The 288358-nt window shown below is 24.9% G+C and overlaps 1 protein-coding gene and 2 pseudogenes across 1 annotated transcript; 1 reads left to right on the top strand and 2 right to left on the bottom strand.

Moving 5' to 3' along the window:
* Positions 1–88748: 88748 nt before the first annotated feature.
* LOC145252659 (uncharacterized) lies at positions 88749–253965 on the top strand. Its single transcript, XM_080112431.1, has 6 exons — positions 88749–88983; positions 104888–105035; positions 115902–116032; positions 145466–145607; positions 239730–239872; positions 252263–253965. Exons 1-6 carry the CDS (start codon positions 88884–88886, stop codon positions 252592–252594), a joined length of 996 nt encoding a protein of 331 aa, XP_079968557.1. The 5' UTR covers positions 88749–88883; the 3' UTR covers positions 252595–253965.
* LOC145253066 (U2 spliceosomal RNA) lies at positions 184141–184270 on the bottom strand (annotated as a pseudogene).
* LOC145253065 (U2 spliceosomal RNA) lies at positions 186750–186879 on the bottom strand (annotated as a pseudogene).
* Positions 253966–288358: the final 34393 nt, after the last annotated feature.

Below are 288358 nucleotides of genomic sequence, written 5' to 3'. Positions count from 1 at the left end.
TTCATTTTATTTGATTAAATTGTACAATATTTTGTGGACTAAATAAGATCTATTCCATTTTATTTGATTAAATTGTACAATATTTTGTTGACTAAATAAGATCTATTTCATTTTATTTGATTAAATTGTACAATATTTTGTTGACTAAATAAGATCTATTTCATTTTATTTGATTAAATTGTACAATATTTTGTTGGCTAAATAAGATCTATTTCATTTTATTTGATTAAATTGTACAATATTTTGTTGGCTAAATAAGATCTATTTCATTTTATTTGATTAAATTGTACAATATTTAGTTGACTAAATAAGATCTATTTCATTTTATTTGATTAAATTGTACAATATTTAGTTGACTAAATAAGATCTATTTCATTTTATTTGATTAAATTTTACAATATTTTGTTGACTAAATAAGATCTATTTCATTTTATTTGATTAAATTGTACAATATTTAGTTGACTAAATAAGATCTATTTCATTTTATTTGATTAAATTGTACAATATTTTGTTGACTAAATAAGATCTATTTCATTTTATTCGATTAAATTGTACAATATTTTGTTGACTAAATACAAGATCTATTTCATTTTATTTGATTAAATTGTACAATATTTTGTTGACTAAATACAAGATCTATTTCATTTTATTTGATTAAATTTTACAATATTTTGTTGGCTAAATAAGATCTATTTCATTTTATTTGATTAAATTGTACAATATTTTGTTGACTAAATAAGATCTATTTCATTTTATTTGATTAAATTGTACAATATTTTGTTGACTAAATAAGATCTATTTCATTTTATTTGATTAAATTGTACAATATTTTGTGGACTAAATAAGATCTATTCCATTTTATTTGATTAAATTGTACAATATTTTGTTGACTAAATAAGATCTATTTCATTTTATTTGATTAAATTGTACAATATTTTGTTGACTAAATAAGATCTATTTCATTTTATTTGATTAAATTGTACAATATTTTGTTGGCTAAATAAGATCTATTTCATTTTATTTGATTAAATTGTACAATATTTTGTTGACTAAATAAGATCTATTTCATTTTATTTGATTAAATTGTACAATATTTTGTTGACTAAATAAGATCTATTTCATTTTATTTGATTAAATTGTACAATATTTTGTTGGCTAAATAAGATCTATTTCATTTTATTTGATTAAATTGTACAATATTTTGTTGGCTAAATAAGATCTATTTCATTTTATTTGATTAAATTGTACAATATTTTGTTGGCTAAATAAGATCTATTTCATTTTATTTGATTAAATTGTACAATATTTTGTTGACTAAATAAGATCTATTTCATTTTATTTGATTAAATTGTACAACAATATGTTGACTAAATACAAGATCTGTTTCATTTTATTTGATTAAATTGTACAATATTTTGTTTACTAAATACAAGATCTATTTCATTTTATTTGATAAAATTGTACAATATTTTGTTGGCTAAATAAGATCTATTTCATTTTATTTGATTAAATTGTACAATATTTTGTTGACTAAATAAGATCTATTTCATTTTATTTGATTAAATTGTACAATATTTTGTTGACTAAATACAAGATCTATTTCATTTTATTTGATTAAATTGTACAATATTTTGTTGGCTAAATAAGATCTATTTCATTTTATTTGATTAAATTGTACAATATTTTGTTGACTAAATAAGATCTATTTCATTTTATTTGATTAAATTGTACAATATTTTGTTGGCTAAATAAGATCTATTTCATTTTATTTGATTAAATTGTACAATATTTTGTTGGCTAAATAAGATCTATTTCATTTTATTTGATTAAATTGTACAATATTTTGTTGGCTAAATAAGATCTATTTCATTTTATTTGATTAAATTGTACAACAATATGTTGACTAAATACAAGATCTGTTTCATTTTATTTGATTAAATTGTACAATATTTTGTTTACTAAATACAAGATCTATTTCATTTCATATGATTAAATTGTACAATATTTTGTTGGCTAAATAAGATCTATTTCATTTTATTTGATTAAATTGTACAATATTTTGTTGACTAAATAAGATCTATTTCATTTTATTTGATTAAATTGTACAATATTTTGTTGACTAAATACAAGATCTATTTCATTTTATTTGATTAAATTGTACAATATTTTGTTGGCTAAATAAGATCTATTTCATTTTATTTGATTAAATTGTACAATATTTTGTTGACTAAATAAGATCTATTTCATTTTATTTGATTAAATTGTACAATATTTTGTTGACTAAATACAAGATCTATTTTATTTTATTTGATTAAATTGTACAATATTTTGTTGACTAAATAAGATCTATTTCATTTTATTTGATTAAATTGTACAATATTTTGTTGACTTAATACAAGATCTATTTCATTTTATTTGATTAAATTGTACAATATTTTGTTGACTAAATAAGATCTATTTCTTTGTATTTGATTAAATTGTACAATATTTTGTTGACTAAATAAGATCTATTTCATTTTATTTGATTAAATTTTACAATATTTTGTTGACTAAATAAGATCTATTTCATTTTATTTGATTAAATTGTACAATATTTTGTTGACTAAATACAAGATCTATTTCATTTTATTTGATACAATAGTACAATATTTTGTTGACTAAATACAAGATCTATTTCATTTTATTTGATTAAATTGTACAATATTTTGTTGGCTAAAAAGGATCTATTTCTATTTTATTTGATTAAATTGTACAATATTTTGTTGACTAAATAAGATCTATTTCATTTTATTTGATTAAATTGTACAATATTTTGTTGACTAAATACAAGATCTATTTCATTTTATTTGATTAAATTGTACAATATTTTGTTGACTAAATACAAGATCTATTTCATTTTATTTGATTTAATTGTACAATATTTTGTTGACTAAATAAGATCAATTTCATTTTATTTGATTAAATTGTACAGTATTTTGTTGACTAAATACAAGATCTATTTAATTTTATTTGATTAAATTGTACAATATTTTGTTGACTAAATAAGATCTATTTCATTTTATTTGATTAAATTGTACAATATTTAGTTGACTAAATAAGATCTATTTCATTTTATTTGATTACATTGTACAATATTTTGTTGACTAAATAAGATCTATTTCATTTTATTTGATTAAATTGTACAATATTTAGTTGACTAAATAAGATCTATTTCATTTTATTTGATTAAATTGTACAATATTTTGTTGACTAAATACAAGATCTATTTCATTTTATTTGATTAAATTGTACAATATTTTGTTGACTAAATACAAGATCTATTTCATTTTATTTGATTAAATTGTACAATATTTTGTTGACTAAATACAAGATCTATTTCATTTTATTTGATTAAATTGTACAATATTTTGTTGGCTAAATAAGATCTATTTCATTTTATTTGATTAAATTGTAGAATTTTTTGTTGACTAAATAAGATCTATTTCATTTTATTTGATTAAATTGTACAATATTTTGTTGACTAAATAAGATCTATTTCATTTTATTTGATTAAATTGTACAATATTTTGTTGACTAAATAAGATCTATTTCATTTTATTTGATTAAATTGTACAATATTTTTTTGACTAAATAAGATCTATTTCATTTTATTTGATTAAATTGTACAATATTTTGTTGACTAAATAAGATCTATTTCATTTTATTTGATTAAATTGTACAATATTTTGTTGACTAAATACAAGATCTATTTCATTTTATTTGATTAAATTGTACAATATTTTGTTGACTAAATACAAGATCTATTTCATTTTATTTGATTAAATTGTACAATATTTTGTTGACTAAATAAGATCTATTTCATTTTATTTGATTAAATTGTACAATATTTTGTTGATTAATAAGATCTATTTCATTTTATTTGATTAAATTGTACAATATTTAGTTGACTAAATAAGATCTATTTCATTTTATTTGATTAAATTGTACAATATTTTGTTGACTAAATACAAGATCTATTTCATTTTATTTGATTAAATTGTACAATATTTTGTTGACTAAATAAGATCTATTTCATTTTATTTGATTACATTGTACAATATTTTGTTGACTAAATAAGATCTATTTCATTTTATATGATTAAATTGTACAGTATTTTGTTGACTAAATACAAGATCTATTTAATTTTATTTGATTAAATTGTACAATATTTTGTTGACTAAATACAAGATCTATGTTTTTTATTTGATTAAATTGTACAATATTTTGTTGACTAAATACAAGATCTATTTCATTTTATTTGATTAAATTGTACAATATTTTGTTGACTAAATACAAGATCTATTTCATTTTATTTGATTTAATTGTACAATATTTTGTTGACTAAATAAGATCTATTTCATTTTATTTGATAACATTGTACAATATTTTGTTGACTAAATAAGATCTATTTCATTTTATTTGATTAAATTGTACAATATTTTGTTGACTAAATAAGATCTATTCCATTTTATTTGATACAATGGTACAATATTTTATTGACTAAATAAGATCTATTTCATTTTATTTGATTAAATTGTACAATATTTTGTTGACTAAATAAGATCTATTTCATTTTATTTGATTAAATTGTACAATATTTTGTTGACTAAATACAAGATCTATTTCATTTTATTTGATACAATGGTACAATATTTTGTTGACTAAATACAAGATCTATTTCATTTTATTTGATTAAATTGTACAATATTTTGTTGGCTAAATAAGATCTATTTCATTTTATTTGATTAAATTGTACAATATTTTGTTGACTAAATAAGATCTATTTCATTTTATTTGATTAAATTTTACAATATTTTGTTGACTAAATAAGATCTATTTCATTTTATTTGATTAAATTGTACAATATTTTGTTGACTAAATAAGATCTATTTCATTTTATTTGATTAAATTGTACAATATTTTGTTGACTAAATAAGATCTATTTCATTTTATTTGATTAAATTGTACAGTATTTTGTTGACTAAATAAGATCTATTTCATTTTATTTGATTAAATTGTACAATATTTTGTTGACTAAATACAAGATCTATTTCATTTTATTTGATTAAATTGTACAATATTTAGTTGACTAAATAAGATCTATTTCATTTTATTTGATTACATTGTACAATATTTTGTTGACTAAATAAGATCTATTTCATTTTATTTGATTAAATTGTACAATATTTAGTGGACTAAATAAGATCTATTTCATTTTATTTGATTAAATTGTACAATATTTTGTTGACTAAATACAAGATCTATTTCATTTTATTTGATTAAATTGTACAATATTTTGTTGACTAAATACAAGATCTATTTCATTTTATTTGATTAAATTGTACAATATTTTGTTGACTAAATACAAGATCTATTTCATTTTATTTGATTAAATTGTACAATATTTTGTTGGCTAAATAAGATCTATTTCATTTTATTTGATTAAATTGTACAATTTTTTGTTGACTAAATAAGATCTATTTCATTTCATATGATTAAATTTTACAATATTTTGTTGACTAAACAAGATCTATTTCATTTTATTTGATTAAATTGTACAATATTTTGTTGACTAAATAAGATCTATTTCATTTTATTTGATTAAATTGTACAATATTTTGTTGACTAAATACAAGATCTATTTTATTTTATTTGATTAAATTGTACAATATTTTGTTGACTAAATAAGATCTATTTCATTTTATTTGATTAAATTGTACAATATTTTGTTGACTTAATACAAGATCTATTTCATTTTATTTGATTAAATTGTACAATATTTTGTTGACTAAATAAGATCTATTTCATTTTATTTGATTAAATTATACAATATTTTGTTGACTAAATAAGATCTATTTCATTTTATTTGATTAAATTGTACAATATTTTTTTGACTAAATAAGATCTATTTGATTTTATTTGATTAAATTGTACAATATTTTGTTGACTAAATAAGATCTATTTCATTTTATTTGATTAAATTGTACAATATTTTGTGGACTAAATAAGATCTATTCCATTTTATTTGATTAAATTGTACAATATTTTGTTGACTAAATAAGATCTATTTCATTTTATTTGATTAAATTGTACAATATTTTGTTGACTAAATAAGATCTATTTCATTTTATTTGATTAAATTGTACAATATTTTGTGGACTAAATAAGATCTATTCCATTTTATTTGATTAAATTGTACAATATTTTGTTGACTAAATAAGATCTATTTCATTTTATTTGATTAAATTGTACAATATTTTGTTGACTAAATAAGATCTATTTCATTTTATTTGATTAAATTGTACAATATTTTGTTGACTAAATACAAGATCTATTTCATTTTATTTGATACAATGGTACAATATTTTGTTGACTAAATAAGATCTATTTCATTTTATTTGATTAAATTGTACAATATTTTGTTGACTAAATACAAGATCTATTTCATTTTATTTGATTAAATTGTACAATATTTTGTTGGCTAAATAAGATCTATTTCATTTTATTTGATTAAATTGTACAATATTTTGTTGACTAAATAAGATCTATTTCATTTTATTTGATTAAATTGTACAATATTTTGTTGACTAAATAAGATCTATTTCATTTTATTTGATTAAATTGTACAATATTTTGTTGACTAAATACAAGATCTATTTCATTTTATTTGATACAATGGTACAATATTTTGTTGGCTAAATAAGATCTATTTCATTTTATTTGATTAAATTGTACAATATTTTGTTGACTAAATACAAGATCTATTTCATTTTATTTGATTAAATTGTACAATATTTTGTTGGCTAAATAAGATCTATTTCATTTTATTTGATTAAATTGTACAATATTTTGTTGACTAAATAAGATCTATTTCATTTTATTTGATTAAATTTTACAATATTTTGTTGACTAAATAAGATCTATTTCATTTTATTTGATTAAATTGTACAATATTTTGTTGACTAAATAAGATCTATTTCATTTTATTTGATTAAATTGTACAATATTTAGTTGACTAAATAAGATCTATTTCATTTTATTTGATTAAATTGTACAATATTTTGTTGACTAAATACAAGATCTATTTCATTTTATTTGATTAAATTGTACAATATTTTGTTGACTAAATACAAGATCTATTTCATTTTATTTGATTAAATTGTACAATATTTTGTTGACTAAATACAGGATCTATTTCATTTTATTTGATTAAATTGTACAATATTTTGTTGGCTAAATAAGATCTATTTCATTTTATTTGATTAAATTGTACAATTTTTTGTTGACTAAATAAGATCTATTTCATTTTATATGATTAAATTTTACAATATTTTGTTGACTAAATAAGATCTATTTCATTTTATTTGATTAAATTGTACAATATTTTGTTGACTAAATAAGATCTATTTCATTTTATTTGATTAAATTGTACAATATTTTGTTGACTAAATACAAGATCTATTTTATTTTATTTGATTAAATTGTACAATATTTTGTTGACTAAATAAGATCTATTTCATTTTATTTGATTAAATTGTACAATATTTTGTTGACTTAATACAAGATCTATTTCATTTTATTTGATTAAATTGTACAATATTTTGTTGACTAAATAAGATCTATTTCATTTTATTTGATTAAATTTTACAATATTTTGTTGACTAAATAAGATCTATTTAATTTTATTTGATTAAATTGTACAATATTTTGTTGACTAAATACAAGATCTATGTTTTTTATTTGATTAAATTGTACAATATTTTGTTGACTAAATACAAGATCTATTTCATTTTATTTGATACAATATTACAATATTTTGTTGACTAAATACAAGATCTATTTCATTTTATTTGATTAAATTGTACAATATTTTGTTGGCTAAATAAGATCTATTTCATTTTATTTGATTAAATTGTACAATATTTTGTTGACTAAATAAGATCTATTTCATTTTATTTGATTAAATTGTACAATATTTTGTTGACTAAATACAAGATCTATTTCATTTTATTTGATTAAATTGTACAATATTTTGTTGACTAAATACAAGATCTATTTAATTTTATTTGATTAAATTGTACAGTATTTTGTTGACTAAATACAAGATCTATTTCATTTTATTTGATTAAATTGTACAATATTTTGTTGACTAAATAAGATCTATTTCATTTTATTTGATTAAATTGTACAGTATTTTGTTGACTAAATACAAGATCTATTTCATTTTATTTGATTAAATTGTACAATATTTTGTTGACTAAATACAAGATCTATTTCATTTTATTTGATTAAATTGTACAATATTTTGTTGACTAAATAAGATCTATTTCATTTTATTTGATAAAATTGTACAGTATTTTGTTGACTAAATACAAGATCTATTTCATTTTATTTGATTAAATTGTACAATATTTTGTTGACTAAATAAGATCTATTTCATTTTATTTGATTAAATTGTACAATATTTTGTTGACTAAATACAAGATCTATTTCATTTTATTTGATTAAATTGTACAATATTTTGTTGAATAAATACAAGATCTATTTCATTTTATTTGATTAAATTGTACAATATTTAGTTGACTAAATAAGATCTATTTCATTTTATTTGATTACATTGTACAATATTTTGTTGATTAAATAAGATCTATTTCATTTTATTTGATTAAATTGTACAATATTTAGTTGACTAAATAAGATCTATTTCATTTTATTTGATTAAATTGTACAATATTTTGTTGACTAAATACAAGATCTATTTCATTTTATTTGATTAAATTGTACAATATTTTGTTGACTAAATACAAGATCTATTTCATTTTATTTGATTAAATTGTACAATATTTTGTTGACTAAATACAAGATCTATTTCATTTTATTTGATTAAATTGTACAATATTTTGTTGGCTAAATAAGATCTATTTCATTTTATTTGATTAAATTGTACAATTTTTTGTTGACTAAATAAGATCTATTTCATTTTATATGATTAAATTTTACAATATTTTGTTGACTTAATAAGATCTATTTCATTTTATTTGATTAAATTGTACAATATTTTGTTGACTAAATAAGATCTATTTCATTTTATTTGATTAAATTGTACAATATTTTGTTGACTAAATACAAGATCTCTTTTATTTTATTTGATTAAATTGTACAATATTTTGTTGACTGAATAAGATCTATTTCATTTTATTTGATTAAATTGTACAATATTTTGTTGACTTAATACAAGATCTATTTCATTTTATTTGATTAAATTGTACAATATTTTGTTGACTAAATAAGATCTATTTCATTTTATTTGATTAAATTGTACAATATTTTGTTGACTAAAAAGGATCTATTTCATTTTATTTGATTAAATTGTACAATATTTTGTTGACTAAATAAGATCTATTTCATTTTATTTGATTAAATTGTACAATATTTTGTTGACTAAATAAGATCTATTTCATTTTATTTGATTAAATTGTACAATATTTTGTTGACTAAATAAGATCTATTTAATTTTATTTGATTAAATTGTACAATATTTTGTTGACTAAATAAGATCTATTTCATTTTATTTGATTAAATTGTACAATATTTTGTTGACTAAATACAAGATCTATTTCATTTTATTTGATTAAATTGTACAATATTTTGTTGACTAAATACAAGATCTATTTCATTTTATTTGATTAAATTGTACAATATTTTGTTGGCTAAATAAGATCTATTTCATTTTATTTGATTAAATTGTACAATATTTTGTTGACTAAATAAGATCTATTTCATTTTATTTGATTAAATTGTACAATATTTTGTTGACTAAATAAGATCTATTTCATTTTATTTGATTAAATTGTACAATATTTTGTTGACTAAATAAGATCTATTCCATTTTATTTGATTAAATTGTACAATATTTTGTTGACTAAATAAGATCTATTTCATTTTATTTGATTAAATTGTACAATATTTTGTTGACTAAATAAGATCTATTTCATTTTATTTGATTAAATTGTACAATATTTTGTTGACTAAATACAAGATCTATTTCATTTTATTTGATTAAATTGTACAATATTTTGTTGACTAAATACAAGATCTATTTCATTTTATTTGATTAAATTGTACAATATTTTGTTGGCTAAATAAGATCTATTTCATTTTATTTGATTAAATTGTACAATATTTTGTTGACTAAATAAGATCTATTTCATTTTATTTGATTAAATTGTACAATATTTTGTTGACTAAATAAGATCTATTTCATTTTATTTGATTAAATTGTACAATATTTTGTTGACTAAATAAGATCTATTCCATTTTATTTGATTAAATTGTACAATATTTTGTTGACTAAATAAGATCTATTTCATTTTATTTGATTAAATTGTACAATATTTTGTTGACTAAATAAGATCTATTTCATTTTATTTTATTAAATTGTACAATATTTTGTTGACTAAATACAAGATCTATTTCATTTTATTTGATACAATGGTACAATATTTTGTTGACTAAATACAAGATCTATTTCATTTTATTTGATTAAATTTTACAATATTTTGTTGACTAAATAAGATCTATTTCATTTTATTTGATTAAATTGTACAATATTTAGTTGACTAAATAAGATCTATTTCATTTTATTTGATTAAATTGTACAATATTTTGTTGACTAAATACAAGATCTATTTCATTTTATTTGATTAAATTGTACAATATTTTGTTGACTAAATACAAGATCTATTTCATTTTATTTGATTAAATTGTACAATATTTTGTTGACTAAATACAAGATCTATTTCATTTTATTTGATTAAATTGTACAATATTTTGTTGGCAAAATAAGATCTATTTCATTTTATTTGATTAAATTGTACAATTATTTGTTGACTAAATAAGATCTATTTCATTTTATATGATTAAATTTTACAATATTTTGTTGACTAAATAAGATCTATTTCATTTTATTTGATTAAATTGTACAATATTTTGTTGACTAAATAAGATCTATTTCATTTTATTTGATTAAATTGTACAATATTTTGTTGACTAAATACAAGATCTATTTTATTTTATTTGATTAAATTGTACAATATTTTGTTGACTAAATAAGATCTATTTCATTTTATTTGATTAAATTGTACAATATTTTGTTGACTTAATACAAGATCTATTTCATTTTATTTGATTAAATTGTACAATATTTTGTTGACTAAATAAGATCTATTTCATTTTATTTGATTAAATTGTACAATATTTTGTTGACTAAATAAGATCTATTTCATTTTATTTGATTAAATTGTACAATATTTTGTTGACTAAATAAGATCTATTTCATTTTATTTGATTAAATTGTACAATATTTTGTTGACTAAATACAAGATCTATTTCATTTTATTTGATACAATAGTACAATATTTTGTTGACTAAATACAAGATCTATTTCATTTTATTTGATTAAATTGTACAATATTTTGTTGGCTAAATAAGATCTATTTCATTTTATTTGATTAAATTGTACAATATTTTGTTGACTAAATAAGATCTATTTCATTTTATTTTATTAAATTGTACAATATTTTGTTGACTAAATACAAGATCTATTTCATTTTATTTGATTAAATTGTACAATATTTTGTTGACAAAATACAAGATCTATTTCATTTTATTTGATTAAATTGTACAATATTTTGTTGACTAAATAAGATCTGTTTCATTTTATTTGATTAAATTGTACAGTATTTTGTTGACTAAATACAAGATCAATTTCATTTTATTTGATTAAATTGTACAATATTTTGTTGACTAAATACAAGATCTATTTCATTTTATTTGATTAAATTGTACAATATTTAGTTGACTAAATAAGATCTATTTCATTTTATTTGATTACATTGTACAATATTTTGTTGACTAAATAAGATCTATTTAATTTTATATGATTAAATTGTACAATATTTAGTTGACTAAATAAGATCTATTTCATTTTATTTGATTAAATTGTACAATATTTTGTTGACTAAATACAAGATCTATTTCATTTTATTTGATTAAATTGTACAATATTTTGTTGACTAAATACAAGATCTATTTCATTTTATTTGATTAAATTGTACAATATTTTGTTGACTAAATACAAGATCTATTTCATTTTATTTGATTAAATTGTACAATATTTTGTTGGCTAAATAAGATCTATTTCATTTTATTTGATTAAATTGTACAATTTTTTGTTGACTAAATAAGATCTATTTCATTTTATATGATTAAATTTTACAATATTTTGTTGACTAAATAAGATCTATTTCATTTTATTTGATTAAATTGTACAATATTTTGTTGACTAAATACAAGATCTATTTTATTTTATTTGATTAAATTGTACAATATTTTGTTGACTAAATAAGATCTATTTCATTTTATTTGATTAAATTGTACAATATTTTGTTGACTTAATACAAGATCTATTTCATTTTATTTGATTAAATTGTACAATATTTTGTTGACTAAATAAGATCTATTTCATTTTATTTGATTAAATTGTACAATATTTTGTTGACTAAATAAGATCTATTTCATTTTATTTGATTAAATTGTACAATATTTTGTTGACTAAATAAGATCTATTTCATTTTATTTGATTAAATTGTACAGTATTTTGTTGACTAAATAAGATCTATTTCATTTTATTTGATTAAATTGTACAGTATTTGGTTTATTAAATAAGATCTATTTCATTTTATTCGATTAAATTGTACAATATTTTGTTGACTAAATACAAGATCTATTTCATTTTATTTGATTAAATTGTACAATATTTTCTTGACTAAATAAGATCTATTTCATTTTATTTGATTAAATTTACAATATTTTGTTGACTAAATAAGATCCATTTCATTTTATTTGATTAAATTGTACAGTATTTTGTTGATTAAATAAGATCTATTTCATTTTATTTGATTAAATTGTACAATATTTTGTTGACTAAATACAAGATCGTTTTCATTTTATTTGATTAAATTGTACAATATTTTGTTGACTAAATAAGATCTATTTCATTTTATTTGATTAAATTGTACAATATTTTGTGGACTAAATACAAGATCTATTTCATTTTATTTGATTAAATTGTACAATATTTTGTTGACTTAATAAGATCTATTTCATTTTATTTGATTAAATTGTACAATATTTTGTTGACTAAATAAGATCTATTTCATTGTATTTGATTAAATTGTACTATTTGATTAAATTGTGTTGACTAAATACAAGATCTATTTCATTTTTTTTTATTAAATTGTACAATATTTTGTTGACTAAATAAGATCTATTTCATTTTATTTGATTACATTGTACAATATTTTGTTGACTAAATAAGATCTATTTCATTTTATTTGATTAAATTGTACAATATTTTGTTGACTAAATACAAGATCTATTTCATTTTATTTGATTAAATTGTACAATATTTTGTTGACTAAATAAGATCTATTTCATTTTATTTGATTAAATTGTACAATATTTTGTTGACTAAATACAAGATCTATTTCATTTTATTTGATTAAATTGTACAATATTTTGTTGACTTAATAAGATCTATTTCATTTTATTTGATTAAATTGTACAATATTTTGTTGACTAAATAAGATCTATTTGATTGTATTTGATTAAATTGTACTATTTGATTAAATTTTGTTGACTAAATACAAGATCTATTTCATTTTATTTGATTAAATTGTACAATATTTTGTTGACTAAATAAGATCCGTTTCATTTTATTTGATTAAATTGTACAATATTTTGTTGACTAAATACAAGATCTATTTCATTTTATTTGATTAAATTGTACAATATTTTGTTGACTAAATACAAGATCTATTTCATTTTATTTGATAAAATTGTACAATATTTTGTTGACTAAATAAGATCTATTTCATTTTATTTGATTAAATTGTACAATATTTTGTTGACTAAATAAGATCTATTTCATTTTATTTGATTAAATTGTACAATATTTTGTTGACTAAATAAGATCTATTTCATTTTATTTGATTAAATTGTACAATATTTTGTTGACTAAATACAAGATCTATTTCATTTTATTTGATTAAATTGTACAATATTTTGTTGACTAAATACAAGATCTATTTCATTTTATTTGATTAAATTGTACAATATTTTGTTGACTAAATACAAGATCTATTTCATTTTATTTGATTAAATTGTACAATATTTTGTTGACTAAATAAGATCTATTTCATTTTATTTGATTAAATTGTACAATATTTTGTTGACTAAATAAGATCTATTTGATTTTATTTGATTAAATTGTACAATATTTTGTTGACTAAATAAGATCTATTTCATTTTATTTGATTAAATTGTACAATATTTTGTTGACTAAATACAAGATCTATTTCATTTTATTTGATTAAATTGTACAATATTTTGTTGACTAAATACAAGATCTATTTCATTTTATTTGATTAAATTGTACAATATTTTGTTGACTAAATACAAGATCTATTTCATTTTATTTGATTAAATTGTACAATATTTTGTTGACTAAATAAGATCTATTTCATTTTATTTGATTAAATTGTACAATATTTTGTTGACTAAATAAGATCTATTTGATTTTATTTGATTAAATTGTACAATATTTTGTTGACTAAATAAGATCTATTTCATTGTATTTGATTAAATTGTACTATTTGATTAAATTTTGTTGACTAAATACAAGATCTATTTCATTTTATTTGATTAAATTGTACAATATTTTGTTGACTAAATAAGATCTATTTCATTTTATTTGATTACATTGTACAATATTTTGTTGACTAAATAAGATCTATTTCATTTTATTTGATTAAATTGTACAATATTTTGTTGACTAAATACAAGATCTATTTCATTTTATTTGATTAAATTGTACAATATTTTGTTGACTAAATAAGATCTATTTCATTTTATTTGATTAAATTGTACAATATTTTGTTGACTAAATACAAGATCTATTTCATTTTATTTGATTAAATTGTACAATATTTTGTTGACTAAATAAGATCTATTTCATTTTATTTGATTAAATTGTACAATATTTTGTTGACTAAATAAGATCTATTTCATTGTATTTGATTAAATTGTACTATTTGATTAAATTTTGTTGACTAAATACAAGATCTATTTCATTTTATTTGATTAAATTGTACAATATTTTGTTGACTAAATAAGATCCGTTTCATTTTATTTGATTAAATTGTACAATATTTTGTTGACTAAATACAAGATCTATTTCATTTTATTTGATTAAATTGTACAATATTTTGTTGACTAAATACAAGATCTATTTCATTTTATTTGATAAAATTGTACAATATTTTGTTGACTAAATAAGATCTATTTCATTTTATTTGATTAAATTGTACAATATTTTGTTGACTAAATACAAGATCTTTTTCATTTTATTTGATTAAATTGTACAATATTTTGTTGACTAAATTAGATCTATTTCATTGTATTTGATTAAATCGTACAATATTTTGTTGACTAAATACAAGATCTATTTCATTTTATTTGATTAAATTGTACAATATTTTGTTGACTAAATAAGATCTATTCCATTTTATTTGATTAAATTGTACAATATTTTGTTGACTAAATAAGATCTATTTAATTTTATTTGATTAAATTGTACAATATTTTGTTGACTAAATAAGATCTATTTGATTTTATTTGATTAAATTGTACAATATTTTGTTGACTAAATAAGATCTATTTCATTGTATTTGATTAAATTGTACTATTTGATTAAATTTTGTTGACTAAATACAAGATCTATTTCATTTTATTTGATTAAATTGTACAATATTTTGTTGACTAAATAAGATCTATTTCATTTTATTTGATTACATTGTACAATATTTTGTTGACTAAATAAGATCTATTTCATTTTATTTGATTAAATTGTACAATATTTTGTTGACTAAATACAAGATCTATTTCATTTTATTTGATTAAATTGTACAATATTTTGTTGACTAAATAAGATCTATTTCATTTTATTTGATTAAATTGTACAATATTTTGTTGACTAAATACAAGATCTATTTCATTTTATTTGATTAAATTGTACAATATTTTGTTGACAAAATACAAGATCTATTTCATTTTATTTGATTAAATTGTACAATATTTTGTTGACTAAATAAGATCTGTTTCATTTTATTTGATTAAATTGTACAGTATTTTGTTGACTAAATACAAGATCAATTTCATTTTATTTGATTAAATTGTACAATATTTTGTTGACTAAATACAAGATCTATTTCATTTTATTTGATTAAATTGTACAATATTTAGTTGACTAAATAAGATCTATTTCATTTTATTTGATTACATTGTACAATATTTTGTTGACTAAATAAGATCTATTTAATTTTATATGATTAAATTGTACAATATTTAGTTGACTAAATAAGATCTATTTCATTTTATTTGATTAAATTGTACAATATTTTGTTGACTAAATACAAGATCTATTTCATTTTATTTGATTAAATTGTACAATATTTTGTTGACTAAATACAAGATCTATTTCATTTTATTTGATTAAATTGTACAATATTTTGTTGACTAAATACAAGATCTATTTCATTTTATTTGATTAAATTGTACAATATTTTGTTGGCTAAATAAGATCTATTTCATTTTATTTGATTAAATTGTACAATTTTTTGTTGACTAAATAAGATCTATTTCATTTTATATGATTAAATTTTACAATATTTTGTTGACTAAATAAGATCTATTTCATTTTATTTGATTAAATTGTACAATATTTTGTTGACTAAATACAAGATCTATTTTATTTTATTTGATTAAATTGTACAATATTTTGTTGACTAAATAAGATCTATTTCATTTTATTTGATTAAATTGTACAATATTTTGTTGACTTAATACAAGATCTATTTCATTTTATTTGATTAAATTGTACAATATTTTGTTGACTAAATAAGATCTATTTCATTTTATTTGATTAAATTGTACAATATTTTGTTGACTAAATAAGATCTATTTCATTTTATTTGATTAAATTGTACAATATTTTGTTGACTAAATAAGATCTATTTCATTTTATTTGATTAAATTGTACAGTATTTTGTTGACTAAATAAGATCTATTTCATTTTATTTGATTAAATTGTACAGTATTTGGTTTATTAAATAAGATCTATTTCATTTTATTCGATTAAATTGTACAATATTTTGTTGACTAAATACAAGATCTATTTCATTTTATTTGATTAAATTGTACAATATTTTGTTGACTAAATAAGATCTATTTCATTTTATTTGATTAAATTTACAATATTTTGTTGACTAAATAAGATCCATTTCATTTTATTTGATTAAATTGTACAGTATTTTGTTGATTAAATAAGATCTATTTCATTTTATTTGATTAAATTTTACAATATTTTGTTGACTAAATACAAGATCGTTTTCATTTTATTTGATTAAATTGTACAATATTTTGTTGACTAAATAAGATCTATTTCATTTTATTTGATTAAATTGTACAATATTTTGTGGACTAAATACAAGATCTATTTCATTTTATTTGATTAAATTGTACAATATTTTGTTGACTTAATAAGATCTATTTCATTTTATTTGATTAAATTGTACAATATTTTGTTGACTAAATAAGATCTATTTCATTGTATTTGATTAAATTGTACTATTTGATTAAATTGTGTTGACTAAATACAAGATCTATTTCATTTTTTTTTATTAAATTGTACAATATTTTGTTGACTAAATAAGATCTATTTCATTTTATTTGATTACATTGTACAATATTTTGTTGACTAAATACAAGATCTATTTCATTTTATTTGATTAAATTGTACAATATTTTGTTGACTAAATACAAGATCTATTTCATTTTATTTGATAAAATTGTACAATATTTTGTTGACTAAATAAGATCTATTTCATTTTATTTGATTAAATTGTACAATATTTTGTTGACTAAATAAGATCTATTTCATTTTATTTGATTAAATTGTACAATATTTTGTTGACTAAATAAGATCTATTTCATTTTATTTGATTAAATTGTACAATATTTTGTTGACTAAATACAAGATCTATTTCATTTTATTTGATTAAATTGTACAATATTTTGTTGACTAAATACAAGATCTATTTCATTTTATTTGATTAAATTGTACAATATTTTGTTGACTAAATACAAGATCTATTTCATTTTATTTGATTAAATTGTACAATATTTTGTTGACTAAATAAGATCTATTTCATTTTATTTGATTAAATTGTACAATATTTTGTTGACTAAATAAGATCTATTTGATTTTATTTGATTAAATTGTACAATATTTTGTTGACTAAATAAGATCTATTTCATTTTATTTGATTAAATTGTACAATATTTTGTTGACTAAATACAAGATCTATTTCATTTTATTTGATTAAATTGTACAATATTTTGTTGACTAAATACAAGATCTATTTCATTTTATTTGATTAAATTGTACAATATTTTGTTGACTAAATACAAGATCTATTTCATTTTATTTGATTAAATTGTACAATATTTTGTTGACTAAATAAGATCTATTTCATTTTATTTGATTAAATTGTACAATATTTTGTTGACTAAATAAGATCTATTTGATTTTATTTGATTAAATTGTACAATATTTTGTTGACTAAATAAGATCTATTTCATTGTATTTGATTAAATTGTACTATTTGATTAAATTTTGTTGACTAAATACAAGATCTATTTCATTTTATTTGATTAAATTGTACAATATATGGTTGACTAAATAAGATCTATTTCATTTTATTTGATTACATTGTACAATATTTTGTTGACTAAATAAGATCTATTTCATTTTATTTGATTAAATTGTACAATATTTTGTTGACTAAATACAAGATCTATTTCATTTTATTTGATTAAATTGTACAATATTTTGTTGACTAAATAAGATCTATTTCATTTTATTTGATTAAATTGTACAATATTTTGTTGACTAAATACAAGATCTATTTCATTTTATTTGATTAAATTGTACAATATTTTGTTGACTTAATAAGATCTATTTCATTTTATTTGATTAAATTGTACAATATTTTGTTGACTACATAAGATCTATTTCATTGTATTTGATTAAATTGTACTATTTGATTAAATTTTGTTGACTAAATACAAGATCTATTTCATTTTATTTGATTAAATTGTACAATATTTTGTTGACTAAATAAGATCCGTTTCATTTTATTTGATTAAATTGTACAATATTTTGTTGACTAAATACAAGATCTATTTCATTTTATTTGATTAAATTGTACAATATTTTGTTGACTAAATACAAGATCTATTTCATTTTATTTGATAAAATTGTACAATATTTTGTTGACTAAATAAGATCTATTTCATTTTATTTGATTAAATTGTACAATATTTTGTTGACTAAATACAAGATCTTTTTCATTTTATTTGATTAAATTGTACAATATTTTGTTGACTAAATTAGATCTATTTCATTGTATTTGATTAAATCGTACAATATTTTGTTGACTAAATACAAGATCTATTTCATTTTATTTGATTAAATTGTACAATATTTTGTTGACTAAATAAGATCTATTCCATTTTATTTGATTAAATTGTACAATATTTTGTTGACTAAATAAGATCTATTTAATTTTATTTGATTAAATTGTACAATATTTTGTTGACTAAATAAGATCTATTTGATTTTATTTGATTAAATTGTACAATATTTTGTTGACTAAATAAGATCTATTTCATTGTATTTGATTAAATTGTACTATTTGATTAAATTTTGTTGACTAAATACAAGATCTATTTCATTTTATTTGATTAAATTGTACAATATTTTGTTGACTAAATAAGATCTATTTCATTTTATTTGATTACATTGTACAATATTTTGTTGACTAAATAAGATCTATTTCATTTTATTTGATTAAATTGTACAATATTTTGTTGACTAAATACAAGATCTATTTCATTTTATTTGATTAAATTGTACAATATTTTGTTGACTAAATAAGATCTATTTCATTTTATTTGATTAAATTGTACAATATTTTGTTGACTAAATACAAGATCTATTTCATTTTATTTGATTAAATTGTACAATATTTTGTTGACTTAATAAGATCTATTTCATTTTATTTGATTAAATTGTACAATATTTTGTTGACTAAATAAGATCTATTTCATTGTATTTGATTAAATTGTACTATTTGATTAAATTTTGTTGACTAAATACAAGATCTATTTCATTTTATTTGATTAAATTGTACAATATTTTGTTGACTAAATAAGATCCGTTTCATTTTATTTGATTAAATTGTACAATATTTTGTTGACTAAATACAAGATCTATTTCATTTTATTTGATTAAATTGTACAATATTTTGTTGACTAAATACAAGATCTATTTCATTTTATTTGATAAAATTGTACAATATTTTGTTGACTAAATAAGATCTATTTCATTTTATTTGATTAAATTGTACAATATTTTGTTGACTAAATACAAGATCTTTTTCATTTTATTTGATTAAATTGTACAATATTTTGTTGACTAAATTAGATCTATTTCATTGTATTTGATTAAATCGTACAATATTTTGTTGACTAAATACAAGATCTATTTCATTTTATTTGATTAAATTGTACAATATTTTGTTGACTAAATAAGATCTATTCCATTTTATTTGATTAAATTGTACAATATTTTGTTGACTAAATAAGATCTATTTCATTTTATTTGATTAAATTGTACAATATTTTGTTGACTAAATAAGATCTATTTCATTTTATTTGATTAAATTGTACAATATTTTGTTGACTAAATAAGATCTATTTCATTTTATTTGATTAAATTGTACAATATTGTGTTGACTAAATAAGATCTATTTAATTTTATTTGATTAAATTGTACAATATTTTGTTGACTAAATAAGATCTATTTCATTTTATTTGATTAAATTGTAAAGTATTTTTTGACTAAATAAGATCTATTTCATTTTATTTGAATAAATTGTACAATATTTTGTTGACTAAATACAAGATCTATTTCATTTTATTTGATTAAATTGTACAATATTTTGTTGACTAAATACAAGATCTATTTCATTTTATTTGATTAAATTGTACAATATTTTGTTGACTAAATAAGATCTATTTCATTTTATTTGATTAAATTGTACAATATTTTGTTGACTAAATACAAGATCTATTTCATTTTATTTGATTAAATTGTACAATATTTTGTTGACTAAATAAGATCTATTTCATTTTATTTGATTAAATTGTACAATATTTGTTTGGCTAAATAAGATCTATTTGATTTTACTTGATTAAATTGTACAATATTTTGTTGACTAAATAAGATCTATTTCATTTTATTTGATTAAATTGTACAATATTTTGTTGACTAAATAAGATCTATTTCATTTTATTTGATTAAATTGTACAATATTTTGTTGACTAAATAAGATCTATTTCATTTTATTTGATTAAATTGTACAATATTTTGTTGACTAAATAAGATCTATTTAATTTTATTTGATTAAATTGTACAGTATTTTGTTGATTAAATAAGATCTATTTCATTTTATTTGATTAAATTGTACAATATTTTGTTGACTAAATACAAGATCTATTTCATTTTATTTGATTAAATTGTACAATATTTTGTTGACTAAATAAGATCTATTTCATTTTATTTGATTACATTTACAATATTTTGGTGACTAAATAAGATCAATTTCATTTTATTTGATTAAATTGTACAGTATTTTGTTGATTAAATAAGATCTATTTCATTTTATTTGATTAAATTTTACAATATTTTGTTGACTAAATACAAGATCGTTTTCATTTTATTTGATTAAATTGTACAATATTTTGTTGACTAAATAAGATCTATTTCATTTTATTTGATTAAATTGTACAATATTTTGTTGACTAAATACAAGATCTATTTCATTTTATTTGATTAAATTGTACAATATTTTGTTGACTTAATAAGATCTATTTCATTTTATTTGATTAAATTGTACAATATCTTGTTGACTAAATAAGATCTATTTCATTGTATTTGATTAAATTGTACTATTTGATTAAATTGTGTTGACTAAATACAAGATCTATTTCATTTTATTTTATTAAATTGTACAATATTTTGTTGACTAAATAAGATCTATTTCATTTTATTTGATTACATTGTACAATATTTTGTTGACTAAATAAGATCTATTTGATTTTATTTGATTAAATTGTACAATATTTTGTTGACTAAATACAAGATCTAATTCATATTATTTGATTAAATTGTACAATATTTTGTTGACTAAATAAGATCTATTTCATTTTATTTGATTAAATTGTACAATATTTTGTTGACTAAATACAAGATCTATTTAATTTTATTTGATTAAATTGTACAATATTTTGTTGACTAAATAAGATCTATTTCATTTTATTTGATTACATTGTACAATATTTTGTTGACTAAATAAGATCTATTCCATTTTATTTGATTAAATTGTACAATATTTTGTTGACTAAATAAGATCTATTTCATTTTATTTGATTAAATTGTACAATATTTTGTTGACTAAATAAGATCTATTTCATTTTATTTGATTAAATTGTACAATATTTTGTTGACTAAATACAAGATCTATTTCATTTTATTTGATACAATGGTACAATATTTTGTTGACTAAATACAAGATCTATTTCATTTTATTTGATTAAATTGTACAATATTTTGTTGGCTAAATAAGATCTATTTCATTTTATTTGATTAAATTGTACAATATTTTGTTGACTAAATAAGATCTATTTCATTTTATTTGATTAAATTTTACAATATTTTGTTGACTAAATAAGATCTATTTCATTTTATTTGATTAAATTGTACAATATTTTGTTGACTAAATAAGATCTATTTCATTTTATTTGATTAAATTGTACAATATTTAGTTGACTAAATAAGATCTATTTCATTTTATTTGATTAAATTGTACAATATTTTGTTGACTAAATACAAGATCTATTTCATTTTATTTGATTAAATTGTACAATATTTTGTTGACTAAATACAAGATCTATTTCATTTTATTTGATTAAATTGTACAATATTTTGTTGACTAAATACAAGATCTATTTCATTTTATTTGATTAAATTGTACAATATTTTGTTGGCAAAATAAGATCTATTTCATTTTATTTGATTAAATTGTACAATTTTTTGTTGACTAAATAAGATCTATTTCATTTTATATGATTAAATTTTACAATATTTTGTTGACTAAATAAGATCTATTTCATTTTATTTGATTAAATTGTACAATATTTTGTTGACTAAATAAGATCTATTTCATTTTATTTGATTAAATTGTACAATATTTTGTTGACTAAATACAAGATCTATTTTATTTTATTTGATTAAATTGTACAATATTTTGTTGACTAAATAAGATCTATTTCATTTTATTTGATTAAATTGTACAATATTTTGTTGACTTAATACAAGATCTATTTCATTTTATTTGATTAAATTGTACAATATTTTGTTGACTAAATAAGATCTATTTCATTTTATTTGATTAAATTGTACAATATTTTGTTGACTAAATAAGATCTATTTCATTTTATTTGATTAAATTGTACAATATTTTGTTGACTAAATAAGATCTATTTCATTTTATTTGATTAAATTGTACAATATTTTGTTGACTAAATACAAGATCTATTTCATTTTTTTTGATACAATAGTACAATATTTTGTTGACTAAATACAAGATCTATTTCATTTTATTTGATTAAATTGTACAATATTTTGTTGGCTAAATAAGATCTATTTCATTTTATTTGATTAAATTGTACAATATTTTGTTGACTAAATAAGATCTATTTCATTTTATTTGATTAAATTGTACAATATTTTGTTGACTAAATACAAGATCTATTTCATTTTATTTGATTAAATTGTACAGTATTTTGTTGACTAAATACAAGATCTATTTCATTTTATTTGATTAAATTGTACAGTATTTTGTTGACTAAATACAAGATCTATTTCATTTTATTTGATTAAATTGTACAGTATTTTGTTGACTAAATACAAGATCAATTTCATTTTATTTGATTAAATTGTACAATATTTTGTTGACTAAATACAAGATCTATTTCATTTTATTTGATTAAATTGTACAATATTTTGTTGACTAAATATAAGATCTATTTCATTTTATTTGATTAAATTGTACAATATTTTGTTGACTAAATACAAGATCTATTTCATTTTATTTGATTAAATTGTACAGTATTTTGTTGACTAAATACAAGATCTATTTCATTTTATTTGATTAAATTGTACAGTATTTTGTTGACTAAATACAAGATCTATTTCATTTTATTTGATTAAATTGTACAGTATTTTGTTGACTAAATACAAGATCAATTTCATTTTATTTGATTAAATTGTACAATATTTTGTTGACTAAATACAAGATCTATTTCATTTTATTTGATTAAATTGTACAATATTTAGTGTACTAAATAAGATCTATTTAATTTTATTTGATTAAATTGTACAATATTTAGTTGACTAAATACAAGATCTATTTCATTTTATTTGATTAAATTGTACAATATTTAGTTGACTAAATACAAGATCTATTTCATTTTATTTGATTAAATTGTACAATATTTTGTTGACTAAATACAAGATCTATTTCATTTTATTTGATTAAATTGTACAATATTTAGTTGACTAAATAAGATCTATTTCATTTTATTTGATTAAATTGTACAATATTTTGTTGACTAAATACAAGATCTATTTCATTTTATTTGATTACATTGTACAATATTTTGTTGACTAAATAAGATCTATTTCATTTTATTTGATTAAATTGTACAATATTTAGTTGACTAAATAAGATCTATTTCATTTTATTTGATAAAATTGTACAATATTTTGTTGACTAAATACCAGATCTATTTCATTTTATTTGATTAAATTGTACAATATTTTGTTGACTAAATACAAGATCTATTTCATTTTATTTGATTAAATTGTACAATATTTTGTTGACTAAATACAAGATCTATTTCATTTTATTTGATTAAATTGTACAATATTTAGTTGACTAAATAAGATCTATTTCATTTTATTTGATTAAATTGTACAATATTTTGTTGACTAAATACAAGATCTATTTCATTTTATTTGATTAAATTGTACAATATTTAGTTGACTAAATAAGATCTATTTCATTTTATTTGATTAAATTGTACAATATTTAGTTGACTAAATAAGATCTATTTCATTTTATTTGATTAAATTGTACAATATTTTGTTGACTAAATAAGATCTATTTCATGTTATTTGATTAAATTGTACAATATTTTGTTGACTAAATAAGATCTATTTCATTTTATTTGATTAAATTGTACAATATTTTGTTGACTAAATAAGATCTATTTCATTTTATTTGATTAAATTTACAATATTTTGTTGACTAAATAAGATCCATTTCATTTTATTTGATTAAATTGTACAGTATTTTGTTGATTAAATAAGATCTATTTCATTTTATTTGATTAAATGTTACAATATTCTGTTGACTAAATACAAGATAGTTTTCATTTTATTTGATTAAATTGTACAATATTGTGTTGACTAAATAAGATCTATTTCATTTTATTTGATTAAATTGTACAATATTTTGTGGACTAAATACAAGATCTATTTACTTTTATTTGATTAAATTGTACAATATTTTGTTGACTTAATAAGATCTATTTCATTTTATTGGATTAAATTGTACAATATTTTGTTGACTAAATAAGATCTATTTCATTTTATTTGATTAAATTGTAATATTTGATTAAATTGTGTTGACTAAATACAAGATCTATTTCATTTTATTTTATTAAATTGTACAATATTTTGTTGACTAAATAAGATCTATTTCATTTTATTTGATTACATTGTACAATATTTTGTTGACTAAATAAGATCTATTTGATTTTATTTGATTAAATTGTACAATATTTTGTTGACTAAATACAAGATCTATTTCATATTATTTGATTAAATTGTACAATATTTTGTTGACTAAATAAGATCTATTTCATTTTATTTGATTAAATTGTACAATATTTTGTTGACAAAATACAAGATCTATTTCATTTTATTTGATTAAATTGTACAATATTTTGTTGACTTAATAAGATCTATGTCATTTTATTTGATTAAATTGTACAATATTTTGTTGACTAAATAAGATCTATTTCATTGTATTTGATTAAATTGTACTATTTGATTAAATTTTGTTGACTAAATACAAGATCTATTTCATTTTATTTGATTAAATTGTACAATATTTTGTTGACTAAATAAGATCCGTTTCATTTTATTTGATTAAATTGTACAATATTTTGTTGACTAAATACAAGATCTATTTCATTTTATTTGATTAAATTGTACAATATTTTGTTGACTAAATACAAGATCTATTTCATTTTATTTGATAAAATTGTACAATATTTTGTTGACTAAATAAGATTTATTTCATTTTATTTGATTAAATTGTACAATATTTTGTTGACTAAATACAAGATCTATTTCATTTTATTTGATTAAATTGTACAATATTTTGTTTACTAAATAAGATCTATTTCATTTTATTTGATTAAATTGTACAATATTTTGTTGACTAAATACAAGATCTATTTCATTTTATTTGATTAAATCGTACAATATTTTGTTGACTAACTACAAGATCTATTTCATTTTATTTGATTAAATTGTACAATATTTTGTTGACTAAATACAAGATCTATTTCATTTTATTTGATTAAATTGTACAATATTTTGTTGACTAAATAAGATCTATTTCATTTTATTTGATTAAATTGTACAATATTTTGTTGACTAAATAGGATCTATTTGATTTTATTTGATTAAATTGTACAATATTTTGTTGACTAAATAAGATCTATTTCATTTTATTTGATTAAATTGTACAATATTTTGTTGACTAAATACAAGATCTATTTCATTTTATTTGATTAAATTGTACAATATTTTGTTGACTAAATACAAGATCTATTTCATTTTATTTGATTAAATTGTACAATATTTTGTTGACTAAATACAAGATCTATTTCATTTTATTTGATTAAATTGTACAATATTTTGTTGACTAAATAAGATCTATTTCATTTTATTTGATTAAATTGTACAATATTTTGTTGACTAAATAAGATCTATTTGATTTTATTTGATTAAATTGTACAATATTTTGTTGACTAAATAAGATCTATTTCATTGTATTTGATTAAATTGTACTATTTGATTAAATTTTGTTGACTAAATACAAAATCTATTTCATTTTATTTGATTAAATTGTACAATATTTTGTTGACTAAATAAGATCTATTTCATTTTATTTGATTACATTGTACAATATTTTGTTGACTAAATAAGATCTATTTCATTTTATTTGATTAAATTGTACAATATTTTGTTGACTAAATACAAGATCTATTTCATTTTATTTGATTAAATTGTACAATATTTTGTTGACTAAATAAGATCTATTTCATTTTATTTGATTAAATTGTACAATATTTTGTTGACTAAATACAAGATCTATTTCATTTTATTTGATTAAATTGTACAATATTTTGTTGACTAAATAAGATCTATTTCATTGTATTTGATTAAATTGTACTATTTGATTAAATTTTGTTGACTAAATACAAGATCTATTTCATTTTATTTGATTAAATTGTACAATATTTTGTTGACTAAATACAAGATCTATTTCATTTTATTTGATTTAATTGTACAATATTTAGTTGACTAAATAAGATCTATTTCATTTTATTTGATTAAATTGTACAATATTTTGTTGACTAAATACAAGATCTATTTCATTTTATTTGATTACATTGTACAATATTTTGTTGACTAAATAAGATCTATTTCATTTTATTTGATTAAATTGTACAATATTTAGTTGACTAAATAAGATCTATTTCATTTTATTTGATAAAATTGTACAATATTTTGTTGACTAAATACAAGATCTATTTCATTTTATTTGATTAAATTGTACAATATTTTGTTGACTAAATACAAGATCTATTTCATTTTATTTGATTAAATTGTACAATATTTTGTTGACTAAATACAAGATCTATTTCATTTTATTTGATTAAATTGTACAATATTTAGTTGACTAAATAAGATCTATTTCATTTTATTTGATTAAATTGTACAATATTTTGTTGACTAAATACAAGATCTATTTCATTTTATTTGATTAAATTGTACAATATTTAGTTGACTAAATAAGATCTATTTCATTTTATTTGATTAAATTGTACAATATTTTGTTGACTAAATACAAGATCTATTTCATTTTATTTGATTAAATTGTACAATATTTAGTTGACTAAATAAGATCTATTTCATTTTATTTGATTAAATTGTACAATATTTAGTTGACTAAATAAGATCTATTTCATTTTATTTGATTAAATTGTACAATATTTTGTTGACTAAATAAGATCTATTTCATGTTATTTGATTAAATTGTACAATATTTTGTTGACTAAATAAGATCTATTTCATTTTATTTGATTAAATTGTACAATATTTTGTTGACTAAATAAGATCTATTTCATTTTATTTGATTAAATTTACAATATTTTGTTGACTAAATAAGATCCATTTCATTTTATTTGATTAAATTGTACAGTATTTTGTTGATTAAATAAGATCTATTTCATTTTATTTGATTAAATGTTACAATATTCTGTTTACTAAATACAAGATCGTTTTCATTTTATTTGATTAAATTGTACAATATTTTGTTGACTAAATAAGATCTATTTCATTTTATTTAATTAAATTGTACAATATTTTGTGGACTAAATACAAGATCTATTTCATTTTATTTGATTAAATTGTACAATATTTTGTTGACTTAATAAGATCTATTTCATTTTATTTGATTAAATTGTACAATATTTTGTTGACTAAATAAGATCTATTTCATTTTATTTGATTAAATTGTAATATTTGATTAAATTGTGTTGACTAAATACAAGATCTATTTCATTTTATTTTATTAAATTGTACAATATTTTGTTGACTAAATAAGATCTATTTCATTTTATTTGATTACATTGTACAATATTTTGTTGACTAAATAAGATCTATTTGATTTTATTTGATTAAATTGTACAATATTTTGTTGACTAAATACAAGATCTATTTCATTTTATTTGATTAAATTGTACAATATTTTGTTGACTAAATACAAGATCTATTTCATTTTATTTGATTAAATTGTACAATATTTTGTTGACTAAATACAAGATCTATTTCATTTTATTTGATTAAATTGTACAATATTTTGTTGACTAAATAAGATCTATTTCATTTTATTTGATTAAATTGTACAATATTTTGTTGACTAAATAAGATCTATTTGATTTTATTTGATTAAATTGTACAATATTTTGTTGACTAAATAAGATCTATTTCATTGTATTTGATTAAATTGTACTATTTGATTAAATTTTGTTGACTAAATACAAAATCTATTTCATTTTATTTGATTAAATTGTACAATATTTTGTTGACTAAATAAGATCTATTTCATTTTATTTGATTACATTGTACAATATTTTGTTGACTAAATAAGATCTATTTCATTTTATTTGATTAAATTGTACAATATTTTGTTGACTAAATACAAGATCTATTTCATTTTATTTGATTAAATTGTACAATATTTTGTTGACTAAATAAGATCTATTTCATTTTATTTGATTAAATTGTACAATATTTTGTTGACTAAATACAAGATCTATTTCATTTTATTTGATTAAATTGTACAATATTTTGTTGACTAAATAAGATCTATTTCATTGTATTTGATTAAATTGTACTATTTGATTAAATTTTGTTGACTAAATACAAGATCTATTTCATTTTATTTGATTAAATTGTACAATATTTTGTTGACTAAATACAAGATCTATTTCATTTTATTTGATTTAATTGTACAATATTTAGTTGACTAAATAAGATCTATTTCATTTTATTTGATTAAATTGTACAATATTTTGTTGACTAAATACAAGATCTATTTCATTTTATTTGATTACATTGTACAATATTTTGTTGACTAAATAAGATCTATTTCATTTTATTTGATTAAATTGTACAATATTTAGTTGACTAAATAAGATCTATTTCATTTTATTTGATAAAATTGTACAATATTTTGTTGACTAAATACAAGATCTATTTCATTTTATTTGATTAAATTGTACAATATTTTGTTGACTAAATACAAGATCTATTTCATTTTATTTGATTAAATTGTACAATATTTTGTTGACTAAATACAAGATCTATTTCATTTTATTTGATTAAATTGTACAATATTTAGTTGACTAAATAAGATCTATTTCATTTTATTTGATTAAATTGTACAATATTTTGTTGACTAAATACAAGATCTATTTCATTTTATTTGATTAAATTGTACAATATTTAGTTGACTAAATAAGATCTATTTCATTTTATTTGATTAAATTGTACAATATTTTGTTGACTAAATACAAGATCTATTTCATTTTATTTGATTAAATTGTACAATATTTAGTTGACTAAATAAGATCTATTTCATTTTATTTGATTAAATTGTACAATATTTAGTTGACTAAATAAGATCTATTTCATTTTATTTGATTAAATTGTACAATATTTTGTTGACTAAATAAGATCTATTTCATGTTATTTGATTAAATTGTACAATATTTTGTTGACTAAATAAGATCTATTTCATTTTATTTGATTAAATTGTACAATATTTTGTTGACTAAATAAGATCTATTTCATTTTATTTGATTAAATTTACAATATTTTGTTGACTAAATAAGATCCATTTCATTTTATTTGATTAAATTGTACAGTATTTTGTTGATTAAATAAGATCTATTTCATTTTATTTGATTAAATGTTACAATATTCTGTTTACTAAATACAAGATCGTTTTCATTTTATTTGATTAAATTGTACAATATTTTGTTGACTAAATAAGATCTATTTCATTTTATTTAATTAAATTGTACAATATTTTGTGGACTAAATACAAGATCTATTTCATTTTATTTGATTAAATTGTACAATATTTTGTTGACTTAATAAGATCTATTTCATTTTATTTGATTAAATTGTACAATATTTTGTTGACTAAATAAGATCTATTTCATTTTATTTGATTAAATTGTAATATTTGATTAAATTGTGTTGACTAAATACAAGATCTATTTCATTTTATTTTATTAAATTGTACAATATTTTGTTGACTAAATAAGATCTATTTCATTTTATTTGATTACATTGTACAATATTTTGTTGACTAAATAAGATCTATTTGATTTTATTTGATTAAATTGTACAATATTTTGTTGACTAAATACAAGATCTATTTCATATTATTTGATTAAATTGTACAATATTTTGTTGACTAAATAAGATCTATTTCATTTTATTTGATTAAATTGTACAATATTTTGTTGACTAAATACAAGATCTATTTCATTTTATTTGATTAAATTGTACAATATTTTGTTGACTTAATAAGATCTATTTCATTTTATTTGATTAAATTGTACAATATTTTGTTGACTAAATAAGATCTATTTCATTGTATTTGATTAAATTGTACTATTTGATTAAATTTTGTTGACTAAATACAAGATCTATTTCATTTTATTTGATTAAATTGTACAATATTTTGTTGACTAAATAAGATCCGTTTCATTTTATTTGATTAAATTGTACAATATTTTGTTGACTAAATACAAGATCTATTTCATTTTATTTGATTAAATTGTACAATATTTTGTTGACTAAATACAAGATCTATTTCATTTTATTTGATAAAATTGTACAATATTTTGTTGACTAAATAAGATTTATTTAATTTTATTTGATTAAATTGTACAATATTTTGTTGACTAAATACAAGATCTATTTCATTTTATTTGATTAAATTGTACAATATTTTGTTGACTAAATAAGATCTATTTCATTTTATTTGATTAAATTGTACAATATTTTGTTGACTAAATACAAGATCTATTTCATTTTATTTGATTAAATCGTACAATATTTTGTTGACTAACTACAAGATCTATTTCATTTTATTTGATTAAATTGTACAATATTTTGTTGACTAAATACAAGATCTATTTCATTTTATTTGATTAAATTGTACAAAATTTTGTTGACTAAATAAGATCTATTTCATTTTATTTGATTAAATTGTACAATATTTTGTTGACTAAATAGGATCTATTTGATTTTATTTGATTAAATTGTACAATATTTTGTTGACTAAATAAGATCTATTTCATTTTATTTGATTAAATTGTACAATATTTTGTTGACTAAATACAAGATCTATTTCATTTTATTTGATTAAATTGTACAATATTTTGTTGACTAAATACAAGATCTATTTCATTTTATTTGATTAAATTGTACAATATTTTGTTGACTAAATACAAGATCTATTTCATTTTATTTGATTAAATTGTACAATATTTTGTTGACTAAATAAGATCTATTTCATTTTATTTGATTAAATTGTACAATATTTTGTTGACTAAATAAGATCTATTTGATTTTATTTGATTAAATTGTACAATATTTTGTTGACTAAATAAGATCTATTTCATTTTATTTGATTAAATTGTACTATTTGATTAAATTTTGTTGACTAAATACAAAATCTATTTCATTTTATTTGATTAAATTGTACAATATTTTGTTGACTAAATAAGATCTATTTCATTTTATTTGATTACATTGTACAATATTTTGTTGACTAAATAAGATCTATTTCATTTTATTTGATTAAATTGTACAATATTTTGTTGACTAAATACAAGATCTATTTCATTTTATTTGATTAAATTGTACAATATTTTGTTGACTAAATAAGATCTATTTCATTTTATTTGATTAAATTGTACAATATTTTGTTGACTAAATACAAGATCTATTTCATTTTATTTGATTAAATTGTACAATATTTTGTTGACTAAATAAGATCTATTTCATTGTATTTGATTAAATTGTACTATTTGATTAAATTTTGTTGACTAAATACAAGATCTATTTTATTTTATTTGATTAAATTGTACAATATTTTGTTGACTAAATAAGATCCGTTTCATTTTATTTGATTAAATTGTACAATATTTTGTTGACTAAATACAAGATCTATTTCATTTTATTTGATTAAATTGTACAATATTTTGTTGACTAAATAAGATCTATTTCCTTTTATTTGATTAAATTGTACAATATTTTGTTGACTAAATAAGATCTATTTCATTTTATTTGATTAAATTGTACAATATTTGTTGACTAAATACAAGATCTTTTTCATTTTATTTGATTAAATTGTACAATATTTTGTTGACTAAATTAGATCTATTTCATTTTATTTGATTAAATCGTACAATATTTTGTTGACTAAATACAAGATCTATTTCATTTTATTTGATTAAATTGTACAATATTTTGTTGACTAAATAAGATCTATTCCATTTTATTTGATTAAATTGTACAATATTTTGTTGACTAAATAAGATCTATTTCATTTTATTTGATTAAATTGTACAATATTTTGTTGACTAAATAAGATCTATTTCATTTTATTTGATTAAAGTGTACAATATTTTGTTGACTAAATAAGATCTATTTCATTTTATTTTATTAAATTGTACAATATTGTGTTGACTAAATAAGATCTATTTAATTTTATTTGATTAAATTGTACAATATTTTGTTGACTAAATAAGATCTATTTAATTTTATTTGATTAAATTGTACAGTATTTTTTGACTAAATAAGATCTATTTCATTTTATTTGATTAAATTGTACAATATTTTGTTGACTAAATACAAGATCTATTTCATTTTATTTGATTAAATTGTACAATATTTTGTTAACTAAATACAAGATCAATTTCATTTTATTTGATTAAATTGTACAATATTTTGTTGACTAAATAAGATCTATTTCATTTTATTTGATTAAATTGTACAATATTTTGTTGACTAAATACAAGATCTATTTCATTTTATTTGATTAAATTGTACAATATTTTGTTGACTAAATAAGATCTATTTCATTTTATTTGATTAAATTGTACAATATTTTTTTGGCTAAATAAGATCTATTTGATTTTACTTGATTAAATTGTACAATATTTTGTTGACTAAATAAGATCTATTTCATTTTATTTGATTAAATTTTACAATATTTTGTTGACTAAATAAGATCTATTTCATTTTATTTGATTAAATTGTACAATATTTTGTTGACTAAATAAGATCTATTTAATTTTATTTGATTAAATTGTACAGTATTTTGTTGATTAAATAAGATCTATTTCATTTTATTTGATTAAATTGTACAATATTTTGTTGACTAAATACAAGATCTATTTCATTTTATTTGATTAAATTGTACAATATTTTGTTGACTAAATAAGATCTATTTCATTTTATTTGATTAAATTTACAATATTTTGTTGACTAAATAAGATCAATTTCATTTTATTTGATTAAATTGTACAGTATTTTGTTGATTAAATAAGATCTATTTCATTTTATTTGATTAAATTTTACAATATTTTGTTGACTAAATACAAGATCGTGTTCATTTTATTTGATTAAATTGTACAATATTTTGTTGACTAAATAAGATCTATTTCATTTTATTTGATTAAATTGTACAATATTTTGTTGACTAAATACAAGATCTATTTCATTTTATTTGATTAAATTGTACAATATTTTGTTGACTTAATAAGATCTATTTCATTTTATTTGATTAAATTGTACAATATTTTGTTGACTAAATAAGATCTATTTCATTGTATTTGATTAAATTGTACTATTTGATTAAATTGTGTTGACTAAATACAAGATCTATTTCATTTTATTTTATTAAATTGTACAATATTTTGTTGACTAAATAAGATCTATTTCATTTTATTTGATTACATTGTACAATATTTTGTTGACTAAATAAGATCTATTTCATTTTATTTGATTAAATTGTACAATATTTTGTTGACTAAATACAAGATCTATTTCATTTTATTTGATTAAATTGTACAATATTTTGTTGACTAAATAAGATCTATTTCATTTTATTTGATTAAATTGTACAATATTTTGTTGACTAAATACAAGATCTATTTCATTTTATTTGATTAAATTGTACAATATTTTGTTGACTTAATAAGATCTATTTGATTTTATTTGATTAAATTGTACAATATTTTGTTGACTAAATAAGATCTATTTCATTGTATTTGATTAAATTGTACTATTTGATTAAATTTTGTTGACTAAATACAAGATCTATTTCATTTTATTTGATTAAATTGTACAATATTTTGTTGACTAAACAAGATCCGTTTCATTTTATTTGATTAAATTGTACAATATTTTGTTGACTAAATACAAGATCTATTTCATTTTATTTGATTAAATTGTACAATATTTTGTTGACTAAATACAAGATCTATTTCATTTTATTTGATAAAATTGTACAATATTTTGTTGACTAAATAAGATCTATTTCATTTTATTTGATTAAATTGTACAATATTTTGTTGACTAAATACAAGATCTATTTTATTTTATTTGATTAAATTGTACAATATTTTGTTGACTAAATAAGATCTATTTCATTTTATTTGATTAAATTGTACAATATTTTGTTGACTAAATACAAGATCTATTTCATTTTATTTGATTAAATTGTACAATATTGTTTTGACTAAATACAAGATCTATTTCATTTTATTTGATTAAATTGTACAATATTTTGTTGACTAAATAAGATCTATTTCATTTTATTTGATTAAATTGTACAATATTTTGTTGACTAAATAAGATCTATTTCATTTTATTTGATTAAATTGTACAATATTTTGTTGACTAAATACAAGATCAATTTCATTTTATTTGATTAAATTGTACAATATTTTGTTGACTAAATACAAGGTCTATTTCCTTTTATTTGATTAAATTGTACAATATTTTGTTGACTAAATAAGATCTATTTCATTTTATTTGATTAAATTGTACAATATTTTGTTGATTAAATAAGATCTATTTCATTTTATTTGATTAAATTGTACAATATTTTGTTGACTAAATACAAGATCTATTTCATTTTATTTGATTAAATTGTACAATATTTTGTTGACTAAATAAGATCTATTTCATTTTATTTGATTAAATTGTACAATATTTTGTTGACTAAATACAAGATCTATTTCATTTTATTTGATTAAATTGTACAATATTTTGTTGACTAAATACAAGATCTATTTCATTTTATTTGATTAAATTGTACAATATTTTGTTGGCTAAATAAGATCTATTTCATTTTATTTGATTAAATTGTACAATATTTTGTTGACTAAATAAGATCTATTTCATTTTATTTGATTAAATTGTACAATATTTTGTTGACTAAATAAGATCTATTTAATTTTATTTGATTAAATTGTACAATATTTTGTTGACTAAATACAAGATCTATTTCATTTTATTTGATTAAATTGTACAATATTTTGTTGGCTAAATAAGATCTATTTCATTTTATTTGATTAAATTGTACAATATTTTGTTGACTAAATAAGATCTATTTCATTTTATTTGATTAAATTGTACAATATTTTGTTGATTAAATAAGATCTATTTCATTTTATTTGATTAAATTGTACAATATTTTGTTGACTAAATACAAGATCTATTTCATTTTATTTGATTAAATTGTACAATATGTTGTTGACTAAATAAGATCTATTTCATTTTATTTGATTAAATTGTACAATATTTTGTTGACTAAATACAAGATCTATTTCATTTTATTTGATTAAATTGTACAATATTTTGTTGACTAAATACAAGATCTATTTCATTTTATTTGATTAAATTGTACAATATTTTGTTGGCTAAATAAGATCTATTTCATTTTATTTGATTAAATTGTACAATATTTTGTTGACTAAATAAGATCTATTTCATTTTATTTGATTAAATTGTACAGTATTTTGTTGATTAAATAAGATCTATTTCATTTTATTTGATTAAATTTTACAATATTTTGTTGACTAAATACAAGATCGTTTTCATTTTATTTGATTAAATTGTACAATATTTTGTTGACTAAATAAGATCTATTTCATTTTATTTGATTAAATTGTACAATATTTTGTTGACTAAATACAAGATCTATTTCATTTTATTTGATTAAATTGTACAATATTTTGTTGACTTAATAAGATCTATTTCATTTTATTTGATTAAATTGTACAATATTTTGTTGACTAAATAAGATCTATTTCATTGTATTTGATTAAATTGTACTATTTGATTAAATTGTGTTGACTAAATACAAGATCTATTTCATTTTATTTGATTAAATTGTACAATATTTTGTTGACTAAATAAGATCTATTTCATTTTATTTGATTACATTGTACAATATTTTGTTGACTAAATAAGATCTATTTCATTTTATTTGATTAAATTGTACAATATTTTGTTGACTAAATACAAGATCTATTTCATTTTATTTGATTAAATTGTACAATATTTTGTTGACTATATAAGATCTATTTCATTTTATTTGATTAAATTGTACAATATTTTGTTGACTAAATACAAGATCTATTTCATTTTATTTGATTAAATTGTACAATATTTTGTTGACTTAATAAGATCTATTTCATTTTATTTGATTAAATTGTACAATATTTTGTTGACTAAATAAGATCTATTTCATTGTATTTGATTAAATTGTACTATTTGATTAAATTTTGTTGACTAAATACAAGATCTATTTCATTTTATTTGATTAAATTGTACAATATTTTGTTGACTAAATAAGATCCGTTTCATTTTATTTGATTAAATTGTACAATATTTTGTTGACTAAATACAAGATCTATTTCATTTTATTTGATTAAATTGTACAATATTTTGTTGACTAAATACAAGATCTATTTCATTTTATTTGATAAAATTGTACAATATTTTGTTGACTAAATAAGATCTATTTCATTTTATTTGATTAAATTGTACAATATTTTGTTGACTAAATACAAAATCTATTTTATTTTATTTGATTAAATTGTACAATATTTTGTTGACTAAATAAGATCTATTTCATTTTATTTGATTAAATTGTACAATATTTTGTTGACTAAATACAAGATCTATTTCATTTTATTTGATTAAATCGTACAATATTTTGTTTACTAAATACAAGATCTATTTCATTTTAATTGATTAAATTGTACAATATTTTGTTGACTAAATACAAGATCTATTTCATTTTATTTGATTAAATTGTACAATATTTTGTTGACTAAATACAAGATCTATTTCATTTTATTTGATTAAATTGTACAATATTTTGTTGACTAAATACAAGATCTATTTCATTTTATTTGATTAAATTGTACAATATTTTGTTGGCTAAATAATATCTATTTCATTTTATTTGATTAAATTGTACAATATTTTGTTGACTAAATAAGATCTATTTCATTTTATTTGATTAAATTGTACAATATTTTGTTGATTAAATAAGATCTATTTCATTTTATTTGATTAAATTGTACAATATTTTGTTGACTAAATACAAGATCTATTTCATTTTATTTGATTAAATTGTACAATATTTTGTTGACTAAATAAGATCTATTTCATTTTATTTGATTAAATTGTACAATATTTTGTTGACTAAATAAGATCTATTTCATTTTATTTGATTAAATTGTACAATATTTTGTTGACTAAATACAAGATCTATTTCATTTTATTTGATTAAATTGTACAATATTTTGTTGGCTAAATAAGATCTATTTCATTTTATTTGATTAAATTGTACAATATTTTGTTGACTAAATAAGATCTATTTCATTTTATTTGATTAAATTGTACAATATTTTGTTGACTAAATAAGATCTATTTCATTTTATTTGATTAAATTGTACAATATTTTGTTGACTAAATACAAGATCTATTTCATTTTATTTGATTAAATTGTACAATATTTTGTTGGCTAAATAAGATCTATTTCATTTTATTTGATTAAATTGTACAATATTTTGTTGACTAAATAAGATCTATTTCATTTTATTTGATTAAATTGTACAATATTTTGTTGATTAAATAAGATCTATTTCATTTTATTTGATTAAATTGTACAATATTTTGTTGACTAAATACAAGATCTATTTCATTTTATTTGATTAAATTGTACAATATTTTGTTGACTAAATAAGATCTATTTCATTTTATTTGATTAAATTGTACAATATTTTGTTGACTAAATACAAGATCTATTTAATTTTATTTGATTAAATTGTACAATATTCTGTTGACTAAATACAAGATCTATTTCATTTTATTTGATTAAATTGTACAATATTTTGTTGGCTAAATAAGATCTATTTCATTTTATTTGATTAAATTGTACAATATTTTGTTGACTAAATAAGATCTATTTCATTTTATTTGATTAAATTGTACAATATTTTGTTGACTAAATACAAGATCTATTTCATTTTATTTGATTAAATTGTACAATATTTTGTTGACTAAATACAAGATCTATTTCATTTTATTTGATTAAATTGTACAATATTTTGTTGACTAAATAAGATCTATTTCATTGTATTTGATTAAATTGTACAATATTTTGTTGACGAAAAAAGATCTATTTCATTTTATTTGATTAAAATGTACAATATTTTGTTGACTAAATAAGATCTATTTCATTTTATTTGATTAAATTGTACAATATTTAGTTGACTAAATACAAGATCTATTTCATTTTATTTTATTAAATTGTACAATATTTAGTTGACTAAATAAGATCTATTTCATTTTTTTTGATTACATTGTACAATATTTTGTTGACTAAATACAAGATCTATTTCATTTTATTTGATTAAATTGTACAATATTTTGTTGACTAAATAAGATCTATTTCATTTTATTTGATTAAATTGTACAATATTTTGTTGACTAAATACAAGATCTATTTCATTTTATTTGATTAAATTGTACAATATTTTGTTGACTAAATACAAGATCTATTTCATTTTATTTGATTAAATTGTACAATATTTTGTTGGCTAAATAAGATCTATTTCATTTTATTTGATTAAATTGTACAATTTTTTGTTGACTAAATAAGATCTATTTAATTTTATATGATTAAATTTTACAATATGTTGTTGACTAAATAAGATCTATTTCATTTTATTTGATTAAATTGTACAATATTTTGTTGACTAAATAAGATCTATTTCATTTTATTTGATTAAATTGTACAATATTTTGTTGACTAAATACAAGATCTATTTCATTTTATTTGATTAAATTGTACAATATTTTGTTGACTAAATAAGATCTATTTCATTTTATTTGATTAAATTGTACAATATTTTATTGACTAAATACAAGATCTATTTCATTTTATTTGATAAAATTGTACAATATTTTGTTGACTAAATAAGATCTATTTCATTTTATTTGATTAAATTGTACAATATTTTGTTGACTAAATAAGATCTATTTCATTTTATTTGGTTAAATTGTACAATATTTTGTTGACTAAATAAGATCTATTTCATTTTATTTGATTAAATTGTACAATATTTTGTTGACTAAATAAGATCTATTTCATTTTATTTGATTGAATTGTACAATATTTTGTTGACTAAATACAAGATCTATTTCATTTTATTTGATTAAATTTTACAATATTTTGTTGACTAAATACAAGATCTATTTCATTTTATTTGATTAAATTGTACAATATTTTGTTGACTTAATAAGATCTATTTCATTTTATTTGATTAAATTGTACAATATTTTGTTGACTAAATAAGATCTATTTCATTGTATTTGATTAAATTGTACTATTTGATTAAATTGTGTTGACTAAATACAAGATCTATTTCATTTTATTTTATTAAATTGTACAATATTTTGTTGACTAAATAAGATCTATTTCATTTTATTTGATTACATTGTACAATATTTTGTTGACTAAATAAGATCTATTTCATTTTATTTGATTAAATTGTACAATATTTTGTTGACTAAATACAAGATCTATTTCATTTTATTTGATTAAATTGTACAATATTTTGTTGACTAAATAAGATCTATTTCATTTTATTTGATTAAATTGTACAATATTTTTTTGACTAAATACAAGATCTATTTCATTTTATTTGATTAAATTGTACAATATTTTGTTGACTTAATAAGATCTATTTCATTTTATTTGATTAAATTGTACAATATTTTGTTGACTAAATAAGATCTATTTCATTGTATTTGATTAAATTGTACTATTTGATTAAATTTTGTTGACTAAATACAAGATCTATTTCATTTTATTTGATTAAATTGTACAATATTTTGTTGACTAAATAAGATCCGTTTAATTTTATTTGATTAAATTGTACAATATTTTGTTGACTAAATACAAGATCTATTTCATTTTATTTGATTAACTTGTACAATATTTTGTTGACTAAATAAGATCTATTTCATTGTATTTGATTAAATTGTACAATATTTTGTTGACTTAAAAAGATCTATTTCATTTTATTTGATTAAAATGTACAATATTTTGTTGACTAAATAAGATCTATTTCATTTTATTTGATTAAATTGTACAATATTTTGTTGACTAAATACAAGATCTATTTTATTTTATTTGATTAAATTGTACAATATTTTGTTGACTAAATAAGATCTATTTCATTTTATTTGATTAAATTGTACAATATTTTGTTGACTAAATACAAGATCTATTTCATTTTATTTGATTAAATCGTACAATATTTTGTTGACTAAATACAAGATCTATTTCATTTTAATTGATTAAATTGTACAATATTTTGTTGACTAAATACAAGATCTATTTCATTTTATTTGATTAAATTGTACAATATTTTGTTGACTAAATACAAGATCTATTTTATTTTATTTGATTAAATTGTACAATATTTTGTTGACTAAATACAAGATCTATTCCATTTTATTTGATTAAATTGTACAATATTTTGTTGGCTAAATAAGATCTATTTCATTTTATTTGATTAAATTGTACAATATTTTGTTGACTAAATAAGATCTATTTCATTTTATTTGATTAAATTGTACAATATTTTGTTGATTAAATAAGATCTATTTCATTTTATTTGATTAAATTGTACAATATTTTGTTGACTAAATACAAGATCTATTTCATTTTATTTGATTAAATTGTACAATATTTTGTTGACTAAATAAGATCTATTTCATTTTATTTGATTAAATTGTACAATATTTTGTTGACTAAATACAAGATCTATTTCATTTTATTTGATTAAATTGTACAATATTTTGTTGACTAAATACAAGATCTATTTCATTTTATTTGATTAAATTGTACAATATTTAGTTGACTAAATAAGATCTATTTCATTTTATTTGATTAAATTGTACAATATTTTGTTGACTAAATAAGATCTATTTCATTTTATTTGATTAAATTGTACAATATTTTGTTGACTAAATAAGATCTATTTCATTTTATTTGATTAAATTGTACAATATTTTGTTGACTAAATACAAGATCTATTTCATTTTATTTGATTAAATTGTACAATATTTTGTTGGCTAAATAAGATCTATTTCATTTTATTTGATTAAATTGTACAATATTTTGTTGACTAAATAAGATCTATTTCATTTTATTTGATTAAATTGTACAATATTTTGTTGATTAAATAAGATCTATTTCATTTTATTTGATTAAATTGTACAATATTTTGTTGACTAAATACAAGATCTATTTCATTTTATTTGATTAAATTGTACAATATTTTGTTGACTAAATAAGATCTATTTCATTTTATTTGATTAAATTGTACAATATTTTGTTGACTAAATACAAGATCTATTTAATTTTATTTGATTAAATTGTACAATATTCTGTTGACTAAATACAAGATCTATTTCATTTTATTTGATTAAATTGTACAATATTTTGTTGGCTAAATAAGATCTATTTCATTTTATTTGATTAAATTGTACAATATTTTGTTGACTAAATACAAGATCTATTTCATTTTATTTGCTTAAATTTTACAATATTTTGTTGACTAAATACAAGATCTATTTAATTTTATTTGATTAAATTGTACAATATTCTGTTGACTAAATACAAGATCGTTTTCATTTTATTTGATTAAATTGTACAATATTTTGTTGACTAAATAAGATCTATTTCATTTTATTTGATTAAATTGTACAATATTTTGTTGACTAAATACAAGATCTATTTCATTTTATTTGATTAAATTGTACAATATTTTGTTGACTTAATAAGATCTATTTCATTTTATTTGATTAAATTGTACAATATTTTGTTGACTAAATAAGATCTATTTCATTGTATTTGATTAAATTGTACTATTTGATTAAATTGTGTTGACTAAATACAAGATCTATTTCATTTTATTTTATTAAATTGTACAATATTTTGTTGACTAAATAAGATCTATTTCATTTTATTTGATTACATTGTACAATATTTTGTTGACTAAATAAGATCTATTTCATTTTATTTGATTAAATTGTACAATATTTTGTTGACTAAATACAAGATCTATTTCATTTTATTTGATTAAATTGTACAATATTTTGTTGACTAAATAAGATCTATTTCATTTTATTTGATTAAATTGTACAATATTTTTTTGACTAAATACAAGATCTATTTCATTTTATTTGATTAAATTGTACAATATTTTGTTGACTTAATAAGATCTATTTCATTTTATTTGATTAAATTGTACAATATTTTGTTGACTAAATAAGATCTATTTCATTGTATTTGATTAAATTGTACTATTTGATTAAATTTTGTTGACTAAATACAAGATCTATTTCATTTTATTTGATTAAATTGTACAATATTTTGTTGACTAAATAAGATCCGTTTAATTTTATTTGATTAAATTGTACAATATTTTGTTGACTAAATACAAGATCTATTTCATTTTATTTGATTAACTTGTACAATATTTTGTTGACTAAATAAGATCTATTTCATTGTATTTGATTAAATTGTACAATATTTTGTTGACTTAAAAAGATCTATTTCATTTTATTTGATTAAAATGTACAATATTTTGTTGACTAAATAAGATCTATTTCATTTTATTTGATTAAATTGTACAATATTTTGTTGACTAAATACAAGATCTATTTTATTTTATTTGATTAAATTGTACAATATTTTGTTGACTAAATAAGATCTATTTCATTTTATTTGATTAAATTGTACAATATTTTGTTGACTAAATACAAGATCTATTTCATTTTATTTGATTAAATCGTACAATATTTTGTTGACTAAATACAAGATCTATTTCATTTTAATTGATTAAATTGTACAATATTTTGTTGACTAAATACAAGATCTATTTCATTTTATTTGATTAAATTGTACAATATTTTGTTGACTAAATACAAGATCTATTTTATTTTATTTGATTAAATTGTACAATATTTTGTTGACTAAATACAAGATCTATTCCATTTTATTTGATTAAATTGTACAATATTTTGTTGGCTAAATAAGATCTATTTCATTTTATTTGATTAAATTGTACAATATTTTGTTGACTAAATAAGATCTATTTCATTTTATTTGATTAAATTGTACAATATTTTGTTGATTAAATAAGATCTATTTCATTTTATTTGATTAAATTGTACAATATTTTGTTGACTAAATACAAGATCTATTTCATTTTATTTGATTAAATTGTACAATATTTTGTTGACTAAATAAGATCTATTTCATTTTATTTGATTAAATTGTACAATATTTTGTTGACTAAATACAAGATCTATTTCATTTTATTTGATTAAATTGTACAATATTTTGTTGACTAAATACAAGATCTATTTCATTTTATTTGATTAAATTGTACAATATTTAGTTGACTAAATAAGATCTATTTCATTTTATTTGATTAAATTGTACAATATTTTGTTGACTAAATAAGATCTATTTCATTTTATTTGATTAAATTGTACAATATTTTGTTGACTAAATAAGATCTATTTCATTTTATTTGATTAAATTGTACAATATTTTGTTGACTAAATACAAGATCTATTTCATTTTATTTGATTAAATTGTACAATATTTTGTTGGCTAAATAAGATCTATTTCATTTTATTTGATTAAATTGTACAATATTTTGTTGACTAAATAAGATCTATTTCATTTTATTTGATTAAATTGTACAATATTTTGTTGATTAAATAAGATCTATTTCATTTTATTTGATTAAATTGTACAATATTTTGTTGACTAAATACAAGATCTATTTCATTTTATTTGATTAAATTGTACAATATTTTGTTGACTAAATAAGATCTATTTCATTTTATTTGATTAAATTGTACAATATTTTGTTGACTAAATACAAGATCTATTTAATTTTATTTGATTAAATTGTACAATATTCTGTTGACTAAATACAAGATCTATTTCATTTTATTTGATTAAATTGTACAATATTTTGTTGGCTAAATAAGATCTATTTCATTTTATTTGATTAAATTGTACAATATTTTGTTGACTAAATACAAGATCTATTTCATTTTATTTGCTTAAATTTTACAATATTTTGTTGACTAAATACAAGATCTATTTCATTTTATTTGATTAAATTGTACAATATTTTGTTGACTAAATAAAAGATCTATTTCATTTTATTTGATTAAATTGTACAATATTTTGTTGGCTAAATAAGATCTATTTCATTTTATTTGATTAAATTGTACAATTTTTTGTTGACTAAATAAGATCTATTTCATTTTATATGATTAAATTTTACAATATTTTGTTGACTAAATAAGATCTATTTCATTTTATTTGATTAAATTGTACAATATTTTGTTGACTAAATAAGATCTATTTCATTTTATTTGATTAAATTGTACAATATTTTGTTGACTAAATACAAGATCTATTTCATTTTATTTGATTAAATTGTACAATATTTTGTTGACTAAATAAGATCTATTTCATTTTATTTGATAAAATTGTACAATATTTTGTTGACTAAATACAAGATCTATTTCATTTTATTTGATTAAATTGTACAATATTTTGTTGACTAAATAGGATCTATTTCATTTTATTTGATTAAATTGTACAATATTTTGTTGACTAAATAAGATCTATTTCATTTTATTTGATTAAATTGTACAATATTTTGTTGACTAAATAAGATCTATTTCATTTTATTTGATTAAATTTTACAATATTTTGTTGACTAAATAGGATCTATTTCATTTTATTTGATTAAATTGTACAATATTTTTTTGACTAAATAAGATCTATTTCATTTTATTTGATTAAATTGTACAATATTTTGTTGACTAAATAAGATCTATTTCATTTTATTTGATTAAATTGTACAATATTTTGTTGACTAAATACAAGATCTATTTCATTTTATTTGATTAAATTGTACGATATTGTGTTGACTAAATACAAGATCTATTTCATTTTATTTGATTAAATTGTACAATATTTTGTTGGCTAAATAAGATCTATTTCATTTTATTTGATTAAATTTTACAATATTTTATTGACTAAATAAGATCTATTTCATTTTATTTGATTAAATTGTACAATATTTTGTTGACTAAATAAGATCTATTTCATTTTATTTGATTAAATTGTACAATATTTTGTTGACTAAATAAGATCTATTCCATTTTATTTGATTAAATTGTACAATATTTTGTTGACTAAATAAGATCTATTTCATTTTATTTGATTAAATTGTACAATATTTTGTTGACTAAATAAGATCCATTTCATTTTATTTGATTAAATTGTACAATATTTTGTTGACTAAATAAGATCTATTCCATTTTATTTGATTAAATTGTACAATATTTTGTTGACTAAATAAGATCTATTTCATTTTATTTGATTAAATTGTACAATATTTTGTTGACTAAATAAGATCTATTCCATTTTATTTGATTAAATTGTACAATATTTTGTTGACTAAATAAGATCCATTTCATTTTATTTGATTAAATTGTACAATATTTTGTTGACTAAATAAGATCTATTTCATTTTATTTGATTAAATTGTACAATATTTTGTTGACTAAATAAGATCTATTTCATTTTATTTGATTAAATTGTACAATATTTAGTTGACTAAATAAGATCTATTTCATTTTATTTGATTACATTGTACAATATTTTGTTGACTAAATAAGATCTATTTCATTTTATTTGATTAAATTGTACAATTTTTAGTTGACTAAATAAGATCTATTTCATTTTATTTGATTAAATTGTACAATATTTTGTTGACTAAATACAAGATCTATTTCATTTTATTTGATTAAATTGTACAATATTTTGTTGAATAAATACAAGATCTATTTCATTTTATTTGATTACATTGTACAATATTTTGTTGACTAAATACAAGATCTATTTCATTTTTTTTGATTAAATTGTACAATATTTTGTTGGCTAAATAAGATCTATTTCATTTTATTTGATTAAATTGTACAATTTTTTGTTGACTAAATAAGATCTATTTCATTTTATATGATTAAATTGTACAATATTTTGTTGACTAAATAAGATCTATTTCATTTTATTTGATTAAATTGTACAATTTTTTGTTGACTAAATAAGATCTATTTCATTTTATTTGATTAAATTGTACAATATTTTGTTGACTAAATAAGATCTATTTCATTTTATTTGATTAAATTGTACAATATTTTGTTGACTAAATACAAGATCTATTTCATTCTATTTGATTAAATTGTACAATATTTTGTTGACTAAATAAGATCTATTTCATTTTATTTGATTAAATTGTACAATATTTTGTTGACTAAATAAGATCTATTTCATTTTATTTGATTAAATTGTACAATATTTTGTTGACTAAATACAAGATCTATTTCATTTTATTTGATTAAATTGTACAATATTTTGTTGACTAAATACAAGATCTATTTCATTTTATTTGATTAAATTGTACAATATTTTGTTGACTAAATAAGATCTATTTCATTTTATTTGATTAAATTGTACAATATTTTGTTGACTAAATAAGATCTATTTCATTTTATTTGATTAAATTGTACAATATTTTGTTGACTAAATAAGATCTATTTCATTTTATTTGATTAAATTGTACAATATTTTGTTGACTAAATACAAGATCTATTTCATTTTATTTGATTAAATTGTACAATATTTTGTTGACTAAATAAGATCTATTTCATTTTATTTGATTAAATTGTACAATATTTTGTTGACTAAATACAAGATCTATTTCATTTTATTTGATTAAATTGTACAATATTTTGTTGACTAAATAAGATCTATTTCATTTTATTTGATTAAATTGTACAATATTTTGTTGACTAAATAAGATCTATTTCATTTTATTTGATTAAATTGTACAATATTTTGTTGACTAAATAAGATCTATTTCATTTTATTTGATTAAATTGTACAATATTTTGTTGACTAAATACAAGATCTATTTCATTTTATTTGATTAAATTGTACAATATTTTGTTGACTAAATACAAGATCTATTTCATTTTATTTGATTAAATTGTACAATATTTTGTTGGCTTAATAAGATCTATTTCATTTTATTTGATTAAATTGTACAATATTTTGTTGACTAAATAAGATCTATTTCATTTTATTTGATTAAATTGTACAATATTTTGTTGACTAAATAAGATCTATTTAATTTTATTTGATTAAATTGTACAATATTTTGTTGACTAAATACAAGATCTATTTCATTTTATTTGATTAAATTGTACAATATTTTGTTGGCTAAATAAGATCTATTTCATTTTATTTGATTAAATTGTACAATATTTTGTTGACTAAATAAGATCTATTTCATTTTATTTGATTAAATTGTACAATATTTTGTTGACTAAATAAGATCTATTCCATTTTATTTGATTAAATTTACAATATTTTGTTGACTAAATAAGATCTATTCCATTTTATTTGATTAAATTGTACAATATTTTGTTGACTAAATAAGATCTATTTCATTTTATTTGATTAAATTGTACAATATTTTGTTGACTAAATACAAGATCTATTTCATTTTATTGGATTAAATTGTACAATATTTTGTTGACTAAATACAAGATCTATTTCATTTTATTTGATTAAATTGTACAATATTTTTTTGACTAAATAAGATCTATTTCATTGTATTTGATTAAATTGTACAATATTTTGTTGACTAAATAAGATCTATTTCATTTTATTTGATTAAAATGTACAATATTTTGTTGACTAAATAAGATCTATTTCATTTTATTTGATTAAATTGTACAATATTTTGTTGACTAAATACAAGATCTATTTCATTTTATTTGATTAAATTGTACAATATTTAGTTGACTAAATAAGATCTATTTCATTTTATTTGATTACATTGTACAATATTTTGTTGACTAAATAAGATCTATTTCATTTTATTTGATTAAATTGTACAATATTTTGTTGACTAAATAAGATCTATTTCATTTTATTTGATTAAATTGTACAATATTTTGTTGACTAAATACAAGATCTATTTCATTTTATTTGATTAAATTGTACAATATTTTGTTGACTAAATAAGATCTATTTCATTTTATTTGATAAAATTGTACAATATTTTGTTGACTAAATACAAGATATATTTCATTTTATTTGATTAAATTGTACAATATTTTGTTGACTAAATACAAGATCTATTTACTTTTATTTGATTTAATTGTATATATTTAGTTGACTAAATAAGATCTATTTCATTTTATTTGATTACATTGTACACTATTTTGTTGACTAAATAAGATCTATTTCATTTTATTTGATTAAATTGTACAATATTTTGTTGACTAAATACAAGATCTATTTCATTTTATTTGATTAAATTGTACAATATTTTGTTGACTAAATACAAGATCTATTTCATTTTATTTGATTAAATTGTACAATATTTTGTTGACTAAATAAGATCTATTTCATTTTATTTGATTACATTGTACAATATTTTGTTGACTAAATACAAGATCTATTTCATTTTATTTGATTAAATTGTACAATATTTTGTTGACTAAATACAAGATCTATTTCATTTTATTTGATTAAATTGTACAATATTTTGTTGACTAAATACAAGATCTATTTCCTTTTATTTGATTAAATTGTACAATATTTTGTTGACTAAATAAGATCTATTTCATTTTATTTGATTAAATTGTACAATATTTTGTTGACTAAATACAAGATCTATTTCATTTTATTTGATTAAATTGTACAATATTTTGTTGACAAAATACAAGGTCTATTTCCTTTTATTTGATTAAATTGTACAATATTTTGTTGACTAAATAAGATCTATTTCATTTTATTTGATTAAATTGTACAATATTTTGTTGACTAAATACAAGATCTATTTCATTTTATTTGATTAAATTGTACAATATTTTGTTGACTAAATAAGATCTATTTCATTTTATTTGATTAAATTGTACAATATTTTGTTGACTAAATAAGATCTATTTCATTTTATTTGATTAAATTGTACAATATTTTGTTGACTAAATAAGATCTATTTCATTTTATTTGATTAAAGTGTACAGTATTTTGTTGACTAAATAAGATCTATTTCATTGTATTTGATTAAATTGTACAATATTTTGTTGACTAAATATAAGATCTATTTCATTTTATTTGATTAAATTGTACAATATTTAGTTGACTAAATTAGATCTATTTCATTTTATTTGATTAAATTGTACAATATTTTGTTGACTAAATACAAGATCTATTTCATTTCATTTGATTAAATTGTACAATATTTTGTTGACTAAATACAAGGTCTATTTCATTTTATTTGATTAAATTGTACAATATTTTGTTGGCTAAATAAGATCTATTTCATTTTATTTGATTAAATTGTACAATATTTTGTTGACTAAATAAGATCTATTTCATTTTATTTGATTAAATTGTACAATATTTTGTTGACTAAATAAGATCTATTTCATTTTATTTGATTAAATTGTACAATATTTTGTTGACTAAATAAGATCTATTTCATTTTATTTGATTAAATTGTACAATATTTTGTTGACTAAATAAGATCTATTTCATTTTATTTGATTAAATTGTACAATATTTTGTTGACTAAATACAAGATCTATTTCATTTTATTTGATTAAATTGTACAATATTTTGTTGACTAAATAAGATCTATTTCATTTTATTTGATTAAATTGTACAATATTTTGTTGACTAAATAAGATCTATTTCATTTTATTTGATTAAATTGTACAATATTTTGTTGACTAAATAAGATCTATTTCATTTTATTTGATTAAATTGTACAATATTTTGTTGACTAAATAAGATCTATTTCATTTTATTTGATTAAATTGTACAATATTTTGTAGACTAAATAAGATCTATTTCATTTTATTTGATTAAATTGTACAATATTTTGTTGACTAAATAAGATCTATTTCATTTTATTTGATTAAATTGTACAATATTTTGTTGACTAAATAAGATCTATTTCATTTTATTTGATTAAATTGTACAATATTTTGTTGACTAAATAAGATCTATTTCATTTTATTTGATTAAATTGTACAATATTTTGTTGACTAAATAAGATCTATTTCATTTTATTTGATTAAATTGTACAATATTTTGTTGACTTAATAAGATCTATTTCATTTTATTTGATTAAATTGTACAATATTTTGTTGACTAAATAAGATCTATTTCATTTTATTTGATTAAATTGTACAATATTTTGTTGACTAAATACAAGATCTATTTCATTTTATTTGATTAAATTGTACAATATTTTGTTGACTAAATACAAGGTCTATTTCCTTTTATTTGATTAAATTGTACAATATTTTGTTGACTAAATAAGATCTATTTCATTTTATTTGATTAAATTGTACAATATTTTGTTGACTAAGTAAGATCTATTTCATTTTATTTGATTAAATTGTACAATATTTAGTTGACTAAATAAGATCTATTTCATTTTATTTGATTAAATTGTACAATATTTTGTTGACTAAATAAGATCTATTTCATTTTATTTGATTAAATTGTACAATATTTAGTTGACTAAATACAAGATCTATTTCATTTTATTTGATTAAATTGTACAATATTTAGTTGACTAAATAAGATCTATTTCATTTTATTTGATTAAATTGTACAATATTTTGTTGACTAAATAAGATCTATTTCATTTTATTTGATTAAATTGTACAATATTTTGTTGACTAAATACAAGATCTATTTCATTTTATTTGATTAAATTGTACAATATTTTGTTGACTAAATAAGATCTATTTCATTTTATTTGATTAAATTGTACAATATTTTGTTGACTAAATAAGATCTATTTCATTTTATTTGATTAAATTGTACAATATTTTGTTGACTAAATAAGATCTATTTCATTTTATTTGATTAAATTGTACAATATTTTGTTGACTAAATACAAGATCTATTTCATTTTATTTGATTAAATTGTACAATATTTTGTTGACTAAATAAGATCTATTTCATTTTATTTGATTAAATTGTACAATATTTTGTTGACTAAATACAAGATCTATTTCATTTTATTTGATTAAATTGTACAATATTTTGTTGACTAAATAAGATCTATTTCATTTTATTTGATTAAATTGTACAATATTTTGTTGACTAAATAAGATCTATGACATTTTATTTGATTAAATTGTACAATATTCTGTTGACTAAATAAGATCTATTCCATTTTATTTGATTAAATTGTACAATATTTTGTTGACTAAATAAGATCTATTCCATTTTACTTGATTAAATTGTACAATATTTTGTTGACTAAATAAGATCTATTTCATTTTATTTGATTTAATTGTACAATATTTTGTTTACTAAATAAGATCTATTTCATTTTATTTGATTAAATTGTACAATATTTTGTTGACTAAATACAAGATCTATTTCATTTTATTTGATTAAATTGTACAATATTTTGTTGACTAAATAAGATCTATTTCATTTTATTTGATTAAATTGTACAATATTTTGTTGACTAAATAAGATCTATTTCATTTTATTTGATTAAATTGTACAATATTTTGTTGACTAAATACAAGATCTATTTCATTTTATTTGATTAAATTGTACAATATTTTTGACTAAATAAGATCTATTTCATTTTATTTGATTAAATTGTACAATATTTTGTTGACTAAATAAGATCTATTTCATTTTATTTGATTAAATTGTACAATATTTTGTTGACTAAATAAGATCTATTTCATTTTATTTGATTAAATTGTACAATATTTTGTTGACTAAATAAGATCTATTTCATTTTATTTGATTAAATTGTACAATATTTTGTTGACTAAATACAAGATCTATTTCATTTTATTTGATTAAATTGTACAATATTTTGTTGACTAAATAAGATCTATTTCATTTTATTTGTATTAAATTGTACAATATTTTGTTGACTAAATACAAGATCTATTTCATTTTATTTGATTAAATTGTACAATATTTTGTTGACTAAATACAAGATCTATTTACTTTTATTTGATTTAATTGTACAATATTTTGTTGACTAAATAAGATCTATTTCATTTTATTTGATTAAATTGTACAATATTTTGTTGACTAAATAAGATCTATTTCATTTTATTTGATTAAATTGTACAATATTTTGTTGACTAAATAACATCTATTTCATTTTATTTGATTAAAGTGTACAGTATTTTGTTGACTACATAAGATCTATTTCATTGTATTTGATTAAATTGTACAATATTTTGTTGACTAAATACAAGATCTATTTCATTTTATTTGATTAAATTGTACAATATTTTGTTGACTAAATACAAGATCTATTTCATTTTATTTGATTAAATTGTACAATATTTAGTTGACTAAATAATATCTATTTCATTTTATTTGATTACATTGTACAATATTTTGTTGACTAAATAAGATCTATTTCATTTTATTTGATTAAATTGTACAATATTTAGTTGACTAAATAAGATCTATTTCATTTTATTTGATGAAATTGTACAATATTTTGTTGACTAAATACAAGATCTATTTCATTTTATTTGATTAAATTGTACAATATTTTGTTGACTAAATAAGATCTATTTCATTTTATTTGATTAAATTGTACAATATTTTGTTGACTAAATAAGATCTATTTCATTTTATTTGATGAAATTGTACAATATTTTGTTGACTAAATACAAGATCTATTTCATTTTATTTGATTAAATTGTACAATATTTTGTTGACTAAATAAGATCTATTTCATTTTATTTGATTAAATTGTACAATATTTTGTTGACTAAATAAGATCTATTTCATTTTATTTGATTAAATTGTACAATATTTTGTTGACTAAATACAAGATCTATTTACTTTTATTTGATTTTATTGTACAATATTTTGTTGACTAAATAAGATCTATTTCATTTTATTTGATTAAATTGTACAATATTTTGTTGACTAAATACAAGATCTATTTCATTTTATTTGATTAAATTGTACAATATTTTGTTGACTAAATACAAGATCTATTTACTTTTATTTGATTAAATTGTACAATATTTTGTTGACTAAATAAGATCTATTTCATTTTATTTGATTAAATTGTACAATATTTTGTTGACTAAATAAGATCTATTTCATTTTATTTGATTAAATTGTACAATATTTTGTTGACTAAATAACATCTATTTCATTTTATTTGATTAAAGTGTACAGTATTTTGTTGACTACATAAGATCTATTTCATTGTATTTGATTAAATTGTACAATATTTTGTTGACTAAATACAAGATCTATTTCATTTTATTTGATTAAATTGTACAATATTTAGTTGACTAAATAAGATCTATTTCATTTTATTTGATTACATTGTACAATATTTTGTTGACTAAATAAGATCTATTTCATTTTATTTGATTAAATTGTACAATATTTAGTTGACTAAATAAGATCTATTTCATTTTATTTGATGAAATTGTACAATATTTTATTGACTAAATACAAGATCTATTTCATTTTATTTGATGAAATTGTACAATATTTTGTTGACTAAATTAGATCTATTTCATTTTATTTGATTAAATTGTACAATATTTTGTTGACTAAATAAGATCTATGACATTTTATTTGATTAAATTGTACAATATTCTGTTGACTAAATAAGATCTATATCATTTTATTTGATTAAATTGTACAATATTTTGTTGACTAAATAAGATCTATTCCATTTTATTTGATTAAATTGTACAATATTTTGTTGACTAAATAAGATCTATTTAATTTTATTTGATTAAAGTGTACAGTATTTTGTTGACTAAATAAGATCTATTTCATTGTATTTGATTAAATTGTACAATATTTTGTTGACTAAATACAAGATCTATTTCATTTTATTTGATTAAATTGTACAATATTTAGTTGACTAAATTAGATCTATTTCATTTTATTTGATTAAATTGTACAATATTTTGTTGACTAAATACAAGATCTATTTCATTTTATTTGATTAAATTGTACAATATTTTGTTGACTAAATACAAGGTCTATTTCATTTTATTTGATTAAATTGTACAATATTTTGTTGGCTAAATAAGATCTATTTCATTTTATTTTTATTAAATTGTACAATATTTTGTTGACTAAATAAGATCTATTTCATTTTATTTGATTAAATTGTACAATATTTTGTTGACTAAATAAGATCTATTTCATTTTATTTGATTAAATTGTACAATATTTTGTTGACTAAATAAGATCTATTTCATTTTATTTGATTAAATTGTACAATATTTTGTTGACTAAATAAGATCTATTTCATTTTATTTGATTAAATTGTACAATATTTTGTTGACTAAATAAGATCTATTTCATTTTATTTGATTAAATTGTACAATATTTTGTTGACTAAATAAGATCTATTTCATTTTATTTGATTAAATTGTACAATATTTTGTTGACTAAATAAGATCTATTTCATTTTATTTGATTAAATTGTACAATATTTTGTTGACTAAATAAGATCTATTTCATTTTATTTGATTAAATTGTACAATATTTTGTAGACTAAATAAGATCTATTTCATTTTATTTGATTAAATTGTACAATATTTTGTTGACTAAATAAGATCTATTTCATTTTATTTGATTAAATTGTACAATATTTTGTTGACTAAATAAGATCTATTTCATTTTATTTGATTAAATTGTACAATATTTTGTTGACTAAATAAGATCTATTTCATTTTATTTGATTAAATTGTACAATATTTTGTTGACTAAATAAGATCTATTTCATTTTATTTGATTAAATTGTACAATATTTTGTTGACTTAATAAGATCTATTTCATTTTATTTGATTAAATTGTACAATATTTTGTTGACTAAATAAGATCTATTTCATTTTATTTGATTAAATTGTACAATATTTTGTTGACTAAATACAAGATCTATTTCATTTTATTTGATTAAATTGTACAATATTTTGTTGACTAAATACAAGGTCTATTTCCTTTTATTTGATTAAATTGTACAATATTTTGTTGACTAAATAAGATCTATTTCATTTTATTTGATTAAATTGTACAATATTTTGTTGACTAAATAAGATCTATTTCATTTTATTTGATTAAATTGTACAATATTTTGTTGACTAAATAAGATCTATTTCATTTTATTTGATTAAATTGTACAATATTTTGTTGACTAAATAAGATCTATTTAATTTTATTTGATTAAAGTGTACAGTATTTTGTTGACTAAATAAGATCTATTTCATTGTATTTGATTAAATTGTACAATATTTTGTTGACTAAATACAAGATCTATTTCATTTTATTTGATTAAATTGTACAATATTTAGTTGACTAAATTAGATCTATTTCATTTTATTTGATTAAATTGTACAATATTTTGTTGACTAAATACAAGATCTATTTCATTTTATTTGATTAAATTGTACAATATTTTGTTGACTAAATACAAGGTCTATTTCATTTTATTTGATTAAATTGTACAATATTTTGTTGACTAAATAAGATCTATTTCATTTTATTTGTATTAAAATGTACAATATTTTGTTGACTAAATAAGATCTATTTCATTTTATTTGATTAAATTGTACAATATTTTGTTGACTAAATAAGATCTATTTCATTTTATTTGATTAAATTGTACAATATTTTGTTGACTAAATAAGATCTATTTCATTTTATTTGATTAAATTGTACAATATTTTGTTGACTAAATAAGATCTATTTCATTTTATTTGATTAAATTGTACAATATTTTGTTGACTAAATACAAGATCTATTTCATTTTATTTGATTAAATTGTACAATATTTTGTTGACTAAATACAAGGTCTATTTCCTTTTATTTGATTAAATTGTACAATATTTTGTTGACTAAATAAGATCTATTTCATTTTATTTGATTAAATTGTACAATATTTTGTTGACTAAATAAGATCTATTTCATTTTATTTGATTAAATTGTACAATATTTTGTTGACTAAATAAGATCTATTTCATTTTATTTGATTAAATTGTACAATATTTTGTTGACTAAATAAGATCTATTTAATTTTATTTGATTAAAGTGTACAGTATTTTGTTGACTAAATAAGATCTATTTCATTGTATTTGATTAAATTGTACAATATTTTGTTGACTAAATAAGATCTATTTCATTTTTTTTGATTAAATTGTACAATATTTTGTTGACTAAATAAGATCTATTTCATTTTATTTGATTAAATTGTACAATATTTTGTTGACTAAATACAAGATCTCTTTCATTTTATTTGATTAAATTGTACAATATTTTGTTGACTAAATAAGATCTATTTCATTTTATTTGATTAAATTGTACAATATTTTGTTGACTAAATAAGATCTATTTCATTTTATTTGATTAAATTGTACAATATTTTGTTGACTAAATAAGATCTATTTCATTTTATTTGATTAAATTGTACAATATTTTGTTGACTAAATAAGATCTATTTCATTTTATTTGATTAAATTGTACAATATTTTGTAGACTAAATAAGATCTATTTCATTTTATTTGATTAAATTGTACAATATTTTGTTGACTAAATACAAGATCTATTTCATTTTATTTGATTAAATTGTACAATATTTTGTTGACTAAATAAGATCTATTTCATTTTATTTGATTAAATTGTACAATATTTTGTTGGCTAAATAAGATCTATTTCATTTTATTTGATTAAATTGTACAATATTTTGTTGACTAAATAAGATCTATTTCATTTTATTTGATTAAATCGTACAATAATTTGTTGACTTAATAAGATCTATTTCATTTTATTTGATTAAATTGTACAATATTTTGTTGACTAAATAAGATCTATTTCATTTTATTTGATTAAATTGTACAATATTTTGTTGACTAAATACAAGATCTATTTCATTTTATTTGATTAAATTGTACAATATTTTGTTGACTAAATACAAGGTCTATTTCTTTTTATTTGATTAAATTGTACAATATTTTGTTGACTAAATAAGATCTATTTCATTTTATTTGATTAAATTGTACAATATTTTGTTGACTAAGTAAGATCTATTTCATTTTATTTGATTAAATTGTACAATATTTAGTTGACTAAATAAGATCTATTTCATTTTATTTGATTAAATTGTACAATATTTTGTTGACTAAATACAAGATCTATTTCATTTTATTTGATTAAATTGTACAATATTTTGTTGACTAAATAAGATCTATTTCATTTTATTTGATTAAATTGTACAATATTTTGTTGACTAAATACAAGATCTATTTCATTTTATTTGATTAAATTGTACAATATTTTGTTGACTAAATAAGATCTATTTCATTTTATTTGATTAAATTGTACAATATTTTGTTGACTAAATAAGATCTATTTCATTTTATTTGATTAAATTGTACAATATTTTGTTGACTAAATAAGATCTATTTCATTTTATTTGATTAAATTGTACAATATTTTGTTGACTAAATACAAGATCTATTTCATTTTATTTGATTAAATTGTACACTATTTTGTTGACTAAATAAGATCTATTTCATTTTATTTGATTAAATTGTACAATATTTTGTTGACTAAATAAGATCTATTTCATTTTATTTGATTAAATTGTACAATATTTTGTTGACTAAATAAGATCTATGACATTTTATTTGATTAAATTGTACAATATTCTGTTGACTAAATAAGATCTATTTCATTTTATTTGATTAAATTGTACAATATTTTGTTGACTAAATAAGATCTATTTCATTTTATTTGATTAAATTGTACAATATTTTGTTGGCTAAATAAGATCTATTTCATTTTATTTGATTAAATTGTACAATATTTTGTTGACTAAATAAGATCTATTTCATTTTATTTGATTAAATTGTACAATATTTTGTTGACTTAATAAGATCTATTTCATTTTATTTGATTAAATTGTACAATATTTTGTTGACTAAATAAGATCTATTTCATTTTATTTGATTAAATTGTACAATATTTTGTTGACTAAATACAAGATCTATTTAATTTTATTTGATTAAATTGTACAATATTTTGTTGACTAAATACAAGGTCTATTTCTTTTTATTTGATTAAATTGTACAATATTTTGTTGACTAAATAAGATCTATTTCATTTTATTTGATTAAATTGTACAATATTTTGTTGACTAAGTAAGATCTATTTCATTTTATTTGATTAAATTGTACAATATTTAGTTGACTAAATAAGATCTATTTCATTTTATTTGATTAAATTGTACAATATTTTGTTGACTAAATACAAGATCTATTTAATTTTATTTGATTAAATTGTACAATATTTTGTTGACTAAATAAGATCTATTTCATTTTATTTGATTAAATTGTACAATATTTTGTTGACTAAATACAAGATCTATTTCATTTTATTTGATTAAATTGTACAATATTTTGTTGACTAAATAAGATCTATTTCATTTTATTTGATTAAATTGTACAATATTTTGTTGACTAAATAAGATCTATTTCATTTTATTTGATTAAATTGTACAATATTTTGTTGACTAAATAAGATCTATTTCATTTTATTTGATTAAATTGTACAATATTTTGTTGACTAAATACAAGATCTATTTCATTTTATTTGATTAAATTGTACAATATTTTGTTGACTAAATAAGATCTATTTCATTTTATTTGATTAAATTGTACAATATTTTGTTGACTAAATACAAGATCTATTTCATTTTATTTGATTAAATTGTACAATATTTTGTTGACTAAATAAGATCTATTTCATTTTATTTGATTAAATTGTACAATATTTTGTTGACTAAATAAGATCTATGACATTTTATTTGATTAAATTGTACAATATTCTGTTGACTAAATAAGATCTATTTCATTTTATTTGATTAAATTGTACAATATTTTGTTGACTAAATAAGATCTATTCCATTTTATTTGATTAAATTGTACAATATTTTGTTGACTAAATAAGATCTATTTCATTTTATTTGATTAAATTGTACAATATTTTGTTGACTAAATAAGATCTATTTCATTTTATTTGATTAAATTGTACAATATTTTGTTGACTAAATACAAGATCTATTTCATTTTATTTGATTAAATTGTACAATATTTTGTTGACTAAATAAGATCTATTTCATTTTATTTGATTAAATTGTACAATATTTTGTTGACTAAATAAGATCTATTTCATTTTATTTGATTAAATTGTATAATATTTTGTTGACTAAATAAGATCTATTTCATTTTATTTGATTAAATTGTACAATATTTTGTTGACTAAATAAGATCTATTTCATTTTATTTGATTAAATTGTACAATATTTTGTTGACTAAATAAGATCTATTTCATTTTATTTGATTAAATTGTACAATATTTTGTTGACTAAATAAGATCTATTTCATTTTATTTGATTAAATTGTACAATATTTTGTTGACTAAATAAGATCTATTTCATTTTATTTGATTAAATTGTACAATATTTTGTTGACTAAATACAAGATCTATTTCATTTTATTTGATTAAATTGTACAATATTTTGTTGACTAAATAAGATCTATTTCATTTTATTTGATTAAATTGTACAATATTTTGTTGACTAAATACAAGATCTATTTCATTTTATTTGATTAAATTGTACAATATTTTGTTGACTAAATACAAGATCTATTTACTTTTATTTGATTTAATTGTACAATATTTTGTTGACTAAATAAGATCTATTTCATTTTATTTGATTAAATTGTACAATATTTTGTTGACTAAATAAGATCTATTTCATTTTATTTGATTAAATTGTACAATATTTTGTTAACTAAATACAAGATCTATTTCATTTTATTTGATTAAATTGTACAATATTTTGTTGACTAAATACAAGATCTATTTACTTTTATTTGATTTAATTGTATATATTTTGTTGACTAAATAAGATCTATTTCATTTTATTTGATTAAATTGTACACTATTTTGTTGACTAAATAAGATCTATTTCATTTTATTTGATTAAATTGTACAATATTTTGTTGACTAAATAAGATCTATGACATTTTATTTGATTAAATTGTACAATATTCTGTTGACTAAATAAGACCTATTTCATTTTATTTGATTAAATTGTACAATATTTTGTTGACTAAATAAGATCTATTCCATTTTATTTGATTAAATTGTACAATATTTTGTTGACTAAATAAGATCTATTTCATTTTATTTGATTAAATTGTACAATATTTTGTTGACTAAATAAGATCTATTTCATTTTATTTGATTAAATTGTACAATATTTTGTTGACTAAATACAAGATCTATTTCATTTTATTTGATTAAATTGTACAATATTTTGTTGACTAAATAAGATCTATTTCATTTTATTTGATTAAATTGTACAATATTTTGTTGACTAAATAAGATCTATTTCATTTTATTTGATTAAATTGTACAATATTTTGTTGACTAAATAAGATCTATTTCATTTTATTTGATTAAATTGTACAATATTTTGTTAACTAAATACAAGATCTATTTCATTTTATTTGATTAAATTGTACAATATTTTGTTGACTAAATACAAGATCTATTTACTTTTATTTGATTTAATTGTATATATTTAGTTGACTAAATAAGATCTATTTCATTTTATTTGATTACATTGTACACTATTTTGTTGACTAAATAAGATCTATTTCATTTTATTTGATTAAATTGTACAATATTTTGTTGACTAAATACAAGATCTATTTCATTTTATTTGATTAAATTGTACAATATTTTGTTGACTAAATACAAGATCTATTTCATTTTATTTGATTAAATTGTACAATATTTTGTTGACTAAATAAGATCTATTTCATTTTATTTGATTACATTGTACAATATTTTGTTGACTAAATACAAGATCTATTTCATTTTATTTGATTAAATTGTACAATATTTTGTTGACTAAATACAAGATCTATTTCATTTTATTTGATTAAATTGTACAATATTTTGTTGACTAAATACAAGATCTATTTCCTTTTATTTGATTAAATTGTACAATATTTTGTTGACTAAATAAGATCTATTTCATTTTATTTGATTAAATTGTACAATATTTTGTTGACTAAATACAAGATCTATTTCATTTTATTTGATTAAATTGTACAATATTTTGTTGACTAAATAAGATCTATTTTATGTTATTTGATTAAATTGTACAATATTTTGTTGACTAAATAAGATCTATTTCATTTTATTTGATTAAATTGTACAATATGTTGTTGACTAAATAAGATCTATTTCATTTTATTTGATTAAATTGTACAATATTCTGTTGACTAAATAAGATATATTTCATTTTATTTGATTAAATTGTACAATATTTTGTTGACTAAATAAGATCTATTCCATTTTATTTGATTAAATTGTACAATATTTTGTTGACTAAATAAGATCTATTTCATTTTATTTGATTAAATTGTACAATATTTTGTTGACTAAATAAGATCTATTTCATTTTATTTGATTAAATTGTACAATATTTTGTTGACTAAATACAAGATCTATTTCATTTTATTTGATTAAATTGTACAATATTTTGTTGACTAAATACAAGATCTATTTCATTTTATTTGATTAAATTGAACAATATTTTGTTGACTAAATAAGATCTATTTCATTTTATTTGATTAAATTGTACAATATTTTGTTGACTAAATAAGATCTATTTCATTTTATTTGATTAAATTGTACAATATTTTGTTGACTAAATACAAGATCTATTTCATTTTATTTGATTAAATTGTACAATATTTTGTTGACTAAATAAGATCTATTTCATTTTATTTGATTAAATTGTACAATATTTTGTTGACTAAATAAGATCTATTTCATTTTATTTGATTAAATTGTACAATATTTTGTTGACTAAATAAGATCTATTTCATTTTATTTGATTAAATTGTACAATATTTTGTTAACTAAATACAAGATCTATTTCATTTTATTTGATTAAATTGTACAATATTTTGTTGACTAAATACAAGATCTATTTACTTTTATTTGATTTAATTGTATATATTTAGTTGACTAAATAAGATCTATTTCATTTTATTTGATTACATTGTACACTATTTTGTTGACTAAATAAGATCTATTTCATTTTATTTGATTAAATTGTACAATATTTTGTTGACTAAATAAGATCTATGACATTTTATTTGATTAAATTGTACAATATTCTGTTGACTAAATAAGATCTATTCCATTTTATTTGATTAAATTGTACAATATTTTGTTGACTAAATAAGATCTATTTCATTTTATTTGATTAAATTGTACAATATTTTGTTGACTAAATAAGATCTATTTCATTTTATTTGATTAAATTGTACAATATTTTGTTGACTAAATACAAGATCTATTTCATTTTATTTGATTAAATTGTACAATATTTTGTTGACTAAATAAGATCTATTTCATTTTATTTGATTAAATTGTACAATATTTTGTTGACTAAATAAGATCTATTTCATTTTATTTGATTAAATTGTACAATATTTTGTTGACTAAATAAGATCTATTTCATTTTATTTGATTAAATTGTACAATATTTTGTTAACTAAATACAAGATCTATTTCATTTTATTTGATTAAATTGTACAATATTTTGTTGACTAAATACAAGATCTATTTACTTTTATTTGATTTAATTGTATATATTTAGTTGACTAAATAAGATCTATTTCATTTTATTTGATTACATTGTACACTATTTTGTTGACTAAATAAGATCTATTTCATTTTATTTGATTAAATTGTACAATATTTTGTTGACTAAATACAAGATCTATTTCATTTTATTTGATTAAATTGTACAATATTTTGTTGACTAAATACAAGATCTATTTCATTTTATTTGATTAAATTGTACAATATTTTGTTGACTAAATAAGATCTATTTCATTTTATTTGATTACATTGTACAATATTTTGTTGACTAAATACAAGATCTATTTCATTTTATTTGATTAAATTGTACAATATTTTGTTGACTAAATACAAGATCTATTTCATTTTATTTGATTAAATTGTACAATATTTTGTTGACTAAATACAAGATCTATTTGCTTTTATTTGATTAAATTGTACAATATTTTGTTGACTAAATAAGATCTATTTCATTTTATTTGATTAAATTGTACAATATTTTGTTGACTAAATACAAGATCTATTTCATTTTATTTGATTAAATTGTACAATATTTTGTTGACTAAATAAGATCTATTTTATGTTATTTGATTAAATTGTACAATATTTTGTTGACTAAATAAGATCTATTTCATTTTATTTGATTAAATTGTACAATATGTTGTTGACTAAATAAGATCTATTTCATTTTATTTGATTAAATTGTACAATATTCTGTTGACTAAATAAGATATATTTCATTTTATTTGATTAAATTGTACAATATTTTGTTGACTAAATAAGATCTATTCCATTTTATTTGATTAAATTGTACAATATTTTGTTGACTAAATAAGATCTATTTCATTTTATTTGATTAAATTGTACAATATTTTGTTGACTAAATAAGATCTATTTCATTTTATTTGATTAAATTGTACAATATTTTGTTGACTAAATACAAGATCTATTTCATTTTATTTGATTAAATTGTACAATATTTTGTTGACTAAATACAAGATCTATTTCATTTTATTTGATTAAATTGAACAATATTTTGTTGACTAAATAAGATCTATTTCATTTTATTTGATTAAATTGTACAATATTCTGTTGACTAAATAAGATATATTTCATTTTATTTGATTAAATTGTACAATATTTTGTTGACTAAATAAGATCTATTCCATTTTATTTGATTAAATTGTACAATATTTTGTTGACTAAATAAGATCTATTTCATTTTATTTGATTAAATTGTACAATATTTTGTTGACTAAATAAGATCTATTTCATTTTATTTGATTAAATTGTACAATATTTTGTTGACTAAATAAGATCTATTTCATTTTATTTGATTAAATTGTACAATATTTTGTTAACTAAATACAAGATCTATTTCATTTTATTTGATTAAATTGTACAATATTTTGTTGACTAAATACAAGATCTATTTACTTTTATTTGATTTAATTGTATATATTTAGTTGACTAAATAAGATCTATTTCATTTTATTTGATTACATTGTACACTATTTTGTTGACTAAATAAGATCTATTTCATTTTATTTGATTAAATTGTACAATATTTTGTTGACTAAATACAAGATCTATTTACTTTTATTTGATTAAATTGTACAATATTTTGTTGACTAAATACAAGATCTATTTCATTTTATTTGATTAAATTGTACAATATTTTGTTGACTAAATAAGATCTATTTCATTTTATTTGATTACATTGTACAATATTTTGTTGACTAAATACAAGATCTATTTCATTTTATTTGATTAAATTGTACAATATTTTGTTGACTAAATACAAGATCTATTTCATTTTATTTGATTAAATTGTACAATATTTTGTTGACTAAATACAAGATCTATTTCCTTTTATTTGATTAAATTGTACAATATTTTGTTGACTAAATAAGATCTATTTCATTTTATTTGATTAAATTGTACAATATTTTGTTGACTAAATACAAGATCTATTTCATTTTATTTGATTAAATTGTACAATATTTTGTTGACTAAATAAGATCTATTTTATGTTATTTGATTAAATTGTACAATATTTTGTTGACTAAATAAGATCTATTTCATTTTATTTGATTAAATTGTACAATATGTTGTTGACTAAATAAGATCTATTTCATTTTATTTGATTAAATTGTACAATATTCTGTTGACTAAATAAGATATATTTCATTTTATTTGATTAAATTGTACAATATTTTGTTGACTAAATAAGATCTATTCCATTTTATTTGATTAAATTGTACAATATTTTGTTGACTAAATAAGATCTATTTCATTTTATTTGATTAAATTGTACAATATTTTGTTGACTAAATAAGATCTATTTCATTTTATTTGATTAAATTGTACAATATTTTGTTGACTAAATACAAGATCTATTTCATTTTATTTGATTAAATTGTACAATATTTTGTTGACTAAATACAAGATCTATTTCATTTTATTTGATTAAATTGAACAATATTTTGTTGACTAAATAAGATCTATTTCATTTTATTTGATTAAATTGTACAATATTCTGTTGACTAAATAAGATATATTTCATTTTATTTGATTAAATTGTACAATATTTTGTTGACTAAATAAGATCTATTCCATTTTATTTGATTAAATTGTACAATATTTTGTTGACTAAATAAGATCTATTTCATTTTATTTGATTAAATTGTACAATATTTTGTTGACTAAATAAGATCTATTTCATTTTATTTGATTAAATTGTACAATATTTTGTTGACTAAATAAGATCTATTTCATTTTATTTGATTAAATTGTACAATATTTTGTTAACTAAATACAAGATCTATTTCATTTTATTTGATTAAATTGTACAATATTTTGTTGACTAAATACAAGATCTATTTACTTTTATTTGATTTAATTGTATATATTTAGTTGACTAAATAAGATCTATTTCATTTTATTTGATTACATTGTACACTATTTTGTTGACTAAATAAGATCTATTTCATTTTATTTGATTAAATTGTACAATATTTTGTTGACTAAATACAAGATCTATTTCATTTTATTTGATTAAATTGTACAATATTTTGTTGACTAAATACAAGATCTATTTCATTTTATTTGATTAAATTGTACAATATTTTGTTGACTAAATAAGATCTATTTCATTTTATTTGATTACATTGTACAATATTTTGTTGACTAAATACAAGATCTATTTCATTTTATTTGATTAAATTGTACAATATTTTGTTGACTAAATACAAGATCTATTTCATTTTATTTGATTAAATTGTACAATATTTTGTTGACTAAATACAAGATCTATTTCCTTTTATTTGATTAAATTGTACAATATTTTGTTGACTAAATAAGATCTATTTCATTTTATTTGATTAAATTGTACAATATTTTGTTGACTAAATACAAGATCTATTTCATTTTATTTGATTAAATTGTACAATATTTTGTTGACTAAATAAGATCTATTTTATGTTATTTGATTAAATTGTACAATATTTTGTTGACTAAATAAGATCTATTTCATTTTATTTGATTAAATTGTACAATATGTTGTTGACTAAATAAGATCTATTTCATTTTATTTGATTAAATTGTACAATATTCTGTTGACTAAATAAGATATATTTCATTTTATTTGATTAAATTGTACAATATTTTGTTGACTAAATAAGATCTATTCCATTTTATTTGATTAAATTGTACAATATTTTGTTGACTAAATAAGATCTATTTCATTTTATTTGATTAAATTGTACAATATTTTGTTGACTAAATAAGATCTATTTCATTTTATTTGATTAAATTGTACAATATTTTGTTGACTAAATACAAGATCTATTTCATTTTATTTGATTAAATTGTACAATATTTTGTTGACTAAATACAAGATCTATTTCATTTTATTTGATTAAATTGAACAATATTTTGTTGACTAAATAAGATCTATTTCATTTTATTTGATTAAATTGTACAATATTTTGTTGACTAAATACAAGATCTATTTCATTTTATTTGATTAAATTGTACAATATTTTGTTGACTAAATACAAGATCTATTTCATTTTATTTGATTAAATTGTACAATATTTTGTTGACTAAATACAAGATCTATTTAATTTTATTTGATTAAATTGTACAATATTTTGTTGACTAAATACAAGATCTATTTCATTTTATTTGATTAAATTGTACAATATTTAGTTGACTAAATAAGATCTATTTCATTTTATTTGATTAAATTGTACAATATTTTGTTGACTAAATACAAGATCTATTTCATCTTATTTGATTAAATTGTACAATATTTTGTTGACTAAATACAAGTTCTATTTCATTTTATTTGATTAAATTGTACAATATTTTGTTGACTGAATACAAGATCTATTTCATTTTATTTGATTAAATTGTACAATATTTTGTTGACTAAATAAGATCTATTTCATTTTATTTGATTAAATTGTACAATATTTTGTTAACTAAATACAAGATCTATTTCATTTTATTTGATTAAATTGTACAATATTTTGTTGACTAAATAAGATCTATTTTATGTTATTTGATTAAATTGTACAATATTTTGTTGACTAAATAAGATCTATTTCATTTTATTTGATTAAATTGTACAATATTTTGTTGACTAAATACAAGATCTATTTCATTTTATTTGATTAAATTGTACAATATTTTGTTGACTAAATACAAGATCTATTTACTTTTATTTGATTTAATTGTACAATATTTTGTTGACTAAATAAGATCTATTTCATTTTATTTGATTAAATTGTACAATATTTTGTTGACTAAATAAGATCTATTTCATTTTATTTGATTAAATTGTACAATATTTTGTTAACTAAATACAAGATCTATTTCATTTTATCTGATTAAATTGTACAATATTTTGTTGACTAAATACAAGATCTATTTACTTTTATTTGATTTAATTGTATATATTTTGTTGACTAAATAAGATCTATTTCATTTTATTTGATTAAATTGTACACTATTTTGTTGACTAAATAAGATCTATTTCATTTTATTTGATTAAATTGTACAATATTTTGTTGACTAAATAAGATCTATGACATTTTATTTGATTAAATTGTACAATATTCTGTTGACTAAATAAGATCTATTTCATTTTATTTGATTTAATTGTACAATATTTTGTTGACTAAATAAGATCTATTCCATTTTATTTGATTAAATTGTACAATATTTTGTTGACTAAATAAGATCTATTTCATTTTATTTGATTAAATTGTACAATATTTTGTTGACTAAATAAGATCTATTTCATTTTATTTGATTAAATTGTACAATATTTTGTTGACTAAATACAAGATCTATTTAATTTTATTTGATTAAATTGTACAATATTTTGTTGGCTAAATAAGATCTATTTCATTTTATTTGATTAAATTGTACAATATTTTGTTGACTAAATAAGGTCTATTTCATTTTATTTGATTAAATTGTACAATATTTTGTTGACTAAATACAAGATCTATTTCATTTTATTTGATTAAATTGTACAATATTTTGTTAACTAAATACAAGATCTATTTCATTTTATTTGATTAAATTGTACAATATTTTGTTGACTAAATACAAGATCTATTTACTTTTATTTGATTTAATTGTATATATTTAGTTGACTAAATAAGATCTATTTCATTTTATTTGATTACATTGTATACTATTTTGTTGACTAAATAAGATCTATTTCATTTTATTTGATTAAATTGTACAATATTTTGTTGACTAAATACAAGATCTATTTCATTTTATTTGATTAAATTGTACAATATTTTGTTGACTAAATACAAGATCTATTTCATTTTATTTGATTAAATTGTACAATATTTAGTTGACTAAATAAGATCTATTTCATTTTATTTGATTACATTGTACAATATTTTGTTGACTAAATAAGATCTATTTCATTTTATTTGATTAAATTGTACAATATTTTGTTGACTAAATACAAGATCTATTTCATTTTATTTGATTAAATTGTACAATATTTTGTTGACTAAATAAGATCTATTTTATGTTATTTGATTAAATTGTACAATATTTTGTTGACTAAATAAGATCTATTTCATTTTATTTGATTAAATTGTACAATATGTTGTTGACTAAATAAGATCTATTTCATTTTATTTGATTAAATTGTACAATATTCTGTTGACTAAATAAGATATATTTCATTTTATTTGATTAAATTGTACAATATTTTGTTGACTAAATAAGATCTATTCCATTTTATTTGATTAAATTGTACAATATTTTGTTGACTAAATAAGATCTATTTCATTTTATTTGATTAAATTGTACAATATTTTGTTGACTAAATAAGATCTATTTCATTTTATTTGATTAAATTGTACAATATTTTGTTGACTAAATACAAGATCTATTTCATTTTATTTGATTAAATTGTACAATATTTTGTTGACTAAATACAAGATCTATTTCATTTTATTTGATTAAATTGAACAATATTTTGTTGACTAAATAAGATCTATTTCATTTTATTTGATTAAATTGTACAATATTTTGTTGACTAAATAAGATCTATTTCATTTTATTTGATTAAATTGTACAATATTTTGTTGACTAAATACAAGATCTATTTCATTTTATTTGATTAAATTGTACAATATTTTGTTGACTAAATACAAGATCTATTTCATTTTATTTGATTAAATTGTACACTATTTTGTTGACTAAATAAGATCTATTTCATTTTATTTGATTAAATTGTACAATATTTTGTTGACTAAATAAGATCTATTTCATTTTATTTGATTAAATTGTACAATATTTTGTTGACTAAATACAAGATCTATTTCATCTTATTTGATTAAATTGTACAATATTTTGTTGACTAAATACAAGTTCTATTTCATTTTATTTGATTAAATTGTACAATATTTTGTTGACTGAATACAAGATCTATTTCATTTTATTTGATTAAATTGTACGATATTTTGTTGACTAAATAAGATCTATTTCATTTTATTTGATTAAATTGTACAATATTTTGTTAACTAAATACAAGATCTATTTCATTTTATTTGATTAAATTGTACAATATTTTGTTGACTAAATAAGATCTATTTTATGTTTTTTGATTAAATTGTACAATATTTTGTTGACTAAATAAGATCTATTTCATTTTATTTGATTAAATTGTACAATATTTTGTTGACTAAATAAGATCTATTTCATTTTATTTGATTAAATTGTACAATATTTTGTTGACTAAATAAGATCTATTTCATTTTATTTGATTAAATTGTACAATATTTAGTTGACTAAATAAGATCTATTTCATTTTATTTGATTAAATTGTACAATATTTTGTTGACTAAATACAAGATCTATTTCATTTTATTTGATTAAATTGTACAATATTTTGTTGACTAAATAAGATCTATTTCATTTTATTTGATTAAATTGTACAATATTTTGTTGACTAAATACAAGATCTATTTACTTTTATTTGATTTAATTGTACAATATTTTGTTGACTAAATAAGATCTATTTCATTTTATTTGATTAAATTGTACAATATTTTGTTGACTAAATAAGATCTATTTCATTTTATTTGATTAAATTGTACAATATTTTGTTGACTAAATACAAGATCTATTTCATTTTATTTGATTAAATTGTACAATATTTTGTTGACTAAATACAAGATCTATTTCATTTTATTTGATTAAATTGTACAATATTTTGTTGACTAAATAAGATCTATTTCATTTTATTTGATTAAATTGTACAATATTTTGTTGACTAAATACAAGATCTATTTCATTTTATTTGATTAAATTGTACAATATTTTGTTGACTAAATACAAGATCTATTTACTTTTATTTGATTTAATTGTACAATATTTTGTTGACTAAATAAGATCTATTTCATTTTATTTGATTAAATTGTACAATATTTTGTTGACTAAATAAGATCTATTTCATTTTATTTGATTAAATTGTACAATATTTTGTTAACTAAATACAAGATCTATTTCATTTTATTTGATTAAATTGTACAATATTTTGTTGACTAAATACAAGATCTATTTACTTTTATTTGATTTAATTGTATATATTTTGTTGACTAAATAAGATCTATTTCATTTTATTTGATTAAATTGTACAATATTTAGTTGACTAAATAAGATCTATTTCATTTTATTTGATTAAATTGTACACTATTTTGTTGACTAAATAAGATCTATTTAATTTTATTTGATTAAATTGTACAATATTTTGTTGACTAAATACAAGATCTATTTCATTTTATTTGATTAAATTGTACAATATTTTGTTGACTAAATACAAGATCTATTTCATTTTATTTGATTAAATTGTACAATATTTTGTTGACTAAATACAAGATCTATTTCCTTTTATTTGATTAAATTGTACAATATTTTGTTGACTAAATAAGATCTATTTCATTTTATTTGATTAAATTGTACAATATTTTGTTGACTAAATACAAGATCTATTTCATTTTATTTGATTAAATTGTACAATATTTTGTTGACTAAATAATATCTATTTTATGTTATTTGATTAAATTGTACAATATTTTGTTGACTAAATAAGATCTATTTCATTTTATTTGATTAAATTGTACAATATTTTGTTGACTAAATAAGATCTATTTCATTTTATTTGATTAAATTGTACAATATTTTGTTGACTAAATACAAGATCTATTTCATTTTATTTGATTAAATTGTACAATATTTTGTTGACTAAATAAGATCTATTTCATTTTATTTGATTACATTGTACAATATTTTGTTGACTAAATAAGATCTATTTCATTTTATTTGATTAAAGTGTACAATATTTTGTTGACTAAATACAAGATCTATTTCATTTTATTTGATTAAATTGTACAATATTTTGTTGACTAAATAAGATCTATTTTATGTTATTTGATTAAATTGTACAATATTTTGTTGACTAAATAAGATCTATTTCATTGTATTTGATTAAATTGTACAATATGTTGTTGACTTAATAAGATCTATTTCATTTTATTTGATTAAATTGTACAATATTCTGTTGACTAAATAAGATATATTTCATTTTATTTGATTAAATTGTACAATATTTTGTTGACTAAATAAGATCTATTCCATTTTATTTGATTAAATTGTACAATATTTTGTTGACTAAATAAGATCTATTTCATTTTATTTGATTAAATTGTACAATATTTTGTTGACTAAATAAGATCTATTTCATTTTATTTGATTAAATTGTACAATATTTTGTTGACTAAATACAAGATCTATTTCATTTTATTTGATTAAATTGTACAATATTTTGTTGACTAAATACAAGATCTATTTCATTTTATTTGATTAAATTGAACAATATTTTGTTGACTAAATAAGATCTATTTCATTTTATTTGATTAAATTGTACAGTATTTTGTTGACTAAATAAGATCTATTTCATTTTATTTGATTAAATTGTACAATATTTTGTTGACTAAATACAAGATCTATTTCATTTTATTTGATTAAATTGTACAATATTTTGTTGACTAAATACAAGATCTATTTCATTTTATTTGATTAAATTGTACACTATTTTGTTGACTAAATAAGATCTATTTCATTTTATTTGATTAAATTGTACAATATTTTGTTGACTAAATAAGATCTATTTCATTTTATTTGATTAAATTGTACAATATTTTGTTGACTAAATACAAGATCTATTTCATCTTATTTGATTAAATTGTACAATATTTTGTTGACTAAATACAAGTTCTATTTCATTTTATTTGATTAAATTGTACAATATTTTGTTGACTGAATACAAGATCTATTTCATTTTATTTGATTAAATTGTACAATATTTTGTTGACTAAATAAGATCTATTTCATTTTATTTGATTAAATTGTACAATATTTTGTTAACTAAATACAAGATCTATTTCATTTTATTTGATTAAATTGTACAATATTTTGTTGACTAAATAAGATCTATTTTATGTTATTTGATTAAATTGTACAATATTTTGTTGACTAAATAAGATCTATTTCATTTTATTTGATTAAATTGTACAATATTTTGTTGACTAAATAAGATCTATTTCATTTTATTTGATTAAATTGTACAATATTTTGTTGACTAAATACAAGATCTATTTCATCTTATTTGATTAAATTGTACAATATTTTGTTGACTAAATACAAGTTCTATTTCATTTTATTTGATTAAATTGTACAATATTTTGTTGACTGAATACAAGATCTATTTCATTTTATTTGATTAAATTGTACGATATTTTGTTGACTAAATAAGATCTATTTCATTTTATTTGATTAAATTGTACAATATTTTGTTAACTAAATACAAGATCTATTTCATTTTATTTGATTAAATTGTACAATATTTTGTTGACTAAATAAGATCTATTTTATGTTTTTTGATTAAATTGTACAATATTTTGTTGACTAAATAAGATCTATTTCATTTTATTTGATTAAATTGTACAATATTTTGTTGACTAAATAAGATCTATTTCATTTTATTTGATTAAATTGTACAATATTTTGTTGACTAAATAAGATCTATTTCATTTTATTTGATTAAATTGTACAATATTTAGTTGACTAAATAAGATCTATTTCATTTTATTTGATTAAATTGTACAATATTTTGTTGACTAAATAAGATCTATTTCATTTTATTTGATTAAATTGTACAATATTTTGTTGACTAAATACAAGATCTATTTCATTTTATTTGATTAAATTGTACAATATTTTGTTGACTAAATACAAGATCTATTTACTTTTATTTGATTTAATTGTACAATATTTTGTTGACTAAATAAGATCTATTTCATTTTATTTGATTAAATTGTACAATATTTTGTTGACTAAATAAGATCTATTTCATTTTATTTGATTAAATTGTACAATATTTTGTTAACTAAATACAAGATCTATTTCATTTTATTTGATTAAATTGTACAATATTTTGTTGACTAAATACAAGATCTATTTACTTTTATTTGATTTAATTGTATATATTTTGTTGACTAAATAAGATCTATTTCATTTTATTTGATTAAATTGTACAATATTTAGTTGACTAAATAAGATCTATTTCATTTTATTTGATTAAATTGTACACTATTTTGTTGACTAAATAAGATCTATTTAATTTTATTTGATTAAATTGTACAATATTTTGTTGACTAAATACAAGATCTATTTCATTTTATTTGATTAAATTGTACAATATTTTGTTGACTAAATACAAGATCTATTTCATTTTATTTGATTAAATTGTACAATATTTTGTTGACTAAATACAAGATCTATTTCCTTTTATTTGATTAAATTGTACAATATTTTGTTGACTAAATAAGATCTATTTCATTTTATTTGATTAAATTGTACAATATTTTGTTGACTAAATACAAGATCTATTTCATTTTATTTGATTAAATTGTACAATATTTTGTTGACTAAATAAGATCTATTTTATGTTATTTGATTAAATTGTACAATATTTTGTTGACTAAATAAGATCTATTTCATTTTATTTGATTAAATTGTACAATATTTTGTTGACTAAATAAGATCTATTTCATTTTATTTGATTAAATTGTACAATAGTTTGTTGACTAAATACAAGATCTATTTCATTTTATTTGATTAAATTGTACAATATTTTGTTGACTAAATAAGATCTATTTCATTTTATTTGATTAAATTGTACAATATTTTGTTGACTAAATACAAGATCTATTTCATTTTATTTGATTAAAGTGTACAATATTTTGTGGACTAAATAAGATCTATTTCATTTTATTTGATTAAATTGTACAATATTTTGTTGACTAAATAAGATCTATTTCATTTTATTTGATTAAATTGTACAATATTCTGTTGACTAAATAAGATATATTTCATTTTATTTGATTAAATTGTACAATATTTTGTTGACTAAATAAGATCTATTTCATTTTATTTGATTAAATTGTACAATATTTTGTTGACTAAATAAGATCTATTTCATTTTATTTGATTAAATTGTACAATATTTTGTTGACTAAATAAGATCTATTTCATTTTATTTGATTAAATTGTACAATATTTTGTTGACTAAATACAAGATCTATTTCATTTTATTTGATTAAATTGTACAATATTTTGTTGACTAAATACAAGATCTATTTCATTTTATTTGATTAAATTGAACAATATTTTGTTGACTAAATAAGATCTATTTCATTTTATTTGATTAAATTGTACAATATTTTGTTGACTAAATAAGATCTATTTCATTTTATTTGATTACATTGTACAATATTTTGTTGACTAAATACAAGATCTATTTCATTTTATTTGATTAAATTGTACAATATTTTGTTGACTAAATACAAGATCTATTTCATTTTATTTGATTAAATTGTACACTATTTTGTTGACATAATAAGATCTATTTCATTTTATTTGATTAAATTGTACAATATTTTGTTGACTAAATAAGATCTATTTCATTTTATTTGATTAAATTGTACAATATTTTGTTGACTAAATACAAGATCTATTTCATCTTATTTGATTAAATTGTACAATATTTTGTTGACTAAATACAAGTTCTATTTCATTTTATTTGATTAAATTGTACAATATTTTGTTGACTGAATACAAGATCTATTTCATTTTATTTGATTAAATTGTACAATATTTTGTTGACTAAATAAGATCTATTTCATTTTATTTGATTAAATTGTACAATATTTTGTTAACTAAATTCAAGATCTATTTCATTTTATTTGATTAAATTGTACAATATTTTGTTGACTAAATAAGATCTATTTCATTTTATTTGATTAAATTGTACAATATTTTGTTGACTAAATACTAGATCTATTTCATTTTATTTGATTAAATTGTACAATATTTTGTTGACTAAATAAGATCTATTTCATTTTATTTGATTAAATTGTACAATATTTTGTTGACTAAATACAAGATCTATTTCATTTTATTTGATTAAATTGTACAATATTTAGTTGACTAAATAAGATCTATTTCATTTTATTTGATTACATTGTACAATATTTTGTTGACTAAATAAGATCTATTTCATTTTATTTGATTAAATTGTACAATATTTTGTTGACTTAATACAAGATCTATTTCATTTTATTTGATTAAATTGTACAATATTTTGTTGACTAAATACAAGATCTATTTCATTTTATTTGATTAAATTGTACAATATTTTGTTGACTATATAAGATCTATTTCATTTTATTTGATTAAATTGTACAATATTTTGTTGACTAAATACAAGATCTATTTCATTTTATTTGATTAAATTGTACAATATTTTGTTGACTAAATACAAGATCTATTTCATTTTATTTGATTAAATTGTACAATATTTTGTTGACTAAATACAAGATCTATTTCATTTTATTTGATTAAATTGTACAATATTTTGTTGACTAAATACAAGATCTATTTACTTTTATTTGATTTAATTGTACAATATTTTGTTGACTAAATACAAGATCTATTTCATTTTATTTGATTAAATTGTACAATATTTTGTTGACTAAATAAGATCTATTTCATTTTATTTGATTAAATTGTACAATATTTTGTTGACTAAATACAAGATCTATTTCATTTTATTTGATTAAATTGTACAATATTTTGTTGACTAAATAAGATCTATTTCATTTTATTTGATTAAATTGTACAATATTTTGTTGACTAAATAAGATCTATTTCATTTTATTTGATTAAATTGTACAATATTCTGTTGACTAAATAAGATATATTTCATTTTATTTGATTAAATTGTACAATATTTTGTTGACTAAATAAGATCTATTCCATTTTATTTGATTAAATTGTACAATATTTTGTTGACTAAATAAGATCTATTTCATTTTATTTGATTAAATTGTACAATATTTTGTTGACTAAATACAAGATCTATTTCATTTTATTTGATTAAATTGTACAATATTTTGTTGACTAAATACAAGATCTATTTCATTTTATTTGATTAAATTGAACAATATTTTGTTGACTAAATAAGATCTATTTCATTTTATTTGATTAAATTGTACAATATTTTGTTGACTAAATAAGATCTATTTCATTTTATTTGATTAAATTGTACAATATTTTGTTGACTAAATACAAGATCTATTTCATTTTATTTGATTAAATTGTACAATATTTTGTTGACTAAATACAAGATCTATTTCATTTTATTTGATTAAATTGTACACTATTTTGTTGACTAAATAAGATCTATTTCATTTTATTTGATTAAATTGTACAATATTTTGTTGACTAAATAAGATCTATTTCATTTTATTTGATTAAATTGTACAATATTTTGTTGACCAAATACAAGATCTATTTCATTTTATTTGATTAAATTGTACAATATTTTGTTGACTAAATACAAGTTCTATTTCATTTTATTTGATTAAATTGTACAATATTTTGTTGACTAAATAAGATCTATTTCATTTTATTTGATTAAATTGTACAATATTTTGTTAACTAAATAAAAGATCTATTTCATTTTATTTGATTAAATTGTACAATATTTTGTTGACTAAATAAGATCTATTTTATGTTATTTGATTAAATTGTACAATATTTTGTTGACTAAATACTAGATCTATTTCATTTTATTTGATTAAATTGTACAATATTTTGTTGACTAAATAAGATCTATTTCATTTTATTTGATTAAATTGTACAATATTTTGTTGACTAAATAAGATCTATTTCATTTTATTTGATTAAATTGTACAATATTTTGTTGACTAAATAAGATCTATTTCATTTTATTTGATTAAATTGTACAATATTTTGTTGACTAAATACAAGATCTATTTCATTTTATTTGATTAAATTGTACAATATTTTGTTGACTATATAAGATCTATTTCATTTTATTTGATTAAATTGTACAATATTTTGTTGACTAAATACAAGATCTATTTCATTTTATTTGATTAAATTGTACAATATTTTGTTGACTAAATTCAAGATCTATTTCATTTTATTTGATTAAATTGTACAATATTTTGTTGACTAAATACAAGATCTATTTCATTTTATTTGATTAAATTGTACAATATTTTGTTGACTAAATACAAGATCTATTTACTTTTATTTGATTTAATTGTACAATATTTTGTTGACTAAATACAAGATCTATTTCATTTTATTTGATTAAATTGTACAATATTTTGTTGACTAAATACAAGATCTATTTTATTTTATTTGATTAAATTGTACAATATTTTGTTGACTAAATAAGATCTATTTCATTTTATTTGATTAAATTGTACAATATTTTGTTGACTAAATACAAGATCTATTTCATTTTATTTGATTAAATTGTACAATATTTTGTTGACTAAATAAGATCTATTTCATTTTATTTGATTAAATTGTACAATATTTTGTTGACTAAATAAGATCTATTTCATTTTATTTGATTAAATTGTACAATATTCTGTTGACTAAATAAGATATATTTCATTTTATTTGATTAAATTGTACAATATTTTGTTGACTAAATAAGATCTATTCCATTTTATTTGATTAAATTGTACAATATTTTGTTGACTAAATAAGATCTATTTCATTTTATTTGATTAAATTGTACAATATTTTGTTGACTAAATACAAGATCTATTTCATTTTATTTGATTAAATTGTACAATATTTTGTTGACTAAATACAAGATCTATTTCATTTTATTTGATTAAATTGAACAATATTTTGTTGACTAAATAAGATCTATTTCATTTTATTTGATTAAATTGTACAATATTTTGTTGACTAAATAAGATCTATTTCATTTTATTTGATTAAATTGTACAATATTTTGTTGACTAAATACAAGATCTATTTCATTTTATTTGATTAAATTGTACAATATTTTGTTGACTAAATACAAGATCTATTTCATTTTATTTGATTAAATTGTACACTATTTTGTTGACTAAATAAGATCTATTTCATTTTATTTGATTAAATTGTACAATATTTTGTTGACTAAATAAGATCTATTTCATTTTATTTGATTAAATTGTACAATATTTTGTTGACCAAATACAAGATCTATTTCATTTTATTTGATTAAATTGTACAATATTTTGTTGACTAAATACAAGTTCTATTTCATTTTATTTGATTAAATTGTACAATATTTTGTTGACTAAATACAAGATCTATTTCATTTTATTTGATTAAATTGTACAATATTTTGTTAACTAAATACAAGATCTATTTCATTTTATTTGATTAAATTGTACAATATTTTGTTGACTAAATAAGATCTATTTTATGTTATTTGATTAAATTGTACAATATTTTGTTGACTAAATACTAGATCTATTTCATTTTATTTGATTAAATTGTACAATATTTTGTTGACTAAATAAGATCTATTTCATTTTATTTGATTAAATTGTACAATATTTTGTTGACTAAATAAGATCTATTTTATTTTATTTGATTAAATTGTACAATATTTTGTTGACTAAATAAGATCTATTTCATTTTATTTGATTAAATTGTACAATATTTTGTTGACTAAATACAAGATCTATTTCATTTTATTTGATTAAATTGTACAATATTTTGTTGACTATATAAGATCTATTTCATTTTATTTGATTAAATTGTACAATATTTTGTTGACTAAATACAAGATCTATTTCATTTTATTTGATTAAATTGTACAATATTTTGTTGACTAAATACAAGTTCTATTTCATTTTATTTGATTAAATTGTACAATATTTTGTTGACTAAATAAGATCTATTTCATTTTATTTGATTAAATTGTACAATATTTTGTTAACTAAATACAAGATCTATTTCATTTTATTTGATTAAATTGTACAATATTTTGTTGACTAAATAAGATCTATTTTATGTTATTTGATTAAATTGTACAATATTTTGTTGACTAAATACTAGATCTATTTCATTTTATTTGATTAAATTGTACAATATTTTGTTGACTAAATAAGATCTATTTCATTTTATTTGATTAAATTGTACAATATTTTGTTGACTAAATAAGATCTATTTCATTTTATTTGATTAAATTGTACAATATTTTGTTGACTAAATAAGATCTATTTCATTTTATTTGATTAAATTGTACAATATTTTGTTGACTAAATACAAGATCTATTTCCTTTTATTTGATTAAATTGTACAATATTTTGTTGACTAAATAAGATCTATTTCATTTTATTTGATTAAATTGTACAATATTTTGTTGACTAAATAAGATCTATTTCATTTTATTTGATTAAATTGTACAATATTTTGTTGACTAAATAAGATCTATTTCATTTTATTTGATTAAATTGTACAATAGTTTGTTGACTAAATACAAGATCTATTTCATTTTATTTGATTAAATTGTACAATATTTTGTTGACTAAATAAGATCTATTTCATTTTATTTGATTAAATTGTACAATATTTTGTTGACTAAATAAGATCTATTTTATTTGATTAAATTGTACAATGTTTTGTTGACTAAATACAAGATCTATTTCATTTTATTTGATTAAATTGTACAATATTTTGTTGACTAAATAAGATCTATTTCATTTTATTTGATTAAATTGTACAATATTTTGTTGACTAAATAAGATCTATTTCATTTTATTTGATTAAATTGTACAATATTTTGTTGACTAAATACAAGATCTATTTCATTTTATTTGATTAAATTGTACAATATTTTGTTGACTAAGTAAGATCTATTTCATTGTATTTTATTAAATTGTACAATATTTTGTTGACTAAATACAAGATCTATTTCATTTTATTTGATTAAATTGTACAATATTTTGTTGACTAAATACAAGATCTATTTCATTTTTTACTAGTTTCTAAAAAAAATCTTATTTCACATTTTCTAAAAATTACATCTGGATTTAAGATCCATAATTCACAAGTATTTCGGATTTCTCTTTGTTTTGCAGTAATATGCATTATATTTTATGGATTCATGCATTTTTATTTTGTATTAACTGTTTCCCTGGAAATGAAAAACCAGTTTTAATGATCATATGCATACATACTTTGTTATCTGTTTGTATATTTCTTCCAAATATGACATTTTATTATAATGTAGCCTATGACTTCGGGGTGCATTTGTTGCAATCCCGGATCACGGGACCCACATATGTAATACAACTTTGGTGGGTTCTCGTTGTACACATGGGCAAGAAAATGTGTATCAACCCTAAATCCTGGTGGCTACACCTCCATCTCTGTCTAGCGGTTGATCCTACAAAGGTGACCAGACTCTCACTGGTCACAGGAACTACCACTCTGACGCCTAGGGTACACAAAACGTGCATGACCCCAAGTCCCTGTGGCAATATTTTTGTACTCCAACTGACTGTTAATTGATTTGATGTCATATTGAATTCCTTTTCGTAGATACTCTTGTGTCGCTGGTATATTGCTTTTCTCAGTGCAGTCTAGGTTGATTTTGGCGTTGTAATTAACTAGTTTTTCAAATCTAAGCAATTTAATCATCATAGATATCATTTTTTTAAAAACGACGATGATTATTCATAGATATTCAGGATACACTTTGCAGAAGAAAGTTAATTCTTTGGGTTCTTAATGGCTTCATGATGCAGGATGTTTTCAACTTAGATTCGTTCAGACAACTTCTTAGTCCGAAGCAAGAGCTTTTCAACTTAGCTCTTCTGGGGAGGTTTTTGGCCCCTGAGTGGAAGCCCAAGGCGATGTGTACTCTTACATGCCAGCCAGCAAAATCTCTCATTTCCAAACACCAGCTTGAGAGAATTTTCTTCTCTGTCGTTTGGAGATTACTCTTTTCTTTCTTTATCTTTTTCTTCCCCCCTCTCTCTGTCTCTCTCTGTCTCTCTCTGTCTCTCTCTCTGTCTCTCTCTCTCTCTCTCTCTCTCTTTCGAACCCATTTGCCCCAAAGAAACTGTTATCAGCTAGGCCCTTCCATCTTTCAGTTTAATTTCCATAAACAAAGGCGCTGGTCATCTTGTTTTGCTCATAGGACCATTTAAAATAAACTTTTGATGGCTACATTAAACTCCCCACCAGTTGTTCATCTAACCCAGGTAACTTTCCCTGGAGTTGTGTTTTTAATAGATTCTCTGACGTCGGGATTCTTTACAAAATGCCAACACAATGTGCGGTGAAACAACATAGATTTCTCCCGTATCAATTCAAACAATCGCATGTGTGCATTAAGCCAATATAACAGCAACCTTTCTAAATGCTCTCTCCTTCCATCACCACCACCATCACCACCATCAACATAATCACCAATATCCTTCTCATCAACATCATCACCACCATCCTTCTCATCAACCCCTAGCCCGTAAGCAAGGTAAATTGGTATTACCCGGGCATCCAACATCGTTACAGTGAGATATTAGAATTTATTGTAACCGTCTTAAAATACCTTGGCGAAATGTTTAAAGTCTAATGAGAATATGTTTTTAATGAAAATATGTTTTTAATGAAAATATGTTTTTAATGAGAATATGTTGCAAGCCAAATCTTGCGAGATTAGGGTTAGGGTTTTTAATTTATGTGCCTAGTTCCCATATTTTAGCTGATCAATGCCAACATGTTGGATAAATTTGTCGTATGCGTAAACTATCATGTTTGCAAACCCACACTTTGTTTAATAATACGCTTTTTATGGAGCGATAAGCTGTCCTCTCGATCTGACTGCCCACCTTTTATCTAGTAAATTATCACATTCACATTCACATTTGCTGGAATCAGTAAAAAAATCTTACGATTGTAAAAGTGCAATATTGGAAATTATTTTACTATTTAATTATTTAATTTTTACTTTTTTATAAATCTTTGCTTTTAAAACCCATAATTGTAAAAATGAGCGCAATATTAAACAGTTTCTCTGTTTGCATTTAAATTTTAAATGGCGTCTTTAGTTTACAAATATTCAAGATATTTTTTGGAAACATTTAGATGATTTGAAAAGTGTTATAATCTTGTCGTTTCAAGTTTTGTTGAGTTTTTTGTTTACTTTTTATGGTTTTTGTTTTGTTTAACAAGTCTGCAATTCTTGTTGCTGCCTAACGTGCTTTTACAAATATAGATTCTTCTTTTTCCATGGATATTGTATTATTTGACACCTTTTGTTGCGTATTGTGTTTTTAATTAAGTCTTATTATTACGATAACTGAGCTGATTTTTATACAGCAGTTTTTAATGCGTTGTAACAATTTCGACTTAGTTTTAAGATATTTAAAAAAATTACTGTTGTTTGTTAGATATTTGAAAGTATTTCCAAATGATATATAAGTATACATAGAAATATATCTATTGAAGTGATTGTAGTCGAACACAGAAATGGCATATTCCAACCAAATTAAAAAAAAACATTAAATTCTTTCTTTGTTTACTTTTTATCATAAATATTAAGATACACTAGCTGAGCGGTTGTAAAATCCGCTAAAACATGACCTTTTTATTCATACAGATTTTGTATTTATTATTATAGAGCTTATTCTCTATCCACTATAATAATAATAATAATAATAATAATATATCTCATTTAATATATCGTAGTAATTTAAAAATTAAGATAACATATAATCTGGGTGCCATCAGCTAGAATCAATAAAAAAAATAGAAAAGAATGGTTCACAAAAATTACAATCATTTGACCCGTCTCGCTCCGTTCTGTGCCCTTGCGTCTCGGAGAAAATGCGCTTTGAAACAATGGAGACAGACAGTGAGTTTTATAAATTAAATTTATATAAAATTACAGTTCCAAATAAATTATCCTATATTTTCCGAAAATTTTAAAATCCATTTCGATAATTTGTGTTTATTTTCCAAAGTAAAAAATTCAATTTTTTATTGTTCCTTTTTCCAAAATAATCAAATAAATAAGACCAAAATTCATTAATTGATTAAATTTAATTGATTAATTAATTAAATTGAAATGATTAGTTAATTTTAAGAATTGATTAGAAAAAAATTTAGAATTGTATCTAAAAGTTTTAAAGTCAGAAAATTTAAATTACTTAAATGAATATTTATTTAGTTGGAAAACAATATCTACTATGTATAGAATTGTGATTCACGTGATAAGAATGAAATTCATCACGGATATAGAACATTTTTCTCCACGGAAATGTTGCGATTAACACACACAATAACGATGCATACATGCAATTATTTATGGCATTTTACATGGCTGAAGTATACATACAATATACATATATATATATATACATATATATATATATACATACATATATATATAGATAGATACATACATATATATATATATATATATATATATATATATATATATATATATATATATATATATATATATATATATATATTGTGGTGATTTTTATTATTCTAAGCAAGACAAAGAATACTTTAGAAATTTAATCTCCTTAACCTTTCGCTGTCTACCATCTCATCAGAGGAGAGAAAATATTAGCAAATATTTATAAAGGTAAGTATCCTACTTGCTAAAGTCAGTGAGACATGGAATATAACCCTAACGCCCTATCTTCGTCCGGGGTCAGGCCGCATCCGTCGCTAACCTGGTTCACGGGAGCATACTTGTTCATCGCTCCCGGCTCACAGGACCATAGATGCGACCCAGCAGGGCTACATTCTTACTTATCTCGTGGTGGACCTCTCAAGGTTGACCAGACTCTCACTGGTCACTGGAAAATATCTCTCTGCTGCTTAGGACACGCGAAATTTGCATGACCCTAAGTCCGTGTGGCAACATTGTCGATTTCGGCCATCACTCTGGTTTCGTGCTGGATCCAGTCTATCTCTTTCATCATCTAACGTCAGGGCATACCTGAAATAAACTGTATCCTCATTCAGGCCGGAAATCGAGAAACAAGGGAAAACTCTGGGCCATTTTTATATAACGAAACAAAATAATTATTTATAAATCATTTTACACTTGTTTAAAGTCGAGTTCTTTGATCCGAGCTTCACGATGCAGGTTGTATAACTTAAGTCTATCTAGTTAATTTCCAAGCCAATTACAAGTGCTTTTCAACTTAGCTCTGATGAGGGTTTCGCCCCCCCCCCCGGCGGGGCAAGGGCGATGTGCACGTCCCAATGCCAGCCAGCAAAAAGACTTTAACTCTAAAAGCCAATCGTTTATATAAAAGTGGCCTCTTCCCCCCTCTGTCATATTGAAGATTACTTTTCTTTTTTTTCTCTGAACTTCTTTTTTTTCTCTATCCCATTATCTTATTCCTTTTCTTCTCTTGTGAACTCCTTTCTCTATCCCTAAATTTTACTCCTCCTCTTCGAACTTATCTCTACCAAATTTTATCTCTTACCAAATTTTAACCCTCATTTGCCCTCATTTATCTCTACCAAATTTTAACCCTCATTTGCACTTATCAAATTAGGAGTGATTAGACATTCCAGGTCGAACAATGCTTGGCGGCGACCCTTACCCTTGACCCCCATTCTAAGTTGTCAGCCTTAATCAGCTAAGGATCTCTGGATCTCTTCATACCTTTCAACAGAGGTTTTAAAAACAACCTTTCATGTTAACAGATATATAACGACAATGAGATAAAAACAATTATTATTTGTTTTTTTCTCTTTCTGACAAAATCCCATAGACATTTCTGTTTTGTTTTGTTCAATCAGACATCAACACCCCCTCTTCTGCCCTCTTTTCCTCTATTTGAAAAGCAAGACCATCTAGTGTCGCCCAGAATCTTGCCATAGGAAAGTCAAAGTCAATATAATTAATTAATCAGAAGTCATGTAGTATGAGAATTTGAAGAAAAGGATATGAAAATTGTAGATTGAGATTGCGTGGCAAAATCCATGGTGGACGTTCTTTAAAGCAGTTGGGTAATAAGATCCAAGTTGTATGTATATAGGTAATCCACATAGCTGAGTAGATATCCGAGTCGGGCATGTTTTTGTATAAAATTCCTAATGGGTCTAGCGATTTTAAAGTCTGGTGGAAGCCTTATCATTAGAAGACTATATTATTATTAGTGGGGTGAGGTGTTAGTTGTAAGGAGAGGAGGTAATGGTGAAAGGTTAGAAATGGGGTGAACACATGCGTCTATATATATATATATATATATATATATATATATATATATATATATATATATATACACGCATACACACACATATACATACTCACACACACACACACACACACACACACACACACACACACACATATATATATATATATATATATATATATATATATATATATATATATATATATATATATATATATATATATATATATATATATATCAGACGAGATATCTATTTAAATAAAGTTCAAGAGATCCATAAAAAGTTGTGTACTGGATATAGAGATAGGGCAGGGAAAGAAAGGGGAGCAAGGAAGAAACATAGAGATAAGAATAAAGATTAAAAAAATAAAAGAGGACAAATGGAATAATGCGTTTTTTCAAAATTTATACTAGTTTCATCTTATATATATATATATATATATATATATATATATATATATATATATATATATATATATATATATATATATATATAAACAAAAAAGCTTTCGCGGATCCGGTTATACAAGAATTGCATTATACGAAGGGAGAGGAGGAGAAAGAGAGAGGGGGTAGAAAGTTAATTTTAAATCTAGATGAATTACCATACATAAGAATTAATTAGGACGTTGGCTGGGAATTCTGTTTTCATTTTTCAACAACAGTGACAAAATAAAATCTCAGGTAAATAATAAATTATACATGCAGCCATGAAAAATTTAGATATTTTATTAAACAAATTTATCGATAGATTTTAGAAAAAAACTCATTTCCGTGTTCACCAGTTTATTTTCATCTGATATATGTATTGTATAAGAATTTTCTTTTCCTGCCAAATGTCGTCGTTTGCTTAAAAATAAAACATCTATTGTAGTTTTAATGTAGAAGCAATAAGAACTTGGGTGGACAAACCGGATATATTGGATGAAGTGTTTAAATTTGAATAGCAGAAAAAAAAAAACAATTTAAAGAAATCAATGAACACAAGCAACTAATGACCAAGATTGAATATTCTGCAACTCTTCGCTTTTCTGGGTTTTACAAGGATATGAATTTACGCTACCTAACAGCTATTCTTTTATTTATCATAAAAGGTAAGTGAATCGTCGCTCTCTTTTGGTAACATTCTGTCTGTAAAAAGATTGAAATTCAAAAGTCGTACTTTTGCAATAACTCAAGAGAACGCTTATAAACAAATGCATAACATGTTTAAAGCATGTGAATATTTGCAACAAACTTAAAATGGTCTGTAAACTATATATTAAGGGCTTCACATGTGTGTATGATTAAATATCAAATGTTGGATGTACCTATAAAAGTAGAAGGTAGCAGAAGCGTAGATCCAGTTGGATTAATCTTCAACATTGAGAATGTGTTGATTTTGTATCAATATTTAAAACGTTTGTCTTCTGGTAATAATTCTACTGAAAAGCACACCACACATACCTACTTTCGCATGTGCTGGAGAGAACAACAAATTTGATAATACTAAGTTACAGTTTTAACAAATCAACTTTTCTTTTAGAACATTGTCGTTGTATTCATATACAATGAAAGAAAACTCATGTTGAGATGACAAGAATAAGAACAAGAACAAGAACAACAAGAACAACAAGAACAACAAAAACAACAACAACAAAGGCAGAAACAAGTGATAGAAAAATCCCCCATTTACTAAAATTGGGCTTAATATATATGTATGCATTTTTAGAATAGAATTTAATGTAAATTCAAGACAGAAATACATTTCCAATCGTTTCAAAGTTTATTTAATTTTAATAGATCATTAAAAACATAATTTCAAAACAGCAATAGAGCAGCCGTCTTTTACTTTTATTACAGTTTCAGAAGCACAGAAAAGTAAACAATAAAAAAATAGAAAACGGTATAAAAAAAAGCAAGAGGCATACAGATTCAATATTGATAGGCAAATAAATTCATTGTTATATCAATTTATTTTTTATTTCGGACTATTATTCTCATCTTTATTAGTTGTTGTTTTCATCTTTATTGGTTGTTGTTTTTCATCTTTATTGGTTGTTGTTTTTCGTCAACAACTAATAAAGATGAGAATAATAGTCCGAAATAAAAATACATTAATTTACATAATGCTCATCTCAAAAATGAATTCCAATTAAGGAATAATGCATATACCAATCGGTACGGACCCGACTATAATAAATAAACGTGGATCAAAGAATCCAACCTTGATCGCTCTTCGTGGCGCAGTTGATAGAGACGTTGAATCTCTACAGTTCCAGATGAACATTGTCTGAAAATAGCGGTTTTAATCCTACCCAAAGCGTGCCAGAGGTTTACATGACCAAAACGTGGTGAGACGACAACAACTATGGATGGCAGTGATTGCTGAGAATGCAGTTAGGAGATTCGAAGTCGCAGTTACCACCTGACGAAGGCCAGAGGAATAGTTGGCCGAAACGTCGTGAAAAACAACAACCAATAAAGGTGAAAACAACAACTAATAAAGATGAGAATAATAGTCCGAAATAAAAATATATAATGCTCATCTCAAAAATGAATTCCAATTAAGGAATAATATATAAATTCATTGTTACATGGTGATTTCAAAGAGAATTGTTGTAGAAAACAATTTTATGATCGTTGCATTTATTTCATTCAAAATGGCAAAGTATTATCAGAAAAGTATTAAAATATAGTAAATTGGATTCAAAGAATAGTATTTCATTATTCCAAACCTTTCTAATAGAATTTCTTAGGTATTTGCAAATAAACACACCGTTGACCAAAATAGTTATTACAATTACGCCCTTCTAAATTCAGTATATAAAGATTAAATCAGATTTAACGAAGGTGCCTAAGAAAACGTTAAAATCTGATCTCATATGGCCATAGAAAATGAAATAGATTTAATAACAAGATTTCAACAAAGAGGTAGTATTAATAACATGAAAATGCATACACACTCTAAAAGTCAACAATCGTACAAGCAGAAACAAACGATGAATAATTTAGGATTAAACTATCAATCAACATGTAGCGAAAAGGCAAATAAAAATGGAGAAATGCCACCCTCCACTTTTAGCTATTCATTCGTATTCAAACTAATATCCCAGCAAAATATTTTATCTAAACCTTTCTAATATCCAATACTTTAAGAAATACAGTAAAGTTATAGATAAAAATACAACACAAATATCCTGTAACCGCTAGTCTAATCTAAAACATAATTTCCTCTAATTATAATAAACTTTTAAAATTCCCAACAAACACAAAATATACTTGATGCATCAAATAAATGTCATTTTAAGATTAATAGTACAATTACTATTAATCTTAAAATTACATTTATTTGATGCATATAATTTGCATGAAAAATAATGATAAAGAGGTAAAATACATATATTACAGCAAAAAATAAATAATTTCTGTACATTATGATTCCTTTAACAATTTACACAACCTTTTTTTTTTACAAATAGACAAATCTCATCAATCATATTCTTATCGGAAGAGCTAATTCTATGTACTAGGTTCTACTTCGTGTCACGGAAGATTTATCAATTATGAAAACAAATTTTAACTACTTGAATAACAAATCTGAAATTATTTGTGCTTGCACAAATAATTTAAATATGACGAATCCAAGACACCTTAAAATTTAAAATTTAATTTGAACGTAATATTATTATATACTAATATGAATATCGCACTGAAAAATTAATATAAAGGTAAATTCGCATGAAGTATAATATATACCTATAAAGTATAAGCATACAATTATCTTAGTTAATATGATCTAATTTCATTCTTTTCCTTTCACCTATTCTTAAAAGTAAAAAGATTTTCTGAATTTGAACTGATTTTAAAAGATATTAATTTTCTAATACTAATTTCACATAATTAATCTCCAAGAGCTTTGAACTTTGTTAAACCAAAAATATGTAAATTCAGAGTTTCCTCCTATTTATTGCAATTAACCGTAATTAATCCGATTGCTAAACTTAAATCGCATAACTTTTCTTGAATGTTTTCTCATCACATGGTGCCATTTTGAATTAAATATCATAAGATACTCAAATAAAAGGTTATTGTCTGCAATAATGTTTTTGAGACGCTGATATCACGATTCATCTGTTTGTCAATATTGGATGTGTATACCACATTTTATTTTTTATATATTTTCTGTTTTTAGTTGTTTGAGGAATTTGTAAATTGTTGAAAAGAAAAAAGACCAAAATGCTTTGCTGATCGCATTTTTAATGATGTATTTTAAATAAATTCTTTATTACTGGATTTGAATTAAATAAACATTGAAATGATAGTGAATTCTTTCCTAAATTAAGCTAAAATTCTACTCTACATCTACGTATCTATAGGTTGCAAACATATATATATATATATATATATATATATATATATATATATATATATATATATACAGTGCCACGCAAAAGTATTGGATACATTACATTTTTCTTCATAACTTTAATTAGGGTTCAAGATTTTACCTAAAATTTGGTCTGTATATTTCTATTACTATTCTAAATTATATTTAGAGTAGTATTTACAAAGTCAAAGTTTAGAAAGTTTATATTTACGGAAAAATATGAATTAGCAAATGCAAAAGTATTGAATACACTTTTAAAAAATTCTTTTTCTGAAATAAATTTAAATGACTTTTGCTTAGCGTGTTTCAATAATGCAAACGAGTTATCACTGACCAATCAGAGAGCTTTATATTAAAATAATTTTATAAAATTCTTCCAGTTTATGCTCACTCCTTCAAAGTCAACCAGTTCATTTATAAAAATGCTTAAAACTAAAGAGTTGTCAATAGACATTCGTCAAAAAATCATTGATAAGCACAAAGAAGGAAAAGGGTATCGAATAATATCAAGGGAACTTAACATACTACTTAGTACAGTTGGAAACGTTATTAGAAAATTTAAAAACCCCGGTGAAGCTGTTGAAAATCTTCCCAGATGTGGTCGACCAAGAAAATTAAACGAAAAAATGTCAAGGCGGGTAAGCAGAAAGGTAAAAAAAAAAACTTTTTTTACTCGTGGTGAAATTCAAACCGACCTCAGAGAAGCTGGGATTAATGTGAGCAAGGATACAATCAGTAGAGTTCTAAATCGTTCAGGTTTTGTATCAAGGTCCACAAGAAAAGCTGCATTATTGAAGCTTAAACATGTCAGATCACGTTTGACTTATGTTAAAACATATGGAAAACAACTCTAAGAATTTTGGAACAAAGTAATCTGGTCAGACGAAACGAAAATCGGCTTTGGAAGAAACACGGCAACACATGTATGGCATAAAAATGGCACCGCCTATTACGAAAAGAATACCATTCCTACGATAAAGTTTGACGGTGGTTTGATTATAGTATGGGGGTGTTTTTCATCCAAAGGTACTGGTGAACTAGAACTCATCAATGGTAGAATGAATGAACCTATCTACAGGGAGATTTTAGAGAAAAACCTCCAGAAATCTGCTGATTTGTTGGGACATAATAGCAATTTCGTGTTTCAGCAGGACAATGATCCCAAGCATACTGACAAACTAACCAAAGAATGGCTTAGAAATAACGGAATTGACGTTCTTATTTGGCCCAGTAAGTCTCCAGACCTCAATCCAATTAGAAATTTGTGGAAAATATTGAAGATAAAAGTTCACAAGAGGAATCCACAAAATATTCAACAACTAATTAAATAAACGAATGTAAATATTTATCTATTGTTTTAAGTAATTTTTGAGAGAAGTAAACTTGAAAATGTGTAGTTTATTAAATAAGCGCTATTGGAGAAATGAGTGGTAAGAGAGTAGATGTAATGTAGAAAGTCGAAAATCCTCCACTCTTTTTATAACTAAAAATAAAACCTTGAGTAGGACTGAACATTTAAAGTTATTTGGTTATTTTTAAAATGTGGCTTAAGTCTGACAGCACTAACGAAGCAGATTTTTATGTATCTTTTGATACTAACAAAGCATGGCGCAAAATACCTGCATATCTTTGCAAAAAACATGTGTGCAACTATAGAAAGCGATTGGAAGCCGTTGAACGGAATAAAGGCTATGCAACCAAATATTAAATCAATGTATCCAATACTTTTGCGTTAGTTGATTTATATTTTTCCTTTTATATAAACTTTCTAAACTTTAATTTTGTAATTACTATCCCAAATATTAGTTAGAATTTTAATAGGAATATATTGACCAAATTTTAGGTAAAATCTTGAATCTTAATTAAAATTATGAAGAAAAATGTAATGTATCCAATACTGTTGCGTGGCACTGTATGAATGTACACACACACACACACACACACATATATATATATTATGCAAGAAATATTATATAGTGCATATATCTTGTATATTTAGGGTAAATATGAAAATTACCGTTGCGTTAACCAGAATAGCGTTAGTATCAAAAGATACATAAAAATCTGCTTCGTTAGTGCTGTCAGACTTAAGCCACATTTTAAAAATAACCAAATAACTTTAAATGTTCAGTCCTACTCAAGGTTTTATTTTTAGTTATAAAAAGAGTGGAGGATTTTCGACTTTCTACATTACATCTACTCTCTTACCACTCATTTCTCCAATAGCGCTTATTTAATAAACTACACATTTTCAAGTTTACTTCTCTCAAAAATTACTTAAAACAATAGATAAATATTTAAATTCGTTTATTTAATTATTTATTCCTTAAATTTAATTGTATTTGATATACATATTTATTTTCGAAAAACTAATTACATAATTGTTTCCAGTGATATATGCAGCTTAGGCCGGACTACAGTAGTTTTGCCTTCTCATTTCTATAAGTTTACACACTTTTGCTTCCAATATGTTTAATGGTACAGGCCAAGAAAAGAGGTGGAAGACACACTCCACCGTATTAACAATGCCCATACCGCCTTCTATCGACTTTGATTGCAGCTCTCTCGAAAAGAAATGATTGGACGCCAAAGTTAAGATCTACCAGGTCCTCGTCTGCACCATTCTCCATTATGGTTGTGAAACTTGGTCTATGCAGGCAAGTGGCTCATGCAAACTAGAGATATTCGACTAGCACGGCCTACCCCACATCCTCTGTGTCTGCTAGCAACAGTTTATCCCCAACAGTACAGTTCGTGCTCACTGCAAGATCCACTCCTTCCCAAATTCTCTTCTTGTCAGACACCTTCATTAGTTCAGCTACGCCTTTCGACGACACCCAGATGACTTCATCCATGAAGTGATCAATCTAGCACCACCACCAGGCTGGAAGAAACATCACTGTGGCAAACTCAAAACTTAGTTCAAGACTGAAGCAGAATGCTGAACTGATTCTGTACTCTCACTTTTATGGCTAATGTCGCTGAAACCACGTATGACTTGCACTTATAACGGAAGCAGCCTTGGATCACCATGTCCCGTCAGCCAGTTTCGAGATGTTGTAAACTTCTGTGAAAAAGCCGCCTTAACCAGCCCTGGGCGAATACCACAATCAGGACCATGCCTTCCAATTTTTTTTGGCACTTATTATTTTCGATGCCTTTTTTTTTTTTTTAATTTGCGTTTATTATTGTATTGCTGCTTTTAAACAATTTTAGATCTTACATTTTTCTATTTCATTATTGTTGCTTCGTCCATAGAAACTTTTACTGCTGACTCTGTCGTAATTTCCTAGGCATTAGGCTGATTAATCTCATATAAATACGTCTTATTAACATATATATACGGCACAATCACATTGATACACCAGTTCTCGCCAGTTAAGTTAAGCAACGTTGAGCCTAGCCAGTACCAGATAGGTGAATTTGGGAAGGTGAGGCGCTGTACGAGGTAAATTACCAGGTTTAGAAACTGGCAGGGTTTATCCTTCTCTCTAGGATAGATGGGACTCCCTTAAGTCGTGGTAGGCACCCTGTCTAGTGATGTCACGATAAAAAATACCCTAGATAGTCCTGACGAAGCTACCAACAAGATTTGAATTACACTAGAAAACTCGTGTAGTGAGTTTAATCTCGGCCATGGCCGTTCTGGATATGGCTGGATTAACATATAAGCAAAAAACAAACACAATCATTGAAATTAATTCATATTTATAAATCATCGATTAATTCATTTAATTAAAATTAGATTCTCTAAACTTTTAAAAGTTAAATAGCTTTGTAATTAACAAATAGATTACTTCAGAGAAAATCAATCGACAATGAAATCATATATAAAAACAACAATTCTGATTTCGTTTATGAACGTCTCTCTGGAAAGGGATGGGATTCATTTCCAGAGGATTTTCCTTAATCCCGGCTTCAAACCAGGAGCTTCAAAGATCAAGGGTTTTCCTAAGGATATTGGTGGTACCTATGATTGCAGAGGTCTGAAAGCCGCCTAAAACATTGGAGATTTGTAATTTTTTCAATTGTCCTTCCATACGACTTGATACTACTCCTAGTGTACCAACTATGACCGGGATTATTTATGTTTTAACCCCGTGTATACCCCTTATCTCGAATAATGGCTCCACTTCTCATTCTCCTTCTCTCTCACATTCCTGTCCCAGGGTACTGAAAAGTCTACAATCTGCCAGTTTTTTGAGACCTTGTCAATGACGACCAAATCCGGACGATTATGTTCCAATTGCTTGGTCGTTATGACACTTTTGTCCCACCAAACCTCTACTTTGCCATCCTCACTTGTTCTCACTTCATCAGGCACCTCCTCAAACCATTTTCCAGCACACTTCACCCCAACTCTCTTACACACCTCCCAATATATCCGGAGTCCCATGCGATCGTGTCTTTTGCGGCACTCTGCTGGACCAGTCCACTACACCCTGCTGCAAGGTGTGCAATTGACTCTGAGGTCTTACTACAAATCCGGCATTCTGCAGCAACTTCCTCTCCTAGAACCACTTTTTTGAACAATCACGTTCCTAATGCCTGCTCTTGTGCTGCACAAACAAAAGCTTCAGTACTCTTAGCCAGATACCCAGCTCTAAGCCATTGCCATGATCTTTCATCAGCCACTTCTGCTATATCCTAGAAAGAACCTTTCATGCATTTTCTTCCTAGCCAGTTTCCCTGCTCTTTCTCTATCCATATGTTTCACATAATCAGCCTTGGTTTTACATACTTCCACTTCATTGGCCACAACCGTAAGCATCCACTCCTCACTTCTAACCACTTGCTCCTTCAACGACATCTCCTCGGTTCTAACACAATCTTTTACACTTTTCAATCCTCTCCCACTATCTTTCCTCTTTTGATAACACCTTGCTATGCTACTTCGAATGTGAAATATACCAAACATTGCTAAAACTTTTCTTGTTTTGATATCCATGGCATGCAAATCCTTGTCAGACCATTCTAAAATTCCTGCACTGTATCTTAAATCTTGACTGCCCATGCATTCACTGCTTTCATTAGGTTTCCTCCATACAATTTCGACTTTGCAATTAGTTTCACTCTTCATACTCCTTCCTGACTTTCTCTTTCATTTCTCTGTTCATGATGCCTACACCCTCCAAGACTCCCAAATACTTATATCCTGTATTTCTTTCATAGTTTCTTCATTTGGCAGCACTATTCTATTCAAATGAACCTTTACTCCTCTTTTCATCACCAGCACCGCACATTTACTAATCTCAAACTCCATCCCAATGTCTTCTGAGTATGTCCCTACAAGTTCTACCAGTCCCTCCATGTCCTTTTCATTTCTCCCGAATATTTTCAAATCATGCATAAACAGTAAATGGTTGAGACGTCTGTCACCAGATCCAAAGTTATACCCAAGTTTTTCTCTCTTCGAGAGGATGCTCAGTGGCATCGTTTAATTACAAAAAGAAGTGGCGATAACGAATCTCTTTGAAATATTCCACGTTTAATGCCAACCTGCCCCATCTCCTCTCTGTTTGCTGTCAGCGCCATTTTCCATTGAGCCATACTTGTCTCCAAAAGCCCTACCACATTCTCAGCAACCTTCATCATCAATAGTGTTTCACATATCCATGAATGAGGAACCATGTCATAGGTCTTTCTGTAATCGATCCATGCTACGCTCAGATTCCTCTTCTTCTTCTTCGCATCCTGTATTAATGCTTTATCAATTAGTAGTTGCTCTTTGGTAGCTCTCGAGCCTTTCCAGCACCCCTTTTGTTCGTCAGGAAAAACACCATTACTCTCAAGATGTTCATAAATTTTTTCCACAAATATTCCAGTCAACAGTTTCCACATCAATGGCAGACATGTAATTTGTCTATAATTATTGGCATCTGTTCCTTTTGCAGGATCTTTCCTAATCAGTGTTGTTCTTCCCTTCACAAGCCAATCAGGGACATCTCCCAACTCTACAACCCTTTTCAGGGCAGCAGCTATAGGTGGATAAAGGCATAGAAACTGTTTAAACCAGAAGCCCATCACTCCATTTGGACCAGGTGCCTTCCAGTTTGTCATCCTTCGTATGCCAGCTTTAACGTCATCGATGGTTAGCTCAACGTTCTTCATCTGCTGCATTTCTGATAGCTTTTCTCTGACCTCTCCCAACCAGCTAACCTTCTTATTATATCGCCCTTCGACAGACCAAATCCCACTCCAGAACTTCCTTGCATCTTTTGCATTTGGAGTGTTGTTATTTCCCGCCTGTTTACTACCATTTAATTATTCATACAGCTGAGACTGATTGTTCTGGAAAAGGTTGTTCTGTTGAAACGCAACACTTTTTCCAACAAAGTTCCGAATTTTCATACCACCAGTGTGGACCTTCTCCTTCAACATTGTTAGAACGCTCATGGTTCTCTTTTCCAGCAATCTATACCTCTTTTCAAGCTCGTCCTTAGCTTTCTGTTCTAGTTTAACTCCTTTTCTTATTTCTTCGATTCTACTGTCTTTTTGCCACCGTTTAATACTTTCCTCAAGCCGCCTCTGCCAGTGTGGCCTTCTACTCTTCATTTTTCCCTTTTTCCAAGACGATTTGCAATAACGTATGACGCTGCATACAGAAGCCTGTTAAGTTCCATAATCGCTATGTTCCCTCTTATGATATTGTGAATTACTCCTTGAATTATTTTTACCTTGCTTTTCAACTTCCGCCTGCCAATACTCTTCATACTTGGAAACTCTATGATATCGTCTCTAAGAAGAACCTCCCTTAACTTCTGAAGTACTTCTTTTTCTACAGAAGTCAAAGTTCGAACTTCATCACCACTTCTCCATACAGTACATAATAATAATAATAATAATAATAATAATAATAATAATAATAATAATAATAATAATAAATCTTCAAACAGTGTCATACATTGTTAGTGCGTGTTCTACACTTACTCAAAGAATACAAACGTCCACATGACAAAGTATGTGTAAATTTGCATTGGAGTTTTTGCCAAAAGTTTGAAATGCAAGTGATGAACAAATGGTTCCAATATCACCCAGAAGCGGTAGTGCAAATTGAGGACGCTAAGATTCTCTGAGATTTCATGGTTTAGTATGACCGAGAGATAACTCACAGGAAACCAAATATTGTAGTTATGAACAAAAAGACAAATGAATGACACATTATTGCTGTGGCTTGCCCAAACGACATCAACTTAGCAGGCAAAAAGAATAAGAAACCACAGAACTATCAGAAACTGAGGGTGGAGACTGCTAGATTGTGGAATATGAAATCTTCCATGATAGATGCGCTTGGTCCAATTTCAGATGCTCTTAAGAAATAGTTAAAGTCCTTGGGAATCAAGTACACCACTTTTTAATGCTATACCGCTAGTTTTCGTTCCATCTGCTAACTGCTTTCTGATTGGCTTCGTCAAAGTTTTTAAATTTCTTTGAATCTCTAATGATATGGGAAATGGCTCCTGCATCAACTAGTAAGTCCGTGGGTGATATCGGCTTGCGTATGTAGTTTCTTCCATTTTGAATTGCGAGAACGTTAATTCCTTATTACTGTGGATTACATAGATAGAAAAAGAGTCGAAGTGGCTAGGTAATTTTTTAGTATCATCACAATGACCAAGGCATCGTCCACTGTTTGTCCAGCATTCCTGAGAATGTTTTTTAAACGGTTTTTGTCCTTCTTATATGTGACGCTTTCATCAACTTCATTTTTGAGAGATGTTAGTTGGATAAAGAAATAAGCCTAGGATTTTCTTTTCCTGTGTAATGTTCATGTAATATTTCAATGACCTTTCTTCCGTTATCGGCAGCTTTGTTGGAGTACTTCCTAATAATAACTCAAATACAATAATTTTAAGGAACGTACTCACAAATTGATGGCAGACAGCACATGTGCTTTTTTTCTCAATTCAAAATATTTGAAAATTACTTTCCTTCAAAATATGCGCAAACCGGAACCACATGAAGTTTGCTTCGTTGCGACTGGGAAAAATTTGCAACTTTTTGTAAATAAAATCTCTTCTTCGTTTTAAAACAAGACCTTTCTATTTTATTTTTTACCGCCCCCTTTTTAAAAAATTTTTTTTGCAGGCTGTTAGTTTCACGTCAAATTTATCTGGAAGAGGATAAATTTCCGACAGTTTCTGTCTGTATTAGAGATAGACTTTTATCGTCCATGAACTGTACAAGTTCGGCATAAGCTTCTTGTTATATTCTATGCATTGTTATATTCTATATATTGTGGGCGATAAATGCGTATGGTTGCAAAAACAAGAATACGATAACTGAGTTGAACATATATTTATTTACCACAAATCAAATGAAGTATTGTTTGAATCCTTTCCCGGCATCTATAATTGCCACAATAAAGTCTTGTCGGGTTGTAAGGGTCGTCTAGAGGCGAGAGCAGAGTTTAGAGACAGCTCGTCTGTTAAGACGTGGTTGTTCCGTGACGCGGGTTATAGGTGTGGCTTGTCAGATCGTGACGTTGTGGAGATGACGCGTGATACGGCAACTATCTAATAAACACAAAAGCATACCATAAAATACCCTTCACTTGTGAATAGAAGATCGTGTAGCGGCTGCGATTTTCCGGTCGGCCACGTGTTGCCTTTTTCTCTTTTTTTCTCATCTTTTCCGGAAGTTCCGCCCGGACTACCCCGCAGATGTTCAAAATCCCCTTTTCTCCGCACTCGAGATGACAAAAACTTCTGTTTCTTGCATCAGGGCAAGATCTCATCTTGTAACAGCCCCTTTAGATCTTATCATGATTCGAGACTTTTGTCATATGGTCGTCGCCCGCCTGCATGTGCATGTTTTTTACTTTGTCTGGTGGCACATAACGAAGTCTTGGAAGTGTGCTGGGAGTCGTCCGCGTGTTGATCGCTTTGTTAGATTTTGACTTTCCATACAACCTCTGGAACTGCAGTCATTTGTGCTGTGATGCCCCTCTGACGAAATAGTGGGGAGTCGAGTCAATGGGTGATCGGGAATTTGGCTTGGTGTGGATGCATGCGAAGGTGGAAGTGGTAGATCTCTGTGTTGTAGGTTATTTGGTCGCGGTATGAGCCGGTGGATGTGTCCGCAGTGAACCCAATCTGCGTCGATTGCACGGTCTCTGGCACATGGTATGGCCAATGAGGTGACGGCTGAAGCTGTCTAGAATAGTTACTATGTACCGTTTGCCCTTTGAGAGGGACATTGAGACAAAGTCTATGCACACAACTTCGAATGGTTTTCCTCCTCTCCTGCAATGGCTCGTGGGCCAGTTTTGGTGCATGCCATAGTTTCCCTTACGTTTAGCACAAGTTTGGCATGACTGGACATATGCCTTGATGTTGCGATCTTTAAATTCCCACCAGTAGCTGGCTAGGTGTTTCTGCATGTGAGTAATCCCAGAGTGGTTGATACAGTCATGGGTCTGGTGGAGATATTTTGCGCGGAGCTTGTAGGGTACTACCAATTTTGGTGTGCCTGTAGCGTCCCTGATCATCAGTACAGAAGTACCAGGTTCCAAGTAGAATTGGTGCATGTGCTTGTTGTACAGCACAGTGCGATGGTCTTTGGGGTCGAGTAGGGTAGCGTCCAGTCTTGAGGTAGCCAACTGAAGGGCTTTGATGATTTTTGAAAGTGTGTCATCAGAGACTTGTTCTGCTGCAATACCCATGTGTTCAGCTATCTCTACAACCGGGATGGTTGATATGGTATGAAAAGCGAAGAATGCATCGACGACCTGCTTATGATGCTTGATGTTCCAAGGTGTATGTGTCATTGGGAATAGTTGGGAGCTCTTGATTTCGCCAAGGCACCAGGATGGGACATAGATGTTTAGACTGGAGCCTTGGAGTTTGAAAACCTTTCCTGCAGGTGTTGGGTCTGCCGGTAATTTGTCCTTGGTGTGGCCATATCTCTGACTGAGCATGTCGGCCCAGACATTCGACTCACCTTCCACGTACTCCAAGACAAACTTGTAGCACGAGATTTCCTCCTGCCATCGACGTATTTTCGCATTGCTAAATACACATTGATCCAAGTATGTAAGGGACCGGTGATCTGTGAGGACAACGAATGGACGACTATGCAGAAAGTAATCGAATTTAGTGATGGCCCATTTTATAGCATAAGCCTCGCGTTCGGTTGTTGATGAGTTGCGTTCTGTCGTGTTAAATGTGTGTGAGCCCACTGCTATGATTTTCTTCTGGCCGTGTTCATCCTCTTGCATGAGTATAGGACCGCATGCGATATCGCTGGCGTCAGCGGTAAGGGTAAAGAGTCTGGAGAAGTTGGGGAATGAGATGATTGGTGGTGAAGCAAGGTGTTTTTTAATTTTCTCAAAGGCTTTGTTGGCACTTTCAGTCCAGACGAATGTCTGTCCAGGCTTGTTTAGTTCGTTTATGGGGGCCATCAGATTGGAGAACATATCCGTTTGGATGCTCTTATATAAGCGTGCATGCAAGCTCGACAGTAGCCTTCTGGTTATTGATAGTGTAGGAAGACAGTGTGTGGTGGCCGAGTATGTTCTGATCAATCAGGATGGGAATGTCTGCTGTCGTGATCAGTGCGTCGATGTCACGGAAAACGGGGGAAGTACCATCGCCCAAGGTAATGTTGCAGATCAGCTTGCCCAAAATAGAGATGTTCCCTCCGATTCCCCTGATTCGTATGTCGGATCTGGACATATGCTTTTTCGCATCTTCAGGTAAGCGAGAAATGGAGATGATACAAGTTGTGCATCTGGAATTCAGCATGCCCATATCAGAGAACATAATGCCATTGCTGTGGAAGTTGATCTGGACAAGGGGTGATCGGAGATTAGGTTGGATTTGGAGGTTAAATGTGTGATGATGTTTAGTGGAGTCGAGGACCTGGGAACGAGTCATTACATCTCGCTCGGTCCCAACTGAAAATCCAGTTTGTTGAAGAGCGTCGCATGTTCACAGCTGTTCTGATCAATCTGTCCCAGGTAAACCGATGTCAGTGGTCGCTATGTGTGCTTTAGCACGGGGAGGGTGAAAATACAGACACCTGTCGCCCATGAAGCAAAAAAAAAAAAAAAAGTTTCTGCAAAGTGCCTGTTGGCCGGGTTGGCCAGTGCCTTTTCTTGCCTGGTTGTGCTTCATGTTGGAGGAGGGCCCGGTCCGATTGTTCCTATTGCCAATGGATGGGTTGTTTCCATGCATTTGGCGCAGTTGCTTATTTAACTCTAGTAGCTGTAGCTTTACGTTGGCTAATATCTTGTCACTTTTGAGGCTATATGGCTTGTCAGAATGTGTAGGGTGGCTCGCCATTAATGCATTGGTTTCATCGGCAGTGGTAATGTCCGTTTTGATGCCACGATCGAGATAGCATTGTGCATCGCTTGCTATACCGCCCGCAGTGTAGTGTCGGTCCATGGTTTTCACGAGGTGTGGGTAGATGTTGGGTGCCCATGCCTTGATCTTTTCGCTCATGAGCATGGCCCCCATTAAGGAAAAAGCCGTTTCAGCTGACATCTCAGCATTTTGATTGTCCGACTTGAATTTGGCCATGATGTGGACTGTAGCCTCTTGGATTGTGTTTTCCAGTCGGCCTGCAAAATCAGTGAGCTTCTCTTCCTCATGGCACTGAAGATTCCACTTCTGACACCAGTGTTATATTCTATGTATTGTGGGCGAGAAATGCGTATGGTTGCAAAAACAAGAATACGATAACTGAGTTGAGTTTATTTACCACAAATCAAATGAAGTATTGTTTGAATCCTTTCCCAGCATCTATAATAGCCACAATAAAGTCTTGTCGGGTTGTAAGGGTCGTCTAGAGGCGAGAGCAGGGTTTAGAGACAGCTCGTCTGTTAAGACGTGGTTGTTCCGTGGCGCGGGTTATAGATGTGGCTTGTCTGATTGTGACGTTGTGGAGATGACGCGTGATACGGCAACTATCTAATAAACACAAAAGCATACAATAAAATACCCTTCACTTGTGAATAGAAGATCGCGTAGTGGCTGCAATTTTCCGGTCGGCCACGTGTTGCCTTTTTCTCTTTTTTTCCTCATCTTTTTCGGAAGTTCCGCCCGGACTACCCCGCAGATGTTCAAAATCCCCTTTTCTCCGCACTCGAGATGACAAAACTTCTGTTTGTCGCATCGGGGCAAGATCTCATCTTGTAACATTCTTCATTTTTCTCATTATCTTCTTCGTCTCCAACGGAATTTACACCTAAAATAGCGACTTTAAGACCGAGTATACGTGGATGATCTAAGAATTTAATTTCCCAAATTTCGTATTTTGCTTCATCTCAAATTTCGTATTTTGCTTCTGCTCTAGCGGTCTCTATTATATCTTCTGAGCCTGTAACCAGTCTGAGTTGCATATTGACCAGAAGGGATTAAGAAATAAGCAGAAATTCTAGGGGAGAAATTTACGACACGTGGGGACGGATAGAGAGAAGAAATTTTTATTGAACACAAGAAAAAAATTATGGGATATTTACAAACAAAGGGAGATAATAAAAAGTCAAGAGTTATCGGACTTCCAACACGAGTTATTGGACTTTCAACAACCGTTCTTATCACTATTATACTTTATAAGTGTGAGATTCGTTATTGTAATACTTCTAATTTAAATTTTATTCTATTTTATCTTGTATTTTGCAGACTGCTTATCTTTCTGTTTCGATTATGAGCTGAAAGAAGCTGCGCCGAAATGTGTACAAATAATCCTGCCTAAAGGGGCTAATCTAATCGACGTAGTAAAAAGGCCAATTCCGAATATTAACCGGTTCCAACTAAAACAGATATGCAGGTGAGATTGCTTCAATTCGAAAAAAAAAATAATATCCTCATTGTAGTTTGATATGCATTAATTTGCATATCAATGAATTAGCAGCCCTAAAAAGACATTATAAAAAGACCGAAAGATACGAAACGTGATGAAATGTCATGCAGCATGCTGTCAATTATTATTTATTTTTTGCAGTACGCTTATTCTAAAATATATTAAACGCATTTATTTTAACTCAGGCGAAAACTTAAATCATAATCACATTTTCTGGGAGAACGGGCACGTTTGAAAGATTTTTTATAACCGAAATTTATAAACTTGAACAACCGTGAGCCGTTGGGTCAGTATTCATTATACATAATTAAATATATAATTTCTTTACTTGTATTTGGTTGATATGTTTTATAAGAATTACAAATAATACATGCTACTAGGAACTGCTTGTGAATTTGAAATTCCCTAAAATCTTCCTCTTTTGGAGGAAGCCAGTTAAACTCGACCTACACCACACTAGAACAGGATGATGAAGAAAGATTAGAATGTCAAAGGATTTTAAAGTTAGAATACATTGTGATGTCATAATAGACTTTCTCTTTCTCTTCCTCCCTCTTTCACATATTTCGCTATCGTTTTTTGATTAATCACACTATTCCATTCCTCTCACCACTTTTCATAATATTCACTGTTTATTTACGGTATTTTGTTCTTTCTCTCACCATCTAAAATATTTGTGTGCAGGAGAAGTGTGCACGGTGACACACAAGCAAATCTGATAACAACATTATGAAAGTTCTATTAGTTACTATTTGTTAAATATTTTATTAGCTTGGGAGGATGCTATCATGATGAGCGAGCATAAACTAATCCTCAAAGGAGGAGGTAATGACTGAGAGGATAAAAAAATAGAGTCAATGCCTAGCTAAATGGTATCATGACGACAGAGCAGATAGTAAACTATTCCCATCCCCGAAATGGGAAGATAATCCTGAAAGGATGGTATTGTGCAGCTAGAACATGCACTATACCCCCCAAAAAAGGTAGGTAATACCTGGGAGGATCATTTCACAAAATGCATGCGTGTATGATATTATATCACAAAACAGATACTACGCTCACTTCCGAAAATGGAAAAGATAGTCCCTGAGAAACTGGTTCCATGACAACAGAACAGATGCTACATTATCCTTCCCTCAAAGGAGAATGTAATACCTGGGAGGATTATCTCCAACTCCCCTAAACAGGAAAGTATAATTCGTAAAAGAACAATCTTATGACACCTTCATTAAATGATAAAAAAATAATGAAATTTTTACATTTTTTTTCATTCATTTAAAAAATATTTATAATAAATTTATAATAATTTATAATATAATAAAAATATTTTTATATAATAGTTCCTTAAAGTGGAACAAACATAATTGGGAAGAAGTAGACGATTACAGGCCCATAATTCTGCTATAAACAGATATTATCGAACCAGTTGCAGGATATTATTGATTGCATCCGAGAAGGGATAAAAGACAACATAGAAACTGCGCTGATCAATTTAGATCAGTTCAAAGCTTTTGACAGGTTCGATCATCGCTTCTTGGTAACTGTTTTAGAAATCGTCGGTTTTTAACCGGTCTTCCACAAATGGATCTCTCATCAGTATCGCTTGCCGACTGTGTAGGTATTCAGAATCTTTCACTGTCTCATAGTCGGTATTTTAGCGTTTTGTTGCTATCACCATTGCATTAGAATCCCTAATTTACAAGCTTCAAAATGGGGCGAAAAGTTCGATTCTACACAGAATTACTTTGCCTAGTGGCGTGTTGATCCAAAGTAACAGCTGATGAAATTATTGTTTTTGTGTCATGTTTCGGGGGCACCAAGATGACAGAGGCACTTACACATTACAAAACGATCACAAGGGTTAAAATCAACTGCAGCAAGTCGATTGGTATGCGGTTAGTGGGAAAAAACAAAAACTTTCTTTCAATATTGTGCACTTCGGTGGTTCTGGGTGTATGAAATCGGGGCGACGGCTCATATCAATTCCTAGAATCTTCTGCTGCTAAACGTATCCTATGTAATCGAAAATACCTGGCTGCTGTGTGACAAGGCGAAGTTGAATGGTGTCTCTCTCAATGCTGGCCGTAGCACAAATGGCAGCGCATACGTTACATCTTGAATTGAATCGGATTGCATGTCAAACATCAACTGAAGCCAAGATCAGATATGATAGAAAAAAAAACTTACATTTGAAAAAAGGAGGATACAAATAACCAGTTTGTGTAAAGAATTAAGTCTGAATAGGTGTTTTTGTCTGAGCATGACGCATGCGGTTTCTAATCCTGCCAGACTTCAGCCCCTTGAGTAAATTAAGCTATTTGTGAATGCGTTACATCCACCCTTATAATAGAAATCCTCCAAGATGCCTACTCCCCACTTTCAAATTTTTTACCCTTGCTCTGCCCCAAAATTTCATTTATTTCGGAAAGATACAATCAATGCTGCAAACTCAATACCCCATATTCCCCAACTTAGATCCCACACCAATTTAGGAATTGAACTGCTTGTTTTCAGTTCTGAAGAAACCAGAAAATAAGGGTTAGATTTTTTTTTGTTTTTTTGTTTTTTCACTGAAGTCCTTATATATAAATATATTTATGAAAAAAATAAAATTTCAGACAAATTTAGGGAAATCATTAATAGTATCGTCCCTAGAGTGAATGTTGTATTGTGATGACTCAGATGATTCTAGTTAAGGGTGGGATAGATCATAATTGACAAAGGATGATTATCTCCCAATTCCTCACACTTTTGTTTCAGACGTTTTACTGTTGACAAAAATATTGCATATATATACGAAAATTTTATGTTACAAATGTATATTTAAAAGATATAAATTTATCATTATTTATAATTTATTATTATTATAAAATAAATATGCAAATTGAGATTGCCTATGGGTGTTTGCAAATTGCTATATATACAGCATTTCAAAATTTTGTTATATGCATAAGCAGTTTTATGTAAGGAGAAAGGGGAGACAGATGACATAACAATATTTCCAATTCAAATTTATAAAAAACAAATGTTCTTTGAAAAACAGATAAAAAATATTTGTAAATTTCACGTTTTCCGCAAGTTTATATATATATATATACAGTGCCACTCAAAAGTATTGGATACATTACATTTTTCTTCATAACTTTAATGAGGGTTCAAGATCTTACCTAAAATTTGTTCAGTATATTCTTATTATTGTTCTAATTTATATTTGGGGTAGCAATTACAAAATCAAGTGTAGAAAGTTTATTTTTAAGGAAAAATATGAATTAACAAATGCAAAAGTATTGGATGCATTGATTTAAGATTTGGTTGTATAACCTTTGTGTTGTATATGGAAGGAGGTTGAAAATAGGATTGAAAATAATATTTATTAAAGGAAAAGACTAAAATCGAACCCAGTAATGAAAAGTTAAAAAGAATACATATTGCAATTTAGATACGATGATAGGAATGTGGAGCATTGTCCATTGTGTTTGAAATAACTATAAAACTAATTGGATCAGAGCAAGTAGAATCGGACAATGTAAATTAAGGATTTTTCTTTGTGTTGCCAAAAGCATGTTGGAGACATATGTAATATGTAAATCCACGTGAGAAGAGATTCACATGTCTGAGCACGTTCTGACGTCGCAAAGAAAGATAGTACACAATATATTCAATGAAATTAGAGGCAGTCAGCAAGAGAGTCAGTAGAGTTTGGAGAGAGTTGAGTTAGCCAAAACCCTTTTTGGAAGCGAACCAGAAAGGAAAACAAGACAAAGTATTTCTGCAAGACATCGAACACCTGATCATTCTTATTCAGCTTGAATAAATGTCTCATGTTATAAGTAAACCTTTATCTTTGTTTTTCATCTACCGAAAGTAATGTTTTTTGTCTATCATCTTTGTAATGAACATTATATGAAACATTAATTATATGAAACATTATATGAAACATCCTTCCAAATTGTTAATTGTCTGTCCCCATCATCAATAATGAATTGCCGTCTGCTTATTAAAAAGAACTGTCCATTTCACATCTCTTCACATTCATATCTCTTCTAAGAATAATATGAAATCCTCAAGAACTGTGTCATCATCATCGCCATGTACACTGATATATAAATGTCTCATGCTCCGTTATATGTCTTGTTCTCGTCATGTACCCCACTACACAACATTTGTTGCGTTCAACAGCTTCCAGTCGCTTTCTATGGTTGCACACGTGTTTTTTGCAAAGATTTGCAAGTATTTTACACCATTCTTCTTTGCAGAACTCTTCTAGTTGTTGCATATATTGTGGATTCCTCCTGTGAATATTGATCTTCAATATTTTCCACAAATTTGCAGTTGGGTTAAGGTCTGAAGACTGACTGAGCAAAATAAGAACGTCAATTTCGTTATTTTAAAGCTATTCTTTGGTTAGTTTGGCAGTATGTTTGGGATTATTGTCGTCCTGAATCACGAAATTGCTATTATGCCCCAACAAATAAGCAGATTTCCGGAGTTTTATCTCCAGATTATCCCTATATATATGTCCATTCATTCTACCGTTGATGATTTCTAATTCACCAGTACCGTTGGATGAAAAGCACTTCTATACCATAATCGAACAACTGCCAAACTTCACTGTAGGAATGGTATTCTCTTTGTTGTAAGCAGGAACATTTTTCTGTCATTCCTGTGTTGCTGTGTTTCTTCAAAAGATTTTGATTTTCGTTTCGTCTGACCAGATTATGTTCCAAAATTTTTGTGATTTCTCCCCATATGTTTTAACAAAATTCAAACATGATCTGACATGTCGACGCTTCAACAATAAAGCTGTTCTTGGAGATCTTGAAACAAAACCTGTACGATTTAGAGCTCTACTCATTGTATACTTGTTCATATCAATCCCAGCTTCTCTGAGGTCGGTTTGAATTTCACCAGGAGTAACAAAAGGGTTTCTTTGCACCTTTCTGCTTACCCACCTTGTTTTTGTTTTTTTGTTTTTTTGTTTAATTTCTTTGGTCGATCACATCTTGGAAGATTTGCAACAACTTCACCAAAGTTTTTAAGCTTTCTAATAACGTTTCCAACTGTCCTAAGTGGTAAATCAAGTTCCCTTGAAAGTTTTCGATACCCCTTTCCTACTTTGTGCTTATCAATTATTTTTTGACCAATATCTATCGACAATCATTTAATTTTAGGCATTTTTATATAAATGAACTGGTTGAGTTTAAAGCAGGTGAACACAAACCGGAAGAATTAAAAAAAATTATTTTAATATAAAGCTCTCTGATTGGTCAGTGATAGCTTGCTTTGCAATACGCAAAGCAACAGTCATCTAAAATTATTTTAGAAAAGTTTTTTATAAGCGTGTCCAATACTTTTGCATTTGTTAATTTATATTTTTCCTTAAATATAAACTTTCTAAACTTTGATTGTGTAATTGCTACTCCAAATATGAACTAGAATACTAATAGGAATATACTGAATTTTAAGAAAAAATCTTGAACCCTAATTAGAGTTATGAAGAAAAATGTAATGCATCCAATACATTTGACATATGTATGTATGTTTGCATGTCTGCCTTAAACTTTCAATAGAGGCGACGGATTTTACCAAGATCAATATCGTTTTAAAGTTTGACCTTTCATACGACAAATATCGAAAATTGGCTAAAAACATTAATATCTTCCCCTTCAATTTGACATATATATATATATATATATATATATATATATATATATATATATATATATATATATATATATATAAAAAAGTGAACGTGTCTCTGTGTTTCTGTGTGTGCGTCTGTGTACATTTCCCTACGCAATAACTCCGTCATTTTTTAGTCTACAGACTCGAAATTTGATATACAGGGTAGTGATATTTTGGGAAAATCGATGTGATTGGCTTTTGGCCAGAAATTTGGCGATTAAGGGGTCAAAGTTCAACGATTTTACCTTTGAGAACTCTACCAAACTCCTTCAACAATTTTGGGTCTACGCACTTGAAATTTTAGATATAGGTTCCTTCGACATGGATCTAACTTAATAACTTGATTTGAGCCCAAAACAATAGATTTTAAGGGGTTATAATAGGGGTCAAAATTTAAAAAAATTGACCTCTGCGGTCTTTTCAAAATTACTCAGACAATTTCTGGTCTAAATATTTGAAATTTTCCATAAAGGGTATTCAGAGATAGGGCAAGCTTTTTCATCAGTTTGGGTCGAAAATTTTTAGTTACCAATATATAAATGTATGTATGTATGTATGTTTGCATGTCTGCCTTAAACTTTCAATAGAGGCGACGGATTTTACCAAGATCAATATCGTTTTAAAGTTTTACCTTTCATACGACAAATATCGAAAAATTGGCTAAAAACATTTATATCTTCCCCTTCAACTAGGCACTTTTCTACAGGGAGGGGTCACTTTTTTCGTCAATATTTTTTAAAGTTATCCTCTCCTTTAGATTGTCTAGCCTTAATTTCAAAAAATGTCGCTTCCGGTTTGTCGGTGGTCGTAACAGCATAAACGTTAGGTTTTACCCCGTTCTTTTCCTCCTTTGTGGTACGGGTTCGAGCCTGCCTTCCAACTAATACTTTTTTTTTTTGCTCAATATACACATCCAAACACCCGGGCAACGCCGGGCGCCCATGCTAGTATATCTATATATCTATAAAATTGAACGTGTCTGTGTATCTGTGTGTCTGTGTACATTTCCCTACGCAATAACTCTGTCAATTTTTAGTCTACAGACTCGAATTTTAATATACAGGGTAATGAGATTTTGGAAAATCGATGTGATCGGTTTTCGGCCAGAAATTTGGCGATTAAGGGGTCAAAGTTCAAATATTTGACCTTTGAGAACTCTACCAAACTCCGACAATTTTGGGTGTACGCACTTGAAACGTTCTTTTCCTCCTTTGCGGTACGGGTTGGAGCCTGCCTTCCTACTACCACTTTTTATTATTTTGCTCAACATACACATCCAAACACCCGGGCAACGCCGGGCTGAAATGCTAAAAAAAAAAAAAAAAAGAGGAACACATAAAAGTGAACGTGTCTATCTGTCTGTCTGTGTGTCTGTGTATATTTTCCTTCGCAATAACTCTGTTAATGTTTAGTCTACAGACTCAAAATTTGATATACAGGGTACTGAGATTTGGGAAAATCTATGTGATCAAGTTTCGGCCAGAAATTTAGCTGTTAAGAGGTCAAAGTCCAACGATTTGACCTTTGAGAACTCTACAAAACTCCTCCGACAATTTTGGGTCTAAACACTTGAAATTTTAGACATGGATCGAACTTAATAACTTGATTTGAGCCCAAAACAATAAATGTTAAGGAATCATAATAGGGGTCAAAGGTAAAAAAATTGACCATTTTTCCTTTTACTGAGCATACACCTCCAAACATCCGTGCAACGCCGGGCTGAAATGCTAGTATATCTATAAAAGTGAACGTGTCTGTCTGTCTGTGTGTCTGTGTACATTTTCCTTCGCAATAACTCTGTTAATTTCCAGTCTACAGACTCGAAATTTGATATACAGTATATATATAAAAGTGAAAGTGTGTGTCTGTCTGTGTGTCTGCCTGTGTACATTTCCCTACGCAATAACTCTGTCAATTTTAAGTCTACAGACTCTAAATTTTATATACAGGTATTGAGATTTGGGAAAATTTTTGTAATCCGTTTTTTGACAGAAATTTGGCTGTTAAGGGATCAAAGTTCAACAGTTTGACATTTGAGAACTCTACCAAACTCCTCCGACAATTTTGGGTATAAACAATTGAAATTTTAGATATAGGTTCTTTGGACATGGATCTAACTTAATAACTTGATTTGAGCCCAAAACAATAAATTTTAAGGGGTCATAATAGGGGTCAAAGTTTTAAAATATTTTATCTCTGCGGTCTCTACCAAATTACTCAGACAATTTCTGGTGTAAACATTTGAAATTTTACATAAAGTGTATTCAGAAATAGGGCAAGCTTTTTAATCGGTTTGGGTAGAAAATTCGAGCTACAAATATATAAATGTATGTATGTATGTTTACATGTCTGCCTTAAACTTTCGACAGAGGCGACGAATTTTCACAAGATCAGTATCTTTTTAAAGCTCGACCCTTCAGACGACAAATACCGAAAAATTGGCTAAAAACATTAATTTCTTCACCCTCAACTGGGCACTTTTTTACAGGGATATTTTCGAAAGTCATCCCCTCTTTTCGATTGTCTAGCCTTAATTTAAACCTACGTTACTTCCGGTTTGACGATGGTCGTAACAGCAAAGACGTCACGATTTTTCCTGTTCTTTTCCTACTTCACAGTATGAGTTCGAACCTACCTTCCTACTACCACTTTTTTTTTTTTTTGGCTCGACACACACCTCCAAACATCCAGGCAACGCTGGGCACCCATGCTAGTATATATATATATATATATATATATATATATATATATATATATATATATATATATAGAGAGAGAGAGAGAGAGAGAGAGAGAGAGAGAGAGAGAGAGAGAGAGAGAGAGACGTGTTACTTTGGAGGATGAGGAATAATAATAATAATAATAATAATAATAATAATAATAATAATAGTAGTAGTAGTAGTAGTAGTAGTAGTAGTAGTAGTAGTCAACTGAGAGAACAGATTTACCACTCACTTAATAATCGTAAAGAACAGCAAGGATGCTAAAAAGGAAAAAGAGGAACACATGATTATTAAACCAAAAGATTCTGAAGGAGGTAAGAAGTAGAAAAAAGAATATAGCCATGGTATCGATCGACTACAAGAAAGCGTATGACAGGGTCCCTCAAGCATGGATAATAGAATGCCACAAAATGTATAAAATACCAGACAATATTATCAATTTGATTGAAAATGCAATAAAAACATGTAGACTTGAACTGAGAGCTGATGGTCAATACGTAACTGAGATTAAGATACAAATATTTCTTATCACCATTACCGTTCATCATAGCCATGATGCCCCTTAACAATATATTAAGAAAGTGCCAGGCTGGATACAAGTTCATTAATACAAATGAAAAAATGAAACAGCTGAAGTACATGGACGATCTGAAACTTTTTGCAAGAACCAAAAAGGAACTAAGGATATTAATAAACACAACTAGAATCTCACGTTATGATATCCGAATGAAATTCACTATGGAAAATTGTGCACTTTTAGTGGAAAACTGGAGAAAAGAGAAGGCATGGAACTACCAAGTTGAAATGAGGACATTAGATGAACATGACAGCTACGAATATTTGGAAGTTTTGGAAGTAGACACCATGAAAACATCAGAAATGAAAGAGAAAATTTAAAAGCAAATGAAAACACTGGGACACGGCCACAGAAAAACGAAGTCTAAACAGAGAAACTGAATCCCTAATAACAGTTGCACAAGATAACACAACAAGATAACACAAGATAACACAACAAGATAACACAACAAGATAACACAACAAAGATCCAACCACATCAAAGCAAAGACCGACCAGACACAAGAAAACAGTAAATGCAAACTCTATGGACAAAGAGACAAAACAATAAACCACATAATAAGCAAATGCAGCGAACTATCCCGTAGGGAAGGCAGTACACTGGGAATTATGCAGACAACTGTATCTTCAACACTCAGACAAATGATACAAGTACAAACCGGCAGCAGTACTTGAAAACAAAAATCACAAAATCCTATGGGACATTGACACATAAACAGATAAACCCATCCAAGCAAGAAGATCGGATGTTATAATAATTAATAAGGAAGAAAAAGTCGTAGAGTTTGCTGTTCCGGCAGACCACAAGGTGAATATCCAGGATACTGAAAAGAGGAGCAAATACACAGCTAACGAGCTGAAAGAGATATGGAAGATGAAGAAACTTATTATTAACACCAATAATAGTAGGAGCACTAGGAATAATTCAGAGAAATCGAAATCAAAAGGATGTTTGAAAAGCTACAATGGCTAATAATAATGAAAACGGCTGAAATATTAAGGAAAACCCGAGGAGAGTGTGCACTTACCTGACCTCCACTGGATGACTTGGGGAGATTTAGTGCCGCCCAAATTCCAGTGGAGACCAATGAGTGCTGCCAATGAAGAATCAATGATAAACGGTTGTCATGATAACACAAATTCATTTGCAATTGCTATTAAAAGAGTACTAGAAATCTTGGAAGACTTATTGTTACTAAGACTCCAGGGAACATCACACTCAATGGCCACAGTGAAAACTCATAGTGAGTGAATAATAATAATCGATTTTATAGTTGTTTTATATGTGCTGGGCGTTATTTTAGAAATGGACGTTAAAACTGTTACCAAGTCTTTATTCCCCTCACTCTCAAATCCATTATTATTACTTTCGTCAACTGACTCTATTACCTCAACTGTTCTTAAAATCTTGCATTCATTTTTTTCCATGTGACCAAACCAACGAAGTCTCCTATTCTGCACACATCTCCCTATACTGATCAAATATAATAACCAGCTTTGCATTGTACTCCAATTTCGATATTAGTTAAATTATTAATATATTCATAAGTGTAGTCTTTTAAAATGAACCATGAGATATGAAAATATTAACAATGACAGTTTTTAAGGAAAATTATCCTAGTTGTAACTAAAATAATTTTCTTTTCATGTAAACATCTCTGCCATTAAAAGTTGAATATTAGAAATAAAGAATTATTTTTACTCTGAATCTAATAATTTGCAATCCATGTTTTTGTTTGTATAATGAGAGTTGCATGTATAAATAGAAATGGGTATAGGCAATGAATATGTGGGAGAAATGATGATAATGAATCGAAACTAGCATTTGATGTTCATTTCTTTATTTCAGAAAATTAGAAAAATTTGAAAGTTGTTTCCAAAATGTTGTCAATCTTTGTGACTCATCACAGAGGAAGATAAACATCTTATTCAAGAGTATGAAAGCATCATTTCGCTACCTTTGTGATAACGGTCTTGAAAGTAAGTAATTTTATATTTATTTCTGCAAGAACATTTTGTTGATAAAGTGGGACCATTGGGGGTACATTTTAGTCGTCTATTACAATATAACATTGAAATTGGTTTTAAGTCCTCTTATATTGTTAAAATGTTGAGCATCATTGTGAGGCATTGTTTAGCGATGCCATAGGTGTGTCAGAAACTTCGTGAAAAATATTGAATAATTTCATCCTCTGTCTTTCCAAGCTTATAACTACTCGAAAAATGTAATTCAAACCCTAATTTTTTTTCAATTAAAGGAGCAAGGACCAAGGTTTCTTTTAAAAAACAAAAAAACAACAACGTGGTTTAAAAAAAATGGTTTTAAACTTCGGATGACAGGTAAATTTCTAAAAAACACTTCTTTTTTATTTTAAATTTAAATATATTATTTATTGATCTTTTATCTTCAATTTGTGATATATAACACTTTGGTGAGTAAATTAATTATTTCCTTTTTAATAGACATTTCAAAATGGGGGGGTGAATTAATTCGACCACCTGTCTTTCCAAGCTTATAACTACTCGAAAAATGTAATTCCAACCCTAATTTATTTTTCAATTAAAGGAGCAAGGACCAAGGTTTCATTTAAAAAAAAAAAAAATCAAACAACGTGATTTAAAAAAAAATGGTTTTAAACTTCGGACTTTACAGGTAAATTTCTAAAAAACACTACTTTTTTTGTTTTAAATTTGAATATATTATTTATTGATCTTTTATCTTCAATTTGTGATATATAAATTTAAAGACCAAGGTGCTGTATTTGATCCTCCACGAGCTGGCAGACCTCGAAACTTCATTACAAATGAAAATAGGGAGAGAGTACGAAAGAGCGTGGAGCAGCATCCTGAAACATCAATTCAATGATATTCCACACAACTTGGGATATGTCGAACCTCACTACACAATATTCTACATAGTGCAGCTTGAGCCTGAAGATTTTTAAACAGCGGTTCAATATGCAGTTCAAGTGCAAGAACTTGTCTGAAATGATCCCCAATTTTCTGTAAAAGTTGATTCTGTCAGATAAAGCCCATTTTCATTTGAATGGATTCGTTAACAAACAATATTACAGATTTTAGGACTCTGAAAATCCAAGGGCAATTCATCAAAAGCAGTTGCATCCCATAAAGTGCATTGTATGGTGTGTAGTAACGGAGGAGAATATTATTGAACTTTATTTTTTGAAGATCAAGACGAAAATGCTGTCACTGTTACTGGAGAGAGATACCAGACTATGATTACAGACTTGCTGCGCCCACAAATTCAAATAGGCTCGTATTATGGTTCCAATAAGATGGGGCAATGGCACATACGACGAGAGACATGATGGAGCTTCTCAGGCAATGATGTGGCGACAACATTATCTCTTGCTATGGCAATGTCAATGGCCACCATGTTCTCCAGACTTGACTAGCCCCAACTTTTTCTTGTGGAGATATTTTAAAGAAAGTGTATGATAACAAACCCCAAACCGTGCAAGAATTAAAAGAAAACATCAAGAACGATAAAAGACCGATAAGAACGATAAGAGTTAAATCACAATCCAGAGATTATGCAATCTGTCATGAATAATGTTTTGGAAAGAGCACATATATGTGAAGCTGAAAATGGGCAACATTTAAAAGACATTATTTTTCATAAATAAAGATTGCTTGAATTATGCATTTTTTTTAAAGTTCCCAACTAGATTGTGTTACAATTACAGGAAAATATTAAAAATAAAGATATTAAAAATAAAGAATCTTCAGTGACTTTTTAGACACCTTTTACTTGTACATCAAACCATCTGGGAATATTTTAAGTAGTTTAGTAGTTTAGATCCATAGAGTGAATGCGGTATTACCGTGCTTGAAACTAGTTTAGGGAATAGACAAAGCGGATGACTCCTGCCCCCCTACTTTCCCCATACTCATTTTGCCGTTGCATCATATCTTAAAAAAAAACTTGATTATTTTATAAAATAAGGAAAGACACTTTTCATTTTTAATGTTGTCTCATTTGCGTATGAATTTGTTGTCAGTTGGGAGAGGAAAAAGAAGAGTACCGCTGCTACTAATAGAAATACGTGAACGTTTCATCAGTCTAACTTGAGTGTGTATTTTATTCTCAATTCTAAAAAGATTATGTGACTGAAATAGGAATTCATTTGGTCACAAAAAAAACTATAGATAATCTTTCAAATATATTTCAAAGAAGAGTTGTAAATTATTAAATTGAATTTAATAAATTTAAATGATGACATTAATTTTGTGATAATAAAATTATTGATAAATGATTTAGTGCAGTTCTTACAAAAGTTTATTTTCAAGCATGTTACAAAAAAACAAAAAACAAAGTATTCATGAACAATTTATTTACATGATCAAAATATTCGTTAATACAAAGAAAAAAATATGGACTTGTGTAACAAAATTCTTCTAATAAGGCAAGCGCAATCAAGTTTGACGATATTTTATGTGTTTGAAACTCTATATCGAAATCGATTAAAATAAGTAAAGACTAGGATGCTAAACATTTGAGTGTTATAAATAAGCATCGAAAGACAATACAAAGGAATTAAAATACGTTATTCTCGGTTTAGTATTTGTTTGAGAAGAAGATCAAGGCGAATGCGAGTTTATGAGAGGCTACTTCCTCAGGAACCCTGTAGACAGAAAATATTGTCTCTGACAATCTCAACCAACAGAGTGGATGTGGCTTTCCAATTTTAAAATGTTACACATTGATCCAGCTACTAAAGTGATCCGTGATGGCAACGTAAATACGAAATAATCAATAAAAAATAGTCCATGCACACATACTCAGGAAGGTTCTTAAGAATCAATAATTTGTCTTGTTGTGACTTACTATGCGCATTGCATGTTGCTTTCATACAACATTTTTGGTAATTGGTGATATCTCCGTGCATGCCTGAACAGTATACGCATTGGTTAACCTGTGCACTCATAGACATAGAACCTTAGTGCGCAGAGTGTTGGTTTTCCAAAACCTGTTTTTGTAAAAGAGGTGGGATAACAATGGGATCATCTAAAAACAGGAGTCCATCAATACATGATAGCCTGTTGCATACTTCCCAGAAATCACAGACGTGCAACCATCTCGCAATGACAGTCTTAAGCAGCTTGCTGAAAACGGCAACATTATAGGCACTTCTTGTCTTTTCTGATTTGATGACACTCTTTGATATGTCTAGAGATTGAACAGCCTTAACTGCACCGATGGGACCGATAGGGATCTGTTGAATACCATTTTTATGTGAGCGTGTTTCGAGATAGTGTGTCAGATGCTATGTTCTATTTGCCAGGAGTGTATAGAGTCTGAAATACATACATACATTGCTTCTTTGAAATTCTGCAAATTGGGGTTTTAAATTAGCTCTTTGTGGTTGAGAATACCTAAGAGTAACTTATAATCTACACAAATAGTAAGGTCGGGATAACCAGGAATAAACATTCTGGAGTTTTCCAAAGCAAAAACAGCACCAAGTGCTTCATCGTCAGTAGGCGAGTAGTTGCATTCAATAGGTATTGTCACTTGAGGTCCCGCATACACCAGCATCTAGCCAACTTGCTTGACAGCAAGTGGGGTTCTTTGATTGACAGCAGCAGTGCTTCTGCAGAAGATATCCGATGCCCTTGCAGCACCAATCGACTTAAATACAGGTAGGTTGTGAGAGTTCAAAGGATTGGACACTGTCCTTCACCAGTTCTTCAATTTTCCTCTTTGAGTCTTCAAAAAGCGTATTCAACCTTTGGTCTCAGTAAAACTTTGTATACATAATGATATTATGAGATATTATATAATGAGATTCTGTGATTACAGTTTTCTTGGTACTGTCTGGAATTTGGGAAGCCAAATTGAAAGGTGATTGGCAGTGATAGGTCTCCCTGGAGCATTGAGCATTGAGCTTCTGGAAGTCAATAGTACATCTTGGTGTACCATTACTTTCCGTTACAATTACCATTGGGCTACACCACTCGACAGGATCGCATGCATTGTACAGGTGAGCAGTCTGGTCAGTTGGTGGGATAGATGTGATGATGCGGTAGACAGTCCAATCTGTAGGAAACTTTCAAAATTGAGGTTGTGTCATTTTCGGAGTAACTCTGGGTGGTTTAACAGATGCAGAGGGATGTCTGTATTGAGGTGTTGCAGCAGTTAAGGCTGGACGCTCCCTTTATGTTCGCAAGACGTGCCCACTATATTGCTACTCTATGTGCAAGATTGTAAGTTGATCATACCAAGGGTGGTACCGAGGATAGTAATGTTCAATGCCATTAATGTGTCCAATTCAGAAAGGTTGTTGAAGTCCAGACAATGTTTGCTGAAAATGTCAGCATATGTAAGAGCAGATTTTCATGGTATGCCCGCTTACAGGATCAGGTTTTCTACTTTTCGTAGCACCATGTTTGATTAAAAGATCAAGGCGAACGCGAGTCTTAAGATGTATTATCGAAGCCAGTCAACATTTAAAAAAGGAAACAAATACAAATAAGTTCAAGTGAATAACTCCACAATATTGAGATGTAAGTAGGGCCTTTCTATTGGCGTTGCTGAGTCGTCTGTTGTGATGGTTGGTTAGCATGCTGGTTAACAGCACTTCTATGGAGATAGGCTTCTGTAAAATGAGTAGTATGGTTTCTGTTCGGGCGTTTTTATTAACATGAGGAATCTTCTGGATGGTTGGAATGACAATAAGAAAATTTAGGCGCAGAGCATTTGGGTTGGTCGAAAAGGAAAAAACTATTATTTTTATTTTTTAACTGAAACCTGTATTCAGAGCCAGATGACATTGCTAATCATTTAGGAGTCAGTTTTTGTCCTGTCAACCGGTTTTAGTTCTTTTATGTATGTTGTTTCTATCTGTAAATTAGGGTGGAGGTATAAGTCCTAAGGTCTTTGTTAGATTTAGCGTTCGTTGCATGTATCTTAGGTTGTTTAGTTTAATTCATAATGAAGTCCCTGAAGCGAGTGGGAAGTTGTCCTATTGTTATTCTTACTGGGGCTTGTTTAGTTTTGCCATGCTGTGAGGATGCTGTGTGTGTGTGTTTTTTTTTCAGTACTGAGTTGTTCAAAGGATATTGTGGAGAGTGATGTTGGTGATTGTTGCATAGTGGAGGTATAAGGGTTGTGTTAGATAGGTGTGGTGGGCAATGGTGTAGCTAAGGAGAGCCAAAGAAGGGTGACAAAATCCCCCCCCCAATTTTTAAGCCAGACTAAGGTGCGAGAAAGTCAGAAATAGAATTTATTTATCATATATTATGTAATTTTTAATTAAAAAAAACTTTTCTAAGATATTACAAACTCTTAAAAAACATTAATTAGTCATTGAAGAATCTTTTTCCCGATTTTTATTAAAAATTATGAACTCTTTATTTTTGAAGTCTTTAATAGTACATTTGAAATCATTTGATGACACTGATTTCATGCTTTTAACTGTGAAAAAAAATTAGAAAGAAAGGATTAAGTGGTTATATATATATATATATATATATATATATATATATATATATATATATATATATATATATATATATATATAACTACTTCATTTACTCACATAAATTTAATGTACGAAAGTATAGATTTATTTGTCTTATTATTTTCTATTCGAGTTGTTTTTATACAGTGTTTTTTATTTTTATTTTTTTTATTTTTTATTTTTTATTTTATTTTATTTTTTATGTATTTTTTTATTTTATATAAAAAATAAATAAAAAACACCGTATAAAAACAACACTAGCGAATAAATACTGGGAACTCAAAGAAAGCGGACATTCACCGGTAGTCGAATGGAAAATAATAAGACAAGCTACCACGTGCAGACATTTAGACGACCCATGTAAATTTTTTCCTCCATGAAAAATTTGCTATCCTGTACTTTAAAGAACCCAAAAATCTATTAAACTGTAGACGAGAAATAGCAAACAACTGTGTTCACAAAATAAAACTTACTCTAGGATAGCGATACAAAATAGCTTTAAAACTAACAATAACAATAAAAAACAAACAAATAAATAAATTAAATAAACATGAATATACATAAACGATCACACATATATGTATATATATATATGTATATATATGTGCATGTATGTGTGTATATTTATATATATATAAAAAAAAAAAGGAAAACGTCTACCTTAAACCACTAAACTAGTTCTAAAACAGAACCTTTGTTCGATAAAATGCATGCCCATTGGCTGATAGGAAGGGGCGCGGTGGATACTAGAAAGCTGATTGGCTAACTAAAAATCCTCAATATATATAAAAACAAGAAACAACCACAGAATTCGCGCATAAGCCTGACGAATCCTATAGTGGATGAAACGCAGAATATTCAGTGTAGCTTAATCGCCATATATATTTTATAAATTACTATATATATATATATATATATATATATATATATATATATATATATATAACTGGTAGAGGTTAAGGCTTCTTTCCATGGGGATCCGATTTAGAATCTCACTAGATTCAGCCGCTCTGATGAGTCATAGAAGACAAAACACAGTGGATAATTGCATTTTAAACAATATATATGCCGCTTCCCATTTGTGAGTACCAAATTGGTAAATGGGAAAATTATTCCCAACTCGCATTTAGGTAAAAATTCACTTATGTATAAATAATTGAATTCATTCCAAAAATTTTCACAATAAAAACAAATAAAAAAATTGCAGTATCCAGTAGTTTTGCAGGATAGGCCAGTGGTAGAGGTTTAGGTTTCTTTCCATGAGGTCTCAATTTCGAATCTTGCTAGATTCAGCCACTCTGATGAGTCATAGACGACGAAACACGTGTCAGTCGATAATTATATTTTAAGCAATATATATATGTACAGTGTGAGTACACCCCTCACATTTCTTCAAATATTTAAGTATATCTCTTCATGGGACAACATGGAAAAAATGATTTTTTGACACAATGAAAATAGTCTGTCAGCAGCATAAGTAACAGAGTTAATTTATTTTCCCTCAAAATAACTCAAAATGTAGCTATTAAAAGCTAAATCCCTGGCAACAAAAGTGAGTTACACCCCTAAGAAGCTACACCCCTAAAATGTGAGTACAATCCTAAAAAAACTACACCCTTAAATGTCTAAATTGAGTACTGCTTTTTTTTCTCTCCAAAATGTTATGTGACTCATTTGTGTAACTATGCCAGGTGTATTCAAATTTGTAATGCAGCTCGCACACTCTCTCCTACCAGTCACTGAAAGTTTCAACATGGCACCACATGACAAAGAACTCTCAGAAGATCTTAAAAAACGTATTGTTGCGCTACATAAAGATGGCCAAGGCTACAAGAAGATTGCTAACACCTTGAAATTGAGCTGCAGCACAGTGGCTAAGCTCATCCAGCATTTTAAATGAGCAGGGTCCACTCAGAAAAGGCTTTAGGTAGGTCGTCCAAAGAAGCTGAGCACATGTGCTGAGCGTCACATCCAAATGCTTTCTTTGAAAGATTGGAATAAGAGTGCTGTTAGCATTGCTGAAGAGATTAAAAGAAGTTGGGGCTCAGCCTGTTAGTGTTCAGACCATATGCCGCATACTACATCAAATTAGTGTGTAGGGCTGTCACCCCAGGAGGAAGCCTCTTCTGAAGGCAATACGCAAGAAAGCTCACAAATAATTTGCTGAAGACATGTCAACAAAGCCCATGGATTACTGGAACCATGTCCTATTGTCTGATGAGACAAAATTTAATTTTTATGGTTCTGATGGCCTTAAGCATGTGTGGCAGTGACCAGTTGAGAAGTACAAAGATAAGTGTGTCATGCCTACAGTCAAGTATGGTGGTGGGAATGTCATGGTCTGGGGCTGCATGAGTCCTGTAGGTATTGGAGAGTTATATTTCACTGAGGGAAATATGAATTCCAAAATGTACTGTCAAATATTGTAGCAAAGCATGATCTCCTCCCTCCAGAAACTGGGTTGCAGAGCAGTGTTCCAGCATGACAATGACCCAAAACACACATTCAAGACAACCACTGCTTTACTGAAGATGCTGAAGGCAAAGGTGATAGACTGGCCAAGCATGTCTCCAGAAGCCAAGAGAACATCTTTGGGGCATCTTCAAACAGAAGGCGGCTGTACGCAAAGTCTCAAATATCCACCAGCTCCACGACATAGTAATTAAAGAGTGGAAGAGCATTCCAGTGGCTACATGTGAAGCTCTGGTAAACTCCATGGCCAGAAGAGTAAAGGCAGTTTTGGATAATGATGGTGGCCACACAAAATAATGAGAGTTGACATGTATGTTAATATTGACAACTTTTGTGGCCAGGTTAATTAGCTTTTAATGGCTATATTTTGAGCTATTTTGAGGAGAAAATAAATAATCTCTGTTATATATGCTGCAGACAGACTACTTTTCATTGTGTCAAAAAATCATTTTTCAGTGTTTTCCCTGTAGAGATATACTTTGTAGCGTCTACCCTGGAACTAAAATTTGACAGAGACTTTTGAATTGTCACCGTTTCTGGAGAGCTCTAAAAAAGAGGACAAAAAAAACCGTGGCGCCAAATTCGAGTGTCCTCTCTTCCTCTTTCGCTCGCTAACCCTTTAGGAGTTAACACGTGCTACTGCTGTGTCTGTCACATGTGCGCGACACACGCTATGCCAGTTCTCCTAATGAAACCAAAAAAAACATTCTTCTTACCTTTCCACGCCACTTTTCACTCGAACGGCTATCCCAAAGAAAAATATTTAATTTATCTTTTCTTTTCGTCTTTACGCCAAAAAGAGAACATTTACCCAGTCAGTAGAGATTTCTTTCTTTTCTAAGGACACAAAAGAAACCACATGAGTGTGATACACAAAAGGGTAAATAAAATTACACTTCTTTTAACAAGCCAAGTCTGACTATTTATTTTCATTAATTTTTCTGAATATTTGTTTTTTATTAATGTTTATGAAAAATTATTTTAAAGGAGCTGTTCGTCGTTTTGCCCGGCCAGCAGCTCACTTCAACTTAAATATTTGAAGAAATGTGAGGGGTGTACTCACTTTTGTGACACACTGTGTATATATATATATGCCTATATATATATATATATATATATATATATATATATATATATATATATATATATATATATATATGTGCATATATGTATATGCATATATATATATATATATATATATATATTCAATCAACTAAAAAATGGAAAACGGGGTGAGGAAAAGAAAAATATATATATATATATATATATATATATATATATATATATATATAATGGGGCATGTTATATGTACAATTCAATAAAATAAATAATTAAAAACGATCGTTAAAATACACCCAAAGTGCTTTTCGTTCAGACTAACATTTTCAAGGGTCATAAGTCTGAAAATTATTTTTTTTTTTTTTTTAGAATATTTGGTAGTGGTATGGAATAAGAGCGGAGGTTAAGAGAAAAAAAAAAACGTTTTTAATCGACTTATTTATTTTATTGAATTGTACATATAACTTGCCCCATTATATATATATATATTTTTTTCTTTTCCTCACCCCGTTTTCCATTTTTTAGTTGATTGAATTTACGCGATGGTTCACTTCTTTATAATTATTCTAAAATTTTGCCAATCGAATAAAGTTATATATATATATATATATATATATATATATATATATATATATATATATATATATATATATATATATATATATATATATATATATATATATATATATCCTGGGTCTCCTAGCCAGCATTGGCAAATCTTACAAGGAGTGGTTAAAAGGTGTGAAAAAAAAAACTTTTAAACACTTTGAAAGTGTTGGCCTCAAACAAAGTGGATATTAATGGAATTAGTGAATTCAAAACTTTTCACACCTCTGCACAAACACACTTTTTGGCGAGATTTCTACTTTAGTTTCAGTTTATGTGTCTGTAGGGAGAGGAAATAAAAGGCAATAAAATCCCAGACTACTGACAGAAATTATTTTTTCTAATTGCTATCTTTGATATGGTTTGACAATTTAGTTTTCACATTTCTCAGCTACTGACAAGTCACACAAAAGACAGTGTAAATTTACCAAGATAAAAATGTAAGTATATATATTAAAGACAATCCAAATGTGTTTCATGAATTGAAAATTAATTATGGGTTTCAGGGACGCCATCGAGATCCAAGCAAGAGAGTAAGCCATCTGCTTTTCATGGATGATCTTGTATGCCAGCTCTGACACTGCAGCTTCTGCAGATAGTACACACCTTCTCCAATGACATGAAGTTTGGCCTGGATAAATGTGCTAAGTGTACACTCAGAGCTGGGAAGAAGACTCACACAGAAAATATGCAGCTAAATGAAGACATCGACATGAGGAATCTAGAAGAGCACAAACCTTTAATGCTAAGTACCTTGGCATTGAAGAAAATGACAGCATGCAACATGCCAAGATAAGGGAGCAGATTGGCAAAGAGTATGTAGGCTGTGTGAGGAAGATCTGCAAAACACAGCTTACAAATAAAAATAAAGTAACTGTCATCAACCAGCTTGCCATGCCAGTAAAAACATATAGCTTTGGTATAATTGACTGGCTACAAAAATACATCAACCGGTAGATGTAAAGAGACAGAAGTTACTAACACTTCATAAAATAATTTATAGAAATCAGTATTTATCAAGACTGTATTTGCCCAGGAGAGAAGGAGGACTGGGGCTCTCAGAGATCAACCACCAACATAGGGCAACGATAGTGAGCACAGGCCAGTATCTGAGAAACTTCCAGAACCACACCCTCTCAATAGTATATGAACATCAAGAGACAAGAGCCAGCAGAACAACATCAGCTGGCCAAACGTTTTGGTCCAACCTGTCTCATAGATGAGGCTGAAACACTAAATAAGCCTACCACAGAAATAGCAGGAAAGAGCTGGCAGAAATATACTGAGACCTTCCAAAGGAGGAACCTTAAAGAGTGGGACCAACATCAGCATACAAAGTATTTTCTGGGGAACTCTCCCAGGAATACATAGACAAAGAAGGTTCCTTGGACTGGCTCAGGAGGGGAGCCCTCCACCATGATCAGGAAAGGGTTTTAATGGCTGCTCCAGATCAGGCATTGATGACCAATGCATTCATGAAGATGGCATGTCTCAGTAATGACAACAAATGCAGATTCTGCCACATGGAATTGGAACATGTGAGTCATCTGGTATTAAGTTGCAAGGTCTTGTTGTGTGTTGGGGGGGGGCTACTACACAGTGAGACATGATGGAGTATGTAAGTACCTCCAATGGACTATCTGTAAAAAATGAAAAATCCAGTGTAGCAGCAAATCCTGGGAACATAAACCTGAAAGAACAGTTGGAAATGACTTATATACCATACATTATAATCCCTACAGCCACCTACCTTAAAAATGCTGCTGTCAAATCTGACATAGTTATATGGAATAAATCAGAGAGAGTGGCAACCTTGGTTGAAGTGAGTGTTCCTAATGATGGAGGTCTGAACAAAGCTGAAAGGGAGAAACAAACCAAATATCAAGGTCTCATGTATGATATGAAAAAAAACTGGAATCTTAAGAGATATCTATCATACCAGTTATTATAGGTGTCATAGGGCTTATGAAGAAGAACTTGAAGTTCTACCTTACTAATATTCCTGGTGAATCAAGTGCAAAAGAAATCCAAACAATTGCACTTAAGGGAACAACGAGGATAGTAAAAAGACCTCTCGGCTGGTTTTAATAAAAAGTAGGGCAATGTTGGCAGCTGGTTTGGCTGCCCCATACGCAACATTAAAATCTTCAAAGGAAGAAAATAAAAAAAGGTAAAAAAATAAATATATAATAAATAAATGTTACCAAAGTCACTCTTCTACCTTTCTGAATAAATTTTTAGTGATTTTACTCACTTTAAAATGTTTGCTTTAATTTTATTTTAATCGTGTCAAGCGTTAAGTGAGAATAAGAAAAATGGCCACCAGTTGTAAAAAGTGGCGGCCATTTTTCCTTATTCTCACCTAACGCTTGTCACAATTTGTTTTACGGGCCAAATAAACATTTTAAAGTGAGTAAAATCACTAAAAATTCATTCAAAAAGGTAGAAGACTGACGTATCTTGCTTTGATAACATTTATCTACTATATAATAAAATAATTGCAGAATACCTCTCTGGACAAAAGTATTGTAGGTTTGCAAGAACAGATGCCGCATACAAATTGAATACATCTAGGCTATTGGTCACTATCTTATGTACCTTTTGACCACCATTGCAGACACGTTCAGTCATTATATTAAATTACTACATTGCATCTTATGAATAACACCATCACAATCGCCACATCTACAGGGAAGGAGTTCCTATTTTTTTCTCAGAATATCAAGTCCTACTACTGCTACCAGTTGGCACTGTTTAGAATTCTACATTTTTCTTACGCTGTTGGTATTTCACTGCTCTAAACTGCTTATTACATACACAGACAAAACATAATTTTTCCGTTTTCATATACATAATAACAAAAGTCTCCACCGATTTCGATTGGCTGAACTCGGAAGATTCCATTATTCTAAACTCCTATTCTTACCTATATTACTGAATGCTTACTCAAATTGAAATATGGCTACACTATACACAATTTCTGTTACATTAATACAATACCATTTCTCTGTTGACAAATAATTTAATGAAAAAATATTTATTATATATGTTTCGATCCTGGCTTTTTAAAAAAAAAATTTTTTTTATTACATTTTCACCCCAAACAAGGCAAATTGCCACTTTGGTGTAGGGGGCTACTATCAGGGGCAACAACTACTGGGGTACTATGTAGGGATTTGGGCAGCAAGATGTCGGTTCACGTTACACTTGAACTTCTGCACGTCAGTACTGTTGGGGAAGCAGGGACCTGGAATGGAATTCCAGAGTCTAGCGGTTCTGGAGAAGAAACTATTGGAGTAAAAAGATCTTTTACATCTAGGGATCTCTACAGTGTGGGGGTTGGATTTAGCAGCCTGTCGGGTTTGTCGAGGGTGCTCACGTCGTGGGGGCACAAGTGATTGCAGTTCGTCAGAGCATTCACCACTAAAATACTTGTAGAAAAGGCAGAGGGATGCAACATTTCGTCGATGGGACAGAGGCTGAAGCTTAGATGCCAGTTCAGGGCCTATCAGGTTTGCGACTCTCTTTTGAACCTTGTCAAGGAGCGAGAGACTAGTAGCAGATGCACCAGCCCAGATGTGACAGTAATACTCCATACATGGTCGAATGGTGGCCTTATAGAGGTACAGGATACTTTCGGGTGTTAGTAGTTTTCTAGCACGGTAGAGAGAGCCCACCTTTCTTGCAGCGGCCCTGGCAATGCCTTCAATGTAATTGTTCCAACTCATGTTTCCTGTGAACGTTAGGCCAAGGAGTTTGAAAGATGTACTCTCAGATAAAGAGTCGTTGGTCATTGCTATAGGTGGTAGAGAGGGTTTCTTGTAATTATTGAATGAAACTAGTTTAGTCTTGGCGGCATTGAATGCGACCAACCACTTTTGTCCCCATTCCACCACAGATTGGAGATCTTCCTCTAGTGTTTCTGCCATTTCTTTAGAAATGTGTTCATTCGTCTTCCTGTCGTGCCTGCCATAGAGTGTAGTGTCATCAGCATATATACCCATCTCAGAGGTAATTTTGTCGGGGAGGTCATTTATGAATATCAGGAACAATAGAGGTCCAAGGATAGAACCCTGGGGCACCCCCGCATTTATATCATATTGTTTAGATGTACGACTGTCGAGGACAACCTGGATTTTTCTCTTATCTAAGAAGGATTGAATTATGTTAAGTATTCTACCAGTGATACCGTATGATCTAATTTTCCTGAGGAGACCCTCATGCCATACCCTGTCAAAAGCCTTAGATATATCTAGAGCTACCGCTCTGCCCTCCCCCGCTTTGTCCAGTGAATGGTATATACGTTCAGAGATCACAGTTAAGATGTCTGCTGTGGAGCGGGCTTGTCTAAATCCATATTGTTGGTCAGTCAGAAGTTTAGCATCTGTAAGGTGATGGACTAGAGCATGGTTAATTAAGGTCTCAAATATTTTGGCAAAAAGTGGGAGGAGGCTAATGGGGCGATAATTTGATAGTCAGTTCTTTCGCCAGAATTCTTGAATACTGGTACCACAGAAGCAGTTTTCCAACAGCCCGGAAAGCAAGCTTCATTAAGGCATTTGTTGTAGAGTTTGGAGAGAACTGGAGCTACTTCAGCTGAGCACTTTTTTAATAGCACAGCTGGGATAAGATCGGGTCCACATGCTTTTGAAGTGTCAAGGTTTTTTATGATAGCATGCACCTGAGCAGGGGTGGTTTTCAGATCGTCTAGCGTGGCGTCTGTCCGCATAGGAAAATCAGGTAGGGGGTGGTTAGAAGGGTCCAGTGTGGAGTTTGAGGCAAACCGACTGGCAAGCATATTAGCCTTGTCGGTTGCTGAGGAGACAACCTCGTGATTGTTAGTTAGTGGGGAAATTGTTGATTGCCCATTATTTACTACACTGTTGTAGATTTTCCAGAAGTCTCGAGTTCCTAGTTTTTGTGCTTTGATGCGCTTTTTCCGTAAATTCTCTCTTAGCTGTCGCTATTTCTTTCTTAACATTATTTCTAGCTTCTATATACTTCAGTCTGTTTGAACTGGACTTATGTCGGTTAAACCTACGGTATGCATGCTGCTTTTGAGCAATGGCAGTTGCACAATCGATGTAAACCATTGGGGAGAGTGGGGCTTACTATAAAATTTCCGCATGGGAACATGCGCTTCGATTGCAGTTTTGAACCAGTCAGTGGTCTCGTTTGCACACTGTTCAGCAGGGAGAGAAAAAATATTTCTCCATGGGGCATCTCTGATTAGTTCCCTGATGGCTTCCCAGTCAGCCTTTTTATAATATCTCGTTGTTTTGAGCACTGGCTCTTCAGTTTTTGGCTCTAGAGTTTAGGGCGATTTCAACTATTATCACTGCATGATCAGCGTTCTCGAGTGGGCTGTGGGCCTTCGTTATGCCGTCATCGGGAACTGTGGTCAAAAACAGATCTAGAAGTGATGCGTGTTGTTCTTCCTGGTCAGGGAAACGGGTTGGAAACGTAACAATTTGTGATAGGGAGTGAGATATAGTGAAGCTATGAGTTGTGCTGCCTGCTGCATCTGTGTAAGTAGAGAATCCAAGCCAGTTTTTGTGGTGGACATTAAAGTCACCAAATACATGTATTTGTGCGCTAGTGTCGAGGGACAGTGCCGTGTCTATGCTGTCAGAGACTTTGTTTATTATGGTGCAGTCCTGAGTCGAGGGAGAGCTGTAGAGAAAATAATAGTAGCTAATATTGTGTTGCATGTTTAGTCTAAAGCACATAAAGGCTTGATCATCTGTTTCTAGGTTTGTTTCTCTAGTCACGGGGAGGATATTACAAATGTAAACTCCAAGTCCGTGCATGTGTCTGTCAGAGTCCTTACGGCAGAGTGGGAGATATCCAGGCATGTTAAAGTGGTTAGAGGGGATGGAGGAGTGTAGGTTAGTCTCACTTAGTGCTAAGATATCCGGGGTATTTGTTAAGAGAAATGCTTCAACATCAGCTAAATTAGTTCTAAGCCCACGGATATTTGTGAATGCGAGCCTCAAGGGAGGAGGCAAGTTGAATTTGTTTGTCCCTAAGCCTGGTTTAAGCTTATATTTAGATTGTACTGTCGTCATATTTTTTTTTTTTTAAAGAGTTTCGGTTTAGGTAAGGGGGAGCTAAACAAGAGGTTATGCAGAGCATCAGACATGCATCACAAGTAGACCATCAGCTGACCTTTCTCCAATTGAGGTAGTTGCTTGTCTAGCTGCATCGATGAGCTGTGATACAGTGAAACAGTACTGTATGTGGATGACTGTATATCTATATTTATAGAAATGTAACTCTTGGTTCGTTCGTAATTAATAGTCTAAATAACCACTGGACGGATGGCTTCCACATTTTGGTATATGTTTACGTACGCATGCGTGTTTCTATATATCTCTTTGTAATTATAACATTATACGTAATTTTTCTATAATAAATATTTGGTTTTCTTTGTACGGATGGGCCATTTCTTTTATTTGTGGGACAATTATTTCACACCACGTGTTATCACGTGACATCACTAAACGGAACTTTTATGTACCAAATTGACTTTTGTCGTTTAAAAATGGAATTATTTCTCTTTCGTTAATATATATTTTTTTTTAATATTTCGTGTTTTATATATATAAAGTACAATTGTTGAATGTTATTTTCTTGATTATATTTGTTCGGGAGAAGCACAATTAAAAAAAAAAGATTAAAACGGAGCGAAATTTAAATTTCCATTCCATTTTTACTCTTTATGAATATTAAAAGAAAAATTACTAAACATTTATTAATAATGCCTCGCTTTTACAGAGTTTTGTTTTTAAATTTCTTAAATAACGACTTTTATCGACTTTTTTTTTTAATAGCATTTGCGGATGGGTATGCTGACATTTGTTTTAATTTCTTTTTAAATGACTTTTTATCGACTTTCTTTTTTTTAATAGCATTTGCGGATGGGTAAAAAACGAAAAAAAAAAAAAAAATAACTAAACCATTTACTGATAATTCTCACATTTACAAATATTTTTAACAAATAAATTTTATCTAAGTCAAGATACCGAGACATTGTCAGTAAATGGCTCAGTTGTTTTTTTTCATTATTTACCCATCCGCAAATGCTATTAAAATAAAAGTCATTTAAAAAGAAATTAAAAAAAATCAAATGTCAGCATACCCATCAGCAAATGCTATTAAAAAAAAAGTCGATAAAAGTCGTCATTTAAAAAGAAATTTAAAAACAAATGTCTGTAAAAGTGAGGCATTATTAATAAATGTTTAGTAATTTTTCTTTTAATATTCATAAAGTGTGTTCGTTACAACTACTTTCAACCGAGTCGTTGTTTGTTTCGTTCACCACACTCTTTTCTTCTACCTCTTCTTTTACACACGTCCGTTCGTTTTCGTAACTCAAACTCGTCTCTCTTCCCGCTCTCCTCTTCTCGTTATTTATCGAATCAGCGTACGAGATTCTCCGAGATTTCCCGAGATTCCACGAGACTTTTTTCCACATAAACGCATGCGGGCGCCATCTTGATTCTTAGTAGCCACTTTCTCCACACTCCCCCCTGATCTCATGATCACAGAGACGACAGGGGGGTGGTGATCGCCGCCGTCGGGTGCTTCTACGAAGGGGGACAGTGCTGCTCTCGTCTTCGCGTGCGCTCTCATCCACCGCTTGATGGTCGGGGAAGGCTTCATCTCCATGGAGGTTACTGATATCAGAGTCACTGCTTGATAGGGATGGTGCAAACCAAAGCGATGGCCCACTCGTCTCAGAGTCAGAATCACTCTCATCGTTCACTGTAGGTGGTACATGTGTCGCCGGCCGTAGGTCCCTAACGTGACGGGGTACGCCATCAACCTGTACACACTGCTGACTCACCACATCGGTCACTGTTCCTCGCTTATACTTGTCAGTACATCGGTTTCCTGACGGCTTCACCCAGACAGCATCCCCTTTGGCATATCGATTCCGTTCTATCTCAGTGGCCACAGTTGTATCGGGTTGGATTCCTTTTTCTCGGACACGGTACGGATAGATTGCGTTTGCAGGCGCCGTTCCTGAAGAGACACCATCCTTCGGCATGAGATTATACCAGTACACAGCTTCTGCGATGGTGCACTGCTTCCTGGCTGCAATTGTTTTGATGCTGCGATGGCTTCTCTCAGCTATACCATTGCCAGAAGGCACATAAGCGCACCTAAGCCGCAGCTGCACACCCCATTCTTGTAAGAACTGCTTCATCTGATGGCTGCAAAAGGCTGGGTTGTTGTTCATCAGCACTTCATCGGGCACACCTCTTTCACAGAACACGGATGACAGCTGGCGAATAATGTTGCAAGAGTCCTGGCGCCCGAGGAGTCTCCAGACTGCGAAACGTGTAGGCCCACAATCGATGAGGGTAAGGAAGTGGTTGCCACCATAGTGTGTGATGTCCATGCCCACTCTCTGCCACTTACCACTCACTCCTAACTCCCCTTTCTTCCATCGTGCTGGAGCTGGGTCGATGGATTGGCAGGCCTCGCAACTTTCCACCACTCTTCGGATATCTTTTTTTTCCTACTCCTGGATCAATCATCTTGACAAAGTACAGTGTCCGCTTGATGCCAGGATGTCCACACTGTCGATGAATGTCCATGATGCGCGCTGCATCCACATTACACACAACTGCTGCACATGTGTTTTGCAGATTATCAGCATCTCTCCGAGCACCAGCCAGAAGCCATCGTTGAGGGACTCTTGTCAAAGCATCTGCTCTGTTGAGCGCAGACCTGATCAACATTACGTCCACAGTCAGGTCGTACTCTGTGATGGTGTCGACCAAGGTGGCAAGCCGTCTTCGAATTAACATCTCACTTGATGCTTGTGTCGTCAGCCATGCTCTTCCACTTAATGCATCGGTTATCCACCGATGAGTGCATGCCGAGTCAGTCATGATATGTAGAACCTTGGTGTGCCATTGAAGCGCCAAGTTAACGCCCTTCAATGTGGCATCAAGTTCGGCCAGGTTTATGTGCCTCGAATCATTCTCTGGCCGAAGCCAACAGGCATCTTCAATAATGGAATCATTAACTGCAAGGGCAACTCCAAGGGCTAGTGAACTAGCATTCACTCAGACCGTGAACTCATTCTCGCTGACGCACCACTTTCCCTGAACGGGGTCATCACTGGTCACTCTGGACACAGTCTCTGTCAACATGCTCCTTAGGGTGACATCGTGTACTGCATCGTCCCATCCCGACGACACGGCTGTTGCATGTCTCTTTATGGCTGCCACGGCCACCCTGAGCCAACTGCACACAGGGAAATGGCCTACCATCTTTTCACAAAGCGAAAACACTGTTCGTCGAGTGATGTTTGATGGGACCTTGGGAACGTGACTTCCGCTTCTCCAGCAAAGTCCCTCCTTGCTATTGCGCACGTGCAGGCCGAGAACTTTTGCTCCATCGCACAGACGCTCTGGTTCTTTACATGTCAGTCCAAAGCTTTCAAAGTGCATTCTAACCGATTGTGCTGACATGAGGTTCTCATTGACGAATATATCATCGATGTATGAGGATGTTGCCTGTTGCACTGCCTCATCTTGCTGCCCGATAGCATGCATGATTGCTGTCATAATGCCTGGGGCCACATTTAGACCGAACCCTAGCCTGGTTAGACAATATCAGGTTCCTCTAATTTCCACAGTCTGAAATGGCCACAATTTCTTCTCAATGCGTATTTGCAGATAGGCCCTGCGTAGGTCCAGAGTTGCCACGTTCGATCCCTGCTGTCGCCACTCCCTTAATTTGAGTGCACACACATCAGCCCTTGCTGTATATGGGTCGACATGCTCATTGAGCTCACGGTAGTCTAGGACGGGGCGGACCTTTTGTTTGGTCTCTTGTACAACGGCCATCAAGGGAATCAGCCCTCGCGGGGGGCCAAGCTCATCCTCTGGGTATGGAAGAAGCCAACCATTGTCGATCCACGTTTGCAGTTCTTCTTCATACTGTTCCCTTAGCCACATGGGTGGTGGATATTCCGATAACCGGTTTCGCAAGGATATTGGTGGCTGATCGTTTGACCACTTCCAAGACGCCGTCCATGCATTGGTGTTTCTATCATACTCTGCATGAAAGTCAGGCTCGTCGAGAGTTATGGCAGCACAAACATGTTCCTCACATCGGGAGAACTGTACCTTGCCGGTTCTGTCCACGGTAATTCCACCCAGAGGCTAGTGAACCTCCGCCTACAGTTAGTACCGGAATTCTCTCTGCTTTCCAAGTGGCACAGCATTTCTTGCTTACGAGAGTCTGGGTGCACCCAATGTCCACAAGCGCGAGGCGCTCGCTTCCATTAATGTGTATGCTTACAGTGGGTAGCGCCCTGCTCAATGACGATCTGGGGAGAAGACTGGCGCTGTAGCTTCTTCCCCTTGCCCGTTTCCCGGACAGGTGCGGGCCAGGTGTCCGCGTTTTTTGCACTTGTAGCACTGCGGCCCGTCAAGTTTCCGAGTTGGTTGACGTGACAAAAATGGTCAAATGGTTGGGTCCTCCACACTTATAGCAGGTTGTAGCTGTGCCCAGGTCCTGCAATCCAACCTGTGATGGTTGTACAGCTGCCACTTGGTCTATAGTGTTAGGGCTTTTCTTTAGTATTGCTCGTGCCCACGCCAATACTTCTGATATGTCCATCTCGTCCACTTGGGATGAGGCACAGAGCAGATCTTCCACACTCTTAGGTAATCCTGCAACAAAGGCGCACACCAAGCCTTTGTCTGACATCCCTCCAAAGAGGACCGATAGCTTTTTTTAGCTCAGCCAGATACACATCCACCGTTTCCCCGGGATGTAATTTTCGGGCCATGAATTCCTTCCATGCAGTAATTGGATCTAATGCAAATGCTGTAAAAAGGGCGCGCTTGATGCAGGCAAAATCTGTTTTTTCCTCATCAGCCAACTTCTGGTATACTGCATATGCTCCCCCAGTGAGGCGCAGTGGGACCACACATTCACCCCACTGATATTAATTCTGCTTTTTCCACACATTCCTGCACTGAGTGATCAGTGCTACTGCCATCAAACAGGGGAATTAGCTTGAGGTCAAATCCTGACGTCATGCCGGAATAGCTTGTGTTCATTACAACTCTACTTTCAACCGAGTCGTTGTTTGTTTCGTTCACCACACTCTTTTCTTCTACCTCTTCTTTTACACACGTCCGTTCGTTTTCGTAACTCAAACTCGTCTCTCTTCCCGCTCTCCTCTTCTCGTTATTTATCGAATCAGCGTACGAGATTCTCCGAGATTTCCCGAGATTCCATGAGACTTTTTTCCACATAAACGCATGCGGGCGCCATCTTGATTCTTAGTAGCCACTTTCTTCACATAAAGAGTAAAACTTTTTAAAAATAAATGTGACAAATAATCGTTTAGTTACTACAACGTCAGTAATAAAAAAAAGTGTCACGTGCGCTTGCGTTAGAAAGGGAGCGATGCGTGTTTTTTTATGCTGGTCGCCATGGAACTCAACGCCCAAGGAGTACCAAATTCTGTTTTCCAAAAGAAACGTTTACTACCAACTTAAAAAAAAAAAAGTGCAAGTTTTCCTGAAAAAAAAAACCAAAACCTAACAATTTATGGCAAAAATAGCGACCCATAAAAATCTGGGGTGCTTCTACACTTTATTGCCGAAATTGGAGACGCCATTTTTTTCACGCACTTGCTATCCAAATCTAGGGGAGACATCATTAGATGGCCGAACGATTGCTTCCGGAAAGGGAAAGAATAAATTTACCAAAATTAGTATTTATTACTTCCGGAAACGTTAAATTAAACTAAAATTATCATTTATTACTTCCAGAAACTTGGTGAACCGATATTACTGGAGAAAATGTACCTTGACAATTCAAAAAAATGTTTAAAATTATTTATTTGTTAGAAAAAAAAAAAAACTATTTCATAAAAGTCCAATGTTGCTTTAAAAGTAAATAAAGAAAGTGAAAGAGAACATATATCCGTAATTGTTTAATTGGAAATGTTTCGATTTAATTAATGAGAACGGGAAAGTTTTTCATGGAACAATTTTTTTAACAATTTTTTTAACAATTTTTTTAATTTTTTTTAATTTTTTTAAATTAAAAACAGAAAATTGAAATGACATATTCATAATAGTTTAACCTGGGCGAGCGCCATTTGAAAACCAAAACAAAACCAAAACATTTATTAGTTTTTTTGTTTGTTTATTTTTTCGTTTGTGTGTTTTGTTTTTTTTGGGTTTTCTTTTCGAACAAATAAATAATTTTAATTTTTTTTTTGAATTGTCAAGATTCATTTTCTCCAGTAATATCGGTTTATCAAGTTTCTGGAAGTAATAAATGATAATTTTAGTTTAAGGGAGTAATAAATGTTAATTTTGGTAAATTTATTTAGTTTAATTTATCGTTTCCGGAAGTAATAAATGTAAATTTTGGTAAATTTATTCTTTCCATTTTCGGAAGCAATCGTTCGGCCTTAAAATGATGTCATCCCTAGATTTGGATAGCAAGTGCGTGAAAAAAATGGCGTCTCCAATTTCGGCAATAAAGTGTACAAACACCAAATCTGCGAGCTGAGTGACAAATCTGCTTAAAATATTGAAAAAAAGAAAGAAAGAAAAAGAATAGAAACTCTACATGTATCAGAAATTTGGAGGAATTTTTGACACCCCTAACAGAAAACTGCGAATAAAATATTAAAAAAAAAACCCTGTAATTTTTCTCTTTTAAAGTGAGTTGTTTATTTTCTATATGGAATATACTTTCAAAATAAACTATTAAAGTTATTTAAAAAATAATAGAAATATTATTTTTTATTTTTTAAAAAACAGTGTTTACAAAATGTTTACAAAATCCGGCGTGCCTTCATGCAGCCATTTATTTACGTAATAAAATCAATAGAATTTTATGAGTTAAATATTTTTAAATTTTTAAACTTTAAAAATCTATCAAAATTTTTCTATTGATTCAATTTTTACGATATTTTCCGGGTCAATGTGAAATTTTATGCTCTTTCCAATAAACCAAATATAATATTTTAGACAAACGTTTTTTTTCAAACTCACACCCCCATTTTGAAATGTTTATTAAAATTTTAATAATTAATTTATGTGTCAAAGTTTAATATATCACAAATTGAAGATAAAAGATCAATAAAGAAAATATTCCAATTTAAAACAACAAAAGAATAGTTTTTTGAAAGTTACCTGTAAAGTCCAAAGTGTAAAACTTTTTTTTTTTAAAAAACACGTAGATTTTTTTTTAATGAAAGCTCATGTTATGCTTACATCGTCAAGTAAATACCAGACGCTGACGGCAAATTTTTCTATCTCATTGAATATTTTCTTTTTTTAGATATTAAAAAAAATAAAATTAGTTGATGAAGAAGTATTAAAATATATCAATCAAAAACTCGTCTATTTCATTAAAAGAATTTTTTTTAAATCGATGAAGCGGATTTTTTGTTCTGGGGAAAAAACTTGAATATGCGTTTCTTTTTTAACTACGGAGGATGAAAAATACTAATTTTGGTTAACACACGCAATAAAAAAGAGGTATTATTTATGCCCTTGGACAAAACCATACTTCATAAATTTTATTTTAGCAGCAGCAGCTATTTAACGCTTCGCGCAAAACATGTTACAAAAATGCGATTTTCTAGGACCCTCGCTTTAAAAAATCCTTTTATTTAAAAAGTACATGGAATTTAAAATATAAATATGAATAAATTCTTAACAATGAAGAATGGAACTACCCATTTAATAATATTTTTTTAGGTAAGTGATTTTTTGGCATATATATATATATATATATATATATATATATTTATTTATAAGCAAGTCAAAATATATTGATTTTCTTTATATTTTTTTAAAAAGAAAACCGCTTTAAAGAAACAAATATTGCATGATTTGCTATTAAACCTGTTATTTTTTAAAATTTTGGTCTTTGCTCCTTTAATTGAAAAAAAAATAGGGTCTGAATTGTATTTCCAAGTAGTTATAAGCTTAAAAAATAGTAAGTTGCATTATTAAGGTTCTGATCATCATTTTTAATGGCCACTTTCTGATACACCTATAGAACCTCTCCCAAACATACTGGCAATAATTTGGTTTCGTCTTTCCTTTCAGTGTTTCCAATAAGGGGGATTGATTTGCAAGGATTTGTATTAGGAGCTGGGCAATTAAAATTATTTAATTGTTGAATTTTTTGCATTTTGGTTAAATTTGTTAGTTTGCTAGCGCTAAAAGCCCACACAAAAAATTGAACAAAAGACAAAATTAAAAAGAATGGTACTCATGCAGAATTTAACCCCCCCCCGCACCAGATTCCAATTAGTTTAGGGTTCGACCGGCAATCACCGGATTCAGCCGAGCGTTGTTCAAATGTTGAAACACTAAACCAACATTTTATTTATTTTTTTGCAGATGGGAGTATTTTTTCCGTTTATTTTCTTAACATCTATTGACAAAAAAAAATTTGTACATTCTCTTGAAAAAAAAATCTAACTTTTCTCTACTTTCACCTAACTATTTACAGTGTTCATATAAAACATTCATTTTTATCTTTTTATAATAAAAATTCTGTTTTCAAAAATAAATGTTTATTGTCAACTTTCTTTTAAAAAAACTTCCTGAAAAAAAAACTTTCACCTAACAATTTATGGTAAAAAATTCACCTTTTCTTGGGACCCCCCCCCCCCAACTTTTGTTGATAAAAAAAATTGCAAAAATAATAAAATAAATAAACAATACAAAATGCAATTTTTTATGAGGAATGTGTTCCATTTTAACAAACTGAGCCACAGCAACGCATGGTCGGGTATGGCTAATATATATATATATATATATATATATATATATATATATATATATATATATATATATATATATATATATATATCGTATTTTACGTTTTTTCTTTTTTCATTTCCCCCATTTGTGCGAAGCTCTGTGTGCATGTGTTTCACTGCATGAGCGTCTCACAACACAAACATGCCTTATTCGTACATACGTTCACTTATGTTCTTACCTTCGTTTATAAAGGCTACTAACATTTCTTTTTAAAAGTAAATTGCTAAAAAAATAATATAAATAATATTATATAACATCATACCGTTTTTTTTTCTCTTTTTTATTTCCTCCATTTGTACGAAACTCTCTGTGCATGTGCCTCACTGCGCAACCGCCTCAAAACACGCCTTATTCAGTGCTTGTGATTGGGCCCATAAAAAAATTTTTTGGTATTTTTTTTTTTAGTTTACCGACCCCTCAGCATTCACATTTGAATTGTCGACTTCAAAGATTTTCGGGTATGCTGAGAACGAATATCGCATTTATTTTTTGTGTAAACAAGTAGTTATCAATATTTGAAGGCATTCAGTATCCAACGTAATCACTATAGTTTTTACTGGAGGCTATCTTGTTTTCCAATAACGAAAAAGTGTTTTTGCTGTTTCAAATAGAATTTAGTTTTAATAGTATTTTAATTTTCAAATATAAAAATATTGAATAAATAGAATAGTTTCTTTAAATAATTACACAATACCTTCACGTTTATTTTTAGTAATCTTTCAGAATAACAAACAATGAAAAATAAAAAATAATTGGTGAAACAATAAATAAACAAAAACAAATGTTACCAAAGGCAAGCTAAGTCACTTTTTTAACTAACTAGATAAGTTTTTGTGTTTTAATTTATTTACATTTTTTCACATATTCATAATAACTACAGAGAAGTTAAAAATTGAAACATGCTTATTATTAGTTTTATTGCATAGAAAATAATCGAATTTCAATATTGCCCATTTCACAATGTATGCCTCTCATTCCACTGCAGGTCTGTTCTGTGAATTTATGGTTCAGCGATTGCTATAATATTTTTTATCATTGTCAGCTTCTTGCATTAAGGTTACTCTACATGTGACGTTCCTATGAAGAATTTGGAGAAAACTGAAAACAAGATGATGAGTAGTCAGGAAAGCCATTCCTTGATTTTTCTAAAGGCTCTATTGGTATTCTCCTCCACATAAATGGTTTATCTTATTGAGTTCGTCTATGGGAGCAATGAGCATTCTATAATGAGTTTTGAGAAAATATCTGACTTAATTTATTCGTGCAGATGTGCATCAACGAATTGTCTGCTCTAAACTCACCAGCTGGTAAGAAATCTTGTCCAAACTTCTTTTGCGTTTTTTTTTAACTGCAAAGTCTCTGTCCAAATCCGTAGAACTAATCTTATATGACACATTGGCTTGTACATTACACACAAAATTGGACATAACATTATAAACCACAAAAAATTGTAAATTGCATAATAAACCACACAAAATTTTATTCATTGAAATAAAACAAAAGTTTTATTATTTTTTTATTATTTTATTAAACACAGGGACCCCATTGAAAATTCGGCTATGAAAATTTCTGTGATGCCTCCCTTCCCTTGGTGCCCTAAGCATGTGCTTATTTAGTTTAATGGTTAATTCAGCCTTGTTTTTACAAGATGCTAATGGATATCTAATTCAGCATGTGATGAGGTTGAGTGTAAATCTTCCAGGAAAGTAGCAAGCAGATTCCCTGAGCATTCTGATGCTTTCTTCATGCGTTTTAGACTAACTTGTAAGTTTCCGCAAGTCGAGAAAACAAATTTATCTAAAAATTAATGTCTATGGTCTAAAAATAATTTGACATGGAAATGGCAAATCGTTGTTGCTGTAGTATTCAATTATTTTTCTAGACCAAGGTCTGCATCTTACACCATTTCGAAGGAATCTTTATTCTGAAGTTGTCAAAGATGAAATAGAATTTCTTCCCTTGAACAAGGCATTTTAATATTGGGATATGAAAGTTAACATGTTTCAATTGTTAGAAAACGTTATTTATTGCTGACGAAAACTGTGAGACTTTTTTCTATTATAGCTTATATTGCAGTTTTATTTTAAGTAATTACATTTTTTATTTAAGACATTTATTAAGTACTAACTTAAGTTTTTTAACATTATTTTATGTTTAACATTTATTAAGTACTAACTAAGTTTTTATTAAGACATTTAGAAGTACTAACTTTTCCTGACATTATATTTTTATTGTTGGTTTAAACAATACTTTTCATAGCAAACTGTTGTAAGCATCTTCTGACATATATAATAATATGTTTCATTTAAAAAAATGTTTTGTTATTTTATTCTAGCTGGGGATGGAGCATCCTACCAGATGACAAGCATTCACTTGCTATCTCATAAATTACAATTGAGAAATCTTTTTATGATTCTAACCGCCCCTTTAAGTTCAATTGTTTATAGTTTTCTTGCACTTGGTTCATCGGGTATATTTGCCAGGTAGTTTTTGAAATTCTTTTTCTTGAGTTCGGTTGCTTGTATAATTACTGGACTTATGGAGATATTTCTCTAAGATTCCACTTTCTTTTCATGCAGTACATAAGACTGTGGTATTTCATTATCTTTTCCTTCTCAGCTGTTTTCCTTAGCATCATTTGAGATACTAACTTCTACTAAGGTTACTTCTTTCTCTTTCTTGTTCCATGTCAGGTTTAATAGCTCCGTTTTCTAGGTTCATAGTTGTAGGAATTGTATAATCATAGTGGATGGTGCATGACTTATTTCCAACTGTTCTTTCTGATATTTGCTCTCACGACTTGCTGCTCCTCTTTGGCAATTTTATGCAAAGTCAACCCTTTCTTTGTTTTCAAATAAAACAATGTTAGATGTTAATTATACCCTATTCCTAGTACCGTTTTTCATTGTCTTTTATTTCTTGCTAGTTAAAAGTCAGTTATCTGGGAAAGGATAATATTTCGATATGTTTAAAGATGAGAAATCGAAATGTTGGATTTTACTTCTTCACTACTTCTACTACTACTACTTCTACTACTACTTCTACTACTATTTCTACTACTACTACTACTACTAGATAATAATGCAGCTCGATTTTTAAAGTCACCATATTGTTTTTACTTCAAATGATCTATTAATTGAAGAAGCTCATCATCTCAATTAAAAGCAGATCACCGTGCCAATCAATCACTCGTGTGCAATTTTGTATAATATTCTTGTTTCTGCATTATCCACATAATTAACATGTTAAAGTCTCATGTTACCGCTCCTTTGTTACAATTAGAATAAAGCAAACGCAAACACACGATTGGCTGAAACATGACACTCCCAAAAATACATCACTACCCAGTGGGTTAAAAAAAATAGCAACAACTTTTCTTCAACAACAAAGAAAAAGCCCAAAACTCAATCTTTTGCAATCAAACAAAGTAACAGACCTTTTATTTTTGGGCGAAGAATAAAATATATACATCCAAGAAATGCCAAAGACATTTTTGTATGTAAGAAATCCTGTCTAAAATTAATTACAGCACTTTGTTTTTTTGGTGTCAGTCGACTGTAGCATGAACAGTTTTCCATGAAACGAACGGCTTTCACAGCTCATGAGTTAGGGACCACTTCTATCCTGACTAGACTCGGGCCAAGTTAGCGTTCCCAGTCACTATGGTGACCAGGGACGGAAGAATGCAATACAAACTCAGCTTTTCTATTAACACCTGTCTCTTAGGTATTCCCATCACAGTCTACCACTTCAGTTTCTGTATCTGCTTGAACCCACGCCTTACTCTAAACAACTTCAGTTTATTCCTGCGACTTCTAGCTCATTCCTGCATCTTCCAGCGACTCCAGCTCACTCCAGCGGCTCCTCAGTTCATTCTTGCAACTCCAATGCTCCCAGCCACCAGCACCTGCAGCCCACTGACGTCCAACTACCTGTTTCAGCGCCCACTGATGTTCTGCTACCAGTTCCAGTGCTCACTGACGTCATGCTACCAGTTTCAGTGCCTAATGACGTTCTGCTATCAGTTCCAGTGCTCACTGACGTCATGCTACCAGTTTCAGTGTCTAATGACGTTCTGCTACCAGTGCCTAATGACGTTCTGCTACCAGTTCCAGTGCCCATTGACGTCATGTTACTAGTTCCAGTGCCCACTGACGTCTAGATATCCGTTCCAGTGTCCACTGACGTCATGCTGCTTATTCCAATGCCCACTGACGTCATGCTCCCAGATTCAGTGCCCACTGACGTCCAACTACCTGTTCCAGCCCCCACTGGCGTTCTGCTACCAATTCCAGTGCCAACTGACGTCATGTTACTGGTTCCAGTGCCCACTGATATCATGTTACCTGTTCCAGCACTCATTGACATCCAGCTACCAGTTTCCAAGAATTTCATCTGCGTGAGACGCTCGTTGTTGCTCTAGCTTATCCTGACTTCATTGCCGTATATTTTACTTTATTATATTGTCCTAAACCAAACATCTGTGTTTTTTCATCCTCCTTTGCTATTGCTACCATTGAATCTTTCACAACAAACATTTGCTTTTTATCTGTTTTCTCATTGATAAAAAGCAAATGTTTCTTGCAAAACAAACATTTGCAATAAAAAGCAAAAACTTTTAGATTTATTGATTCATGTGATATTATTATTGACAGCTACATTGTTGTTTTTTCTGCAATTAATTTAATTGCCAAATGAAACATTAATTCTTCTTATTCGGTTTTTAATAGTCATCCATTTTCTAATGCCATTTGATTGCAAATTAATTTTTGTTCACTTTTAATTATCAATAAATTTTCTTTTTAATTTTAGAGTAAAATTGTGTTGCCTTTTGTAATTAGTCTTTTCACTTTTTAGCTTTTCATTCGTAAAATGAATTTATTTTATTCTGCTATTATCATGTTATTAGTATAATTATAGTTATCATTATTATTATAAAAATTATCATTATTAAGGTTTTTCCGCGGCTGCTTCTTGTTTAAATGGAGATCAAGTGATGCATTATCTGGATGAATGCAGTGAACACAGTAGAGCAGGAATTGCGAAGGTTCCTCATTCGGCTCATGCGATTAGCGATGAGAAACACGACGTGTGTCAGTGAGTAGAAAAGTTTGATATATTTTTAAGAATAAAATAAATCATTGCCAAATTTTTTAACAACATTCTCTTTACATCAAAATATTCATGACATAGATAATTTTATATTTAAAAGCATTTACTTCAAATTATTCTTAAATAAGTAATTTTATATTTAAAAGTATTTATTAAAAATAAATTCAATAGCTAATTTTTTACTTATTTTTTACTTACTCTCTATTCATAGAATAGATAATATTTTATTTAAACTATACAAATACGCTATTCAACAAACAGATAATGTTATATTTAAAATATTTACTTCAAAATAGTCAGAAAACAGTTTTATATTAAAAATTATGCATCAAATAGATAAGTTTAAAGTTTATATTTAAACGTATTTAAACCAAAAAAATTATCAAATCGATAATTACTTCATGATGAATATTTATTCATCGGGAATATAATGTTATATTTTAAAATATTTACTATTCATTGAATATAGCTAATAATATATTACAAAATATTTACTATTCATTGAATATAGCTAATAATATATTACAAAATATTTACTATTCATTGAATATAACTAATAATATATTACAAAATATTTACTATTCATTGAATATAGCTAATAATATATTACAAAATATTTACTATTCATTGAATATAACTAATAATATATTACAAAATATTTACTATTCATTGAATATAGCTAATAATATATTACAAAATATTTACTATTCATTGAATATAACTAATAATATATTACAAAATATTTACTATTCATTGAATATAACTAATAATATATTACAAAATATTTACTATTCATTGAATATAGCTAATAATATATTACAAAATATTTACTATTCATTGAATATAGCTAATAATATATTACAAAATATTTACTATTCATTGAATACAGCTAATAATATATTACAAAATATTTACTATTCATTGAATACAGCTAATAATATATTACAAAATATTTACTATTCATTGAATACAGCTAATAATATATTACAAAATATTTACTATTCATTGAATACAGCTAATAATATATTACAAAATATTTACTATTCATTGAATATAGCTAATAATATATTACAAAATATTTACTATTCATTGAATATAACTAATAATATATTACAAAATATTTACTATTCATTGAATATAGCTAATAATATATTACAAAATATTTACTATTCATTGAATATAACTAATAATATATTACAAAATATTTACTATTCATTGAATATAGCTAATAATATATTACAAAATATTTACTATTCATTGAATATAACTAATAATATATTACAAAATATTTACTATTCATTGAATATAACTAATAATATATTACAAAATATTTACTATTCATTGAATATAGCTAATAATATATTACAAAATATTTACTATTCATTGAATATAGCTAATAATATATTACAAAATATTTACTATTCATTGAATACAGCTAATAATATATTACAAAATATTTACTATTCATTGAATACAGCTAATAATATATTACAAAATATTTACTATTCATTGAATACAGCTAATAATATATTACAAAATATTTACTATTCATTGAATATAGCTAATAATATATTACAAAATATTTACTATTCATTGAATATAGCTAATAATATATTACAAAATATTTACTATTCATTGAATATAACTAATAATATATTACAAAATATTTACTATTCATTGAATATAACTAATAATATATTACAAAATATTTACTATTCATTGAATATAGCTAATAATATATTACAAAATATTTACTATTCATTGAATATAATTAATAATATATTACAAAATATTTACTATTCATTGAATATAACTAATAATATATTACAAAATATTTACTATTCATTGAATATAGCTAATAATATATTACAAAATATTTACTATTCATTGAATATAGCTAATAATATATTACAAAATATTTACTATTCATTGAATATAGCTAATAATATATTACAAAATATTTACTATTCATTGAATATAACTAATAATATATTACAAAATATTTACTATTCATTGAATATAGCTAATAATATATTACAAAATATTTACTATTCATTGAATATAGCTAATAATATATTACAAAATATTTACTATTCATTGAATACAGCTAATAATATATTACAAAATATTTACTATTCATTGAATATAACTAATAATATATTACAAAATATTTACTATTCATTGAATATAGCTAATAATATATTACAAAATATTTACTATTCATTGAATATAACTAATAATATATTACAAAATATTTACTATTCATTGAATATAGCTAATAATATATTACAAAATATTTACTATTCATTGAATATAACTAATAATATATTACAAAATATTTACTATTCATTGAATATAGCTAATAATATATTACAAAATATTTACTATTCATTGAATACAGCTAATAATATATTACAAAATATTTACTATTCATTGAATATAACTAATAATATATTACAAAATATTTACTATTCATTGAATATAGCTAATAATATATTACAAAATATTTACTATTCATTGAATATAGCTAATAATATATTACAAAATATTTACTATTCATTGAATACAGCTAATAATATATTACAAAATATTTACTATTCATTGGATATAGCTAATAATATATTACAAAATATTTACTATTCATTGAATATAACTAATAATATATTACAAAATATTTACTATTCATTGAATATAGCTAATAATATATTACAAAATATTTACTATTCATTGAATATAGCTAATAATATATTACAAAATATTTACTATTCATTGAATATAGCTAATAATATATTACAAAATATTTACTATTCATTGAATATAGCTAATAATATATTACAAAATATTTACTATTCATTGAATATAACTAATAATATATTACAAAATATTTACTATTCATTGAATATAACTAATAATATATTACAAAATATTTACTATTCATTGAATATAGCTAATAATATATTACAAAATATTTACTATTCATTGAATATAGCTAATAATATATTACAAAATATTTACTATTCATTGAATATAGCTAATAATATATTACAAAATATTTACTATTCATTGAATATAACTAATAATATATTACAAAATATTTACTATTCATTGAATATAGCTAATAATATATTACAAAATATTTACTATTCATTGAATATAGCTAATAATATATTACAAAATATTTACTATTCATTGAATATAGCTAATAATATATTACAAAATATTTACTATTCATTGAATATAACTAATAATATATTACAAAATATTTACTATTCATTGAATATAGCTAATAATATATTACAAAATATTTACTATTCATTGAATATAGCTAATAATATATTACAAAATATTTACTATTCATTGAATATAACTAATAATATATTACAAAATATTTACTATTCATTGAATATAGCTAATAATATATTACAAAATATTTACTATTCATTGAATATAACTAATAATATATTACAAAATATTTACTATTCATTGAATATAGCTAATAATATATTACAAAATATTTACTATTCATTGAATATAACTAATAATATATTACAAAATATTTACTATTCATTGAATATAGCTAATAATATATTACAAAATATTTACTATTCATTGAATATAGCTAATAATATATTACAAAATATTTACTATTCATTGAATATAACTAATAATATATTACAAAATATTTACTATTCATTGAATATAGCTAATAATATATTACAAAATATTTACTATTCATTGAATATAGCTAATAATATATTACAAAATATTTACTATTCATTGAATATAGCTAATAATATATTACAAAATATTTACTATTCATTGAATATAACTAATAATATATTACAAAATATTTACTATTCATTGAATATAGCTAATAATATATTACAAAATATTTACTATTCATTGAATATAGCTAATAATATATTACAAAATATTTACTATTCATTGAATATAACTAATAATATATTACAAAATATTTACTATTCATTGAATATAGCTAATAATATATTACAAAATATTTACTATTCATTGAATATAGCTAATAATATATTACAAAATATTTACTATTCATTGAATATAGCTAATAATATATTACAAAATATTTACTATTCATTGAATATAACTAATAATATATTACAAAATATTTACTATTCATTGAATATAGCTAATAATATATTACAAAATATTTACTATTCATTGAATATAACTAATAATATATTACAAAATATTTACTATTCATTGAATATAGCTAATAATATATTACAAAATATTTACTATTCATTGAATATAGCTAATAATATATTACAAAATATTTACTATTCATTGAATATAACTAATAATATATTACAAAATATTTACTATTCATTGAATATAACTAATAATATATTACAAAATATTTACTATTCATTGAATATAGCTAATAATATATTACAAAATATTTACTATTCATTGAATATAGCTAATAATATATTACAAAATATTTACTATTCATTGAATATAACTAATAATATATTACAAAATATTTACTATTCATTGAATATAGCTAATAATATATTACAAAATATTTACTATTCATTGAATATAGCTAATAATATATTACAAAATATTTACTATTCATTGAATATAACTAATAATATATTACAAAATATTTACTATTCATTGAATATAGCTAATAATATATTACAAAATATTTACTATTCATTGAATATAACTAATAATATATTACAAAATATTTACTATTCATTGAATATAGCTAATAATATATTACAAAATATTTACTATTCATTGAATATAGCTAATAATATATTACAAAATATTTATTATTCATTGAATATAACTAATAATATATTACAAAATATTTACTATTCATTGAATATAGCTAATAATATATTACAAAATATTTACTATTCATTGAATATAGCTAATAATATATTACAAAATATTTACTATTCATTGAATATAGCTAATAATATATTACAAAATATTTACTATTCATTGAATATAACTAATAATATATTACAAAATATTTACTATTCATTGAATATAGCTAATAATATATTACAAAATATTTACTATTCATTGAATACAGCTAATAATATATTACAAAATATTTACTATTCATTGAATATAGCTAATAATATATTACAAAATATTTACTATTCATTGAATATAACTAATAATATATTACAAAATATTTACTATTCATTGAATATAACTAATAATATATTACAAAATATTTACTATTCATTGAATATAGCTAATAATATATTACAAAATATTTACTATTCATTGAATACAGCTAATAATATATTACAAAATATTTACTATTCATTGAATATAACTAATAATATATTACAAAATATTTACTATTCATTGAATATAACTAATAATATATTACAAAATATTTACTATTCATTGAATATAACTAATAATATATTACAAAATATTTACTATTCATTGAATATAACTAATAATATATTACAAAATATTTACTATTCATTGAATACAGCTAATAATATATTACAAAATATTTACTATTCATTGAATACAGCTAATAATATATTACAAAATATTTACTATTCATTGAATATAGCTAATAATATATTACAAAATATTTACTATTCATTGAATATAACTAATAATATATTACAAAATATTTACTATTCATTGAATACAGCTAATAATATATTACAAAATATTTACTATTCATTGAATATAACTAATAATATATTACAAAATATTTACTATTCATTGAATATAACTAATAATATATTACAAAATATTTACTATTCATTGAATATAGCTAATAATATATTACAAAATATTTACTATTCATTGAATATAACTAATAATATATTACAAAATATTTACTATTCATTGAATATAACTAATAATATATTACAAAATATTTACTATTCATTGAATACAGCTAATAATATATTACAAAATATTTACTATTCATTGAATATAACTAATAATATATTACAAAATATTTACTATTCATTGAATATAGCTAATAATATATTACAAAATATTTACTATTCATTGAATATAACTAATAATATATTACAAAATATTTACTATTCATTGAATACAGCTAATAATATATTACAAAATATTTACTATTCATTGAATATAGCTAATAATATATTACAAAATATTTACTATTCATTGAATATAACTAATAATATATTACAAAATATTTACTATTCATTGAATACAGCTAATAATATATTACAAAATATTTACTATTCATTGAATATAACTAATAATATATTACAAAATATTTACTATTCATTGAATATAACTAATAATATATTACAAAATATTTACTATTCATTGAATATAGCTAATAATATATTACAAAATATTTACTATTCATTGAATATAACTAATAATATATTACAAAATATTTACTATTCATTGAATACAGCTAATAATATATTACAAAATATTTACTATTCATTGAATATAACTAATAATATATTACAAAATATTTACTATTCATTGAATATAACTAATAATATATTACAAAATATTTACTATTCATTGAATACAGCTAATAATATATTACAAAATATTTACTATTCATTGAATACAGCTAATAATATATTACAAAATATTTACTATTCATTGAATACAGCTAATAATATATTACAAAATATTTACTATTCATTGAATATAGCTAATAATATATTACAAAATATTTACTATTCATTGAATACAGCTAATAATATATTACAAAATATTTACTATTCATTGAATACAGCTAATAATATATTACAAAATATTTACTATTCATTGAATACAGCTAATAATATATTACAAAATATTTACTATTCATTGAATACAGCTAATAATATATTACAAAATATTTACTATTCATTGAATATAGCTAATAATATATTACAAAATATTTACTATTCATTGAATACAGCTAATAATATATTACAAAATATTTACTATTCATTGAATACAGCTAATAATATATTACAAAATATTTACTATTCATTGAATACAGCTAATAATATATTACAAAATATTTACTATTCATTGAATACAGCTAATAATATATTACAAAATATTTACTATTCATTGAATACAGCTAATAATATATTACAAAATATTTACTATTCATTGAATACAGCTAATAATATATTACAAAATATTTACTATTCATTGAATATAGCTAATAATATATTACAAAATATTTACTATTCATTGAATACAGCTAATAATATATTACAAAATATTTACTATTCATTGAATACAGCTAATAATATATTACAAAATATTTACTATTCATTGAATATAGCTAATAATATATTACAAAATATTTACTATTCATTGAATATAACTAATAATATATTACAAAATATTTACTATTCATTGAATATAACTAATAATATATTACAAAATATTTACTATTCATTGAATATAGCTAATAATATATTACAAAATATTTACTATTCATTGAATATAGCTAATAATATATTACAAAATATTTACTATTCATTGAATACAGCTAATAATATATTACAAAATATTTACTATTCATTGAATATAACTAATAATATATTACAAAATATTTACTATTCATTGAATATAGCTAATAATATATTACAAAATATTTACTATTCATTGAATATAGCTAATAATATATTACAAAATATTTACTATTCATTGAATATAGCTAATAATATATTACAAAATATTTACTATTCATTGAATATAACTAATAATATATTACAAAATATTTACTATTCATTGAATATAGCTAATAATATATTACAAAATATTTACTATTCATTGAATATAGCTAATAATATATTACAAAATATTTACTATTCATTGAATACAGCTAATAATATATTACAAAATATTTACTATTCATTGAATATAACTAATAATATATTACAAAATATTTACTATTCATTGAATATAGCTAATAATATATTACAAAATATTTACTATTCATTGAATACAGCTAATAATATATTACAAAATATTTACTATTCATTGAATATAGCTAATAATATATTACAAAATATTTACTATTCATTGAATACAGCTAATAATATATTACAAAATATTTACTATTCATTGAATATAACTAATAATATATTACAAAATATTTACTATTCATTGAATATAGCTAATAATATATTACAAAATATTTACTATTCATTGAATACAGCTAATAATATATTACAAAATATTTACTATTCATTGAATATAGCTAATAATATATTACAAAATATTTACTATTCATTGAATATAGCTAATAATATATTACAAAATATTTACTATTCATTGAATACAGCTAATAATATATTACAAAATATTTACTATTCATTGAATATAACTAATAATATATTACAAAATATTTACTATTCATTGAATATAGCTAATAATATATTACAAAATATTTACTATTCATTGAATATAACTAATAATATATTACAAAATATTTACTATTCATTGAATATAACTAATAATATATTACAAAATATTTACTATTCATTGAATACAGCTAATAATATATTACAAAATATTTACTATTCATTGAATATAACTAATAATATATTACAAAATATTTACTATTCATTGAATATAGCTAATAATATATTACAAAATATTTACTATTCATTGAATATAACTAATAATATATTACAAAATATTTACTATTCATTGAATATAGCTAATAATATATTACAAAATATTTACTATTCATTGAATATAACTAATAATATATTACAAAATATTTACTATTCATTGAATATAGCTAATAATATATTACAAAATATTTACTATTCATTGAATATAGCTAATAATATATTACAAAATATTTACTATTCATTGAATACAGCTAATAATATATTACAAAATATTTACTATTCATTGAATATAACAAATAATATATTACAAAATATTTACTATTCATTGAATATAACTAATAATATATTACAAAATATTTACTATTCATTGAATATAACTAATAATATATTACAAAATATTTACTATTCATTGAATACAGCTAATAATATATTACAAAATATTTACTATTCATTGAATATAGCTAATAATATATTACAAAATATTTACTATTCATTGAATACAGCTAATAATATATTACAAAATATTTACTATTCATTGAATATAGCTAATAATATATTACAAAATATTTACTATTCATTGAATATAACTAATAATATATTACAAAATATTTACTATTCATTGAATATAGCTAATAATATATTACAAAATATTTACTATTCATTGAATATAACTAATAATATATTACAAAATATTTACTATTCATTGAATACAGCTAATAATATATTACAAAATATTTACTATTCATTGAATATAGCTAATAATATATTACAAAATATTTACTATTCATTGAATATAGCTAATAATATATTACAAAATATTTACTATTCATTGAATATAGCTAATAATATATTACAAAATATTTACTATTCATTGAATATAGCTAATAATATATTACAAAATATTTACTATTCATTGAATACAGCTAATAATATATTACAAAATATTTACTATTCATTGAATATAACTAATAATATATTACAAAATATTTACTATTCATTGAATATAGCTAATAATATATTACAAAATATTTACTATTCATTGAATATAGCTAATAATATATTACAAAATATTTACTATTCATTGAATATAGCTAATAATATATTACAAAATATTTACTATTCATTGAATATAGCTAATAATATATTACAAAATATTTACTATTCATTGAATATAGCTAATAATATATTACAAAATATTTACTATTCATTGAATATAGCTAATAATATATTACAAAATATTTACTATTCATTGAATACAGCTAATAATATATTACAAAATATTTACTATTCATTGAATATAACTAATAATATATTACAAAATATTTACTATTCATTGAATATAGCTAATAATATATTACAAAATATTTACTATTCATTGAATATAACTAATAATATATTACAAAATATTTACTATTCATTGAATATAACTAATAATATATTACAAAATATTTACTATTCATTGAATATAGCTAATAATATATTACAAAATATTTACTATTCATTGAATATAGCTAATAATATATTACAAAATATTTACTATTCATTGAATACAGCTAATAATATATTACAAAATATTTACTATTCATTGAATATAACTAATAATATATTACAAAATATTTACTATTCATTGAATATAGCTAATAATATATTACAAAATATTTACTATTCATTGAATATAGCTAATAATATATTACAAAATATTTACTATTCATTGAATACAGCTAATAATATATTACAAAATATTTACTATTCATTGAATACAGCTAATAATATATTACAAAATATTTACTATTCATTGTATATAGCTAATAATATATTACAAAATATTTACTATTCATTGAATATAGCTAATAATATATTACAAAATATTTACTATTCATTGAATATAACTAATAATATATTACAAAATATTTACTATTCATTGAATATAGCTAATAATATATTACAAAATATTTACTATTCATTGAATATAACTAATAATATATTACAAAATATTTACTATTCATTGAATATAGCTAATAATATATTACAAAATATTTATAATTCATTGAATATAGCTAATAATATATTACAAAATATTTACTATTCATTGAATATAGCTAATAATATATTACAAAATATTTACTATTCATTGAATATAGCTAATAATATATTACAAAATATTTACTATTCATTGAATATAGCTAATAATATATTACAAAATATTTACTATTCATTGAATATAACTAATAATATATTACAAAATATTTACTATTCATTGAATATAACTAATAATATATTACAAAATATTTACTATTCATTGAGTATAACTAATAATATATTACAAAATATTTACTATTCATTGAATATAACTAATAATATATTACAAAATATTTACTATTCATTGAATATAACTAATAATATATTACAAAATATTTACTATTCATTGAATATAGCTAATAATATATTACAAAATATTTACTATTCATTGAATATAACTAATAATATATTACAAAATATTTACTATTCATTGAATATAGCTAATAATATATTACAAAATATTTACTATTCATTGAATATAGCTAATAATATATTACAAAATATTTACTATTCATTGAATATAGCTAATAATATATTACAAAATATTTACTATTCATTGAATATAGCTAATAATATATTACAAAATATTTACTATTCATTGAATATAGCTAATAATATATTACAAAATATTTACTATTCATTGAATATAGCTAATAATATATTACAAAATATTTACTATTCATTGAATATAGCTAATAATATATTACAAAATATTTACTATTCATTGAATATAGCTAATAATATATTACAAAATATTTACTATTCATTGAATATAGCTAATAATATATTACAAAATATTTACTATTCATTGAATACAGCTAATAATATATTACAAAATATTTACTATTCATTGAATATAGCTAATAATATATTACAAAATATTTACTATTCATTGAATATAGCTAATAATATATTACAAAATATTTACTATTCATTGAATATAGCTAATAATATATTACAAAATATTTACTATTCATTGAATATAGCTAATAATATATTACAAAATATTTACTATTCATTGAATACAGCTAATAATATATTACAAAATATTTACTATTCATTGAATATAGCTAATAATATATTACAAAATATTTACTATTCATTGAATATAGCTAATAATATATTACAAAATATTTACTATTCATTGAATACAGCTAATAATATATTACAAAATATTTACTATTCATTGAATATAGCTAATAATATATTACAAAATATTTACTATTCATTGAATATAGCTAATAATATATTACAAAATATTTACTATTCATTGAATATAGCTAATAATATATTACAAAATATTTACTATTCATTGAATATAGCTAATAATATATTACAAAATATTTACTATTCATTGAATATAACTAATAATATATTACAAAATATTTACTATTCATTGAATATAGCTAATAATATATTACAAAATATTTACTATTCATTGAATATAGCTAATAATATATTACAAAATATTTACTATTCATTGAATATAGCTAATAATATATTACAAAATATTTACTATTCATTGAATATAGCTAATAATATATTACAAAATATTTACTATTCATTGAATATAGCTAATAATATATTACAAAATATTTACTATTCATTGAATATAGCTAATAATATATTACAAAATATTTACTATTCATTGAATATAGCTAATAATATATTACAAAATATTTACTATTCATTGAATATAGCTAATAATATATTACAAAATATTTACTATTCATTGAATATAGCTAATAATATATTACAAAATATTTACTATTCATTGAATATAACTAATAATATATTACAAAATATTTACTATTCATTGAATATAGCTAATAATATATTACAAAATATTTACTATTCATTGAATATAGCTAATAATATATTACAAAATATTTACTATTCATTGAATATAGCTAATAATATATTACAAAATATTTACTATTCATTGAATATAGCTAATAATATATTACAAAATATTTACTATTCATTGAATATAGCTAATAATATATTACAAAATATTTACTATTCATTGAATATAGCTAATAATATATTACAAAATATTTACTATTCATTGAATATAACTAATAATATATTACAAAATATTTACTATTCATTGAATACAGCTAATAATATATTACAAAATATTTACTATTCATTGAATATAGCTAATAATATATTACAAAATATTTACTATTCATTGAATATAACTAATAATATATTACAAAATATTTACTATTCATTGAATATAGCTAATAATATATTACAAAATATTTACTATTCATTGAATATAGCTAATAATATATTACAAAATATTTACTATTCATTGAATATAGCTAATAATATATTACAAAATATTTACTATTCATTGAATATAGCTAATAATATATTACAAAATATTTACTATTCATTGAATACAGCTAATAATATATTACAAAATATTTACTATTCGACAATTTTTTTATTTACTCATGTTCACGTTTTAGTCAGTCTATTGAACCTTCCTTATCGATATAGCCTTGGATGAATTCATCCAGAAAATAATTGGTATGCTGTTGGTTGGCCTATTCTTCCAGTTTTTTGCACTGGAAGTTCTTGGTATATTTTTGGCGACTCTTTTGATCTATTTTCATAGCAGGCATATTATCACTTGAACGTATTTGGAAATAGGACAGATTAACAAGATGTTAGATTGCGTTACATTTAAACTTTTGCATTCAGGGAAGCAGGTAGCAGGAAGGGAATCCCAAAGTCTAGCTATTCGAGGGAAGAAACGATTAGAGTAGAAAGTATTTTTGGCATTTAGGGACCTCAACAGTGAAGCGGTATGATTTTGTTGCTAAATTGGCTTGTTTTAGATATATACGTTAAGGGGCACAAGTGCAACGAGGTTATCAGAACACATTCCATTAAAATATTTGCAAAACAGGCATAGAGATGCAATATTACGGCGATGAGACAGGGGTTGGAACTTAGGTGACAAAGTGGGACCTATTAGATTGAAAACTCTTTTTTGAACCCTATCCAAGAGGAAGAGTCTAATGGCAGAGGCACCAGCCCAGATGTGGCAGCAATACTCCATGCATGGGCGAATGATGACCTTGTAGAGAAAATTTTATATTAAAAAATATTTATTTCCTAATATTAATTAAATAGATTATTTTATATTAAAAATTATATTAATATATTCAAAATATTCATCAAATATATATTATATTTAAAAATATTTACTTCAAACTATTTATCAAATAGAACATTTTATATATAAAAATATTTATTCAAAATATCCATCAAATATATTTTATATTTAGAAATATTTACTTCAAGCTATTCAAAAAATGGATAATTTGGTATTTCGAAATATTTACTCCAAATGAGTCTTCAAATAGATAATTTTATATTAAAAATATTTCCTTCAAATTATTCATTAATTGATAATTTAAAAAAAAAGAATATATTTACTTTAAAATATTCAATAAAAAGATAATTATATATTTAAATGTATTTAATCTAAATTATTAATAAAATATATAATTTAATATTTGAATATATTTTTGGCAAAATATTCATAAAATAGATACTTTTATACATCAAAATTTTAACTTCAAAATATCCATCAAATAAAAAATTATATTTAAAAATGTTCATGCAAAACCATTTATCTGATATATTGTTTCATATATAAAATATAAAATATTTTATATGTAAAATATAAAATATTTTATATGTAAAATATAAAATATTTATATGTAAAATATAAAATATTTTATATGCAAAATATAAAATATTTTATATGTAAAATATAAAATATTTTATATGTAAAATATATTTTACATAAAATATTTTATATGTAAAATATAAAATATTTTATGCAAAATATAAAATATTTTACATAAAATATAAAATATTTTATATGTAAAATATAAAATATTTTATATGTAAAATATAAAATATTTTATGTAAAATATAAAATATTTTATGTAAAATATAAAATATTTTATATGTAAAATATAAAATATTTTATGTAAAATATAAAATATTTTATATGTAAAATATAAAATATTTCATATGTAAAATATAAAATATTTTATATGTAAAATAAAAAATCGAGACAATAATTGTGTCGATTTTTTATATTTTGAAGGTAATATTTTTATTTTGAAGGTAAATATTCATAAATTTTAATTTTGACAGTATATATTCATAAATATTTATTATAAAATATACATTAAATAGAAAACTTTTGTGAAAATATTTACTTCAATATATTAAACACGATGACAATTTTATGTTTAAATGTATTTCCGTCAAAATATTTACCAAATAAATCTTTATATATTTAAAAATAATTTTTCTAGATAAATAGATAAGTTCACATATAAAAGTAATCATTTAAAACTGTACATTAAATAAATAATTTTAAACAGTACTTAAAACCATATATTCAATAGATATTTATTATTTAAAAACATTTACGTCAAACTGCTCATCAAATATATTTTTGCTTAAAATACTTGTATCAAACTCTTCAATCAGTAAGATAATTGTATATTTACAAGTATTCATCAAATTGATGATTTTCTATTTATATATATTTACTTTAAACTCTTTTAATTACATAATTTTTATAAATATTTACTTCCGAATGGACAATTTTATGTATGAGAATATTTAATTAAAACTGTTCTTCAAATGCATATTTATGTACTTAATATTTACATTCAATATTTATCAAATAAATAATTTTATATTTAAGATACTTACTTTAAATATTCAGCAACTTAAACATTTTCTATTTAAAATATGTACTTTAAACTATTTCTCTAAGAGATAATTTATATTGAAAAATATTTACTTTAAAATTATTCACCAAATAGATAATATATTTCAAACTGGTCTTTGATTAGTTTTATATTAAAAAACATTTACTAGAATTTTCTATAGTAAAATATTTACCCGAAATGTCCGTTACACTTTTACTTCCAACTATTCATCAATAGATAATTATTATTATATAAATATTTACTTTACAACATTCATTGAATATATAATCTTTTATTTAAATTATTAATCAAATACATTATTTCATATTAAAAATACTTATTTTAAACTATTTACTAAATAGATAATTTCATATTTCAAATTTATACTTCGGAATTATCGCCAAATAGATAATTTTACCCCTTTATTTGCATAGAAATTTATTTTTCCATTCTAAAATATTCATACGAAAGTATTTTACTTCCAACTATTATTCAAATAGATAATTCTACAGGGAAATATATTTAAATTCCATCAAATAATCATTTGATGCTTAAAAATATTTTCTTCAAATTAATATCCTGAAAAGTAATTTTATATAAAAATATTTAGTAAAAATATTCACCAAATATTTAAATTTATAATTAAATATGTTTATCAAATGGACAATTTTATACCTTAAAATATTTACTTAAAATTTTTTATTAAATGCATATTTTTAAAAATCTTTAGCTCAAAATATTAATCAAATAGATAATTTATATAAAAATGTTTACTTCACACTGTATATTTAATATACAATTTTATATTTTGAAACATTCATTTCAAAATATATATCAAAAAGATATTTTTTATTAAAACATATTTTAAACTACTCATCAATTATATATTTAAAAATATTTACTTCACACTATTCATTAAATAAATAAGTTTATATTAAAACTGATTAAAACTTAATTCAAACTATTAAGCAAACGCATTGATTTTATATTAAAAACATTAATGTTATTACTGAAATTAACCAGTTTATACTAAAATATATTTATTTCATTTCATTATTTTTATTTAAAAATCTTTTTTAATCTTTTCTTCAAAGATTCACATTTAAAAATATTTACTCAATATAAAATCAAATACATAAATTGATTTTGTAAATATCTATTATATTGAATATATAATTTTATAGTTAAAATATTTTCGTATGAAATATTTAATAAAATAAAAAATTAATTTAATTGATAAATTTATATTAAAATATCTACTTCAAAATATTAAACAAATAATTTTATTGTAATTGTCTGTATTTTTGAGATGAGGTGTTTTCATTGAAAAATATGTCGGACTGACTTCCTCATCTTGGTTTTTATCGTCACAACGTTTCGGCCGTTTTGTCCTCCGGCCTTCATCAGGTGATACAAAACACCTGATGAAGGCCGGAGGGCAAAACGGCCGAAACGTTGTGACGATAACATTAAACTTTATATTAAAAGTCATTTTTGGAAATACAGTATTTTATATTTCACAAATAATTAAATTCATTAAATATTTAATATTTCATTAAATATATAATTTTCTGTTTAAAACATCTACGTCTAAATATTCACTAAACCATAAATTCATATCTACAATATTTACTTCAAACTATTATTGCAATAGTTAATTTTTATCCAATTTATTCAACATTTATTATTATAAATATTCATTTCAAATAATCAAATTTATCAAATAAAATTATTTACTTCAAACTAAAATATAATATTAAATTTATATTTGAAAATATTTACATAACATTTTTCATTAAATACATAATTTTCTCTTTTAAATATTTGCTTCAGTCGATTTACAAGTATATAATTTTATATTTATAAATATTTAATCAAAATATTTATATAATACGTTAGTTTATATTTATATTTTCTTCAAACTATTGGTTGAATAGATAATTTTATTTGTAAAAATATTTACTCCCAATATTCATGCACTGGATATTTTTATATTTTTAAAATTACTTAAAATCTGCGTTTAATAGACAATGTTATATTTAAACATATTTACTTATCCATAAAAAAGAAAAAAAGAAAAGATACTTCAAAATATTAATAAAATAGATATTTTTTAATCAAAATATATTTACTAAAATAGTTGCTTCTGACTATTCATTAAATATCTAATTAAATGTAAAAATATTTACTAGAAAATATCCATTAAATAAAAAATTTTGGTTTTAATAAATTACTTAAAACAATTCATCCAATACATATTTAAGAAATTAGGTAATTTACGAATTAACAATATTTACTTCAAACTATTCATCAAATATATATCATATTCAAGAATATTGATTAAAACTATTAATCGACTAAATTATTTTATATTGAAATATATTTATTAACCCTATTAATCAAATAAAAAAGTTTAAAATATTTCCACAAACTATTCATCAAAGTATTACTAAATATTACCTCAAACTATTCAAATAAATAGTTTTATATTTGAAAAGATTTACTCAAACTAATCTACAAATACATAATTTTATGTTGAGTAATATTTATGTTAAAGCATGATTTACATGTAAATATTTAGGTAAAAGATTATTTTATATAAAATATATTTACTCCAAAACGTTCATCAAAGAGATAACTATTTATTAATATATGCACATATATTAATATATTTCAAAACGCTCATAAAACATATTGTTTTATTTAAAAGAATTAACTATTAACTAAATAGATGATTTCATATTTACAAATGTTATCTTAAACTATTAATCAAATAGATATGTTTATGTGTTAATATATTTTTATCAAACGATTTATCACATAGATAATTTTAATATTATCTCAAACTCTAATGAATAGATAATTTTATATTTAAAATTTTATATTTTAAAATATTAATGTCAATCTATGCATAAAATAGATAATTTTATATTTAAAATTTTATATTTTAAAATATTAATGTCAATCTATGCATAAAATAAATAATTTTATATTTAAAATTTTATATTTTAAAATATTAATGTCAATCTATGCATAAAATAAATAATTTTATATTTAAAATTTTATATTTTAAAATATTAATGTCAATCTATGCATAAAATAAATAATTTTATATTCAAAATATATATTCCATCAATTAGATTATTTAATATTCGGAACTATTTATTTAGACCGATTCATCAAATAAATGATTTTACATTTAAACATATTATCTCAAGCTGTTGATCAAATAGATAATTGTATAAAAATTTCTTCAAACTGTTCATCAAATAGATAATTTCAAATTTAAATTATATTACTTTAATCTTCTCATAAAATAGAGGATTTTATATTTTAAAATGTTTAGTCAAACTAGTCATCAAATACACCATTGTATTTTAAAAAATATTTTTTCATTTAATACATAATTCTGTATTTAAAATAATTATTTCAACATATTTCTCAAATACATGATTATAGTTAAAAATATTTATTCATGAAATAGATACTTTAATATTTTAAAATGTTTCTTTTAAACTCCTTACCAAATATATAATTTTATATAAAATTATTTAAAATGAGTTATCAAATATTGAAATATTGTTAAATATAAAATTGTTTATTTAATAAATGGTTTTAATAAAATATTTTTAAATAGTAAATAATCTTTTTTATCTATTAACATTTTAAGTAAATATTATTTTGATATAAAATTACATATTTGATGAATCATTGTAAACATATGAATATATAATTGAAGACTGTATGAAATTGCGTGTTTGCATAGTATTTTGAATCATTGAATAAACTATTTTATATTTACATTATTTACTTAATATGCTAATATTATTGATATGTAAAAATATTTACTTCTGCTATTGATAACTTTATATTTACATAAAAAGTTATTTTTATTTAAAACATTTACTACAAAATATTCATTAAGTAAATAATTAAAAATATTTAATCTAAACTATTTATCAAATAGATTATTTTATATTTAAAAGAAGGTACTTATGACTATTCGCAAACAGATTATTTATATTAAAATATCAACTTTAAATTATTCAAAATAGAGACTATTTTCTATTCATATTATCTACTAGAAACTATTTTTCAAATACAAAATTTTATTCTTAAATAGATAATTTTATACTTAAAAGTCTTTCATTCAATATATTATCAAAATAGATAATATTATATTAAAAAATATTTACTGAAATTCATCAAGTATACAAGTTTATATTAAAAATGAAACAGAATAGCAACTATTTTAGGTGAATATGTGCGAATGTGGTTGTCATCACTGGAAATTGTGCATCTATATTGGTGCTTAATTGTTGCATAAGGTCCACTTTTAACTTTTGAATATTCTCCTCCGTAGAAGCAAACGGTAGAGTGTTTGGTCTGGCCAGAGGGGGTTTTCACTGTTTTTCGCTATTTTCCTCAGTCGCAGAAACATAAAATAATCTACGTAATTAATATTTTAAGTAAATATAAAATAATCTACGTAATTAATATTTTACGTAAATATAAAATAACCTGCGTAATTAATATTTTAAGTAAATATAAAATGATCTACGTAATTAATATTTTAAGTAAATATAAAATAATCTACGTAAATAATATTTTAAGTAAATATAAAATAATCTACGTAATTAATATTTTAAGTAAATATAAAATAATCTACGTAATTAATATTTTAAGTAAATATAAAATAATCTACATAATTAATATTTTAAGTAAATATAAAATAATCTACGTAATTAATATTTTAGGTAAATATAAAATAATCTACGTAATTAGTATTTTAAGTAAATATAAAATAATCTACATAATCTCTATATAAATAAATTGAACTCATTTTTTCTCGTCTGATTTTGACATTAATAGGATTAAAAATCAAGATATTTCATGCAAATATAATATGCACAAACGGCAGAACAATATCTGAGGTGTGTTATAGGCTTATTATTTCTAAAATTCCTCGATAATCTTAGAGTTCTATACTTTTTCTGCTGAGAAGTTACGGCCAAAATCGGTTAAGGTCAATGGAAGTGGTAAAATATTTTCTCTCTAATAAATTCCTCCTCCCCCTGCCACCACTTAACACCGTTTGGGGATCGTGCACAAGGAACAGTTGAGAAGAGAACACCGGTTTAGCTTCGTAGTTCTTTCATGTGAAGTTATTTAAAATCACTAAACAAAGCTGCAGTGCTCTGTGGCGTAGTGGTTAGCGTGCTGGACAATTCAAATTATATTTTCACGTTCGCGCCGACCTACCGTAGTCGTTTTTTTTTTTTCCTAAACAACTGAAATGGACTTTTCTTGGTGGCCGAACTGTTAACGTTGCAGATGTTTTTTTTTTTTTTTTCACACTTTATTTTCCTACTTTTACTCATGACTCCGGGTTTGATCCTTCCTACTTACCTACCATAACATTTTTTAAAACTCCCCCCCGTCCCGGAAACAAACACTCGGGCAACGCCGGGTACGCCCGCTAATGTTGCACTGAACTCTATATTCTGAATGATGCTTGTTAGGAACCACTAATCCTAAGTTCAGTGCATCAACTCTTATTTCACCGCATGAAACAAGATAAATTGTCAATCAGGTAAAAAGTTCAAATAAAATCAAATATGTTTTTATTGAACTAAAACGTGTCTTCATGGTTTTCGTCTTTTTCCCATGTTTGTTTATTTTGTTAAAGAAATTGATTTCAAGTTTTTCATGCCAAGGAAAAAAGTGACCATTAATAAGAAGAGATTAATTGTAATAAACTTTTCTTTTGTTTGCCTTATAATCTATATTGTGTTCATTGTTAAAGATCTTTAAAATATTAATTACAGAGATTATTTTATATTTACTTAAAATATTAATTACGTAGATTATTTTATATTTACTTAACATATTAATTACGTAGATTATTTAATATTCACTTAAAATATTAATTACGTAGATTATTTTATATTTACTTAAAATATTACACAGATTATTTTATATTTACTCAAAATATTAATTACGTAGATTATTTTATATTTACTTAAAATATTAATTACACAGATTATTTTATATTTACTTAAAATATTAATTACGCCGATTATTTTATATTTACTTAAAATATTAATTACACAGATTATTTTATTTTTACTCAAAATATTAATTACGTAGATTATTTTATATTAACTTAAAATATTAATTACACAGATTATTTTATATTTACTTAAAATATTAATTACACAGATTATTTTATATTTACTTAAAATATTAATTACACAGATTATTTTATATTTACTTAAAATATTAATTACGTAGATTTTTTTATATTTACATAAATATTACTTACGTAGATTATTTAATATGTACTTAAAATATTAATTACACAGATAATTTTATATTTATTCAAAATATTAATTACGTAGATTATTTTATATTTAGTTAAAATATTAATTACACCGATAATTATATATTTACTTAACATATTAATTACGTAAAATCTTTTATATTTACTACAAATATTAATTACGTAGATTATTTTATATTTATTAAAATATTAATTACACAGATTATTTTATATTTACTTAAAATATTACTTACGTAGATTATTTTATATTTATTAAAATATTAATTACATAGATTATTTTATATTTACTTAAAATATTAATTACACAGATTATTTTATATTTACTTAAAATATTAATAACGTAAATTATTTTATATTTACTTTAAAAATTAATTAAACAAACCCTTTTATATTTATTCAAAATATTAATTACGTAGATCATTTTATATTTACTTAAAATATTAATTACACGAGTTATTTTATATTTACTTAAAATATTAATTACGTAGATTATTTTATATTTACTTAAAATATTAATTACACAGATTATTCTATATTTACCGAAAATATTAATTACGTACATTATTTTATATTTACTTAAAACATTAATTATGTAGATTATTTTATATTTACTTAAAGTATTAACTACGTAGATTATTGTATATTTACTTAAAATATTATTTACGTAGATTATTTTATATTTACTTAAAATATTAATTATGTAAATTATTTTATATTTACTTAAAATATTTATTACGTAGATCATTTTATATTTACTTAAACTATTAATTACACTGATTATTTTATATTTACTTAAAATATTAACTACATAGATTATTTTATATTTACATAAACATTAATTACGTAGGTTATTTTAAAAAATTACTATTATTATAGATTATTTTAAAGATATTAATTACGTAGATTTTTTTACATTTACTTAAAATATTAATTACGTAGATTATTTTATATTTACTTTAAATATTTATTACGTAGATTATTTTATATTTACTAAAAATATTAATTACACAGATGATTTTATATTTACTTAAAATATTAATTACATAGATTATTTTATATTTACTTAAAATATTAATTACGGAGATTATTTTATATTTCCTTAAAATATTAATTACGTACATTATTTTATATTTACTTAAAATATTAATTACGTAGATTATTTTATGTTTACTAAAAATATTAATTACGTAGATTATTTTATATTGACTTAAAATATTAATGAAACAGATTATTTTATATGTACTTAAAATATTCATTACATAGATTATTTTATATTTACTTACAATATTAATTACGTAGATTATTTTATATTTACTTAAAATATTAATTACGTAGATTATTTTATATGTAATTAAAATATTAATTACGTAGATTATTTTATATTTACTTAAAATATAAATTACGTAGATTATTTTATATTTACTTAAAATATTAATTACGTAGATCATTTTATATTTACTTAAAATATTAATTACACAGATTATTTTATATTTACGTAAAATAATAATAACGTAGATTATTTTATATTTACTTAAAATATTAATTTCGTAGATTATTTTATATTTACTTACAATATTAATTACACAGATTATTTTATATTTACTCAAAATATTAATTACGTAGATTATTTTATATTTATTAAAATATTAATTACACAGATTATTTTATATTTACTTAAAATATTAATTACGTAGATTATTATATATTTATTTAAATATTAATTACGTAGATTATTTTAGATTTACTTAAAATATTAATTACGTAAATTATTTTATATATATTGAAAATAGAAATTACGTAGATTATTTCATATTTACTTAAAATATTAATTACACTGATTATTTTATATTTACTTAAAATATTAATTACACAGATTATTTTATATTTACTTAAAATATTAATTACACAGATGATTTTATATTTACTGAAAATATTAATTACGTAGATTATTTTATATTTGCTTAAAATATTTATTACGTAGATTATTTTATATTTACTTAAAATATTAATTACACAGATTATTTTATATTTACTTAAAATATTTATTACATAGATTATTTTATACTTACTTAAAATATTTATTAAACAAATTATTTTATATTTACTTAAAATATAAATTACGTAGATTATTTTATATTTACTTAACATATTAATTGCACTGATTATTTTATATTTACTTAAAATATGCATTACGTGGATTATTTTTTATTTACTTAAAATATTAATTACGTAGATTATTTTATATTTACTAAAACTATTAATTAAGTAGATTATTTTATATTTACTTAAAATATTAATTACACAGAGTATTTTATATTTACTTTAAATATTAATTACGTAGATTATCTTATATTTACTTAAAATATTAATTACACCGATTATTTTATATTTAATTAAAATATAAATTACATAGATTATTTTATATTTACTTAAAATATCAATTACGTAGATTATTTTATATTTACTTAAAATATTAATTACGTAGATTATTTTATATTTACTTAAAATATTAATTACGTAGATTATTTTATATTTACTTAAAATATTAATTACGTAGATTTTTTTATATTGACTTAAAATATTAATTACTCAGATTATATTATATTTACTTAAAATATTAATTACACAGATTATTTTATATTTATTCAAAATATTAATTACGTAGATTAGTTTATATTTACTTAAAATATTAATTACGTAGATTATTTTATATTTACTTAAAATATTTATTACGTGGATGATTCTATATTTACTTTAAATATTCATTACGTAGATTATTTTATATTTACTTAAAATATTAATTACACAGATTATTTTATATTTACTTAAAATATTTATTACGTAGATTATTTTATATTAAATAAAAGTATTAATTACGTAGATTATTTTATATTTACTTAAAATATTAATTACGTAGATTATTTTATATTTACTGAAAATATTAATTACGTAGATTATTTTATATTTACTTAAAATATTAATTACACAGATTATTTTATATTTAGGTAAAAAAATAATTACGTAGATTATTTTATATTTACTTAAAAAATTAATTTCGTAGATTATTTTATATTTATTTTAAATATTAATTACACAGATTATTTTATATTTACTTAAAATATTAATTACGTAGATTATTATATATTTATTTAAATATTAATTACGTAGATTTTTTTATATTTACTTAAAATATTAATTACGTAGATTATTTTATATTTACTTTAAATACAAATTACGTAGATTATTTTATATTTACTTAAAATATTAATTACACAGATTATTTTATATTTACTTTAAATATTCATTACACACATTATTTTATATTTACTTACAATATCAATTACGGAGATTATTTTATATTTACTTAAAATATTAATTACACAGATTATTTTATATTTACTTAAAATATTCACTACATAGATTATTTTATATTTACTTAAAATATTAATTACGTAGATTATTTTATATTTACTTAAAATATACATGACGCAGATTATTTTATATTTACTAAAAATATAAATTACGTAGATGATTTTATATTTACTTAAAATATTAATTACAGAGATTATTTTATATTTATTCAAAATATTAATTACGTAAATTATTTTATATTTACTTAAAATATTTATTACGTAGATGATTTTATATGTACTTAAAATATTCATTACATAGATTATTTTATATTTACTTTAAATATTAATTACGTAGATTATTTTATATTTACTTAAAAAATTAACTACATAGATTATTTTATATTTACATAAACATTAATTACGTAGGTTATTTTAAAAATTTACTATTATTATAGATAATTTTAAAAATATTAATTACGGAGATTATTTTATATTTACTTTAAATATTAATTACGTAGATGATTTTATATTTACTTTAAATATTTATTACGTAGATTATTTTATATTTACTTACAATATAAATTACACAGATGATTTATATATACTTAAAATATTAATTACATAGATTATTTTATATTTACTTAAAATATTAATTTCGTAGATTATTTTATATTTACTTATAATATTAAATACGTAGATTATTTTATATTTACTTAAAATATTAATTACGTAGATCATTCTATATTTACTTTAAATATTAATTACGTAGATTATTTTATATTTATTTAAAATATTAATTACGTAGATTATTTTATATTTACTTAAAATATTAATTACGTAAATTATTTTAGTTGTATTGAAAATAAAAATTACGTAGATTATTTTATATTTACTTAAAATATTAATTACACTGATTATTTTATATTTACTTAAAATATTAATTACACAGATTATTTTATATTTACGTAAAATCATAATTACACTGATTATTTTATATTTACTTAAAATATTAATTACACAGATTATTTTATATTTACTTCAAATATTAATTACACAGATTATTTTATATTTACTTTAAACATTAATTACGTAGATTATTTTATATTTGCTTAAAATATTTATTACGTAGATTATTTTATATTTACTTAAAATATCATTGTCGTAGATTATTTTATATTTACTTAAAATAATAATTAAACAGATTTTTTTATATTTACTTAAAATATTTATTACATAGATTATTTTATATTTACTTAAAATATTTATTAAACAGATTATTTTATATTTACTTAAAATATAAATTACGTACATTATTTTATATTTACTTAAAATATTAATTACACTGATTATTTTATATTTTCATTTAAATATGAATTACGTGGATTATTTTATAAGTACTTAAAATATTAATTACGTAGATTATTTTATATTTACTTAAAATATTAATTACGTAGATAATTTTATATTTAATTAAAATATTAATTACGTAGATTATTTTATATTTACTTAAAATATTGATTACGTAGATTATTTCATATTTACTTAAAATATTAATTACGTAGATCATTTTATATTTACTTAAAATATTAATTACACAGATTGTTTTATATTTACGTACAATAATAATTACGTAGATTATTTTATATTTACTTAAAATATTAATTTGGTAGATTATTTTATATTTACTTAAAATATTAATTACACAGATTATTTTATTTTTACTCAAAATATTACTTACGTAGATTATTTTATATTTATTAAAATATTAATTACACAGATTATTTTATATTTACTTAAAATATTAATTACGTAGATTATTATATATTTATATAAATATTAATTACGTAGATTATTTTATATTTACTTAAAATATCAATTACGTAAGTTATTTTATATTTATTGAAAATATAAATTACGTAGATGAGTTAATGAATATTTTAAAAATAATCTATAATAATAGTAAATTTTTAAAATAACCTACGTAATTAATGTTTATGTAAATATTAAATAATCAATGTAGTCAATATTTTAAGTAAATATAAAATAATCTACGTAAGTAATATTTTAAGTAAATATAAAATAATCTGTGTAATTAATATTTTAAGTAAATATAAAATAATCTACGTAATTTATATTTTTAGTACATATAAAATAATCTGTGTAATGTATATTTTAAGTAAATATGAAATAATCTACGTAATTAATATTTTAAGTAAATATAAAATAATCTATGTAGTTTATATTTTAAGTAAATATAAAATAATCTGTGTAATTAATATTTTAAGTAAATATAAAATAATCTCAGTTATTAATATTGTAAGTAAATATAAAATAATCTGTGTAATAAATATTTAAAGTAAATATAAAATAATCTGTGTAATTAATATTTTAAGTAAATATAAAATAATCTACGTAATTAATATTTTAAGTAAATATAAAAAAATCCACGTAGTTCATATTTTAAGTAAATATAAAATAATCAGTGTAATTAATATTTTAAGTAAATATAAAATAATGTACGTAATTTATAATTTAAGTAAATATAAAATAATCTGTTTAATAAATATTTTAAGTAAATATAAAAAAATCTATGTAATAGATATTTTAAGTAAATATAACATAATCTGTGTAATTAATATTTTAAGTAAATATAAAATAATCTACGACAATGATATTTTAAGTAAATATAAAATAATCTACGTAATAAATATTTTAAGCAAATATAAAATAATCTACGTAATAAATATTTAAGCAAATATACAATAATGTACGTAATTAATATTTTAAGTAAATATAAAATAATCTGTGTAATTAATATTTTAAGTAAATATTAAATATTCAGTGTAATTAATAGTTTAAGTAAATATAAAATCACCTACGTAATTTATATTTTCAATAAATATAAAATAATTTACGTAATTGATATTTTAAGTAAATATAAAATAATCTACGTAATTAATATTTACATAAATATATTATAATCTACGTAATTAATATTTGAAGTAAATATAAAATAATCTGTGTAATTAATATTTTAAGTAAATATAAAATAATCTACGAAATTTATATTTTAAGTAAATATAAAATAATCTGCGTAATTATTATTTTACGTAAATATAAAACAATCTGTGTAATTAATATTGTAAGTAAATATAAAATAATCAGTGTAATTAATATTTTAAGTAAATATAAAATAATGTACGTAATTTATATTTTAAGTAAATATAAAATAATCTGTTTAATTAATATGTTAAGTAAATATAAAATAATCTATGTAATAAATATTTTAAGTAAATATAAAAAAATCTGTGTAATTATTATTTTAAGTAAATATAAAATAATCTACGAAAATGTATTTTAAGTAAATATAAAATAATCTACGTAATAAGTATTTTAAGCAAATATAAAATAATCTACGTAATTAATATTTTAAGTAAATATAAAATAATCTGTGTAATTAATATTTGAAGTAAATATAAAATAATCTGTGTAATTAATATTTTAAGTAAATATAAAATAATCAGTGTAATTAATATTTTAAGTAAATATAAAATAATCTACGTAATTTATATTTTCAATAAATACAAAATAATTTACGTAATTAATATTTTAAGTAAATATAAAATAATCTACGTAATTAATATTTAAATAAATATAAAAAAATCTACGTAATTAATATTTTAAGTAAATATAAAATAATCTTTGTAATTAATATTTAAATAAATATAAAATAATCTACGTAATTAATATTTTGAGTAAATATAAAAAAATCTGTGTAATTAATATTTTAAGTAAATATAAATAAATCTACGAAATTAATATTTTAAGTAAATATAAAATAATCTACGTAATGAATAATTTAAGTAAATATAAAATAATCTATGTAATTTATATTTTAATTAAATATAAAATAATTGGTGTAATTAAAATTTTCAGTAAATATGAAATAATCTACGTAATTAATATTTTAAGTAAATATAAAATACTCTGTGTAATTAATAGTTTAAGTAAATATAAAATAATCTACGTAATTAATATTTCAAGAAAATATAAAATAATCCACGTAATTCATATTTTAAGTAAATATAAAATAATCAGTGTAATTAATATTTTATATAAATATAAAATAATCTACGTAATTTATTTTGTAAGTACATATAAAATAATCTGTGTAATAAATATTTTAAGTAAATATAAAATAATCTGTGTAATTAGTATTTTTAATAAATATAAAATAATCTACGAAAATTATATTTTTAGTAAATATAAAATAATCTCTGTAATAAATATTTTAAGTAAATATAAAATAATCTGTGTAATTAGTATTTTAAGTAAATATAAAATAATCTACGAAAATTATATTTTTAGTAAATATAAAATAATCTACGTAATAAATATTTTAAGCAAATATAAAATAATCTACGTAATTAATATTTTAAGTAAATATAAAATAATCTGTGTAATTAATATTTTAAGTAAATATAAAATAATCAGTGTAATTAATATTTAAAGTAAATATAAAATAATCTATGTAATGAATATTTTAAGTAATTATAAAATAATCTACGTAATAAATATTTTAAGTAAATATAAAATAATCTACGTAATTCATATTTTAAGTAAATATAAAAAAAACTACGAAATTAATATGTTAAGTAAATATAAAATAATCTACATAATTATTATTTTACGTAAATATAAAATAATCTGTGTAATTTATATTTTAAGTAAATATAAAATGATCTACGTAATTAATATTTTAAGTAAATATAAAATAATCTACGTAATTAATATTGTAATTAAATATAAAATAATCTACGTAATTAATATTTAAAGTAAATATAAAATAATCTATGTAATTAATATTTTAAGTAAATATATAATCATCTGTGTAATTAATATTTTAAGTAAATATAAAATAACTACGTAAACAATATTTAAAGTAAATATAAAATAATCTACGTAATTAATATTTTAAGTAAATATCAAATAATCTACGTAATGAATATTTTTAAAATAATCTATAATAATAGTAAATGTTAAAAATAACCTACGTAATTAATGTTTATGTAAATATTAAATAATCAATGTAGTCAATATTTTAAGTAAATATAAAATAATCTACGTAAGTAATATTTTAAGTAAATATAAAATAATCTGTGTAATTAATATTTTAAGTACATATAAAATAATCTCCGTAATTAATATTGTAAGTAAATATAAAGTAATCTGTGTAATTAATATTTTAAGTAAATATAAAATAATCTACGTAATTAATAGTTTAAGTAAATATAAAATAATCCACGTAGTTCACATTTTAAGTAAATATAAAATAATCAGTGTAATTAATATTTTAAGTAGATATAAAAAAATGTACGTAATTTATATTTTAAGTAAATATAAAATAATCTGTTTAATAAATATTTTAAGTAAAAATAAAATAATCTATGTAATAAATATTTTAAGTAAATATAAAATAATCTGTGTGATTAATATTTTAAGTAAATATAAAATAATCTACGAAAATGATATTTTAAGTAAATATAAAAAAATCTACGTAATAAATATTTTAAGCAAATATAAAATAATCTCCGTAATTAATATTTTATATAAATATAAAATACTCTGTGTAATTAATATTTGAAGTAAATATAAAATAATCTGTGTAATTAATATTTTAAGTAAATATAAAATAATCAGTGTAATTAATATTTTAAGTAAATATAAAATAATCTACGTAATTTATATTTTCAATAAATATAAAATAATTTTCGTAATTGATATTTTAAGTAAATATAAAATAATCTACGTAATGAATATTTTAAGTAAATATAAAATAATCTATGTAATTTATATTTTAATTAAATATAAAATAATTGGTGTAATTAATATTTTAAGTAAATATGAAATAATCTACGTAATTAATATTTTAAGTAAATATAAAATACTCTGTGTAATTAATAGTGTAAGTAAATATAAAATAATCAGTGTAATTAATATTTAAAGTAAATATAAAATAATCTATGTAATGAATATTTTAAGTAATTATAAAATAATCTACGTAATAAATATTTTAAGTAAATATAAAATAATCTACGTAATTCATATTTTAAGTAAATATAAAATAATCTACGAAATTAATATTTTAAGTAAATATAAAATAATCTACGTAATTATTATTTTACGTAAATATAAAATAATCTGTGTAATTAATTACGTAGATTATTTTATATTTATTAAAATATTAATTACACAGATTACTTTATATTTACTTAAAATATTTATTACATAGATTATTTTATATTTACTTAAAATATAAATTACGTAGATTATTTTATATTTACTTTAAATATTAATTACGCTGATTATTTTATATTTACTTAAAATATGAATTACGTGGATTATTTTATATTTACTTAAAATATTAATTACGTAGATTATTTTATATTTACTTAAAATATTCATTACATAGACTATTTTATATTTACTTCAAATATTAATTACACAGAGTATTTTATATTTACTTAAAATATTAATTACGTAGATTATTTTATATTTACTTAAAATATCAATTACACCGATTATTTTATATTTAATTAAAATATAAATTACATAGATTATTTTATATTTACTTAAAATATTCATTACGTAGATTATTTTATATTTACGTAAATATTTATTACATTGATTATTTTATATTTACTTAAAATATTAATTACATAGATTATTTTATATTTACTTAAAATAATAATTACGTAGATTATTTTATATTTACTTAAAATAGTAATTACGTAGATCATTTCATATTTACTTAAAATATTAATTACACAGATTTATTTATATTTAGGTAAAATATTAATTACGTAGATTATTTTATATTTACTTAAAATATTAATTACACAGATTGTTTTATATTTACTTAAAATATTAATTACGTAGATTATTTTATATTTACATCCAATATTAATTACGTAGATTTTTTTATATTTACTTAAAATATTCATTACGTAGATTATTTTATATTTACTTAAAATATTAATTACGTAGATTGTTTTATATTTACTTAAAATATTAATTTCGTAGATTATTTTATATTTACTTAAAATATTAATTACGTAGATTATTTTATATTTATTAAAATATTAATTACACAGATTATTTTATATTTACTTAAAATAATTATTACGTAGATTATTTTATATTTATTGAAAATATAAATTACGTAGATTATTTTATATTTACTTAAAATATCATTTTCGTAGATTATTTTATATTTACTTACAATATTAATTACACGGATTATTTTATATTTACTTAAAATATTTATTACATAGACTATTTTATATTTACTTAAAATATTTATTAAACAGATTATTTTATATTTATTTAAAATATTAATTACACAGATTATTTTTTATTTACTTGAAATATTAATTACACAGATTATTTTATATTTACTCAAAATATTAATTACGTAGATTATTTTATATTTATTAAAATATTAATTACATAGATTATTTCATATTTACGTACAATATTAATTACGTAGATTATTATATATTTATTTAAATATTAATTACGTAGAATATTTTATATTTACTTAAAATATTAATTACGTAGATTATTTTATATTTACGTAAAATATTTATTACATTGATTGTTTTATATTTACTTAAAATATTAATTACATAGATTATTTTATATTTACTTAAAATAATAATTACGTAGATTATTTTATATTTACTTAAAATAGTAATTACGTAGATCATTTCATATTTACGTAAAATATTAATTACACAGATTTATTTATATTTAGGTAAAATATTAATTACGTAGATTATTTTATATTTACTTAAAATATTAATTACACAGATTATTTTATATTTACTTAAAATATTAATTACGTAGATTATTTTATATTTACATCCAATATTAATTACGTAGATTATTTTATATTTACTTAAAATATTCATTACGTAGATTATTTTATATTTACTTAAAATATTAATTACGTAGATTGTTTTATATTTACTTAAAATATTAATTTCGTAGATTATTTTATATTTACTTAAAATATTAATTACACAGATTATTTTATATTTACTCAAAATATTAATTACGTAGATTATTTTATATTTATTAAAATATTAATTACACAGATTATTTTATATTTACTTAAAATAATTATTACGTAGATTATTTTATATTTATTGAAAATATAAATTACGTAGATTATTTTATATTTACTTAAAATATTAATTACACTGATTATTTTATATTAACTTAAAATATTAATTACACAGATTATTTTATATTTACTTAAAATATTAATTACACAGATATTTTATATTTACTTAAAATATTAATTACGTAGATTATTTTATATTTGCTTAAAATATTTATTATGTAGATTATTTTATATTTACTTAAAATATCATTTTCGTAGATTATTTTATATTTACTTACAATATTAATTACACAGATTATTTTATATTTACTTAAAATATTTATTACATAGACTCTTTTATATTTACTTAAAATATTTATTAAACAGATTATTTTATATTTACTTAAAATATTAATTACGTAGATTATTTTATATTTACTTAAAATATAAATTACGTACATTATTTTATATTTACTTAAAATATTAATTACACAGATTATTTTATATTTACTTGAAATATTAATTCCGGAGATTATTTTATATTTACTTAAAATATTAATTACACAGATTATTTTATATTTACTTAAAATATTAATTACACAGATTATTTTATATTTACTTAAAATATTAATTACACAGAGGATGTTATATTTACTTAAAATATTAATTACATAGATTATTTTATATTTACTTAAAATATTAATTACGTAGATTATTTTATATTTACGTAAAATATTTATTACATTGATTATTTTATATTTACTTAAAATATAAATTACATAGATTATTTTATATTTACTTTAAATATTAATTACACAGAGTATTTTATATTTACTTAAAATATTAATTACGTAGATTATTTTATATTTACATGAAATGTTAATTACACAGATTATTTTATATTTACTTAAAATATTTATTACATTGATTATTTTATATTTACTTAAAATATAAATTACGTAGATTATTTTATATTTACTTCAAATATTAATTACGTAGATCATTTCATATTTACTTAAAATATTAATTACACAGATTTATTTATATTTAGGTAAAATATTAATTACGTAGATTATTTTATATTTACTTAAAATATTAATTACACATATTATTTTATATTTACTTAAAATATTAATTACGTAGATTATTTTATATTTACTTACAATATTAATTACGTAGATTATTTTATATTTCCTTAAAATATTAATTACACAGATTATTTTATATTTACTTTTAATATTAATTACACAGATTATTTTATATTTACTCAAAATATTAATTACGAAGATTGGTATATATTAATTAAAATATTAATTACATAGATTATTTTATATTTACGTAAAATATTAATTACGTAGATTATTATATATTTATTTAAATATTAATTACGTAGATTATTTTATATTTACTTAAAATATTAATCACGTATATTATTTTATAGTTACTTAAAATACAAATTACGTAGATTATTTTATATTTACTTAAAATATTCATTACGTAGATTATTTTATATTTACATAAAATATTAACTACATAGATTATTTTATATTTACTTAAAATATTAATTTCGTAGATTATTTTATATTTACTTAAAATATTAATTACACAGATTATTTTATATTTACTTAAAATATTAACTACATAGATTATTTTATATTTACTTAAAATATTAATTACGTAGATTATTTTATATTTACTTAAAATATACATTACACAGATTATTTTATATTTACTAAAAATATAAATTACGTAGATTATTTTATATTTACTTAAAATATTAATTACACAGATTATGTTATATTTACTTAAAATATTACTTACGTAGATTATTTTATATTTACTTAAAATATGTATTACGTAGATGATTTTATATTTACTTAAAATATTCATTACATAGATTATTTTATATTTACTTTCAATATTAATTACGTAGATTATTTTATATTTACTTATAATATTAATTACGTAGATTATTTTATATTTACTTAAAATATTAATTACGTACATTATTTTATATTTATTGAAAATATAAATTACGTAGATTGTTTTATATTTACTTAAAATATTAATTACACTGATTATTTTATATTTACTTAAAATATTAATTACACAGAGTATTTTATATTTACTTAAAATATTAATTACACAGATTATTTTATATTTACTTAAAATATTAATTACGTAGATTATTTTATATTTGCTTAAAATATTTATTACGTAGATTATTTTATATTTACTTAAAATATAATTTTCGTAGATTATTTTATATTTACTTAAAATATTAATTACACAGATTATTTTATATTTACCTAAAATATTTATTACATAGATTATTTTATATTTACTTAAAATATTTATTACACAGATTATTTTATATTTACTTAAAATATAAATTACGTAGATTATTTTATATTTACTTAAAATATTAATTACATTGATTATTTTATATTTACTTAAAATATAAATTACGTGGATTATTTTATATTTACTTAAAATATAAATTACGTAGATTATTCTATATTTACTTAAAATATTAATTACGTAGATTATTTTATATGTACTTAAAATATTAATTACACAGAGTATTTTATATTTACTTAAAATATTAATTACGTAGATTATTTTATATTTACTTAAAATATTAATTACACCGATTATTTTATATTTAATTAAAATATAAATTTCATAGATTATTTTGTATTTACTTAAAATATTCATTACGTAGATTATTTTATATTTACTTAAAATATTAATTACGTAGATTATTTTATATTTACTTAAAATATTAATTACGTAAATTATTTTTTATTTACTTAAAATATTAATTATGTAGATTTTTTTAAAAATATTTATTACGTAGATGATTTTATATTTACTTAAAATATTCATTACGTAGATTATTTTATATTTACTTAAAATATTATTTACACAGAGTATTTTATATTTACTTAAAATATTAATTATACAGATTATATTATATTTACTTAAAATATTAATTACATAGATTATTTTATATTTACTTAAAATATTAATTACCCAGTGTATTTTATATTTACTTAAAATATTAATTAAGTAGATTATTTTATATTTACTTAAAATATTAACACCACAGATTATTTTATATTTACTTAAAATATAAATTACATAGATTAGTGTATATTTACTTAAAATATTAATTACGTAGATTATTTTATATTTACTTAAAATATTAATTACGTAGATTATTTCATATTTATTTAAATAATAGTTACACAGATTATTTTATATTTACCCAAAATATTAATTACGTAGATTATTTTATATTTACTTAAAATATTAATTAAACAGATTATTTTATATTTACTTGAAATATTTATTACACAGAATATGTTATATTTACCTAAAATATTAATTATGTAGATTATTTTATATTTACTTAAAATATTAATTACGTAGATTATTTTATATTCACTTAAAATATTAATTACGTAGATTATTTTATATTTACTTAAAATATACTTAACACAGATTATTTTACATTTACTTAAAATATTAATTACATAGATAATTTTATATGTACTTAAAATATTAATTACACAGATTATTTTATATTTACTTAAAATATTAATTACGTAGATTATTTTATATTTACTTAAAATATTAATTCCGTAGATTATTTTATATTTTCTGAAAATATTAAATAACTAGAAGTTTCCCTCTTTTATTTATTTATTTTCTTATGTCATTTTCTTCATTATACATATATATTTTTCGTTTCAATTATTTTTTTTTATTTTTCAAAAACAAAAGTTACAAAATTTATATCGTAATAATGGAATAATCAAATGGCACCAATCTCTCGGTTTTCATAAAGTATACTTTACGAAGTCCACGCTACTTTCTTTGGCCACTTCAAAGGTGACTGACTTTGTCTTAAGTGTGAGGGGTTATCTGTACGATTCAAGTTTCCACTTCACGTCTGATTGCTGCTTCATGTTTAATTTTTTACGATATCTTTTGCTTACTAAATTGCTAAATCATAGTATAGAATAGTTAAAGGAAGCCCCCCACATACACACTCTTCCCATATTAACAAGGGCTTATCCAATAAATAACATTCTTTTAAAAAGCCATTCTTAACTTGGGCAGGGCAAGCGGAAGTGAAGTGGAAATTTGAATCGTAAAGATAACTGTGATATGATATCTGTTTTGACTTTGGCCAGAGAAGGTGCTTGTTACGATAGTCGACGGATCGATTTTTTGGTAAAGTTTTAGAAAAAGCGTGTACTCGAATTAAGTAGAAAACAAAATATTTTTCTTGTAGATTTCGGTTTTAGATTTATTCAATTTTTTTATGCTTAAAACAAGCGAAAACAACAGTACTTATGTCGAAAATAGTAAATATCCAAAAATTACGAAAATTCATCGAGTAGAACAACTATTTTAGTAAAAAAGAAAAAAAAGTGGTGAACCTGGATAAGAATTAGGGTTTGTATTACTGTACACATAGATTCGAAAAAGTTGTCAAAAAAACAAATATATAACAAATAAATATTATCAAAGGCAAGATAAGTTACTTTTCTACCAAAGCTGGATACATTTTGTTTTGTTTTTATTCAATGTAACATGTTTATTCAGCTCGAAAAACATGCAGTATTTATCGATGTATTGGAAAATTCAAAATGGCGCCCGACACTCTCTTTAACATGGTAAGTTTGGGAAAAGGTGTTATAAATAATAAGCTAGACAAAATACTATTAAAAACCCGCCGAATATATGTCAACATATGTCACGGTAACATATATTGAGCGAGTTTCCAACAGTATTTTGTATAGTTTATTATCATTAGCGGGGTACCCGGCGTTGCCCGAGTGTTTGTTTCCGGGACGGGGGGGGGGGGAGTTTTAAAAAATGTTATGGTAGGTAAGTAGGAAGGATCAAACCCGTAGTCATGAGTAAAAGTAGGAAAATAAAGTGGGGGGAAAAAAAAACATCTGCAACGTTAACAGTTCGGCCACCAAGAAAAGTCCATTCCAGTTGTTTAGGAAAAAAAAAAAAAAAAAAAAAAACGACTACGGTAGGTCGGCGCGAACGTGAAAATATAATGTGAATTGACCAGCTCGCTAACCACTACACCACAGAGCACTGCAGCTTAGTGTACCTATTTACTATGCGTCCCCACGGGACAGAGTTAGACACCAGGGTAATTTTTAAACGTGGAGAAAAGGTACAAAAATAAAAATTGTCTCAATCGTGAAGGATTTCTCCTCCACTGAAAGAGAACGAGAAATGGAAGTGCAGCATCTGAAGAACAGATACTACACTTTGATCTTGGCCAAAAGGCCAAGTTATTGCACTGCAGCTTAGTGTAGTGATTTTAAATAACTTCACATGAAAGAACTACGAAGCCAAACCGGTGTTCTCTTCTCAACTGTTCCTTGTGAACGATCCTCAAACGGTGTTAAGTGGTGGCAGGGGGAGGAGGAATTTATTAGAGAGAAACTATTTTACCACTTCCATTGACCTTAACCGATTTTGGCCGTGACTTCTCAGCAGAAAAAGTATAGAACTCTAAGATTATCGAGGAATTTTAGAAATAATAAGCCTATAACACACCTCAGATATTGTTCTGCCGTTTGTGCATATTATATTTGCATGAAATATCTTGATTTTAAATCCTATAAATGTAAAAATCAGCGGGAAAAATGAGTTCATTTTATTTATATAGAGATTACGTAGATTATTTTATATTTACTTAAAATACTAATTACGTGAATTATTTTATATTGACCTAAAATATTAATTATGTAGATTATTTTATATTTACTTAAAATATTAATTATGTAGATTATTTTATATTTACTTAAAATATTAATTACGTAGATTATTTTATATTTACTTAAAATATTAATTACGTAGATTATTTTATATTTACTTAAAATATTAATTACGTAGATCATTTTATATTTACTTAAAATATTAATTACACAGATTATTTTATATTTACGTAAAATATTAATTACGTAGATTATTTTATATTTACTTAAAATATTAATTACACAGATTATTTTATATTTACTTAAAATATTAATTACATAGATTATTTTATATTTACTTAAAATATTAATTACACAGATTATTTTATATTTACTTATAATATAAATTACGTAGATGATTTTATATTTACTAAAAATATTAATTACACAGATTATTTTATATTTACTTAAAATATAAATTACACAGATTATTTTATATTTACTTAAAATATTAATTACGTAGATTATTTTATATTTACTTATAATATTAAATAACTAGAAGTTACCCTCGTTTATTTATTTATTTATTTTCTTATGTCATTTTCTTCACTATACATATATATTTTTTGTTTCAATTATTATTTTTTATTTTTCAAAAACAAAAGTTACAAAATTTATATCGTAATAATGGAATAATCAAATGGCACCAATCTCTCGGTTTTCATAAAGTATACTTTACGAAGTCCACGCTACTTTCTTTGGCCACTTCAAAGGTGACTGACTTCGTCTTAAGTGTGAGGGGTTATCTGTACGATTCAAGTTTCCACTTCACGTCTGATTGCTGCTTCATGTTTAATTTTTTACGATATCTTTTGCTTACTAAATTGCTAAATCATAGTATAGAATAGTTAAAGGAAGCCCCCCCCCACATACACACCCTTCCCATATTAACAAGGGCTTATCCAATAAATAACATTCTTTTAAAAAGCCATTCTTAACTTGGGCAGGGCAAGCGGAAGTGAAGTGGAAATTTGAATCGTAAAGATAACTGTGATATGATATCTGTTTTGACTTTGGCCAGAGAAGGTGCTTGTTACGATAGTCGACGGATCGATTTTTTGGTAAAGTTTTAGAAAAAGTGTGTACTCGAATTAAGTAGAAAACAAAATATTTTTCTTGTAGATTTCGGTTTTAGATTTATTCAATTTTTTTATGCTTAAAACAAGCGAAAACAACAGTACTTATGTCGAAAATAGTAAATATCCAAAAATTACGAAAATTCATCGAGTAGAACAACTATTTTAGTAAAAAAGAAAAAAAAGTGGTGAACCTGGATAAGAATTAGGGTTTGTATTACTGTACACATAGATTCGAAAAAGTTGTCAAAAAAACAAATATATAACAAATAAATATTATCAAAGGCAAGATAAGTTACTTTTCTACCAAAGCTGGATACATTTTGTTTTGTTTTTATTCAATGTAACATGTTTATTCAGCTCGAAAAACATGCAGTATTTATCGATGTATTGGAAAATTCAAAATGGCGCCCGACACTCTCTTTAACATGGTAAGTTTGGGAAAAGGTGTTATAAATAATAAGCTAGACAAAATACTATTAAAAACCCGCCGAATATATGTCAACATATGTCACGGTAACATATATTGAGCGAGTTTCCAACAGTATTTTGTATAGTTTATTATCATTAGCGGGGTACCCGGCGTTGCCCGAGTGTTTGTTTCCGGGACGGGGGGGGGAGTTTTAAAAAATGTTATGGTAGGTAAGTAGGAAGGATCAAACCCGGAGTCATGAGTAAAAGTAGGAAAATAAAGTGGGGGGAAAAAAAAACATCTGCAACGTTAACAGTTCGGCCACCAAGAAAAGTCCATTCCAGTTGTTTAGGAAAAAAAACAAAAAAAAAAAACGACTACGGTAGGTCGGCGCGAACGTGAAAATATAATGTGAATTGACCAGCTCGCTAACCACTACACCACAGAGCACTGCAGCTTAGTGTACCTATTTACTATGCGTCCCCACGGGACAGAGTTAGACACCAGGGTAATTTTTAAACGTGGAGAAAAGGTACAAAAATAAAAATTGTCTCAATCGTGAAGGATTTCTCCTCCACTGAAAGAGAACGAGAAATGGAAGTGCAGCATCTGAAGAACAGATACTACACTTTGATCTTGGCCAAAAGGCCAAGTTATTGCACTGCAGCTTAGTGTAGTGATTTTAAATAACTTCACACAAAAAGAACTACGAAGCCAAACCGGTGTTCTCTTCTCAACTGTTCCTTGTGAACGATCCCCAAACGGTGTAAAGTGGTGGCAGGGGGAGGAGGAATTTATTAGAGAGAAACTATTTTACCACTTCCATTGACCTTAACCGATTTTGGCCGTGACTTCTCAGAAGAAAAAGTATAGAACTCTAAGATTATCGAGGAATTTTAGAAATAATAAGCCTATAACACACCTCAGATATTGTTCTGCCGTTTGTGCATATTATATTTGCATGAAATATCTTGATTTTAAATCCTATAAATGTAAAAATCAGCGGGAAAAATGAGTTCATTTTATTTATATAGAGATTACGTAGATTATTTTATATTTACTTAAAATACTAATTACGTAGATTATTTTATATTTACCTAAAATATTAATTACGTAGATTGTGTAGATTATTTTATGTTTACTAAAAATATTAATTACGTAGATTATTTTATATTTATTAAAATATTAATATCGTAGAATCTTTTATATTTACTACAAATATTAATTACGTAGATTATTTTATATCTACTTAAAATATTAATTACGTAGATTGTTTTATATTTACTTAAAATATTAATTTCGTAGATTATTTTATATTTACTTAAAATATTCATTACACAGATTATTTTATATTTGCTTAAAATATTAATTACGAAAATTATTTTATATTTACTTAAAAAATTAATGAAACAAACCCTTTTATATTTATTCAAAATATTAATTACGTAGATCATTTTATATTTACTTAAAATATTAATTACACAGATGATTTTATATTTACTTAAAATATTAATTACGTAGATTATTTTATATTTACTTAAAATATTAATTACACAGATTATTTTATATTTACTGAAAATATTAATTACGTACATTATTTTATATTTACTTAAAACATTAATTATGTAGATTATTTTATATTTACTTGAAGTAATTATTACGTAGATTATTGTATATTTACTTAAAATATTAATTACGTTGATTATTTTATATTTACTTAAAATATTAATTACACAGATTATTTTATATTTACTTAAAATATTAATTATTTAGATTATTTTATATTTACTTAAAATATTTATTACGTGGATTATTTTATATTTACTTAAACTACTAATTACACGGATTATTTTATATTTACTAAAAATATTAACTGCATAGATGATTTTATATTTACATAAATACTAATTACGTAGATTATGTGAAATATTTTCTATTATTATAGATTTTTTAAAAAATATTAACTACGCAGATTATTGTATATTTACTTAAAATATTAATTACGTAGATTATTTTATATTTACTTAAAATATCAATTACGTACATTATTTTATATTTACTTAAAATATTAATTACGTAGATTATTTTATATTTACTTAAAATATTAATTAAGTAGATCATTTTATATTTACTGAAAATATTAATTACACAGATTATTTTATATTTAGGTAAAATATTTATTACGTAGATTATTTTATATTTACTTAAAATATTAATTATGTAGATTATTTTATATTTAATTGAAATATTAATAACGTAGATTATTTTATATTTTCGTAAGATATTAATTACGTATTTTATTTTATATTTACTTAAAATATAAATCACGTGGATTATTTTCTATTGACTTAAAATATATATTTAGTAGATTATTTTATATTTACTTAAAATATTAATTACGTAGATTATTTTATAATTACTTAAAATATTAATTACGTAGATTGTTTTATATTTACTTAAAATATGAATTACACACATTATTTTATATTTACTTTAAATATTAATTACATTAATTATTTTATATTTACTTAAAATATTAATTACGTAGATTATTTTATATTTACTTAAAATATTAATTTCACAGATTATTTTATATTCACTTAAAATATAAATAACATAGATTATTTTATATTTCTTAAAACAATAATTACGTCGATTTTGATTATTTTATATTTACTTAAAATATTAATTACACAGATTTTTTTATATTTGCTTAAAATAATTATTACGTAAATTATTTTATATTTACTTAAAAAATTAATTAAACAAACCCTTTCATATTTATTAAAAAATTAATTACGTAGATTATTTTATAATTACTTAAAATATTAATTACAAAGATTATTTTATATTTACATAATATATTAATTACGTAGAATCTTTCATATTTACTTAAAATATTAATTACGTAGATTTTTTTTATATTTACTTAAAATATTAATCACAAAGATTTTATTATATTTACTTAAAATATTAATTACACAGAGTATTTTATATTTACTTAAAATATTGATTACGTAGATTATTTTAAATTTACTTAAAATATTAATTACGTAGATTTTTTTATATTTACTTAAAATATTAATTACACAGATGATTTTATATATACTTAACATATTAATTACACAGATTATTTTATATTTACTTAAAATATAAATTACGTAGATTATTTTATATGTACTTAAAATATTAATTACACATGATTATTTTATATTTACTTAAAATATAAATTACGTAGATTATTTTATATTTACTGAAAATATTAATTACGTAGATTATTGTATGTTTACTTAAAATATTAATTACAAAGATGATTTTATATTTACTTAAAACATTAATTACGTAGAATCTTTTATATTTACTAAAAAATAATCATTATGTAGATTATGTTATATTTACTCAAAATATTTATTACGAAGATTATGTTATATTTACTTAAAATATTAATTACACAGATTTTTTTATATTTACGTACAATATTAATTACGTTGATTATTTTATATTTACTTAAAATATTAATTACGTAGATTATTTTATATGTACTTAAAATATTAATTACACAGATTTTTGTATATTGACTTAAAATATTCATTACACAGATTATTTTATATTTACTTACAATAATTATTACGTAGATTATTTTATATTTATTAAAATACTATTTACGTAGATTATTTATTATTAACTTATAATATTAATTACGTAGATTGTTTTATATTTACTGAAAATATTTATATCGTAGATTATTTTATATTTACTAAAAATTTTAATTACACAGATTATTTTATATTTGCTTAAAATATTAATTACGTAGATTATTTAATATTTACTTAAAAAATTATTAAACTAACCCTTTTATATTTATTCAAAATATTAATTACGTACATTATTTTATATTTACTTAAAATATCATTTATGTAGATTATTATATATTTACTTAAAATATTAATCACGTAGATTATTGTATATGTATTAAATTATTAACTACGTAGATTATTTTATATTTACTTAAAATATTAATTGCACAGATTATTTCATATTTACTTAAAATATTGATTACATAGATTATTTTATTTTATATTTACTTAAAATATTAATTACACAGATTATTTTGTATTTACTTAAAATATTTATTACGTAGATTATTTTATATTTACTTAAAATATTAATTACGTAGATTATTTTATATTTACTTAAAATATTAATTACGTAGATTATTTTATATTTACTATAAATATTAATTGCGTAGATTATTTTATATTTACTTAAAATATTAATTACGTAGATTATTTTATATTTACTTAAGATATAATTTACGTAGATTATTTTATATTTACTTAAAATATTCATTACGTAGATTATTTTATATTTACTTAAAATATTAATTACATAGATTATTTTATATGTACTTAAAATATTAATTACACAGATTATTTTATATTTACTTAAAATATTAATTTCACAGATTATTTTATATTTACTTAAAATATTAATTACATAGATACTTTTTTCTTTACTTAAAATATTAATTACACAGATTATTTTATATTTACTAGAAATATTAATTACGTATACCATTTTATAATTACTTAAAATATTAATTACACAGATTGTTTTATATTTACTTCAAATATTAATTACGTAGATTATTTTATATGTACTTAAAATATTAATTACACAGATTATTTTATATTTACTTAAAATATTAATTATACAGATGTTTTTAAATTTACTTAAAATATTAATTACGTAGATTATTTTATATTTACTTAAAATTTTAATTACGTAAATTATTTTATATTTACTTAAAATATTAATTACGTTGATATTTTTATATTTACTTGAAATATTTATTACGTAAATTATTTTATACATACTTAATAATAATTATTAATTACACTTATTATTTTATATTTACTTAGAATATAAATTACGTAGATTATTTTATATTTATTTAAATAATAATTACACAGATAATTTTCTATTTATTAAAATAATTATTACGTAGAGTATTTAATATTTACTTAAAATATTAATTACGTATATTATTGTATATTTACTTAAAATATTAATTACGTAGATTTATCTATATTTACTTACAATATTAATTACGTAGATTATTTTATATTTACTTAAAATATTAATTACGTAGATTATTTTATATTTACTTAAAATATTAATTACACAGATTTTTTTATATTTACTTAAAATATTTATTACACAGATTTTTTTATATTGACTTAAAATATTAATTACGTAGATTATTTTATAGTTACTTAAAATATTAATTACGGAGATTATTTTATATTTACTTAAAATATTAATTACGTAGAATATTTAATATTTACTTAAAATATTAATTACACAAATTATTTTATATTTATTTACAATAATAATTACGTAGATCATTGTATATTTACTTAAATTATTAACTACACAGATTATTTTATATTTACTTCTAATATTAATTACGTAGATTATTTAATATTTACATTAATATTAATTACGTAGATTATTTAATATTTACATTAATATTAATTACGTAGTTTATTTTATATTTACATTAATATTAATTACACAGATTGTTTAATATTTACTTAAAATATTAATTACATAGATTATTTAATATTTACATTAATATTAATTACGTAGATTATTTAATATTTACATTAATATTAATTACGTAGATTATTTTATATTTACATTAGTATTAATTACACAGATTATTTTATATTTACTAAAAATATTAATTACATAGATTATTTTATATTTACATTAATATTAATTACGTAGATTATTTTATATTTACTTGGAATATTAATTACGTAGATTATTTTATATTTACTTAAAATATTAATTACACAGATTATTTCATATTGTTGTAAAATATTAATTACGTAGATTATTTTATATTTAATTAAAATATCAATTACGTAGATTGTTTTATATTTACTTAACATATTTATTACGATGATTATTTTTTATTTACTTAAAATATTAATTACATAGATTATTTTATATTTACATAAAATATTTATTACACAGATTATTTTATATTTACTTAAATTATAAATTACGTAGATTATTTTATATTTACTTAAAATATTAATTACACAGATTGTTTTGAATTTACTTAAAATATTAATTACACAGATTATTTTATATTTACTTAAAATATTAATTACACAGATTTTTTTATATTTACTTAAAATATTAATTACGTAGAATCTTTTATATTTACTACAAATAATAATTACGTAGATTGTTTTATATTTACTTAAAATAATTATTACGTAGATTATTTTATATTTACTTAAAATATTAATTAAGTAGATTTTTTTATATTTACTTAAAATATTATTTACACAGATTAGTTTATATTTACTTAAAATATTAATTATGTAGATTATTTTATAGTTACTTAAAATATTAATTACGTAGATTATTTTATATTTACTTACAATATTTATTACGTTGATTGTTTTATATTTACTTTAAATATTAATTGCGTAAATTATTTTATATTTATTAAAATGTTTATTACGTAGATTATTTTATATTTACTTAAAATATTAATTACACAGATTGTTTTATATTTACTTCAAATATTAATTACGTAGATTATTTTATATGTACTTAAAATATTAATTACACAGATTATTTTATATTTACTTTAAATATTAATTATATAGATGTTTTTAAATGTACTTAAAATATTAATTACGTAGATTATTTTATATTTACTTAAAATATTAATTACGTAAATTATTTTATATTTACTTAAAATATTAATTACGTTGATATTTTTATATTTACTAAAAATATTTATTACGTAAATTATTTTATATATGCTTAAAATATAAATTACGTAGATTATTTTATATTTATTTAAATAATAATTACACAGATAATTTTCTATTTATTAAAATAATTATTACGTAGATTATTTTATATTTACTTAAAAAATTTATTACGTAGATTATTGTATATTTACTTAAAATATTAATTACGTAGATTAATCTATATTTACTTACAATATTAATTACGTAGATTATTTTATATTTACTTAAAATATTAATTACGTAGATTATTTTATATTTACTTAAAATATTAATTACACAGATTTTTTTATATTTACTTAAAATATTTATTACACAGATTTTTTTATATTGACTTAAAATATTAATTACGTAGATTATTTTATAGTTACTTAAAATATTAATTACGGAGATTATTTTATATTTACTTAAAATAGTAATTACGTAGAATATTTAATATTTACTTAAAATATTAATTACACAGATTATTTTATATTTATTTACAATAATAATTACGTAGACTATTGTATATTTACTTAAATTATTAACTACACAGATTATTTTATATTTACTTCCAATATTAATTACGTAGATTATTTAATATTTACATTAATATTAATTACGTAGATTATTTAATATTTACATTAATATTAATTACGTAGATTATTTTATATTTACTTAAAATATTAATTACACAGATTATTTAATATTTACTTAAAATATTAATTACATAGATTATTTTATATTTACATTAATATTAATTACGTAGATTATTTTATATTTACATTAATATTAATTACGTAGATTATTTTATATTTACATTAATATTAATTACACAGATTATTTTATATTTACTAAAAATATTAATTACATAGATTATTTTATATTTACATTAATATTAATTACGTAGATTATTTTATATTTACTTGGAATATTAATTACACAGATTATTTTATATTTACATTAATATTAATTACATAGATTATTTTATATTTACATTAATATTAATTACGTAGATTATTTTATATTTAATTAAAATATCAATTACGTAGATTGTTTTATATTTACTTAACATATTTATTACGTTGATTATTTTTTATTTATTTAAAATATTAATTACATAGATTATTTTATATTTACATAAAATATTTATTACACAGATTATTTTATATTTACTTAAATTATAAATTACGTAGATTATTTTATATTTACTTAAAATATTAATTACACAGATTATTTTGAATTTACTTAAAATATTAATGACACAGATTATTTTATATTTACTTAAAATATTAATTACACAGATTATTTTATATTTACTTGAAATATTAATTACACAGATTTTTTTATATTTACTTAAAATATTAATTACGTAGAATCTTTTATATTTACTACAAATAATAATTACGTAGATTGTTTTATATTTACTTAAAATAATTATTACGTAGATTATTTCATATTTACTTAAAATATTAATTAAGTAGATTTTTTTATATTTACTTAAAATATTATTTACACAGATTAGTTTATATTTACTTAAAATATTAATTATGTAGATTATTTTATAGTTACTTAAAATATTAATTACGTAGATTATTTTATATTTACTTACAATATTTATTACGTTGATTGTTTTATATTTACTTAAAATATTAATTGCTTAAATTATTTTATATTTATTAAAATGTTTATTACGTAGATTATTTTATATTTACTTAAAATATTAATTACATATATTATTTTATATTAGCTTAAAATATTAATTACATAGATTATTTTATATTTACTTAAAACATTAATTACACAGGTTATTTTATATTTAATTAAAATATTAATTACGTAGATTTTTTCATATTACCTTCAAATAATAATTACACAGATTATTGTATATTTACTTAAAATATTAATTACGTAGATTATTTTATATTTACTTAAAATATTAATTATGTAGATGGTTTTATATTTACTTTAAATAATAATTACGTAGATTATTTTATATTAACTTCAAATAATTATTACACAGATTATTTTATATTTACTTAAGAAATAAATTACGTAGATTATTTTATATTTACTTAAAATATAAATACGAATTAAACAAACTCTTTTATATTTTTTTAAATATTAATTACGTAGATTTGTTTATATTTACTTAAAATAATTATTACGTAGATTATTTTATATTTACTTTAAATATTAATTACGTAGATAATTTTATATTTACTTAAAATATTAATTACACAGATTATTTTATATTTACTTAAAATATTAATCTCATAGATTATTTTATATGTACTTAAATATTAATTACGTAGATTATTTTATATTTACTTAAAATATTAATTACCTAGATTATTTTATGTTTACTTAAAATATTAATTACGTAGATTATTTATATTTATTCAAAATATTAATTACGTAGATTATTTTATATTTACTTAAAATATTAATTACACAGATTATTTTATATTTACTTAAAATATTAATTACGTAGATTATTTTATATTTACTTAAAATATTAATTATGTAGATTATTTTATATTTACTTAAAATATTAATTACGTAGATTATTTTATATTTAATTAAAATAATAATTACGAAGAATCTTGTATAATTACTACAAATGTTAATTACGTAGATTTTTTTATATTTACTTAAAAATATTATTACTTACAATATTAATTATGTAGATTATTTTATATGTAGTTAAAATATTAATTACGTAGATTATTTCATATTTACTTAAAATAATTATTACGTAGGTTATTTCATATTTACTTTAAATATTAATTACGTAGATTATTTTATATTTACTTAAAATATTAATTACGTAGATTATTTTATATTTACTTAAAATAATTATTACGTAGGTTATTTCATATGTATTTAAAAAATTAATTTAACAAACCCTTTTCTATTTATTCAAAATATTAATTACGTAGATTATCTTATATTTACTTAAAAATATTATTTTATATTTACTTAAAATAATAATTACGTAGATTATTTTATATTTACTTCAAATATTAATTACGTAGATTATTTTATATTTACTTAAAATAATAATTACGTAGATTGGGACCAGTTTTCCTACCTAGCTAAAGGGGACGAGGTTTCCGGAGACGAGTTTTCCGGAAACTAATTTTCCCGAGACGAGTTTTCCCGGGAAGAGTTTTCCGGGTACTTTTTTGGAATGGTACACTGCTAGCGACACCTGTTATATTCCCATTCCCAATAAGTGTCGCTAGCAGTGTTTCAATCATTAGGTGTATCAGAATTTTTGTAGGAATTTTTGACACCTCTAACACGAAACTGCAAAGAAAATATAAAAAAACTCGTAATTTCTCTTTTAAAAATGGGTTGTTTATTTTCTTTATGGATAATTATTTGAAACTATTTATTGAATAGATATTTTCGTAAATAGCAATAATTATTTCAAACAAGTTATTTAATAGATATTTGTAGGAATGAAAATAATTATGTAATTCAGTTCATCAAACATATTTTCAAAATATAGATATTTTAAACGTTTTATAAAATATATATATATATCAGACGTTTTATCAAATATATATATATATATATATATATATATATATATATATATATATATATATATATATATAGTGGAGGTGGTAATTAATAAAAACTGAAGAAAGTGCTTAATACTGTTGTAGAGCAAATATGCGTTTTATTTTTTACTTTTACAACTGTAAATGTCTGAGGACGCTACAGACGGCCAAAAAAACGGCCGTGTAGCCGAAACAATAATATTACTTAACAGAAAGATACGGTAATAAAAAATAAAGCGTATATATATATATATATATATATATATATATATATATATATATATATATATATATATATATATATATATATATATATATATATATATATATATATATATAGCGTGTCAAGAGGCGATGAAAAAATCCACTAAAGTGCGAAATCGTGGATGTGAAAGCTGAAGGTACAATATTTATTACGACACTATATATACATATTTCAAGGTTGTATCATTGGTTTCATTACGCCGAATCAACCATAAGAGGTTGGAAAGAGTCAGCATAAATTCATCGGCGACATCGAAAAACTGAAACAATGCAAAGTGAACAAATATAGAAAAAAACATTAAGCGAGCGTTTAAGACTCAGAGTTTCAAATTTTAAAACCATAACTAAATAATCGACGCCAATAGAATATGATTATGGAAGGAAGAAAGCGCTTGTGTGTGTAACTGTATGAGTGCGTGTGTGTGTAAGAGAGAAAAGAGGGAGAGAGTGAGGGAGTGTGTGTGTGTGTGTGTGTGTGTGTGTGTGTGTGTGTGTGTGTGTGTGTGTGTCCATCGCTTTATTGCAGATTACAAAATAATCAATATTTCAGTAAATATAAGTTATAAAAAGCTGAAAATTACACCATCCAAGGACTGTATTAAGGTGAGATAAATCCTAAAATTTCATCAAAATTCATGTTATATTTAAAAAGTTATGTTATTTTTTAATATTCAAGGAATTTTCACCGTCCATCGCTTTATTGCAGGTCTCATAAAATGCCAAAAACAAAAAAGGACGTTTAACAGCTACCGAGAAGCAGAGGATTATTGCAGGACTAGCAGAAGGACTCTCGATCATAAATTTAGCCACAGAACTAAAAAGGAATCCCCGAACTTTAGCTACATTCGTCAAGAACCCCAACATCAAGTCCAGGAAAGATAAGGGCACAAGGAGGAACCTTTCTGATCGGGATCTTCGAAAAATTCGTAGAGAGATTGTGCGCAACCCAAACAGCACCAGTGCAACAATTTTTGCGAGGGCTGGAGTCATACCAAGGTCCAGACAAGCCCGATGCAATGTACTGAATGAAATGGCAAGGAACATCAGTCCTATTCCAAGGCATCCATTGAGCCAAACCCACAAAGAAAAACGATTGGCTTGGGCACAAAAATATATGAAAATGGATTGCCAAAATGTTCTGTTTACAGATGAGGCTCGTGCTACCCTTGATGGACCGGACGGATGGGCCAAAGTTTGGAATCCAAATGGAACTCCAACGCCTTATAGATTTCGTGACCAACAGGGAGGTGGAGGCATAATGTTTTGGGCGGGAATTATTGGGGATAAGCTATGTGGACCATTCCGAGTGCCAGAAGGTGTCAAGCTCACCAGCAATGCCTACACTGCCTTTCTAAATGAGAATTTGTTACCATGGCTAGATGATCTTCCCTTGTCACGTCGTTTTAAGATTATTTTTATGCATTACAATGCCCCATCTCATGCTGCTAGGGCAACTACATCCTTCCTTGGATCTCAGGGCTTTGTTGGAGAAACCCTCATGTCCTGGCCACCGTGTTCTCCGAACCTTAACCCCATCGAACACCTATGATCAATATTGAAACGAGGAGTTTATGAGGGAGGAGAGCAGTTTTCTTCGAAGAATGCCCTTTGGAACAAAATAGTCGACGTTGCCAGAACCATTACTCCATCTCAGATCAAACAATTGACCTCCTCGGTGGACAAAAGGTTGTTTAATGTAATTTCAAAACATGGGGGATATGTGGACAAATAATTCGTTTGTTTGACACTTAGCCCTCGGGATGTGCCTTTGTTTTTGTTAATTTTCCCCAGAAAATGTATTCAATATAAATTTATGATGCTTTGGTATTGTTTTATTGAGCTAAAACATTATCTTAGAAGACTTGCAATAAAGCGATGGTCGGTGAAAATTCCTTGAATATTAAAAAATAACATAACTTTTTAAATATAACATGAATTTTGATGAAATTTTAGGATTTATCTCACCTTAATACAGTCATTGGATGGTGTAATTTTCAGCTTTTTATAACTTATATTTACTGAAATATTGATTATTTTGTAATCTGCAATAAAGCGATGGACACAGTTTATGTGTATGTAGTGCGGCCACGCGTGTGTATATATGTATGTTTGGCGGGGAGATGTTATGGAAAAACCCTCTCTGAAAGGTTTAAACGAACACATAACCCCATATAAATAAATAGTTAGAAATGATTGATTTTTATCTAAAAATATCTATTAGAAGCATGATTTAAAAGAAATTATATATATATATATAATTCTTTTAAAAATCATGCTTCTAATAGATATTTTTATATAAAAAACAATCATTTCGAACTATTCACCAAAAAGATATTTTTATATATGAAAATAATTATTTTGAAGTTTTAAATAGATATCTTTACAAATGTAAATTATTATTTAAAACTATTCATTACGCAGATATTGTATAAATTTAATCACAATCATTATTCATTAGATACTTTATATATAAAAGAATTATTTGGAACTATTTATAAATAGATATTTTGTAGATGAAAATAATTATTTGAAGCTATTCATTAAATAGATATTCTTATAAATAAAAATAATTAAAATAATTTTTATATATAAAAATAATTATTTTAAACTGTACATTTAATAGATATTTTAACTATATGAAACTAATAGTTTCAAACTATTTATCAAATAGATATATTTATACATTGATATAATTATTTCAAACTGTAACAAAAAACATTCTATGAATCAAATAAAAATTTGAAACTGATTAATCAACTAGATATTTTTAAATAAATATAATTTTTATAACTTCATCAAATAATTTTTATATATAAAAATAATGTGTTATAACTATTTATCAAATCGATATTTTATATATGAGAATAATTATTTCAAACTATTTATCGAATAAGTATTTTTACAAATTAATGTACTTATTTAAAACTATTTATTAAATAGATATTTGTCTAAATTAATAAAATAATTTCAAACTATTTCTTAAATACATATTTTTATAGAGGAAATTTTTTAAAACTATTCATATATTTATAAATAAAAATTATTATTCAAAATTTTTTACCAAGTAGTTATTTATATATAAAAATATTTATTTCAAACTATCTATCATATAAATAATTTTATGCATGAAAAGAAATTATTTCAAACTATTTACTGTAAAATATAAAAATAAATAAAAATAATAATTTCCCACAATTCATCAAATAGATATTTTTATAAGTTAATATCTTTATTTTAACAGATATTTGTGTGTGAGAAAATAATTATTTTAAACTATTTATCAAGTACATATTTTTATAAATTAATAAAGTTATTTAAAAGTGTTAATCACAAAGATATTTTTATAAATAGAAAATAATTATTTCACCCTATTCATCAAATAGATATTTGATAAATTAATATAGTTATTTACACTATTTCACAAATAGATATTTTTATAATTTAATATAATTATTTAAGACTATTTCCTAAATAGATATATTTATAAATGAAAAACTTTTTAAAACTATCCATGAAATAGATAATTTTACAAATAAAAATTATTCTTTCAAACTCTTCATTAAATAGATATTTTTGTATATGAAAATTATTCTAAACTATTTATCAAAATATTTGTCATAATTTATCAAATATATATTTTTTATGAAAGAAATAAAAAATATGTCGAATTGTTTAGCAAATAGATACTTTGTATTTGAAAATAATTATTTTAGACGATTTCAAACCATTTATCAAATAGATGTGTTAGTAATTAAAATAATTATTTAAAACTATCAATCAAATAGATATGTTTATATATGAAAAAGCTTTTCAAACAATTTATCAAATAGTTATTTTTAAAGTAAGAATAATTAATAAAAATTGTTTATCACAGACATATTTTTGTAAGTGAAAATAGTTATTTCTAAAAATTCTTCAAATGCATATTTTATATATGAAAACAAATATTTCAAACTATTAATCAAATACTTTTAAGTAATTATTTTGAACTTGTCATCAAATAGATATTTTCACATATAAAAATATTTATTTAAAGCTATTGATTAAATTGATATTTTTATATGTAAAAATTATTATTCTGAACTATTTATTGAAATAAATATTTATATATAATATTTCATATATTAAAATAGTGTTTCATACTATAATATTATTCATCAAACAGATACTTCATACTATAGTATTATTCATCAAACAGATAATAGTTTTAATAGATATTTTTATCTATGAATATAATTATTACAAACTATTTATCAAATAGATATTTCATATTTAAAATAATTATTCCAAATTAATTTCATATATAAACGTATAGATATTTTGTAGATGAAAATAATTCAAATTATTTAAAAATAGATATTTTCTATATGAAAATAATTATGTCAAACTATTCATCAAATAGATATTTTTATAAATGTAAATAATTATTTCTAACCATTCTTTAAATACATATATTTCTATATAAAATAATTATTTAGAACTATTTATCAAATAGATACTTATATATATATATATATATATATATATATATATATATATATATATATATATATATATATATATATATATATCTGAAAATAATTTTTTCGAATCAAATAAATATTTTTATATATGAAAATATATATTTAAAATTATTTATCAAATAGGTATTTTATATATGAAAGAACGTACTTTGAACTATTCATAAAATCGATATTTTCATATATGAAAATAATTAATTAAAACAAATCATCAAATAGATACGTTTATATATGAAAATAATTATTATAAACTGTTTATCATATTAATTTTATTTATTTGTGGACTATTATCCTCATCTTTTATTAGTTGTTTCACGACGTTTCGGCCAACTATTCCTCTGGCCTTCGTCAGGTGGTAACCGCGACGGATAGGAACTCTGAATCTCCTGACTGCATTCAATGCAATTACTGCCTTCCATAGTTGTTAGCTGGAAGCATAACATAGTTTCTCTGTATCTCATTCTCTATTACAGAAACTTACGTTTCCGACCCGTCTGCCAGATCACCAAAATCAACAAGATCAACAAGCATCTGTTCTAGGTCTATTTCTGACCACAGTTCCCAATGATTGTGTAACAAATGCCCATAGCCCACTTGGGAATGCTAATCACACTGTGATAATGGTAGAAATCACCCTTAGCTTTTAACCCAAAGCTGAAGAGCCATTACTCAAAACGATAAGGTGCCATAAGAAAGCTGACTGGGAAAGCAGTAGGGATATCATCAGAGATGCTCCATGGGTGAAAAAATCTTTTTTCTTCCTGCAGAATAGAATAGTGTGCAAACGAGACCACCGACTGATTCAAAGTAATAAGTGAAACATATGTTCTCACAGGAAGTTCTATAGCAAACCCCACTCTCCCCAATGGTTTATTTCTACTTGCACATCTGCCATTGGTTTACCTCTACTTGCGCAGCATACATACCACAGGTTTATCCGACATAAGTCCAGTACAAACAGAAAAAAGTTTATAGAAACTAGAAGTAATTGCAAGAAAGAAATAGCGACAGCTAAGAGAGAATATACCGAAACCACCAGAAAACGCATTGAAGTACAGAAATTAGGAACCCGAGATTTCTGGAAAATCTACAAAAGAGTAGTAAATAATGGGTAATCAGCTACTATCCAATAATCATGAGGTTAATTGCACAGCAACCAAGAAGGCTTATATGCTTGCCACTCTGTTTCCTCAAACTCTACATTGGACCCAGCAAACCACTCTCTCCCTAATTTTCCTTTGCAGACAGAAACCACATTAGATAATCTGGAAATCATCCCTTCTCAAGTACATGATATCATAAAAACCTAGACACATCAAAAGCATGTGGACCTTGTGGACTTCTATTTACCTTGGGTAAGGTGACGCCTCCAATCCTCACTCAACACCTGGAAGCAGAAGACAACTTCAATTAATCATCAACATTGCTTCTCTCTTCTTTCTTCATTTTGTCTTCTTTTCCATCCAAATGAGAATTATAGAAAATTTGCCCCCTTTTTGGTCAATGCATCTGCCAATTGATGCCTACCTTCAACCCAGTGTACAATTATTTCCTGTTCACTTATCATTTCTCTTCAGTTTGCTACATCGACTCTAAGTCTTCTGTCACATATAACATTTGTGGTTTCAAGAGTATCCATAAGAGATTTATTGTCCGTATAACAAATGACAGGAGGCAATTTATCCAAATTAAATATTTCACAAATAAGAGAGGCCACAAGATATCCTGAATCAGCTCCTTCAGTCAATGAAAGGGTCTTTGAAACCAAAGGACTTTTTGTTACTCTTACCAATCTTTTGGATTGCCAACTAATAGGAATAACTTTTCCATTGTCCCCTTTCACAAATACAATATGGCCACCATGTGAGGATTCGTCTTGCATACTAGCATGGGTAGCATCAGAATAGACAACCATACTCAAATTCCTGAAATCACCTAAGGCAGCGAATAAAGACCAAGTCGCTCCCTTTTAAGCTTTGCAACAGCTTTGTTAGCTTCACAGAGTAGACTGACCTTAGGCTGTTTTCCAGTATTACTAATCATGCAAGTCTCAAAACTTAAATCTGGTCGCGTTTGAGATGCAACCCATAACAACTGACCTGCAAGTCTCTTCAGATCAGCACGTTCCTCAATAGTAAGGTGATCATCTTTTCTGATACATCTCCCTCTACGAACAACAACTGGCTTCACACTGTCCACATACACATTTTGTGTAACCTGAATTCCAGATGAGTTTTGTGATACATCCAAACCGACATATTTAAAAGACCCACAGTCATGTGTGTTAATCTTAAAACGTCGCATGAGGCCAGCAACAACATTGAGATTGAATTGTAGATCACCAGAGAAAGTAAAATCATCCACATGAGTGCACAGTATGCTACTTAATTAGTCATTGCAACACATAGTACATGTACATGTAGGTGAGTCTTTCTTTAGTAGAGCAAAATCCTCCTCAAATCCTCTAGCAACTAAACAAGCTTTAATCTTCCTTTCACTGTTCTTAAACTTCTCAGTCAATATTCAACGAGATGATACAGTATTCTGTCCAACAAATGGAACTACTTCAAATACATCATTTTTATTAAGATTATCCAACTCAATTTGCTTAGCATCAACCACATCTTGTGATAATTCCTGGGTTTTGGTCAAAAGAAGAGCCTGTTCACATGGCAATTCACACCATCCTTCTACATTATCCCAATTTACACAGATGGGCTCTTCATGTACATCAATATGCCCATTGATTCAGTCTCGATACTGACCCGTTTGTGTAGGCTGTCTACTCAGAACTTTAGCCTGACTCCATTCAGTCTTATCACACAGCTTATACCTCACACAAGTGTTCCTACTAGATCTAACAGTATTATCTTTAAGATCAGTATCATCAATATCATCTATCTCGTCATCCTGATGTGGACCACCATCAACAGAACAATCATTCAGAGATTCATCACAGTCATCAACATCCTCAGTTTTTTGCCCATCTATCAGCCAGAAGAAGAAAACTATCATTCAGGATAGCAATCCTGAATGATAGTTTTCTTCTTCTGGCTGACCTCACCAGAGGCAAGAGGAAGATTTGGCTTCACCTTCATCAAGTGACAGGGATGAACTCTATAAGGAGCACCTCCATGATGAATAAGAACAAACTGCTCATCCCATCCAAGAACTATAGCAGGACCTTTCCAACCTTTCTCATTCTTTCATTGATAGAAGACTCTGTCACCACTCACATATTGAGTGTCAGCATAAGTTCGCATCTTATGACACAGAGCTCTACGAATTTTCTCACTGCATTCAGCTCGCAATATGTAAAGCATTCATATTGATTTGAATCACATCTAAAGAAGTACTTTGTTCAAGTGCTGGGGGCTATCCACCAGAACTGAAGGGGTTTTTAGATTTCGTCCAAACACGAGCTGATTTGGATTAAAACCACCATGATTCTACAATGTGTTCTTGGAACTAACAGCCCAAGCCAAAGCAACGTCTGGGTCACAATTAACATCCTCAAACGTCTTCAACATGGATTCAACCACGATTACATTATGACGTTCAACAATACCATTACTAAATGGAGATTCTGCAGCCGTTGTAGTCGTCTCAACGTTCAACTTCTCATTTATCTCGCCTCCATTATCAGTCAGAATCTTCCGAGATGATCCAAAGTAACATATCCAAATTTTGTACACACATTGTGCAATCACATCTTGCTTTTTGTTATCACTAGACACGCAGCTGAATACCTTGTAGCAGAATCAATCAAATGAAGTATCCAAATCTTGTTGCGAATATACTCCTTTAAATTCATGCACACTACATGATTAAAAACAGTAGATAATGGAAAACCAACAATTTGGTCCAACGGGAGTTGTTTAAATTTCAAACATATCTCACAAGTATCAAAACACTTCTCAATCGAAGAAAATCAGAAAAACCCGTACTTTCCCAGTTTGCTCAATTTTTCCTTTGAGGCATGATTGAATTATTTATGAAGCTTAATTGCTTTCTTCCACAGATCATTCTCCGACAATGCCTTCAATGATTCTGTATGAAGAACTATCGAGGTCTTTAGGACATTGTTTAATCCAAGATGTGTGAAGTTTTAAGGGAATACAATAATGTCCCGATGAAGTACAATGAAGTTTCACTATTTCACTAATATATTAGCAGAATCATTGTTAAAATGACTTTTTCACAGAAGATTTGCTAAGGAGAAGAGGTATCCCATTACTAACAACATTGGCTTTAATCATAAGTGTCCTCCCATCAATAACAACATGAAACTGAACTTCTTGAGAAGACATCACTTCAACTCCATCACCAAACCTAAACTTTGTATTTACATTTGATGTCTTGACAAGTGCTCTATTTCCCTCACTTAGGGTATCATAAAAACATCTCAGCCAGCTTTCACCCGCTAGAGTTCTAGTACATGCACTGTCCAAGACACACATACCCAATGATTCCTAAACCAGGGTGCTCATCTCAGGTTCAGAATTCAACAGTAAAATATTGATCTCTGGAGTAGGTTTATCACGAGACTAAGGGCAATATCTGGCCAAATGCTTAACCGAATAACAACGGAAGCACCTCAATCTTTACTAATTGGATTAACCCGCTGGTAACCATATGACTCAGGTTATGTGAATGTGCTTTACTGCTTGAAATCTTTGATCCACCACCACATCCTCTGCTACAGGAGTTTCTATTGAAACCACGACCATGCCAGCCTCCATGCCAGCCAGATTGCAGAGCATCCTCATGCTCAGTTTTCATAACAGGTTCAGCCTTAATACATGGGACACCACCACCACCACGATCTGTCCCAGGGTCCCCAAAGATCTTCAATATAGAAGCCTTCATGTTTGCATAAGTCATCCCTTGGCAAGTGGCACGAGCCAGTCTCTCATTCTGTGTAGAGTGTTGACATTCATGCTTCTGATAGCATCTAATATAGATACTATCAGAAGCATGAATGTCAACACTCCCTCGGGCAGTACAACTGTCTGTTTTTCAAGCTTATGTCGCAAATACTCAAACTCCAAAAATCAGTAATGCTAATACCTTCGATAACTATAACAATTTTCAAAAGCAACAAATGTCTGAGTATCTTTATCCTTAAGAAAAATTGTATCAAGTTTCTCAACAATACTTTTGACAGCATCGTCTTTACCAATCACATTCACAGGATCAAGATCCCTAATACAATCACGAGCATGTCCAGATAAAGTCAAATACACTGCTGGACCTCTTTTCTTAAGTTCAAGATCAGTGAACAGTTCCCACCCTAAGGTCCTCTTTCCACTTAAGGTAATTCTCCTTATCCAAAAGGATTGGGGGGCATCCTCAAACTCTGTAGAGCCTTGGAAGCCTGCTGAGATGCCATAGGAAGGTGATGCAACTATAATAAATTCAAATTCATCACTACTGCACCAGCCTCCGGTTCTGCTATCATGTTGATTTCTATTTATCTTGGTTGGGAAAGCTGACGCCTCCAATCCTCACTAAACACCTGGTAGCAGAAGACAACTTTAATTAATCATCAACAGACTTGATCTAATTCCGGCTGTACTATTAAAAAAGGCTCTGCTGAGGTTGCTCCAGTTCTCCCAAACTCTTCAATAAATGCCTTAACGAATCTTGCTTTTCTGACTGCTGGAAAACTTCTTCTGTAGTACTAGTTTACAAGAATTCTGGCGAAAGAACTGACCCATAAAATTATTGCCCTATTAGCCTCCTCTCTCTTTTCACCAAAATATTTGAGTCCATAAGCAAACAAGCTCTAGTCTACCACCTTACAGCTGCTAAACTGTCTGACCAAAAATACGGCTTTAGACCTGCCGTTCTACTGCAGATGTCCTAACTGTAATCTCTGAACTTATTTACCATGTACTGGATAAAGCAGGAGAAGGTAGGGCAGAAGCCCTAGATATATCTAAGACTTTTGACAGGCTATTGCATGAGAGACATCTCAGGAAAATCAGATTATATGGTATTACTGGACAAATACTTAACATAATAAAATCCTTTTTAAGTAAGAGAAGAATCCAAGTTGTCCTTGATGGGCGTACGTCAAAACAATATGATATAAATGCAGGTGTGCCTCAGGTGTCGACCCTTGGACCTTTATTTTTCCTGATATTCATAAATGACCTCCCTGATCAAATTGCCTCTGAGATGAATATATTTGCAGATGACACCACACTCTATGGTAGGGATGAGGGGAAAACAAATGAACAAATATCTAAGGCAATGGCGGAAACCTAAGAGGAAGACTTCAAGTCTGTAGTGGAATGGGGGCAAAATGGATGGTCACATTCAATGCTGCCAAAACTAAGCTTCTTTCCTTTAATAATTACAAGAAACTTTCTCAACCACCAATAGCTATGGCTATTATTTCATTATCTGAAAGTACTTCGTTCAAACTCCCTGGCTTAAGCTTCACAGGGAACATGAGCTGGAACAGATACATCGAGGGCATTGCCGTGGTTGCTGCAAGAAAAATGGGCTATTGCGCTAGAAAGTTACTTATGCCTGAAAGTATCCTATACCTCTACAAGGCCACCATGTATGGAGCATTGTTCTCACATTTGGTCTGGTGCATCTGCTACCAGTCTCTCATTCCTGGGTGAGAAGAGAGTCACCAACCTAACCCTAATCCCAAACTGTCAGCCAGGCTTAAGTCTCTTTCCCACTGACGAAATGTTGCACCCCTCTGCCTGTTTTACAAGTATTTTAATGGTATATGCTCTGACGAACTACAAGCCCTTGTGTCCCTCGATGTAAATGCTTCTTACAAACTCGACAAGAAGCAAAATCCCACCCCTTCACAGCAGAGATCCCTAGATGCCAGAAAACCTTCTACTCTAATAGTTTCTTCCTTAGAACTGCTGAACTTTTGAATTACCTTCTTCCTTGACTGTACAGACATGCAGAAGTTCAAGTGTAATGTAAAAAGACATCTTGTTGCTCAACTCCCTACATAGTATCACTGCAATTATGTCCCTACATCAAAGTGACACTGTACCTTGTTTGGGTTAAAATGCAATAAGAAAAAAGATTTTTTATGGATAAAAAATTATTTCAAACTATTTACCAAATGCATATTTTATATATAACAAAAATTATTTCAAACTCTTCATCAAATAGATATTTTATATGTAGCAAAAATTATTTCAAACTATTTACAAAATGCATATTTCATATATAGCAAAAATTATTTCAAACTCTTCATCAAATAGATATTTTATATATAGCAAAAATTATTTCAAACTATTTACCAAATGCATATTTTATATATAGCAAAAATTATTTCAAACTCTTCATCAAATAGATTATTTCAAAAATTATTTCAAACTATTTACCAAGTGCATATTTTATATATAACAAAAATTATTTCAAACTCTTCATCAAATAGATATTTTATATATATTTAAATTATTATACCGTGCTGTACGTCAAGTGGGTATTTTTATATATAAACATAATTATTTCAACCTAGTCATCAAATAGATAATTTTATATATGAAAGTAATTATATAAAACAAGTTATCAAATAGATATTTTATATATAAAATGATTATTTTGAACTATTCATCAAATAGATAATTTTATATAGGAAAATAATTATTTCGAACAATTTATCAAATAGATATTTCACATGGGAAATAATTATTTCAAATTATTCATCAAGTACATATTTCATATACGAAAATAATAATTACAAATTTCAATTGATCAAATAGATATTTTGATATATGAAAGTAATTATTTTTATCTGTTGAACAACTAGGTATTTATATAAATGAAATTATTATTTCCGACTATTTCCTAAATAGATATATTTTTATATAAAAATATTTATTGAAAAATATTTATCAAATCGATGTTATTATATATGAAAATGATTATTGTAAACAATATTTAAAATAGATATAATAACTATTTTTATATATAAAGATAATTATCACAAACTATTCATCAAATAGACATTTCACATATGGGAAAATGTTTTCAAATTATGAATCAAATAGATCTTTTTATATGAGAATATGAATATTCTAACCTATTAATCAAATAGATATTTTTATATGAGAATATGAATATTCTAACCTATTAATCATATAGATATTTTTATATGAGAATATGAATATTCTAACCTATTAATCAAATAGATATTTTTATATGAGAATATGAATATTCTAACCTATTAATCAAATAGATATTTTTATATGAGAATATGAATATTCTAACCTATTAATCAAATAGATATTTTTATATGAGAATATGAATATTCTAACCTATTAATCAAATAGATATTTTTATATGAGAATATGAATATTCTAACCTATTAATCAAATAGATATTTTTATATGAGAATATGAATATTCTAACCTATTAATCAAATAGATATTTTTATATGAGAATATGAATATTCTAACCTATTAATCAAATAGATATTTTTATATGAGAATATGAATATTCTAACCTATTAATCAAATAGATATTTTTATATGAGAATATGAATATTCTAACCTATTAATCAAATAGATATTTTTATATGAGAATATGAATATTCTAACCTATTAATCAAATAGATATTTTTATATGAGAATATGAATATTCTAACCTATTAATCAAATAGATATTTTTATATGAGAATATGAATATTCTAACCTATTAATCAAATAGATATTTTTATATGAGAATATGAATATTCTAACCTATTAATCAAATAGATATTTTTATATGAGAATATGAATATTCTAACCTATTAATCAAATAGATATTTTTATATGAGAATATGAATATTCTAACCTATTAATCAAATAGATATTTTTATATGAGAATATGAATATTCTAACCTATTAATCAAATAGATATTTTTATATGAGAATATGAATATTCTAACCTATTAATCAAATAGATATTTTTATATGAGAATATGAATATTCTAACCTATTAATCAAATAGATCTTTAATACATAATTACTAGCATTTCATCCCGACGTTGCCCGGGTGTTTGGAGATGTATGTTGAGCAAAAAATAAAAAAAAGTGGTCAATTTTTTTTATCTTTGACCCTTATTATGACCCCTTAACATTTATTGTTTTGGGCTCAAATCAAGTTATTAAGTTAGATCCATGTCCGAGGAACCTGTATCTAAAATTTTAAGTGTTTAGACCCAAAATTGTCGGAGGAGTTTGGTAGAGTTCTCAAAGGTCAAATCGTTGACCTTTGACCCCTTAACAGCCAAATCTCAGTATTCTGTATATCAAATGTCGAGTCTGTAAACTAAAAATTGACAGAGTTATTGCTTAGCGAAATGTACACAGACAGACAAACAGAAACACAGACACGTTCACTTTTATAGATATATAGATAGACTAGCATTTCAGCCCCGTAATGCCCGGGTGTTTGGTGGTGTATGTTGAGCAAAAAAGAAAAAAGCGGTCAATTTTTTTATCTTTGACCCCTATTATGACCCCTTAACATTTATTGTTTTGGGCTCAAATCAAATTATTAAGTTAGATCCTATATCTAAAATTTCAAGTGTTTAGACCCGAAATTGTCGGAGGAGTTTGGTAGATTTCTCAAAGGTCAAATCGTTGAACTTTGACCACTTAACAGCCAAATCTCAATACCCTGTATATAAAATTTTGTGTCTGTAGGCTTAAAATTGACAGAGTTATTGCGTGGGAAAATACGCATAGACACACACACACAGACACACACAGACACGTCCACTTTTATAGATATATAGATAGATTATGTCAAACTATTTATAAAATACATATTTATAAATGAAACAATCATTTCAAACTACTCATCAAATAAATATTTTTATATGAAAACAATTATTAGGACTATTTACCAAGTAGATATTTATAGGTATGAAAGTAATTATTTCGACCTATTAATCAAATAGATATTTTTATATATAAAAACAATTATTAATAATTATTTATCAAATATATATTTTTTTCGAACTATATAATAAATGGGAACTTTTATATATGAAAATAAAATATTTCAAACTATTCATCATATAGATATTTTATAATTAAATTTATTATATTGAACTATTTATAAAATAAATATTTTTATAAATAAAAATAATTATTTCAAACTATATAGGGAAAAAATATTTTTATATATGAAAATAATTATTACAATTCATTTACTTAATAGACAGTTTTATATATACAACACTATATTTCAAACTATTCACCGTATAGATATTTGAAAAAATTAGTTCCAAAATTTACCTATAGCATATTTTATATATGAAAATAATTGTTTAAAACTATTCATCAAATATATATTTTTATACAGACAAATTAAATAATTTATTTGTATATATTTAAATAATTATATCACACTGAACATCAAATATATATTTTTATATATAAAAATAATTTGTTCAAACTTTCTATTAAATAGATAAATTTATATATGAAAGTAATTCTATAAAACTAATGATTAAATATATATTTTATGTATGAATTTATTATTTTAAACTATTTACAAATTGATATGTTTATAGAGGACGATAATTATTTCGAATTATTGATGAAATAGATATTTTATATATGAACGTAATTATCGTAAACTATTAATAAAATAGATATTTTTAATAAGTAAACGTAATACTTGTAAATATTTTATACTATGGATAATTTTATATGTGGACGTAATTATTGTAAACAATTACTCATAGATATTTTTATATATGGATATAATTATTGTAAACTTTAATCAAGTATACATTACGTAATTATTGTACACTATAATCAAAAAGATATTTTTATATGTGAACGTAATTATTGTAAACAATTTATCAAATAGCTATTTTTTATTTGTGAACGTAATTATTGTAAAATTTTAATCAAATATATATGTTTATATATGAACGTAATTATTGTAAACAACTAATCAAATATATATCTTTATATATGAACGTAATTATTGAAAACTATAACCAAATAGATATTTTTATATATGGACATAATTAAGGAAAACAATTAATCAAATATATATTTTTTATACTTTAACGTATTATTGTAAAATTTAATCAAATATATATTTTTATATATGAACGTAATTATTGCAAACAATTAATCAAATAGATATTTTTATATATGAACGTAATTATTTTAAACAATTAATCAAATATATATTTTTATATAAACATAATTATTGTAAAAAAAAACTTCCACGGATTAATATGGGAGGGGAGACTATCTTCAAATTCTATTCTTAACTGGGAATGGGCAAAGGACTTATACTAAGTAGATATAAATAAGTCCCTCTTACCGTTTTTCTTTTTTTTTTTAATGGAGAGTAGATAATGCAGTGGATGTGTTATCGACAGCTCCAGTAACTCTCGCTTCTCCTTTTTTGTCCCTCAGTCCTCATTTCTAATGAGTGGTGTTTCTGACAAAGGGTGAAAGAAAAGCTGCTTCCCAGGTTGGTAGTACTTCGTGAACAGTAGTCTGAGATGTCGGAAATTTTCTGTCTCTATGTCTATCCTTGCAGCCATGTCACTAGTAAGGGTGCTGGAGGTAAACATTTTCATCTGGGCTGACGTTAACCGCCTGATAGTCAGGGACCCGAACCTTGGATTAACCACTAAGGAGGCTGTCCTATCAGCAGGTGCTGGGGCTGCTGTATTGCCATTTGGTGAATGGATTCTGGACCATGCAGTAGTCTCTCGTGGGGCCTCTCGATGCCATACTAGTGGGTAACTGTTACGGCTTTACCTTATCATGTGCTACAAAAAAAGATTTTCTATATTTCCTCTCTTACTTTCCCTCTCTGCTCTGCTCTAACCAAGTATACTGACCTGTTCCACAAACCCCAAAATCCTCAACATGAAATATCTCAAAAAAGAAAACACAAATAAACCTAGAACCCCATCCTCCTACGTAGACCCCTACTACCATATCTCCTTCTCCAACATCAGGGGTATACGTTCTAACCTTCCAGAGGTTGAAACCCAATTACAGGAGACGAAACCTGACATATTCTTCCTAAGCGAAACTGGAATAGGGCCGACCACCTCCCTAGATTAGTTCATAATTAAAGGATACTCTAACCTAACATCTAAATCTGACCCCCAAGATCGCCATGGGCATGGAATATATGCCTACATTAAAGATGGCTTCCCATGTGGCAGGGATATCTCCAGAGAAGACCCTAATCTACCTTATATGTGTTTCCGGGTTGCATTTGCTTACACCACCACATTTATATTTGCCCTCTATCGCCCCCACAACAATGGAGTTACTGTCTTTAAGAGTATATCAGAAAAAATTGACCACATCCTGTCTGCTCATCCTTCAGCTAACATTCGCATTTGCGGTGAATTCAATGTCCATAATGTGAAATGACTGACCCATTTGCGGTGAATTCAATGTCCATAATGTGAAATGACTGACCCACTCAAATAAGACTGATTATGAGGGGAGGTTCTGTCATGATTTTGCCATTGCTGATGACCTCACTCAGATTGTCCATGAGCCCACCCGTGTGCCCGATAGTACCGGTCAGTTCGCAAGCCTCCTAGAATTTTTTCTATCCACTTCCCCTGAGCTATGCTCGTATTCGGTTCTATCTCCTCTGGGATCCTCCAACCACTGCGTCATATCAGTTAAGATAAAAATGAAATATAATAATTCTACAGACGTACCTCTCCACTGTACTGTATACCGATACTCTATGGCGGACTGGGATAGCTTCCGTACATTCATATCTGATCTCCCTCTCCATTCCATATTTAAAAAGGATGGGTCCTCTATAGTATCAGACCTGCCCGAATGGTTACTTGTAGGCATAGACCAATTCATACCATCCAAAAAGATTCCAACAAAAACCTAACAGCCAGCCATGGTTCTCCCCTGAATGTGCTGCTGCCATCGCACACAGAAATACCTTTTTCCATAACTACCAACGTAATAGATGCACTGAAACTAAAGCTGCTTACAGAACCGCCAGCAATCACTGTAAAAAAGTAATAAAAAATGCAAGAGAACTATATGCGCAATCTGTTAAGTCCAAAGTAGCTGAGCAGCGGCTTGGTTCCCACCAGTTTTGGCAAATAGCAAATAGGATCCTGAACAGAAACGTGTGTTCTATCTCAACCATTATCAATGGACCAGAGGTCATCTCGACAGCATCCGACAAAAACTTTGCGGCAAATTCTACCTTGTGTGACGAAGGCCATCAACTCCCCATATTTCCTCCTATAACAGACAACACGCTATGCAACATACAAATATCTGTGCGTCAGGTCGCCAGGCTAATCAAAAACCTTGACCCCAGTAAAGCAACTGGTCCCGACGGTATTCCAATTATAGTGTTAAAAAAAATACAACCAGAACTTGCCCCCATACTTTCCAAACTGTTTAAGCGTTTAAGGAGAAGTGCTGTCCAACACCCTGGAAAACCTCATCAGTATACCCTGTATTTAAGAATTCAGGAGATAAGTCCTCTCCCTTTCAGTACAGACCAATAAGTCTCCTGTGTGTCATGAGTAAGTTGCTGGAATCCACAATAAATAGAGAAGTAGTCAACCACCTCAGCAGCGACACGCAATATGGTTTCCGCTTTGCTAGATCTACAGCAGATGTGCTAACGGTTATATCGCATAGGATTAGCGAATCTCTCGACAAAGGCTTCATTTCTAGGGCAATTGCTCTCGACATATCAAAGGCCTTCGATAAGGTTTGGCATAAAGGCCTACTACACAAGATTTCCAGCTACGGTATAACTGGAAATGTTTTCTCTATCATTAAGTCATTTCTATCACATAGACTCATAAGAGTAGTGGTTGATGGGCAGAAATCAGAGGCCCCCAGTATTAATGCTGGAGTCCCTCAGGGGTCCATACTGGGCCCAACTCTCTTCCTGATCTACATCAATGATCTCCCAAAACACATACTAAAATCCTTCGTTGACATCTATGCTGATGACATGACCATCTATGGCAACACATCAAAGGCTGTAAATGATGATGTTCTCTCTGATTCACTCTCCTCTGATCTTGAGCACGTGGTACAGTGGGGAAAGAGGATGCTGGTTACCTTTAATGCATCTAAGACCAAGCTCCTATCTCTACATCATAAACGCTCTGATCCCCATCTGGCATCAATTGAAATGGATGGCTCTCGTCTAAGGGAGGCCCCAGGCTTTGATAAGCTCCTGGGTTTGACCTTTACACCTGATCTCAAATGGAACACATACATCAAGTCTGTGGCCAAGGTCACTGGGAAAATGGTGGGATCCTTCTACCGCTCCAGAAGAAATCTCACTCTTGATGCAATTCTCTATCTATATAAGAGCCAAGTACGCCCAAAGATGGAGTACTGCTGCCACATCTGGGCGGGGGCTGCTAAAAACAGCCTATCCTGCCTTGACAGAGTGCAGGATAGACTCCGTGGCTTGGTGGGGGATGCCCTTTTCTCTACCCTGCAACCTCTTTCCCACAGAAGAGACTTAGCGAGCTTGTCATTGTTCTATTGTTATTTCCATGGCAGGTGCTCGTCTGAGCTCTATTCTCTGGTCCCCCCTCGCCAATCTTTTTCAAAAAACACCCGACTAGCTGAAACCACCGTCAAAAATTTTCCCCACTCCATATCTGTGCCTAAATCAAAACGTAGATACCATGAACAAAGCTTCTTTCTTAGAAGTGCACGCCTGTGGAACTCTGTTCCACTTGCCTGTTTCCCTCCCGACTTCAACCTGGATGTCTTCAAGTCCAACACAAACAAATTCCTGATAACCCCCCCCCCAAGTAATGACACCTTACAAATTCTCCAATACTATTGCTACACTAGGCCTCTGAGTACACACAATAACCCTTATACCTGAGTGGCCATTGGGCCTTGATAAGTGGTGAACTCCATGTAAAAAAAATACATATAATCAAATAGATATTTTTATATATGAACGTAATTATTTTAAATAATCAATCTACACCCTTTAACCCCTATCCTTGAGTGGCCGATCGGCCTTGATAAGTGGTGACGCCTATGTAAAAAAAAAAAAAAAATCAAATGGATCTTTTTATAAATGAACCTAATTATTGTGACCAATTAATCAAATATATATTTTTATAGATGAGCGTAATTACTTTAAACAATTAATCAAATATATATTTTTGATATATGAACGTAATTATTGTCAACAAATAATCAAATAGATATTTTTACATATGAACGTAATTATTGTGAAAAAAAATCAAATAGATATTTTTGTAAATGAACGTAATTATTGTAAACAATGACTGCAGTAGATATTTTTATATATGAACGTAATTATTTTAAATAATCAATCAAATATATATTTTTATAAATGAACGTAATTATTGTCATCAAATAATCAACTAGATATTTTTACATATGACCGTAATTATTAAAAAAAATAATCAAATAGATATTTTTATAAATAACGTCATTATTTTAAACAATTAATCAAATATATATTTTTAATATATGAACGTAATTATTGTAAAGTATTAATCTAAAATATTTTTATATGATTCTAATTATAGTAAACATTTTATCAAATATATATTTTATATATGAACGTATTATTGTAAACAATAAATCAAATATATATTTTATATATCAACGTAATTATTGTAAACAATTAATCAAATATGTATTTTTATATATAGACGTAATTACTGTAAACAATTAATGATATAAATATTTTTATATATGAACGTAATTATTGTAAACAATTAATCAAATATATATTTTATATAATAACGTAATTATTGTAAACAATTAATCAGATAGATATTTTGATTTATGAACGTAATTATTTTAAACTTTTAATCAAATATATATTTATTATGCAAACGTAATGACTGTAAACAATTAATCAAATATATATTTTGATGTATTGACGTAATTATTGTAAACAATTAATCAAATATATATTTTTATGTATAAACATATTTATTGTAAGCAATTAATCAAATAGATATTTTATATATGAACCTAATTACTGTAAACAATTAATCAAATAGATGGTTTTATATATGAACGTACTTATTGTAAGCAATTAATCAAATAGATATTTTTACATATGAACGTAATTATTGAAAACATTTAATCAAATATATATTTTATGTATGGACGTAATTATTGTAACCAATTAATCAAATATATATTTTACATATTAACGTAATTATTGTAAACAATTAATCAAATATATATTTTATATATGCACGTAATTATTGTAAACAATTAATCAAATATATATTTTATATATGCACGTAATTATTGTAAACAATTAATCAAATATATATTTTTATATATGAACGTAATTATTGTAAACAATTACTCGAATATATATTTTATATATGCACGTAATTATTGTAAACAATTAATCAAATAGATGTTTTATATATGAACGTAATTATTGTAAACAAATTATCAAATAGATAGTTTTATATATTAACGAAATTATTGTAAACAATTACTCAAATATATATTTTATATATGCACGTAATTATTGTAAACAATTAATCAAATATATATTTTTACATATGAACATTATTATTGTAAACAATTAATCAAATAGATGTTTTTATATATGAACGTAATTATTGTAAACAATTAATCAAATATATATTTTATATATGCACGTAATTATTGTAGACAATTACTCAAATATATATTTTATATATGCACGTAATTATTGTAAACAATTACTCGGATATATATTTTATATGTGCACGTATTTATTGTAAACAATTGATCAAATAGATATTTTTATATATGAACGTAATTATTGTACCCAACTAATAAAATAGATGTTTTTATATATGAACGTTACTATTGTAAACAATTAATCAAATATATATTTTATATATGCACGTAATTATTGTAAACAATTTATCAAATATACATTTTATATATGCACGTAATTATTTTAAACAATTGATCAAATAGATAGTTTTATATATGCACGTCATTATTGTAAACCATTAATCAAATAGATGTTTTTATATATGCACGTAATTATTGTAAACAATTACTCAAATATATATCTTATATATGCACGTAATTATTGTAAATCATTAATCAAATATATATTTCATATATGCACGTAATTATTGCACACTATTAATCAAATATATATTTTTATATATGAACGTAATTATTGTAAACAATTATCGAATATATATTTGCTATATGCACGTAATTATTGTAAACAATTAATCAAATATATATTTTATATATGCACGTAAGTATTGAAAACAATTAATCAAATAGATATTTTATATACGCACGTAATTATTGTAAACAAATAATCAAATAGATATTTTATATATGCACGTAATTATTGTAAACATTGAATCAAATATATATTTTGTATATGCCCGTAATTATTGTAAACAATAAATCGAATATATATTTTAATATATAAACGTAATAATTGTAAACAATTAATTAAATATATATTTTATATATGCACGTAATTATCGTAAACAATTAATCAAATATATATTTTTATATATGAACGTAATTATTGTAAACAATTACTCAAATATATATTTTATATATGAACGTAATTATTGTAAACAATTAATCAAATATATATTTTATATACGCACGTAATTATTGTAAACAATTAATCAAATATATAGTTTTATATATGAACGTTATTATTGTAAACAATTAATATAATAGATGTTTTTATATATGCACGTAATTATTGTAAACAATTACTCAAATATATATTTTCATATATGAACGTAATTATTGTTTACAATTAATCAAATATATATTTTATATGTGCACGTAATTATTGTAAACAATTGATCAAATAGATATTTTTATATATGAACGTAATTATTGTAAACAATTAATCAAATAGATGTTTTTATATATAAACGTAACAATTGTAAACAATGACTCAAATATATATTTATATATGCACGTAATTATTGTAAACAATTAATCAAATAGATATTTATATATGCACGTAATTATTTTAAACAATTGATCAAACAGATATTTTTATATATGCACGTCATTATTGTAAACCATTAATCAAATAGATGTTTTTATATATGCACGTAATTATTGTAAACGATTAATCAAATATATATTTTCTATATGCACGTAATTATTGTAAACAATTAATCAAATATATATTTCATATATGCAAGTAATTATTGCAAAGTATTAATCAAATATATATTTTTATATATGAACGTAATTATTGTAAACAATTATCGAATATATATTTTCTATATGCACGTAATTATTGTAAACAATTAATCAAATATATATTTCATATACACACGTTAGTATTGAAAACATTTAATCAAATATATATTTTGTATATGCCCGTAATTATTGTAAACAATAAATCAAATATATATTTTAATATATGAACGTAATTATTGTAAACAATTAATTAAATATATATTTTTATATACACGTAATTATCGTAAACAATTACTCAAATATATATTGTTATATATGAACATAATTATTGTAAACAATTAATCAAATATATATTTTGTATATGAACGTAATTATTGTAAACAATTTATCAAATATATATTTTATATATGCACGTAATTATTGTAAACAATTAATCAAATAGATAGTTTTATATATGAACGTTATTAATATAAACAATTAATATAATAGATGTTTTTATATATGCCCGTAATTATTGTAAACAATTACTCAAATATATACTTTAATATATGAACGTAATTATTGTTTACAATTAATCAAATATATATTTTATATATGCACGTGATTATTGTAAACACTTAATCAAATATATATTTTATAAATGCACGTAATTATTGTAAACATTTACTCAAATATATATTTTATATATGCACGTAATTATTGTAAACAATAAATCGAATATATATTTTAATATATAAACGTAATAATTGTAAACAATTAATTAAATATATATTTTATATATGCACGTAATTATCGTAAACAATTAATCAAATATATATTTTTATATATGAACGTAATTATTGTAAACAATTACTCAAATATATATTTTATATATGAACGTAATTATTGTAAACAATTAATCAAATATATATTTTATATACGCACGTAATTATTGTAAACAATTAATCAAATATATAGTTTTATATATGAACGTTATTATTGTAAACAATTAATATAATAGATGTTTTTATATATGCACGTAATTATTGTAAACAATTACTCAAATATATATTTTCATATATGAACGTAATTATTGTTAACAATTAATCAAATATATATTTTATATATGCACGTAATTATTGTAAACAATTACTCAAATATATATTTTATAAATGCACGTAATAATTGTAAACATTTACTCAAATATATATTTTATATATGCACGTAATTATTGTAAACAATTACTCAAATATATATTTTTATATCCACGTAATTATTTTAAACAATTAATCAAATATATATTTTATATATGAACGTAATTATTGTAAACGATTACTCAAATATATATTTTATATATGCACGTAATTATTTTAAACAATTAATCAAATATATATTTTATATATGCACGTAATTATTGTAGACAATTACTTAAATATATATTTTTATATATGCACGTAATTATTGTTAACAATTAATCAAATATATATTTTATATATGAACGTAATTATTGTAAACAATTAATCAAATAAATATTTTCATATATGAACGTAATTATTGTAAACAATTTATCAAATATATATTTTATATATGTACGTAATTATTGTTAACAATTAATCAAATATATATTTTATATATGCACGTAATTATTGTAAACAATTAATCAAATATATATTTTCATATATGAACGTAATTACTGTTAACAATTTATCAAATATATATTTTATATATGCACGTGATTATTGTAAACAATTAATCAAATATATATTTTATATATGAACGTAATTATTGTAAACAATTAATCAAATATATATTTTATATATGCACGTAATTATTGTAAACAATTACTCAAATATATATTTTATATATGAACGTAATTATTGTTAACAATTAATCAGATATATATGTTTATACATGCACGTAATTATTGTAAACAATTACTCAAATATATATTTTATATATGCACGTAATTATCGTAAATAATTACTAAAATATATATTTTATATATACACGTAATTAATTTAAACAATTACTCAAATATATATTTTATATATGAACGTAATTATTGTAAACAATTAATCAAAAATATATTTTTATATATGAACGTAATTATTGTTAACAATTAATCAAATATATATTTTCATATATGAACGTAATTATTGTAAACAATTAATCCAATATATATATTTATATATGAACGTAATTATTGTAAACAATTATCAAATATATATTTCATTTATATGAACGTAATTATTGTAAACATTTACTCAAATATATATTTTCTATATGCACGTAATTATTGTAAACAATTAATCAAATATATATTTCATATACACACGTAAGTATTGACAACAATTAATCAAATATATATTTTATATATGCACGTAATTATTGTAAACATTTAATAAAATATATATTTTGTATATGCCCGTAATTATTGTAAACATTAAATCAAATATATATTTTAATATATGAGCGTAATTATTGTAAACAATTAATTAAATATATATTTTATTATACACGTAATTATCGTAAACAATTACTCAAATATATATTGTTATATATGAACGTAATTATTGTAAACATTTAATCAAATATATTTTTATATATGAACGTAATTATTGTAAACAATTAATCAAATATATATTTTATATATGCACGTAATTATTGTAAACAATTAATCAAATAGATAGTTTTATATATGAACGTTATTATTGTAAAAAATGAATATAATAGATGTTTTTATATATGCCCATAATTATTGTAAACAATTACTCAAATATATATTTTCATATATGAACGTAATTATTGTTTACAATTAATCAAATATATATTTTATATATGCACGTAATTATTGTAAACGATTACTCAAATATATATTTTATATATGCATGTAATTATTGTAAACAATTACTCAAATATATATTTTTATATATGCACGTAATTATTTGAAACAATTAATCAAATATATATTTTATATATGAACGTAATTATTGTAAACGATTACTCAAATATATATTTTATATATGCACGTAATTATTGTAAACATTTACTCAAATATATATTTATATACGCACATAATTATGGTAAACAATTACTCACATATATATTTTATATATGCACGTAATTATTTATAAACAATTACTCATATATATATTTTATATATGAACGTAATTATTGTAGACAATTACTCAAATATATATTTTTATTTATGACGTAATTATTGTTAACAATTAATCAAATATATATTTTATATATGAACGTAATTATTGTAAACAATTAATCAAATATATATTTTATATATGCGCGTAATTATTGTAAACAATTAATCAAATATATATTTTATATATGCGCGTAATAATTGTAAACAATTAATCAAATATATATTTTATATATGCACGTAATCATTGTAAACAATTAATCAAATATATATTTTATATATGCGCGTGATTATTGTAAACAATTAATCAAATATATATATTATATATGAACGTAATTATTGTAAACAATTAATCAAATATATATTTTATATATGCGCGTGATTATTGTAAACAATTAATCAAATATATATATTATATATGAACGTAATTATTGTAAACAATTAATCAAATATATATTTTTTATATGCACGTAATTATTGTTAACAATTAATCAAATATATATTTTATATATGCACGTAATTATTGTAAACAATTACTCGGATATATATTTTATATGTGCACGTAATTATTGTAAACAATTAATCAAATAGATATTTGTATATATATGAACGTAATTATTGTAAACAATTAATCAAATATATATTTTATATGTGCACGTAATTATTGTAAACAATTAATCAAATAGATATTTGTATATATGAACGTAATTATTGTAAACAATTAATCAAATAGATATTTGTATATAGGAACGTAATTATTGTAAACAATTAATCAAATAGATGTTTTTATATATGAACGTAACTATTGTAAACAATTAATCAAATATATATTTATATATGCACGTAATTATTGTAAACAATTAATCAAATATACATTTTATATAGGCACGTAATTATTTTAAACAATTGATCAAATAGATATTTTTATATATGAACGTAATTATTGTAAACCATTAATCAAATAGATCTTTTTTATATGCACGTAATTATTGTAAACAATTACTCAAATATATATGTTATATATGCACGTAATTATTGTAAACAATTAATCAAATATATATTTTATATATGCGCGTAATTATTGTAAACAATTAATCAAGTATATATTTCATATATGCACGTAATCATTGCAAACTATTAATCAAATATATATTTTTATATATGAAGGTAATTATTGTAAACAATTATCGAATATATATTTTCTATATGCACGTAATTATTGTAAACAATTAATCAAATATATATTTCATATATGCACGTAAGTATTGAAAACAATTAATCAAATAGATATTTTATATACGCACGTAATTATTGTAAACAAATAATCAAATAGATATTTTATATATGCACGTAATTATTGTAAACATTTAATCAAATATATATTTTGTATATGCCCGTAATTATTGTAAACAATAAATCAAATATATATTTTAATATATGAACGTAATAATTGTAAACAATTAATTAAATATATATTTTATATATGCACGTAATTTTCGTAAACAATTAATCAAATATATATTTTTATATATGAACGTAATTATTGTAAACAATTACTCAAATATATATTTTATATATGAACGTAATTATTGTAAACAATTAATCAAATATATATTGTATATATGCACGTAATTATTGTAAACAATTAATCAAATAGATAGTTTTATATATGAACATAATTATTGTAAACAATTAATATAATAGATGTTTTTATATATGCACGTAACTATTGTAAACAATTACTCAAATATATATTTTCATATATGAACGTAATTTTTGTTAACAATTAATCAAATATATATTTTATATATGCCCGTAATTATTGTAAACAATTACTCAAATATATATTTTATAAATGCACGTAATTATTGTAAACAAATAATCAAATAGATATTTTATATATGCACGTAATTATTGTAAACATTTAATCAAATATATATTTTGTATATGCCCGTAATTATTGTAAACAATAAATCAAATATATATATTAATATATGAACGTAATAATTGTAAACAATTAATTAAATATATATTTTATATATGCACGTAATTTTCGTAAACAATTAATCAAATATATATTTTTATATATGAACGTAATTATTGTAAACAATTACTCAAATATATATTTTATATATGAACGTAATTATTGTAAACAATTAATCAAATATATATTGTATATATGCACGTAATTATTGTAAACAATTAATCAAATAGATAGTTTTATATATGAACATAATTATTGTAAACAATTAATATAATAGATGTTTTTATATATGCACGTAACTATTGTAAACAATTACTCAAATATATATTTTCATATATGAACGTAATTTTTGTTAACAATTAATCAAATATATATTTTATATATGCCCGTAATTATTGTAAACAATTACTCAAATATATATTTTATAAATGCACGTAATATTTGTAAACATTTACTCAAATATATATTTTATATATGCACGTAATTATTGTAAACAATTACTCAAATATATATTTTTATATATGCAAGTAATTATTTTAAACAATTAATCAAATATATATTTTATATATGAACGTAATTATTGTAAACGATTACTCAAATATATATTTTATATATGCACGTAATTATTGTAAACGATTACTCAAATATATATTTTATATACGCACGTAATTATTGTAAACAATTACTCAAATATATATTTTATATATGCACGTAATTATTTTAAACAATTACTCAAATATATATTTTATATATGCACGTAATTATTGTAGACAATTACTCAAATATATATTTTTATATATGCACGTAATTATTGTTAACAATTAATCAAATATATATTTTTGTATATGAACGTAATTATTGTAAACAATTACTCAAATATATATTTTATATATGAACGTAATTGCTGTAAACAATTAATCAAATAGATGTTTTATATATGAACGTCATTATTGTAAACAATTAATCAAATATATATTTTTATGTATGCACGTAATTATTGTTAACAATTAATCAAATATATATTTTATATATGCACGTAATTATTGTAAACAATTACTCAAATATATATTTTATATATGCACGTAATTATTGTAAACAATTACTCACATATATATTTTATATATGAACGTAATAATTGTAAACAATTAATCAAATAGATATTTTATATATGAACGTAATTATTGTAAACAATTACTCAAATATATATTTTATATATATGAACGTAATTATTGCAAACATTTACTCAAATATATATTTACTTTATGCACGTAATTATTGTAAACAATTACTCAAATATATATTTTATATATGCACGTAATTATTTTAAACAATTACTCAAATATATATTTTATATATGCACGTAATTATTGTAGACAATTACTCAAATATATATTTTTATATATGCATGTAATTATTGTAAACAATTACTCAAATATATATTTTATATATGAACGTAATTACTGTAAACAATTAATCAAATATATATTTTCATATATGAACGTTATTATTGTTAACAATTAATCAAAAATATATTTTCATATATGAACGTAATTGTTGTAAGCAATTAATCCAATATATATTTTTATATATGAACGTAATTATTGTAAACAATTAATCCAATATATATTTTATATATGAACGTAATTATTGTAAACAATTAATCAAATAGATGTTTTTGTATATGAACGTAATTATTGTAAACAATTAATCAAATATATATTTTTATATATGCACGTAATTATTGTTAACAATTAATCAAATATATATTTCATATATGCAAGTAATTACTGTAAACAATTACTCAAATATATATTTTATATATGCACATAATTATTGTAAACAATTACTCAAATATATATTTTATATATGCACGTAATTATTGTAAACAATTACTCAAATATATATATGAACGTAATTATTTTAAACAGTTACTCAAATATATATTTTATATATGCACGTAATCATTGTAAACAATTAATCAAATATATATTTTATATATGCACGTAATTGTTGTAAACAATTAATCAAATATATATTTTATATATGAACGTAATTATTTTAAACAATTAATCAAATATGTATTTTATATATGCACGTAATTATTGTAAACAATAAATCAAATAAATATTTTACATATGAACGTTATTATTGTAAACAAATAATCAAATATATGTTTTATATATGAACGTAATTATTGCAAACAATCAAATTGATGTTTTATATATGCATGTAATTATTGTAAACAATTAATCAAATATATAATTTTACATATGAACGTAATTATTGTAAACAATTAATCGAGGACAAGCGTTTGCTGAAATTTGAATTTTAAAATAAAATACGTATAGAATACGTTTGAAGCCAAATTACGACGCAAAATTATGAAAATAAACAAATGTCTATGTTTAATATATATTTCGGAGTATCATATGTAACTGATTACAATATGGTTGTCTTCAAGTCCAACGTAAACAAGCTTTTGCTTAGCCATTCCAATTATGTTAACAAATTTACCGAATTCCCATTACTATATTATCCAATTGACTACTGTACACAATTTAACCCTTATCCCCGAGTGACTTCTGGGCCTTGATAAATGATGATTCCTATGTAAAAAAAAAAATCATGTAGACTCTTTATTTAACTTTCCTTCAATTTAACATCATGGCGAGAAAAAAAGAGAACAATAATCTATACTGACAAAGAAGTGATACTCTGAATTTTTTTCTTTTTTACAAGGAAATCAACACTTATAAATGCCTAGAGGCCACTCGAGGATAAGTGTTAAAGAGTGTACCGTAGTCAACGGGACAATATCATAGTAATCGTTACAAGTGTAAATTTGGTAAATTGGATTACTTATAGCTGATCAAGAACTTGTTTACATTGGACTTGTAGTCAGATGGTTAAGCAGGCAAACGGAAGAGAGTTCCAGGGGTGTACAGTTCTAAGAAAACAGCTTCATGAAATCTACGTTTAGGTTTAGACACATATAAAGGTGGGGAAATTATTGACAATGTTTTTAACTAGACAAGTGTTTTTTGTGAATATTTGGCGAGGTGGGGGACCATAGTGGCACTTGCCATGAAAAAAACGAAGGTTACGAAGTCTATTTTGAATTCCATAAGGCAAGATAAGGTCTTTCTAGCAGCTCCTGCCCAGATGTGGCAACAATACTCGATCATTGAACATACCTGGCTGTTATATAGATAGAGAATTGCATCAGCAGGTAGATATCTTCTGGATCAATGGAAGGATCCCAAGATTTTTCCAGTAACTTGCAACGGATTTGGTGTACGTGTTCTATTTCAGATCAAGAGTAAACGTCAAGCCCAGAAGCTTGTCAAAACATGGAATCTCCCCACAACGAGGGCCATCCATTTCAATACATGTATATATATATATATATATATATATATATATATATATATATATATATATATATATATATACCCCGTGCCAGAATTATATGCAAATCGATATTTTTATTCTAACTCTGATAGTTTTCAATGAAATTTCATGAAACTTCGCAACACTCACGCATGCGGAGATATAAAATTTTAAGCTGATCTGCGCAATAGCGAACAAACGGCAGCCATTTTGGTGGCTTGCAGTTTTTTTCAGCGTTCCAACTTTATATGCAAACCAATGTATGGTGAAGTGCTAAAATATGGTGAAGTGCTAAAATATGGTGAAGTGCTAAAAGATTATCGAAACATTGATTATTCTAGGAATTTGTAAATTGAGAAATAAAATAATAAAGAACAAACAACTGCAATATGGTTCATAGTACAATCAATATCTTATATAATTGCCATTTTTATTGACAAGAGCAAAAAATTTTTGGTCCATTGAAGATGTCAAACTTTCGATTTCATCTAATGAAATGTCTTTGGCAGCAGTCAGAATAGCATTCCAGTGGTCATCCTTGAAGTTGTACTGCCTTCCTCCAGAGTAAATAGTTTGTTTCAAGATGCTCCACAGATTTTCGATGGGATTTAAAATCTGGAGAACAGGCTGGCCATCGCATTATTTTGTCTGACAAAAACTCTCTCCGAATATTCAGTGGCTATCCTTTCAGAATGAGACGGTGCATTATCATGCATGAATATCATCTTTTTCCGGAATGCCAAATTCTTCTTCTTGTGACAGGGTTCCAAGTGTTCCTTAATGAAGTCAATGTAGAGTTTGGCGGCAATTTTCACTCCATCTGCGACTCTGAATGGTCCTACCAGCTCATTGTCAATGATTGCAGTCCAGAACATCACACCACCTCGTCCTTGTTGACGCCTGATCCTTTGGGGACGTAGACTCTCATTATGGTACCATCCTCCCCTCCATCCATCGGGTCTATCAAGGGTCGCTCGACACTCATTGGGGAACAAAACAGTTTGAAAATTCACCTTCATGTGATCTCTTGCCCACTTTATCCTCTTTATCTTGTGGATATCCTTCAATTGGGGGCGGACCTCTGGCTTTCCAAATTTTGCAATCGTCCTCAGCAACGAGTTGATTTGAGCATATCAGGAACGCCAGTTTTTCAAAAACTTGTTTGCTAGTGTCAAGTGGATTACGGTGGACTTCTCTCTTGATCTTGCTCATTGTTCGACGTGACAGATATGATTTCTCACAAATTTTCCCTTTATCAGAACGTCTGTTGCAAAGTTGAGGGTTAGTACAATATTTTTTATTGTAATTTTTTTGGCAATTTCTAAGGTGGAAATTTTATTATGGAGCCTTTGAATAATTTTAGACTTCTCAGCTTGACTTAAAGCACCTTTACGTCCCATCTTGCATATAAAGTTGGCACTCTGAAAAAACTTCATGCCAACAAAATGGCTGCCGTTTGTTCGCTATTGAGCTGATCAGCTTAAAATTTTATATCTGCACATGCGTTAGTGTTGCCGTATAACGAGAAAAGTTTCACGAATTTTCATGGAAAACTATTGGAGTTAGAACAAAAATATCGATTTGCATATAATATATATATATAAAATATATATATAAAGATTGATAATTGTAAATTATGAATCAGTTTCCAAGCGAAAAACAAGCAAAATGAAATTTAGTTTTGTTTGTTTTTCCTTTTTTAAAACTTATTTATAATTTACAATTATCAATCTTTATAGTCAATATTAATATAGCTCTAGGATAAACATACCTATTGAGTTTATTATATATCTGCATTACTATTACCACTGTTCTTTCAAAGTATTTTTTTAAATATTAATACATTAAAATAAACTTTGCTCTTTAGACTCCAGGTCTTACTCTCTCTCTCTCTCTCTCCCTCTCTCTCTCTCTCACACACACACACACACACACACACACACACACACACACACACGTCATATATATATATATATATATATATATATATATATATATATATATATATATATATATATATATATATATGAAAATAATTACTTTGAACTATTGAAGTAGATAATTTTGTATATGAAAATAATTATTTCAATCTATTCATCAAATAGATATTTTTATATATGAAAATGATTAGTTCGAACGTTAAATATAATAGATATTTTATCAAATATATATTATATGTATATGGTCTTCCCTCCACATTCAATTAAAAGACACATTCTCTTCATTAAAAGAAGTCTATTTATTTATTTATCCTTAAAAATCGTAAAATTTGTTTTTTCTTCAAAAACTTCGCTTATTAAAGTCTGTTTTCAGACGAACAAAAAAAAAACTAGTGTTTTCCCCATACTCTGTATTAAAAGAAGTCAATTTATTTATTTATTATCCCTAAAAATCGTAAAATTTGATTTTCTTAAAAAAAAAAAAGTACTTCATTGATAAAATATTCGATGGTCTGCATGTACTGCCCTTGTTGACCCATATTTCCGCCAGAGGTCGTTAGTGGCGTTATCTCTCAAACAAGATGGCGTCTGGCTAAAACGTCTGATAATATTTGATTTTCTTAAATAAAAAACTACCTGATCGATTTACGTAATTTTTGGAATATGACATCTTCATGCAGTGACAAGTACGTACATTATAAAGATTTTTCCAGATTTTTATTGCAAAAAAGATTACTTGTGGACCATTTATAGACTTGCACCAAAATGTGTGTATGTATGTTTGTATGTATGTATGTGTGTTTGCATGTCTCGCAAAAACTTTCGACACGTCTTCTCATGAAAAGTTCAGTTCTACGAATGTGCAAATGACGTCATAACCTGATTTAGTTTAAAGATTAAAAAAACGACCTGATTTCGTGGACGTCGTCTTAGCTCAGTTGCTTAGAGCGCGGCCTCATTATCTAAAGTGTTTGTGTTCGAATCGTGATGTGAGATGTCTTTTTTTTTCTTTTTCGATTTAAAAAATTTTTAATATTGAAGCAGGGTTATTTAAGCCATTTTTCACGTGTTTTTGGGGGGAGGTATTTTTCCATTCACTTTTCTGCTTTTTTGTTTTTTTTACTTCGCTTATTCTTAGGTTTTCATGAACACCCCCAGCCTGTCCGACCACACACACACCCAAAAACACCCATGCAACGCCGGGTAACCCCTGCTAGTCTATATATATAAAAGCGAAATTGTGTGTATATATCTGTGTTTGTTTGTATGTATGTATATATGTATGTGTGTTTGTATGTCTCGCAAAAACTTTCGACACGGGTCACGGATTTTTGCCAGATTGATATCATTTTAAACTTACAAACTTCGCCCGACAAATCTCGAAAAATTGGCCAAAAACGTTAATTTCTTCACCCTGAAATCAGCAGTTTTCTACGAGGGGGAGGGGTCAGCAAAAACCGTCCTCTCATGACGAGTTCGGTTCTACGCATGCGCAAATGACGTCGTAACCTTATTTAGTTTAAAGATTTAAAAAAGCGATCTAATTTCGTGGACGTCGTCTTAGCCCAGTTGCTTAGAGCGCGGCCTCATTATCTAACCGTTTTTGGTTCATGGTGTGAGATGTCTTCTTTTTTTTTCGATTTTTTAAATTTTAATATTGAAGCAGGGTTATTTAAGCCATTTTTCAAGTGTGTTTTTTTAGGGGGGGTAATTTTCACGTTCGTTTTTCTGTTTTTTTTGTTTTTTTTTACTTCGCTTATTCTTAGGTTTTCATTAACACCTCCCAGCCCCGTTCGACCACACAAACCCAAAAACACTTGGGCAACGCTGGGTACCCTCCGCTAGTCTATATATATATAAAAGCGAAATTGTGTGTATATATGTGCGTTTGTATGTATGTATGTATGTATGTATGTGTGTTTGTATGTCTCACAAAAACATTTGCCAAATCAGTATTATTTTAAACTTCCAATCTTCGCCCGACAAATATCGAAAAATTGGCCAAAAATGTTAATTTCTTCACCCTGAAATCAGCAGTTTTCTACGGGGGAGGAAAGGGTCAGCAAAAACCGTCCTCTCATGATGAATTCGATTCTAGGCATTAAAGATATAAAAAAATGATCTGATTTCGTGGACGTAGTCTTAGCCCAGTTGCTTAGAGCGCAGCCTCATTATCTAAACATTTTAGGTTTGAATCATGTTGTGAGATGTCTTCTTTTTTTTTCAATTTTATTATTGAAGCAGGTTTCATTTTTCTGTTTCGCGTTTGCCTTACGTTATTTTTTTTACTTCGCTTATTCTTAGGTTTTCATTAACACCCCCACCCCCAGCCCCGTCCGAGACCACACACACCCAAAAACACCTGGGCAACGGCGGGTACCCCCTGGGGTTATTTAAGCCATTTTTCACGTGTTTTTTTTTCCGATTTTTTAAAGCAGTTTTAACGTTCGTTTTTCTGTTTTCTTTTTCGCATTTTCTTTTGTTGTTTTTTCCATTTTTACATTTAACAGCGTTCGTTTGCCTTACGTTAGTTTTTTGTGTTTTTTTTTTAAATATTTACTTCGCTTATTCTTATGTGTTGATTTACACCCCGCCCGATCACACACACCTCTAAACACCCGGGCAACGACGGGTACCCCCGCTAGTTTTATATATAAAATAATATTTTGAACAATAGATATTTTGATATATGAGACAATTATTTCGATCTATTTCTTAAAAGAAATTATTATTATTATTATTATTATTATTATTATTATTATTATTATTATTACTATTATTTTTTATTATTATCGTTTTTTAATTATTATTATTTTATTATAATTATATTTATTATTTTATTATAATAATTTTTTAATTATTATTATTATTATTATTTTTATTTTTATCATTATTATCATTATTAGTATTTTATTATTGTCATTTTTTAATCATTATTATTATTATTATTATTATCATTAATATTATTATTATTATTTTATTATGATTATTATTATGGTTATTATTATTAATTGTTTTTATTATTATCATTTTATTATTATTATTATTATTATTTTATTATTATCATTTTTAATAATTATTATTATTATTATAATTATTTTATTATTATTATTATTTTTATTATTATTATTAGAATTATTTTATTATTATTATTATTATGATTATTATGATTATTATTATTATTTTTATTATGATTATTAATATTATTATTATTTTTATTATGATTATTATTATTATGATGATTATTATTATTTTTTATTATGATTACTTTTATTGTTATTATTATTATTATTATTATTTTTATTATGATTATTATGCTTATTATTATTATTATTATTATTACAGATAAGACAAATGTAAAAATAATTTATACAAATTATTAATCAAATCGATATTTTTAAAAATAGTTATATTTATTTTAATTAGTATTGATCAAAACAGTATTTTATAAATATTTATATTTATTTTAATTTGTATTGATCAAATCAGTATTTTTATAAATATTTATATTTATTTTAATTAGTATTGATCAAATCGGTATTTTATAAATATTTATATTTATTTTAATTAGTATTGATCAAGTCGGTATTTTTATAAATATTTATATTTATTTTAATTAGTATTGATCAAATCGGTATTTTTATAAATATTTATATTTATTTTAATTAGTATTGATCAAATCGGTATTTTATAAATATTTATATTTATTTTAATTAGTATTGATCAAATCAGTATTTTTATAAAAGAAAATATTCTCAGTTATATATGAAATAGATATTTTAATATATAAATAATTATATCAAACTCATCATCAATTCTGATGCTGTTCTTCTGGATTTCTCTTTGAAAACTGATCAGAGAATAATTATCACTCTAAAAACAGTTGCTAGAACTCTTGCTGCTCTAAGGCTTCGTATTCGTACTACAAGCTATCACCCTGCTTCTAACGGGATGATTGAACGCTTCCATCGCCAATTGAAAGCAGCATTACGTGCTTACCCTGACCAACAACAATGGAGCAAATATGTACCGGTTGTCCTTCTTGGCTGTCGTGCTGCTATCAAAGAGGACCTGGGATACTCTTCAGCCGAACTTGTATATGGAGTACCTCTATCGCTGCCAAGCCAAATGTTGAGCCCGATAGAGTTAACTACAAACCATTCAGCTCTGTATGTAAACAGACTGCGAGCTTATTTTAGTAAGCTCCCACCGATGCACATTTGGGAACAGACCATTAGATCTTTAGTCCCAAAGGACATTTCGTCTTGGACTCACGTTTTTCTTAGAAAGGACGCCATGAAAGCCTCCTAACTTCACCTAACAACTGGCCCTTATCGCATGCTTTCACGTACCGATAAACTCTTTACTTTAGATATCAGTGGTAAAAGAGAAACGATTTCTATTGATAGAGTAAAAAAAGCCTTTCTTGACACAAAAACACACGAGCCACACATTCCCTCTACTTTCACACAGCATCAAAACATGCATACACCTGAGGTAAATGCTCCAAATGAAGACAATCATGTCACCACTACACATAGTCGTCGGCGGGTACATTGGCCGAAGAGACTGTGTAAAACTTTGTATTTCTGTTAAGAAAATATTTTTTCCTTGTTTTCTCTTATTTCAAAAAAACAAAAAAAAAATATTCTATTACAAGAAGTTGCAAATATTCCCCAACTTTTCACACAAAAGTAAGAACATTTTTTTTTCTCTTAAAAATAAAGAAAAGACATTTTTATTTTTTTGCTATTTGTTATGCTACCTTTTTCTCTGTCAGCTTTCAGCCTAAGCAGGGGGTTATGTAGCAGAAACAAATGGGACTTTTTTCTTCCTCGAATCAATGCCCCTCCCCCGTGCTATTTGACCACATCTTGATCAGTCAGGGGTACGGCGCATTGATACTTCCTATCCCCAAAGGAAATCAGCCGGCATCCGGTTTGAAGAACAACTCATTCTTATGCAGAGAGACACCAAACGGAACAGACCTCCTTTTCTTCTCTCTCTCTCTCTCTCTCTCTCTCTCTCTCTCTCTCTCTCTCTCTCTCTCTCCACCTCGGTGTTATCTCCACGGTATCGACGATTCCACTAGAATAACTACCACGATAATACCAGGTGCCGGAGTCCAGCTTTCTACAAGGAAAATACCACATTCTCCCTTTCTGTTACCTTTTATGAAGTTGTTGCGTTTGTCATTTCAGAAGCTTGTATCGAATTATTTATTTTATTAGGGTGTGCCCTAAAAGCATTACAAACCCTAAAGACTTGTTCGTTTTCTGAAAACTCTGGGCCTCTTTAATGATATTCAGTATGGCTTTTATGGTTTTTGTTCAACAGCTGATTTATAAGCTGTTGTAAGTGATCTGTCAGTCGATGGATAATTCAGGTGAGGCTATTATTATTGCACTTGATATTTCAAAGGCGTTCGACAAAGAGTAACATACTGGTAAGTTATGGTATTGGTGGTAAGAGTCTTCACATTGTTAGGGTTTTTTTCTTTCTGGTCGAAGCTTGCGAGTAACTCTTGATGGAGTATCTCCATTTCCTTTTTCTATCAATGCTCGTGTTCTTCTTTCTATAGATGACATTCCAGAGAATATTATTCAGAAAAGTAATATTTATACTGTTGACACCATTACTTCTCACCCATCTTTCACGGATCAGTTGAAATATGTAATTGATCTAGAAATTGATTTGGGTTCTATTGTGGATTGGGGTAAGAAATCGCTTGTTTCATTTAATCCTGTTAAGACTTAGCTATTGTTCTTCAATTGCAGGCATGTCCATTTTCTTCCTAAGATTCTTTGCATGTCTCTGCTCTCAATGAGAAATCTACTCTAAAACTTCTTGGTCTTTTTCCTCACCAAATATTTCTTGAAGTCCATATATTAAATCTATGGCTTTTTCTACTTCTTGTAAATCGGTATTGTTCTAAACCAGTGGTTCTCAACCTTTTTCACTCCATTCCCCCCTTCATGAATTCTCAACATTCGTGTGGCTCCCCTTCATTTTTCTCCCAAATCCCACCCTGCCAAAAAAGGCGCAGAAAAAAAAGAATAAATAAAATGTTGATGAAGAGAACACCCTTGCTTTATTACAAAGTTTACAGTCATAATTATCTTATATTGATAGATTTCTGTGATATGCTTAACTTACATCACTAGACTACAAAAGACTAGCAGACAATAGCAAATTTGATTTGGATGGGAGAAAGTTCAATTAACCTCTGCATACTTTATCACACATCAGTGGGAAGGCTGATATTGTTTCTTTTCAGTCAGTTGACGAATCCGAGGTTGTGTCACTGACAATGCACATCTCATGTCGGGGTCCACATCCAATCGGTTGCGGCTCTTATTCTTGATTTGTAGAAGGGTGGAGAAACCAGACTCACATAAATAGGTAGTTGAAAAAGGCAAGAGTAGTCGAAGTGCAATCTCACTGACTTTTGGATATGACTGATGCATCGAACACCAGAATACATTCAGAGATTTTTCTTCATAGAGATCTTTGGCAGCAGAATCATGTTTGAGATCAAGGAACTCGTCCTAAACATCACTGGGAATGGTAGTAATATCAAGAGTGCCAGAGAATGGATTCCTTACCAACTTCCCTTCTTCCTCCTCGAATTCTGGGAAGTACATATTAAGTTCACTTTCCAAGGATCTCAGATGCTGGGTGATTTCAGTTTTAAGTCATTACTTAAAAGTCAAGCAGACTATCTTCTTCATTCTCGTCAAGGACAGCTGAAAGGTTTTCAAACATGGCAACATTCCCGGCACCGACTTTCCTTTGCCAATTCTGGAGCTTGGCAAGAAATCCACGAAGACAGTCCATCAGGTGAAACACATTTCTTTCCTTGCCCTGTAGTTTCAGATTCAACCTATTTAGCTGCTCAAATATATCTGCTAAATATGCAAGACGTGGCTCCCACAAAACCTCATTGAAGTGACTCAACAGATCATCTTTCCCTTGCATTTCCAGGAACAATTTTAGCTCCCCCCGAAGTTCAAACACTCGATTCACAACATTGCCCTTGGAAAGCCAGCGCACTTTGGAGTAAAAGAGGAGAGCTTCATGCTCCGAATCCATGTCTCTACAGAGGTTCTGGAAAAGGCGAGAGTTCAGAGCTCCAGCTTTTACAAAGTTGACGCATTTGACCACTGCCTCCAGGATCTTGCAAAGTTCATCAGGGAGGGTTTTCGACGCCAGTGCAAAACGATGGATCATACAATGAACCCCCTTGGCATTCGGAGCTACTTCCTTGACACGCTTCTGGAACCCTGATTTTGATCCCAGCATCGCTGGAGCCCCGTCTGTACAGACTCCACAACAATTTTCCCATGGGATCCTGTTAGCTTTGAAGAAAGAAGATAGCTTTTCCATCACATCTTCAGCTGTTGTGGTGGTCTCAAGCTGTGTACATAACAGATATTCTTCCTTGATATCACACAAGAAAATATACCTAACAAACACGAGTAGCTGTGCACACGAACTCACATCCGTTGACTCATCCAGTTGTATTGCAAACATACCAGCTGGAGACGATTTGATCTCCTGTATCACTTTTTCCTTTATGTCATCTGACATTTCATTAATTCTCCGCTTCACTGTGTCGTTTGACAAGGAAATTTGTTGAATTTTACGTTCATTTGCATCTCCAAGAACACGCTTGACCATCTTTAAAGTACATGGCTTAATTAAGGTTTCGCCAATTGTGTGGGGCTTCTTTTGCTTCGCTATTTCAAGGGCAACCTCGTATGATGCCTCAACTACACTTGAGGTCTGTTGTTGGAAAGCACCAGTTGCATCCAGTTTCTGTTTTCCGAAACTACTTTCATGGCGCCTGAAGAAATCGGGGTCTTTTTCAGCATACTGTGGATGGATGGTCTGCAAATGATGCTTCAACTTACTAGGCCTCATAGAATCGTTCCCCAACACTTTGAAGCACAGTACACACTGAGGTTTCTCGATGCCATCAGCGAGAATTGATGTAAATCCGTAGCTAATGTACTCTTCACTGTACTTCCGCTTCTTAGTAACACTAGTAGCCATCGCAAATCTAGGGAAAATAAAGAAGACAGACCATCAGAACAAACATTAAGTGATAAGACAAAAGAATGATAATGAAGGACAGATAAATAGGACAAGTGATAAAATGACAAACACACAAATATCCACATACATAATACATCCATGGACTCACACATTAAGCACACACACAGTCATACACAAACATACACAGAGAGAGTAAAGATGATAAACATTCACACTCAACCTAGCAAGCTGAAATGTACTTTCTACAGCAAGAACACACCTCCTTTGACAAGCACTGCCCCAATTGAAATTATGAGAAGAATAGCGAGTCACATCAATATTAGCACTAAAAAAAAAAGCAGGAATACCTGAGTAGGGAATGAGCATGAATACAATGATACCAAAAAATAAGAAAATAATAAAGGAAGTGCACAAATATTTCACACACGAAAACAGCGACCGCATTTATAATTGTCGAACAAAATAAGTAAAACAGTATACAGTATGGTTCAGAATCAATTATACCCACATGTTTACGTGCTGATATCCAAGGCCACACTGAGATAATTCGATCACCTCTCTCCCACATACATACACACATACATACATACACACGTACACACACATTCGTAACAATATTATGTAGGTAACAAAATTTTATTGTCAACTTAATCAATTAAAAAAGAAAATTCCACCATGGCCCCCCTAAATTATTGCCATGGCCCCCTTGGGGGCCATGGCCCCCAGGTTGAGAGTCTATGTTCTAAACACTTTATCACACTCTAAGCTATTGTCTATCGCTACAAATTTATTATTAGACCATGTATTAAGTACTGTTGTGATATTTGGTGAATCTGTGTCCCATTTGAAGGTTCTTGATAAATTGTAGAAAGCTATCTGTAATTTGATTGACCTCATACTTTCTTCTCTGCAACCTCTTTCTCACAGACATGATGTTGCTAGTCTCAGTCTTTTCTACAATGGCATGTGTTCCTTAGAATTGCTTGAACTATTCCCTGCTTCCTTTGTTCCAGCTGGTTTCACGTGTTGATCTTCATAAATTCGCTGTTTAATACCCCATTATAATACTGCTTCCTATTCCAGTCGCTTTTTTCCCAGGACTGCTCACTACTCTCTTTTCAAGATTAAGGTCAATAGGCATCTCCTGTCTCTGTGATAATCAGCTTTCATTCTTGTTAGCTCCTTACATCAAGTAGCTTCATACCTGTCTCGAGCGATTTCCATAAAGAAAAGGGGAAATGTAGGAGAATTGTAATTTAATATTCTGAACAAAGAAGCAGGTGCGATGTGTGAATTATCATAATAAAATGATAGAAACGGAGACAATTTTCTAATTAGACATTCAGTTAGAATTAGGATTCCTTTTCAATATGGCACATGAAAAATAGGGAATTAAATATGAGTCATTTCAAAATCTCCATTGAATGAACGTGGACGAGTTTGGGGCAGCTGCTCACACTCGACCATCGACCAAGTGGTGTATTTTTTTCTTGCAGAGAAACAAGTTAACATTCAGATACAAAATAATGTTCGAAACTGGCATAATAAACTTTTACATTTATAAAGACAATGTGCAGCCATTTTTCTAATGCAAATGAATTCATGTCAAACTTGTCTTTCTGTTTTAACAGTCTTATAAATGAACTGGTCGCCTGTGCAACAAATGTAGCGCTGATGAACTGCGGAACAACAGCTAAAAACCTGACCGAATCAGTGTACAGAAAGCATCTGAATGCCATCTACCATGAGTGGGGTTGTTCTTATCTAAGTGAAGGTAATTAATATATCCTTGTACTTTTACAAGCAGACATAAATGCTTATTGTTGCTCACAAAAACTACATTTATGCTTTCTGGTCATGTAACTAATGACATATGATTATGAAACAAACAAAATTTTAATAAATAAATAATAAAAGTCATTTAACTGTCACATGATAATTATATTATATGAATGATATTTATTAATAAAACTAAAAAAATTTAGAGACGATATGCCTTTTTTATTTAGCATTTTAGTTACTATTTTATTTACCATTTTATTTACCATTTTATTTACAATTTTAGTTACCATTTTATTTACCATTTTAGTTACCATTTTATTTACCATTTTAGTTACCATTTTATTTACCATTTCAGTTACCATTTTATTTACCATTTTAGTTACCATTTTATTTACCATTTTAGTTACATTTTATTTAGCATTTTATTTACCATTTTAGTTACCATTTTATTTACCATTTTATTTACCATTTTATTTACCATTTTAGTTACGATTTTATTTACCATTTTATTTACCATTTTATTTACCATTTTATTTACCATTTTAGTTACATTTTTATTTACCATTTTATTTACCATTTTATTTACCATTTTATTTACCATTTTAGTTACCATTTTATTTACCATTTTAGTTACCATTTTATTTACCATTTTAGTTAAGATTTTAGTTACCATTTTATTTACCATTTTAGTTACCATTTAAGTTACCGTTTTATTTACCATTTTAGTAACCGTTTTATTTACCATTTTAGTTACCATTTTATTTACCATTTTATTTACCATTTTATTTACCATTTTTGTTACCATTTTATTTACCATTTTAGTAACAATTTTATTTACCATTTTAGTTACCATTTTATTTACCATTTTATTTACCATTTTATTTACCATTTTATTTACAATTTTATTTACCATTTTATTTACCATTTTATTTACCATTTTAATTACCATTTTATTTACGATTTTATTTACGATTTTATTTACCATTTTAGTTACCATTTTATTTACCATTTTAGTTACCATTTTATTTACCATTTTAGTTACCATTTTAGTTACAATTTTATTTACCATTTTAGTTACCATTTTAGTTACCATTTCATTTACCATTTTAATTACCATTTTATTTACCATTTTAGTTACCATCTTAGTTACCATTTTATTTAACATTTTATTTACCATTTTAGTTACCATTTTATTTACGATATTATTTACCATTTTATTTACCATTTTATTTACCATTTTATTTACCATTTTATTTACCATTTTAGTTACGATTTTATTTACCATTTTATTTACCATTTTAGTTACCATTTTATTTACCATTTAAGTTACCATTTTATTTACCATTTTAGTTACATTTTATTTACCATTTTAGTTACAATTTTATTTACCATTTTAGTTACCATTTAGTTACGATTTTAGTAACCATTTTATTTACAATTTTAGTTACCATTTTATTTACCATTTTTGTTACAAGTTTATTTACCATTTTATTTACCATTTTAGTTACCATTTTATTTACCATTTTAGTTACCATTTTATTTACCATATTAGTTACCATTTTAGTTACCATTTTAGTTACCATTTTATTTACCATTTTATTTACCATTTTAGTAACCATTTTATTTACCATTTTAGTTACTATTTTATTTACCATTTTATTTACCATTTTAGTTACCATTTTATTTACCATTTTCTTTACCATTTTCGTTACCATTTTAGTTACGATTTTATTTACCATTTTAGTTACCATTTTATTTACCATTTTAGTTACCATTTTATTTACCATTTTAGTTACCATTCTATTTACCATTTTATTTACCATTTTAGTTACCATTTTATTTACCATTTTATTTACCATTTTAGTTACCATTTTAGTTACAATTTTAGTTACCATTTTAGTTACCATTTTAGTTACCATCTTAGTTACCATTTTATTTACCATTTTATTTACCATTTTATTTACCATTTTAGTTACCATTTTAGTTACAATTTTAGTTACCATTTTAGTTACCATTTTAGTTACCATCTTAGTTACCATTTTATTTTCCATTTTATTTACCATTTTAGTTACAATTTTATTTACCATTTTAGTTACCATTTTATTTACCATTTTAGTTAAGATTTTAGTTACCATTTTATTTACCATTTTTTTTACCATTTTAGTAACAATTTTATTTACCATTTTAGTTACCATTTTATTTACCATTTTATTTACCATTTTATTTACAATTTTATTTACCATTTTAGTTACCATTTTATTTACCATTTCAGTTACCATTTAATTTACTATTTTATTTACCATTTTATTTACCATTTTATTTTCCATTTTTTTACCATTTTATTTACAATTTTATTTACCATTTTAGTTACCATTTTATTTACCATTTTATTTACCATTTTATTTACCATTTTAGTTACGATTTTATTTACCATTTTATTTACCATTTTATTTACCATTTTATTTACCATTTTAGTTACATTTTTATTTACCATTTTAGTTATCATTTCATTTACCATTTTATTTACCATTTTAGTTACCATTTTATTTACCATTTTAGTTACCATTTTATTTACAATTTCAGTTAAGATTTTATTTACTATTTTATTTACCATTTTAGTTACCATTTAAGTTACCGTTTTATTTACCATTTTAATAACCGTTTTATTTACCATTTTAGTTACCATTTAATTTACCATTTTATTTACCATTTTATTTACTCTTTTTGTTACCATTTTTTTTACCATTTTAGTAACAATTTTATTTACCCTTTTAGTTACCATTTTATTTACCATTTTATTTACCATTTTATTTACAATTTTATTTACCATTTTATTTACCATTTTAGTTACCATTTTATTTACGATTATATTTACCATTTTATTTACCATTTCAGTTACCATTTTATTTACCATTTTAGTTACCATTTTATTTACCATTTTAATTACCATTTTATTTACCATTTTATTTACCATCTCAGGTACCATTGTATTTACCATTTTATTTAACATTTTAGTTACCATTTTATTAACCATTTTATTTACCATTTTATTTACCATTTTAGTTACCATTTTAGTTACCATTTTATTTACCATTTTAGTTACCATTTTATTTACCATTTTAGTTCCCATTTCATTTACCATTTTAATTACCATTTTATTTACCATTTTAGTTACCATTTTATTTACCATTTTATTTACCATCTTAGTTACAATTTAAGTTACCATTTTATTTACCATTTTATTTACCATTTAATTTACCATTTTAGTTACAATTTTATTTACCATTGTATATACCATTTTAGTTACCATTTTATTTACCATTTTAGTTACCATTTTATTTACCATTTAAGTTACCATTTAAGTTACGATTTTAGTTACCATTTTATTTACCATTTTAGTTACCATTCTATTTACCATTTTAGTAACCATTGTAGTTACCATTTTATTTACAATTTTAGTTACCATTTTATTTACCATTTTATTTACCATTTTAGTTACCATTTTATTTACAATTTTAGTTACCATTTTAGTTACAATTTTAGTTACCATTTTAGTTACCATTTTAGTTACCATTTTATTTACCATTTTAGTTACAATTTTAGTTACCATTTTAGTTTCCATTTTAGTTACCATTTTATTTACCATTTTAGTTACCATTTTAGTTACAATTTTATTTACCATTTTAGTTACCATTTTAGTTACAATTTTATTTAACATTTTAGTTACCATTTTATTTACCATTTTAGTTACCATTTTAGTTACGATTTTAGTTACAATTTTAGTTACCATTTTATTTACCATTTTAGTTACCATTTTATTTACCATTTTAGTTACCATTTTATTTACCATTTTAGTTACATTTTATTTACCATTTTAGTTACAATTTTATTTACCATTTTAGTTACCATTTAGTTACGATTTTAGTAACCATTTTATTTACCATTTTAGTTACCATTTTATTTACCATTTTAGTTACCATTTTATTTACCATATTAGTTACCATTTTATTTACCATTTTAGTTACCATTTTATTTACCATTTTATTTACCATTTTAGTAACCATTTTATTTACCATTTTAGTTACTATTTTATTTACCATTTTATTTACCATTTTAGTTACCATTTTAGTTACCATTTTCTTTACCATTTTCGTTACCATTTTAGTTACCATTTTATTTACCATTTTAGTTACCATTTTATTTACCATTTTAGTTACCATTTTATTTACCATTTTAGTTACCATTCTATTTACCATTTTATTTACCATTTTAGTTACCATTTTATTTACCATTTTGTTTACCATTTTAGTTACCATTTTAGTTACAATTTTAGTTACCATTTTAGTTACCATTTTAGTTACCATCTTAGTTACCATTTTATTTACCATTTTATTTACCATTTTATTTACCATTTTAGTTACCATTTTAGTTACAATTTTAGTTACCATTTTATTTACCATTTTAGTTACCATCTTAGTAACCATTTTATTTTCCATTTTATTTACCATTTTAGTTACAATTTTATTTACCATTTTAGTTACCATTTTATTTACCATTTTAGTTAAGATTTTAGTTACCATTTTATTTACCATTTTTTTTACCATTTTAGTAACAATTTTATTTACCATTTTTGTTACCATTTTATTTACCATTTTATTTACCATTTTATTTACAATTTTATTTACCATTTTAGTTACCATTTTATTTACCATTTCAGTTACCATTTAATTTACTATTTTATTTACCATTTTATTTACCATTTTATTTTCCATTTTATTTACCATTTTATTTACAATTTTATTTACAATTTTAGTTACCATTTTATTTACCATTTTATTTACCATTTTATTTACCATTTTAGTTACGATTTTATTTACCATTTTATTTACCATTTTATTTACCATTTTAGTTACATTTTTATTTACCATTTTAGTTATCATTTCATTTACCATTTTATTTACCATTTTATTTACCATTTTAGTTACCATTTTATTTACCATTTTAGTTACCATTTTATTTACAATTTCAGTTAAGATTTTATTTACCATTTTATTTACCATTTTAGTTACCATTTAAGTTACCGTTTTATTTACCATTTTAATAACCGTTTTATTTACCATTTTAGTTACCATTTAATTTACCATTTTATTTACCATTTTATTTACTCTTTTTGTTACCATTTTTTTTACCATTTTAGTAACAATTTTATTTACCCTTTTAGTTACCATTTTATTTACCATTTTATTTACCATTTTATTTACAATTTTATTTACCATTTTATTTACCATTTTAGTTACCATTTTATTTACGATTATATTTACCATTTTATTTACCATTTCAGTTACCATTTTATTTACCATTTTAGTTACCATTTTATTTACCATTTTAATTACCATTTTATTTACCATTTTATTTACCATCTCAGGTACCATTGTATTTACCATTTTATTTAACATTTTAGTTACCATTTTATTAACCATTTTATTTACCATTTTATTTACCATTTTAGTTACCATTTTAGTTACCATTTTATTTACCATTTTAGTTACCATTTTATTTACCATTTTAGTTCCCATTTCATTTACCATTTTAATTACCATTTTATTTACCATTTTAGTTACCATTTTATTTACCATTTTATTTACCATCTTAGTTACAATTTAAGTTACCATTTTATTTACCATTTTATTTACCATTTTATTTACCATTTTAGTTACAATTTTATTTACCATTGTATTTACCATTTTAGTTACCATTTTATTTACCATTTTAGTTACCATTTTATTTACCATTTAAGTTACCATTTAAGTTACGATTTTAGTTACCATTTTATTTACCATTTTAGTTACCATTCTATTTACCATTTTAGTAACCATTGTAGTTACCATTTTATTTACAATTTTAGTTACCATTTTATTTACCATTTTATTTACCATTTTAGTTACCATTTTATTTACAATTTTAGTTACCATTTTAGTTACAATTTTAGTTACCATTTTAGTTACCATTTTAGTTACCATTTTATTTACCATTTTAGTTACAATTTTAGTTACCATTTTAGTTTCCATTTTAGTTACCATTTTATTTACCATTTTAGTTACCATTTTAGTTACAATTTTATTTACCATTTTAGTTACCATTTTAGTTACAATTTTATTTAACATTTTAGTTACCATTTTATTTACCATTTTAGTTACCATTTTAGTTACGATTTTAGTTACAATTTTAGTTACCATTTTATTTACCATTTTAGTTACCATTTTATTTACCATTTTAGTTACCATTTTATTTACCATTTTAGTTACATTTTATTTACCATTTTAGTTACAATTTTATTTACCATTTTAGTTACCATTTAGTTACGATTTTAGTAACCATTTTATTTACCATTTTAGTTACCATTTTATTTACCATTTTAGTTACCATTTTATTTACCATATTAGTTACCATTTTATTTACCATTTTAGTTACCATTTTATTTACCATTTTAGTTACCATTTTATTTACCATATTAGTTACCATTTTATTTACCATTTTAGTTACCATTTTATTTACCATTTTATTTACCATTTTAGTAACCATTTTATTTACCATTTTAGTTACTATTTTATTTACCATTTTATTTACCATTTTAGTTACCATTTTAGTTACCATTTTCTTTACCATTTTCGTTACCATTTTAGTTACCATTTTATTTACCATTTTAGTTACCATTTTATTTACCATTTTAGTTACCATTTTATTTACCATTTTAGTTACCATTCTATTTACCATTTTATTTACCATTTTAGTTACCATTTAATTTACCATTTTATTTACCATTTTAGTTACCATTTTAGTTACAATTTTAGTTACCATTTTAGTTACCATTTTAGTTACCATCTTAGTTACCATTTTATTTACCATTTTATTTACCATTTTATTTACCATTTTAGTTACCATTTTAGTTACAATTTTAGTTACCATTTTAGTTACCATTTTAGTTACCATCTTAGTAACCATTTTATTTTCCATTTTATTTACCATTTTAGTTACAATTTTATTTACCATTTTAGTTACCATTTTATTTACCATTTTAGTTAAGATTTTAGTTACCATTTTATTTACCATTTTTTTTACCATTTTAGTAACAATTTTATTTACCATTTTAGTTACCATTTTATTTACCATTTCAGTTACCATTTAATTTACTATTTTATTTACCATTTTATTTACCATTTTATTTTCCATTTTATTTACCATTTTATTTACAATTTTATTTACCATTTTAGTTACCATTTTATTTACCATTTTATTTACCATTTCATTTACCATTTTAGTTACGATTTTATTTACCATTTTATTTACCATTTTATTTACCATTTTAGTTACATTTTTATTTACCATTTTAGTTATCATTTCATTTACCATTTTATTTACCATTTTATTTACCATTTTAGTAACCATTTTATTTACCATTTTAGTTACCATTTTATTTACAATTTCAGTTAAGATTTTAGTTACCATTTTATTTACCATTTTAGTTACCATTTAAGTTACCGTTTTATTTACCATTTTAATAACCGTTTTATTTACCATTTTAGTTACCATTTAATTTACCATTTTATTTACCATTTTATTTACTCTTTTTGTTACCATTTTTTTTACCATTTTAGTAACAATTTTATTTACCCTTTTAGTTACCATTTTATTTACCATTTTATTTACCATTTTATTTACAATTTTATTTACCATTTTATTTACCATTTTAGTTACCATTTTATTTACGATTATATTTACCATTTTATTTACCATTTCAGTTACCATTTTATTTACCATTTTAGTTACCATTTTATTTACCATTTTAATTACCATTTTATTTACCATTTTATTTACCATCTCAGGTACCATTGTATTTACCATTTTATTTAACATTTTAGTTACCATTTTATTAACCATTTTATTTACCATTTTATTTACCATTTTAGTTACCATTTTAGTTACCATTTTATTTACCATTTTAGTTACCATTTTATTTACCATTTTAGTTCCCATTTCATTTACCATTTTAATTACCATTTTATTTACCATTTTAGTTACCATTTTATTTACCATTTTATTTACCATCTTAGTTACAATTTAAGTTACCATTTTATTTACCATTTTATTTACCATTTAATTTACCATTTTAGTTACAATTTTATTTACCATTGTATTTACCATTTTAGTTACCATTTTATTTACCATTTTAGTTACCATTTTATTTACCATTTTAGTTACCATTTAAGTTACGATTTTAGTTACCATTTTATTTACCATTTTAGTTACCATTCTATTAACTATTTTAGTAACCATTGTAGTTACCATTTTATTTACCATTTTAGTTACCATTTTATTTACCATTTTATTTACCATTTTAGTTACCATTTTATTTACAATTTTAGTTACCATTTTAGTTACAATTTTAGTTACCATTTTAGTTACCATTTTAGTTACCATTTTATTTACCATTTTAGTTACAATTTTAGTTACCATTTTAGTTTCCATTTTAGTTACCATTTTATTTACCATTTTAGTTACCATTTTAGTTACAATTTTATTTACCATTTTAGTTACCATTTTAGTTACAATTTTATTTAACATTTTAGTTACCATTTTATTTACCATTTTAGTTATCATTTTAGTTACGATTTTAGTTACAATTTTAGTTACCATTTTATTTACAATTTTATTTACCATTTTAGTTACCATTTTATTTACCATTTTAGTTACCATTTTATTTACCATTTTAGTTACCATTTAATTTACCAATTTAGTTACCATTTTATTTACCATTTTAGTTACCATTTTTGTTACCATTTTAATTACCATTTTATTTACCATTTTAGTTACCATTTTATTTACCATTTAATTTACCATTTTAGTTATCATTTTATTTACCATTTTAGTTACTATTTTATTTACCATTTTAGTTACCATTTTAGTTACCATTTTAGTTACCATTTTATTTACCATTTTATTTACCATTTTAGTTACAATTTTATTTACCATTTTAGTTACCATTTTATTTACCATTTTAGTTAAGATTTTAGTTACCATTTTATTTACCATTTTAGTTACCATTTAAGTTACCGTTTTATTTACCATTTTAGTAACCGTTTTATTTACCATTTTAGTTACCATTTTATTTACCATTTTATTTACGATTTTATTTACCATTTTTGTTACCATTTTTTTACCATTTAAGTAACAATTTTATTTACCATTTTAGTTACCATTTTATTTACCATTTTATTTACATTTTTATTTACAATTTTATTTACCATTTTAGTTACCATTTTATTTACCATTTGATTTACCATTTCAGTTACCATTTTATTTACTATTTTAGTTACCATTTTATTTACCATTTTAGTTACCATTTAATTTACCATTTTATTTACCATTTTAGTTACCATTTTAGTTACCATTTTATTTACCATTTTATTTACCATTTTAGTTACCATTTAATTTACCAATTTAGTTACCATTTTATTTACCATTTTAGTTACCATTTTTGTTACCATTTTAATTACCATTTTATTTACCATTTTAGTTACCATTTTATTTACCATTTAATTTACCATTTTAGTTACCATTTTAATTACCATTTTAGTTACTATTTTATTTACCATTTTAGTTACCATTTTAGTTACCATTTTAGTTACCATTTTCTTTACCATTTTAGTTACCATTTTATTTACCATTTTATTTACCATTTTAGTTACCATTTTATTTACCATGTTAGTTACCATTTTATTTACCATTTTAGTTACCATTTTAGTTAACATTTTTTGTACCATTTTATTTACCATTTTATTTACCAGTTTATTTACCATTTTAGTTACCATTTTATTTACCATTTTAGTTACCATTTTATTTACCATTTTTATTACCATTTTATTTTCCATTTTATTTACCATCTTAGTTACCATTTTATTTACCATTTTGGTTACCATTTTAGTTACCATTTTATTTACCACTTTAGTTAACATTTTAGTTAACATTTTAGTTAACATTTTATTTACCATCTAAGTTACGATTTTATTTACTATTTCAATTACCAGTTTAGTTACCATTTTGTTTACCATTTTAGTTACCATTTTATTTATCATTTTAGTTACCATTTTATTTACCATTTTTGTTACCATTTTATGTACCATTTTTTTTACCATTTTAGTTACCATTTTATTTACCATTTTATTTACCATTTTAGTTACCATTTTATTTACTATTTTATTTACTGTTTTATTTACTATTTTATTTACTATTGTATTTACCATTTTATTTACCATTTTAGTTACTATTTTATTTACCATTTTATTTACCATTTGTTATACCATTTTATTTACCATTTTAGTTACTAATTTATTTACCATTTTATTTCCCATTTTATTTATCATTTTATTTACTATTTTATTTACCATTTTAGTTACCATTTTATTTACCATTTTAGTTACCATTTTATTTACCATTTTAGTTAGCATTTTAGTTACCATTTTATTTACCATTTTATTCACCATTTTATTTTCCATTTTAGTTAACATTGTATTTACCATTTTAGTTACCATTTTATTTACCATTTTAATTACCATTTTATTTACCATTTTTGTTACCATTTTATTTACCATTTTAATTACCATTTTATTTACCATTTTATTTCCCATTTTATTTACTATTTTATTTACTATTTTATTTACTATTTTATTTACCATTTTAGTTTCCATTTTATTTACCATTTTAATGACCATTTTATTTACCATTTTAGTTACCATTTTATTTACCATTTTAATTACCATTTTATTTACTATTTTATTTACCATTTTATTTACCATTTTAGTTACCATTTTATTTACCATTTTATTTACTATTTTATTTACTATTTTATTTACTATTTTATTTATCATTTTATTTACCAATTGCACATTTTTGAAGAAATCATTTACAAATCAAGAAGCCACATGGTGTTGATCTCATTCTTATTGAATGTAATATATTTCAATGAAAATGAACGAATACTTTCTAACTACACAATATATATATATATATATATATATATATATATATATATATATATATATATATATATATATATATATATATTTATATAAATATATATATATATATATATATATGTATATAAATATATATATATATATATGTATATAAATATATATATATATATATATATATATATATAGTTGTACAGTTTTATTTGTAAATCCACTGAAACGCCTGTGTTTATGAAGGAGTGCTCGATTAATTTCTAGAGTGTATTTAAAATATGTTTATTTATACACACATTATTAGCTACATATGTGCGTACTTGTTTCTGTGGAGATTTCTTATAGAAGACGCCACAACAGAGCAAGCATCATCTAATAGACCTGGTTCAAGAACACTTTTTATATAGAAAAAAGGTTTTTCACTAACTTTTACAAGAGAGAAAAAGAGGAACAAAAACTATTCCTTTATTCAATCCCATTTATACAATTTTTGCTGTTTATCTTTTTCTCACCCTTGCTCTGTCACAGATCCAGATTACCGTTTCCACTTTTAGTAGTATTTCTTTTAATTGATCCAACAAGACACTAGCATAATTCTAAGTAAATCCCTTTTTTCATGAACCTAATCACATTTTGTTGTTAAATAATTAAGTGTTAACTATTCTAAATTTTCCGTAATGGATTGTTTACTATGCTGTACTTCCAACTAACAATTTGCGGATTAAATTCGACACTCTGATGTCAAAACATGCTACTCCAACATCCAAATTTAAAATAAACGGAGTCTCTAAAAAATCCCACTTTCTTATTTAAACTGAAAGCATCTCATTTGCATATAGGTGACAAGATCACAAGCATATAAAATGAAGCAGCAGCGTTTTTCTCTTCTTTATGTTTGTACTGAGCACTACAACTACTGAGAGAACAGGTAACATTTTTTTAAGGAATTTAATCCCATTATTACATTGATGGATATTCTTGTCAGATCACTGACATTAAACAACGTTGAACCTAATTTGTACTTGAGTGAGGAGATGCTGTAAATAGTAATCTCGCTCTGGTATTGGTTATTGGTGGAATTGCACTAAAATACTTCTATCCGCTGTCATTCTACAGTGAAGCAAGTTGGGAACCACACTAGCCAGACAAGGTTATACTTATATAATGATGAAAGGGGATCACCATTAGTGGATTGCCTCCCCCACCCCTGAATGTAACATTCTGAATGTATTTACTTCTTCGCCCATTCCAATTTTTCAGTGAGACGAAAATCTATTCATTTAATTATTTTCATTTTCAGATAATTCAGCCAAATACTCCTCTTCTGAGGGTCTAATATTTTTGTATCTTTTTCACAGAGGACATTTTGGGAATCACCGTTGCCGGGGCTGTTATTATAAGCATTGCGGTTGCGATCTCTGTGTATTGTTGCCGGAGGAAAACAGTTGTTGAGCCACTACCACCAGGATCGCCAACAGCTTCATTTAACTCTCGGGACTACAACAAAAGATCTGTCATTCAAATGAAAACAGCATCCTCTTCTGGTCACAAAGATAAAAGAAATTATGATGCAACTATGTTCGAAGACGATGGATTTGGCTCTTTGGGCCTACGTCGTCAACCACGCGAACACGTACATAATTGCTTAACATTGGCCACAAGTCGACGATCAGACGTTGTTTTAGATTAACATATGGTTTTCTATTTCAATGTCAATTTTCAAAGATAAATCAATTGAAAATTGTGACTACAATATTAATTGATTTATCTTTGAAAATAAAAGCAGTGTATTGAAAATCGGGCCAAACAATTTATTTGCATTTATTCTTTCTGGTGCGGTATCTAACATATCAATTGAACTTATTATGATGACATTTTTCTTGAATGTATATACAGTTATTTTAAATGGTAATTAATATTTTAAGTTCCCTTTTCTTATATTCGTTATGGGTGAATATGCATCTTCAGAAAAAGTAGTTGATTAGATTGACACTATCTTTGATATCCACCGTCTGCTGCAGAATCATACATTATTGATGGATCAAGATTTGCATGTAGATAATGCATGTTAACCGCATGGACTAGAGCTCAAGTCATATTTGAAGGTTAGGAAATAACTTTTAATGGGAAGATTGTTTACAATCATATTATAACGGATAAGATCATAATTGATTTCGATTTTATGATGATGTGAAGTTTTCATTTTTAGCAAGCAAAGACAAAATTTCACATATTTAATATATAAAAGGAAGGTCTCCAAATTTTCGAAGTCAAGCAGAGAAAAATAGATTCTGGCTAGCCACTCAAATAAGGACATTCTCAGTCTGCTCTTCCAAAACAAAATGTTGCTGTTCAAATCTGTAGTGGAATGCGGATCAAAATGGATAGTCACATTTAATACTGCCAAGACTAAGGTTGTTTCCTTCAATAATTACAAGAAACCTTCTCAACCACTAGCTATGCTAAAGGTGCATTACTTCTTTCAAACTCCTTGGCTTAAGGTTTACAGAGAACATGAGTTGGAACAGATACATTGAGGGCATTGCCAGGGCTGCTGCAAAGAAAGTGGGCTCTCTCTACCATATTAGAAAGTTATTTACACCTGAAAAGATCCTGTACCTCTACAAGGCCACCATTCGCCCATGTATGGAGTATTGTTGTCACATTTGGGCTGGTGCATCTGCTACTAGTCTCTCACTTCTGCACAGGGTTCAAAAGAGAGTTGCAAACCTGATAGGTCTTGAACTGTCATCTCAGCTTCAGCCTCTGTCCCATCGACGAAATGTTACATCCCTCTGCCTGTTCTACAAGTACTTTAAAGGTGAATACTCTGACGAACTATAAGCCCTTGTACCCTCTCCACATAAATACCCCCGACAAACCCGACAAGCAGCGAAGTCCCACCCCTACACAACAGAGATCCCTAGATGTAAGAAAGTATTCTACTCTAATAGTTTCTTCACAAAAAAATGCTAGAGTTTGGAACTCCCTTCCGGGTTCCTGCTTTCTCAACTGTACTGACGTACAGAAGTTCAAGTGTAATGTGATCTTGCTGCTCAACTCCCTACATAGTATCTCTGCAACTTTTGTCCCCGATAGTGGCGCTGTGCCTTGTTTGGGGTGAAAATGGAATTTTTTAAAAAATCGATTACATAGTATATCCAGCTAGATATTTATTTCAGTAACATAATTTTCAACATATATATACCATTTATTTTCATATTTGTGTGTTTGTGTGTGTGTGTGTGAGCACTGATCTTGGAAAAATCCGTCGCCTCTGTCGAAAGTTTTAGTCAGATATGAAAACATACATACATACATACATACATTTATATATTTGTAGCTCAAATTTTCGACGCAAACCGATTAAAAAGCTTGCTCTATCTTTGAATACCCTTTATGTAAAATTTCAAATGTTTAGACCAGAAATTGTCTGAGTAATTAAGTAGAAACTGCAGAGGTCAATTTTTAAAACACTTTGACCTCTATTATTAACCCTTAACTTTTATGGTTTTGGGCTCAAATTAAGTTATTAAGTTAGATCCATGTCCAAAGAACCTATATCTAAACTTTATAGTGCTTTGGCCCAAAATTTTCGGAGGCGTTTGGTAGAGTTCTCAAAGGTCAAATCGTTGAATTTTGACTCCTTAACAGCCAAATCTCTGGACGAACACCGACTAAAAAGAGTTTCCTAGTATCAATTTCCTCTATATCAAATTTCGAGTCTGTAGACTGAAAATTGACAAAGATATTGTGTAGAGAAATGTAAACAGACAGACAGACAGACACTTTCACTTTTCTATCTATTATATATATACAAAAGTTAACGTGTCTGTGTGTGTGTCTGCGTGTGTGTCTGTGTACATGTTCCTACGCAATAATTCTGTCCATTTTCAGTTAACTCGAAATTTGATATACAGGGTACTGAGATTTTGGAAAATCTTTGTAATACGTTTTCGGCCAGCAATTTGGCTGTTAAAGGGAAAAAAGTCAACGATTTGACCTTTGAGAACTCTACCAAACCCCTCTGCCAATTTTGAGTCTAAACACTTGAAATTTTAGATATAGGTTCCTTGGAATAATAACTTGATTTGAGCCCAAAACAATAAACGTTAAGAGGTCATAATAGGGGTCAAAGTTAAAAAATACATTATTTATATTCAATTGCAATACTGTATGTCCATTCAACAGCAGATAATTCATGGGTATGTCTATTAAACTGGAATACTGTATTTATATTCAATTGAAATACTGTATGTCCATCAACAGCAGATAATTCATGGCAATGTCTACTCAACGTAAATACTTTATTTATATTCAATTGTAATACTGTATGTCCATTCAACAGCGGATAATTCATGGGTAGGTCTATTCAACTGGAATACTGTATTTGTATTCAGTTGGAATACTGTATCTCCATTCAACAGCAGATAATTCATGGGTATGTCTATTCAACGTAAATACTTTATTTATATTCAATTGCAATATTGTATGTCCATTCAACAGCAGATAATTCATGGGTAGGTCTATTCAACGTAAATACTTTATTTATATTCAATTGCAATATTGTATGTCCATTCAGCAGCAGATAATTCAGGGGTAGGTCTATTCAACGTAAATACTTTATTTATATTCAATTGTAATACTGTATGTCCATTCAACAGCAGATAATTCAGGGGTATATCTATTCAACAGAATACTGTATTTGTATTCAATTGGAATACTGTATGTCCATTCAACAGCAGATAATTCATGGCGATGTCTGCTCAACTTAAATACTTTATTTATATTCAATTGCAATACTGAATATCCATTCAACAGCAGATAATTCAGGGGTAGGTCTATTCAACTGAAATACTGTATTTATATTCAATTGCAATACTGTATGTCCATTCAACAGCAGACAATTCATAGCGATGTCTGTTCAACTTAAATACTTTATTTATATTCAATTGCAATACTGTATGTTCATTCAACAGCAGATAATTCATGGGTATGTCTATTAAACTGGAATCCTGTATTTATATTCAATTGCAATACTGTATGTCCATTAAACAGCAGATAATTCATGGCGATGTCTATTCAACTGAAATACTGTATTTATATTCAATTGCAATACTGTATGTCCATTACACAGCAGATAATTCATGGGTATGTCTATTCAACTGGAATACTGTATTTATATTCAATTGCAATACTGTATGTCAATTCAACAGCAGATAATTCATGGGTATGTCTATTCAACTGAAATACTGTATTTATATTCAATTGCAATACTGTATGTCCATTAAATAGCAGATAATTCATGGGTATGTCTATTAAACTGAAATACTATATTTATATTCAATTGCAATACTGTATGTCCATTAAACAGCAGATAATTCATGGGTAGGTCTATTAAACTGAAATACTGTATTTATATTCAATTGCAATACTGTATGTCCATTAAACAGCAGATAATTCATGGCGATGTCTATTCAACTGAAATACTGTATTTATATTAAATTGCAATACTGTATGTCCATTAAACAGCAGATAATTCATGGGTATGTCTATTCAACTGAAATACTGTATTTATATTAAATTGCAATACTGTATGTCCATTCAACAGCAGATAATTCATGGGTATGTCTATTAACTGGAATACTGTATTTATATTCAATTGCAATACTGTATGTCCATTCAACAGCAGATAATTCATAGCGATGTCTGTTCAACTAAAATACTTTATTTATATTCAATTGCAATACTGTATGTCCATTCAACAGCAGATAATTCATGGGTATGTCTATTAAACTGGAATACTGTATTTATATTCAATTGCAATACTGTATGTCCATTAAACAGCAGATAATTCATGGCGATGTCTATTCAACTGAAATACTGTATTTATATTCAATTGCAATACTGTATGTCCATTCAACAGCAGATAATTCATGGGTATGTCTATTCAACTGGAATACTGTATTTATATTCAATTGCAATACTGTATGTCCATTCAACAGCAAATAATTCATGGGTATGTCTATTAACTGGAATACTGTATTTATATTCAATTGCAATACTGTATGTCCATTCAACAGCAGATAATTCATGGCGATGTCTGTTCAACTTAAATACTGTATTTATATTCAATTGCAATACTGTTTGTCCATTCAACAGCAGATAATTCATGGGTATGTCTATTAAACTGGAATACTGTATTTATATTCAATTGCAATACTGTATGTCCATTAACAGCAGATAATTCATGGGTATGTCTATTCAACTGAAATACTGTATTTATATTCAATTGCAATACTGTATGTCCATTACACAGCAGATAATTCATGGGTATGTCTATTCAACTGGAATACTGTATTTATATTCAATTGCAATACTGTATGTCCATTCAACAGCAGATAATTCATGGGTATGTCTATTCAACTGAAATACTGTATTTATATTCAATTGCAATACTGTATGTCCATTAAACAGCAGATAATTCATGGGTAGGTCTATTCAACTTAAATACTGTATTTATATTCAATTGCAATACTGTATGTCCATTCAACAGCAGATAATTCATGGGTATGTCTATTCAACTGAAATATTGTATTTATATTCAATTGCAATACTGTATGTCCATTAAACAGCAGATAATTCATGGCGATGTCTATTCAACTGAATACTGTATTTATATTCAATTGCAATACTGTATGTCCATTCAGCAGCAGATAATTCATGGCGATGTCTGTTCAACTTAAATACTTTATTTATATTCAATTGCAATACGGTATGTCAATTCAACAGCAGATAATTCATGGGTATGTCTATTAACTGGAATACTGTATTTATATTCAATTGGAATACTGTATGTCCATTAAACAGCAGATAATTCATGGCGATGTCTATTCAACTGAAATACTGTATTTATATTCAATTGCAATACTGTATGTCTATTCAGGAGCAGATAATTCATGGCGATGTCTGTTCAACTTAAATACTTTATTTATATTCAATTGCAATACTGTATGTCCATTCAACAGCAGATAATCCATGGCTATGTTTATTAACTGGAATACTGTATTTATATTCAATTGCAATACTGTATGTCCATTAAACAGCAGATAATTCATGGCGATGTCTATTCAACTGAAATACTGTATTTATATTCAATTGCAATACTGTATGTCCATTCAACAGCAGATAATTCATAGCGATGTCTGTTCAACTTAAATACTTTATTTATATTCAATTGCAATACTGTATGTCCATTCAACAGCAGATAATTCATGGGTATGTCTATTAAACTGGAATACTGTATTTATATTCAATTGCAATACTGTATGTCCATTAAACAGCAGATAATTCATGGCGATGTCTATTCAACTGAAATACTGTATTTATATTCAATTGCAATACTGTATGTCTATTACACAGCAGATAATTCATGGGTATGTCTATTCAACTGGAATACTGTATTTATATTCAATTGCAATACTGTATGTCCATTCAACAGCAGATAATTCATGGGTATGTCTATTCAACTGAAATACTGTATTTATATTCAATTGCAATACTGTATGTCCATTAAACAGCAGATAATTCATGGGTAGGTCTATTCAACTGAAATACTGTATTTATATTCAATTGCAATACTGTATGTCCATTAAACAGCAGATAATTCATGGCGATGTCTATTCAACTGAATACTGTATTTATATTCAATTGCAATACTGTATGTCCATTCAGCAGCAGATAATTCATGGCGATGTCTGTTCAACTTAAATACTTTATTTATATTCAATTGCAATACGGTATGTCAATTCAACAGCAGATAATTCATGGGTATGTCTATTAACTGGAATACTGTATTTATATTCAATTGGAATACAGTATGTCCATTAAACAGCAGATAATTCATGGCGATGTCTATTCAACTGAAATACTGTATTTATATTCAATTGCAATACTGTATGTCTATTCAGGAGCAGATAATTCATGGCGATGTCTGTTCAACTTAAATACTTTATTTATATTCAATTGCAATACTGTATGTCCATTCAACAGCAGATAATCCATGGCTATGTTTATTAACTGGAATACTGTATTTATATTCAATTGCAATACTGTATGTCCATTAAACAGCAGATAATTCATGGCGATGTCTATTAAACTGAAATACTGTATTTATATTCAATTGCAATACTGTATGTCCATTCAACAGCAGATAATTCATAGCGATGTCTGTTCAACTTAAATACTTTATTTATATTCAATTGCAATACTGTATGTCCATTCAACAGCAGATAATTCATGGGTATGTCTATTAAACTGGAATACTGTATTTATATTCAATTGCAATACTGTATGTCCATTAAACAGCAGATAATTCATGGCGATGTCTATTCAACTGAAATACTGTATTTATATTCAATTGCAATACTGTATGTCCATTACACAGCAGATAATTCATGGGTATGTCTATTCAACTGGAATACTGTATTTATATTCAATTGCAATACTGTATGTCCATTCAACAGCAGATAATTCATGGGTATGTCTATTCAACTGAAATACTGTATTTATATTCAATTGCAATACTGTATGTCCATTAAACAGCAGATAATTCATGGGTAGGTCTATTCAACTGAAATACTGTATTTATATTCAATTGCAATACTGTATGTCCATTCAACAGCAGATAATTCATGGGTATGTCTATTCAACTGAAATACTGTATTTATATTCAATTGCAATACTGTATGTCCATTAAACAGCAGATAATTCATGGCGATGTCTATTCAACTGAATACTGTATTTATATTCAATTGCAATACTGTATGTCCATTCAGCAGCAGATAATTCATGGCGATGTCAGTTCAACTTAAATACTTTATTTATATTCAATTGCAATACGGTATGTCAATTCAACAGCAGATAATTCATGGGTATGTCTATTAACTGGAATACTGTATTTATATTCAATTGGAATGCTGTATGTCCATTAAACAGCAGATAATTCATGGCGATGTTTATTCAACTGAAATACTGTATTTATATTCAATTGCAATACTGTATGTCTATTCAGGAGCAGATAATTCATGGCGATGTCTGTTCAACTAAAATACTGTATTTATATTCAATTGCAATACTGTATGTCCATTCAACAGCGGATAATCCATGGCTATGTTTATTAACTGGAATACTGTATTTATATTCAATTGCAATACTGTATGTCCATTAAACAGCAGATAATTCATGGCGAGTTCTGTTCAACTTAAATACTTTATTTATATTCAATTGCAATACTGTATGTCCATTCAACAGCAGATAATTCATGACGATGTCTATTCAACTTAAATACTTTATTTATATTCAATTGCAATACTGTATGTCCATTCAACAGCAGATAATTCATTGGTATGTCTATTAACTGTAATACTGTATTTATATTCAATTGCAATACTGTATGTTCATTAAACAGCAGATAATTCATGGGTATGTCTATTAACTGGAATACTGTATTTATATTCAATTGCAATACTGTATGTCCATTAAACAGCAGATAATTCATGGCGATGTCTATTAAACTGATATACTGTATTTATATTCAATTGCAATACTGTATGTCCATTCAACAGCAGATAATTCATGGATATGTCTATTCAACTGGAATACTGTATTTATATTCAATTGCAATACTGTATGTCCATTCAGCAGCAGATAATTCATGGGTATGTCTATTCAACTGGAATACTGTATTTATATTCAATTGTAATACTGTATGTCCATTCAACAGCAGATAATTCATTGGTATGTCTATTAACTGGAATACTGTATTTATATTCAATTGCAATACTGTATGTCCATTAAACAGCAGATAATTCATGGGTATGTCTATTCCACTGGAATACTGTATTTATATTCAATTGCAATACTGTATGTCCATTCAACAGCAGATAATTTATGGCGATGTCTGTTCAACTTAAATACTGTATTTATATTCAATTGCAATACTGTATGTCCATTCAACAGCAGATAATTCATTGGTATGTCTATTAACTGGAATACTGTATTTATATTCAATTGCAATACTGTATGTCCATTAAACAGCGGATAATTCATGGCGATGTCTATTTAACTGAAATACTGTATTTATATTCAATTGCAATACTGTATGTCCATTCAGCAGCAGATAATTCATGGTGATGTCTGTTCAACTTAAATATTTTATTTATATTCAATTGCAATACTGTCTGTCCATTCAACAGCAGATAATTCATGGGTATGTCTATTCAACTGAAATACTGTATTTATATTCAATTGCAATACTGTATGTCCATTCAACAGCAGATAATTCATGGCGATGTCTATTCAACTGAAATACTGTATTTGTATTCAATTGCAATACTGTATGTCCATTAAACACCAGATAATTCATGGGTATGTCTATTCCACTGGAATACTGTATTTATATTCAATTGCAATACTGTATGTCAATTCAGCAGCAGATAATTCATGGGTATGTCTATTAACTGGAATACTTTATTTATATTCAATTGCAATACTGTATGTCCATTAAACAGCAGATAATTCATGGCGATGTCTATTCAACTGAAATACTGTATTTATATTCAATTGCAATACTGTATGTCCATTCAGGAGCAGATAATTCATGGCGATGTCTGTTCAACTTAAATACTTTATTTATATTCAATTGCAATACTGTATGTCCATTCAACAGCGGATAATCCATGGCTATGTTTATTAACTGGAATACTGTATTTATATTCAATTGCAATACTGTATGTCCATTAAACAGCAGATAATTCATGGGTATGTCTATTCAACTGAAATACTGTATTTATATTCAATTGCAATACTGTATGTCCATTCAGCAGCAGATAATTCATGGGGATGTCTATTAACTGGAATACTATATTTATATTTAATTGCAATACTGTATGTCCATTCAGCAGCAGATAATTCATGGGTATGTCTATTAACTGGAATACCGTATTTATATTCAATTGCAATACTGTATGTCCATTAAACAGCAGATAATTCATGGCGATGTCTATTCAACTGAATACTGTATTTATATTCAATTGCAATACTGTATGTCCATTCAGCAGCAGATAATTCATGGCGATGTCTGTTCAACTTAAATACTTTATTTATATTCAATTGCAATACGGTATGTCAATTCAACAGCAGATAATTCATGGGTATGTCTATTAACTGGAATACTGTATTTATATTCAATTGGAATATAGTATGTCCATTAAACAGCAGATAATTCATGGCGATGTCTATTCAACTGAAATACTGTATTTATATTCTAATGCAATACTGTATGTCTATTCAGGAGCAGATAATTCATGGCGATGTCTGTTCAACTTAAATACTTTATTTATATTCAATTGCAATACTGTATGTCCATTCAACAGCAGATAATCCATGGCTATGTTTATTAACTGGAATACTGTATTTATATTCAATTGCAATACTGTATGTCCATTAAACAGCAGATAATTCATGGCGATGTCTATTAAACTGAAATACTGTATTTATATTCAATTGCAATACTGTATGTCCATTCAACAGCAGATAATTCATAGCGATGTCTGTTCAACTTAAATACTTTATTTATATTCAATTGCAATACTGTATGTCCATTCAACAGCAGATAATTCATGGGTATGTCTATTAAACTGGAATACTGTATTTATATTCAATTGCAATACTGTATGTCCATTAAACAGCAGATAATTCATGGCGATGTCTATTCAACTGAAATACTGTATTTATATTCAATTGCAATACTGTATGTCCATTACACAGCAGATAATTCATGGGTATGTCTATTCAACTGGAATACTGTATTTATATTCAATTGCAATACTGTATGTCCATTCAACAGCAGATAATTCATGGGTATGTCTATTCAACTGAAATACTGTATTTATATTCAATTGCAATACTGTATGTCCATTAAACAGCAGATAATTCATGGGTAGGTCTATTCAACTGAAATACTGTATTTATATTCAATTGCAATACTGTATGTCCATTCAACAGCAGATAATTCATGGGTATGTCTATTCAACTGAAATACTGTATTTATATTCAATTGCAATACTGTATGTCCATTAAACAGCAGATAATTCATGGCGATGTCTATTCAACTGAATACTGTATTTATATTCAATTGCAATACTGTATGTCCATTCAGCAGCAGATAATTCATGGCGATGTCAGTTCAACTTAAATACTTTATTTATATTCAATTGCAATACGGTATGTCAATTCAACAGCAGATAATTCATGGGTATGTCTATTAACTGGAATACTGTATTTATATTCAATTGGAATGCTGTATGTCCATTAAACAGCAGATAATTCATGGCGATGTTTATTCAACTGAAATACTGTATTTATATTCAATTGCAATACTGTATGTCTATTCAGGAGCAGATAATTCATGGCGATGTCTGTTCAACTAAAATACTGTATTTATATTCAATTGCAATACTGTATGTCCATTCAACAGCGGATAATCCATGGCTATGTTTATTAACTGGAATACTGTATTTATATTCAATTGCAATACTGTATGTCCATTAAACAGCAGATAATTCATGGCGAGTTCTGTTCAACTTAAATACTTTATTTATATTCAATTGCAATACTGTATGTCCATTCAACAGCAGATAATTCATGACGATGTCTATTCAACTTAAATACTTTATTTATATTCAATTGCAATACTGTATGTCCATTCAACAGCAGATAATTCATTGGTATGTCTATTAACTGTAATACTGTATTTATATTCAATTGCAATACTGTATGTTCATTAAACAGCAGATAATTCATGGGTATGTCTATTAACTGGAATACTGTATTTATATTCAATTGCAATACTGTATGTCCATTAAACAGCAGATAATTCATGGCGATGTCTATTAAACTGATATACTGTATTTATATTCAATTGCAATACTGTATGTCCATTCAACAGCAGATAATTCATGGATATGTCTATTCAACTGGAATACTGTATTTATATTCAATTGCAATACTGTATGTCCATTCAGCAGCAGATAATTCATGGGTATGTCTATTCAACTGGAATACTGTATTTATATTCAATTGTAATACTGTATGTCCATTCAACAGCAGATAATTCATTGGTATGTCTATTAACTGGAATACTGTATTTATATTCAATTGCAATACTGTATGTCCATTAAACAGCAGATAATTCATGGGTATGTCTATTCCACTGGAATACTGTATTTATATTCAATTGCAATACTGTATGTCCATTCAACAGCAGATAATTTATGGCGATGTCTGTTCAACTTAAATACTGTATTTATATTCAATTGCAATACTGTATGTCCATTCAACAGCAGATAATTCATTGGTATGTCTATTAACTGGAATACTGTATTTATATTCAATTGCAATACTGTATGTCCATTAAACAGCGGATAATTCATGGCGATGTCTATTTAACTGAAATACTGTATTTATATTCAATTGCAATACTGTATGTCCATTCAGCAGCAGATAATTCATGGTGATGTCTGTTCAACTTAAATATTTTATTTATATTCAATTGCAATACTGTCTGTCCATTCAACAGCAGATAATTCATGGGTATGTCTATTCAACTGAAATACTGTATTTATATTCAATTGCAATACTGTATGTCCATTCAACAGCAGATAATTCATGGCGATGTCTATTCAACTGAAATACTGTATTTGTATTCAATTGCAATACTGTATGTCCATTAAACACCAGATAATTCATGGGTATGTCTATTCCACTGGAATACTGTATTTATATTCAATTGCAATACTGTATGTCAATTCAGCAGCAGATAATTCATGGGTATGTCTATTAACTGGAATACTTTATTTATATTCAATTGCAATACTGTATGTCCATTAAACAGCAGATAATTCATGGCGATGTCTATTCAACTGAAATACTGTATTTATATTCAATTGCAATACTGTATGTCCATTCAGGAGCAGATAATTCATGGCGATGTCTGTTCAACTTAAATACTTTATTTATATTCAATTGCAATACTGTATGTCCATTCAACAGCGGATAATCCATGGCTATGTTTATTAACTGGAATACTGTATTTATATTCAATTGCAATACTGTATGTCCATTAAACAGCAGATAATTCATGGGTATGTCTATTCAACTGAAATACTGTATTTATATTCAATTGCAATACTGTATGTCCATTCAGCAGCAGATAATTCATGGGGATGTCTATTAACTGGAATACTATATTTATATTTAATTGCAATACTGTATGTCCATTCAGCAGCAGATAATTCATGGGTATGTCTATTAACTGGAATACCGTATTTATATTCAATTGCAATACTGTATGTCCATTCAACAGCAGATAATTCATGGCGATGTCTATTCAACTGGAATACTGTATTTATATTCAATTGGAATACTGTATGTCCATTCAACAGCAGATAATTCATGGATATGTCTATTCAACTGAAATACTGTATTTATATTCAATTCCAATACGGTATGTCCATTCAACAGCAGATAATTCATGGGTATGTCTATTCAACTGAAATACTGTATTTATATTCAATTGCAATACTGTATGTCCATTAAACAGCAGATAATTCATGGGTATGTCTATTCAACTGAAATACTATATTTATATTCAATTGCAATACTGTATGTCCATTCAGCAGCAGATAATTCATGGGTATGTCTATTCAACTGGAATACTGTATTTATATTCAATTGGAATACTGTATGTCCATTCAACCGAGGATAATTTATGGGTATTTCTATTAACTGGAATACTGTATTTATATTCAATTGCAATACTGTATGTCCATTAAACAGCAGATAATTCATGGCGATGTCTATTCAACTGAAATACTGTATTTATATTCAATTGCAATACTGTATGTCCATTCAGCAGCAGATAATTCATGGGTATGTCTATTAACTGGAATACTGTATTTATATTCAATTGCAATACTGTATATCCATTAAACAGCAGATAATTCATGGCGATGTCTATTCAACTGGAATACTGTATTTATATTCAATTGCAATACTGTATGTCCATTCAACAGCAGATAATTCATGGCGATGTCTGTTCAACTTAAATACTATATTTATATTTAATTGCAATACTGTTTGTCCATTCAACAGCAGATAATTCATGGGTATGTCTATAAACTGGAATACTATATTTATATTCAATTGCAATACTGTATGTCCATTAAACAGCAGATAATTCATGGTGATGTCTATTCAACTTAAATACTGTATTTATATTCAATTGCAATACTGTATGTCCATTCAGCAGCAGATAATTCATGGTGATGTCTGTTCAACTTAAATATTTTATTTATATTCAATTGCAATACTGTATGTCCATTCAACAGCAGATAATTCATGGGTATGTCTATTAACTGGAATACTGTATTTATATTCAATTGCAATACTGTATGTCCATTAAACAGCAGATAATTCATGGGTATGTCTATTAACTGGAATACTGTATTTATATTCAATTGCAATACTGTATGTCCATTAAACAGCAGATACTTCATGGGTATGTCTATTCCACTGGAATACTGTATTTATATTCAATTGCAATACTGTATGTCCATTCAGCAGCAGATAATTCATGGGTATGTCTATTAACTGGAATACTGTATTTATATCCAATTGCAATATTGTACGTCCATTAAACAGCAGATAATTCATGGCGATGTCTATTCAACTGAAATACTGTATTTATATTCAATTGCAATACTGTATGTCCATTCAGCAGCAGATAATTCATGGGTAGGTCTATTTAATGGAATACTGTATTTATATTCAATTGCAATACTGTATGTCCATTAAACAGCAGATAATTCATGGCGATGTCTATTCAATTTGAATACTGTATTTGTATTCAATTGCAATACTGTATGTCCATTCAACAGCAGATAATTCATGGCGATCTGAATTCAACTGGAATACTGTATTTATATTCAATTGGAATACTGTATGTCCATTCAACAGCAGATAATTCATGGGTATGTCTATTAACTGGCATACTGTACTTATATTCAACTGCAATACTGTATGTAAACAGCAGATAATTCATGGCGATGTCTATTCAACTGGAATACTGTATTTGTATTCAATTGCAATACTGTATGTCCATTCAACAGCAGATAATTCATGGGTATGTCTATTCAACTGAAATACTGTATTTATATTTAATTGGAATACTGTATGTCCATTCAACAGCAGATAATTCATGGGTATGTCTATTCAACTGAAATACTGTATTTATATTCAATTGCAATACTGTATGTCCATTAAACAGCAGATAATTCATGGCGATGTCTATTCAACTGATCTACTGTATTTATATTCAATTGCAATACTGTATGTCCATTCAACAGCAGATAATTCATGGATATGTCTATTCAATTGAAATACTGTATTTATATTCAATTGCAATACGGTATGTCCATTCAACAGCAGATAATTCATGGGTATGTCTATTCAACTGAAATACTGTATTTATATTCAATTGCAATACTTTATGTCCATTAAACAGCAGATAATTCATGGGTATGTCTATTCAACTGAAATACTATATTTATATTCAATTGCAATACTGTATGTCCATTCAGCAGCAGATAATTCATGGGTATGTCTATTTAACTGGAATACTGTATTTATATTCAATTGGAATACTGTATGTCCATTCAACCGAGGATAATTCATGGGTATTTCTATTAACTGGAATACTGTATTTATATTCAATTGCAATACTGTATGTCCATTAAACAGCAGATAATTCATGGCGATGTCTATTCAACTGAAATACTGTATTTATATTCAATTGCAATACTGTATGTCCATTCAGCAGCAGATAATTCATGGGTATGTCTATTAACTGGAATACTGTATTTATATTCAATTGCAATACTGTATGTCCATTAAACAGCAGATAATTCATGGCGATGTCTATTCAACTGGAATACTGTATTTATATTCAATTGCAATACTGTATGTCCATTAAACAGCAGATAATTCATGGCGATGTCTATTCAACTGGAATACTGTATTTATATTCAATTGCAATACTGTATGTCCATTCAGCAGCAGATAATTCATGGGTATGTCTATTCAACTGAAATACTGTATTTATATTTAATTGGAATACTGTATGTCCATTCAACAGCAGATAATTCATGGGTATGTCTATTCAACTGAAATACTGTATTTATATTCAATTGCAATACTGTATGTCCATTAAACAGCAGATAATTCATGGCGATGTCTATTCAACTGATCTACTGTATTTATATTCAATTGCAATACTGTATGTCCATTCAACAGCAGATAATTCATGGATATGTCTATTCAATTGAAATACTGTATTTATATTCAATTGCAATACGGTATGTCCATTCAACAGCAGATAATTCATGGGTATGTCTATTCAACTGAAATACTGTATTTATATTCAATTGCAATACTGTATGTCCATTAAACAGCAGATAATTCATGGGTATGTCTATTCAACTGAAATACTATATTTATATTCAATTGCAATACTGTATGTCCATTCAGCAGCAGATAATTCATGGGTATGTCTATTTAACTGGAATACTGTATTTATATTCAATTGGAATACTGTATGTCCATTCAACCGAGGATAATTCATGGGTATTTCTATTAACTGGAATACTGTATTTATATTCAATTGCAATACTGTATGTCCATTAAACAGCAGATAATTCATGGCGATGTCTATTCAACTGAAATACTGTATTTATATTCAATTGCAATACTGTATGTCCATTCAGCAGCAGATAATTCATGGGTATGTCTATTAACTGGAATACTGTATTTATATTCAATTGCAATACTGTATGTCCATTAAACAGCAGATAATTCATGGCGATGTCTATTCAACTGGAATACTGTATTTATATTCAATTGCAATACTGTATGTCCATTAAACAGCAGATAATTCATGGCGATGTCTATTCAACTGGAATACTGTATTTATATTCAATTGCAATACTGTATGTCCATTCAGCAGCAGATAATTCATGGGTATGTCTATTCAACTGGAATACTGTATTTATATTCAATTGTAATACTGTATGTCCATTCAACAGCAGATAATTCATGGGTATGTCTATTAACTGGAATACTGTATTTATATTCAATTGCAATACTGTATGTCCATTCAACAGCAGATAATTCATGGGTATGTCTATTCAACTGAAATACTGTATTTATATTCAATTGCAATACTGTATGTCCATTCAACAGCAGATAATTCATGGCGATGTCTGTTCAACTTAAATACTGTATTTATATTCAATTGCAATACTGTATGTCCATTCAACAGCAGATAATTCATGGGTATGTCTATTAACTGGAATACTGTGTTTATATTCAATTGCAATACTGTATGTCCATTAAACAGCAGATAATTCATGGGTATGTCTATTCAACTGAAATACTGTATTTATATTCAATTGCAATACTGTATGTCCATTAAGCAGCAGATAATTCATGGTGATGTCTGTTCAACTTAAATATTTTATTTATATTCAATTGCAATACTGTATGTCCATTCAACAGCAGATAATTCATGGGTATGTCTATTAACTGGAATACTGTATTTATATTCAATTGCAATACTGTATGTCCATTAAACAGCAGATAATTCATGGCGATGTCTATTCACCTGGAATACTGTATTTGTATTCAATTGCAATAATGTATGTCAATTAAACAGCAGATACTTCATGGGTATGTCTATTCCACAGGAATACTGTATTTATATTCAATTGCAATACTGTATGTCCATTCAGCAGCAGATAATTCATGGGTATGTCTATTAACTGGAATACTGTATTTATATCCAATTGCAATACTGTACGTCCATTAAACAGCAGATAATTCATGGCGATGTCTATTCAACTGAAATACTGTATTTATATTCAATTGCAATACTGTATGTCCATTCAGCAGCAGATAATTAATGGGTAGGTCTATTTAATGGAATACTGTATTTATATTCAATTGCAATACTGTATGTCCATTAAACTGCAGATAATTCATGGCGATGTCTATTCAATTTGAATACTGTATTTGTATTCAATTGCAATACTGTATGTCCATTCAACAGCAGATAATTCATGGCGATGTGAATTCAACTGGAATACTGTATTTATATTCAATTGGAATACTGTATGTCCATTCAACAGCAGATAATTCATGGGTATGTCTATTAACTGGAATACTGTATTTATATTCAACTGCAATACTGTATGTAAACAGCAGATAATTCATGGCGATGTCTATTCAACTGGAATACTGTATTTGTATTCAATTGCAATATTGTATGTCGATTAAACAGCAGATAATTCATGGGTTTGTCTATTCAACTTGAATACTGTATTTATATTCAATTGCAATACTGTATGTCCATTCAACAGCAGATAATTCATGGGTATGTCTATTCAACTGAAATACTGTATTTATATTTAATTGGAATACTGTATGTCCATTCAACAGCAGATAATTCATGGGTATGTCTATTCAACTGAAATACTTTATTTATATTCAATTGCAATACTGTATGTCCATATAACAGCAGATAATTCAGGGGTATGTCTATTCAACTGAAATACTATATTTATATTCAATTGCAATACTGTATGTCCATTCAGCAGCAGATAATTCATGGGTATGTCTATTCAACTGGAATACTGTATTTATATTCAATTGGAATACTGTATGTCCATTCAACCGAGGATAATTCATGGGTATTTCTATTTACTGGAATACTGTATTTATATTCAATTGCAATACTGTATGTCCATTAAACAGCAGATAATTCATGGCGATGTCTATTCAACTGAAATACTGTATTTATATTCAATTGCAATACTGTATGTCCATTCAGCAGCAGATAATTCATGGGTATGTCTATTAACTGGAATACTGTATTTATATTCAATTGCAATACTGTATGTCCATTAAACAGCAGATAATTCATGGCGATGTCTATTCAACTGGAATACTGTATTTATATTCAATTGCAATACTGTATGTCCATTTAACAGCAGATAATTCATGGCGATGTCTATTCAACTGGAATACTGTATTTATATTCAATTGCAATACTGTATGTCCATTCAGCAGCAGATAATTCATGGGTATGTCTATTCAACTGGAATTCTGTATTTATATTCAATTGTAATACTGTATGTCCATTCAACAGCAGATAATTCATGGATATGTCTATTAACTGGAATACTGTATTTATATTCAATTGCAATACTGTATGTCCATTGAACAGCAGATAATTCATGGCAATGTCTATTCAACTGGAATACTGTATTTGTATTCAATTGCAATAATGTATTTCCATTAAACAGCAGATAATTCATGGGTATGTCTATTCCACTGGAATACTGTATTTATATTCAATTGCAATACTGTATGTCCATTCAGCAGCAGATAATTCATGGGTATGTCTATTAACTGGAATACTGTATTTATATTCAATTGCAATACTGTATGTCCATTAAACAGCAGATAATTCATGGTGATGTCTATTCAACTGAAATACTGTATTTATATTCAATTGCAATACTGTATGTCCATTCAGCAGCAGATAAGTCATGGTGATGTCTGTTCAACTTAAATATTTTATTTATATTCAATTGCAATACTGTATGTCCATTCAACAGCAGATAATTCATGGGTATGTCTATTAACTTGAATACTGTATTTATATTCAATTGCAATACTGTATGTCCATTGAACAGCAGATAATTCATGGCAATGTCTATTCAACTGGAATACTGTATTTGTATTCAATTGCAATAATGTATTTCCATTAAACAGCAGATAATTCATGGGTATGTCTATTCCACTGGAATACTGTATTTATATTCAATTGCAATACTGTATGTCCATTCAGCAGCAGATAATTCATGGGTATGTCTATTAACTGGAATACTGTATTTATATTCAATTGCAATACTGTATGTCCATTAAACAGCAGATAATTCATGGCGATGTCTATTCAACTGGAATACTGTATTTATATTCAATTGCAATACTGTATGTCCATTCAGCAGCAGATAATTCATGGGTATGTCTATTCAACTGGAATACTGTATTTATATTCAATTGTAATACTGTATGTCCATTCAACAGCAGATAATTGATGGGTATGTCTATTAACTGGAATACTGTATTTATATTCAATTGCAATACTGTATGTCCATTCAACAGCAGATAATTCATGGGTATGTCTATTCAACTGAAATACTGTATTTATATTCAATTGCAATACTGTATGTCCATTCAACAGCAGATAATTCATGGCGATGTCTGTTCAACTTAAATACTGTATTTATATTCAATTGCAATACTGTATGTCCATTCAACAGCAGATAATTCATGGGTATGTCTATTAACTGGAATACTGTGTTTATATTCAATTGCAATACTGTATGTCCATTAAACAGCAGATAATTCATGGGTATGTCTATTCAACTGAAATACTGTATTTATATTCAATTGCAATACTGTATGTCCATTAAGCAGCAGATAATTCATGGTGATGTCTGTTCAACTTAAATATTTTATTTATATTCAATTGCAATACTGTATGTCCATTCAACAGCAGATAATTCATGGGTATGTCTATTAACTGGAATACTGTATTTATATTCAATTGCAATACTGTATGTCCATTAAACAGCAGATAATTCATGGATATGTCTATTCACCTGGAATACTGTATTTGTATTCAATTGCAATAATGTATGTCCATTAAACAGCAGATACTTCATGGGTATTTCTATTCCACTGGAATACTGTATTTATATTCAATTGCAATACTGTATGTCCATTCAGCAGCAGATAATTCATGGGTATGTCTATTAACTGGAATACTGTATTTATATCCAATTGCAATACTGTACGTCCATTAAACAGCAGATAATTCATGGCGATGTCTATTCAACTGAAATACTGTATTTATATTCAATTGCAATACTGTATGTCCATTCAGCAGCAGATAATTAATGGGTAGGTCTATTTAATGGAATACTGTATTTATATTCAATTGCAATACTGTATGTCCATTAAACTGCAGATTATTCATGGCGATGTCTATTGAATTTGAATACTGTATTTGTATTCAATTGCAATACTGTATGTCCATTCAACAGCAGATAATTCATGGCGATGTGAATTCAACTGGAATACTGTATTTATATTCAATTGGAATACTGTATGTCCATTCAACAGCAGATAATTCATGGGTATGTCTATTAACTGGAATACTGTATTTATATTCAATTGCAATACTGTATGTAAACAGCAGATAATTCATGGCGATGTCTATTCAACTGGAATACTGTATTTGTATTCAATTGCAATATTGTATGTCGATTAAACAGCAGATAATTCATGGGTTTGTCTATTCAACTTGAATACTGTATTTATATTCAATTGCAATACTGTATGTCCATTCAACAGCAGATAATTCATGGGTATGTCTATTCAACTGAAATACTGTATTTATATTTAATTGGAATACTGTATGTCCATTCAACAGCAGATAATTCATGGGTATGTCTATTCAACTGAAATACTTTATTTATATTCAATTGCAATACTGTATGTCCATTAAACAGCAGATAATTCAGGGGTATGTCTATTCAACTGAAATACTATATTTATATTCAATTGCAATACTGTATGTCCATTCAGCAGCAGATAATTCATGGGTATGTCTATTCAACTGGAATACTGTATTTATATTCAATTGGAATACTGTATGTCCATTCAACCGAGGATAATTCATGGGTATTTCTATTTACTGGAATACTGTATTTATATTCAATTGCAATACTGTATGTCCATTAAACAGCAGATAATTCATGGCGATGTCTATTCAACTGAAATACTGTATTTATATTCAATTGCAATACTGTATGTCCATTCAGCAGCAGATAATTCATGGGTATGTCTATTAACTGGAATACTGTATTTATATTCAATTGCAATACTGTATGTCCATTAAACAGCAGATAATTCATGGCGATGTCTATTCAACTGGAATACTGTATTTATATTCAATTGCAATACTGTATGTCCATTTAACAGCAGATAATTCATGGCGATGTCTATTCAACTGGAATACTGTATTTATATTCAATTGCAATACTGTATGTCCATTCAGCAGCAGATAATTCATGGGTATGTCTATTCAACTGGAATTCTGTATTTATATTCAATTGTAATACTGTATGTCCATTCAACAGCAGATAATTCATGGATATGTCTATTAACTGGAATACTGTATTTATATTCAATTGCAATACTGTATGTCCATTGAACAGCAGATAATTCATGGCAATGTCTATTCAACTGGAATACTGTATTTGTATTCAATTGCAATAATGTATTTCCATTAAACAGCAGATAATTCATGGGTATGTCTATTCCACTGGAATACTGTATTTATATTCAATTGCAATACTGTATGTCCATTCAGCAGCAGATAATTCATGGGTATGTCTATTAACTGGAATACTGTATTTATATTCAATTGCAATACTGTATGTCCATTAAACAGCAGATAATTCATGGCGATGTCTATTCAACTGGAATACTGTATTTATATTCAATTGCAATACTGTATGTCCATTCAGCAGCAGATAATTCATGGGTATGTCTATTCAACTGGAATACTGTATTTATATTCAATTGTAATACTGTATGTCCATTCAACAGCAGATAATTCATGGGTATGTCTATTAACTGGAATACTGTATTTATATTCAATTGCAATACTGTATGTCCATTCAACAGCAGATAATTCATAGGTATGTCTATTCAACTGAAATACTGTATTTATATTCAATTGCAATACTGTATGTCCATTCAACAGCAGATAATTCATGGCGATGTCTGTTCAACTTAAATACTGTATTTATATTCAATTGCAATACTGTATGTCCATTCAACAGCAGATAATTCATGGGTATGTCTATTAACTGGAATACTGTGTTCATATTCAATTGCAATACTGTATGTCCATTAAACAGCAGATAATTCATGGGTATGTCTATTCAACTGAAATACTGTATTTATATTCAATTGCAATACTGTATGTCCATTAAGCAGCAGATAATTCATGGTGATGTCTGTTCAACTTAAATATTTTATTTATATTCAATTGCAATACTGTATGTCCATTCAACAGCAGATAATTCATGGGTATGTCTATTAACTGGAATACTGTATTTATATTCAATTGCAATACTGTATGTCCATTAAACAGCAGATAATTCATGGCGATGTCTATTCACCTGGAATACTGTATTTGTATTCAATTGCAATAATGTATGTCCATTAAACAGCAGATACTTCATGGGTATTTCTATTCCACTGGAATACTGTATTTATATTCAATTGCAATACTGTATGTCCATTCAGCAGCAGATAATTCATGGGTATGTCTATTAACTGGAATACTGTATTTATATCCAATTGCAATACTGTACGTCCATTAAACAGCAGATAATTCATGGCGATGTCTATTCAACTGAAATACTGTATTTATATTCAATTGCAATACTGTATGTCCATTCAGCAGCAGATAATTAATGGGTAGGTCTATTTAATGGAATACTGTATTTATATTCAATTGCAATACTGTATGTCCATTAAACTGCAGATAATTCATGGCGATGTCTATTCAATTTGAATACTGTATTTGTATTCAATTGCAATACTGTATGTCCATTCAACAGCAGATAATTCATGGCGATGTGAATTCAACTGGAATACTGTATTTATATTCAATTGGAATACTGTATGTCCATTCAACAGCAGATAATTCATGGGTATGTCTATTAACTGGAATACTGTATTTATATTCAACTGCAATACTGTATGTAAACAGCAGATAATTCATGGCGATGTCTATTCAACTGGAATACTGTATTTGTATTCAATTGCAATATTGTATGTCGATTAAACAGCAGATAATTCATGGGTTTGTCTATTCAACTTGAATACTGTATTTATATTCAATTGCAATACTGTATGTCCATTCAACAGCAGATAATTCATGGGTATGTCTATTCAACTGAAATACTGTATTTATATTTAATTGGAATACTGTATGTCCATTCAACAGCAGATAATTCATGGGTATGTCTATTCAACTGAAATACTTTATTTATATTCAATTGCAATACTGTATGTCCATTAAACAGCAGATAATTCAGGGGTATGTCTATTCAACTGAAATACTATATTTATATTCAATTGCAATACTGTATGTCCATTCAGCAGCAGATAATTCATGGGTATGTCTATTCAACTGGAATACTGTATTTATATTCAATTGGAATACTGTATGTCCATTCAACAGAGGATAATTCATGGGTATTTCTATTTACTGGAATACTGTATTTATATTCAATTGCAATACTGTATGTCCATTAAACAGCAGATAATTCATGGCGATGTCTATTCAACTGAAATACTGTATTTATATTCAATTGCAATACTGTATGTCCATTCAGCAGCAGATAATTCATGGGTATGTCTATTAACTGGAATACTGTATTTATATTCAATTGCAATACTGTATGTCCATTAAACAGCAGATAATTCATGGCGATGTCTATTCAACTGGAATACTGTATTTATATTCAATTGCAATACTGTATGTCCATTTAACAGCAGATAATTCATGGCGATGTCTATTCAACTGGAATACTGTATTTATATTCAATTGCAATACTGTATGTCCATTCAGCAGCAGATAATTCATGGGTATGTCTATTCAACTGGAATTCTGTATTTATATTCAATTGTAATACTGTATGTCCATTCAACAGCAGATAATTCATGGATATGTCTATTAACTGGAATACTGTATTTATATTCAATTGCAATACTGTATGTCCATTGAACAGCAGATAATTCATGGCAATGTCTATTCAACTGGAATACTGTATTTGTATTCAATTGCAATAATGTATTTCCATTAAACAGCAGATAATTCATGGGTATGTCTATTCCACTGGAATACTGTATTTATATTCAATTGCAATACTGTATGTCCATTCAGCAGCAGATAATTCATGGGTATGTCTATTAACTGGAATACTGTATTTATATTCAATTGCAATACTGTATGTCCATTAAACAGCAGATAATTCATGGTGATGTCTATTCAACTGAAATACTGTATTTATATTCAATTGCAATACTGTATGTCCATTCAGCAGCAGATAATTCATGGTGATGTCTGTTCAACTTAAATATTTTATTTATATTCAATTGCAATACTGTATGTCCATTCAACAGCAGATAATTCATGGGTATGTCTATTAACTTGAATACTGTATTTATATTCAATTGCAATACTGTATGTCCATTGAACAGCAGATAATTCATGGCAATGTCTATTCAACTGGAATACTGTATTTGTATTCAATTGCAATAATGTATTTCCATTAAACAGCAGATAATTCATGGGTATGTCTATTCCACTGGAATACTGTATTTATATTCAATTGCAATACTGTATGTCCATTCAGCAGCAGAAAATTCATGGGTATGTCTATTAACTGGAATACTGTATTTATATTCAATTGCAATACTGTATGTCCATTAAACAGCAGATAATTCATGGCGATGTCTATTCAACTGGAATACTGTATTTATATTCAATTGCAATACTGTATGTCCATTCAGCAGCAGATAATTCATGGGTATGTCTATTCAACTGGAATACTGTATTTATATTCAATTGTAATACTGTATGTCCATTCAACAGCAGATAATTCATGGGTATGTCTATTAACTGGAATACTGTATTTATATTCAATTGCAATACTGTATGTCCATTCAACAGCAGATAATTCATGGGTATGTCTATTCAACTGAAATACTGTATTTATATTCAATTGCAATACTGTATGTCCATTCAACAGCAGATAATTCATGGCGATGTCTGTTCAACTTAAATACTGTATTTATATTCAATTGCAATACTGTATGTCCATTCAACAGCAGATAATTCATGGGTATGTCTATTAACTGGAATACTGTGTTTATATTCAATTGCAATACTGTATGTCCATTAAACAGCAGATAATTCATGGGTATGTCTATTCAACTGAAATACTGTATTTATATTCAATTGCAATACTGTATGTCCATTAAGCAGCAGATAATTCATGGTGATGTCTGTTCAACTTAAATATTTTATTTATATTCAATTGCAATACTGTATGTCCATTCAACAGCAGATAATTCATGGGTATGTCTATTAACTGGAATACTGTATTTATATTCAATTGCAATACTGTATGTCCATTAAACAGCAGATAATTCATGGCGATGTCTATTCACCTGGAATACTGTATTTGTATTCAATTGCAATAATGTATGTCCATTAAACAGCAGATACTTCATGGGTATTTCTATTCCACTGGAATACTGTATTTATATTCAATTGCAATACTGTATGTCCATTCAGCAGCAGATAATTCATGGGTATGTCTATTAACTGGAATACTGTATTTATATCCAATTGCAATACTGTACGTCCATTAAACAGCAGATAATTCATGGCGATGTCTATTCAAATGAAATACTGTATTTATATTCAATTGCAATACTGTATGTCCATTCAGCAGCAGATAATTAATGGGTAGGTCTATTTAATGGAATACTGTATTTATATTCAATTGCAAAACTGTATGTCCATTAAACTGCAGATAATTCATGGCGATGTCTATTCAATTTGAATACTGTATTTGTATTCAATTGCAATACTGTATGTCCATTCAACAGCAGATAATTCATGGCGATGTGAATTCAACTGGAATACTGTATTTATATTCAATTGGAATACTGTATGTCCATTCAACAGCAGATAATTCATGGGTATGTCTATTAACTGGAATACTGTATTTATATTCAACTGCAATACTGTATGTAAACAGCAGATAATTCATGGCGATGTCTATTCAACTGGAATACTGTATTTGTATTCAATTGCAATATTGTATGTCGATTAAACAGCAGATAATTCATGGGTTTGTCTATTCAACTTGAATACTGTATTTATATTCAATTGCAATACTGTATGTCCATTCAACAGCAGATAATTCATGGGTATGTCTATTCAACTGAAATACTGTATTTATATTTAATTGGAATACTGTATGTCCATTCAACAGCAGATAATTCATGGGTATGTCTATTCAACTGAAATACTTTATTTATATTCAATTGCAATACTGTATGTCCATTAAACAGCAGATAATTCAGGGGTATGTCTATTCAACTGAAATACTATATTTATATTCAATTGCAATACTGTATGTCCATTCAGCAGCAGATAATTCATGGGTATGTCTATTCAACTGGAATACTGTATTTATATTCAATTGGAATACTGTATGTCCATTCAACCGAGGATAATTCATGGGTGTTTCTATTTACTGGAATACTGTATTTATATTCAATTGCAATACTGTATGTCCATTAAACAGCAGATAATTCATGGCGATGTCTATTCAACTGAAATACTGTATTTATATTCAATTGCAATACTGTATGTCCATTCAGCAGCAGATAATTCATGGGTATGTCTATTAACTGGAATACTGTATTTATATTCAATTGCAATACTGTATGTCCATTAAACAGCAGATAATTCATGGCGATGTCTATTCAACTGGAATACTGTATTTATATTCAATTGCAATACTGTATGTCCATTTAACAGCAGATAATTCATGGCGATGTCTATTCAACTGGAATACTGTATTTATATTCAATTGCAATACTGTATGTCCATTCAGCAGCAGATAATTCATGGGTATGTCTATTCAACTGGAATTCTGTATTTATATTCAATTGTAATACTGTATGTCCATTCAACAGCAGATAATTCATGGATATGTCTATTAACTGGAATACTGTATTTATATTCAATTGCAATACTGTATGTCCATTGAACAGCAGATAATTCATGGCAATGTCTATTCAACTGGAATACTGTATTTGTATTCAATTGCAATAATGTATTTCCATTAAACAGCAGATAATTCATGGGTATGTCTATTCCACTGGAATACTGTATTTATATTCAATTGCAATACTGTATGTCCATTCAGCAGCAGATAATTCATGGGTATGTCTATTAACTGGAATACTGTATTTATATTCAATTGCAATACTGTATGTCCATTAAACAGCAGATAATTCATGGTGATGTCTATTCAACTGAAATACTGTATTTATATTCAATTGCAATACTGTATGTCCATTCAGCAGCAGATAATTCATGGTGATGTCTGTTCAACTTAAATATTTTATTTATATTCAATTGCAATACTGTATGTCCATTCAACAGCAGATAATTCATGGGTATGTCTATTAACTTGAATACTGTATTTATATTCAATTGCAATACTGTATGTCCATTGAACAGCAGATAATTCATGGCAATGTCTATTCAACTGGAATACTGTATTTGTATTCAATTGCAATAATGTATTTCCATTAAACAGTAGATAATTCATGGGTATGTCTATTCCACTGGAATACTGTATTTATATTCAATTGCAATACTGTATGTCCATTCAGCAGCAGATAATTCATGGGTATGTCTATTAACTGGAATACTGTATTTATATTCAATTGCAATACTGTATGTCAATTAAACAGCAGATAATTTATGGCGATGTCTATTCAACTGAAATACTGCATTTATATTCAATTGCAATACTGTATGTCCATTCAGCAGCAGATAATTCATGGGTAGGTCTATTTAATGGAATACTATATTTATATTCAATTGCAATACTGTATGTCCATTAAACTGCAGATAATTCATGGCGATGTCTATTCAAATGGAATACTGTATTTGTATTCAATTGCAATACTGTATGTCCATTAAACAGCAGATAATTCATGGCGATGTGAATTCAACTGGAATACTGTATTTATATTCAATTGCAATACTGTATGTCCATTCAACAGCAGATAATTCATGGGTATGTCTATTAACTGGAATACTGTATTTATATTCAATTGCAATACTGTATGTCCATTCAACAGCAGATAATTCATTGGTATGTCTATTCAACTGGAATACTGTATTTATATTCAATTGCAATACTGTATGTCCATTCAACAGCAGATAATTCATGGGTATGTCTATTCAACTGAAATACTTTATTTATATTCAATTGGAATACTGTATGTCCATTCAACAGCAGATAAGTCATGGGTAGGTCTATTCAACTGAAATACTGTATTTATATTCAATTGGAATACTGTATGTCCATTCAACAGCAGATAATTTATGGCGATGTCTATTCAACTTAAATACTTTATTTATAATCAATTGCAATACTGTATGTCCATTAAACAGCAGATAATTCAGTGGTATGTCTATTAACTGGAATACTGTATTTATATTCAATTGGAATACTGTATGTCCATTGAACAGCAGATAATTCATGGGTATGTCTATTAACTGGAATACTGTATTTATATTCAATTGCAATACTGTATGTCCATTCAACAGCAGATAATTCATTGGTATGTCTATTCAACTGGAATACTGTATTTATATTCAATTGCAATACTGTATGTCCATTCAACAGCAGATAATTCATGGCGATGTCTGTTCAACTTAAATATTTTATTTATATTCAATTGCAATACTGTATGTCCATTAAACAGCAGATAATTCATGGCGATGTCTATTCAACTTAAATACTTTATTTATATTCAATTGGAATACTGTATGTCCATTCAACAGCAGATAATTCATTGGTATTTCTATTAACTGTAATACTGTATTTATATTCAATTGCAATACTGTATGTCCATTAAACAGCAGATAATTCATGGGTATGTCTATTAACTGGAATACTGTATTTATATTCAATTGCAATACTGTATGTCCATTAAACAGCAGATAAGTCATGGCGATGTCTATTCAACTGGAATACTGTATTTATATTCAATTGCAATACTGTATGTCCATTCAACAGCAGATAATTCATGGGTATGTCTATTCAACTGAAATACTTTATTTATATTCAATTGGAATACTGTATGTCCATTCAACAGCAGATAAGTCATGGGTAGGTCTATTCAACTGAAATACTGTATTTATATTCAATTGGAATACTGTATGTCCATTCAACAGCAGATAATTCATGGCGATGTCTATTCAACTGAAATACTTTATTTATAATCAATTGCAATACTGTATGTCCATTCAACAGCAGATAATTCAGTGGTATGTCTATTAACTGGAATACTGTATTTATATTCAATTGCAATACTGTATGTCCATTCAACAGCAGATAATTCATGGGTATGTCTATTCAACTGAAATACTTTATTTATATTCAATTGGAATACTGTATGTCCATTCAACAGCAGATAAGTCATGGGTAGGTCTATTCAACTGAAATACTGTATTTATATTCAATTGGAATACTGTATGTCCATTCAACAGCAGATAATTAATGGCGATGTCTATTCAACTGAAATACTTTATTTATAATCAATTGCAATACTGTATGTCCATTCAACAGCAGATAATTCAGTGGTATGTCTATTCAACTGGAATACTGTATTTATATTCAATTGCAATACTGTATGTCCATTCAACAGCAGATAATTCATGGGTATGTCTATTCAACTGAAATACTTTATTTATATTCAATTGGAATACTGTATGTCCATTCAACAGCAGATAAGTCATGGGTAGGTCTATTCAACTGAAATACTGTATTTATATTCAATTGGAATACTGTATGTCCATTCAACAGCAGATAATTCATGGCGATGTCTATTCAACTGAAATACTTTATTTATAATCAATTGCAATACTGTATGTCCATTAAACAGCAGATAATTCAGTGGTATGTCTATTAACTGGAATACTGTATTTATATTCAATTGCAATACTGTATGTCCATTAAACAGCAGAAAATTCATGGCGATGTCTATTCAACTGGAATACTGTATTTATATTCAATTGCAATACTGTATGTCCATTCAACAGCAGATAATTCATGGGTATGTCTATTAACTGGAATACTGTATTTATATTCAATTGCAATACTGTATGTCCATTCAACAGCAGATAATTCATTGGTATGTCTATTCAACTGGAATACTGTATTTATATTCAATTGCAATACTGTATGTCCATTCAACAGCAGATAATTCATGGCGATGTCTGTTCAACTTAAATATTTTATTTATATTCAATTGTAATACTGTATGTCCATTAAACAGCAGATAATTCATGGCGATGTCTATTCAACTTAAATACTTTATTTATATTCAATTGGAATACTGTATGTCCATTCAACAGCAGATAATTCAGTGGTATGTCTATTAACTGTAATACTGTATTTATATTCAATTGCAATACTGTATGTCCATTAAACAGCAGATAATTCATGGGTATGTCTATTAACTGGAATACTGTATTTATATTCAATTGCAATACTGTATGTCCATTAAACAGCAGATAAGTCATGGCGATGTCTATTCAACTGGAATACTGTATTTATATTCAATTGCAATACTGTATGTCCATTCAACAGCAGATAATTCATGGGTATGTCTATTCAACTGAAATACTTTATTTATATTCAATTGGAATACTGTATGTCCATTCAACAGCAGATAAGTCATGGGTAGGTCTATTCAACTGAAATACTGTATTTATATTCAATTGGAATACTGTATGTCCATTCAACAGCAGATATGTCATGGCGATGTCTATTCAACTGAAATACTTTATTTATAATCAATTGCAATACTGTATGTCCATTCAACAGCAGATAATTCAGTGGTATGTCTATTAACTGGAATACTGTATTTATATTCAATTGCAATACTTTATGTCCATTAAACACCAGAAAATTCATGGCGATGTCTATTCAACTGGAATACTGTATTTATATTCAATTGCAATACTGTATGTCCATTCAACAGCAGATAATTCATGGGTATGTCTATTAACTGGAATACTGTATTTATATTCAATTGCAATACTGTATGTCCATTCAACAGCAGATAATTCATTGGTATGTCTATTCAACTGGAATACTGTATTTATATTCAATTGCAATACTGTATGTCCATTCAACAGCAGATAATTCATGGCGATGTCTGTTCAACTTAAATATTTTATTTATAATCAATTGCAATACTGTATGTCCATTAAACAGCAGATAATTCATGGCGATGTCTATTCAACTTAAATACTTTATTTATATTCAATTGGAATACTGTATGTCCATTCAACAGCAGATAATTCAGTGGTATGCCTATTAACTGTAATACTGTATTTATATTCAATTGCAATACTGTATGTCCATTAAACAGCAGATAATTCATGGGTATGTCTATTACCTGGAATACTGTATTTATATTCAATTGCAATACTGTATGTCCATTAAACAGCAGATAATTCATGGCGATGTCTATTCAACTGAAATACTTTATTTATAATCAATTGCAATACTGTATGTCCATTCAACAGCAGATAATTCAGTGGTATGTCTATTAACTGGAATACTGTATTTATATTCAATTGCAATACTGTATGTCCATTAAACAGCAGAAAATTCATGGCGATGTCTATTCAACTGGAATACTGTATTTATATTCAATTGCAATACTGCATGTCCATTCAACAGCAGATAATTCATGGGTATGTCTATTCAACTGAAATACTTTATTTATATTCAATTGCAATACTGTATGTCCATTCAACAGCAGATTATTCATGGCGATGTCTATTCAACTGAAATACTTTATTTATAATCAATTGCAATACTGTATTCCATTCAACAGCAGATAATTCATGGCGATGTCTATTCAACTGAAATACTGTATTTATATTCAATTGGAATACTGTATGTCCATTCAACAGCAGATAATTCATGGGTATGTCTATTCAACTGAAATACTTTATTTTTATTCAATTGCAATACTGTATGTCCATTCAACAGCAGATAATTCATGGCGATGTCTATTCCACTGAAATACTGTATTTATATTCAATTGCAATACTGTATGTCCATTCAACAGCAGATAATTCATGGCGATGTCTATTCAACTGAAATACTTTATTTATAATCAATTGCAATACTGTATGTCCATTCAACAGCAGATAATTCATGGCGATGTCTATTCAACTGAAATACTTTATTTATAATCAATTGCAATACTGTATGTCCATTCAACAGCAGATAATTCATGGCGATGTCTATTCAACTGAAATACTGTATTTATATTCAATTGGAATACTGTATGTCCATTCAACAGCAGATAATTCATGGGTATGTCTATTCAACTGGAATACTGTATTTATATTCAATTGGAATACTGTATGTCCATTCAACAGCAGATAATTCATGGGTATGTCTATTCAACTGAAATACTTTATTTATATTCAATTGGAATACTGTATGTCCATTCAACAGCAGATAATTCATGGCGATGTCTATTCAACTGAAATACTGTATTTATATTTAATTGCAATACTGTATGTCCATTCAACAGCAGATAATTCATGGCGATGTCTATTCAACTGAAATACTTTATTTATAATCAATTGCAATACTGTATGTCCATTCAACAGCAGATAATTCATGGCGATGTCTATTCAACTGAAATACTGTATTTATATTCAATTGGAATACTGTATGTCCATTCAGCAGCAGATAATTCATGGGTATGTCTATTCAACTGGAATATGTATTTATATTCAATTGGAATACTGTATGTCCATTCAACAGCAGATAATTCATGGGTATGTCTATTCAACTGAAATACCTTATTTATATTCAATTGGAATACTGTATGTCCATTCAACAGCAGATAATTCATGGCGATGTCTATTCCACTGAAATACTGTATTTATATTCAATTGCAATACTGTATGTTCATTAAACAGCAGATAATTCATGGGTATGTCTATTAACTGGAATACTGTATTTATATTCAATTGCAATACTGTATGTCCATTCAACAGCAGATAATTCATGGCGATGTCTTTTCAACTGAAATACTGTATGTATAATCAATTGCAATACTATATGTCCATTTAACAGCTGATAATTCATGGATATGTCTATTCAACTGAAATAATGTATTTAAATTTAATTGGAATACTGTATGTCCATTCAACAGCAGATAATTCATGGGTATGTCTATTCAACTTGAATACTGTATTTATATTCAATTGCAATACTGTATGTCCATTCAACAGCAGATAAGTCATGGGTAGGTCTATTCAACTGGAATACTGTATTTATAATCAATTGGAATACTGTATGTCCATTAAACAGCAGATAATTCATGGCGATGTATATTCAACTGAAATACTGTATTTATATTCAATTGGAATACTGTATGTCAATTCAACAGCAGATTACTCATGGCGATGTCTATTCAACTGGAATAATGTATTTATATTCAAGTTGTATACTGTATGTCGATTCATCAGCAATTCATTTATGAGTATGTCTATTCAACTGGAATACTGTATTTCTTTTTAACTGGAATACCGTACGTCCATTCAACAGCAGATAATTCATGGGTATATCTATTAAACTGATATTATGCATTTATATTCAATTCGAATTCTGTATATCCATTTAACAGAAGATAATTTATGGGTATATTTTAAACTGGAATACTGTATTTATATTTAATTGCCATACCGTATGTCCATTTAACAGCAGATTAGTCATGGGTATGTCTATTCACTGGAATACTGTATTTATATTCAATTGCAATACTATATGTCCATTCAACAGCAGATAATTCATGGGTACGTCTATTCAACTGGAATACTGTATTTATATTCGATTCGAATACTGTATATCCATTCAACAGCAGATAATTCATGGTATGTCTATTAAAATGGAATACTGTATTTATATTCAATTTGAATACTGTATGTCCATTACACAGCAGCTTATCATTGTACGTCTATTCAACTTGAATTCTGTATTTATATTCAATTCGAATACCCTGTGTCTATTCAACAGCAGACAATTCATGGGTATGTCTATTTAACTGGAATACTGTATTTATATTGAATTTGAATACTGTATATCCATTTTTTTAAAAGAAAGCCGATTTAAAAAAAAAACAAATATTGCATAATCTTCTATTGAACCTGTTTTTTTTCTTTTTAATTTTGGTCTGTAATTGAAAAAAAAATTACGGTTTGAATTACATTTTTCAATCAGTTATATGTTTTGAAAGATTGTAATTTGAATTATTAAAGTTCTTATCATGCATTTTTAATGGCCGCTTCTGATACACCTTCACGCTTCACTTTAATGAATTGCTTAGTATATTTTCGCTACACCAACTTCACTTTATTAAAATTTTAGCAGACGAAAATTTTAATAAACATTAAAAACAATTGGAAGCAAAATTATAGAAAACTTTTTGGGGGTAAGGATAATTTTTTTGTTTTTTTTTTTGCTCATATTTTTTTTTAAGAAAATAAATAATAAAAATAACCGTAAGAAAAGTTTAAGAAAACCAATTTATCCCCCCCCCCAAAGACATCTGCCACAATTATTACAATGCATACAAATTAATATTCTGCTAAGATTGCGATCAGCCTTTATCAGTTAATTCTGTCAACTGCCGGGCACTCTCAGGTAACTTCGGTAAAATAACAGGTCAAATTCTGCAGTAGTTTAAGCATTGCTAAATTCCATGATTTAAAAATTACTTACATTTAACTGATAAAATCCCTTCAAAACCTATTGAGGTTATATGAGAAAATAAAGCTGTGTACGCATTACAAATGTTTCTTTTTCTGTTTCTGGGTTTATACATTAGTACATTAGGGGTCATTTCGAGTTCAAAGTTTTTTTTTTTTTAGAATATTAAATATGGCCGCGTTCAGTAGACCGACAGGTGATCAAAAAGTCAGATCGAGCGTACCGGAAAACGAAATAAGACCAAATTGACAACTTGGAAATTCTAAAAGAAACAATTCAAACAAATTTTATTTTATACTTATGTAGACTAAATGTAACAACAAAAAAAACAACAAAAGAAAACATGAAAAATAATTTAAACAATTAAATTAATTTTATTTTTCAAATGTTGTTTTTTCGTTTTGGTTTCATTAAAAGTTGTCTAAATTATTTTCATTTTAAATCAAAAATACATTTTACTTAAAAACGTAACTTAATTTTTTTTATTTATAAGTAAAAATAATTTTTTAAATATTAATGATTAAAGTTTTTTCATTTTAAATTTCCGAGTTGTTAATTTTG

This window comes from Euprymna scolopes, chromosome 29 (assembly GCF_053919585.1).
Source record: "Euprymna scolopes isolate OS-2025 chromosome 29, ASM5391958v1, whole genome shotgun sequence".
Lineage (NCBI taxonomy): Eukaryota > Metazoa > Mollusca > Cephalopoda > Sepiida > Sepiolidae > Euprymna > Euprymna scolopes.
This window is presented reverse-complemented; position numbering and strand designations above follow the sequence as displayed.

Bases quoted from the DNA above. Each gene is read 5' to 3' on its own strand.
- LOC145252659 (XM_080112431.1), top strand. From the start codon at position 88,884: ATGACCAAGATTGAATATTCTGCAACTCTTCGCTTTTCTGGGTTTTAC. The intron at 105,036-115,901 runs GTGAGATTGCTT...TCTTTATTTCAG, and splicing joins CAACTAAAACAGATATGCAG to AAAATTAGAAAAATTTGAAA. The intron at 145,608-239,729 runs GTGAGTAGAAAA...CTGTTTTAACAG, and splicing joins GAGAAACACGACGTGTGTCA to TCTTATAAATGAACTGGTCG.